The sequence below is a fragment of the Microcebus murinus genome, chromosome 11 (assembly GCF_040939455.1).
Source record: "Microcebus murinus isolate Inina chromosome 11, M.murinus_Inina_mat1.0, whole genome shotgun sequence".
In the NCBI taxonomy this organism is placed as follows: Eukaryota; Metazoa; Chordata; class Mammalia; order Primates; family Cheirogaleidae; genus Microcebus; species Microcebus murinus.
In genome coordinates, this window is record NC_134114.1 from 102244254 (window position 1) to 102475203 (window position 230950).

The window sequence follows — 230950 nt, forward strand, 5'->3', positions numbered from 1 at the left end:
CAGGAATCTTTGGTGGTGGCACCTGATGTTGGGGGATCCGGAGTCACACCCAGACCTGCTCCACAGGCCTCCTTTTACTTTTCTCTTCGGATTCATTATTTTTAAAAAGTGTCTCTTACCTCTATGATTGCATTTTCTTTTCTCTCTCTCTTCAAGCAGATGATGGGAGTACAAGTATTCAGGTGACATGTGACGCCCGTGCCCCCCTCCCCCCTGCGTTCTTTTTTTTTTTTTTTTTTTTGAGACAGAGTCTCGTTTTGCTGCCCAGGCTAGAGTGAGTGCCATGGCGTCAGCCTAGCTCACAGCAACCTCAATCTCCGGGCTCAAGCAATCCTGCTGCCTCAGCCTCCCGAGTAGTTGGGACTACAGGCATGCACCACCACGCCCGGCTGTGTTTTTCTATATATATTAGTTGGCCAATTAATTTCTTTCTATTTTTAGTAGAGACGGGGTCTCGCTCTTGCTCAGGCTGGTTTCGAACTCCTGACCTGGAGCAATCCGCCCGCCTCGGCCTCCCAGAGAGCTAGGATTACAGGCGTGAGCCACCGCGCCCGGCCCCCCCTGTGTTCTTATTCATATACCTCTCATGTTGTTCCAGCGTATTGTGGGGGTACCAATGTTAAGGTCGGGTGCCTTGCCCTCTCCAAGCCTCCCCCCTCGGGTCAGAGCTTCAAGTGCGCCCATCCCCCAGTCGGTGCGCACCCACCCCATGCCTAATGGATGTGTATGGCCCTCCCCTCCCCCCACCCGCCCGACACCCACCCGATGAAGGTGATTCCTCTCTGTCCACTTAGGCGTCCATCCGTTCGTACCAATTTGCTGGTGAGCGCGCTCACGTGGTGCTCGTGTGTCCATTCTTGGGATACCTGGCCTACTGGAACGGGTTCCAGCTCTGGCCAGGAGAACACGAGAGGCGCCCTCTCACCGCTGCTCCTCACAGCCGAATGGCACTCCGTGGTGTCCACGCGCCACATTTTATTGATGCACTCCTGGATGGATGGGCACTCGGGTCGCTTCCACGTCTTTGCGATTGTGAATTGTGCCCTAACTGTCACCCTAACCCTTACCCAGCCCGTCTCCTCTGCCCCTGCCTGACGCACTCCTCCCCGGCCAGGCCCGTCACTGTCCTGGGCCCCCGCCTGACCGGCTCCTCCCCGCCCGGCCTGTCACCGTCCTCTGCCCCTGCCTGACATGCTCCTTCCCGCCCGCCCGGCCTCTCACCGTCCTGGGCCCCTGCCTGACCGGCTCCTCCGTCGCCTGGGCCTTCCAAGGGCTTGGTGTGGACGCTGCTTCCAGGAAGCCCACCAGAAACCCGGCAGCAGGGTGGCCGCAGCAGTCTCCAGCAGCCGTCCCTAAGTCGCCTGAGTGCGGGGGACGTGCCCCCCGCTGTGCCGCGGGGGCCCAGCCTGGTGTCTTCCCTGAGGCCCTGCGGCTGCCCGCTGGGCTGCCCCTCCCCGCAAGGGGAGAGCCGCGGAGGTGGGGACCGCCTCCTGATGGGGACGTACACGCAGCTCTCCACGTCGGATTCCGGGGCTCTCTGTCCTGCCCGAAGGCCCAGCTGGCCTGCGGGTCCTTAGAGTGGCAAAAACATCCGAAAACTGAGATTGAGGGTCCGGTGGGTGTCTGCACTTTTGTGCTGGGCACCCCAGGGAGGCCCGGGGGCTGGCTGGACAACGTGGTCTGCTGGGCGGGGGGGTTGGAGGAGCAACTGATGCCCTTTGCACTTTGGGTAGCAAGAGTCTGAGGTGTCTCTGAGCCCTGTGCCCTGTGGGGGGGGGGCGGGGGGGGAGGAGGAGGAGGAGGAGGAGGAGGTGGGAAGGGCCGGGGCCTGCAGTCCTGTTCCCGGGGTGGCACGGCAAGTGGCTTCTTCCACAGGCTGCTTGGCCTGGGCTCCCTGCACCTGGGCCTTTGGAGGACCGGCCCTGTGCTTGCCAACACTTCCTGCAGGGACCCAGAGCTGGGAGGTGGCATCTCTCAGCCCTGGGTCGGGCAGAGCCCCAGCGGGCCATGCCCACAACCTCTCTCAGCACCGGTCCCCCAGAAGGCTCCTTTGGGACCAGGATTCTCTTGCGGTGACTCTTTAAGGTCTGGCCCCTGGATGGAGGGGCACCAGGAGTAGAGGAGCAGGAAGGGGAAGGGGGTGGCCATGCGAGGGGACACTTTGAGGCCGAGTCCCAGCTTCAGCCTGATCCTCCTGGGAACCCCGCTCTGAGACAAGGAGCCGGGCTTCGCATTCCCACAGCAGCCAGTTGTGGGCTGAGGACACCTGGGGCGTTGGGAACTCCCTGGCTTCTCCTTGGTTTAACGTCTAGAGCTGCTTGTGAATCGCGCCGCCACACACACCCGAGCGCAGGTGTCTTCCGCACAGACTGCGGGCCTCGCTCTTCTGAACGCCGCTAGCTCGCCACCCACCCACGGGTGAACCTGGTCAGGGTGCTTTCTCTAAGGGGCAGACTCTTTTCCGGGCGGGCTACCGGTGTCTCTGTTTGCTCGTTTCTTTCTTCCATTTCGGGAAAGTCTTCCTTGCTGGGTGTGGAAATCTCCTATGCCTTCCCTCGCCTATTCTGTCAGCTTTCAAATTCTCTTTCAGTTGCCACCCTCACAGATGGATTAGGAAACTCTTTCCGGTGCACTCATTAGTGAAATGACCTCCAGGAAGCTGGAATCCAATATCTAATGGCCGATTTTTAGCGAGTCCACACGCCAGGGTGGTCGGGGTCCAATGCAGCCCCGGCCAGGCCCAGGCCCCTTGGACTGGGCCACAGGAGGACACGGAGGAGGGTCCCGGCCCCCACGAAGCGGTGCCGGCAGTTCTCCACGGGCTTGGGCGTTTTCCAGAGGTAGGAGATGGAGGGGACTGATTTCTTCAGCGCCCCCCAAACCACGCCACCCCACCCCACCCATGGGACACATCCCCAGAGAGAGACGCCCCATACACTGGCTGTGCCCCAGCCCTGGCCCGGGGGAATAGGCGGCAGCCCACCCACAGGGCGAGGGGGGGGCGCAGCTGAAAGGGGTTGTGGGGGAGGGCGGCCCCTGGCTGGGGTCAAAGGGCGAGCGTCCCGCGCGTGCGCAGTCAGCGGCAGGCAGCGACGCGCTGGGGGTGGGCAGCGGGTAGGTGAAGGAGGCCGGGCGAGGAGACGAGGGGGGCTGGGAGGGCTCCACCTTGGCGAGTCCAGCCGTGGAGGCGCATCTTGTGTGAGTGTGAGTGAGTGTGAGTGTGTGTGTGTGTGTAGAGAGAGACAGCCCCCCGCCCCGCCCCGCCCATCACCCCCGTCCCTGGGAGCCCGCGGGACCCGGCCGGCGAACTCAACCGGCCCGGCCCGGCGCGGGAGGCGGCGGCGGGGAAGCCCAGAGAGGCTCGGCTTCTTGAGCGGGGCAGGGGCGCCCTCCGCCGCCGTCTAGGGCCACACCACCCTGAACGCCCCCGATCTCGTCTGGTCTGGGAAGCTAAGCAGGGTCGGGCCCGGTTAGTACTTGGATGGGAGACCGCCTGGGAATACCGGGTGCCACAGGCTGCTGCTTTTTTTTTTTTTTTTTTTTTTTTGCCTCTTGTTCTGTCCCCTTTCTGGGAGCGCGGCGGCGGCCCGGGGTGGGGGTCACCCCCACCCTCAGCGCCCGCGCGGTGCCTGGCGCCCCAGCCCGCACCGTGGGGCCTCCTCTTGTCCCAAGCCGCGACACCGCCGCCACGCGGCAGGATGCGTGGCATCTGGACTGTCAGGTCTCAGACCAAAGGTCTGCTCTGTGGGAACCGACACGCTGGAGGAAACCTTGAGAGTCTGAGAGGGGAGGGAGTTCCAGAAGAAGGCCAGGATGTCATTTTGAGGGAGTATGTGACCAGAACTCGTCCCGTTGCTTTTGGGGTTCTATGGGCTACACGCAGGAATCTTTGGTGGTGGCACCTGATGTTGGGGGATCCGGAGTCACACCCAGACCTGCTCCACAGGCCTCCTTTTACTTTTCTCTTCGGATTCATTATTTTTAAAAAGTGTCTCTTACCTCTATGATTGCATTTTCTTTTCTCTCTCTCTTCAAGCAGATGATGGGAGTACAAGTATTCAGGTGACATGTGACGCCCGTGCCCCCCTCCCCCCTGCGTTCTTTTTTTTTTTTTTTTTTTTTGAGACAGAGTCTCGTTTTGCTGCCCAGGCTAGAGTGAGTGCCATGGCGTCAGCCTAGCTCACAGCAACCTCAATCTCCGGGCTCAAGCAATCCTGCTGCCTCAGCCTCCCGAGTAGTTGGGACTACAGGCATGCACCACCACGCCCGGCTGTGTTTTTCTATATATATTAGTTGGCCAATTAATTTCTTTCTATTTTTAGTAGAGACGGGGTCTCGCTCTTGCTCAGGCTGGTTTCGAACTCCTGACCTGGAGCAATCCGCCCGCCTCGGCCTCCCAGAGAGCTAGGATTACAGGCGTGAGCCACCGCGCCCGGCCCCCCCTGTGTTCTTATTCATATACCTCTCATGTTGTTCCAGCGTATTGTGGGGGTACCAATGTTAAGGTCGGGTGCCTTGCCCTCTCCAAGCCTCCCCCCTCGGGTCAGAGCTTCAAGTGCGCCCATCCCCCAGTCGGTGCGCACCCACCCCATGCCTAATGGATGTGTATGGCCCTCCCCTCCCCCCACCCGCCCGACACCCACCCGATGAAGGTGATTCCTCTCTGTCCACTTAGGCGTCCATCCGTTCGTACCAATTTGCTGGTGAGCGCGCTCACGTGGTGCTCGTGTGTCCATTCTTGGGATACCTGGCCTACTGGAACGGGTTCCAGCTCTGGCCAGGAGAACACGAGAGGCGCCCTCTCACCGCTGCTCCTCACAGCCGAATGGCACTCCGTGGTGTCCACGCGCCACATTTTATTGATGCACTCCTGGATGGATGGGCACTCGGGTCGCTTCCACGTCTTTGCGATTGTGAATTGTGCCCTAACTGTCACCCTAACCCTTACCCAGCCCGTCTCCTCTGCCCCTGCCTGACGCACTCCTCCCCGGCCAGGCCCGTCACTGTCCTGGGCCCCCGCCTGACCGGCTCCTCCCCGCCCGGCCTGTCACCGTCCTCTGCCCCTGCCTGACATGCTCCTTCCCGCCCGCCCGGCCTCTCACCGTCCTGGGCCCCTGCCTGACCGGCTCCTCCGTCGCCTGGGCCTTCCAAGGGCTTGGTGTGGACGCTGCTTCCAGGAAGCCCACCAGAAACCCGGCAGCAGGGTGGCCGCAGCAGTCTCCAGCAGCCGTCCCTAAGTCGCCTGAGTGCGGGGGACGTGCCCCCCGTTGTGCCGCGGGGGCCCAGCCTGGTGTCTTCCCTGAGGCCCTGCGGCTGCCGGCTGGGCTGCCGCTCCCCGCAAGGGGAGAGCCGCGGAGGTGGGGACCGCCTCCTGATGGGGACGTACACGCAGCTCTCCACGTCGGATTCCGGGGCTCTCTGTCCTGCCCGAAGGCCCAGCTGGCCTGCGGGTCCTTAGAGTGGCAAAAACATCCGAAAACTGAGATTGAGGGTCCGGTGGGTGTCTGCACTTTTGTGCTGGGCACCCCAGGGAGGCCCGGGGGCTGGCTGGACAACGTGGTCTGCTGGGCGGGGGGGTTGGAGGAGCAACTGATGCCCTTTGCACTTTGGGTAGCAAGAGTCTGAGGTGTCTCTGAGCCCTGTGCCCTGTGGGGGGGGGGCGGGGGGGGAGGAGGAGGAGGAGGAGGAGGAGGTGGGAAGGGCCGGGGCCTGCAGTCCTGTTCCCGGGGTGGCACGGCAAGTGGCTTCTTCCACAGGCTGCTTGGCCTGGGCTCCCTGCACCTGGGCCTTTGGAGGACCGGCCCTGTGCTTGCCAACACTTCCTGCAGGGACCCAGAGCTGGGAGGTGGCATCTCTCAGCCCTGGGTCGGGCAGAGCCCCAGCGGGCCATGCCCACAACCTCTCTCAGCACCGGTCCCCCAGAAGGCTCCTTTGGGACCAGGATTCTCTTGCGGTGACTCTTTAAGGTCTGGCCCCTGGATGGAGGGGCACCAGGAGTAGAGGAGCAGGAAGGGGAAGGGGGTGGCCATGCGAGGGGACACTTTGAGGCCGAGTCCCAGCTTCAGCCTGATCCTCCTGGGAACCCCGCTCTGAGACAAGGAGCCGGGCTTCGCATTCCCACAGCAGCCAGTTGTGGGCTGAGGACACCTGGGGCGTTGGGAACTCCCTGGCTTCTCCTTGGTTTAACGTCTAGAGCTGCTTGTGAATCGCGCCGCCACACACACCCGAGCGCAGGTGTCTTCCGCACAGACTGCGGGCCTCGCTCTTCTGAACGCCGCTAGCTCGCCACCCACCCACGGGTGAACCTGGTCAGGGTGCTTTCTCTAAGGGGCAGACTCTTTTCCGGGCGGGCTACCGGTGTCTCTGTTTGCTCGTTTCTTTCTTCCATTTCGGGAAAGTCTTCCTTGCTGGGTGTGGAAATCTCCTATGCCTTCCCTCGCCTATTCTGTCAGCTTTCAAATTCTCTTTCAGTTGCCACCCTCACAGATGGATTAGGAAACTCTTTCCGGTGCACTCATTAGTGAAATGACCTCCAGGAAGCTGGAATCCAATATCTAATGGCCGATTTTTAGCGAGTCCACACGCCAGGGTGGTCGGGGTCCAATGCAGCCCCGGCCAGGCCCAGGCCCCTTGGACTGGGCCACAGGAGGACACGGAGGAGGGTCCCGGCCCCCACGAAGCGGTGCCGGCAGTTCTCCACGGGCTTGGGCGTTTTCCAGAGGTAGGAGATGGAGGGGACTGATTTCTTCAGCGCCCCCCAAACCACGCCACCCCACCCCACCCATGGGACACATCCCCAGAGAGAGACGCCCCATACACTGGCTGTGCCCCAGCCCTGGCCCGGGGGAATAGGCGGCAGCCCACCCACAGGGCGAGGGGGGGGGCGCAGCTGAAAGGGGTTGTGGGGGAGGGCGGCCCCTGGCTGGGGTCAAAGGGCGAGCGTCCCGCGCGTGCGCAGTCAGCGGCAGGCAGCGACGCGCTGGGGGTGGGCAGCGGGTAGGTGAAGGAGGCCTGGCGAGGAGACGAGGGGGGCTGGGAGGGCTCCACCTTGGCGAGTCCAGCCGTGGAGGCGCATCTTGTGTGAGTGTGAGTGAGTGTGAGTGTGTGTGTGTGTGTAGAGAGAGACAGCCCCCCGCCCCGCCCCGCCCCGCCCATCACCCCCGTCCCTGGGAGCCCGCGGGACCCGGCCGGCGAACTCAACCGGCCCGGCCCGGCGCGGGAGGCGGCGGCGGGGAAGCCCAGAGAGGCTCGGCTTCTTGAGCGGGGCAGGGGCGCCCTCCGCCGCCGTCTAGGGCCACACCACCCTGAACGCCCCCGATCTCGTCTGGTCTGGGAAGCTAAGCAGGGTCGGGCCCGGTTAGTACTTGGATGGGAGACCGCCTGGGAATACCGGGTGCCACAGGCTGCTGCTTTTTTTTTTTTTTTTTTTTTTTTGCCTCTTGTTCTGTCCCCTTTCTGGGAGCGCGGCGGCGGCCCGGGGTGGGGGTCACCCCCACCCTCAGCGCCCGCGCGGTGCCTGGCGCCCCAGCCCGCACCGTGGGGCCTCCTCTTGTCCCAAGCCGCGACACCGCCGCCACGCGGCAGGATGCGTGGCATCTGGACTGTCAGGTCTCAGACCAAAGGTCTGCTCTGTGGGAACCGACACGCTGGAGGAAACCTTGAGAGTCTGAGAGGGGAGGGAGTTCCAGAAGAAGGCCAGGATGTCATTTTGAGGGAGTATGTGACCAGAACTCGTCCCGTTGCTTTTGGGGTTCTATGGGCTACACGCAGGAATCTTTGGTGGTGGCACCTGATGTTGGGGGATCCGGAGTCACACCCAGACCTGCTCCACAGGCCTCCTTTTACTTTTCTCTTCGGATTCATTATTTTTAAAAAGTGTCTCTTACCTCTATGATTGCATTTTCTTTTCTCTCTCTCTTCAAGCAGATGATGGGAGTACAAGTATTCAGGTGACATGTGACGCCCGTGCCCCCCTCCCCCCTGCGTTCTTTTTTTTTTTTTTTTTTTTTGAGACAGAGTCTCGTTTTGCTGCCCAGGCTAGAGTGAGTGCCATGGCGTCAGCCTAGCTCACAGCAACCTCAATCTCCGGGCTCAAGCAATCCTGCTGCCTCAGCCTCCCGAGTAGTTGGGACTACAGGCATGCACCACCACGCCCGGCTGTGTTTTTCTATATATATTAGTTGGCCAATTAATTTCTTTCTATTTTTAGTAGAGACGGGGTCTCGCTCTTGCTCAGGCTGGTTTCGAACTCCTGACCTGGAGCAATCCGCCCGCCTCGGCCTCCCAGAGAGCTAGGATTACAGGCGTGAGCCACCGCGCCCGGCCCCCCCTGTGTTCTTATTCATATACCTCTCATGTTGTTCCAGCGTATTGTGGGGGTACCAATGTTAAGGTCGGGTGCCTTGCCCTCTCCAAGCCTCCCCCCTCGGGTCAGAGCTTCAAGTGCGCCCATCCCCCAGTCGGTGCGCACCCACCCCATGCCTAATGGATGTGTATGGCCCTCCCCTCCCCCCACCCGCCCGACACCCACCCGATGAAGGTGATTCCTCTCTGTCCACTTAGGCGTCCATCCGTTCGTACCAATTTGCTGGTGAGCGCGCTCACGTGGTGCTCGTGTGTCCATTCTTGGGATACCTGGCCTACTGGAACGGGTTCCAGCTCTGGCCAGGAGAACACGAGAGGCGCCCTCTCACCGCTGCTCCTCACAGCCGAATGGCACTCCGTGGTGTCCACGCGCCACATTTTATTGATGCACTCCTGGATGGATGGGCACTCGGGTCGCTTCCACGTCTTTGCGATTGTGAATTGTGCCCTAACTGTCACCCTAACCCTTACCCAGCCCGTCTCCTCTGCCCCTGCCTGACGCACTCCTCCCCGGCCAGGCCCGTCACTGTCCTGGGCCCCCGCCTGACCGGCTCCTCCCCGCCCGGCCTGTCACCGTCCTCTGCCCCTGCCTGACATGCTCCTTCCCGCCCGCCCGGCCTCTCACCGTCCTGGGCCCCTGCCTGACCGGCTCCTCCGTCGCCTGGGCCTTCCAAGGGCTTGGTGTGGACGCTGCTTCCAGGAAGCCCACCAGAAACCCGGCAGCAGGGTGGCCGCAGCAGTCTCCAGCAGCCGTCCCTAAGTCGCCTGAGTGCGGGGGACGTGCCCCCCGCTGTGCCGCGGGGGCCCAGCCTGGTGTCTTCCCTGAGGCCCTGCGGCTGCCGGCTGGGCTGCCGCTCCCCGCAAGGGGAGAGCCGCGGAGGTGGGGACCGCCTCCTGATGGGGACGTACACGCAGCTCTCCACGTCGGATTCCGGGGCTCTCTGTCCTGCCCGAAGGCCCAGCTGGCCTGCGGGTCCTTAGAGTGGCAAAAACATCCGAAAACTGAGATTGAGGGTCCGGTGGGTGTCTGCACTTTTGTGCTGGGCACCCCAGGGAGGCCCGGGGGCTGGCTGGACAACGTGGTCTGCTGGGCGGGGGGGTTGGAGGAGCAACTGATGCCCTTTGCACTTTGGGTAGCAAGAGTCTGAGGTGTCTCTGAGCCCTGTGCCCTGTGGGGGGGGGCGGGGGGGGAGGAGGAGGAGGAGGAGGAGGAGGTGGGAAGGGCCGGGGCCTGCAGTCCTGTTCCCGGGGTGGCACGGCAAGTGGCTTCTTCCACAGGCTGCTTGGCCTGGGCTCCCTGCACCTGGGCCTTTGGAGGACCGGCCCTGTGCTTGCCAACACTTCCTGCAGGGACCCAGAGCTGGGAGGTGGCATCTCTCAGCCCTGGGTCGGGCAGAGCCCCAGCGGGCCATGCCCACAACCTCTCTCAGCACCGGTCCCCCAGAAGGCTCCTTTGGGACCAGGATTCTCTTGCGGTGACTCTTTAAGGTCTGGCCCCTGGATGGAGGGGCACCAGGAGTAGAGGAGCAGGAAGGGGAAGGGGGTGGCCATGCGAGGGGACACTTTGAGGCCGAGTCCCAGCTTCAGCCTGATCCTCCTGGGAACCCCGCTCTGAGACAAGGAGCCGGGCTTCGCATTCCCACAGCAGCCAGTTGTGGGCTGAGGACACCTGGGGCGTTGGGAACTCCCTGGCTTCTCCTTGGTTTAACGTCTAGAGCTGCTTGTGAATCGCGCCGCCACACACACCCGAGCGCAGGTGTCTTCCGCACAGACTGCGGGCCTCGCTCTTCTGAACGCCGCTAGCTCGCCACCCACCCACGGGTGAACCTGGTCAGGGTGCTTTCTCTAAGGGGCAGACTCTTTTCCGGGCGGGCTACCGGTGTCTCTGTTTGCTCGTTTCTTTCTTCCATTTCGGGAAAGTCTTCCTTGCTGGGTGTGGAAATCTCCTATGCCTTCCCTCGCCTATTCTGTCAGCTTTCAAATTCTGTTTCAGTTGCCACCCTCACAGATGGATTAGGAAACTCTTTCCGGTGCACTCATTAGTGAAATGACCTCCAGGAAGCTGGAATCCAATATCTAATGGCCGATTTTTAGCGAGTCCACACGCCAGGGTGGTCGGGGTCCAATGCAGCCCCGGCCAGGCCCAGGCCCCTTGGACTGGGCCACAGGAGGACACGGAGGAGGGTCCCGGCCCCCACGAAGCGGTGCCGGCAGTTCTCCACGGGCTTGGGCGTTTTCCAGAGGTAGGAGATGGAGGGGACTGATTTCTTCAGCGCCCCCCAAACCACGCCACCCCACCCCACCCATGGGACACATCCCCAGAGAGAGACGCCCCATACACTGGCTGTGCCCCAGCCCTGGCCCGGGGGAATAGGCGGCAGCCCACCCACAGGGCGAGGGGGGGGCGCAGCTGAAAGGGGTTGTGGGGGAGGGCGGCCCCTGGCTGGGGTCAAAGGGCGAGCGTCCCGCGCGTGCGCAGTCAGCGGCAGGCAGCGACGCGCTGGGGGTGGGCAGCGGGTAGGTGAAGGAGGCCTGGCGAGGAGACGAGGGGGGCTGGGAGGGCTCCACCTTGGCGAGTCCAGCCGTGGAGGCGCATCTTGTGTGAGTGTGAGTGAGTGTGAGTGTGTGTGTGTGTGTAGAGAGAGACAGCCCCCCGCCCCGCCCCGCCCCGCCCATCACCCCCGTCCCTGGGAGCCCGCGGGACCCGGCCGGCGAACTCAACCGGCCCGGCCCGGCGCGGGAGGCGGCGGCGGGGAAGCCCAGAGAGGCTCGGCTTCTTGAGCGGGGCAGGGGCGCCCTCCGCCGCCGTCTAGGGCCACACCACCCTGAACGCCCCCGATCTCGTCTGGTCTGGGAAGCTAAGCAGGGTCGGGCCCGGTTAGTACTTGGATGGGAGACCGCCTGGGAATACCGGGTGCCACAGGCTGCTGCTTTTTTTTTTTTTTTTTTTTTTTTGCCTCTTGTTCTGTCCCCTTTCTGGGAGCGCGGCGGCGGCCCGGGGTGGGGGTCACCCCCACCCTCAGCGCCCGCGCGGTGCCTGGCGCCCCAGCCCGCACCGTGGGGCCTCCTCTTGTCCCAAGCCGCGACACCGCCGCCACGCGGCAGGATGCGTGGCATCTGGACTGTCAGGTCTCAGACCAAAGGTCTGCTCTGTGGGAACCGACACGCTGGAGGAAACCTTGAGAGTCTGAGAGGGGAGGGAGTTCCAGAAGAAGGCCAGGATGTCATTTTGAGGGAGTATGTGACCAGAACTCGTCCCGTTGCTTTTGGGGTTCTATGGGCTACACGCAGGAATCTTTGGTGGTGGCACCTGATGTTGGGGGATCCGGAGTCACACCCAGACCTGCTCCACAGGCCTCCTTTTACTTTTCTCTTCGGATTCATTATTTTTAAAAAGTGTCTCTTACCTCTATGATTGCATTTTCTTTTCTCTCTCTCTTCAAGCAGATGATGGGAGTACAAGTATTCAGGTGACATGTGACGCCCGTGCCCCCCTCCCCCCTGCGTTCTTTTTTTTTTTTTTTTTTTTGAGACAGAGTCTCGTTTTGCTGCCCAGGCTAGAGTGAGTGCCATGGCGTCAGCCTAGCTCACAGCAACCTCAATCTCCGGGCTCAAGCAATCCTGCTGCCTCAGCCTCCCGAGTAGTTGGGACTACAGGCATGCACCACCACGCCCGGCTGTGTTTTTCTATATATATTAGTTGGCCAATTAATTTCTTTCTATTTTTAGTAGAGACGGGGTCTCGCTCTTGCTCAGGCTGGTTTCGAACTCCTGACCTGGAGCAATCCGCCCGCCTCGGCCTCCCAGAGAGCTAGGATTACAGGCGTGAGCCACCGCGCCCGGCCCCCCCTGTGTTCTTATTCATATACCTCTCATGTTGTTCCAGCGTATTGTGGGGGTACCAATGTTAAGGTCGGGTGCCTTGCCCTCTCCAAGCCTCCCCCCTCGGGTCAGAGCTTCAAGTGCGCCCATCCCCCAGTCGGTGCGCACCCACCCCATGCCTAATGGATGTGTATGGCCCTCCCCTCCCCCCACCCGCCCGACACCCACCCGATGAAGGTGATTCCTCTCTGTCCACTTAGGCGTCCATCCGTTCGTACCAATTTGCTGGTGAGCGCGCTCACGTGGTGCTCGTGTGTCCATTCTTGGGATACCTGGCCTACTGGAACGGGTTCCAGCTCTGGCCAGGAGAACACGAGAGGCGCCCTCTCACCGCTGCTCCTCACAGCCGAATGGCACTCCGTGGTGTCCACGCGCCACATTTTATTGATGCACTCCTGGATGGATGGGCACTCGGGTCGCTTCCACGTCTTTGCGATTGTGAATTGTGCCCTAACTGTCACCCTAACCCTTACCCAGCCCGTCTCCTCTGCCCCTGCCTGACGCACTCCTCCCCGGCCAGGCCCGTCACTGTCCTGGGCCCCCGCCTGACCGGCTCCTCCCCGCCCGGCCTGTCACCGTCCTCTGCCCCTGCCTGACATGCTCCTTCCCGCCCGCCCGGCCTCTCACCGTCCTGGGCCCCTGCCTGACCGGCTCCTCCGTCGCCTGGGCCTTCCAAGGGCTTGGTGTGGACGCTGCTTCCAGGAAGCCCACCAGAAACCCGGCAGCAGGGTGGCCGCAGCAGTCTCCAGCAGCCGTCCCTAAGTCGCCTGAGTGCGGGGGACGTGCCCCCCGCTGTGCCGCGGGGGCCCAGCCTGGTGTCTTCCCTGAGGCCCTGCGGCTGCCGGCTGGGCTGCCGCTCCCCGCAAGGGGAGAGCCGCGGAGGTGGGGACCGCCTCCTGATGGGGACGTACACGCAGCTCTCCACGTCGGATTCCGGGGCTCTCTGTCCTGCCCGAAGGCCCAGCTGGCCTGCGGGTCCTTAGAGTGGCAAAAACATCCGAAAACTGAGATTGAGGGTCCGGTGGGTGTCTGCACTTTTGTGCTGGGCACCCCAGGGAGGCCCGGGGGCTGGCTGGACAACGTGGTCTGCTGGGCGGGGGGGTTGGAGGAGCAACTGATGCCCTTTGCACTTTGGGTAGCAAGAGTCTGAGGTGTCTCTGAGCCCTGTGCCCTGTGGGGGGGGGCGGGGGGGGAGGAGGAGGAGGAGGAGGAGGAGGTGGGAAGGGCCGGGGCCTGCAGTCCTGTTCCCGGGGTGGCACGGCAAGTGGCTTCTTCCACAGGCTGCTTGGCCTGGGCTCCCTGCACCTGGGCCTTTGGAGGACCGGCCCTGTGCTTGCCAACACTTCCTGCAGGGACCCAGAGCTGGGAGGTGGCATCTCTCAGCCCTGGGTCGGGCAGAGCCCCAGCGGGCCATGCCCACAACCTCTCTCAGCACCGGTCCCCCAGAAGGCTCCTTTGGGACCAGGATTCTCTTGCGGTGACTCTTTAAGGTCTGGCCCCTGGATGGAGGGGCACCAGGAGTAGAGGAGCAGGAAGGGGAAGGGGGTGGCCATGCGAGGGGACACTTTGAGGCCGAGTCCCAGCTTCAGCCTGATCCTCCTGGGAACCCCGCTCTGAGACAAGGAGCCGGGCTTCGCATTCCCACAGCAGCCAGTTGTGGGCTGAGGACACCTGGGGCGTTGGGAACTCCCTGGCTTCTCCTTGGTTTAACGTCTAGAGCTGCTTGTGAATCGCGCCGCCACACACACCCGAGCGCAGGTGTCTTCCGCACAGACTGCGGGCCTCGCTCTTCTGAACGCCGCTAGCTCGCCACCCACCCACGGGTGAACCTGGTCAGGGTGCTTTCTCTAAGGGGCAGACTCTTTTCCGGGCGGGCTACCGGTGTCTCTGTTTGCTCGTTTCTTTCTTCCATTTCGGGAAAGTCTTCCTTGCTGGGTGTGGAAATCTCCTATGCCTTCCCTCGCCTATTCTGTCAGCTTTCAAATTCTCTTTCAGTTGCCACCCTCACAGATGGATTAGGAAACTCTTTCCGGTGCACTCATTAGTGAAATGACCTCCAGGAAGCTGGAATCCAATATCTAATGGCCGATTTTTAGCGAGTCCACACGCCAGGGTGGTCGGGGTCCAATGCAGCCCCGGCCAGGCCCAGGCCCCTTGGACTGGGCCACAGGAGGACACGGAGGAGGGTCCCGGCCCCCACGAAGCGGTGCCGGCAGTTCTCCACGGGCTTGGGCGTTTTCCAGAGGTAGGAGATGGAGGGGACTGATTTCTTCAGCGCCCCCCAAACCACGCCACCCCACCCCACCCATGGGACACATCCCCAGAGAGAGAGCCCCATACACTGGCTGTGCCCCAGCCCTGGCCCGGGGGAATAGGCGGCAGCCCACCCACAGGGCGAGGGGGGGGCGCAGCTGAAAGGGGTTGTGGGGGAGGGCGGCCCCTGGCTGGGGTCAAAGGGCGAGCGTCCCGCGCGTGCGCAGTCAGCGGCAGGCAGCGACGCGCTGGGGGTGGGCAGCGGGTAGGTGAAGGAGGCCTGGCGAGGAGACGAGGGGGGCTGGGAGGGCTCCACCTTGGCGAGTCCAGCCGTGGAGGCGCATCTTGTGTGAGTGTGAGTGAGTGTGAGTGTGTGTGTGTGTGTAGAGAGAGACAGCCCCCCGCCCCGCCCCGCCCCGCCCATCACCCCCGTCCCTGGGAGCCCGCGGGACCCGGCCGGCGAACTCAACCGGCCCGGCCCGGCGCGGGAGGCGGCGGCGGGGAAGCCCAGAGAGGCTCGGCTTCTTGAGCGGGGCAGGGGCGCCCTCCGCCGCCGTCTAGGGCCACACCACCCTGAACGCCCCCGATCTCGTCTGGTCTGGGAAGCTAAGCAGGGTCGGGCCCGGTTAGTACTTGGATGGGAGACCGCCTGGGAATACCGGGTGCCACAGGCTGCTGCTTTTTTTTTTTTTTTTTTTTTTTTGCCTCTTGTTCTGTCCCCTTTCTGGGAGCGCGGCGGCGGCCCGGGGTGGGGGTCACCCCCACCCTCAGCGCCCGCGCGGTGCCTGGCGCCCCAGCCCGCACCGTGGGGCCTCCTCTTGTCCCAAGCCGCGACACCGCCGCCACGCGGCAGGATGCGTGGCATCTGGACTGTCAGGTCTCAGACCAAAGGTCTGCTCTGTGGGAACCGACACGCTGGAGGAAACCTTGAGAGTCTGAGAGGGGAGGGAGTTCCAGAAGAAGGCCAGGATGTCATTTTGAGGGAGTATGTGACCAGAACTCGTCCCGTTGCTTTTGGGGTTCTATGGGCTACACGCAGGAATCTTTGGTGGTGGCACCTGATGTTGGGGGATCCGGAGTCACACCCAGACCTGCTCCACAGGCCTCCTTTTACTTTTCTCTTCGGATTCATTATTTTTAAAAAGTGTCTCTTACCTCTATGATTGCATTTTCTTTTCTCTCTCTCTTCAAGCAGATGATGGGAGTACAAGTATTCAGGTGACATGTGACGCCCGTGCCCCCCTCCCCCCTGCGTTCTTTTTTTTTTTTTTTTTTTTGAGACAGAGTCTCGTTTTGCTGCCCAGGCTAGAGTGAGTGCCATGGCGTCAGCCTAGCTCACAGCAACCTCAATCTCCGGGCTCAAGCAATCCTGCTGCCTCAGCCTCCCGAGTAGTTGGGACTACAGGCATGCACCACCACGCCCGGCTGTGTTTTTCTATATATATTAGTTGGCCAATTAATTTCTTTCTATTTTTAGTAGAGACGGGGTCTCGCTCTTGCTCAGGCTGGTTTCGAACTCCTGACCTGGAGCAATCCGCCCGCCTCGGCCTCCCAGAGAGCTAGGATTACAGGCGTGAGCCACCGCGCCCGGCCCCCCCTGTGTTCTTATTCATATACCTCTCATGTTGTTCCAGCGTATTGTGGGGGTACCAATGTTAAGGTCGGGTGCCTTGCCCTCTCCAAGCCTCCCCCCTCGGGTCAGAGCTTCAAGTGCGCCCATCCCCCAGTCGGTGCGCACCCACCCCATGCCTAATGGATGTGTATGGCCCTCCCCTCCCCCCACCCGCCCGACACCCACCCGATGAAGGTGATTCCTCTCTGTCCACTTAGGCGTCCATCCGTTCGTACCAATTTGCTGGTGAGCGCGCTCACGTGGTGCTCGTGTGTCCATTCTTGGGATACCTGGCCTACTGGAACGGGTTCCAGCTCTGGCCAGGAGAACACGAGAGGCGCCCTCTCACCGCTGCTCCTCACAGCCGAATGGCACTCCGTGGTGTCCACGCGCCACATTTTATTGATGCACTCCTGGATGGATGGGCACTCGGGTCGCTTCCACGTCTTTGCGATTGTGAATTGTGCCCTAACTGTCACCCTAACCCTTACCCAGCCCGTCTCCTCTGCCCCTGCCTGACGCACTCCTCCCCGGCCAGGCCCGTCACTGTCCTGGGCCCCCGCCTGACCGGCTCCTCCCCGCCCGGCCTGTCACCGTCCTCTGCCCCTGCCTGACATGCTCCTTCCCGCCCGCCCGGCCTCTCACCGTCCTGGGCCCCTGCCTGACCGGCTCCTCCGTCGCCTGGGCCTTCCAAGGGCTTGGTGTGGACGCTGCTTCCAGGAAGCCCACCAGAAACCCGGCAGCAGGGTGGCCGCAGCAGTCTCCAGCAGCCGTCCCTAAGTCGCCTGAGTGCGGGGGACGTGCCCCCCGCTGTGCCGCGGGGGCCCAGCCTGGTGTCTTCCCTGAGGCCCTGCGGCTGCCGGCTGGGCTGCCGCTCCCCGCAAGGGGAGAGCCGCGGAGGTGGGGACCGCCTCCTGATGGGGACGTACACGCAGCTCTCCACGTCGGATTCCGGGGCTCTCTGTCCTGCCCGAAGGCCCAGCTGGCCTGCGGGTCCTTAGAGTGGCAAAAACATCCGAAAACTGAGATTGAGGGTCCGGTGGGTGTCTGCACTTTTGTGCTGGGCACCCCAGGGAGGCCCGGGGGCTGGCTGGACAACGTGGTCTGCTGGGCGGGGGGGTTGGAGGAGCAACTGATGCCCTTTGCACTTTGGGTAGCAAGAGTCTGAGGTGTCTCTGAGCCCTGTGCCCTGTGGGGGGGGGCGGGGGGGGAGGAGGAGGAGGAGGAGGAGGAGGTGGGAAGGGCCGGGGCCTGCAGTCCTGTTCCCGGGGTGGCACGGCAAGTGGCTTCTTCCACAGGCTGCTTGGCCTGGGCTCCCTGCACCTGGGCCTTTGGAGGACCGGCCCTGTGCTTGCCAACACTTCCTGCAGGGACCCAGAGCTGGGAGGTGGCATCTCTCAGCCCTGGGTCGGGCAGAGCCCCAGCGGGCCATGCCCACAACCTCTCTCAGCACCGGTCCCCCAGAAGGCTCCTTTGGGACCAGGATTCTCTTGCGGTGACTCTTTAAGGTCTGGCCCCTGGATGGAGGGGCACCAGGAGTAGAGGAGCAGGAAGGGGAAGGGGGTGGCCATGCGAGGGGACACTTTGAGGCCGAGTCCCAGCTTCAGCCTGATCCTCCTGGGAACCCCGCTCTGAGACAAGGAGCCGGGCTTCGCATTCCCACAGCAGCCAGTTGTGGGCTGAGGACACCTGGGGCGTTGGGAACTCCCTGGCTTCTCCTTGGTTTAACGTCTAGAGCTGCTTGTGAATCGCGCCGCCACACACACCCGAGCGCAGGTGTCTTCCGCACAGACTGCGGGCCTCGCTCTTCTGAACGCCGCTAGCTCGCCACCCACCCACGGGTGAACCTGGTCAGGGTGCTTTCTCTAAGGGGCAGACTCTTTTCCGGGCGGGCTACCGGTGTCTCTGTTTGCTCGTTTCTTTCTTCCATTTCGGGAAAGTCTTCCTTGCTGGGTGTGGAAATCTCCTATGCCTTCCCTCGCCTATTCTGTCAGCTTTCAAATTCTGTTTCAGTTGCCACCCTCACAGATGGATTAGGAAACTCTTTCCGGTGCACTCATTAGTGAAATGACCTCCAGGAAGCTGGAATCCAATATCTAATGGCCGATTTTTAGCGAGTCCACACGCCAGGGTGGTCGGGGTCCAATGCAGCCCCGGCCAGGCCCAGGCCCCTTGGACTGGGCCACAGGAGGACACGGAGGAGGGTCCCGGCCCCCACGAAGCGGTGCCGGCAGTTCTCCACGGGCTTGGGCGTTTTCCAGAGGTAGGAGATGGAGGGGACTGATTTCTTCAGCGCCCCCCAAACCACGCCACCCCACCCCACCCATGGGACACATCCCCAGAGAGAGACGCCCCATACACTGGCTGTGCCCCAGCCCTGGCCCGGGGGAATAGGCGGCAGCCCACCCACAGGGCGAGGGGGGGGCGCAGCTGAAAGGGGTTGTGGGGGAGGGCGGCCCCTGGCTGGGGTCAAAGGGCGAGCGTCCCGCGCGTGCGCAGTCAGCGGCAGGCAGCGACGCGCTGGGGGTGGGCAGCGGGTAGGTGAAGGAGGCCTGGCGAGGAGACGAGGGGGGCTGGGAGGGCTCCACCTTGGCGAGTCCAGCCGTGGAGGCGCATCTTGTGTGAGTGTGAGTGAGTGTGAGTGTGTGTGTGTGTGTAGAGAGAGACAGCCCCCCGCCCCGCCCCGCCCCGCCCATCACCCCCGTCCCTGGGAGCCCGCGGGACCCGGCCGGCGAACTCAACCGGCCCGGCCCGGCGCGGGAGGCGGCGGCGGGGAAGCCCAGAGAGGCTCGGCTTCTTGAGCGGGGCAGGGGCGCCCTCCGCCGCCGTCTAGGGCCACACCACCCTGAACGCCCCCGATCTCGTCTGGTCTGGGAAGCTAAGCAGGGTCGGGCCCGGTTAGTACTTGGATGGGAGACCGCCTGGGAATACCGGGTGCCACAGGCTGCTGCTTTTTTTTTTTTTTTTTTTTTTTTGCCTCTTGTTCTGTCCCCTTTCTGGGAGCGCGGCGGCGGCCCGGGGTGGGGGTCACCCCCACCCTCAGCGCCCGCGCGGTGCCTGGCGCCCCAGCCCGCACCGTGGGGCCTCCTCTTGTCCCAAGCCGCGACACCGCCGCCACGCGGCAGGATGCGTGGCATCTGGACTGTCAGGTCTCAGACCAAAGGTCTGCTCTGTGGGAACCGACACGCTGGAGGAAACCTTGAGAGTCTGAGAGGGGAGGGAGTTCCAGAAGAAGGCCAGGATGTCATTTTGAGGGAGTATGTGACCAGAACTCGTCCCGTTGCTTTTGGGGTTCTATGGGCTACACGCAGGAATCTTTGGTGGTGGCACCTGATGTTGGGGGATCCGGAGTCACACCCAGACCTGCTCCACAGGCCTCCTTTTACTTTTCTCTTCGGATTCATTATTTTTAAAAAGTGTCTCTTACCTCTATGATTGCATTTTCTTTTCTCTCTCTCTTCAAGCAGATGATGGGAGTACAAGTATTCAGGTGACATGTGACGCCCGTGCCCCCCTCCCCCCTGCGTTCTTTTTTTTTTTTTTTTTTTTGAGACAGAGTCTCGTTTTGCTGCCCAGGCTAGAGTGAGTGCCATGGCGTCAGCCTAGCTCACAGCAACCTCAATCTCCGGGCTCAAGCAATCCTGCTGCCTCAGCCTCCCGAGTAGTTGGGACTACAGGCATGCACCACCACGCCCGGCTGTGTTTTTCTATATATATTAGTTGGCCAATTAATTTCTTTCTATTTTTAGTAGAGACGGGGTCTCGCTCTTGCTCAGGCTGGTTTCGAACTCCTGACCTGGAGCAATCCGCCCGCCTCGGCCTCCCAGAGAGCTAGGATTACAGGCGTGAGCCACCGCGCCCGGCCCCCCCTGTGTTCTTATTCATATACCTCTCATGTTGTTCCAGCGTATTGTGGGGGTACCAATGTTAAGGTCGGGTGCCTTGCCCTCTCCAAGCCTCCCCCCTCGGGTCAGAGCTTCAAGTGCGCCCATCCCCCAGTCGGTGCGCACCCACCCCATGCCTAATGGATGTGTATGGCCCTCCCCTCCCCCCACCCGCCCGACACCCACCCGATGAAGGTGATTCCTCTCTGTCCACTTAGGCGTCCATCCGTTCGTACCAATTTGCTGGTGAGCGCGCTCACGTGGTGCTCGTGTGTCCATTCTTGGGATACCTGGCCTACTGGAACGGGTTCCAGCTCTGGCCAGGAGAACACGAGAGGCGCCCTCTCACCGCTGCTCCTCACAGCCGAATGGCACTCCGTGGTGTCCACGCGCCACATTTTATTGATGCACTCCTGGATGGATGGGCACTCGGGTCGCTTCCACGTCTTTGCGATTGTGAATTGTGCCCTAACTGTCACCCTAACCCTTACCCAGCCCGTCTCCTCTGCCCCTGCCTGACGCACTCCTCCCCGGCCAGGCCCGTCACTGTCCTGGGCCCCCGCCTGACCGGCTCCTCCCCGCCCGGCCTGTCACCGTCCTCTGCCCCTGCCTGACATGCTCCTTCCCGCCCGCCCGGCCTCTCACCGTCCTGGGCCCCTGCCTGACCGGCTCCTCCGTCGCCTGGGCCTTCCAAGGGCTTGGTGTGGACGCTGCTTCCAGGAAGCCCACCAGAAACCCGGCAGCAGGGTGGCCGCAGCAGTCTCCAGCAGCCGTCCCTAAGTCGCCTGAGTGCGGGGGACGTGCCCCCCGCTGTGCCGCGGGGGCCCAGCCTGGTGTCTTCCCTGAGGCCCTGCGGCTGCCCGCTGGGCTGCCGCTCCCCGCAAGGGGAGAGCCGCGGAGGTGGGGACCGCCTCCTGATGGGGACGTACACGCAGCTCTCCACGTCGGATTCCGGGGCTCTCTGTCCTGCCCGAAGGCCCAGCTGGCCTGCGGGTCCTTAGAGTGGCAAAAACATCCGAAAACTGAGATTGAGGGTCCGGTGGGTGTCTGCACTTTTGTGCTGGGCACCCCAGGGAGGCCCGGGGGCTGGCTGGACAACGTGGTCTGCTGGGCGGGGGGGTTGGAGGAGCAACTGATGCCCTTTGCACTTTGGGTAGCAAGAGTCTGAGGTGTCTCTGAGCCCTGTGCCCTGTGGGGGGGGGCGGGGGGGGAGGAGGAGGAGGAGGAGGAGGAGGTGGGAAGGGCCGGGGCCTGCAGTCCTGTTCCCGGGGTGGCACGGCAAGTGGCTTCTTCCACAGGCTGCTTGGCCTGGGCTCCCTGCACCTGGGCCTTTGGAGGACCGGCCCTGTGCTTGCCAACACTTCCTGCAGGGACCCAGAGCTGGGAGGTGGCATCTCTCAGCCCTGGGTCGGGCAGAGCCCCAGCGGGCCATGCCCACAACCTCTCTCAGCACCGGTCCCCCAGAAGGCTCCTTTGGGACCAGGATTCTCTTGCGGTGACTCTTTAAGGTCTGGCCCCTGGATGGAGGGGCACCAGGAGTAGAGGAGCAGGAAGGGGAAGGGGGTGGCCATGCGAGGGGACACTTTGAGGCCGAGTCCCAGCTTCAGCCTGATCCTCCTGGGAACCCCGCTCTGAGACAAGGAGCCGGGCTTCGCATTCCCACAGCAGCCAGTTGTGGGCTGAGGACACCTGGGGCGTTGGGAACTCCCTGGCTTCTCCTTGGTTTAACGTCTAGAGCTGCTTGTGAATCGCGCCGCCACACACACCCGAGCGCAGGTGTCTTCCGCACAGACTGCGGGCCTCGCTCTTCTGAACGCCGCTAGCTCGCCACCCACCCACGGGTGAACCTGGTCAGGGTGCTTTCTCTAAGGGGCAGACTCTTTTCCGGGCAGGCTACCGGTGTCTCTGTTTGCTCGTTTCTTTCTTCCATTTCGGGAAAGTCTTCCTTGCTGGGTGTGGAAATCTCCTATGCCTTCCCTCGCCTATTCTGTCAGCTTTCAAATTCTGTTTCAGTTGCCACCCTCACAGATGGATTAGGAAACTCTTTCCGGTGCACTCATTAGTGAAATGACCTCCAGGAAGCTGGAATCCAATATCTAATGGCCGATTTTTAGCGAGTCCACACGCCAGGGTGGTCGGGGTCCAATGCAGCCCCGGCCAGGCCCAGGCCCCTTGGACTGGGCCACAGGAGGACACGGAGGAGGGTCCCGGCCCCCACGAAGCGGTGCCGGCAGTTCTCCACGGGCTTGGGCGTTTTCCAGAGGTAGGAGATGGAGGGGACTGATTTCTTCAGCGCCCCCCAAACCACGCCACCCCACCCCACCCATGGGACACATCCCCAGAGAGAGACGCCCCATACACTGGCTGTGCCCCAGCCCTGGCCCGGGGGAATAGGCGGCAGCCCACCCACAGGGCGAGGGGGGGGCGCAGCTGAAAGGGGTTGTGGGGGAGGGCGGCCCCTGGCTGGGGTCAAAGGGCGAGCGTCCCGCGCGTGCGCAGTCAGCGGCAGGCAGCGACGCGCTGGGGGTGGGCAGCGGGTAGGTGAAGGAGGCCTGGCGAGGAGACGAGGGGGGCTGGGAGGGCTCCACCTTGGCGAGTCCAGCCGTGGAGGCGCATCTTGTGTGAGTGTGAGTGAGTGTGAGTGTGTGTGTGTGTGTAGAGAGAGACAGCCCCCCGCCCCGCCCCGCCCCGCCCATCACCCCCGTCCCTGGGAGCCCGCGGGACCCGGCCGGCGAACTCAACCGGCCCGGCCCGGCGCGGGAGGCGGCGGCGGGGAAGCCCAGAGAGGCTCGGCTTCTTGAGCGGGGCAGGGGCGCCCTCCGCCGCCGTCTAGGGCCACACCACCCTGAACGCCCCCGATCTCGTCTGGTCTGGGAAGCTAAGCAGGGTCGGGCCCGGTTAGTACTTGGATGGGAGACCGCCTGGGAATACCGGGTGCCACAGGCTGCTGCTTTTTTTTTTTTTTTTTTTTTTTTGCCTCTTGTTCTGTCCCCTTTCTGGGAGCGCGGCGGCGGCCCGGGGTGGGGGTCACCCCCACCCTCAGCGCCCGCGCGGTGCCTGGCGCCCCAGCCCGCACCGTGGGGCCTCCTCTTGTCCCAAGCCGCGACACCGCCGCCACGCGGCAGGATGCGTGGCATCTGGACTGTCAGGTCTCAGACCAAAGGTCTGCTCTGTGGGAACCGACACGCTGGAGGAAACCTTGAGAGTCTGAGAGGGGAGGGAGTTCCAGAAGAAGGCCAGGATGTCATTTTGAGGGAGTATGTGACCAGAACTCGTCCCGTTGCTTTTGGGGTTCTATGGGCTACACGCAGGAATCTTTGGTGGTGGCACCTGATGTTGGGGGATCCGGAGTCACACCCAGACCTGCTCCACAGGCCTCCTTTTACTTTTCTCTTCGGATTCATTATTTTTAAAAAGTGTCTCTTACCTCTATGATTGCATTTTCTTTTCTCTCTCTCTTCAAGCAGATGATGGGAGTACAAGTATTCAGGTGACATGTGACGCCCGTGCCCCCCTCCCCCCTGCGTTCTTTTTTTTTTTTTTTTTTTTGAGACAGAGTCTCGTTTTGCTGCCCAGGCTAGAGTGAGTGCCATGGCGTCAGCCTAGCTCACAGCAACCTCAATCTCCGGGCTCAAGCAATCCTGCTGCCTCAGCCTCCCGAGTAGTTGGGACTACAGGCATGCACCACCACGCCCGGCTGTGTTTTTCTATATATATTAGTTGGCCAATTAATTTCTTTCTATTTTTACTAGAGACGGGGTCTCGCTCTTGCTCAGGCTGGTTTCGAACTCCTGACCTGGAGCAATCCGCCCGCCTCGGCCTCCCAGAGAGCTAGGATTACAGGCGTGAGCCACCGCGCCCGGCCCCCCCTGTGTTCTTATTCATATACCTCTCATGTTGTTCCAGCGTATTGTGGGGGTACCAATGTTAAGGTCGGGTGCCTTGCCCTCTCCAAGCCTCCCCCCTCGGGTCAGAGCTTCAAGTGCGCCCATCCCCCAGTCGGTGCGCACCCACCCCATGCCTAATGGATGTGTATGGCCCTCCCCTCCCCCCACCCGCCCGACACCCACCCGATGAAGGTGATTCCTCTCTGTCCACTTAGGCGTCCATCCGTTCGTACCAATTTGCTGGTGAGCGCGCTCACGTGGTGCTCGTGTGTCCATTCTTGGGATACCTGGCCTACTGGAACGGGTTCCAGCTCTGGCCAGGAGAACACGAGAGGCGCCCTCTCACCGCTGCTCCTCACAGCCGAATGGCACTCCGTGGTGTCCACGCGCCACATTTTATTGATGCACTCCTGGATGGATGGGCACTCGGGTCGCTTCCACGTCTTTGCGATTGTGAATTGTGCCCTAACTGTCACCCTAACCCTTACCCAGCCCGTCTCCTCTGCCCCTGCCTGACGCACTCCTCCCCGGCCAGGCCCGTCACTGTCCTGGGCCCCCGCCTGACCGGCTCCTCCCCGCCCGGCCTGTCACCGTCCTCTGCCCCTGCCTGACATGCTCCTTCCCGCCCGCCCGGCCTCTCACCGTCCTGGGCCCCTGCCTGACCGGCTCCTCCGTCGCCTGGGCCTTCCAAGGGCTTGGTGTGGACGCTGCTTCCAGGAAGCCCACCAGAAACCCGGCAGCAGGGTGGCCGCAGCAGTCTCCAGCAGCCGTCCCTAAGTCGCCTGAGTGCGGGGGACGTGCCCCCCGCTGTGCCGCGGGGGCCCAGCCTGGTGTCTTCCCTGAGGCCCTGCGGCTGCCGGCTGGGCTGCCGCTCCCCGCAAGGGGAGAGCCGCGGAGGTGGGGACCGCCTCCTGATGGGGACGTACACGCAGCTCTCCACGTCGGATTCCGGGGCTCTCTGTCCTGCCCGAAGGCCCAGCTGGCCTGCGGGTCCTTAGAGTGGCAAAAACATCCGAAAACTGAGATTGAGGGTCCGGTGGGTGTCTGCACTTTTGTGCTGGGCACCCCAGGGAGGCCCGGGGGCTGGCTGGACAACGTGGTCTGCTGGGCGGGGGGGTTGGAGGAGCAACTGATGCCCTTTGCACTTTGGGTAGCAAGAGTCTGAGGTGTCTCTGAGCCCTGTGCCCTGTGGGGGGGGGCGGGGGGGGAGGAGGAGGAGGAGGAGGAGGAGGTGGGAAGGGCCGGGGCCTGCAGTCCTGTTCCCGGGGTGGCACGGCAAGTGGCTTCTTCCACAGGCTGCTTGGCCTGGGCTCCCTGCACCTGGGCCTTTGGAGGACCGGCCCTGTGCTTGCCAACACTTCCTGCAGGGACCCAGAGCTGGGAGGTGGCATCTCTCAGCCCTGGGTCGGGCAGAGCCCCAGCGGGCCATGCCCACAACCTCTCTCAGCACCGGTCCCCCAGAAGGCTCCTTTGGGACCAGGATTCTCTTGCGGTGACTCTTTAAGGTCTGGCCCCTGGATGGAGGGGCACCAGGAGTAGAGGAGCAGGAAGGGGAAGGGGGTGGCCATGCGAGGGGACACTTTGAGGCCGAGTCCCAGCTTCAGCCTGATCCTCCTGGGAACCCCGCTCTGAGACAAGGAGCCGGGCTTCGCATTCCCACAGCAGCCAGTTGTGGGCTGAGGACACCTGGGGCGTTGGGAACTCCCTGGCTTCTCCTTGGTTTAACGTCTAGAGCTGCTTGTGAATCGCGCCGCCACACACACCCGAGCGCAGGTGTCTTCCGCACAGACTGCGGGCCTCGCTCTTCTGAACGCCGCTAGCTCGCCACCCACCCACGGGTGAACCTGGTCAGGGTGCTTTCTCTAAGGGGCAGACTCTTTTCCGGGCGGGCTACCGGTGTCTCTGTTTGCTCGTTTCTTTCTTCCATTTCGGGAAAGTCTTCCTTGCTGGGTGTGGAAATCTCCTATGCCTTCCCTCGCCTATTCTGTCAGCTTTCAAATTCTCTTTCAGTTGCCACCCTCACAGATGGATTAGGAAACTCTTTCCGGTGCACTCATTAGTGAAATGACCTCCAGGAAGCTGGAATCCAATATCTAATGGCCGATTTTTAGCGAGTCCACACGCCAGGGTGGTCGGGGTCCAATGCAGCCCCGGCCAGGCCCAGGCCCCTTGGACTGGGCCACAGGAGGACACGGAGGAGGGTCCCGGCCCCCACGAAGCGGTGCCGGCAGTTCTCCACGGGCTTGGGCGTTTTCCAGAGGTAGGAGATGGAGGGGACTGATTTCTTCAGCGCCCCCCAAACCACGCCACCCCACCCCACCCATGGGACACATCCCCAGAGAGAGACGCCCCATACACTGGCTGTGCCCCAGCCCTGGCCCGGGGGAATAGGCGGCAGCCCACCCACAGGGCGAGGGGGGGGCGCAGCTGAAAGGGGTTGTGGGGGAGGGCGGCCCCTGGCTGGGGTCAAAGGGCGAGCGTCCCGCGCGTGCGCAGTCAGCGGCAGGCAGCGACGCGCTGGGGGTGGGCAGCGGGTAGGTGAAGGAGGCCTGGCGAGGAGACGAGGGGGGCTGGGAGGGCTCCACCTTGGCGAGTCCAGCCGTGGAGGCGCATCTTGTGTGAGTGTGAGTGAGTGTGAGTGTGTGTGTGTGTGTAGAGAGAGACAGCCCCCCGCCCCGCCCCGCCCCGCCCATCACCCCCGTCCCTGGGAGCCCGCGGGACCCGGCCGGCGAACTCAACCGGCCCGGCCCGGCGCGGGAGGCGGCGGCGGGGAAGCCCAGAGAGGCTCGGCTTCTTGAGCGGGGCAGGGGCGCCCTCCGCCGCCGTCTAGGGCCACACCACCCTGAACGCCCCCGATCTCGTCTGGTCTGGGAAGCTAAGCAGGGTCGGGCCCGGTTAGTACTTGGATGGGAGACCGCCTGGGAATACCGGGTGCCACAGGCTGCTGCTTTTTTTTTTTTTTTTTTTTTTTTGCCTCTTGTTCTGTCCCCTTTCTGGGAGCGCGGCGGCGGCCCGGGGTGGGGGTCACCCCCACCCTCAGCGCCCGCGCGGTGCCTGGCGCCCCAGCCCGCACCGTGGGGCCTCCTCTTGTCCCAAGCCGCGACACCGCCGCCACGCGGCAGGATGCGTGGCATCTGGACTGTCAGGTCTCAGACCAAAGGTCTGCTCTGTGGGAACCGACACGCTGGAGGAAACCTTGAGAGTCTGAGAGGGGAGGGAGTTCCAGAAGAAGGCCAGGATGTCATTTTGAGGGAGTATGTGACCAGAACTCGTCCCGTTGCTTTTGGGGTTCTATGGGCTACACGCAGGAATCTTTGGTGGTGGCACCTGATGTTGGGGGATCCGGAGTCACACCCAGACCTGCTCCACAGGCCTCCTTTTACTTTTCTCTTCGGATTCATTATTTTTAAAAAGTGTCTCTTACCTCTATGATTGCATTTTCTTTTCTCTCTCTCTTCAAGCAGATGATGGGAGTACAAGTATTCAGGTGACATGTGACGCCCGTGCCCCCCTCCCCCCTGCGTTCTTTTTTTTTTTTTTTTTTTTGAGACAGAGTCTCGTTTTGCTGCCCAGGCTAGAGTGAGTGCCATGGCGTCAGCCTAGCTCACAGCAACCTCAATCTCCGGGCTCAAGCAATCCTGCTGCCTCAGCCTCCCGAGTAGTTGGGACTACAGGCATGCACCACCACGCCCGGCTGTGTTTTTCTATATATATTAGTTGGCCAATTAATTTCTTTCTATTTTTAGTAGAGACGGGGTCTCGCTCTTGCTCAGGCTGGTTTCGAACTCCTGACCTGGAGCAATCCGCCCGCCTCGGCCTCCCAGAGAGCTAGGATTACAGGCGTGAGCCACCGCGCCCGGCCCCCCCTGTGTTCTTATTCATATACCTCTCATGTTGTTCCAGCGTATTGTGGGGGTACCAATGTTAAGGTCGGGTGCCTTGCCCTCTCCAAGCCTCCCCCCTCGGGTCAGAGCTTCAAGTGCGCCCATCCCCCAGTCGGTGCGCACCCACCCCATGCCTAATGGATGTGTATGGCCCTCCCCTCCCCCCACCCGCCCGACACCCACCCGATGAAGGTGATTCCTCTCTGTCCACTTAGGCGTCCATCCGTTCGTACCAATTTGCTGGTGAGCGCGCTCACGTGGTGCTCGTGTGTCCATTCTTGGGATACCTGGCCTACTGGAACGGGTTCCAGCTCTGGCCAGGAGAACACGAGAGGCGCCCTCTCACCGCTGCTCCTCACAGCCGAATGGCACTCCGTGGTGTCCACGCGCCACATTTTATTGATGCACTCCTGGATGGATGGGCACTCGGGTCGCTTCCACGTCTTTGCGATTGTGAATTGTGCCCTAACTGTCACCCTAACCCTTACCCAGCCCGTCTCCTCTGCCCCTGCCTGACGCACTCCTCCCCGGCCAGGCCCGTCACTGTCCTGGGCCCCCGCCTGACCGGCTCCTCCCCGCCCGGCCTGTCACCGTCCTCTGCCCCTGCCTGACATGCTCCTTCCCGCCCGCCCGGCCTCTCACCGTCCTGGGCCCCTGCCTGACCGGCTCCTCCGTCGCCTGGGCCTTCCAAGGGCTTGGTGTGGACGCTGCTTCCAGGAAGCCCACCAGAAACCCGGCAGCAGGGTGGCCGCAGCAGTCTCCAGCAGCCGTCCCTAAGTCGCCTGAGTGCGGGGGACGTGCCCCCCGCTGTGCCGCGGGGGCCCAGCCTGGTGTCTTCCCTGAGGCCCTGCGGCTGCCGGCTGGGCTGCCGCTCCCCGCAAGGGGAGAGCCGCGGAGGTGGGGACCGCCTCCTGATGGGGACGTACACGCAGCTCTCCACGTCGGATTCCGGGGCTCTCTGTCCTGCCCGAAGGCCCAGCTGGCCTGCGGGTCCTTAGAGTGGCAAAAACATCCGAAAACTGAGATTGAGGGTCCGGTGGGTGTCTGCACTTTTGTGCTGGGCACCCCAGGGAGGCCCGGGGGCTGGCTGGACAACGTGGTCTGCTGGGCGGGGGGGTTGGAGGAGCAACTGATGCCCTTTGCACTTTGGGTAGCAAGAGTCTGAGGTGTCTCTGAGCCCTGTGCCCTGTGGGGGGGGGGCGGGGGGGGAGGAGGAGGAGGAGGAGGAGGAGGTGGGAAGGGCCGGGGCCTGCAGTCCTGTTCCCGGGGTGGCACGGCAAGTGGCTTCTTCCACAGGCTGCTTGGCCTGGGCTCCCTGCACCTGGGCCTTTGGAGGACCGGCCCTGTGCTTGCCAACACTTCCTGCAGGGACCCAGAGCTGGGAGGTGGCATCTCTCAGCCCTGGGTCGGGCAGAGCCCCAGCGGGCCATGCCCACAACCTCTCTCAGCACCGGTCCCCCAGAAGGCTCCTTTGGGACCAGGATTCTCTTGCGGTGACTCTTTAAGGTCTGGCCCCTGGATGGAGGGGCACCAGGAGTAGAGGAGCAGGAAGGGGAAGGGGGTGGCCATGCGAGGGGACACTTTGAGGCCGAGTCCCAGCTTCAGCCTGATCCTCCTGGGAACCCCGCTCTGAGACAAGGAGCCGGGCTTCGCATTCCCACAGCAGCCAGTTGTGGGCTGAGGACACCTGGGGCGTTGGGAACTCCCTGGCTTCTCCTTGGTTTAACGTCTAGAGCTGCTTGTGAATCGCGCCGCCACACACACCCGAGCGCAGGTGTCTTCCGCACAGACTGCGGGCCTCGCTCTTCTGAACGCCGCTAGCTCGCCACCCACCCACGGGTGAACCTGGTCAGGGTGCTTTCTCTAAGGGGCAGACTCTTTTCCGGGCAGGCTACCGGTGTCTCTGTTTGCTCGTTTCTTTCTTCCATTTCGGGAAAGTCTTCCTTGCTGGGTGTGGAAATCTCCTATGCCTTCCCTCGCCTATTCTGTCAGCTTTCAAATTCTGTTTCAGTTGCCACCCTCACAGATGGATTAGGAAACTCTTTCCGGTGCACTCATTAGTGAAATGACCTCCAGGAAGCTGGAATCCAATATCTAATGGCCGATTTTTAGCGAGTCCACACGCCAGGGTGGTCGGGGTCCAATGCAGCCCCGGCCAGGCCCAGGCCCCTTGGACTGGGCCACAGGAGGACACGGAGGAGGGTCCCGGCCCCCACGAAGCGGTGCCGGCAGTTCTCCACGGGCTTGGGCGTTTTCCAGAGGTAGGAGATGGAGGGGACTGATTTCTTCAGCGCCCCCCAAACCACGCCACCCCACCCCACCCATGGGACACATCCCCAGAGAGAGACGCCCCATACACTGGCTGTGCCCCAGCCCTGGCCCGGGGGAATAGGCGGCAGCCCACCCACAGGGCGAGGGGGGGGCGCAGCTGAAAGGGGTTGTGGGGGAGGGCGGCCCCTGGCTGGGGTCAAAGGGCGAGCGTCCCGCGCGTGCGCAGTCAGCGGCAGGCAGCGACGCGCTGGGGGTGGGCAGCGGGTAGGTGAAGGAGGCCTGGCGAGGAGACGAGGGGGGCTGGGAGGGCTCCACCTTGGCGAGTCCAGCCGTGGAGGCGCATCTTGTGTGAGTGTGAGTGAGTGTGAGTGTGTGTGTGTGTGTAGAGAGAGACAGCCCCCCGCCCCGCCCCGCCCCGCCCATCACCCCCGTCCCTGGGAGCCCGCGGGACCCGGCCGGCGAACTCAACCGGCCCGGCCCGGCGCGGGAGGCGGCGGCGGGGAAGCCCAGAGAGGCTCGGCTTCTTGAGCGGGGCAGGGGCGCCCTCCGCCGCCGTCTAGGGCCACACCACCCTGAACGCCCCCGATCTCGTCTGGTCTGGGAAGCTAAGCAGGGTCGGGCCCGGTTAGTACTTGGATGGGAGACCGCCTGGGAATACCGGGTGCCACAGGCTGCTGCTTTTTTTTTTTTTTTTTTTTTTTTGCCTCTTGTTCTGTCCCCTTTCTGGGAGCGCGGCGGCGGCCCGGGGTGGGGGTCACCCCCACCCTCAGCGCCCGCGCGGTGCCTGGCGCCCCAGCCCGCACCGTGGGGCCTCCTCTTGTCCCAAGCCGCGACACCGCCGCCACGCGGCAGGATGCGTGGCATCTGGACTGTCAGGTCTCAGACCAAAGGTCTGCTCTGTGGGAACCGACACGCTGGAGGAAACCTTGAGAGTCTGAGAGGGGAGGGAGTTCCAGAAGAAGGCCAGGATGTCATTTTGAGGGAGTATGTGACCAGAACTCGTCCCGTTGCTTTTGGGGTTCTATGGGCTACACGCAGGAATCTTTGGTGGTGGCACCTGATGTTGGGGGATCCGGAGTCACACCCAGACCTGCTCCACAGGCCTCCTTTTACTTTTCTCTTCGGATTCATTATTTTTAAAAAGTGTCTCTTACCTCTATGATTGCATTTTCTTTTCTCTCTCTCTTCAAGCAGATGATGGGAGTACAAGTATTCAGGTGACATGTGACGCCCGTGCCCCCCTCCCCCCTGCGTTCTTTTTTTTTTTTTTTTTTTTGAGACAGAGTCTCGTTTTGCTGCCCAGGCTAGAGTGAGTGCCATGGCGTCAGCCTAGCTCACAGCAACCTCAATCTCCGGGCTCAAGCAATCCTGCTGCCTCAGCCTCCCGAGTAGTTGGGACTACAGGCATGCACCACCACGCCCGGCTGTGTTTTTCTATATATATTAGTTGGCCAATTAATTTCTTTCTATTTTTAGTAGAGACGGGGTCTCGCTCTTGCTCAGGCTGGTTTCGAACTCCTGACCTGGAGCAATCCGCCCGCCTCGGCCTCCCAGAGAGCTAGGATTACAGGCGTGAGCCACCGCGCCCGGCCCCCCCTGTGTTCTTATTCATATACCTCTCATGTTGTTCCAGCGTATTGTGGGGGTACCAATGTTAAGGTCGGGTGCCTTGCCCTCTCCAAGCCTCCCCCCTCGGGTCAGAGCTTCAAGTGCGCCCATCCCCCAGTCGGTGCGCACCCACCCCATGCCTAATGGATGTGTATGGCCCTCCCCTCCCCCCACCCGCCCGACACCCACCCGATGAAGGTGATTCCTCTCTGTCCACTTAGGCGTCCATCCGTTCGTACCAATTTGCTGGTGAGCGCGCTCACGTGGTGCTCGTGTGTCCATTCTTGGGATACCTGGCCTACTGGAACGGGTTCCAGCTCTGGCCAGGAGAACACGAGAGGCGCCCTCTCACCGCTGCTCCTCACAGCCGAATGGCACTCCGTGGTGTCCACGCGCCACATTTTATTGATGCACTCCTGGATGGATGGGCACTCGGGTCGCTTCCACGTCTTTGCGATTGTGAATTGTGCCCTAACTGTCACCCTAACCCTTACCCAGCCCGTCTCCTCTGCCCCTGCCTGACGCACTCCTCCCCGGCCAGGCCCGTCACTGTCCTGGGCCCCCGCCTGACCGGCTCCTCCCCGCCCGGCCTGTCACCGTCCTCTGCCCCTGCCTGACATGCTCCTTCCCGCCCGCCCGGCCTCTCACCGTCCTGGGCCCCTGCCTGACCGGCTCCTCCGTCGCCTGGGCCTTCCAAGGGCTTGGTGTGGACGCTGCTTCCAGGAAGCCCACCAGAAACCCGGCAGCAGGGTGGCCGCAGCAGTCTCCAGCAGCCGTCCCTAAGTCGCCTGAGTGCGGGGGACGTGCCCCCCGCTGTGCCGCGGGGGCCCAGCCTGGTGTCTTCCCTGAGGCCCTGCGGCTGCCGGCTGGGCTGCCGCTCCCCGCAAGGGGAGAGCCGCGGAGGTGGGGACCGCCTCCTGATGGGGACGTACACGCAGCTCTCCACGTCGGATTCCGGGGCTCTCTGTCCTGCCCGAAGGCCCAGCTGGCCTGCGGGTCCTTAGAGTGGCAAAAACATCCGAAAACTGAGATTGAGGGTCCGGTGGGTGTCTGCACTTTTGTGCTGGGCACCCCAGGGAGGCCCGGGGGCTGGCTGGACAACGTGGTCTGCTGGGCGGGGGGGTTGGAGGAGCAACTGATGCCCTTTGCACTTTGGGTAGCAAGAGTCTGAGGTGTCTCTGAGCCCTGTGCCCTGTGGGGGGGGGCGGGGGGGGAGGAGGAGGAGGAGGAGGAGGAGGTGGGAAGGGCCGGGGCCTGCAGTCCTGTTCCCGGGGTGGCACGGCAAGTGGCTTCTTCCACAGGCTGCTTGGCCTGGGCTCCCTGCACCTGGGCCTTTGGAGGACCGGCCCTGTGCTTGCCAACACTTCCTGCAGGGACCCAGAGCTGGGAGGTGGCATCTCTCAGCCCTGGGTCGGGCAGAGCCCCAGCGGGCCATGCCCACAACCTCTCTCAGCACCGGTCCCCCAGAAGGCTCCTTTGGGACCAGGATTCTCTTGCGGTGACTCTTTAAGGTCTGGCCCCTGGATGGAGGGGCACCAGGAGTAGAGGAGCAGGAAGGGGAAGGGGGTGGCCATGCGAGGGGACACTTTGAGGCCGAGTCCCAGCTTCAGCCTGATCCTCCTGGGAACCCCGCTCTGAGACAAGGAGCCGGGCTTCGCATTCCCACAGCAGCCAGTTGTGGGCTGAGGACACCTGGGGCGTTGGGAACTCCCTGGCTTCTCCTTGGTTTAACGTCTAGAGCTGCTTGTGAATCGCGCCGCCACACACACCCGAGCGCAGGTGTCTTCCGCACAGACTGCGGGCCTCGCTCTTCTGAACGCCGCTAGCTCGCCACCCACCCACGGGTGAACCTGGTCAGGGTGCTTTCTCTAAGGGGCAGACTCTTTTCCGGGCGGGCTACCGGTGTCTCTGTTTGCTCGTTTCTTTCTTCCATTTCGGGAAAGTCTTCCTTGCTGGGTGTGGAAATCTCCTATGCCTTCCCTCGCCTATTCTGTCAGCTTTCAAATTCTGTTTCAGTTGCCACCCTCACAGATGGATTAGGAAACTCTTTCCGGTGCACTCATTAGTGAAATGACCTCCAGGAAGCTGGAATCCAATATCTAATGGCCGATTTTTAGCGAGTCCACACGCCAGGGTGGTCGGGGTCCAATGCAGCCCCGGCCAGGCCCAGGCCCCTTGGACTGGGCCACAGGAGGACACGGAGGAGGGTCCCGGCCCCCACGAAGCGGTGCCGGCAGTTCTCCACGGGCTTGGGCGTTTTCCAGAGGTAGGAGATGGAGGGGACTGATTTCTTCAGCGCCCCCCAAACCACGCCACCCCACCCCACCCATGGGACACATCCCCAGAGAGAGACGCCCCATACACTGGCTGTGCCCCAGCCCTGGCCCGGGGGAATAGGCGGCAGCCCACCCACAGGGCGAGGGGGGGGCGCAGCTGAAAGGGGTTGTGGGGGAGGGCGGCCCCTGGCTGGGGTCAAAGGGCGAGCGTCCCGCGCGTGCGCAGTCAGCGGCAGGCAGCGACGCGCTGGGGGTGGGCAGCGGGTAGGTGAAGGAGGCCTGGCGAGGAGACGAGGGGGGCTGGGAGGGCTCCACCTTGGCGAGTCCAGCCGTGGAGGCGCATCTTGTGTGAGTGTGAGTGAGTGTGAGTGTGTGTGTGTGTGTAGAGAGAGACAGCCCCCCGCCCCGCCCCGCCCCGCCCATCACCCCCGTCCCTGGGAGCCCGCGGGACCCGGCCGGCGAACTCAACCGGCCCGGCCCGGCGCGGGAGGCGGCGGCGGGGAAGCCCAGAGAGGCTCGGCTTCTTGAGCGGGGCAGGGGCGCCCTCCGCCGCCGTCTAGGGCCACACCACCCTGAACGCCCCCGATCTCGTCTGGTCTGGGAAGCTAAGCAGGGTCGGGCCCGGTTAGTACTTGGATGGGAGACCGCCTGGGAATACCGGGTGCCACAGGCTGCTGCTTTTTTTTTTTTTTTTTTTTTTTTGCCTCTTGTTCTGTCCCCTTTCTGGGAGCGCGGCGGCGGCCCGGGGTGGGGGTCACCCCCACCCTCAGCGCCCGCGCGGTGCCTGGCGCCCCAGCCCGCACCGTGGGGCCTCCTCTTGTCCCAAGCCGCGACACCGCCGCCACGCGGCAGGATGCGTGGCATCTGGACTGTCAGGTCTCAGACCAAAGGTCTGCTCTGTGGGAACCGACACGCTGGAGGAAACCTTGAGAGTCTGAGAGGGGAGGGAGTTCCAGAAGAAGGCCAGGATGTCATTTTGAGGGAGTATGTGACCAGAACTCGTCCCGTTGCTTTTGGGGTTCTATGGGCTACACGCAGGAATCTTTGGTGGTGGCACCTGATGTTGGGGGATCCGGAGTCACACCCAGACCTGCTCCACAGGCCTCCTTTTACTTTTCTCTTCGGATTCATTATTTTTAAAAAGTGTCTCTTACCTCTATGATTGCATTTTCTTTTCTCTCTCTCTTCAAGCAGATGATGGGAGTACAAGTATTCAGGTGACATGTGACGCCCGTGCCCCCCTCCCCCCTGCGTTCTTTTTTTTTTTTTTTTTTTTGAGACAGAGTCTCGTTTTGCTGCCCAGGCTAGAGTGAGTGCCATGGCGTCAGCCTAGCTCACAGCAACCTCAATCTCCGGGCTCAAGCAATCCTGCTGCCTCAGCCTCCCGAGTAGTTGGGACTACAGGCATGCACCACCACGCCCGGCTGTGTTTTTCTATATATATTAGTTGGCCAATTAATTTCTTTCTATTTTTAGTAGAGACGGGGTCTCGCTCTTGCTCAGGCTGGTTTCGAACTCCTGACCTGGAGCAATCCGCCCGCCTCGGCCTCCCAGAGAGCTAGGATTACAGGCGTGAGCCACCGCGCCCGGCCCCCCCTGTGTTCTTATTCATATACCTCTCATGTTGTTCCAGCGTATTGTGGGGGTACCAATGTTAAGGTCGGGTGCCTTGCCCTCTCCAAGCCTCCCCCCTCGGGTCAGAGCTTCAAGTGCGCCCATCCCCCAGTCGGTGCGCACCCACCCCATGCCTAATGGATGTGTATGGCCCTCCCCTCCCCCCACCCGCCCGACACCCACCCGATGAAGGTGATTCCTCTCTGTCCACTTAGGCGTCCATCCGTTCGTACCAATTTGCTGGTGAGCGCGCTCACGTGGTGCTCGTGTGTCCATTCTTGGGATACCTGGCCTACTGGAACGGGTTCCAGCTCTGGCCAGGAGAACACGAGAGGCGCCCTCTCACCGCTGCTCCTCACAGCCGAATGGCACTCCGTGGTGTCCACGCGCCACATTTTATTGATGCACTCCTGGATGGATGGGCACTCGGGTCGCTTCCACGTCTTTGCGATTGTGAATTGTGCCCTAACTGTCACCCTAACCCTTACCCAGCCCGTCTCCTCTGCCCCTGCCTGACGCACTCCTCCCCGGCCAGGCCCGTCACTGTCCTGGGCCCCCGCCTGACCGGCTCCTCCCCGCCCGGCCTGTCACCGTCCTCTGCCCCTGCCTGACATGCTCCTTCCCGCCCGCCCGGCCTCTCACCGTCCTGGGCCCCTGCCTGACCGGCTCCTCCGTCGCCTGGGCCTTCCAAGGGCTTGGTGTGGACGCTGCTTCCAGGAAGCCCACCAGAAACCCGGCAGCAGGGTGGCCGCAGCAGTCTCCAGCAGCCGTCCCTAAGTCGCCTGAGTGCGGGGGACGTGCCCCCCGCTGTGCCGCGGGGGCCCAGCCTGGTGTCTTCCCTGAGGCCCTGCGGCTGCCGGCTGGGCTGCCGCTCCCCGCAAGGGGAGAGCCGCGGAGGTGGGGACCGCCTCCTGATGGGGACGTACACGCAGCTCTCCACGTCGGATTCCGGGGCTCTCTGTCCTGCCCGAAGGCCCAGCTGGCCTGCGGGTCCTTAGAGTGGCAAAAACATCCGAAAACTGAGATTGAGGGTCCGGTGGGTGTCTGCACTTTTGTGCTGGGCACCCCAGGGAGGCCCGGGGGCTGGCTGGACAACGTGGTCTGCTGGGCGGGGGGGTTGGAGGAGCAACTGATGCCCTTTGCACTTTGGGTAGCAAGAGTCTGAGGTGTCTCTGAGCCCTGTGCCCTGTGGGGGGGGGCGGGGGGGGAGGAGGAGGAGGAGGAGGAGGAGGTGGGAAGGGCCGGGGCCTGCAGTCCTGTTCCCGGGGTGGCACGGCAAGTGGCTTCTTCCACAGGCTGCTTGGCCTGGGCTCCCTGCACCTGGGCCTTTGGAGGACCGGCCCTGTGCTTGCCAACACTTCCTGCAGGGACCCAGAGCTGGGAGGTGGCATCTCTCAGCCCTGGGTCGGGCAGAGCCCCAGCGGGCCATGCCCACAACCTCTCTCAGCACCGGTCCCCCAGAAGGCTCCTTTGGGACCAGGATTCTCTTGCGGTGACTCTTTAAGGTCTGGCCCCTGGATGGAGGGGCACCAGGAGTAGAGGAGCAGGAAGGGGAAGGGGGTGGCCATGCGAGGGGACACTTTGAGGCCGAGTCCCAGCTTCAGCCTGATCCTCCTGGGAACCCCGCTCTGAGACAAGGAGCCGGGCTTCGCATTCCCACAGCAGCCAGTTGTGGGCTGAGGACACCTGGGGCGTTGGGAACTCCCTGGCTTCTCCTTGGTTTAACGTCTAGAGCTGCTTGTGAATCGCGCCGCCACACACACCCGAGCGCAGGTGTCTTCCGCACAGACTGCGGGCCTCGCTCTTCTGAACGCCGCTAGCTCGCCACCCACCCACGGGTGAACCTGGTCAGGGTGCTTTCTCTAAGGGGCAGACTCTTTTCCGGGCAGGCTACCGGTGTCTCTGTTTGCTCGTTTCTTTCTTCCATTTCGGGAAAGTCTTCCTTGCTGGGTGTGGAAATCTCCTATGCCTTCCCTCGCCTATTCTGTCAGCTTTCAAATTCTGTTTCAGTTGCCACCCTCACAGATGGATTAGGAAACTCTTTCCGGTGCACTCATTAGTGAAATGACCTCCAGGAAGCTGGAATCCAATATCTAATGGCCGATTTTTAGCGAGTCCACACGCCAGGGTGGTCGGGGTCCAATGCAGCCCCGGCCAGGCCCAGGCCCCTTGGACTGGGCCACAGGAGGACACGGAGGAGGGTCCCGGCCCCCACGAAGCGGTGCCGGCAGTTCTCCACGGGCTTGGGCGTTTTCCAGAGGTAGGAGATGGAGGGGACTGATTTCTTCAGCGCCCCCCAAACCACGCCACCCCACCCCACCCATGGGACACATCCCCAGAGAGAGACGCCCCATACACTGGCTGTGCCCCAGCCCTGGCCCGGGGGAATAGGCGGCAGCCCACCCACAGGGCGAGGGGGGGGCGCAGCTGAAAGGGGTTGTGGGGGAGGGCGGCCCCTGGCTGGGGTCAAAGGGCGAGCGTCCCGCGCGTGCGCAGTCAGCGGCAGGCAGCGACGCGCTGGGGGTGGGCAGCGGGTAGGTGAAGGAGGCCTGGCGAGGAGACGAGGGGGGCTGGGAGGGCTCCACCTTGGCGAGTCCAGCCGTGGAGGCGCATCTTGTGTGAGTGTGAGTGAGTGTGAGTGTGTGTGTGTGTGTAGAGAGAGACAGCCCCCCGCCCCGCCCCGCCCCGCCCATCACCCCCGTCCCTGGGAGCCCGCGGGACCCGGCCGGCGAACTCAACCGGCCCGGCCCGGCGCGGGAGGCGGCGGCGGGGAAGCCCAGAGAGGCTCGGCTTCTTGAGCGGGGCAGGGGCGCCCTCCGCCGCCGTCTAGGGCCACACCACCCTGAACGCCCCCGATCTCGTCTGGTCTGGGAAGCTAAGCAGGGTCGGGCCCGGTTAGTACTTGGATGGGAGACCGCCTGGGAATACCGGGTGCCACAGGCTGCTGCTTTTTTTTTTTTTTTTTTTTTTTTGCCTCTTGTTCTGTCCCCTTTCTGGGAGCGCGGCGGCGGCCCGGGGTGGGGGTCACCCCCACCCTCAGCGCCCGCGCGGTGCCTGGCGCCCCAGCCCGCACCGTGGGGCCTCCTCTTGTCCCAAGCCGCGACACCGCCGCCACGCGGCAGGATGCGTGGCATCTGGACTGTCAGGTCTCAGACCAAAGGTCTGCTCTGTGGGAACCGACACGCTGGAGGAAACCTTGAGAGTCTGAGAGGGGAGGGAGTTCCAGAAGAAGGCCAGGATGTCATTTTGAGGGAGTATGTGACCAGAACTCGTCCCGTTGCTTTTGGGGTTCTATGGGCTACACGCAGGAATCTTTGGTGGTGGCACCTGATGTTGGGGGATCCGGAGTCACACCCAGACCTGCTCCACAGGCCTCCTTTTACTTTTCTCTTCGGATTCATTATTTTTAAAAAGTGTCTCTTACCTCTATGATTGCATTTTCTTTTCTCTCTCTCTTCAAGCAGATGATGGGAGTACAAGTATTCAGGTGACATGTGACGCCCGTGCCCCCCTCCCCCCTGCGTTCTTTTTTTTTTTTTTTTTTTTGAGACAGAGTCTCGTTTTGCTGCCCAGGCTAGAGTGAGTGCCATGGCGTCAGCCTAGCTCACAGCAACCTCAATCTCCGGGCTCAAGCAATCCTGCTGCCTCAGCCTCCCGAGTAGTTGGGACTACAGGCATGCACCACCACGCCCGGCTGTGTTTTTCTATATATATTAGTTGGCCAATTAATTTCTTTCTATTTTTAGTAGAGACGGGGTCTCGCTCTTGCTCAGGCTGGTTTCGAACTCCTGACCTGGAGCAATCCGCCCGCCTCGGCCTCCCAGAGAGCTAGGATTACAGGCGTGAGCCACCGCGCCCGGCCCCCCCTGTGTTCTTATTCATATACCTCTCATGTTGTTCCAGCGTATTGTGGGGGTACCAATGTTAAGGTCGGGTGCCTTGCCCTCTCCAAGCCTCCCCCCTCGGGTCAGAGCTTCAAGTGCGCCCATCCCCCAGTCGGTGCGCACCCACCCCATGCCTAATGGATGTGTATGGCCCTCCCCTCCCCCCACCCGCCCGACACCCACCCGATGAAGGTGATTCCTCTCTGTCCACTTAGGCGTCCATCCGTTCGTACCAATTTGCTGGTGAGCGCGCTCACGTGGTGCTCGTGTGTCCATTCTTGGGATACCTGGCCTACTGGAACGGGTTCCAGCTCTGGCCAGGAGAACACGAGAGGCGCCCTCTCACCGCTGCTCCTCACAGCCGAATGGCACTCCGTGGTGTCCACGCGCCACATTTTATTGATGCACTCCTGGATGGATGGGCACTCGGGTCGCTTCCACGTCTTTGCGATTGTGAATTGTGCCCTAACTGTCACCCTAACCCTTACCCAGCCCGTCTCCTCTGCCCCTGCCTGACGCACTCCTCCCCGGCCAGGCCCGTCACTGTCCTGGGCCCCCGCCTGACCGGCTCCTCCCCGCCCGGCCTGTCACCGTCCTCTGCCCCTGCCTGACATGCTCCTTCCCGCCCGCCCGGCCTCTCACCGTCCTGGGCCCCTGCCTGACCGGCTCCTCCGTCGCCTGGGCCTTCCAAGGGCTTGGTGTGGACGCTGCTTCCAGGAAGCCCACCAGAAACCCGGCAGCAGGGTGGCCGCAGCAGTCTCCAGCAGCCGTCCCTAAGTCGCCTGAGTGCGGGGGACGTGCCCCCCGCTGTGCCGCGGGGGCCCAGCCTGGTGTCTTCCCTGAGGCCCTGCGGCTGCCGGCTGGGCTGCCGCTCCCCGCAAGGGGAGAGCCGCGGAGGTGGGGACCGCCTCCTGATGGGGACGTACACGCAGCTCTCCACGTCGGATTCCGGGGCTCTCTGTCCTGCCCGAAGGCCCAGCTGGCCTGCGGGTCCTTAGAGTGGCAAAAACATCCGAAAACTGAGATTGAGGGTCCGGTGGGTGTCTGCACTTTTGTGCTGGGCACCCCAGGGAGGCCCGGGGGCTGGCTGGACAACGTGGTCTGCTGGGCGGGGGGGTTGGAGGAGCAACTGATGCCCTTTGCACTTTGGGTAGCAAGAGTCTGAGGTGTCTCTGAGCCCTGTGCCCTGTGGGGGGGGGGCGGGGGGGGAGGAGGAGGAGGAGGAGGAGGAGGTGGGAAGGGCCGGGGCCTGCAGTCCTGTTCCCGGGGTGGCACGGCAAGTGGCTTCTTCCACAGGCTGCTTGGCCTGGGCTCCCTGCACCTGGGCCTTTGGAGGACCGGCCCTGTGCTTGCCAACACTTCCTGCAGGGACCCAGAGCTGGGAGGTGGCATCTCTCAGCCCTGGGTCGGGCAGAGCCCCAGCGGGCCATGCCCACAACCTCTCTCAGCACCGGTCCCCCAGAAGGCTCCTTTGGGACCAGGATTCTCTTGCGGTGACTCTTTAAGGTCTGGCCCCTGGATGGAGGGGCACCAGGAGTAGAGGAGCAGGAAGGGGAAGGGGGTGGCCATGCGAGGGGACACTTTGAGGCCGAGTCCCAGCTTCAGCCTGATCCTCCTGGGAACCCCGCTCTGAGACAAGGAGCCGGGCTTCGCATTCCCACAGCAGCCAGTTGTGGGCTGAGGACACCTGGGGCGTTGGGAACTCCCTGGCTTCTCCTTGGTTTAACGTCTAGAGCTGCTTGTGAATCGCGCCGCCACACACACCCGAGCGCAGGTGTCTTCCGCACAGACTGCGGGCCTCGCTCTTCTGAACGCCGCTAGCTCGCCACCCACCCACGGGTGAACCTGGTCAGGGTGCTTTCTCTAAGGGGCAGACTCTTTTCCGGGCAGGCTACCGGTGTCTCTGTTTGCTCGTTTCTTTCTTCCATTTCGGGAAAGTCTTCCTTGCTGGGTGTGGAAATCTCCTATGCCTTCCCTCGCCTATTCTGTCAGCTTTCAAATTCTGTTTCAGTTGCCACCCTCACAGATGGATTAGGAAACTCTTTCCGGTGCACTCATTAGTGAAATGACCTCCAGGAAGCTGGAATCCAATATCTAATGGCCGATTTTTAGCGAGTCCACACGCCAGGGTGGTCGGGGTCCAATGCAGCCCCGGCCAGGCCCAGGCCCCTTGGACTGGGCCACAGGAGGACACGGAGGAGGGTCCCGGCCCCCACGAAGCGGTGCCGGCAGTTCTCCACGGGCTTGGGCGTTTTCCAGAGGTAGGAGATGGAGGGGACTGATTTCTTCAGCGCCCCCCAAACCACGCCACCCCACCCCACCCATGGGACACATCCCCAGAGAGAGACGCCCCATACACTGGCTGTGCCCCAGCCCTGGCCCGGGGGAATAGGCGGCAGCCCACCCACAGGGCGAGGGGGGGGCGCAGCTGAAAGGGGTTGTGGGGGAGGGCGGCCCCTGGCTGGGGTCAAAGGGCGAGCGTCCCGCGCGTGCGCAGTCAGCGGCAGGCAGCGACGCGCTGGGGGTGGGCAGCGGGTAGGTGAAGGAGGCCTGGCGAGGAGACGAGGGGGGCTGGGAGGGCTCCACCTTGGCGAGTCCAGCCGTGGAGGCGCATCTTGTGTGAGTGTGAGTGAGTGTGAGTGTGTGTGTGTGTGTAGAGAGAGACAGCCCCCCGCCCCGCCCCGCCCCGCCCATCACCCCCGTCCCTGGGAGCCCGCGGGACCCGGCCGGCGAACTCAACCGGCCCGGCCCGGCGCGGGAGGCGGCGGCGGGGAAGCCCAGAGAGGCTCGGCTTCTTGAGCGGGGCAGGGGCGCCCTCCGCCGCCGTCTAGGGCCACACCACCCTGAACGCCCCCGATCTCGTCTGGTCTGGGAAGCTAAGCAGGGTCGGGCCCGGTTAGTACTTGGATGGGAGACCGCCTGGGAATACCGGGTGCCACAGGCTGCTGCTTTTTTTTTTTTTTTTTTTTTTTTGCCTCTTGTTCTGTCCCCTTTCTGGGAGCGCGGCGGCGGCCCGGGGTGGGGGTCACCCCCACCCTCAGCGCCCGCGCGGTGCCTGGCGCCCCAGCCCGCACCGTGGGGCCTCCTCTTGTCCCAAGCCGCGACACCGCCGCCACGCGGCAGGATGCGTGGCATCTGGACTGTCAGGTCTCAGACCAAAGGTCTGCTCTGTGGGAACCGACACGCTGGAGGAAACCTTGAGAGTCTGAGAGGGGAGGGAGTTCCAGAAGAAGGCCAGGATGTCATTTTGAGGGAGTATGTGACCAGAACTCGTCCCGTTGCTTTTGGGGTTCTATGGGCTACACGCAGGAATCTTTGGTGGTGGCACCTGATGTTGGGGGATCCGGAGTCACACCCAGACCTGCTCCACAGGCCTCCTTTTACTTTTCTCTTCGGATTCATTATTTTTAAAAAGTGTCTCTTACCTCTATGATTGCATTTTCTTTTCTCTCTCTCTTCAAGCAGATGATGGGAGTACAAGTATTCAGGTGACATGTGACGCCCGTGCCCCCCTCCCCCCTGCGTTCTTTTTTTTTTTTTTTTTTTTGAGACAGAGTCTCGTTTTGCTGCCCAGGCTAGAGTGAGTGCCATGGCGTCAGCCTAGCTCACAGCAACCTCAATCTCCGGGCTCAAGCAATCCTGCTGCCTCAGCCTCCCGAGTAGTTGGGACTACAGGCATGCACCACCACGCCCGGCTGTGTTTTTCTATATATATTAGTTGGCCAATTAATTTCTTTCTATTTTTAGTAGAGACGGGGTCTCGCTCTTGCTCAGGCTGGTTTCGAACTCCTGACCTGGAGCAATCCGCCCGCCTCGGCCTCCCAGAGAGCTAGGATTACAGGCGTGAGCCACCGCGCCCGGCCCCCCCTGTGTTCTTATTCATATACCTCTCATGTTGTTCCAGCGTATTGTGGGGGTACCAATGTTAAGGTCGGGTGCCTTGCCCTCTCCAAGCCTCCCCCCTCGGGTCAGAGCTTCAAGTGCGCCCATCCCCCAGTCGGTGCGCACCCACCCCATGCCTAATGGATGTGTATGGCCCTCCCCTCCCCCCACCCGCCCGACACCCACCCGATGAAGGTGATTCCTCTCTGTCCACTTAGGCGTCCATCCGTTCGTACCAATTTGCTGGTGAGCGCGCTCACGTGGTGCTCGTGTGTCCATTCTTGGGATACCTGGCCTACTGGAACGGGTTCCAGCTCTGGCCAGGAGAACACGAGAGGCGCCCTCTCACCGCTGCTCCTCACAGCCGAATGGCACTCCGTGGTGTCCACGCGCCACATTTTATTGATGCACTCCTGGATGGATGGGCACTCGGGTCGCTTCCACGTCTTTGCGATTGTGAATTGTGCCCTAACTGTCACCCTAACCCTTACCCAGCCCGTCTCCTCTGCCCCTGCCTGACGCACTCCTCCCCGGCCAGGCCCGTCACTGTCCTGGGCCCCCGCCTGACCGGCTCCTCCCCGCCCGGCCTGTCACCGTCCTCTGCCCCTGCCTGACATGCTCCTTCCCGCCCGCCCGGCCTCTCACCGTCCTGGGCCCCTGCCTGACCGGCTCCTCCGTCGCCTGGGCCTTCCAAGGGCTTGGTGTGGACGCTGCTTCCAGGAAGCCCACCAGAAACCCGGCAGCAGGGTGGCCGCAGCAGTCTCCAGCAGCCGTCCCTAAGTCGCCTGAGTGCGGGGGACGTGCCCCCCGCTGTGCCGCGGGGGCCCAGCCTGGTGTCTTCCCTGAGGCCCTGCGGCTGCCGGCTGGGCTGCCGCTCCCCGCAAGGGGAGAGCCGCGGAGGTGGGGACCGCCTCCTGATGGGGACGTACACGCAGCTCTCCACGTCGGATTCCGGGGCTCTCTGTCCTGCCCGAAGGCCCAGCTGGCCTGCGGGTCCTTAGAGTGGCAAAAACATCCGAAAACTGAGATTGAGGGTCCGGTGGGTGTCTGCACTTTTGTGCTGGGCACCCCAGGGAGGCCCGGGGGCTGGCTGGACAACGTGGTCTGCTGGGCGGGGGGGTTGGAGGAGCAACTGATGCCCTTTGCACTTTGGGTAGCAAGAGTCTGAGGTGTCTCTGAGCCCTGTGCCCTGTGGGGGGGGGCGGGGGGGGAGGAGGAGGAGGAGGAGGAGGAGGTGGGAAGGGCCGGGGCCTGCAGTCCTGTTCCCGGGGTGGCACGGCAAGTGGCTTCTTCCACAGGCTGCTTGGCCTGGGCTCCCTGCACCTGGGCCTTTGGAGGACCGGCCCTGTGCTTGCCAACACTTCCTGCAGGGACCCAGAGCTGGGAGGTGGCATCTCTCAGCCCTGGGTCGGGCAGAGCCCCAGCGGGCCATGCCCACAACCTCTCTCAGCACCGGTCCCCCAGAAGGCTCCTTTGGGACCAGGATTCTCTTGCGGTGACTCTTTAAGGTCTGGCCCCTGGATGGAGGGGCACCAGGAGTAGAGGAGCAGGAAGGGGAAGGGGGTGGCCATGCGAGGGGACACTTTGAGGCCGAGTCCCAGCTTCAGCCTGATCCTCCTGGGAACCCCGCTCTGAGACAAGGAGCCGGGCTTCGCATTCCCACAGCAGCCAGTTGTGGGCTGAGGACACCTGGGGCGTTGGGAACTCCCTGGCTTCTCCTTGGTTTAACGTCTAGAGCTGCTTGTGAATCGCGCCGCCACACACACCCGAGCGCAGGTGTCTTCCGCACAGACTGCGGGCCTCGCTCTTCTGAACGCCGCTAGCTCGCCACCCACCCACGGGTGAACCTGGTCAGGGTGCTTTCTCTAAGGGGCAGACTCTTTTCCGGGCGGGCTACCGGTGTCTCTGTTTGCTCGTTTCTTTCTTCCATTTCGGGAAAGTCTTCCTTGCTGGGTGTGGAAATCTCCTATGCCTTCCCTCGCCTATTCTGTCAGCTTTCAAATTCTGTTTCAGTTGCCACCCTCACAGATGGATTAGGAAACTCTTTCCGGTGCACTCATTAGTGAAATGACCTCCAGGAAGCTGGAATCCAATATCTAATGGCCGATTTTTAGCGAGTCCACACGCCAGGGTGGTCGGGGTCCAATGCAGCCCCGGCCAGGCCCAGGCCCCTTGGACTGGGCCACAGGAGGACACGGAGGAGGGTCCCGGCCCCCACGAAGCGGTGCCGGCAGTTCTCCACGGGCTTGGGCGTTTTCCAGAGGTAGGAGATGGAGGGGACTGATTTCTTCAGCGCCCCCCAAACCACGCCACCCCACCCCACCCATGGGACACATCCCCAGAGAGAGACGCCCCATACACTGGCTGTGCCCCAGCCCTGGCCCGGGGGAATAGGCGGCAGCCCACCCACAGGGCGAGGGGGGGGCGCAGCTGAAAGGGGTTGTGGGGGAGGGCGGCCCCTGGCTGGGGTCAAAGGGCGAGCGTCCCGCGCGTGCGCAGTCAGCGGCAGGCAGCGACGCGCTGGGGGTGGGCAGCGGGTAGGTGAAGGAGGCCTGGCGAGGAGACGAGGGGGGCTGGGAGGGCTCCACCTTGGCGAGTCCAGCCGTGGAGGCGCATCTTGTGTGAGTGTGAGTGAGTGTGAGTGTGTGTGTGTGTGTAGAGAGAGACAGCCCCCCGCCCCGCCCCGCCCCGCCCATCACCCCCGTCCCTGGGAGCCCGCGGGACCCGGCCGGCGAACTCAACCGGCCCGGCCCGGCGCGGGAGGCGGCGGCGGGGAAGCCCAGAGAGGCTCGGCTTCTTGAGCGGGGCAGGGGCGCCCTCCGCCGCCGTCTAGGGCCACACCACCCTGAACGCCCCCGATCTCGTCTGGTCTGGGAAGCTAAGCAGGGTCGGGCCCGGTTAGTACTTGGATGGGAGACCGCCTGGGAATACCGGGTGCCACAGGCTGCTGCTTTTTTTTTTTTTTTTTTTTTTTTGCCTCTTGTTCTGTCCCCTTTCTGGGAGCGCGGCGGCGGCCCGGGGTGGGGGTCACCCCCACCCTCAGCGCCCGCGCGGTGCCTGGCGCCCCAGCCCGCACCGTGGGGCCTCCTCTTGTCCCAAGCCGCGACACCGCCGCCACGCGGCAGGATGCGTGGCATCTGGACTGTCAGGTCTCAGACCAAAGGTCTGCTCTGTGGGAACCGACACGCTGGAGGAAACCTTGAGAGTCTGAGAGGGGAGGGAGTTCCAGAAGAAGGCCAGGATGTCATTTTGAGGGAGTATGTGACCAGAACTCGTCCCGTTGCTTTTGGGGTTCTATGGGCTACACGCAGGAATCTTTGGTGGTGGCACCTGATGTTGGGGGATCCGGAGTCACACCCAGACCTGCTCCACAGGCCTCCTTTTACTTTTCTCTTCGGATTCATTATTTTTAAAAAGTGTCTCTTACCTCTATGATTGCATTTTCTTTTCTCTCTCTCTTCAAGCAGATGATGGGAGTACAAGTATTCAGGTGACATGTGACGCCCGTGCCCCCCTCCCCCCTGCGTTCTTTTTTTTTTTTTTTTTTTTGAGACAGAGTCTCGTTTTGCTGCCCAGGCTAGAGTGAGTGCCATGGCGTCAGCCTAGCTCACAGCAACCTCAATCTCCGGGCTCAAGCAATCCTGCTGCCTCAGCCTCCCGAGTAGTTGGGACTACAGGCATGCACCACCACGCCCGGCTGTGTTTTTCTATATATATTAGTTGGCCAATTAATTTCTTTCTATTTTTAGTAGAGACGGGGTCTCGCTCTTGCTCAGGCTGGTTTCGAACTCCTGACCTGGAGCAATCCGCCCGCCTCGGCCTCCCAGAGAGCTAGGATTACAGGCGTGAGCCACCGCGCCCGGCCCCCCCTGTGTTCTTATTCATATACCTCTCATGTTGTTCCAGCGTATTGTGGGGGTACCAATGTTAAGGTCGGGTGCCTTGCCCTCTCCAAGCCTCCCCCCTCGGGTCAGAGCTTCAAGTGCGCCCATCCCCCAGTCGGTGCGCACCCACCCCATGCCTAATGGATGTGTATGGCCCTCCCCTCCCCCCACCCGCCCGACACCCACCCGATGAAGGTGATTCCTCTCTGTCCACTTAGGCGTCCATCCGTTCGTACCAATTTGCTGGTGAGCGCGCTCACGTGGTGCTCGTGTGTCCATTCTTGGGATACCTGGCCTACTGGAACGGGTTCCAGCTCTGGCCAGGAGAACACGAGAGGCGCCCTCTCACCGCTGCTCCTCACAGCCGAATGGCACTCCGTGGTGTCCACGCGCCACATTTTATTGATGCACTCCTGGATGGATGGGCACTCGGGTCGCTTCCACGTCTTTGCGATTGTGAATTGTGCCCTAACTGTCACCCTAACCCTTACCCAGCCCGTCTCCTCTGCCCCTGCCTGACGCACTCCTCCCCGGCCAGGCCCGTCACTGTCCTGGGCCCCCGCCTGACCGGCTCCTCCCCGCCCGGCCTGTCACCGTCCTCTGCCCCTGCCTGACATGCTCCTTCCCGCCCGCCCGGCCTCTCACCGTCCTGGGCCCCTGCCTGACCGGCTCCTCCGTCGCCTGGGCCTTCCAAGGGCTTGGTGTGGACGCTGCTTCCAGGAAGCCCACCAGAAACCCGGCAGCAGGGTGGCCGCAGCAGTCTCCAGCAGCCGTCCCTAAGTCGCCTGAGTGCGGGGGACGTGCCCCCCGCTGTGCCGCGGGGGCCCAGCCTGGTGTCTTCCCTGAGGCCCTGCGGCTGCCGGCTGGGCTGCCGCTCCCCGCAAGGGGAGAGCCGCGGAGGTGGGGACCGCCTCCTGATGGGGACGTACACGCAGCTCTCCACGTCGGATTCCGGGGCTCTCTGTCCTGCCCGAAGGCCCAGCTGGCCTGCGGGTCCTTAGAGTGGCAAAAACATCCGAAAACTGAGATTGAGGGTCCGGTGGGTGTCTGCACTTTTGTGCTGGGCACCCCAGGGAGGCCCGGGGGCTGGCTGGACAACGTGGTCTGCTGGGCGGGGGGGTTGGAGGAGCAACTGATGCCCTTTGCACTTTGGGTAGCAAGAGTCTGAGGTGTCTCTGAGCCCTGTGCCCTGTGGGGGGGGGCGGGGGGGGAGGAGGAGGAGGAGGAGGAGGAGGTGGGAAGGGCCGGGGCCTGCAGTCCTGTTCCCGGGGTGGCACGGCAAGTGGCTTCTTCCACAGGCTGCTTGGCCTGGGCTCCCTGCACCTGGGCCTTTGGAGGACCGGCCCTGTGCTTGCCAACACTTCCTGCAGGGACCCAGAGCTGGGAGGTGGCATCTCTCAGCCCTGGGTCGGGCAGAGCCCCAGCGGGCCATGCCCACAACCTCTCTCAGCACCGGTCCCCCAGAAGGCTCCTTTGGGACCAGGATTCTCTTGCGGTGACTCTTTAAGGTCTGGCCCCTGGATGGAGGGGCACCAGGAGTAGAGGAGCAGGAAGGGGAAGGGGGTGGCCATGCGAGGGGACACTTTGAGGCCGAGTCCCAGCTTCAGCCTGATCCTCCTGGGAACCCCGCTCTGAGACAAGGAGCCGGGCTTCGCATTCCCACAGCAGCCAGTTGTGGGCTGAGGACACCTGGGGCGTTGGGAACTCCCTGGCTTCTCCTTGGTTTAACGTCTAGAGCTGCTTGTGAATCGCGCCGCCACACACACCCGAGCGCAGGTGTCTTCCGCACAGACTGCGGGCCTCGCTCTTCTGAACGCCGCTAGCTCGCCACCCACCCACGGGTGAACCTGGTCAGGGTGCTTTCTCTAAGGGGCAGACTCTTTTCCGGGCAGGCTACCGGTGTCTCTGTTTGCTCGTTTCTTTCTTCCATTTCGGGAAAGTCTTCCTTGCTGGGTGTGGAAATCTCCTATGCCTTCCCTCGCCTATTCTGTCAGCTTTCAAATTCTGTTTCAGTTGCCACCCTCACAGATGGATTAGGAAACTCTTTCCGGTGCACTCATTAGTGAAATGACCTCCAGGAAGCTGGAATCCAATATCTAATGGCCGATTTTTAGCGAGTCCACACGCCAGGGTGGTCGGGGTCCAATGCAGCCCCGGCCAGGCCCAGGCCCCTTGGACTGGGCCACAGGAGGACACGGAGGAGGGTCCCGGCCCCCACGAAGCGGTGCCGGCAGTTCTCCACGGGCTTGGGCGTTTTCCAGAGGTAGGAGATGGAGGGGACTGATTTCTTCAGCGCCCCCCAAACCACGCCACCCCACCCCACCCATGGGACACATCCCCAGAGAGAGACGCCCCATACACTGGCTGTGCCCCAGCCCTGGCCCGGGGGAATAGGCGGCAGCCCACCCACAGGGCGAGGGGGGGGCGCAGCTGAAAGGGGTTGTGGGGGAGGGCGGCCCCTGGCTGGGGTCAAAGGGCGAGCGTCCCGCGCGTGCGCAGTCAGCGGCAGGCAGCGACGCGCTGGGGGTGGGCAGCGGGTAGGTGAAGGAGGCCTGGCGAGGAGACGAGGGGGGCTGGGAGGGCTCCACCTTGGCGAGTCCAGCCGTGGAGGCGCATCTTGTGTGAGTGTGAGTGAGTGTGAGTGTGTGTGTGTGTGTAGAGAGAGACAGCCCCCCGCCCCGCCCCGCCCCGCCCATCACCCCCGTCCCTGGGAGCCCGCGGGACCCGGCCGGCGAACTCAACCGGCCCGGCCCGGCGCGGGAGGCGGCGGCGGGGAAGCCCAGAGAGGCTCGGCTTCTTGAGCGGGGCAGGGGCGCCCTCCGCCGCCGTCTAGGGCCACACCACCCTGAACGCCCCCGATCTCGTCTGGTCTGGGAAGCTAAGCAGGGTCGGGCCCGGTTAGTACTTGGATGGGAGACCGCCTGGGAATACCGGGTGCCACAGGCTGCTGCTTTTTTTTTTTTTTTTTTTTTTTTGCCTCTTGTTCTGTCCCCTTTCTGGGAGCGCGGCGGCGGCCCGGGGTGGGGGTCACCCCCACCCTCAGCGCCCGCGCGGTGCCTGGCGCCCCAGCCCGCACCGTGGGGCCTCCTCTTGTCCCAAGCCGCGACACCGCCGCCACGCGGCAGGATGCGTGGCATCTGGACTGTCAGGTCTCAGACCAAAGGTCTGCTCTGTGGGAACCGACACGCTGGAGGAAACCTTGAGAGTCTGAGAGGGGAGGGAGTTCCAGAAGAAGGCCAGGATGTCATTTTGAGGGAGTATGTGACCAGAACTCGTCCCGTTGCTTTTGGGGTTCTATGGGCTACACGCAGGAATCTTTGGTGGTGGCACCTGATGTTGGGGGATCCGGAGTCACACCCAGACCTGCTCCACAGGCCTCCTTTTACTTTTCTCTTCGGATTCATTATTTTTAAAAAGTGTCTCTTACCTCTATGATTGCATTTTCTTTTCTCTCTCTCTTCAAGCAGATGATGGGAGTACAAGTATTCAGGTGACATGTGACGCCCGTGCCCCCCTCCCCCCTGCGTTCTTTTTTTTTTTTTTTTTTTTGAGACAGAGTCTCGTTTTGCTGCCCAGGCTAGAGTGAGTGCCATGGCGTCAGCCTAGCTCACAGCAACCTCAATCTCCGGGCTCAAGCAATCCTGCTGCCTCAGCCTCCCGAGTAGTTGGGACTACAGGCATGCACCACCACGCCCGGCTGTGTTTTTCTATATATATTAGTTGGCCAATTAATTTCTTTCTATTTTTAGTAGAGACGGGGTCTCGCTCTTGCTCAGGCTGGTTTCGAACTCCTGACCTGGAGCAATCCGCCCGCCTCGGCCTCCCAGAGAGCTAGGATTACAGGCGTGAGCCACCGCGCCCGGCCCCCCCTGTGTTCTTATTCATATACCTCTCATGTTGTTCCAGCGTATTGTGGGGGTACCAATGTTAAGGTCGGGTGCCTTGCCCTCTCCAAGCCTCCCCCCTCGGGTCAGAGCTTCAAGTGCGCCCATCCCCCAGTCGGTGCGCACCCACCCCATGCCTAATGGATGTGTATGGCCCTCCCCTCCCCCCACCCGCCCGACACCCACCCGATGAAGGTGATTCCTCTCTGTCCACTTAGGCGTCCATCCGTTCGTACCAATTTGCTGGTGAGCGCGCTCACGTGGTGCTCGTGTGTCCATTCTTGGGATACCTGGCCTACTGGAACGGGTTCCAGCTCTGGCCAGGAGAACACGAGAGGCGCCCTCTCACCGCTGCTCCTCACAGCCGAATGGCACTCCGTGGTGTCCACGCGCCACATTTTATTGATGCACTCCTGGATGGATGGGCACTCGGGTCGCTTCCACGTCTTTGCGATTGTGAATTGTGCCCTAACTGTCACCCTAACCCTTACCCAGCCCGTCTCCTCTGCCCCTGCCTGACGCACTCCTCCCCGGCCAGGCCCGTCACTGTCCTGGGCCCCCGCCTGACCGGCTCCTCCCCGCCCGGCCTGTCACCGTCCTCTGCCCCTGCCTGACATGCTCCTTCCCGCCCGCCCGGCCTCTCACCGTCCTGGGCCCCTGCCTGACCGGCTCCTCCGTCGCCTGGGCCTTCCAAGGGCTTGGTGTGGACGCTGCTTCCAGGAAGCCCACCAGAAACCCGGCAGCAGGGTGGCCGCAGCAGTCTCCAGCAGCCGTCCCTAAGTCGCCTGAGTGCGGGGGACGTGCCCCCCGCTGTGCCGCGGGGGCCCAGCCTGGTGTCTTCCCTGAGGCCCTGCGGCTGCCGGCTGGGCTGCCGCTCCCCGCAAGGGGAGAGCCGCGGAGGTGGGGACCGCCTCCTGATGGGGACGTACACGCAGCTCTCCACGTCGGATTCCGGGGCTCTCTGTCCTGCCCGAAGGCCCAGCTGGCCTGCGGGTCCTTAGAGTGGCAAAAACATCCGAAAACTGAGATTGAGGGTCCGGTGGGTGTCTGCACTTTTGTGCTGGGCACCCCAGGGAGGCCCGGGGGCTGGCTGGACAACGTGGTCTGCTGGGCGGGGGGGTTGGAGGAGCAACTGATGCCCTTTGCACTTTGGGTAGCAAGAGTCTGAGGTGTCTCTGAGCCCTGTGCCCTGTGGGGGGGGGCGGGGGGGGAGGAGGAGGAGGAGGAGGAGGAGGTGGGAAGGGCCGGGGCCTGCAGTCCTGTTCCCGGGGTGGCACGGCAAGTGGCTTCTTCCACAGGCTGCTTGGCCTGGGCTCCCTGCACCTGGGCCTTTGGAGGACCGGCCCTGTGCTTGCCAACACTTCCTGCAGGGACCCAGAGCTGGGAGGTGGCATCTCTCAGCCCTGGGTCGGGCAGAGCCCCAGCGGGCCATGCCCACAACCTCTCTCAGCACCGGTCCCCCAGAAGGCTCCTTTGGGACCAGGATTCTCTTGCGGTGACTCTTTAAGGTCTGGCCCCTGGATGGAGGGGCACCAGGAGTAGAGGAGCAGGAAGGGGAAGGGGGTGGCCATGCGAGGGGACACTTTGAGGCCGAGTCCCAGCTTCAGCCTGATCCTCCTGGGAACCCCGCTCTGAGACAAGGAGCCGGGCTTCGCATTCCCACAGCAGCCAGTTGTGGGCTGAGGACACCTGGGGCGTTGGGAACTCCCTGGCTTCTCCTTGGTTTAACGTCTAGAGCTGCTTGTGAATCGCGCCGCCACACACACCCGAGCGCAGGTGTCTTCCGCACAGACTGCGGGCCTCGCTCTTCTGAACGCCGCTAGCTCGCCACCCACCCACGGGTGAACCTGGTCAGGGTGCTTTCTCTAAGGGGCAGACTCTTTTCCGGGCGGGCTACCGGTGTCTCTGTTTGCTCGTTTCTTTCTTCCATTTCGGGAAAGTCTTCCTTGCTGGGTGTGGAAATCTCCTATGCCTTCCCTCGCCTATTCTGTCAGCTTTCAAATTCTGTTTCAGTTGCCACCCTCACAGATGGATTAGGAAACTCTTTCCGGTGCACTCATTAGTGAAATGACCTCCAGGAAGCTGGAATCCAATATCTAATGGCCGATTTTTAGCGAGTCCACACGCCAGGGTGGTCGGGGTCCAATGCAGCCCCGGCCAGGCCCAGGCCCCTTGGACTGGGCCACAGGAGGACACGGAGGAGGGTCCCGGCCCCCACGAAGCGGTGCCGGCAGTTCTCCACGGGCTTGGGCGTTTTCCAGAGGTAGGAGATGGAGGGGACTGATTTCTTCAGCGCCCCCCAAACCACGCCACCCCACCCCACCCATGGGACACATCCCCAGAGAGAGACGCCCCATACACTGGCTGTGCCCCAGCCCTGGCCCGGGGGAATAGGCGGCAGCCCACCCACAGGGCGAGGGGGGGGCGCAGCTGAAAGGGGTTGTGGGGGAGGGCGGCCCCTGGCTGGGGTCAAAGGGCGAGCGTCCCGCGCGTGCGCAGTCAGCGGCAGGCAGCGACGCGCTGGGGGTGGGCAGCGGGTAGGTGAAGGAGGCCTGGCGAGGAGACGAGGGGGGCTGGGAGGGCTCCACCTTGGCGAGTCCAGCCGTGGAGGCGCATCTTGTGTGAGTGTGAGTGAGTGTGAGTGTGTGTGTGTGTGTAGAGAGAGACAGCCCCCCGCCCCGCCCCGCCCCGCCCATCACCCCCGTCCCTGGGAGCCCGCGGGACCCGGCCGGCGAACTCAACCGGCCCGGCCCGGCGCGGGAGGCGGCGGCGGGGAAGCCCAGAGAGGCTCGGCTTCTTGAGCGGGGCAGGGGCGCCCTCCGCCGCCGTCTAGGGCCACACCACCCTGAACGCCCCCGATCTCGTCTGGTCTGGGAAGCTAAGCAGGGTCGGGCCCGGTTAGTACTTGGATGGGAGACCGCCTGGGAATACCGGGTGCCACAGGCTGCTGCTTTTTTTTTTTTTTTTTTTTTTTTGCCTCTTGTTCTGTCCCCTTTCTGGGAGCGCGGCGGCGGCCCGGGGTGGGGGTCACCCCCACCCTCAGCGCCCGCGCGGTGCCTGGCGCCCCAGCCCGCACCGTGGGGCCTCCTCTTGTCCCAAGCCGCGACACCGCCGCCACGCGGCAGGATGCGTGGCATCTGGACTGTCAGGTCTCAGACCAAAGGTCTGCTCTGTGGGAACCGACACGCTGGAGGAAACCTTGAGAGTCTGAGAGGGGAGGGAGTTCCAGAAGAAGGCCAGGATGTCATTTTGAGGGAGTATGTGACCAGAACTCGTCCCGTTGCTTTTGGGGTTCTATGGGCTACACGCAGGAATCTTTGGTGGTGGCACCTGATGTTGGGGGATCCGGAGTCACACCCAGACCTGCTCCACAGGCCTCCTTTTACTTTTCTCTTCGGATTCATTATTTTTAAAAAGTGTCTCTTACCTCTATGATTGCATTTTCTTTTCTCTCTCTCTTCAAGCAGATGATGGGAGTACAAGTATTCAGGTGACATGTGACGCCCGTGCCCCCCTCCCCCCTGCGTTCTTTTTTTTTTTTTTTTTTTTGAGACAGAGTCTCGTTTTGCTGCCCAGGCTAGAGTGAGTGCCATGGCGTCAGCCTAGCTCACAGCAACCTCAATCTCCGGGCTCAAGCAATCCTGCTGCCTCAGCCTCCCGAGTAGTTGGGACTACAGGCATGCACCACCACGCCCGGCTGTGTTTTTCTATATATATTAGTTGGCCAATTAATTTCTTTCTATTTTTAGTAGAGACGGGGTCTCGCTCTTGCTCAGGCTGGTTTCGAACTCCTGACCTGGAGCAATCCGCCCGCCTCGGCCTCCCAGAGAGCTAGGATTACAGGCGTGAGCCACCGCGCCCGGCCCCCCCTGTGTTCTTATTCATATACCTCTCATGTTGTTCCAGCGTATTGTGGGGGTACCAATGTTAAGGTCGGGTGCCTTGCCCTCTCCAAGCCTCCCCCCTCGGGTCAGAGCTTCAAGTGCGCCCATCCCCCAGTCGGTGCGCACCCACCCCATGCCTAATGGATGTGTATGGCCCTCCCCTCCCCCCACCCGCCCGACACCCACCCGATGAAGGTGATTCCTCTCTGTCCACTTAGGCGTCCATCCGTTCGTACCAATTTGCTGGTGAGCGCGCTCACGTGGTGCTCGTGTGTCCATTCTTGGGATACCTGGCCTACTGGAACGGGTTCCAGCTCTGGCCAGGAGAACACGAGAGGCGCCCTCTCACCGCTGCTCCTCACAGCCGAATGGCACTCCGTGGTGTCCACGCGCCACATTTTATTGATGCACTCCTGGATGGATGGGCACTCGGGTCGCTTCCACGTCTTTGCGATTGTGAATTGTGCCCTAACTGTCACCCTAACCCTTACCCAGCCCGTCTCCTCTGCCCCTGCCTGACGCACTCCTCCCCGGCCAGGCCCGTCACTGTCCTGGGCCCCCGCCTGACCGGCTCCTCCCCGCCCGGCCTGTCACCGTCCTCTGCCCCTGCCTGACATGCTCCTTCCCGCCCGCCCGGCCTCTCACCGTCCTGGGCCCCTGCCTGACCGGCTCCTCCGTCGCCTGGGCCTTCCAAGGGCTTGGTGTGGACGCTGCTTCCAGGAAGCCCACCAGAAACCCGGCAGCAGGGTGGCCGCAGCAGTCTCCAGCAGCCGTCCCTAAGTCGCCTGAGTGCGGGGGACGTGCCCCCCGCTGTGCCGCGGGGGCCCAGCCTGGTGTCTTCCCTGAGGCCCTGCGGCTGCCGGCTGGGCTGCCGCTCCCCGCAAGGGGAGAGCCGCGGAGGTGGGGACCGCCTCCTGATGGGGACGTACACGCAGCTCTCCACGTCGGATTCCGGGGCTCTCTGTCCTGCCCGAAGGCCCAGCTGGCCTGCGGGTCCTTAGAGTGGCAAAAACATCCGAAAACTGAGATTGAGGGTCCGGTGGGTGTCTGCACTTTTGTGCTGGGCACCCCAGGGAGGCCCGGGGGCTGGCTGGACAACGTGGTCTGCTGGGCGGGGGGGTTGGAGGAGCAACTGATGCCCTTTGCACTTTGGGTAGCAAGAGTCTGAGGTGTCTCTGAGCCCTGTGCCCTGTGGGGGGGGGCGGGGGGGGAGGAGGAGGAGGAGGAGGAGGAGGTGGGAAGGGCCGGGGCCTGCAGTCCTGTTCCCGGGGTGGCACGGCAAGTGGCTTCTTCCACAGGCTGCTTGGCCTGGGCTCCCTGCACCTGGGCCTTTGGAGGACCGGCCCTGTGCTTGCCAACACTTCCTGCAGGGACCCAGAGCTGGGAGGTGGCATCTCTCAGCCCTGGGTCGGGCAGAGCCCCAGCGGGCCATGCCCACAACCTCTCTCAGCACCGGTCCCCCAGAAGGCTCCTTTGGGACCAGGATTCTCTTGCGGTGACTCTTTAAGGTCTGGCCCCTGGATGGAGGGGCACCAGGAGTAGAGGAGCAGGAAGGGGAAGGGGGTGGCCATGCGAGGGGACACTTTGAGGCCGAGTCCCAGCTTCAGCCTGATCCTCCTGGGAACCCCGCTCTGAGACAAGGAGCCGGGCTTCGCATTCCCACAGCAGCCAGTTGTGGGCTGAGGACACCTGGGGCGTTGGGAACTCCCTGGCTTCTCCTTGGTTTAACGTCTAGAGCTGCTTGTGAATCGCGCCGCCACACACACCCGAGCGCAGGTGTCTTCCGCACAGACTGCGGGCCTCGCTCTTCTGAACGCCGCTAGCTCGCCACCCACCCACGGGTGAACCTGGTCAGGGTGCTTTCTCTAAGGGGCAGACTCTTTTCCGGGCGGGCTACCGGTGTCTCTGTTTGCTCGTTTCTTTCTTCCATTTCGGGAAAGTCTTCCTTGCTGGGTGTGGAAATCTCCTATGCCTTCCCTCGCCTATTCTGTCAGCTTTCAAATTCTCTTTCAGTTGCCACCCTCACAGATGGATTAGGAAACTCTTTCCGGTGCACTCATTAGTGAAATGACCTCCAGGAAGCTGGAATCCAATATCTAATGGCCGATTTTTAGCGAGTCCACACGCCAGGGTGGTCGGGGTCCAATGCAGCCCCGGCCAGGCCCAGGCCCCTTGGACTGGGCCACAGGAGGACACGGAGGAGGGTCCCGGCCCCCACGAAGCGGTGCCGGCAGTTCTCCACGGGCTTGGGCGTTTTCCAGAGGTAGGAGATGGAGGGGACTGATTTCTTCAGCGCCCCCCAAACCACGCCACCCCACCCCACCCATGGGACACATCCCCAGAGAGAGAGCCCCATACACTGGCTGTGCCCCAGCCCTGGCCCGGGGGAATAGGCGGCAGCCCACCCACAGGGCGAGGGGGGGGCGCAGCTGAAAGGGGTTGTGGGGGAGGGCGGCCCCTGGCTGGGGTCAAAGGGCGAGCGTCCCGCGCGTGCGCAGTCAGCGGCAGGCAGCGACGCGCTGGGGGTGGGCAGCGGGTAGGTGAAGGAGGCCTGGCGAGGAGACGAGGGGGGCTGGGAGGGCTCCACCTTGGCGAGTCCAGCCGTGGAGGCGCATCTTGTGTGAGTGTGAGTGAGTGTGAGTGTGTGTGTGTGTGTAGAGAGAGACAGCCCCCCGCCCCGCCCCGCCCCGCCCATCACCCCCGTCCCTGGGAGCCCGCGGGACCCGGCCGGCGAACTCAACCGGCCCGGCCCGGCGCGGGAGGCGGCGGCGGGGAAGCCCAGAGAGGCTCGGCTTCTTGAGCGGGGCAGGGGCGCCCTCCGCCGCCGTCTAGGGCCACACCACCCTGAACGCCCCCGATCTCGTCTGGTCTGGGAAGCTAAGCAGGGTCGGGCCCGGTTAGTACTTGGATGGGAGACCGCCTGGGAATACCGGGTGCCACAGGCTGCTGCTTTTTTTTTTTTTTTTTTTTTTTTGCCTCTTGTTCTGTCCCCTTTCTGGGAGCGCGGCGGCGGCCCGGGGTGGGGGTCACCCCCACCCTCAGCGCCCGCGCGGTGCCTGGCGCCCCAGCCCGCACCGTGGGGCCTCCTCTTGTCCCAAGCCGCGACACCGCCGCCACGCGGCAGGATGCGTGGCATCTGGACTGTCAGGTCTCAGACCAAAGGTCTGCTCTGTGGGAACCGACACGCTGGAGGAAACCTTGAGAGTCTGAGAGGGGAGGGAGTTCCAGAAGAAGGCCAGGATGTCATTTTGAGGGAGTATGTGACCAGAACTCGTCCCGTTGCTTTTGGGGTTCTATGGGCTACACGCAGGAATCTTTGGTGGTGGCACCTGATGTTGGGGGATCCGGAGTCACACCCAGACCTGCTCCACAGGCCTCCTTTTACTTTTCTCTTCGGATTCATTATTTTTAAAAAGTGTCTCTTACCTCTATGATTGCATTTTCTTTTCTCTCTCTCTTCAAGCAGATGATGGGAGTACAAGTATTCAGGTGACATGTGACGCCCGTGCCCCCCTCCCCCCTGCGTTCTTTTTTTTTTTTTTTTTTTTGAGACAGAGTCTCGTTTTGCTGCCCAGGCTAGAGTGAGTGCCATGGCGTCAGCCTAGCTCACAGCAACCTCAATCTCCGGGCTCAAGCAATCCTGCTGCCTCAGCCTCCCGAGTAGTTGGGACTACAGGCATGCACCACCACGCCCGGCTGTGTTTTTCTATATATATTAGTTGGCCAATTAATTTCTTTCTATTTTTAGTAGAGACGGGGTCTCGCTCTTGCTCAGGCTGGTTTCGAACTCCTGACCTGGAGCAATCCGCCCGCCTCGGCCTCCCAGAGAGCTAGGATTACAGGCGTGAGCCACCGCGCCCGGCCCCCCCTGTGTTCTTATTCATATACCTCTCATGTTGTTCCAGCGTATTGTGGGGGTACCAATGTTAAGGTCGGGTGCCTTGCCCTCTCCAAGCCTCCCCCCTCGGGTCAGAGCTTCAAGTGCGCCCATCCCCCAGTCGGTGCGCACCCACCCCATGCCTAATGGATGTGTATGGCCCTCCCCTCCCCCCACCCGCCCGACACCCACCCGATGAAGGTGATTCCTCTCTGTCCACTTAGGCGTCCATCCGTTCGTACCAATTTGCTGGTGAGCGCGCTCACGTGGTGCTCGTGTGTCCATTCTTGGGATACCTGGCCTACTGGAACGGGTTCCAGCTCTGGCCAGGAGAACACGAGAGGCGCCCTCTCACCGCTGCTCCTCACAGCCGAATGGCACTCCGTGGTGTCCACGCGCCACATTTTATTGATGCACTCCTGGATGGATGGGCACTCGGGTCGCTTCCACGTCTTTGGGATTGTGAATTGTGCCCTAACTGTCACCCTAACCCTTACCCAGCCCGTCTCCTCTGCCCCTGCCTGACGCACTCCTCCCCGGCCAGGCCCGTCACTGTCCTGGGCCCCCGCCTGACCGGCTCCTCCCCGCCCGGCCTGTCACCGTCCTCTGCCCCTGCCTGACATGCTCCTTCCCGCCCGCCCGGCCTCTCACCGTCCTGGGCCCCTGCCTGACCGGCTCCTCCGTCGCCTGGGCCTTCCAAGGGCTTGGTGTGGACGCTGCTTCCAGGAAGCCCACCAGAAACCCGGCAGCAGGGTGGCCGCAGCAGTCTCCAGCAGCCGTCCCTAAGTCGCCTGAGTGCGGGGGACGTGCCCCCCGCTGTGCCGCGGGGGCCCAGCCTGGTGTCTTCCCTGAGGCCCTGCGGCTGCCGGCTGGGCTGCCGCTCCCCGCAAGGGGAGAGCCGCGGAGGTGGGGACCGCCTCCTGATGGGGACGTACACGCAGCTCTCCACGTCGGATTCCGGGGCTCTCTGTCCTGCCCGAAGGCCCAGCTGGCCTGCGGGTCCTTAGAGTGGCAAAAACATCCGAAAACTGAGATTGAGGGTCCGGTGGGTGTCTGCACTTTTGTGCTGGGCACCCCAGGGAGGCCCGGGGGCTGGCTGGACAACGTGGTCTGCTGGGCGGGGGGGTTGGAGGAGCAACTGATGCCCTTTGCACTTTGGGTAGCAAGAGTCTGAGGTGTCTCTGAGCCCTGTGCCCTGTGGGGGGGGGCGGGGGGGGAGGAGGAGGAGGAGGAGGAGGAGGTGGGAAGGGCCGGGGCCTGCAGTCCTGTTCCCGGGGTGGCACGGCAAGTGGCTTCTTCCACAGGCTGCTTGGCCTGGGCTCCCTGCACCTGGGCCTTTGGAGGACCGGCCCTGTGCTTGCCAACACTTCCTGCAGGGACCCAGAGCTGGGAGGTGGCATCTCTCAGCCCTGGGTCGGGCAGAGCCCCAGCGGGCCACGCCCACAACCTCTCTCAGCACCGGTCCCCCAGAAGGCTCCTTTGGGACCAGGATTCTCTTGCGGTGACTCTTTAAGGTCTGGCCCCTGGATGGAGGGGCACCAGGAGTAGAGGAGCAGGAAGGGGAAGGGGGTGGCCATGCGAGGGGACACTTTGAGGCCGAGTCCCAGCTTCAGCCTGATCCTCCTGGGAACCCCGCTCTGAGACAAGGAGCCGGGCTTCGCATTCCCACAGCAGCCAGTCGTGGGCTGAGGACACCTGGGGCGTTGGGAACTCCCTGGCTTCTCCTTGGTTTAACGTCTAGAGCTGCTTGTGAATCGCGCCGCCACACACACCCGAGCGCAGGAGTCTTCCGCACAGACTGCGGGCCTCGCTCTTCTGAACGCCGCTAGCTCGCCACCCACCCACGGGTGAACCTGGTCAGGGTGCTTTCTCTAAGGGGCAGACTCTTTTCCGGGCGGGCTACCGGTGTCTCTGTTTGCTCGTTTCTTTCTTCCATTTCGGGAAAGTCTTCCTTGCTGGGTGCGGAAATCTCCTATGCCTTCCCTCGCCTATTCTGTCAGCTTTCAAATTCTCTTTCAGTTGCCACCCTCACAGATGGATTAGGAAACTCTTTCCGGTGCACTCATTAGTGAAATGACCTCCAGGAAGCTGGAATCCAATATCTAATGGCCGATTTTTAGCGAGTCCACACGCCAGGGTGGTCGGGGTCCAATGCAGCCCCGGCCAGGCCCAGGCCCCTTGGACTGGGCCACAGGAGGACACGGAGGAGGGTCCCGGCCCCCACGAAGCGGTGCCGGCAGTTCTCCACGGGCTTGGGCGTTTTCCAGAGGTAGGAGATGGAGGGGACTGATTTCTTCAGCGCCCCCCAAACCACGCCACCCCACCCCACCCATGGGACACATCCCCAGAGAGAGACGCCCCATACACTGGCTGTGCCCCAGCCCTGGCCCGGGGGAATAGGCGGCAGCCCACCCACAGGGCGAGGGGGGGGCGCAGCTGAAAGGGGTTGTGGGGGAGGGCGGCCCCTGGCTGGGGTCAAAGGGCGAGCGTCCCGCGCGTGCGCAGTCAGCGGCAGCGACGCGCTGGGGGTGGGCAGCGGGTAGGTGAAGGAGGCCTGGCGAGGAGACGAGGGGGGCTGGGAGGGCTCCACCTTGGCGAGTCCAGCCGTGGAGGCGCATCTTGTGTGAGTGTGAGTGAGTGTGAGTGTGTGTGTGTGTGTAGAGAGAGACAGCCCCCCGCCCCGCCCCGCCCCGCCCATCACCCCCGTCCCTGGGAGCCCGCGGGACCCGGCCGGCGAACTCAACCGGCCCGGCCCGGCGCGGGAGGCGGCGGCGGGGAAGCCCAGAGAGGCTCGGCTTCTTGAGCGGGGCAGGGGCGCCCTCCGCCGCCGTCTAGGGCCACACCACCCTGAACGCCCCCGATCTCGTCTGGTCTGGGAAGCTAAGCAGGGTCGGGCCCGGTTAGTACTTGGATGGGAGACCGCCTGGGAATACCGGGTGCCACAGGCTGCTGCTTTTTTTTTTTTTTTTTTTTTTTTGCCTCTTGTTCTGTCCCCTTTCTGGGAGCGCGGCGGCGGCCCGGGGTGGGGGTCACCCCCACCCTCAGCGCCCGCGCGGTGCCTGGCGCCCCAGCCCGCACCGTGGGGCCTCCTCTTGTCCCAAGCCGCGACACCGCCGCCACGCGGCAGGATGCGTGGCATCTGGACTGTCAGGTCTCAGACCAAAGGTCTGCTCTGTGGGAACCGACACGCTGGAGGAAACCTTGAGAGTCTGAGAGGGGAGGGAGTTCCAGAAGAAGGCCAGGATGTCATTTTGAGGGAGTATGTGACCAGAACTCGTCCCGTTGCTTTTGGGGTTCTATGGGCTACACGCAGGAATCTTTGGTGGTGGCACCTGATGTTGGGGGATCCGGAGTCACACCCAGACCTGCTCCACAGGCCTCCTTTTACTTTTCTCTTCGGATTCATTATTTTTAAAAAGTGTCTCTTACCTCTATGATTGCATTTTCTTTTCTCTCTCTCTTCAAGCAGATGATGGGAGTACAAGTATTCAGGTGACATGTGACGCCCGTGCCCCCCTCCCCCCTGCGTTCTTTTTTTTTTTTTTTTTTTTGAGACAGAGTCTCGTTTTGCTGCCCAGGCTAGAGTGAGTGCCATGGCGTCAGCCTAGCTCACAGCAACCTCAATCTCCGGGCTCAAGCAATCCTGCTGCCTCAGCCTCCCGAGTAGTTGGGACTACAGGCATGCACCACCACGCCCGGCTGTGTTTTTCTATATATATTAGTTGGCCAATTAATTTCTTTCTATTTTTAGTAGAGACGGGGTCTCGCTCTTGCTCAGGCTGGTTTCGAACTCCTGACCTGGAGCAATCCGCCCGCCTCGGCCTCCCAGAGAGCTAGGATTACAGGCGTGAGCCACCGCGCCCGGCCCCCCCTGTGTTCTTATTCATATACCTCTCATGTTGTTCCAGCGTATTGTGGGGGTACCAATGTTAAGGTCGGGTGCCTTGCCCTCTCCAAGCCTCCCCCCTCGGGTCAGAGCTTCAAGTGCGCCCATCCCCCAGTCGGTGCGCACCCACCCCATGCCTAATGGATGTGTATGGCCCTCCCCTCCCCCCACCCGCCCGACACCCACCCGATGAAGGTGATTCCTCTCTGTCCACTTAGGCGTCCATCCGTTCGTACCAATTTGCTGGTGAGCGCGCTCACGTGGTGCTCGTGTGTCCATTCTTGGGATACCTGGCCTACTGGAACGGGTTCCAGCTCTGGCCAGGAGAACACGAGAGGCGCCCTCTCACCGCTGCTCCTCACAGCCGAATGGCACTCCGTGGTGTCCACGCGCCACATTTTATTGATGCACTCCTGGATGGATGGGCACTCGGGTCGCTTCCACGTCTTTGGGATTGTGAATTGTGCCCTAACTGTCACCCTAACCCTTACCCAGCCCGTCTCCTCTGCCCCTGCCTGACGCACTCCTCCCCGGCCAGGCCCGTCACTGTCCTGGGCCCCCGCCTGACCGGCTCCTCCCCGCCCGGCCTGTCACCGTCCTCTGCCCCTGCCTGACATGCTCCTTCCCGCCCGCCCGGCCTCTCACCGTCCTGGGCCCCTGCCTGACCGGCTCCTCCGTCGCCTGGGCCTTCCAAGGGCTTGGTGTGGACGCTGCTTCCAGGAAGCCCACCAGAAACCCGGCAGCAGGGTGGCCGCAGCAGTCTCCAGCAGCCGTCCCTAAGTCGCCTGAGTGCGGGGGACGTGCCCCCCGCTGTGCCGCGGGGGCCCAGCCTGGTGTCTTCCCTGAGGCCCTGCGGCTGCCGGCTGGGCTGCCGCTCCCCGCAAGGGGAGAGCCGCGGAGGTGGGGACCGCCTCCTGATGGGGACGTACACGCAGCTCTCCACGTCGGATTCCGGGGCTCTCTGTCCTGCCCGAAGGCCCAGCTGGCCTGCGGGTCCTTAGAGTGGCAAAAACATCCGAAAACTGAGATTGAGGGTCCGGTGGGTGTCTGCACTTTTGTGCTGGGCACCCCAGGGAGGCCCGGGGGCTGGCTGGACAACGTGGTCTGCTGGGCGGGGGGGTTGGAGGAGCAACTGATGCCCTTTGCACTTTGGGTAGCAAGAGTCTGAGGTGTCTCTGAGCCCTGTGCCCTGTGGGGGGGGGCGGGGGGGGAGGAGGAGGAGGAGGAGGAGGAGGTGGGAAGGGCCGGGGCCTGCAGTCCTGTTCCCGGGGTGGCACGGCAAGTGGCTTCTTCCACAGGCTGCTTGGCCTGGGCTCCCTGCACCTGGGCCTTTGGAGGACCGGCCCTGTGCTTGCCAACACTTCCTGCAGGGACCCAGAGCTGGGAGGTGGCATCTCTCAGCCCTGGGTCGGGCAGAGCCCCAGCGGGCCACGCCCACAACCTCTCTCAGCACCGGTCCCCCAGAAGGCTCCTTTGGGACCAGGATTCTCTTGCGGTGACTCTTTAAGGTCTGGCCCCTGGATGGAGGGGCACCAGGAGTAGAGGAGCAGGAAGGGGAAGGGGGTGGCCATGCGAGGGGACACTTTGAGGCCGAGTCCCAGCTTCAGCCTGATCCTCCTGGGAACCCCGCTCTGAGACAAGGAGCCGGGCTTCGCATTCCCACAGCAGCCAGTCGTGGGCTGAGGACACCTGGGGCGTTGGGAACTCCCTGGCTTCTCCTTGGTTTAACGTCTAGAGCTGCTTGTGAATCGCGCCGCCACACACACCCGAGCGCAGGAGTCTTCCGCACAGACTGCGGGCCTCGCTCTTCTGAACGCCGCTAGCTCGCCACCCACCCACGGGTGAACCTGGTCAGGGTGCTTTCTCTAAGGGGCAGACTCTTTTCCGGGCGGGCTACCGGTGTCTCTGTTTGCTCGTTTCTTTCTTCCATTTCGGGAAAGTCTTCCTTGCTGGGTGCGGAAATCTCCTATGCCTTCCCTCGCCTATTCTGTCAGCTTTCAAATTCTCTTTCAGTTGCCACCCTCACAGATGGATTAGGAAACTCTTTCCGGTGCACTCATTAGTGAAATGACCTCCAGGAAGCTGGAATCCAATATCTAATTGGCCGATTTTTAGCGAGTCCACACGCCAGGGTGGTCGGGGTCCAATCCAGCCCCGGCCAGGCCCAGGCCCCTTGGACTGGGCCACAGGAGGACACGGAGGAGGGTCCCGGCCCCCACGAAGCGGTGCCGGCAGTTCTCCACGGGCTTGGGCGTTTTCCAGAGGTAGGAGATGGAGGGGACTGATTTCTTCAGCGCCCCCCAAACCACGCCACCCCACCCCACCCATGGGACACATCCCCAGAGAGAGACGCCCCATACACTGGCTGTGCCCCAGCCCTGGCCCGGGGGAATAGGCGGCAGCCCACCCACAGGGCGAGGGGGGGGCGCAGCTGAAAGGGGTTGTGGGGAGGGCGGCCCCTGGCTGGGGTCAAAGGGCGAGCGTCCCGCGCGTGCGCAGTCAGCGGCAGCGACGCGCTGGGGGTGGGCAGCGGGTAGGTGAAGGAGGCCTGGCGAGGAGACGAGGGGGGCTGGGAGGGCTCCACCTTGGCGAGTCCAGCCGTGGAGGCGCATCTTGTGTGAGTGTGAGTGAGTGTGTGTGTGTGTGTGTGTGTAGAGAGAGACAGCCCCCCGCCCCGCCCCGCCCCGCCCATCACCCCCGTCCCTGGGAGCCCGCGGGACCCGGCCGGCGAACTCAACCGGCCCGGCCCGGCGCGGGAGGCGGCGGCGGGGAAGCCCAGAGAGGCTCGGCTTCTTGAGCGGGGCAGGGGCGCCCTCCGCCGCCGTCTAGGGCCACACCACCCTGAACGCCCCCGATCTCGTCTGGTCTGGGAAGCTAAGCAGGGTCGGGCCCGGTTAGTACTTGGATGGGAGACCGCCTGGGAATACCGGGTGCCACAGGCTGCTGCTTTTTTTTTTTTTTTTTTTTTTTTGCCTCTTGTTCTGTCCCCTTTCTGGGAGCGCGGCGGCGGCCCGGGGTGGGGGTCACCCCCACCCTCAGCGCCCGCGCGGTGCCTGGCGCCCCAGCCCGCACCGTGGGGCCTCCTCTTGTCCCAAGCCGCGACACCGCCGCCACGCGGCAGGATGCGTGGCATCTGGACTGTCAGGTCTCAGACCAAAGGTCTGCTCTGTGGGAACCGACACGCTGGAGGAAACCTTGAGAGTCTGAGAGGGGAGGGAGTTCCAGAAGAAGGCCAGGATGTCATTTTGAGGGAGTATGTGACCAGAACTCGTCCCGTTGCTTTTGGGGTTCTATGGGCTACACGCAGGAATCTTTGGTGGTGGCACCTGATGTTGGGGGATCCGGAGTCACACCCAGACCTGCTCCACAGGCCTCCTTTTACTTTTCTCTTCGGATTCATTATTTTTAAAAAGTGTCTCTTACCTCTATGATTGCATTTTCTTTTCTCTCTCTCTTCAAGCAGATGATGGGAGTACAAGTATTCAGGTGACATGTGACGCCCGTGCCCCCCTCCCCCCTGCGTTCTTTTTTTTTTTTTTTTTTTTGAGACAGAGTCTCGTTTTGCTGCCCAGGCTAGAGTGAGTGCCATGGCGTCAGCCTAGCTCACAGCAACCTCAATCTCCGGGCTCAAGCAATCCTGCTGCCTCAGCCTCCCGAGTAGTTGGGACTACAGGCATGCACCACCACGCCCGGCTGTGTTTTTCTATATATATTAGTTGGCCAATTAATTTCTTTCTATTTTTAGTAGAGACGGGGTCTCGCTCTTGCTCAGGCTGGTTTCGAACTCCTGACCTGGAGCAATCCGCCCGCCTCGGCCTCCCAGAGAGCTAGGATTACAGGCGTGAGCCACCGCGCCCGGCCCCCCCTGTGTTCTTATTCATATACCTCTCATGTTGTTCCAGCGTATTGTGGGGGTACCAATGTTAAGGTCGGGTGCCTTGCCCTCTCCAAGCCTCCCCCCTCGGGTCAGAGCTTCAAGTGCGCCCATCCCCCAGTCGGTGCGCACCCACCCCATGCCTAATGGATGTGTATGGCCCTCCCCTCCCCCCACCCGCCCGACACCCACCCGATGAAGGTGATTCCTCTCTGTCCACTTAGGCGTCCATCCGTTCGTACCAATTTGCTGGTGAGCGCGCTCACGTGGTGCTCGTGTGTCCATTCTTGGGATACCTGGCCTACTGGAACGGGTTCCAGCTCTGGCCAGGAGAACACGAGAGGCGCCCTCTCACCGCTGCTCCTCACAGCCGAATGGCACTCCGTGGTGTCCACGCGCCACATTTTATTGATGCACTCCTGGATGGATGGGCACTCGGGTCGCTTCCACGTCTTTGCGATTGTGAATTGTGCCCTAACTGTCACCCTAACCCTTACCCAGCCCGTCTCCTCTGCCCCTGCCTGACGCACTCCTCCCCGGCCAGGCCCGTCACTGTCCTGGGCCCCCGCCTGACCGGCTCCTCCCCGCCCGGCCTGTCACCGTCCTCTGCCCCTGCCTGACATGCTCCTTCCCGCCCGCCCGGCCTCTCACCGTCCTGGGCCCCTGCCTGACCGGCTCCTCCGTCGCCTGGGCCTTCCAAGGGCTTGGTGTGGACGCTGCTTCCAGGAAGCCCACCAGAAACCCGGCAGCAGGGTGGCCGCAGCAGTCTCCAGCAGCCGTCCCTAAGTCGCCTGAGTGCGGGGGACGTGCCCCCCGCTGTGCCGCGGGGGCCCAGCCTGGTGTCTTCCCTGAGGCCCTGCGGCTGCCGGCTGGGCTGCCGCTCCCCGCAAGGGGAGAGCCGCGGAGGTGGGGACCGCCTCCTGATGGGGACGTACACGCAGCTCTCCACGTCGGATTCCGGGGCTCTCTGTCCTGCCCGAAGGCCCAGCTGGCCTGCGGGTCCTTAGAGTGGCAAAAACATCCGAAAACTGAGATTGAGGGTCCGGTGGGTGTCTGCACTTTTGTGCTGGGCACCCCAGGGAGGCCCGGGGGCTGGCTGGACAACGTGGTCTGCTGGGCGGGGGGGTTGGAGGAGCAACTGATGCCCTTTGCACTTTGGGTAGCAAGAGTCTGAGGTGTCTCTGAGCCCTGTGCCCTGTGGGGGGGGGCGGGGGGGGAGGAGGAGGAGGAGGAGGAGGAGGTGGGAAGGGCCGGGGCCTGCAGTCCTGTTCCCGGGGTGGCACGGCAAGTGGCTTCTTCCACAGGCTGCTTGGCCTGGGCTCCCTGCACCTGGGCCTTTGGAGGACCGGCCCTGTGCTTGCCAACACTTCCTGCAGGGACCCAGAGCTGGGAGGTGGCATCTCTCAGCCCTGGGTCGGGCAGAGCCCCAGCGGGCCATGCCCACAACCTCTCTCAGCACCGGTCCCCCAGAAGGCTCCTTTGGGACCAGGATTCTCTTGCGGTGACTCTTTAAGGTCTGGCCCCTGGATGGAGGGGCACCAGGAGTAGAGGAGCAGGAAGGGGAAGGGGGTGGCCATGCGAGGGGACACTTTGAGGCCGAGTCCCAGCTTCAGCCTGATCCTCCTGGGAACCCCGCTCTGAGACAAGGAGCCGGGCTTCGCATTCCCACAGCAGCCAGTTGTGGGCTGAGGACACCTGGGGCGTTGGGAACTCCCTGGCTTCTCCTTGGTTTAACGTCTAGAGCTGCTTGTGAATCGCGCCGCCACACACACCCGAGCGCAGGTGTCTTCCGCACAGACTGCGGGCCTCGCTCTTCTGAACGCCGCTAGCTCGCCACCCACCCACGGGTGAACCTGGTCAGGGTGCTTTCTCTAAGGGGCAGACTCTTTTCCGGGCGGGCTACCGGTGTCTCTGTTTGCTCGTTTCTTTCTTCCATTTCGGGAAAGTCTTCCTTGCTGGGTGTGGAAATCTCCTATGCCTTCCCTCGCCTATTCTGTCAGCTTTCAAATTCTCTTTCAGTTGCCACCCTCACAGATGGATTAGGAAACTCTTTCCGGTGCACTCATTAGTGAAATGACCTCCAGGAAGCTGGAATCCAATATCTAATGGCCGATTTTTAGCGAGTCCACACGCCAGGGTGGTCGGGGTCCAATGCAGCCCCGGCCAGGCCCAGGCCCCTTGGACTGGGCCACAGGAGGACACGGAGGAGGGTCCCGGCCCCCACGAAGCGGTGCCGGCAGTTCTCCACGGGCTTGGGCGTTTTCCAGAGGTAGGAGATGGAGGGGACTGATTTCTTCAGCGCCCCCCAAACCACGCCACCCCACCCCACCCATGGGACACATCCCCAGAGAGAGAGCCCCATACACTGGCTGTGCCCCAGCCCTGGCCCGGGGGAATAGGCGGCAGCCCACCCACAGGGCGAGGGGGGGGCGCAGCTGAAAGGGGTTGTGGGGGAGGGCGGCCCCTGGCTGGGGTCAAAGGGCGAGCGTCCCGCGCGTGCGCAGTCAGCGGCAGGCAGCGACGCGCTGGGGGTGGGCAGCGGGTAGGTGAAGGAGGCCTGGCGAGGAGACGAGGGGGGCTGGGAGGGCTCCACCTTGGCGAGTCCAGCCGTGGAGGCGCATCTTGTGTGAGTGTGAGTGAGTGTGAGTGTGTGTGTGTGTGTAGAGAGAGACAGCCCCCCGCCCCGCCCCGCCCCGCCCATCACCCCCGTCCCTGGGAGCCCGCGGGACCCGGCCGGCGAACTCAACCGGCCCGGCCCGGCGCGGGAGGCGGCGGCGGGGAAGCCCAGAGAGGCTCGGCTTCTTGAGCGGGGCAGGGGCGCCCTCCGCCGCCGTCTAGGGCCACACCACCCTGAACGCCCCCGATCTCGTCTGGTCTGGGAAGCTAAGCAGGGTCGGGCCCGGTTAGTACTTGGATGGGAGACCGCCTGGGAATACCGGGTGCCACAGGCTGCTGCTTTTTTTTTTTTTTTTGCCTCTTGTTCTGTCCCCTTTCTGGGAGCGCGGCGGCGGCCCGGGGTGGGGGTCACCCCCACCCTCAGCGCCCGCGCGGTGCCTGGCGCCCCAGCCCGCACCGTGGGGCCTCCTCTTGTCCCAAGCCGCGACACCGCCGCCACGCGGCAGGATGCGTGGCATCTGGACTGTCAGGTCTCAGACCAAAGGTCTGCTCTGTGGGAACCGACACGCTGGAGGAAACCTTGAGAGTCTGAGAGGGGAGGGAGTTCCAGAAGAAGGCCAGGATGTCATTTTGAGGGAGTATGTGACCAGAACTCGTCCCGTTGCTTTTGGGGTTCTATGGGCTACACGCAGGAATCTTTGGTGGTGGCACCTGATGTTGGGGGATCCGGAGTCACACCCAGACCTGCTCCACAGGCCTCCTTTTACTTTTCTCTTCGGATTCATTATTTTTAAAAAGTGTCTCTTACCTCTATGATTGCATTTTCTTTTCTCTCTCTCTTCAAGCAGATGATGGGAGTACAAGTATTCAGGTGACATGTGACGCCCGTGCCCCCCTCCCCCCTGCGTTCTTTTTTTTTTTTTTTTTTTGAGACAGAGTCTCGTTTTGCTGCCCAGGCTAGAGTGAGTGCCATGGCGTCAGCCTAGCTCACAGCAACCTCAATCTCCGGGCTCAAGCAATCCTGCTGCCTCAGCCTCCCGAGTAGTTGGGACTACAGGCATGCACCACCACGCCCGGCTGTGTTTTTCTATATATATTAGTTGGCCAATTAATTTCTTTCTATTTTTAGTAGAGACGGGGTCTCGCTCTTGCTCAGGCTGGTTTCGAACTCCTGACCTGGAGCAATCCGCCCGCCTCGGCCTCCCAGAGAGCTAGGATTACAGGCGTGAGCCACCGCGCCCGGCCCCCCCTGTGTTCTTATTCATATACCTCTCATGTTGTTCCAGCGTATTGTGGGGGTACCAATGTTAAGGTCGGGTGCCTTGCCCTCTCCAAGCCTCCCCCCTCGGGTCAGAGCTTCAAGTGCGCCCATCCCCCAGTCGGTGCGCACCCACCCCATGCCTAATGGATGTGTATGGCCCTCCCCTCCCCCCACCCGCCCGACACCCACCCGATGAAGGTGATTCCTCTCTGTCCACTTAGGCGTCCATCCGTTCGTACCAATTTGCTGGTGAGCGCGCTCACGTGGTGCTCGTGTGTCCATTCTTGGGATACCTGGCCTACTGGAACGGGTTCCAGCTCTGGCCAGGAGAACACGAGAGGCGCCCTCTCACCGCTGCTCCTCACAGCCGAATGGCACTCCGTGGTGTCCACGCGCCACATTTTATTGATGCACTCCTGGATGGATGGGCACTCGGGTCGCTTCCACGTCTTTGCGATTGTGAATTGTGCCCTAACTGTCACCCTAACCCTTACCCAGCCCGTCTCCTCTGCCCCTGCCTGACGCACTCCTCCCCGGCCAGGCCCGTCACTGTCCTGGGCCCCCGCCTGACCGGCTCCTCCCCGCCCGGCCTGTCACCGTCCTCTGCCCCTGCCTGACATGCTCCTTCCCGCCCGCCCGGCCTCTCACCGTCCTGGGCCCCTGCCTGACCGGCTCCTCCGTCGCCTGGGCCTTCCAAGGGCTTGGTGTGGACGCTGCTTCCAGGAAGCCCACCAGAAACCCGGCAGCAGGGTGGCCGCAGCAGTCTCCAGCAGCCGTCCCTAAGTCGCCTGAGTGCGGGGGACGTGCCCCCCGCTGTGCCGCGGGGGCCCAGCCTGGTGTCTTCCCTGAGGCCCTGCGGCTGCCGGCTGGGCTGCCGCTCCCCGCAAGGGGAGAGCCGCGGAGGTGGGGACCGCCTCCTGATGGGGACGTACACGCAGCTCTCCACGTCGGATTCCGGGGCTCTCTGTCCTGCCCGAAGGCCCAGCTGGCCTGCGGGTCCTTAGAGTGGCAAAAACATCCGAAAACTGAGATTGAGGGTCCGGTGGGTGTCTGCACTTTTGTGCTGGGCACCCCAGGGAGGCCCGGGGGCTGGCTGGACAACGTGGTCTGCTGGGCGGGGGGGTTGGAGGAGCAACTGATGCCCTTTGCACTTTGGGTAGCAAGAGTCTGAGGTGTCTCTGAGCCCTGTGCCCTGTGGGGGGGGGCGGGGGGGGAGGAGGAGGAGGAGGAGGAGGAGGTGGGAAGGGCCGGGGCCTGCAGTCCTGTTCCCGGGGTGGCACGGCAAGTGGCTTCTTCCACAGGCTGCTTGGCCTGGGCTCCCTGCACCTGGGCCTTTGGAGGACCGGCCCTGTGCTTGCCAACACTTCCTGCAGGGACCCAGAGCTGGGAGGTGGCATCTCTCAGCCCTGGGTCGGGCAGAGCCCCAGCGGGCCACGCCCACAACCTCTCTCAGCACCGGTCCCCCAGAAGGCTCCTTTGGGACCAGGATTCTCTTGCGGTGACTCTTTAAGGTCTGGCCCCTGGATGGAGGGGCACCAGGAGTAGAGGAGCAGGAAGGGGAAGGGGGTGGCCATGCGAGGGGACACTTTGAGGCCGAGTCCCAGCTTCAGCCTGATCCTCCTGGGAACCCCGCTCTGAGACAAGGAGCCGGGCTTCGCATTCCCACAGCAGCCAGTCGTGGGCTGAGGACACCTGGGGCGTTGGGAACTCCCTGGCTTCTCCTTGGTTTAACGTCTAGAGCTGCTTGTGAATCGCGCCGCCACACACACCCGAGCGCAGGAGTCTTCCGCACAGACTGCGGGCCTCGCTCTTCTGAACGCCGCTAGCTCGCCACCCACCCACGGGTGAACCTGGTCAGGGTGCTTTCTCTAAGGGGCAGACTCTTTTCCGGGCGGGCTACCGGTGTCTCTGTTTGCTCGTTTCTTTCTTCCATTTCGGGAAAGTCTTCCTTGCTGGGTGTGGAAATCTCCTATGCCTTCCCTCGCCTATTCTGTCAGCTTTCAAATTCTCTTTCAGTTGCCACCCTCACAGATGGATTAGGAAACTCTTTCCGGTGCACTCATTAGTGAAATGACCTCCAGGAAGCTGGAATCCAATATCTAATGGCCGATTTTTAGCGAGTCCACACGCCAGGGTGGTCGGGGTCCAATGCAGCCCCGGCCAGGCCCAGGCCCCTTGGACTGGGCCACAGGAGGACACGGAGGAGGGTCCCGGCCCCCACGAAGCGGTGCCGGCAGTTCTCCACGGGCTTGGGCGTTTTCCAGAGGTAGGAGATGGAGGGGACTGATTTCTTCAGCGCCCCCCAAACCACGCCACCCCACCCCACCCATGGGACACATCCCCAGAGAGAGACGCCCCATACACTGGCTGTGCCCCAGCCCTGGCCCGGGGGAATAGGCGGCAGCCCACCCACAGGGCGAGGGGGGGGCGCAGCTGAAAGGGGTTGTGGGGGAGGGCGGCCCCTGGCTGGGGTCAAAGGGCGAGCGTCCCGCGCGTGCGCAGTCAGCGGCAGGCAGCGACGCGCTGGGGGTGGGCAGCGGGTAGGTGAAGGAGGCCTGGCGAGGAGACGAGGGGGGCTGGGAGGGCTCCACCTTGGCGAGTCCAGCCGTGGAGGCGCATCTTGTGTGAGTGTGAGTGAGTGTGAGTGTGTGTGTGTGTGTAGAGAGAGACAGCCCCCCGCCCCGCCCCGCCCCGCCCATCACCCCCGTCCCTGGGAGCCCGCGGGACCCGGCCGGCGAACTCAACCGGCCCGGCCCGGCGCGGGAGGCGGCGGCGGGGAAGCCCAGAGAGGCTCGGCTTCTTGAGCGGGGCAGGGGCGCCCTCCGCCGCCGTCTAGGGCCACACCACCCTGAACGCCCCCGATCTCGTCTGGTCTGGGAAGCTAAGCAGGGTCGGGCCCGGTTAGTACTTGGATGGGAGACCGCCTGGGAATACCGGGTGCCACAGGCTGCTGCTTTTTTTTTTTTTTTTTTTTTTTTGCCTCTTGTTCTGTCCCCTTTCTGGGAGCGCGGCGGCGGCCCGGGGTGGGGGTCACCCCCACCCTCAGCGCCCGCGCGGTGCCTGGCGCCCCAGCCCGCACCGTGGGGCCTCCTCTTGTCCCAAGCCGCGACACCGCCGCCACGCGGCAGGATGCGTGGCATCTGGACTGTCAGGTCTCAGACCAAAGGTCTGCTCTGTGGGAACCGACACGCTGGAGGAAACCTTGAGAGTCTGAGAGGGGAGGGAGTTCCAGAAGAAGGCCAGGATGTCATTTTGAGGGAGTATGTGACCAGAACTCGTCCCGTTGCTTTTGGGGTTCTATGGGCTACACGCAGGAATCTTTGGTGGTGGCACCTGATGTTGGGGGATCCGGAGTCACACCCAGACCTGCTCCACAGGCCTCCTTTTACTTTTCTCTTCGGATTCATTATTTTTAAAAAGTGTCTCTTACCTCTATGATTGCATTTTCTTTTCTCTCTCTCTTCAAGCAGATGATGGGAGTACAAGTATTCAGGTGACATGTGACGCCCGTGCCCCCCTCCCCCCTGCGTTCTTTTTTTTTTTTTTTTTTTTGAGACAGAGTCTCGTTTTGCTGCCCAGGCTAGAGTGAGTGCCATGGCGTCAGCCTAGCTCACAGCAACCTCAATCTCCGGGCTCAAGCAATCCTGCTGCCTCAGCCTCCCGAGTAGTTGGGACTACAGGCATGCACCACCACGCCCGGCTGTGTTTTTCTATATATATTAGTTGGCCAATTAATTTCTTTCTATTTTTAGTAGAGACGGGGTCTCGCTCTTGCTCAGGCTGGTTTCGAACTCCTGACCTGGAGCAATCCGCCCGCCTCGGCCTCCCAGAGAGCTAGGATTACAGGCGTGAGCCACCGCGCCCGGCCCCCCCTGTGTTCTTATTCATATACCTCTCATGTTGTTCCAGCGTATTGTGGGGGTACCAATGTTAAGGTCGGGTGCCTTGCCCTCTCCAAGCCTCCCCCCTCGGGTCAGAGCTTCAAGTGCGCCCATCCCCCAGTCGGTGCGCACCCACCCCATGCCTAATGGATGTGTATGGCCCTCCCCTCCCCCCACCCGCCCGACACCCACCCGATGAAGGTGATTCCTCTCTGTCCACTTAGGCGTCCATCCGTTCGTACCAATTTGCTGGTGAGCGCGCTCACGTGGTGCTCGTGTGTCCATTCTTGGGATACCTGGCCTACTGGAACGGGTTCCAGCTCTGGCCAGGAGAACACGAGAGGCGCCCTCTCACCGCTGCTCCTCACAGCCGAATGGCACTCCGTGGTGTCCACGCGCCACATTTTATTGATGCACTCCTGGATGGATGGGCACTCGGGTCGCTTCCACGTCTTTGCGATTGTGAATTGTGCCCTAACTGTCACCCTAACCCTTACCCAGCCCGTCTCCTCTGCCCCTGCCTGACGCACTCCTCCCCGGCCAGGCCCGTCACTGTCCTGGGCCCCCGCCTGACCGGCTCCTCCCCGCCCGGCCTGTCACCGTCCTCTGCCCCTGCCTGACATGCTCCTTCCCGCCCGCCCGGCCTCTCACCGTCCTGGGCCCCTGCCTGACCGGCTCCTCCGTCGCCTGGGCCTTCCAAGGGCTTGGTGTGGACGCTGCTTCCAGGAAGCCCACCAGAAACCCGGCAGCAGGGTGGCCGCAGCAGTCTCCAGCAGCCGTCCCTAAGTCGCCTGAGTGCGGGGGACGTGCCCCCCGCTGTGCCGCGGGGGCCCAGCCTGGTGTCTTCCCTGAGGCCCTGCGGCTGCCGGCTGGGCTGCCGCTCCCCGCAAGGGGAGAGCCGCGGAGGTGGGGACCGCCTCCTGATGGGGACGTACACGCAGCTCTCCACGTCGGATTCCGGGGCTCTCTGTCCTGCCCGAAGGCCCAGCTGGCCTGCGGGTCCTTAGAGTGGCAAAAACATCCGAAAACTGAGATTGAGGGTCCGGTGGGTGTCTGCACTTTTGTGCTGGGCACCCCAGGGAGGCCCGGGGGCTGGCTGGACAACGTGGTCTGCTGGGCGGGGGGGTTGGAGGAGCAACTGATGCCCTTTGCACTTTGGGTAGCAAGAGTCTGAGGTGTCTCTGAGCCCTGTGCCCTGTGGGGGGGGGCGGGGGGGGAGGAGGAGGAGGAGGAGGAGGAGGTGGGAAGGGCCGGGGCCTGCAGTCCTGTTCCCGGGGTGGCACGGCAAGTGGCTTCTTCCACAGGCTGCTTGGCCTGGGCTCCCTGCACCTGGGCCTTTGGAGGACCGGCCCTGTGCTTGCCAACACTTCCTGCAGGGACCCAGAGCTGGGAGGTGGCATCTCTCAGCCCTGGGTCGGGCAGAGCCCCAGCGGGCCACGCCCACAACCTCTCTCAGCACCGGTCCCCCAGAAGGCTCCTTTGGGACCAGGATTCTCTTGCGGTGACTCTTTAAGGTCTGGCCCCTGGATGGAGGGGCACCAGGAGTAGAGGAGCAGGAAGGGGAAGGGGGTGGCCATGCGAGGGGACACTTTGAGGCCGAGTCCCAGCTTCAGCCTGATCCTCCTGGGAACCCCGCTCTGAGACAAGGAGCCGGGCTTCGCATTCCCACAGCAGCCAGTCGTGGGCTGAGGACACCTGGGGCGTTGGGAACTCCCTGGCTTCTCCTTGGTTTAACGTCTAGAGCTGCTTGTGAATCGCGCCGCCACACACACCCGAGCGCAGGAGTCTTCCGCACAGACTGCGGGCCTCGCTCTTCTGAACGCCGCTAGCTCGCCACCCACCCACGGGTGAACCTGGTCAGGGTGCTTTCTCTAAGGGGCAGACTCTTTTCCGGGCGGGCTACCGGTGTCTCTGTTTGCTCGTTTCTTTCTTCCATTTCGGGAAAGTCTTCCTTGCTGGGTGTGGAAATCTCCTATGCCTTCCCTCGCCTATTCTGTCAGCTTTCAAATTCTCTTTCAGTTGCCACCCTCACAGATGGATTAGGAAACTCTTTCCGGTGCACTCATTAGTGAAATGACCTCCAGGAAGCTGGAATCCAATATCTAATGGCCGATTTTTAGCGAGTCCACACGCCAGGGTGGTCGGGGTCCAATGCAGCCCCGGCCAGGCCCAGGCCCCTTGGACTGGGCCACAGGAGGACACGGAGGAGGGTCCCGGCCCCCACGAAGCGGTGCCGGCAGTTCTCCACGGGCTTGGGCGTTTTCCAGAGGTAGGAGATGGAGGGGACTGATTTCTTCAGCGCCCCCCAAACCACGCCACCCCACCCCACCCATGGGACACATCCCCAGAGAGAGACGCCCCATACACTGGCTGTGCCCCAGCCCTGGCCCGGGGGAATAGGCGGCAGCCCACCCACAGGGCGAGGGGGGGGCGCAGCTGAAAGGGGTTGTGGGGGAGGGCGGCCCCTGGCTGGGGTCAAAGGGCGAGCGTCCCGCGCGTGCGCAGTCAGCGGCAGCGACGCGCTGGGGGTGGGCAGCGGGTAGGTGAAGGAGGCCTGGCGAGGAGACGAGGGGGGCTGGGAGGGCTCCACCTTGGCGAGTCCAGCCGTGGAGGCGCATCTTGTGTGAGTGTGAGTGAGTGTGAGTGTGTGTGTGTGTGTAGAGAGAGACAGCCCCCCGCCCCGCCCCGCCCCGCCCATCACCCCCGTCCCTGGGAGCCCGCGGGACCCGGCCGGCGAACTCAACCGGCCCGGCCCGGCGCGGGAGGCGGCGGCGGGGAAGCCCAGAGAGGCTCGGCTTCTTGAGCGGGGCAGGGGCGCCCTCCGCCGCCGTCTAGGGCCACACCACCCTGAACGCCCCCGATCTCGTCTGGTCTGGGAAGCTAAGCAGGGTCGGGCCCGGTTAGTACTTGGATGGGAGACCGCCTGGGAATACCGGGTGCCACAGGCTGCTGCTTTTTTTTTTTTTTTTTTTTTTTTGCCTCTTGTTCTGTCCCCTTTCTGGGAGCGCGGCGGCGGCCCGGGGTGGGGGTCACCCCCACCCTCAGCGCCCGCGCGGTGCCTGGCGCCCCAGCCCGCACCGTGGGGCCTCCTCTTGTCCCAAGCCGCGACACCGCCGCCACGCGGCAGGATGCGTGGCATCTGGACTGTCAGGTCTCAGACCAAAGGTCTGCTCTGTGGGAACCGACACGCTGGAGGAAACCTTGAGAGTCTGAGAGGGGAGGGAGTTCCAGAAGAAGGCCAGGATGTCATTTTGAGGGAGTATGTGACCAGAACTCGTCCCGTTGCTTTTGGGGTTCTATGGGCTACACGCAGGAATCTTTGGTGGTGGCACCTGATGTTGGGGGATCCGGAGTCACACCCAGACCTGCTCCACAGGCCTCCTTTTACTTTTCTCTTCGGATTCATTATTTTTAAAAAGTGTCTCTTACCTCTATGATTGCATTTTCTTTTCTCTCTCTCTTCAAGCAGATGATGGGAGTACAAGTATTCAGGTGACATGTGACGCCCGTGCCCCCCTCCCCCCTGCGTTCTTTTTTTTTTTTTTTTTTTTGAGACAGAGTCTCGTTTTGCTGCCCAGGCTAGAGTGAGTGCCATGGCGTCAGCCTAGCTCACAGCAACCTCAATCTCCGGGCTCAAGCAATCCTGCTGCCTCAGCCTCCCGAGTAGTTGGGACTACAGGCATGCACCACCACGCCCGGCTGTGTTTTTCTATATATATTAGTTGGCCAATTAATTTCTTTCTATTTTTAGTAGAGATGGGGTCTCGCTCTTGCTCAGGCTGGTTTCGAACTCCTGACCTGGAGCAATCCGCCCGCCTCGGCCTCCCAGAGAGCTAGGATTACAGGCGTGAGCCACCGCGCCCGGCCCCCCCTGTGTTCTTATTCATATACCTCTCATGTTGTTCCAGCGTATTGTGGGGGTACCAATGTTAAGGTCGGGTGCCTTGCCCTCTCCAAGCCTCCCCCCTCGGGTCAGAGCTTCAAGTGCGCCCATCCCCCAGTCGGTGCGCACCCACCCCATGCCTAATGGATGTGTATGGCCCTCCCCTCCCCCCACCCGCCCGACACCCACCCGATGAAGGTGATTCCTCTCTGTCCACTTAGGCGTCCATCCGTTCGTACCAATTTGCTGGTGAGCGCGCTCACGTGGTGCTCGTGTGTCCATTCTTGGGATACCTGGCCTACTGGAACGGGTTCCAGCTCTGGCCAGGAGAACACGAGAGGCGCCCTCTCACCGCTGCTCCTCACAGCCGAATGGCACTCCGTGGTGTCCACGCGCCACATTTTATTGATGCACTCCTGGATGGATGGGCACTCGGGTCGCTTCCACGTCTTTGCGATTGTGAATTGTGCCCTAACTGTCACCCTAACCCTTACCCAGCCCGTCTCCTCTGCCCCTGCCTGACGCACTCCTCCCCGGCCAGGCCCGTCACTGTCCTGGGCCCCCGCCTGACCGGCTCCTCCCCGCCCGGCCTGTCACCGTCCTCTGCCCCTGCCTGACATGCTCCTTCCCGCCCGCCCGGCCTCTCACCGTCCTGGGCCCCTGCCTGACCGGCTCCTCCGTCGCCTGGGCCTTCCAAGGGCTTGGTGTGGACGCTGCTTCCAGGAAGCCCACCAGAAACCCGGCAGCAGGGTGGCCGCAGCAGTCTCCAGCAGCCGTCCCTAAGTCGCCTGAGTGCGGGGGACGTGCCCCCCGCTGTGCCGCGGGGGCCCAGCCTGGTGTCTTCCCTGAGGCCCTGCGGCTGCCGGCTGGGCTGCCGCTCCCCGCAAGGGGAGAGCCGCGGAGGTGGGGACCGCCTCCTGATGGGGACGTACACGCAGCTCTCCACGTCGGATTCCGGGGCTCTCTGTCCTGCCCGAAGGCCCAGCTGGCCTGCGGGTCCTTAGAGTGGCAAAAACATCCGAAAACTGAGATTGAGGGTCCGGTGGGTGTCTGCACTTTTGTGCTGGGCACCCCAGGGAGGCCCGGGGGCTGGCTGGACAACGTGGTCTGCTGGGCGGGGGGGTTGGAGGAGCAACTGATGCCCTTTGCACTTTGGGTAGCAAGAGTCTGAGGTGTCTCTGAGCCCTGTGCCCTGTGGGGGGGGGCGGGGGGGGAGGAGGAGGAGGAGGAGGAGGAGGTGGGAAGGGCCGGGGCCTGCAGTCCTGTTCCCGGGGTGGCACGGCAAGTGGCTTCTTCCACAGGCTGCTTGGCCTGGGCTCCCTGCACCTGGGCCTTTGGAGGACCGGCCCTGTGCTTGCCAACACTTCCTGCAGGGACCCAGAGCTGGGAGGTGGCATCTCTCAGCCCTGGGTCGGGCAGAGCCCCAGCGGGCCATGCCCACAACCTCTCTCAGCACCGGTCCCCCAGAAGGCTCCTTTGGGACCAGGATTCTCTTGCGGTGACTCTTTAAGGTCTGGCCCCTGGATGGAGGGGCACCAGGAGTAGAGGAGCAGGAAGGGGAAGGGGGTGGCCATGCGAGGGGACACTTTGAGGCCGAGTCCCAGCTTCAGCCTGATCCTCCTGGGAACCCCGCTCTGAGACAAGGAGCCGGGCTTCGCATTCCCACAGCAGCCAGTTGTGGGCTGAGGACACCTGGGGCGTTGGGAACTCCCTGGCTTCTCCTTGGTTTAACGTCTAGAGCTGCTTGTGAATCGCGCCGCCACACACACCCGAGCGCAGGTGTCTTCCGCACAGACTGCGGGCCTCGCTCTTCTGAACGCCGCTAGCTCGCCACCCACCCACGGGTGAACCTGGTCAGGGTGCTTTCTCTAAGGGGCAGACTCTTTTCCGGGCGGGCTACCGGTGTCTCTGTTTGCTCGTTTCTTTCTTCCATTTCGGGAAAGTCTTCCTTGCTGGGTGTGGAAATCTCCTATGCCTTCCCTCGCCTATTCTGTCAGCTTTCAAATTCTGTTTCAGTTGCCACCCTCACAGATGGATTAGGAAACTCTTTCCGGTGCACTCATTAGTGAAATGACCTCCAGGAAGCTGGAATCCAATATCTAATGGCCGATTTTTAGCGAGTCCACACGCCAGGGTGGTCGGGGTCCAATGCAGCCCCGGCCAGGCCCAGGCCCCTTGGACTGGGCCACAGGAGGACACGGAGGAGGGTCCCGGCCCCCACGAAGCGGTGCCGGCAGTTCTCCACGGGCTTGGGCGTTTTCCAGAGGTAGGAGATGGAGGGGACTGATTTCTTCAGCGCCCCCCAAACCACGCCACCCCACCCCACCCATGGGACACATCCCCAGAGAGAGACGCCCCATACACTGGCTGTGCCCCAGCCCTGGCCCGGGGGAATAGGCGGCAGCCCACCCACAGGGCGAGGGGGGGGCGCAGCTGAAAGGGGTTGTGGGGGAGGGCGGCCCCTGGCTGGGGTCAAAGGGCGAGCGTCCCGCGCGTGCGCAGTCAGCGGCAGGCAGCGACGCGCTGGGGGTGGGCAGCGGGTAGGTGAAGGAGGCCTGGCGAGGAGACGAGGGGGGCTGGGAGGGCTCCACCTTGGCGAGTCCAGCCGTGGAGGCGCATCTTGTGTGAGTGTGAGTGAGTGTGAGTGTGTGTGTGTGTGTAGAGAGAGACAGCCCCCCGCCCCGCCCCGCCCCGCCCATCACCCCCGTCCCTGGGAGCCCGCGGGACCCGGCCGGCGAACTCAACCGGCCCGGCCCGGCGCGGGAGGCGGCGGCGGGGAAGCCCAGAGAGGCTCGGCTTCTTGAGCGGGGCAGGGGCGCCCTCCGCCGCCGTCTAGGGCCACACCACCCTGAACGCCCCCGATCTCGTCTGGTCTGGGAAGCTAAGCAGGGTCGGGCCCGGTTAGTACTTGGATGGGAGACCGCCTGGGAATACCGGGTGCCACAGGCTGCTGCTTTTTTTTTTTTTTTTTTTTTTTTGCCTCTTGTTCTGTCCCCTTTCTGGGAGCGCGGCGGCGGCCCGGGGTGGGGGTCACCCCCACCCTCAGCGCCCGCGCGGTGCCTGGCGCCCCAGCCCGCACCGTGGGGCCTCCTCTTGTCCCAAGCCGCGACACCGCCGCCACGCGGCAGGATGCGTGGCATCTGGACTGTCAGGTCTCAGACCAAAGGTCTGCTCTGTGGGAACCGACACGCTGGAGGAAACCTTGAGAGTCTGAGAGGGGAGGGAGTTCCAGAAGAAGGCCAGGATGTCATTTTGAGGGAGTATGTGACCAGAACTCGTCCCGTTGCTTTTGGGGTTCTATGGGCTACACGCAGGAATCTTTGGTGGTGGCACCTGATGTTGGGGGATCCGGAGTCACACCCAGACCTGCTCCACAGGCCTCCTTTTACTTTTCTCTTCGGATTCATTATTTTTAAAAAGTGTCTCTTACCTCTATGATTGCATTTTCTTTTCTCTCTCTCTTCAAGCAGATGATGGGAGTACAAGTATTCAGGTGACATGTGACGCCCGTGCCCCCCTCCCCCCTGCGTTCTTTTTTTTTTTTTTTTTTTTGAGACAGAGTCTCGTTTTGCTGCCCAGGCTAGAGTGAGTGCCATGGCGTCAGCCTAGCTCACAGCAACCTCAATCTCCGGGCTCAAGCAATCCTGCTGCCTCAGCCTCCCGAGTAGTTGGGACTACAGGCATGCACCACCACGCCCGGCTGTGTTTTTCTATATATATTAGTTGGCCAATTAATTTCTTTCTATTTTTAGTAGAGACGGGGTCTCGCTCTTGCTCAGGCTGGTTTCGAACTCCTGACCTGGAGCAATCCGCCCGCCTCGGCCTCCCAGAGAGCTAGGATTACAGGCGTGAGCCACCGCGCCCGGCCCCCCCTGTGTTCTTATTCATATACCTCTCATGTTGTTCCAGCGTATTGTGGGGGTACCAATGTTAAGGTCGGGTGCCTTGCCCTCTCCAAGCCTCCCCCCTCGGGTCAGAGCTTCAAGTGCGCCCATCCCCCAGTCGGTGCGCACCCACCCCATGCCTAATGGATGTGTATGGCCCTCCCCTCCCCCCACCCGCCCGACACCCACCCGATGAAGGTGATTCCTCTCTGTCCACTTAGGCGTCCATCCGTTCGTACCAATTTGCTGGTGAGCGCGCTCACGTGGTGCTCGTGTGTCCATTCTTGGGATACCTGGCCTACTGGAACGGGTTCCAGCTCTGGCCAGGAGAACACGAGAGGCGCCCTCTCACCGCTGCTCCTCACAGCCGAATGGCACTCCGTGGTGTCCACGCGCCACATTTTATTGATGCACTCCTGGATGGATGGGCACTCGGGTCGCTTCCACGTCTTTGCGATTGTGAATTGTGCCCTAACTGTCACCCTAACCCTTACCCAGCCCGTCTCCTCTGCCCCTGCCTGACGCACTCCTCCCCGGCCAGGCCCGTCACTGTCCTGGGCCCCCGCCTGACCGGCTCCTCCCCGCCCGGCCTGTCACCGTCCTCTGCCCCTGCCTGACATGCTCCTTCCCGCCCGCCCGGCCTCTCACCGTCCTGGGCCCCTGCCTGACCGGCTCCTCCGTCGCCTGGGCCTTCCAAGGGCTTGGTGTGGACGCTGCTTCCAGGAAGCCCACCAGAAACCCGGCAGCAGGGTGGCCGCAGCAGTCTCCAGCAGCCGTCCCTAAGTCGCCTGAGTGCGGGGGACGTGCCCCCCGCTGTGCCGCGGGGGCCCAGCCTGGTGTCTTCCCTGAGGCCCTGCGGCTGCCGGCTGGGCTGCCGCTCCCCGCAAGGGGAGAGCCGCGGAGGTGGGGACCGCCTCCTGATGGGGACGTACACGCAGCTCTCCACGTCGGATTCCGGGGCTCTCTGTCCTGCCCGAAGGCCCAGCTGGCCTGCGGGTCCTTAGAGTGGCAAAAACATCCGAAAACTGAGATTGAGGGTCCGGTGGGTGTCTGCACTTTTGTGCTGGGCACCCCAGGGAGGCCCGGGGGCTGGCTGGACAACGTGGTCTGCTGGGCGGGGGGGTTGGAGGAGCAACTGATGCCCTTTGCACTTTGGGTAGCAAGAGTCTGAGGTGTCTCTGAGCCCTGTGCCCTGTGGGGGGGGGCGGGGGGGGAGGAGGAGGAGGAGGAGGAGGAGGTGGGAAGGGCCGGGGCCTGCAGTCCTGTTCCCGGGGTGGCACGGCAAGTGGCTTCTTCCACAGGCTGCTTGGCCTGGGCTCCCTGCACCTGGGCCTTTGGAGGACCGGCCCTGTGCTTGCCAACACTTCCTGCAGGGACCCAGAGCTGGGAGGTGGCATCTCTCAGCCCTGGGTCGGGCAGAGCCCCAGCGGGCCATGCCCACAACCTCTCTCAGCACCGGTCCCCCAGAAGGCTCCTTTGGGACCAGGATTCTCTTGCGGTGACTCTTTAAGGTCTGGCCCCTGGATGGAGGGGCACCAGGAGTAGAGGAGCAGGAAGGGGAAGGGGGTGGCCATGCGAGGGGACACTTTGAGGCCGAGTCCCAGCTTCAGCCTGATCCTCCTGGGAACCCCGCTCTGAGACAAGGAGCCGGGCTTCGCATTCCCACAGCAGCCAGTTGTGGGCTGAGGACACCTGGGGCGTTGGGAACTCCCTGGCTTCTCCTTGGTTTAACGTCTAGAGCTGCTTGTGAATCGCGCCGCCACACACACCCGAGCGCAGGTGTCTTCCGCACAGACTGCGGGCCTCGCTCTTCTGAACGCCGCTAGCTCGCCACCCACCCACGGGTGAACCTGGTCAGGGTGCTTTCTCTAAGGGGCAGACTCTTTTCCGGGCGGGCTACCGGTGTCTCTGTTTGCTCGTTTCTTTCTTCCATTTCGGGAAAGTCTTCCTTGCTGGGTGTGGAAATCTCCTATGCCTTCCCTCGCCTATTCTGTCAGCTTTCAAATTCTCTTTCAGTTGCCACCCTCACAGATGGATTAGGAAACTCTTTCCGGTGCACTCATTAGTGAAATGACCTCCAGGAAGCTGGAATCCAATATCTAATGGCCGATTTTTAGCGAGTCCACACGCCAGGGTGGTCGGGGTCCAATGCAGCCCCGGCCAGGCCCAGGCCCCTTGGACTGGGCCACAGGAGGACACGGAGGAGGGTCCCGGCCCCCACGAAGCGGTGCCGGCAGTTCTCCACGGGCTTGGGCGTTTTCCAGAGGTAGGAGATGGAGGGGACTGATTTCTTCAGCGCCCCCCAAACCACGCCACCCCACCCCACCCATGGGACACATCCCCAGAGAGAGAGCCCCATACACTGGCTGTGCCCCAGCCCTGGCCCGGGGGAATAGGCGGCAGCCCACCCACAGGGCGAGGGGGGGGCGCAGCTGAAAGGGGTTGTGGGGGAGGGCGGCCCCTGGCTGGGGTCAAAGGGCGAGCGTCCCGCGCGTGCGCAGTCAGCGGCAGGCAGCGACGCGCTGGGGGTGGGCAGCGGGTAGGTGAAGGAGGCCTGGCGAGGAGACGAGGGGGGCTGGGAGGGCTCCACCTTGGCGAGTCCAGCCGTGGAGGCGCATCTTGTGTGAGTGTGAGTGAGTGTGAGTGTGTGTGTGTGTGTAGAGAGAGACAGCCCCCCGCCCCGCCCCGCCCCGCCCATCACCCCCGTCCCTGGGAGCCCGCGGGACCCGGCCGGCGAACTCAACCGGCCCGGCCCGGCGCGGGAGGCGGCGGCGGGGAAGCCCAGAGAGGCTCGGCTTCTTGAGCGGGGCAGGGGCGCCCTCCGCCGCCGTCTAGGGCCACACCACCCTGAACGCCCCCGATCTCGTCTGGTCTGGGAAGCTAAGCAGGGTCGGGCCCGGTTAGTACTTGGATGGGAGACCGCCTGGGAATACCGGGTGCCACAGGCTGCTGCTTTTTTTTTTTTTTTTTTTTTTTTGCCTCTTGTTCTGTCCCCTTTCTGGGAGCGCGGCGGCGGCCCGGGGTGGGGGTCACCCCCACCCTCAGCGCCCGCGCGGTGCCTGGCGCCCCAGCCCGCACCGTGGGGCCTCCTCTTGTCCCAAGCCGCGACACCGCCGCCACGCGGCAGGATGCGTGGCATCTGGACTGTCAGGTCTCAGACCAAAGGTCTGCTCTGTGGGAACCGACACGCTGGAGGAAACCTTGAGAGTCTGAGAGGGGAGGGAGTTCCAGAAGAAGGCCAGGATGTCATTTTGAGGGAGTATGTGACCAGAACTCGTCCCGTTGCTTTTGGGGTTCTATGGGCTACACGCAGGAATCTTTGGTGGTGGCACCTGATGTTGGGGGATCCGGAGTCACACCCAGACCTGCTCCACAGGCCTCCTTTTACTTTTCTCTTCGGATTCATTATTTTTAAAAAGTGTCTCTTACCTCTATGATTGCATTTTCTTTTCTCTCTCTCTTCAAGCAGATGATGGGAGTACAAGTATTCAGGTGACATGTGACGCCCGTGCCCCCCTCCCCCCTGCGTTCTTTTTTTTTTTTTTTTTTTTGAGACAGAGTCTCGTTTTGCTGCCCAGGCTAGAGTGAGTGCCATGGCGTCAGCCTAGCTCACAGCAACCTCAATCTCCGGGCTCAAGCAATCCTGCTGCCTCAGCCTCCCGAGTAGTTGGGACTACAGGCATGCACCACCACGCCCGGCTGTGTTTTTCTATATATATTAGTTGGCCAATTAATTTCTTTCTATTTTTAGTAGAGACGGGGTCTCGCTCTTGCTCAGGCTGGTTTCGAACTCCTGACCTGGAGCAATCCGCCCGCCTCGGCCTCCCAGAGAGCTAGGATTACAGGCGTGAGCCACCGCGCCCGGCCCCCCCTGTGTTCTTATTCATATACCTCTCATGTTGTTCCAGCGTATTGTGGGGGTACCAATGTTAAGGTCGGGTGCCTTGCCCTCTCCAAGCCTCCCCCCTCGGGTCAGAGCTTCAAGTGCGCCCATCCCCCAGTCGGTGCGCACCCACCCCATGCCTAATGGATGTGTATGGCCCTCCCCTCCCCCCACCCGCCCGACACCCACCCGATGAAGGTGATTCCTCTCTGTCCACTTAGGCGTCCATCCGTTCGTACCAATTTGCTGGTGAGCGCGCTCACGTGGTGCTCGTGTGTCCATTCTTGGGATACCTGGCCTACTGGAACGGGTTCCAGCTCTGGCCAGGAGAACACGAGAGGCGCCCTCTCACCGCTGCTCCTCACAGCCGAATGGCACTCCGTGGTGTCCACGCGCCACATTTTATTGATGCACTCCTGGATGGATGGGCACTCGGGTCGCTTCCACGTCTTTGGGATTGTGAATTGTGCCCTAACTGTCACCCTAACCCTTACCCAGCCCGTCTCCTCTGCCCCTGCCTGACGCACTCCTCCCCGGCCAGGCCCGTCACTGTCCTGGGCCCCCGCCTGACCGGCTCCTCCCCGCCCGGCCTGTCACCGTCCTCTGCCCCTGCCTGACATGCTCCTTCCCGCCCGCCCGGCCTCTCACCGTCCTGGGCCCCTGCCTGACCGGCTCCTCCGTCGCCTGGGCCTTCCAAGGGCTTGGTGTGGACGCTGCTTCCAGGAAGCCCACCAGAAACCCGGCAGCAGGGTGGCCGCAGCAGTCTCCAGCAGCCGTCCCTAAGTCGCCTGAGTGCGGGGGACGTGCCCCCCGCTGTGCCGCGGGGGCCCAGCCTGGTGTCTTCCCTGAGGCCCTGCGGCTGCCGGCTGGGCTGCCGCTCCCCGCAAGGGGAGAGCCGCGGAGGTGGGGACCGCCTCCTGATGGGGACGTACACGCAGCTCTCCACGTCGGATTCCGGGGCTCTCTGTCCTGCCCGAAGGCCCAGCTGGCCTGCGGGTCCTTAGAGTGGCAAAAACATCCGAAAACTGAGATTGAGGGTCCGGTGGGTGTCTGCACTTTTGTGCTGGGCACCCCAGGGAGGCCCGGGGGCTGGCTGGACAACGTGGTCTGCTGGGCGGGGGGGTTGGAGGAGCAACTGATGCCCTTTGCACTTTGGGTAGCAAGAGTCTGAGGTGTCTCTGAGCCCTGTGCCCTGTGGGGGGGGGCGGGGGGGGAGGAGGAGGAGGAGGAGGAGGAGGTGGGAAGGGCCGGGGCCTGCAGTCCTGTTCCCGGGGTGGCACGGCAAGTGGCTTCTTCCACAGGCTGCTTGGCCTGGGCTCCCTGCACCTGGGCCTTTGGAGGACCGGCCCTGTGCTTGCCAACACTTCCTGCAGGGACCCAGAGCTGGGAGGTGGCATCTCTCAGCCCTGGGTCGGGCAGAGCCCCAGCGGGCCACGCCCACAACCTCTCTCAGCACCGGTCCCCCAGAAGGCTCCTTTGGGACCAGGATTCTCTTGCGGTGACTCTTTAAGGTCTGGCCCCTGGATGGAGGGGCACCAGGAGTAGAGGAGCAGGAAGGGGAAGGGGGTGGCCATGCGAGGGGACACTTTGAGGCCGAGTCCCAGCTTCAGCCTGATCCTCCTGGGAACCCCGCTCTGAGACAAGGAGCCGGGCTTCGCATTCCCACAGCAGCCAGTCGTGGGCTGAGGACACCTGGGGCGTTGGGAACTCCCTGGCTTCTCCTTGGTTTAACGTCTAGAGCTGCTTGTGAATCGCGCCGCCACACACACCCGAGCGCAGGAGTCTTCCGCACAGACTGCGGGCCTCGCTCTTCTGAACGCCGCTAGCTCGCCACCCACCCACGGGTGAACCTGGTCAGGGTGCTTTCTCTAAGGGGCAGACTCTTTTCCGGGCGGGCTACCGGTGTCTCTGTTTGCTCGTTTCTTTCTTCCATTTCGGGAAAGTCTTCCTTGCTGGGTGCGGAAATCTCCTATGCCTTCCCTCGCCTATTCTGTCAGCTTTCAAATTCTCTTTCAGTTGCCACCCTCACAGATGGATTAGGAAACTCTTTCCGGTGCACTCATTAGTGAAATGACCTCCAGGAAGCTGGAATCCAATATCTAATGGCCGATTTTTAGCGAGTCCACACGCCAGGGTGGTCGGGGTCCAATGCAGCCCCGGCCAGGCCCAGGCCCCTTGGACTGGGCCACAGGAGGACACGGAGGAGGGTCCCGGCCCCCACGAAGCGGTGCCGGCAGTTCTCCACGGGCTTGGGCGTTTTCCAGAGGTAGGAGATGGAGGGGACTGATTTCTTCAGCGCCCCCCAAACCACGCCACCCCACCCCACCCATGGGACACATCCCCAGAGAGAGACGCCCCATACACTGGCTGTGCCCCAGCCCTGGCCCGGGGGAATAGGCGGCAGCCCACCCACAGGGCGAGGGGGGGGCGCAGCTGAAAGGGGTTGTGGGGGAGGGCGGCCCCTGGCTGGGGTCAAAGGGCGAGCGTCCCGCGCGTGCGCAGTCAGCGGCAGCGACGCGCTGGGGGTGGGCAGCGGGTAGGTGAAGGAGGCCTGGCGAGGAGACGAGGGGGGCTGGGAGGGCTCCACCTTGGCGAGTCCAGCCGTGGAGGCGCATCTTGTGTGAGTGTGAGTGAGTGTGAGTGTGTGTGTGTGTGTAGAGAGAGACAGCCCCCCGCCCCGCCCCGCCCCGCCCATCACCCCCGTCCCTGGGAGCCCGCGGGACCCGGCCGGCGAACTCAACCGGCCCGGCCCGGCGCGGGAGGCGGCGGCGGGGAAGCCCAGAGAGGCTCGGCTTCTTGAGCGGGGCAGGGGCGCCCTCCGCCGCCGTCTAGGGCCACACCACCCTGAACGCCCCCGATCTCGTCTGGTCTGGGAAGCTAAGCAGGGTCGGGCCCGGTTAGTACTTGGATGGGAGACCGCCTGGGAATACCGGGTGCCACAGGCTGCTGCTTTTTTTTTTTTTTTTTTTTTTTTGCCTCTTGTTCTGTCCCCTTTCTGGGAGCGCGGCGGCGGCCCGGGGTGGGGGTCACCCCCACCCTCAGCGCCCGCGCGGTGCCTGGCGCCCCAGCCCGCACCGTGGGGCCTCCTCTTGTCCCAAGCCGCGACACCGCCGCCACGCGGCAGGATGCGTGGCATCTGGACTGTCAGGTCTCAGACCAAAGGTCTGCTCTGTGGGAACCGACACGCTGGAGGAAACCTTGAGAGTCTGAGAGGGGAGGGAGTTCCAGAAGAAGGCCAGGATGTCATTTTGAGGGAGTATGTGACCAGAACTCGTCCCGTTGCTTTTGGGGTTCTATGGGCTACACGCAGGAATCTTTGGTGGTGGCACCTGATGTTGGGGGATCCGGAGTCACACCCAGACCTGCTCCACAGGCCTCCTTTTACTTTTCTCTTCGGATTCATTATTTTTAAAAAGTGTCTCTTACCTCTATGATTGCATTTTCTTTTCTCTCTCTCTTCAAGCAGATGATGGGAGTACAAGTATTCAGGTGACATGTGACGCCCGTGCCCCCCTCCCCCCTGCGTTCTTTTTTTTTTTTTTTTTTTTGAGACAGAGTCTCGTTTTGCTGCCCAGGCTAGAGTGAGTGCCATGGCGTCAGCCTAGCTCACAGCAACCTCAATCTCCGGGCTCAAGCAATCCTGCTGCCTCAGCCTCCCGAGTAGTTGGGACTACAGGCATGCACCACCACGCCCGGCTGTGTTTTTCTATATATATTAGTTGGCCAATTAATTTCTTTCTATTTTTAGTAGAGACGGGGTCTCGCTCTTGCTCAGGCTGGTTTCGAACTCCTGACCTGGAGCAATCCGCCCGCCTCGGCCTCCCAGAGAGCTAGGATTACAGGCGTGAGCCACCGCGCCCGGCCCCCCCTGTGTTCTTATTCATATACCTCTCATGTTGTTCCAGCGTATTGTGGGGGTACCAATGTTAAGGTCGGGTGCCTTGCCCTCTCCAAGCCTCCCCCCTCGGGTCAGAGCTTCAAGTGCGCCCATCCCCCAGTCGGTGCGCACCCACCCCATGCCTAATGGATGTGTATGGCCCTCCCCTCCCCCCACCCGCCCGACACCCACCCGATGAAGGTGATTCCTCTCTGTCCACTTAGGCGTCCATCCGTTCGTACCAATTTGCTGGTGAGCGCGCTCACGTGGTGCTCGTGTGTCCATTCTTGGGATACCTGGCCTACTGGAACGGGTTCCAGCTCTGGCCAGGAGAACACGAGAGGCGCCCTCTCACCGCTGCTCCTCACAGCCGAATGGCACTCCGTGGTGTCCACGCGCCACATTTTATTGATGCACTCCTGGATGGATGGGCACTCGGGTCGCTTCCACGTCTTTGCGATTGTGAATTGTGCCCTAACTGTCACCCTAACCCTTACCCAGCCCGTCTCCTCTGCCCCTGCCTGACGCACTCCTCCCCGGCCAGGCCCGTCACTGTCCTGGGCCCCCGCCTGACCGGCTCCTCCCCGCCCGGCCTGTCACCGTCCTCTGCCCCTGCCTGACATGCTCCTTCCCGCCCGCCCGGCCTCTCACCGTCCTGGGCCCCTGCCTGACCGGCTCCTCCGTCGCCTGGGCCTTCCAAGGGCTTGGTGTGGACGCTGCTTCCAGGAAGCCCACCAGAAACCCGGCAGCAGGGTGGCCGCAGCAGTCTCCAGCAGCCGTCCCTAAGTCGCCTGAGTGCGGGGGACGTGCCCCCCGCTGTGCCGCGGGGGCCCAGCCTGGTGTCTTCCCTGAGGCCCTGCGGCTGCCGGCTGGGCTGCCGCTCCCCGCAAGGGGAGAGCCGCGGAGGTGGGGACCGCCTCCTGATGGGGACGTACACGCAGCTCTCCACGTCGGATTCCGGGGCTCTCTGTCCTGCCCGAAGGCCCAGCTGGCCTGCGGGTCCTTAGAGTGGCAAAAACATCCGAAAACTGAGATTGAGGGTCCGGTGGGTGTCTGCACTTTTGTGCTGGGCACCCCAGGGAGGCCCGGGGGCTGGCTGGACAACGTGGTCTGCTGGGCGGGGGGGTTGGAGGAGCAACTGATGCCCTTTGCACTTTGGGTAGCAAGAGTCTGAGGTGTCTCTGAGCCCTGTGCCCTGTGGGGGGGGGCGGGGGGGGAGGAGGAGGAGGAGGAGGAGGAGGTGGGAAGGGCCGGGGCCTGCAGTCCTGTTCCCGGGGTGGCACGGCAAGTGGCTTCTTCCACAGGCTGCTTGGCCTGGGCTCCCTGCACCTGGGCCTTTGGAGGACCGGCCCTGTGCTTGCCAACACTTCCTGCAGGGACCCAGAGCTGGGAGGTGGCATCTCTCAGCCCTGGGTCGGGCAGAGCCCCAGCGGGCCATGCCCACAACCTCTCTCAGCACCGGTCCCCCAGAAGGCTCCTTTGGGACCAGGATTCTCTTGCGGTGACTCTTTAAGGTCTGGCCCCTGGATGGAGGGGCACCAGGAGTAGAGGAGCAGGAAGGGGAAGGGGGTGGCCATGCGAGGGGACACTTTGAGGCCGAGTCCCAGCTTCAGCCTGATCCTCCTGGGAACCCCGCTCTGAGACAAGGAGCCGGGCTTCGCATTCCCACAGCAGCCAGTTGTGGGCTGAGGACACCTGGGGCGTTGGGAACTCCCTGGCTTCTCCTTGGTTTAACGTCTAGAGCTGCTTGTGAATCGCGCCGCCACACACACCCGAGCGCAGGTGTCTTCCGCACAGACTGCGGGCCTCGCTCTTCTGAACGCCGCTAGCTCGCCACCCACCCACGGGTGAACCTGGTCAGGGTGCTTTCTCTAAGGGGCAGACTCTTTTCCGGGCGGGCTACCGGTGTCTCTGTTTGCTCGTTTCTTTCTTCCATTTCGGGAAAGTCTTCCTTGCTGGGTGTGGAAATCTCCTATGCCTTCCCTCGCCTATTCTGTCAGCTTTCAAATTCTCTTTCAGTTGCCACCCTCACAGATGGATTAGGAAACTCTTTCCGGTGCACTCATTAGTGAAATGACCTCCAGGAAGCTGGAATCCAATATCTAATGGCCGATTTTTAGCGAGTCCACACGCCAGGGTGGTCGGGGTCCAATGCAGCCCCGGCCAGGCCCAGGCCCCTTGGACTGGGCCACAGGAGGACACGGAGGAGGGTCCCGGCCCCCACGAAGCGGTGCCGGCAGTTCTCCACGGGCTTGGGCGTTTTCCAGAGGTAGGAGATGGAGGGGACTGATTTCTTCAGCGCCCCCCAAACCACGCCACCCCACCCCACCCATGGGACACATCCCCAGAGAGAGAGCCCCATACACTGGCTGTGCCCCAGCCCTGGCCCGGGGGAATAGGCGGCAGCCCACCCACAGGGCGAGGGGGGGGCGCAGCTGAAAGGGGTTGTGGGGGAGGGCGGCCCCTGGCTGGGGTCAAAGGGCGAGCGTCCCGCGCGTGCGCAGTCAGCGGCAGGCAGCGACGCGCTGGGGGTGGGCAGCGGGTAGGTGAAGGAGGCCTGGCGAGGAGACGAGGGGGGCTGGGAGGGCTCCACCTTGGCGAGTCCAGCCGTGGAGGCGCATCTTGTGTGAGTGTGAGTGAGTGTGAGTGTGTGTGTGTGTGTAGAGAGAGACAGCCCCCCGCCCCGCCCCGCCCCGCCCATCACCCCCGTCCCTGGGAGCCCGCGGGACCCGGCCGGCGAACTCAACCGGCCCGGCCCGGCGCGGGAGGCGGCGGCGGGGAAGCCCAGAGAGGCTCGGCTTCTTGAGCGGGGCAGGGGCGCCCTCCGCCGCCGTCTAGGGCCACACCACCCTGAACGCCCCCGATCTCGTCTGGTCTGGGAAGCTAAGCAGGGTCGGGCCCGGTTAGTACTTGGATGGGAGACCGCCTGGGAATACCGGGTGCCACAGGCTGCTGCTTTTTTTTTTTTTTTTTTTTTTTTGCCTCTTGTTCTGTCCCCTTTCTGGGAGCGCGGCGGCGGCCCGGGGTGGGGGTCACCCCCACCCTCAGCGCCCGCGCGGTGCCTGGCGCCCCAGCCCGCACCGTGGGGCCTCCTCTTGTCCCAAGCCGCGACACCGCCGCCACGCGGCAGGATGCGTGGCATCTGGACTGTCAGGTCTCAGACCAAAGGTCTGCTCTGTGGGAACCGACACGCTGGAGGAAACCTTGAGAGTCTGAGAGGGGAGGGAGTTCCAGAAGAAGGCCAGGATGTCATTTTGAGGGAGTATGTGACCAGAACTCGTCCCGTTGCTTTTGGGGTTCTATGGGCTACACGCAGGAATCTTTGGTGGTGGCACCTGATGTTGGGGGATCCGGAGTCACACCCAGACCTGCTCCACAGGCCTCCTTTTACTTTTCTCTTCGGATTCATTATTTTTAAAAAGTGTCTCTTACCTCTATGATTGCATTTTCTTTTCTCTCTCTCTTCAAGCAGATGATGGGAGTACAAGTATTCAGGTGACATGTGACGCCCGTGCCCCCCTCCCCCCTGCGTTCTTTTTTTTTTTTTTTTTTTTGAGACAGAGTCTCGTTTTGCTGCCCAGGCTAGAGTGAGTGCCATGGCGTCAGCCTAGCTCACAGCAACCTCAATCTCCGGGCTCAAGCAATCCTGCTGCCTCAGCCTCCCGAGTAGTTGGGACTACAGGCATGCACCACCACGCCCGGCTGTGTTTTTCTATATATATTAGTTGGCCAATTAATTTCTTTCTATTTTTAGTAGAGACGGGGTCTCGCTCTTGCTCAGGCTGGTTTCGAACTCCTGACCTGGAGCAATCCGCCCGCCTCGGCCTCCCAGAGAGCTAGGATTACAGGCGTGAGCCACCGCGCCCGGCCCCCCCTGTGTTCTTATTCATATACCTCTCATGTTGTTCCAGCGTATTGTGGGGGTACCAATGTTAAGGTCGGGTGCCTTGCCCTCTCCAAGCCTCCCCCCTCGGGTCAGAGCTTCAAGTGCGCCCATCCCCCAGTCGGTGCGCACCCACCCCATGCCTAATGGATGTGTATGGCCCTCCCCTCCCCCCACCCGCCCGACACCCACCCGATGAAGGTGATTCCTCTCTGTCCACTTAGGCGTCCATCCGTTCGTACCAATTTGCTGGTGAGCGCGCTCACGTGGTGCTCGTGTGTCCATTCTTGGGATACCTGGCCTACTGGAACGGGTTCCAGCTCTGGCCAGGAGAACACGAGAGGCGCCCTCTCACCGCTGCTCCTCACAGCCGAATGGCACTCCGTGGTGTCCACGCGCCACATTTTATTGATGCACTCCTGGATGGATGGGCACTCGGGTCGCTTCCACGTCTTTGGGATTGTGAATTGTGCCCTAACTGTCACCCTAACCCTTACCCAGCCCGTCTCCTCTGCCCCTGCCTGACGCACTCCTCCCCGGCCAGGCCCGTCACTGTCCTGGGCCCCCGCCTGACCGGCTCCTCCCCGCCCGGCCTGTCACCGTCCTCTGCCCCTGCCTGACATGCTCCTTCCCGCCCGCCCGGCCTCTCACCGTCCTGGGCCCCTGCCTGACCGGCTCCTCCGTCGCCTGGGCCTTCCAAGGGCTTGGTGTGGACGCTGCTTCCAGGAAGCCCACCAGAAACCCGGCAGCAGGGTGGCCGCAGCAGTCTCCAGCAGCCGTCCCTAAGTCGCCTGAGTGCGGGGGACGTGCCCCCCGCTGTGCCGCGGGGGCCCAGCCTGGTGTCTTCCCTGAGGCCCTGCGGCTGCCGGCTGGGCTGCCGCTCCCCGCAAGGGGAGAGCCGCGGAGGTGGGGACCGCCTCCTGATGGGGACGTACACGCAGCTCTCCACGTCGGATTCCGGGGCTCTCTGTCCTGCCCGAAGGCCCAGCTGGCCTGCGGGTCCTTAGAGTGGCAAAAACATCCGAAAACTGAGATTGAGGGTCCGGTGGGTGTCTGCACTTTTGTGCTGGGCACCCCAGGGAGGCCCGGGGGCTGGCTGGACAACGTGGTCTGCTGGGCGGGGGGGTTGGAGGAGCAACTGATGCCCTTTGCACTTTGGGTAGCAAGAGTCTGAGGTGTCTCTGAGCCCTGTGCCCTGTGGGGGGGGGCGGGGGGGGAGGAGGAGGAGGAGGAGGAGGAGGTGGGAAGGGCCGGGGCCTGCAGTCCTGTTCCCGGGGTGGCACGGCAAGTGGCTTCTTCCACAGGCTGCTTGGCCTGGGCTCCCTGCACCTGGGCCTTTGGAGGACCGGCCCTGTGCTTGCCAACACTTCCTGCAGGGACCCAGAGCTGGGAGGTGGCATCTCTCAGCCCTGGGTCGGGCAGAGCCCCAGCGGGCCACGCCCACAACCTCTCTCAGCACCGGTCCCCCAGAAGGCTCCTTTGGGACCAGGATTCTCTTGCGGTGACTCTTTAAGGTCTGGCCCCTGGATGGAGGGGCACCAGGAGTAGAGGAGCAGGAAGGGGAAGGGGGTGGCCATGCGAGGGGACACTTTGAGGCCGAGTCCCAGCTTCAGCCTGATCCTCCTGGGAACCCCGCTCTGAGACAAGGAGCCGGGCTTCGCATTCCCACAGCAGCCAGTCGTGGGCTGAGGACACCTGGGGCGTTGGGAACTCCCTGGCTTCTCCTTGGTTTAACGTCTAGAGCTGCTTGTGAATCGCGCCGCCACACACACCCGAGCGCAGGAGTCTTCCGCACAGACTGCGGGCCTCGCTCTTCTGAACGCCGCTAGCTCGCCACCCACCCACGGGTGAACCTGGTCAGGGTGCTTTCTCTAAGGGGCAGACTCTTTTCCGGGCGGGCTACCGGTGTCTCTGTTTGCTCGTTTCTTTCTTCCATTTCGGGAAAGTCTTCCTTGCTGGGTGTGGAAATCTCCTATGCCTTCCCTCGCCTATTCTGTCAGCTTTCAAATTCTCTTTCAGTTGCCACCCTCACAGATGGATTAGGAAACTCTTTCCGGTGCACTCATTAGTGAAATGACCTCCAGGAAGCTGGAATCCAATATCTAATGGCCGATTTTTAGCGAGTCCACACGCCAGGGTGGTCGGGGTCCAATGCAGCCCCGGCCAGGCCCAGGCCCCTTGGACTGGGCCACAGGAGGACACGGAGGAGGGTCCCGGCCCCCACGAAGCGGTGCCGGCAGTTCTCCACGGGCTTGGGCGTTTTCCAGAGGTAGGAGATGGAGGGGACTGATTTCTTCAGCGCCCCCCAAACCACGCCACCCCACCCCACCCATGGGACACATCCCCAGAGAGAGACGCCCCATACACTGGCTGTGCCCCAGCCCTGGCCCGGGGGAATAGGCGGCAGCCCACCCACAGGGCGAGGGGGGGGCGCAGCTGAAAGGGGTTGTGGGGGAGGGCGGCCCCTGGCTGGGGTCAAAGGGCGAGCGTCCCGCGCGTGCGCAGTCAGCGGCAGGCAGCGACGCGCTGGGGGTGGGCAGCGGGTAGGTGAAGGAGGCCTGGCGAGGAGACGAGGGGGGCTGGGAGGGCTCCACCTTGGCGAGTCCAGCCGTGGAGGCGCATCTTGTGTGAGTGTGAGTGAGTGTGAGTGTGTGTGTGTGTGTAGAGAGAGACAGCCCCCCGCCCCGCCCCGCCCCGCCCATCACCCCCGTCCCTGGGAGCCCGCGGGACCCGGCCGGCGAACTCAACCGGCCCGGCCCGGCGCGGGAGGCGGCGGCGGGGAAGCCCAGAGAGGCTCGGCTTCTTGAGCGGGGCAGGGGCGCCCTCCGCCGCCGTCTAGGGCCACACCACCCTGAACGCCCCCGATCTCGTCTGGTCTGGGAAGCTAAGCAGGGTCGGGCCCGGTTAGTACTTGGATGGGAGACCGCCTGGGAATACCGGGTGCCACAGGCTGCTGCTTTTTTTTTTTTTTTTTTTTTTTTGCCTCTTGTTCTGTCCCCTTTCTGGGAGCGCGGCGGCGGCCCGGGGTGGGGGTCACCCCCACCCTCAGCGCCCGCGCGGTGCCTGGCGCCCCAGCCCGCACCGTGGGGCCTCCTCTTGTCCCAAGCCGCGACACCGCCGCCACGCGGCAGGATGCGTGGCATCTGGACTGTCAGGTCTCAGACCAAAGGTCTGCTCTGTGGGAACCGACACGCTGGAGGAAACCTTGAGAGTCTGAGAGGGGAGGGAGTTCCAGAAGAAGGCCAGGATGTCATTTTGAGGGAGTATGTGACCAGAACTCGTCCCGTTGCTTTTGGGGTTCTATGGGCTACACGCAGGAATCTTTGGTGGTGGCACCTGATGTTGGGGGATCCGGAGTCACACCCAGACCTGCTCCACAGGCCTCCTTTTACTTTTCTCTTCGGATTCATTATTTTTAAAAAGTGTCTCTTACCTCTATGATTGCATTTTCTTTTCTCTCTCTCTTCAAGCAGATGATGGGAGTACAAGTATTCAGGTGACATGTGACGCCCGTGCCCCCCTCCCCCCTGCGTTCTTTTTTTTTTTTTTTTTTTTGAGACAGAGTCTCGTTTTGCTGCCCAGGCTAGAGTGAGTGCCATGGCGTCAGCCTAGCTCACAGCAACCTCAATCTCCGGGCTCAAGCAATCCTGCTGCCTCAGCCTCCCGAGTAGTTGGGACTACAGGCATGCACCACCACGCCCGGCTGTGTTTTTCTATATATATTAGTTGGCCAATTAATTTCTTTCTATTTTTAGTAGAGACGGGGTCTCGCTCTTGCTCAGGCTGGTTTCGAACTCCTGACCTGGAGCAATCCGCCCGCCTCGGCCTCCCAGAGAGCTAGGATTACAGGCGTGAGCCACCGCGCCCGGCCCCCCCTGTGTTCTTATTCATATACCTCTCATGTTGTTCCAGCGTATTGTGGGGGTACCAATGTTAAGGTCGGGTGCCTTGCCCTCTCCAAGCCTCCCCCCTCGGGTCAGAGCTTCAAGTGCGCCCATCCCCCAGTCGGTGCGCACCCACCCCATGCCTAATGGATGTGTATGGCCCTCCCCTCCCCCCACCCGCCCGACACCCACCCGATGAAGGTGATTCCTCTCTGTCCACTTAGGCGTCCATCCGTTCGTACCAATTTGCTGGTGAGCGCGCTCACGTGGTGCTCGTGTGTCCATTCTTGGGATACCTGGCCTACTGGAACGGGTTCCAGCTCTGGCCAGGAGAACACGAGAGGCGCCCTCTCACCGCTGCTCCTCACAGCCGAATGGCACTCCGTGGTGTCCACGCGCCACATTTTATTGATGCACTCCTGGATGGATGGGCACTCGGGTCGCTTCCACGTCTTTGCGATTGTGAATTGTGCCCTAACTGTCACCCTAACCCTTACCCAGCCCGTCTCCTCTGCCCCTGCCTGACGCACTCCTCCCCGGCCAGGCCCGTCACTGTCCTGGGCCCCCGCCTGACCGGCTCCTCCCCGCCCGGCCTGTCACCGTCCTCTGCCCCTGCCTGACATGCTCCTTCCCGCCCGCCCGGCCTCTCACCGTCCTGGGCCCCTGCCTGACCGGCTCCTCCGTCGCCTGGGCCTTCCAAGGGCTTGGTGTGGACGCTGCTTCCAGGAAGCCCACCAGAAACCCGGCAGCAGGGTGGCCGCAGCAGTCTCCAGCAGCCGTCCCTAAGTCGCCTGAGTGCGGGGGACGTGCCCCCCGCTGTGCCGCGGGGGCCCAGCCTGGTGTCTTCCCTGAGGCCCTGCGGCTGCCGGCTGGGCTGCCGCTCCCCGCAAGGGGAGAGCCGCGGAGGTGGGGACCGCCTCCTGATGGGGACGTACACGCAGCTCTCCACGTCGGATTCCGGGGCTCTCTGTCCTGCCCGAAGGCCCAGCTGGCCTGCGGGTCCTTAGAGTGGCAAAAACATCCGAAAACTGAGATTGAGGGTCCGGTGGGTGTCTGCACTTTTGTGCTGGGCACCCCAGGGAGGCCCGGGGGCTGGCTGGACAACGTGGTCTGCTGGGCGGGGGGGTTGGAGGAGCAACTGATGCCCTTTGCACTTTGGGTAGCAAGAGTCTGAGGTGTCTCTGAGCCCTGTGCCCTGTGGGGGGGGGCGGGGGGGGAGGAGGAGGAGGAGGAGGAGGAGGTGGGAAGGGCCGGGGCCTGCAGTCCTGTTCCCGGGGTGGCACGGCAAGTGGCTTCTTCCACAGGCTGCTTGGCCTGGGCTCCCTGCACCTGGGCCTTTGGAGGACCGGCCCTGTGCTTGCCAACACTTCCTGCAGGGACCCAGAGCTGGGAGGTGGCATCTCTCAGCCCTGGGTCGGGCAGAGCCCCAGCGGGCCATGCCCACAACCTCTCTCAGCACCGGTCCCCCAGAAGGCTCCTTTGGGACCAGGATTCTCTTGCGGTGACTCTTTAAGGTCTGGCCCCTGGATGGAGGGGCACCAGGAGTAGAGGAGCAGGAAGGGGAAGGGGGTGGCCATGCGAGGGGACACTTTGAGGCCGAGTCCCAGCTTCAGCCTGATCCTCCTGGGAACCCCGCTCTGAGACAAGGAGCCGGGCTTCGCATTCCCACAGCAGCCAGTTGTGGGCTGAGGACACCTGGGGCGTTGGGAACTCCCTGGCTTCTCCTTGGTTTAACGTCTAGAGCTGCTTGTGAATCGCGCCGCCACACACACCCGAGCGCAGGTGTCTTCCGCACAGACTGCGGGCCTCGCTCTTCTGAACGCCGCTAGCTCGCCACCCACCCACGGGTGAACCTGGTCAGGGTGCTTTCTCTAAGGGGCAGACTCTTTTCCGGGCGGGCTACCGGTGTCTCTGTTTGCTCGTTTCTTTCTTCCATTTCGGGAAAGTCTTCCTTGCTGGGTGTGGAAATCTCCTATGCCTTCCCTCGCCTATTCTGTCAGCTTTCAAATTCTCTTTCAGTTGCCACCCTCACAGATGGATTAGGAAACTCTTTCCGGTGCACTCATTAGTGAAATGACCTCCAGGAAGCTGGAATCCAATATCTAATGGCCGATTTTTAGCGAGTCCACACGCCAGGGTGGTCGGGGTCCAATGCAGCCCCGGCCAGGCCCAGGCCCCTTGGACTGGGCCACAGGAGGACACGGAGGAGGGTCCCGGCCCCCACGAAGCGGTGCCGGCAGTTCTCCACGGGCTTGGGCATTTTCCAGAGGTAGGAGATGGAGGGGACTGATTTCTTCAGCGCCCCCCAAACCACGCCACCCCACCCCACCCATGGGACACATCCCCAGAGAGAGACGCCCCATACACTGGCTGTGCCCCAGCCCTGGCCCGGGGGAATAGGCGGCAGCCCACCCACAGGGCGAGGGGGGGGCGCAGCTGAAAGGGGTTGTGGGGGAGGGCGGCCCCTGGCTGGGGTCAAAGGGCGAGCGTCCCGCGCGTGCGCAGTCAGCGGCAGGCAGCGACGCGCTGGGGGTGGGCAGCGGGTAGGTGAAGGAGGCCTGGCGAGGAGACGAGGGGGGCTGGGAGGGCTCCACCTTGGCGAGTCCAGCCGTGGAGGCGCATCTTGTGTGAGTGTGAGTGAGTGTGAGTGTGTGTGTGTGTGTAGAGAGAGACAGCCCCCCGCCCCGCCCCGCCCCGCCCATCACCCCCGTCCCTGGGAGCCCGCGGGACCCGGCCGGCGAACTCAACCGGCCCGGCCCGGCGCGGGAGGCGGCGGCGGGGAAGCCCAGAGAGGCTCGGCTTCTTGAGCGGGGCAGGGGCGCCCTCCGCCGCCGTCTAGGGCCACACCACCCTGAACGCCCCCGATCTCGTCTGGTCTGGGAAGCTAAGCAGGGTCGGGCCCGGTTAGTACTTGGATGGGAGACCGCCTGGGAATACCGGGTGCCACAGGCTGCTGCTTTTTTTTTTTTTTTTTTTTTTTTGCCTCTTGTTCTGTCCCCTTTCTGGGAGCGCGGCGGCGGCCCGGGGTGGGGGTCACCCCCACCCTCAGCGCCCGCGCGGTGCCTGGCGCCCCAGCCCGCACCGTGGGGCCTCCTCTTGTCCCAAGCCGCGACACCGCCGCCACGCGGCAGGATGCGTGGCATCTGGACTGTCAGGTCTCAGACCAAAGGTCTGCTCTGTGGGAACCGACACGCTGGAGGAAACCTTGAGAGTCTGAGAGGGGAGGGAGTTCCAGAAGAAGGCCAGGATGTCATTTTGAGGGAGTATGTGACCAGAACTCGTCCCGTTGCTTTTGGGGTTCTATGGGCTACACGCAGGAATCTTTGGTGGTGGCACCTGATGTTGGGGGATCCGGAGTCACACCCAGACCTGCTCCACAGGCCTCCTTTTACTTTTCTCTTCGGATTCATTATTTTTAAAAAGTGTCTCTTACCTCTATGATTGCATTTTCTTTTCTCTCTCTCTTCAAGCAGATGATGGGAGTACAAGTATTCAGGTGACATGTGACGCCCGTGCCCCCCTCCCCCCTGCGTTCTTTTTTTTTTTTTTTTTTTTGAGACAGAGTCTCGTTTTGCTGCCCAGGCTAGAGTGAGTGCCATGGCGTCAGCCTAGCTCACAGCAACCTCAATCTCCGGGCTCAAGCAATCCTGCTGCCTCAGCCTCCCGAGTAGTTGGGACTACAGGCATGCACCACCACGCCCGGCTGTGTTTTTCTATATATATTAGTTGGCCAATTAATTTCTTTCTATTTTTAGTAGAGACGGGGTCTCGCTCTTGCTCAGGCTGGTTTCGAACTCCTGACCTGGAGCAATCCGCCCGCCTCGGCCTCCCAGAGAGCTAGGATTACAGGCGTGAGCCACCGCGCCCGGCCCCCCCTGTGTTCTTATTCATATACCTCTCATGTTGTTCCAGCGTATTGTGGGGGTACCAATGTTAAGGTCGGGTGCCTTGCCCTCTCCAAGCCTCCCCCCTCGGGTCAGAGCTTCAAGTGCGCCCATCCCCCAGTCGGTGCGCACCCACCCCATGCCTAATGGATGTGTATGGCCCTCCCCTCCCCCCACCCGCCCGACACCCACCCGATGAAGGTGATTCCTCTCTGTCCACTTAGGCGTCCATCCGTTCGTACCAATTTGCTGGTGAGCGCGCTCACGTGGTGCTCGTGTGTCCATTCTTGGGATACCTGGCCTACTGGAACGGGTTCCAGCTCTGGCCAGGAGAACACGAGAGGCGCCCTCTCACCGCTGCTCCTCACAGCCGAATGGCACTCCGTGGTGTCCACGCGCCACATTTTATTGATGCACTCCTGGATGGATGGGCACTCGGGTCGCTTCCACGTCTTTGCGATTGTGAATTGTGCCCTAACTGTCACCCTAACCCTTACCCAGCCCGTCTCCTCTGCCCCTGCCTGACGCACTCCTCCCCGGCCAGGCCCGTCACTGTCCTGGGCCCCCGCCTGACCGGCTCCTCCCCGCCCGGCCTGTCACCGTCCTCTGCCCCTGCCTGACATGCTCCTTCCCGCCCGCCCGGCCTCTCACCGTCCTGGGCCCCTGCCTGACCGGCTCCTCCGTCGCCTGGGCCTTCCAAGGGCTTGGTGTGGACGCTGCTTCCAGGAAGCCCACCAGAAACCCGGCAGCAGGGTGGCCGCAGCAGTCTCCAGCAGCCGTCCCTAAGTCGCCTGAGTGCGGGGGACGTGCCCCCCGCTGTGCCGCGGGGGCCCAGCCTGGTGTCTTCCCTGAGGCCCTGCGGCTGCCGGCTGGGCTGCCGCTCCCCGCAAGGGGAGAGCCGCGGAGGTGGGGACCGCCTCCTGATGGGGACGTACACGCAGCTCTCCACGTCGGATTCCGGGGCTCTCTGTCCTGCCCGAAGGCCCAGCTGGCCTGCGGGTCCTTAGAGTGGCAAAAACATCCGAAAACTGAGATTGAGGGTCCGGTGGGTGTCTGCACTTTTGTGCTGGGCACCCCAGGGAGGCCCGGGGGCTGGCTGGACAACGTGGTCTGCTGGGCGGGGGGGTTGGAGGAGCAACTGATGCCCTTTGCACTTTGGGTAGCAAGAGTCTGAGGTGTCTCTGAGCCCTGTGCCCTGTGGGGGGGGGCGGGGGGGGAGGAGGAGGAGGAGGAGGAGGAGGTGGGAAGGGCCGGGGCCTGCAGTCCTGTTCCCGGGGTGGCACGGCAAGTGGCTTCTTCCACAGGCTGCTTGGCCTGGGCTCCCTGCACCTGGGCCTTTGGAGGACCGGCCCTGTGCTTGCCAACACTTCCTGCAGGGACCCAGAGCTGGGAGGTGGCATCTCTCAGCCCTGGGTCGGGCAGAGCCCCAGCGGGCCACGCCCACAACCTCTCTCAGCACCGGTCCCCCAGAAGGCTCCTTTGGGACCAGGATTCTCTTGCGGTGACTCTTTAAGGTCTGGCCCCTGGATGGAGGGGCACCAGGAGTAGAGGAGCAGGAAGGGGAAGGGGGTGGCCATGCGAGGGGACACTTTGAGGCCGAGTCCCAGCTTCAGCCTGATCCTCCTGGGAACCCCGCTCTGAGACAAGGAGCCGGGCTTCGCATTCCCACAGCAGCCAGTCGTGGGCTGAGGACACCTGGGGCGTTGGGAACTCCCTGGCTTCTCCTTGGTTTAACGTCTAGAGCTGCTTGTGAATCGCGCCGCCACACACACCCGAGCGCAGGAGTCTTCCGCACAGACTGCGGGCCTCGCTCTTCTGAACGCCGCTAGCTCGCCACCCACCCACGGGTGAACCTGGTCAGGGTGCTTTCTCTAAGGGGCAGACTCTTTTCCGGGCGGGCTACCGGTGTCTCTGTTTGCTCGTTTCTTTCTTCCATTTCGGGAAAGTCTTCCTTGCTGGGTGTGGAAATCTCCTATGCCTTCCCTCGCCTATTCTGTCAGCTTTCAAATTCTCTTTCAGTTGCCACCCTCACAGATGGATTAGGAAACTCTTTCCGGTGCACTCATTAGTGAAATGACCTCCAGGAAGCTGGAATCCAATATCTAATGGCCGATTTTTAGCGAGTCCACACGCCAGGGTGGTCGGGGTCCAATGCAGCCCCGGCCAGGCCCAGGCCCCTTGGACTGGGCCACAGGAGGACACGGAGGAGGGTCCCGGCCCCCACGAAGCGGTGCCGGCAGTTCTCCACGGGCTTGGGCGTTTTCCAGAGGTAGGAGATGGAGGGGACTGATTTCTTCAGCGCCCCCCAAACCACGCCACCCCACCCCACCCATGGGACACATCCCCAGAGAGAGACGCCCCATACACTGGCTGTGCCCCAGCCCTGGCCCGGGGGAATAGGCGGCAGCCCACCCACAGGGCGAGGGGGGGGCGCAGCTGAAAGGGGTTGTGGGGGAGGGCGGCCCCTGGCTGGGGTCAAAGGGCGAGCGTCCCGCGCGTGCGCAGTCAGCGGCAGCGACGCGCTGGGGGTGGGCAGCGGGTAGGTGAAGGAGGCCTGGCGAGGAGACGAGGGGGGCTGGGAGGGCTCCACCTTGGCGAGTCCAGCCGTGGAGGCGCATCTTGTGTGAGTGTGAGTGAGTGTGAGTGTGTGTGTGTGTGTAGAGAGAGACAGCCCCCCGCCCCGCCCCGCCCCGCCCATCACCCCCGTCCCTGGGAGCCCGCGGGACCCGGCCGGCGAACTCAACCGGCCCGGCCCGGCGCGGGAGGCGGCGGCGGGGAAGCCCAGAGAGGCTCGGCTTCTTGAGCGGGGCAGGGGCGCCCTCCGCCGCCGTCTAGGGCCACACCACCCTGAACGCCCCCGATCTCGTCTGGTCTGGGAAGCTAAGCAGGGTCGGGCCCGGTTAGTACTTGGATGGGAGACCGCCTGGGAATACCGGGTGCCACAGGCTGCTGCTTTTTTTTTTTTTTTTTTTTTTTTGCCTCTTGTTCTGTCCCCTTTCTGGGAGCGCGGCGGCGGCCCGGGGTGGGGGTCACCCCCACCCTCAGCGCCCGCGCGGTGCCTGGCGCCCCAGCCCGCACCGTGGGGCCTCCTCTTGTCCCAAGCCGCGACACCGCCGCCACGCGGCAGGATGCGTGGCATCTGGACTGTCAGGTCTCAGACCAAAGGTCTGCTCTGTGGGAACCGACACGCTGGAGGAAACCTTGAGAGTCTGAGAGGGGAGGGAGTTCCAGAAGAAGGCCAGGATGTCATTTTGAGGGAGTATGTGACCAGAACTCGTCCCGTTGCTTTTGGGGTTCTATGGGCTACACGCAGGAATCTTTGGTGGTGGCACCTGATGTTGGGGGATCCGGAGTCACACCCAGACCTGCTCCACAGGCCTCCTTTTACTTTTCTCTTCGGATTCATTATTTTTAAAAAGTGTCTCTTACCTCTATGATTGCATTTTCTTTTCTCTCTCTCTTCAAGCAGATGATGGGAGTACAAGTATTCAGGTGACATGTGACGCCCGTGCCCCCCTCCCCCCTGCGTTCTTTTTTTTTTTTTTTTTTTTGAGACAGAGTCTCGTTTTGCTGCCCAGGCTAGAGTGAGTGCCATGGCGTCAGCCTAGCTCACAGCAACCTCAATCTCCGGGCTCAAGCAATCCTGCTGCCTCAGCCTCCCGAGTAGTTGGGACTACAGGCATGCACCACCACGCCCGGCTGTGTTTTTCTATATATATTAGTTGGCCAATTAATTTCTTTCTATTTTTAGTAGAGACGGGGTCTCGCTCTTGCTCAGGCTGGTTTCGAACTCCTGACCTGGAGCAATCCGCCCGCCTCGGCCTCCCAGAGAGCTAGGATTACAGGCGTGAGCCACCGCGCCCGGCCCCCCCTGTGTTCTTATTCATATACCTCTCATGTTGTTCCAGCGTATTGTGGGGGTACCAATGTTAAGGTCGGGTGCCTTGCCCTCTCCAAGCCTCCCCCCTCGGGTCAGAGCTTCAAGTGCGCCCATCCCCCAGTCGGTGCGCACCCACCCCATGCCTAATGGATGTGTATGGCCCTCCCCTCCCCCCACCCGCCCGACACCCACCCGATGAAGGTGATTCCTCTCTGTCCACTTAGGCGTCCATCCGTTCGTACCAATTTGCTGGTGAGCGCGCTCACGTGGTGCTCGTGTGTCCATTCTTGGGATACCTGGCCTACTGGAACGGGTTCCAGCTCTGGCCAGGAGAACACGAGAGGCGCCCTCTCACCGCTGCTCCTCACAGCCGAATGGCACTCCGTGGTGTCCACGCGCCACATTTTATTGATGCACTCCTGGATGGATGGGCACTCGGGTCGCTTCCACGTCTTTGCGATTGTGAATTGTGCCCTAACTGTCACCCTAACCCTTACCCAGCCCGTCTCCTCTGCCCCTGCCTGACGCACTCCTCCCCGGCCAGGCCCGTCACTGTCCTGGGCCCCCGCCTGACCGGCTCCTCCCCGCCCGGCCTGTCACCGTCCTCTGCCCCTGCCTGACATGCTCCTTCCCGCCCGCCCGGCCTCTCACCGTCCTGGGCCCCTGCCTGACCGGCTCCTCCGTCGCCTGGGCCTTCCAAGGGCTTGGTGTGGACGCTGCTTCCAGGAAGCCCACCAGAAACCCGGCAGCAGGGTGGCCGCAGCAGTCTCCAGCAGCCGTCCCTAAGTCGCCTGAGTGCGGGGGACGTGCCCCCCGCTGTGCCGCGGGGGCCCAGCCTGGTGTCTTCCCTGAGGCCCTGCGGCTGCCGGCTGGGCTGCCGCTCCCCGCAAGGGGAGAGCCGCGGAGGTGGGGACCGCCTCCTGATGGGGACGTACACGCAGCTCTCCACGTCGGATTCCGGGGCTCTCTGTCCTGCCCGAAGGCCCAGCTGGCCTGCGGGTCCTTAGAGTGGCAAAAACATCCGAAAACTGAGATTGAGGGTCCGGTGGGTGTCTGCACTTTTGTGCTGGGCACCCCAGGGAGGCCCGGGGGCTGGCTGGACAACGTGGTCTGCTGGGCGGGGGGGTTGGAGGAGCAACTGATGCCCTTTGCACTTTGGGTAGCAAGAGTCTGAGGTGTCTCTGAGCCCTGTGCCCTGTGGGGGGGGGCGGGGGGGGAGGAGGAGGAGGAGGAGGAGGAGGTGGGAAGGGCCGGGGCCTGCAGTCCTGTTCCCGGGGTGGCACGGCAAGTGGCTTCTTCCACAGGCTGCTTGGCCTGGGCTCCCTGCACCTGGGCCTTTGGAGGACCGGCCCTGTGCTTGCCAACACTTCCTGCAGGGACCCAGAGCTGGGAGGTGGCATCTCTCAGCCCTGGGTCGGGCAGAGCCCCAGCGGGCCATGCCCACAACCTCTCTCAGCACCGGTCCCCCAGAAGGCTCCTTTGGGACCAGGATTCTCTTGCGGTGACTCTTTAAGGTCTGGCCCCTGGATGGAGGGGCACCAGGAGTAGAGGAGCAGGAAGGGGAAGGGGGTGGCCATGCGAGGGGACACTTTGAGGCCGAGTCCCAGCTTCAGCCTGATCCTCCTGGGAACCCCGCTCTGAGACAAGGAGCCGGGCTTCGCATTCCCACAGCAGCCAGTTGTGGGCTGAGGACACCTGGGGCGTTGGGAACTCCCTGGCTTCTCCTTGGTTTAACGTCTAGAGCTGCTTGTGAATCGCGCCGCCACACACACCCGAGCGCAGGTGTCTTCCGCACAGACTGCGGGCCTCGCTCTTCTGAACGCCGCTAGCTCGCCACCCACCCACGGGTGAACCTGGTCAGGGTGCTTTCTCTAAGGGGCAGACTCTTTTCCGGGCGGGCTACCGGTGTCTCTGTTTGCTCGTTTCTTTCTTCCATTTCGGGAAAGTCTTCCTTGCTGGGTGTGGAAATCTCCTATGCCTTCCCTCGCCTATTCTGTCAGCTTTCAAATTCTGTTTCAGTTGCCACCCTCACAGATGGATTAGGAAACTCTTTCCGGTGCACTCATTAGTGAAATGACCTCCAGGAAGCTGGAATCCAATATCTAATGGCCGATTTTTAGCGAGTCCACACGCCAGGGTGGTCGGGGTCCAATGCAGCCCCGGCCAGGCCCAGGCCCCTTGGACTGGGCCACAGGAGGACACGGAGGAGGGTCCCGGCCCCCACGAAGCGGTGCCGGCAGTTCTCCACGGGCTTGGGCGTTTTCCAGAGGTAGGAGATGGAGGGGACTGATTTCTTCAGCGCCCCCCAAACCACGCCACCCCACCCCACCCATGGGACACATCCCCAGAGAGAGACGCCCCATACACTGGCTGTGCCCCAGCCCTGGCCCGGGGGAATAGGCGGCAGCCCACCCACAGGGCGAGGGGGGGGCGCAGCTGAAAGGGGTTGTGGGGGAGGGCGGCCCCTGGCTGGGGTCAAAGGGCGAGCGTCCCGCGCGTGCGCAGTCAGCGGCAGGCAGCGACGCGCTGGGGGTGGGCAGCGGGTAGGTGAAGGAGGCCTGGCGAGGAGACGAGGGGGGCTGGGAGGGCTCCACCTTGGCGAGTCCAGCCGTGGAGGCGCATCTTGTGTGAGTGTGAGTGAGTGTGAGTGTGTGTGTGTGTGTAGAGAGAGACAGCCCCCCGCCCCGCCCCGCCCCGCCCATCACCCCCGTCCCTGGGAGCCCGCGGGACCCGGCCGGCGAACTCAACCGGCCCGGCCCGGCGCGGGAGGCGGCGGCGGGGAAGCCCAGAGAGGCTCGGCTTCTTGAGCGGGGCAGGGGCGCCCTCCGCCGCCGTCTAGGGCCACACCACCCTGAACGCCCCCGATCTCGTCTGGTCTGGGAAGCTAAGCAGGGTCGGGCCCGGTTAGTACTTGGATGGGAGACCGCCTGGGAATACCGGGTGCCACAGGCTGCTGCTTTTTTTTTTTTTTTTTTTTTTTTGCCTCTTGTTCTGTCCCCTTTCTGGGAGCGCGGCGGCGGCCCGGGGTGGGGGTCACCCCCACCCTCAGCGCCCGCGCGGTGCCTGGCGCCCCAGCCCGCACCGTGGGGCCTCCTCTTGTCCCAAGCCGCGACACCGCCGCCACGCGGCAGGATGCGTGGCATCTGGACTGTCAGGTCTCAGACCAAAGGTCTGCTCTGTGGGAACCGACACGCTGGAGGAAACCTTGAGAGTCTGAGAGGGGAGGGAGTTCCAGAAGAAGGCCAGGATGTCATTTTGAGGGAGTATGTGACCAGAACTCGTCCCGTTGCTTTTGGGGTTCTATGGGCTACACGCAGGAATCTTTGGTGGTGGCACCTGATGTTGGGGGATCCGGAGTCACACCCAGACCTGCTCCACAGGCCTCCTTTTACTTTTCTCTTCGGATTCATTATTTTTAAAAAGTGTCTCTTACCTCTATGATTGCATTTTCTTTTCTCTCTCTCTTCAAGCAGATGATGGGAGTACAAGTATTCAGGTGACATGTGACGCCCGTGCCCCCCTCCCCCCTGCGTTCTTTTTTTTTTTTTTTTTTTTGAGACAGAGTCTCGTTTTGCTGCCCAGGCTAGAGTGAGTGCCATGGCGTCAGCCTAGCTCACAGCAACCTCAATCTCCGGGCTCAAGCAATCCTGCTGCCTCAGCCTCCCGAGTAGTTGGGACTACAGGCATGCACCACCACGCCCGGCTGTGTTTTTCTATATATATTAGTTGGCCAATTAATTTCTTTCTATTTTTAGTAGAGACGGGGTCTCGCTCTTGCTCAGGCTGGTTTCGAACTCCTGACCTGGAGCAATCCGCCCGCCTCGGCCTCCCAGAGAGCTAGGATTACAGGCGTGAGCCACCGCGCCCGGCCCCCCCTGTGTTCTTATTCATATACCTCTCATGTTGTTCCAGCGTATTGTGGGGGTACCAATGTTAAGGTCGGGTGCCTTGCCCTCTCCAAGCCTCCCCCCTCGGGTCAGAGCTTCAAGTGCGCCCATCCCCCAGTCGGTGCGCACCCACCCCATGCCTAATGGATGTGTATGGCCCTCCCCTCCCCCCACCCGCCCGACACCCACCCGATGAAGGTGATTCCTCTCTGTCCACTTAGGCGTCCATCCGTTCGTACCAATTTGCTGGTGAGCGCGCTCACGTGGTGCTCGTGTGTCCATTCTTGGGATACCTGGCCTACTGGAACGGGTTCCAGCTCTGGCCAGGAGAACACGAGAGGCGCCCTCTCACCGCTGCTCCTCACAGCCGAATGGCACTCCGTGGTGTCCACGCGCCACATTTTATTGATGCACTCCTGGATGGATGGGCACTCGGGTCGCTTCCACGTCTTTGCGATTGTGAATTGTGCCCTAACTGTCACCCTAACCCTTACCCAGCCCGTCTCCTCTGCCCCTGCCTGACGCACTCCTCCCCGGCCAGGCCCGTCACTGTCCTGGGCCCCCGCCTGACCGGCTCCTCCCCGCCCGGCCTGTCACCGTCCTCTGCCCCTGCCTGACATGCTCCTTCCCGCCCGCCCGGCCTCTCACCGTCCTGGGCCCCTGCCTGACCGGCTCCTCCGTCGCCTGGGCCTTCCAAGGGCTTGGTGTGGACGCTGCTTCCAGGAAGCCCACCAGAAACCCGGCAGCAGGGTGGCCGCAGCAGTCTCCAGCAGCCGTCCCTAAGTCGCCTGAGTGCGGGGGACGTGCCCCCCGCTGTGCCGCGGGGGCCCAGCCTGGTGTCTTCCCTGAGGCCCTGCGGCTGCCGGCTGGGCTGCCGCTCCCCGCAAGGGGAGAGCCGCGGAGGTGGGGACCGCCTCCTGATGGGGACGTACACGCAGCTCTCCACGTCGGATTCCGGGGCTCTCTGTCCTGCCCGAAGGCCCAGCTGGCCTGCGGGTCCTTAGAGTGGCAAAAACATCCGAAAACTGAGATTGAGGGTCCGGTGGGTGTCTGCACTTTTGTGCTGGGCACCCCAGGGAGGCCCGGGGGCTGGCTGGACAACGTGGTCTGCTGGGCGGGGGGGTTGGAGGAGCAACTGATGCCCTTTGCACTTTGGGTAGCAAGAGTCTGAGGTGTCTCTGAGCCCTGTGCCCTGTGGGGGGGGGCGGGGGGGGAGGAGGAGGAGGAGGAGGAGGAGGTGGGAAGGGCCGGGGCCTGCAGTCCTGTTCCCGGGGTGGCACGGCAAGTGGCTTCTTCCACAGGCTGCTTGGCCTGGGCTCCCTGCACCTGGGCCTTTGGAGGACCGGCCCTGTGCTTGCCAACACTTCCTGCAGGGACCCAGAGCTGGGAGGTGGCATCTCTCAGCCCTGGGTCGGGCAGAGCCCCAGCGGGCCATGCCCACAACCTCTCTCAGCACCGGTCCCCCAGAAGGCTCCTTTGGGACCAGGATTCTCTTGCGGTGACTCTTTAAGGTCTGGCCCCTGGATGGAGGGGCACCAGGAGTAGAGGAGCAGGAAGGGGAAGGGGGTGGCCATGCGAGGGGACACTTTGAGGCCGAGTCCCAGCTTCAGCCTGATCCTCCTGGGAACCCCGCTCTGAGACAAGGAGCCGGGCTTCGCATTCCCACAGCAGCCAGTTGTGGGCTGAGGACACCTGGGGCGTTGGGAACTCCCTGGCTTCTCCTTGGTTTAACGTCTAGAGCTGCTTGTGAATCGCGCCGCCACACACACCCGAGCGCAGGTGTCTTCCGCACAGACTGCGGGCCTCGCTCTTCTGAACGCCGCTAGCTCGCCACCCACCCACGGGTGAACCTGGTCAGGGTGCTTTCTCTAAGGGGCAGACTCTTTTCCGGGCGGGCTACCGGTGTCTCTGTTTGCTCGTTTCTTTCTTCCATTTCGGGAAAGTCTTCCTTGCTGGGTGTGGAAATCTCCTATGCCTTCCCTCGCCTATTCTGTCAGCTTTCAAATTCTCTTTCAGTTGCCACCCTCACAGATGGATTAGGAAACTCTTTCCGGTGCACTCATTAGTGAAATGACCTCCAGGAAGCTGGAATCCAATATCTAATGGCCGATTTTTAGCGAGTCCACACGCCAGGGTGGTCGGGGTCCAATGCAGCCCCGGCCAGGCCCAGGCCCCTTGGACTGGGCCACAGGAGGACACGGAGGAGGGTCCCGGCCCCCACGAAGCGGTGCCGGCAGTTCTCCACGGGCTTGGGCGTTTTCCAGAGGTAGGAGATGGAGGGGACTGATTTCTTCAGCGCCCCCCAAACCACGCCACCCCACCCCACCCATGGGACACATCCCCAGAGAGAGAGCCCCATACACTGGCTGTGCCCCAGCCCTGGCCCGGGGGAATAGGCGGCAGCCCACCCACAGGGCGAGGGGGGGGCGCAGCTGAAAGGGGTTGTGGGGGAGGGCGGCCCCTGGCTGGGGTCAAAGGGCGAGCGTCCCGCGCATGCGCAGTCAGCGGCAGGCAGCGACGCGCTGGGGGTGGGCAGCGGGTAGGTGAAGGAGGCCTGGCGAGGAGACGAGGGGGGCTGGGAGGGCTCCACCTTGGCGAGTCCAGCCGTGGAGGCGCATCTTGTGTGAGTGTGAGTGAGTGTGAGTGTGTGTGTGTGTGTAGAGAGAGACAGCCCCCCGCCCCGCCCCGCCCCGCCCATCACCCCCGTCCCTGGGAGCCCGCGGGACCCGGCCGGCGAACTCAACCGGCCCGGCCCGGCGCGGGAGGCGGCGGCGGGGAAGCCCAGAGAGGCTCGGCTTCTTGAGCGGGGCAGGGGCGCCCTCCGCCGCCGTCTAGGGCCACACCACCCTGAACGCCCCCGATCTCGTCTGGTCTGGGAAGCTAAGCAGGGTCGGGCCCGGTTAGTACTTGGATGGGAGACCGCCTGGGAATACCGGGTGCCACAGGCTGCTGCTTTTTTTTTTTTTTTTTTTTTTTTGCCTCTTGTTCTGTCCCCTTTCTGGGAGCGCGGCGGCGGCCCGGGGTGGGGGTCACCCCCACCCTCAGCGCCCGCGCGGTGCCTGGCGCCCCAGCCCGCACCGTGGGGCCTCCTCTTGTCCCAAGCCGCGACACCGCCGCCACGCGGCAGGATGCGTGGCATCTGGACTGTCAGGTCTCAGACCAAAGGTCTGCTCTGTGGGAACCGACACGCTGGAGGAAACCTTGAGAGTCTGAGAGGGGAGGGAGTTCCAGAAGAAGGCCAGGATGTCATTTTGAGGGAGTATGTGACCAGAACTCGTCCCGTTGCTTTTGGGGTTCTATGGGCTACACGCAGGAATCTTTGGTGGTGGCACCTGATGTTGGGGGATCCGGAGTCACACCCAGACCTGCTCCACAGGCCTCCTTTTACTTTTCTCTTCGGATTCATTATTTTTAAAAAGTGTCTCTTACCTCTATGATTGCATTTTCTTTTCTCTCTCTCTTCAAGCAGATGATGGGAGTACAAGTATTCAGGTGACATGTGACGCCCGTGCCCCCCTCCCCCCTGCGTTCTTTTTTTTTTTTTTTTTTTTGAGACAGAGTCTCGTTTTGCTGCCCAGGCTAGAGTGAGTGCCATGGCGTCAGCCTAGCTCACAGCAACCTCAATCTCCGGGCTCAAGCAATCCTGCTGCCTCAGCCTCCCGAGTAGTTGGGACTACAGGCATGCACCACCACGCCCGGCTGTGTTTTTCTATATATATTAGTTGGCCAATTAATTTCTTTCTATTTTTAGTAGAGACGGGGTCTCGCTCTTGCTCAGGCTGGTTTCGAACTCCTGACCTGGAGCAATCCGCCCGCCTCGGCCTCCCAGAGAGCTAGGATTACAGGCGTGAGCCACCGCGCCCGGCCCCCCCTGTGTTCTTATTCATATACCTCTCATGTTGTTCCAGCGTATTGTGGGGGTACCAATGTTAAGGTCGGGTGCCTTGCCCTCTCCAAGCCTCCCCCCTCGGGTCAGAGCTTCAAGTGCGCCCATCCCCCAGTCGGTGCGCACCCACCCCATGCCTAATGGATGTGTATGGCCCTCCCCTCCCCCCACCCGCCCGACACCCACCCGATGAAGGTGATTCCTCTCTGTCCACTTAGGCGTCCATCCGTTCGTACCAATTTGCTGGTGAGCGCGCTCACGTGGTGCTCGTGTGTCCATTCTTGGGATACCTGGCCTACTGGAACGGGTTCCAGCTCTGGCCAGGAGAACACGAGAGGCGCCCTCTCACCGCTGCTCCTCACAGCCGAATGGCACTCCGTGGTGTCCACGCGCCACATTTTATTGATGCACTCCTGGATGGATGGGCACTCGGGTCGCTTCCACGTCTTTGGGATTGTGAATTGTGCCCTAACTGTCACCCTAACCCTTACCCAGCCCGTCTCCTCTGCCCCTGCCTGACGCACTCCTCCCCGGCCAGGCCCGTCACTGTCCTGGGCCCCCGCCTGACCGGCTCCTCCCCGCCCGGCCTGTCACCGTCCTCTGCCCCTGCCTGACATGCTCCTTCCCGCCCGCCCGGCCTCTCACCGTCCTGGGCCCCTGCCTGACCGGCTCCTCCGTCGCCTGGGCCTTCCAAGGGCTTGGTGTGGACGCTGCTTCCAGGAAGCCCACCAGAAACCCGGCAGCAGGGTGGCCGCAGCAGTCTCCAGCAGCCGTCCCTAAGTCGCCTGAGTGCGGGGGACGTGCCCCCCGCTGTGCCGCGGGGGCCCAGCCTGGTGTCTTCCCTGAGGCCCTGCGGCTGCCGGCTGGGCTGCCGCTCCCCGCAAGGGGAGAGCCGCGGAGGTGGGGACCGCCTCCTGATGGGGACGTACACGCAGCTCTCCACGTCGGATTCCGGGGCTCTCTGTCCTGCCCGAAGGCCCAGCTGGCCTGCGGGTCCTTAGAGTGGCAAAAACATCCGAAAACTGAGATTGAGGGTCCGGTGGGTGTCTGCACTTTTGTGCTGGGCACCCCAGGGAGGCCCGGGGGCTGGCTGGACAACGTGGTCTGCTGGGCGGGGGGGTTGGAGGAGCAACTGATGCCCTTTGCACTTTGGGTAGCAAGAGTCTGAGGTGTCTCTGAGCCCTGTGCCCTGTGGGGGGGGGCGGGGGGGGAGGAGGAGGAGGAGGAGGAGGAGGTGGGAAGGGCCGGGGCCTGCAGTCCTGTTCCCGGGGTGGCACGGCAAGTGGCTTCTTCCACAGGCTGCTTGGCCTGGGCTCCCTGCACCTGGGCCTTTGGAGGACCGGCCCTGTGCTTGCCAACACTTCCTGCAGGGACCCAGAGCTGGGAGGTGGCATCTCTCAGCCCTGGGTCGGGCAGAGCCCCAGCGGGCCACGCCCACAACCTCTCTCAGCACCGGTCCCCCAGAAGGCTCCTTTGGGACCAGGATTCTCTTGCGGTGACTCTTTAAGGTCTGGCCCCTGGATGGAGGGGCACCAGGAGTAGAGGAGCAGGAAGGGGAAGGGGGTGGCCATGCGAGGGGACACTTTGAGGCCGAGTCCCAGCTTCAGCCTGATCCTCCTGGGAACCCCGCTCTGAGACAAGGAGCCGGGCTTCGCATTCCCACAGCAGCCAGTCGTGGGCTGAGGACACCTGGGGCGTTGGGAACTCCCTGGCTTCTCCTTGGTTTAACGTCTAGAGCTGCTTGTGAATCGCGCCGCCACACACACCCGAGCGCAGGAGTCTTCCGCACAGACTGCGGGCCTCGCTCTTCTGAACGCCGCTAGCTCGCCACCCACCCACGGGTGAACCTGGTCAGGGTGCTTTCTCTAAGGGGCAGACTCTTTTCCGGGCGGGCTACCGGTGTCTCTGTTTGCTCGTTTCTTTCTTCCATTTCGGGAAAGTCTTCCTTGCTGGGTGCGGAAATCTCCTATGCCTTCCCTCGCCTATTCTGTCAGCTTTCAAATTCTCTTTCAGTTGCCACCCTCACAGATGGATTAGGAAACTCTTTCCGGTGCACTCATTAGTGAAATGACCTCCAGGAAGCTGGAATCCAATATCTAATGGCCGATTTTTAGCGAGTCCACACGCCAGGGTGGTCGGGGTCCAATGCAGCCCCGGCCAGGCCCAGGCCCCTTGGACTGGGCCACAGGAGGACACGGAGGAGGGTCCCGGCCCCCACGAAGCGGTGCCGGCAGTTCTCCACGGGCTTGGGCGTTTTCCAGAGGTAGGAGATGGAGGGGACTGATTTCTTCAGCGCCCCCCAAACCACGCCACCCCACCCCACCCATGGGACACATCCCCAGAGAGAGACGCCCCATACACTGGCTGTGCCCCAGCCCTGGCCCGGGGGAATAGGCGGCAGCCCACCCACAGGGCGAGGGGGGGGCGCAGCTGAAAGGGGTTGTGGGGGAGGGCGGCCCCTGGCTGGGGTCAAAGGGCGAGCGTCCCGCGCGTGCGCAGTCAGCGGCAGCGACGCGCTGGGGGTGGGCAGCGGGTAGGTGAAGGAGGCCTGGCGAGGAGACGAGGGGGGCTGGGAGGGCTCCACCTTGGCGAGTCCAGCCGTGGAGGCGCATCTTGTGTGAGTGTGAGTGAGTGTGAGTGTGTGTGTGTGTGTAGAGAGAGACAGCCCCCCGCCCCGCCCCGCCCCGCCCATCACCCCCGTCCCTGGGAGCCCGCGGGACCCGGCCGGCGAACTCAACCGGCCCGGCCCGGCGCGGGAGGCGGCGGCGGGGAAGCCCAGAGAGGCTCGGCTTCTTGAGCGGGGCAGGGGCGCCCTCCGCCGCCGTCTAGGGCCACACCACCCTGAACGCCCCCGATCTCGTCTGGTCTGGGAAGCTAAGCAGGGTCGGGCCCGGTTAGTACTTGGATGGGAGACCGCCTGGGAATACCGGGTGCCACAGGCTGCTGCTTTTTTTTTTTTTTTTTTTTTTTTGCCTCTTGTTCTGTCCCCTTTCTGGGAGCGCGGCGGCGGCCCGGGGTGGGGGTCACCCCCACCCTCAGCGCCCGCGCGGTGCCTGGCGCCCCAGCCCGCACCGTGGGGCCTCCTCTTGTCCCAAGCCGCGACACCGCCGCCACGCGGCAGGATGCGTGGCATCTGGACTGTCAGGTCTCAGACCAAAGGTCTGCTCTGTGGGAACCGACACGCTGGAGGAAACCTTGAGAGTCTGAGAGGGGAGGGAGTTCCAGAAGAAGGCCAGGATGTCATTTTGAGGGAGTATGTGACCAGAACTCGTCCCGTTGCTTTTGGGGTTCTATGGGCTACACGCAGGAATCTTTGGTGGTGGCACCTGATGTTGGGGGATCCGGAGTCACACCCAGACCTGCTCCACAGGCCTCCTTTTACTTTTCTCTTCGGATTCATTATTTTTAAAAAGTGTCTCTTACCTCTATGATTGCATTTTCTTTTCTCTCTCTCTTCAAGCAGATGATGGGAGTACAAGTATTCAGGTGACATGTGACGCCCGTGCCCCCCTCCCCCCTGCGTTCTTTTTTTTTTTTTTTTTTTTGAGACAGAGTCTCGTTTTGCTGCCCAGGCTAGAGTGAGTGCCATGGCGTCAGCCTAGCTCACAGCAACCTCAATCTCCGGGCTCAAGCAATCCTGCTGCCTCAGCCTCCCGAGTAGTTGGGACTACAGGCATGCACCACCACGCCCGGCTGTGTTTTTCTATATATATTAGTTGGCCAATTAATTTCTTTCTATTTTTAGTAGAGACGGGGTCTCGCTCTTGCTCAGGCTGGTTTCGAACTCCTGACCTGGAGCAATCCGCCCGCCTCGGCCTCCCAGAGAGCTAGGATTACAGGCGTGAGCCACCGCGCCCGGCCCCCCCTGTGTTCTTATTCATATACCTCTCATGTTGTTCCAGCGTATTGTGGGGGTACCAATGTTAAGGTCGGGTGCCTTGCCCTCTCCAAGCCTCCCCCCTCGGGTCAGAGCTTCAAGTGCGCCCATCCCCCAGTCGGTGCGCACCCACCCCATGCCTAATGGATGTGTATGGCCCTCCCCTCCCCCCACCCGCCCGACACCCACCCGATGAAGGTGATTCCTCTCTGTCCACTTAGGCGTCCATCCGTTCGTACCAATTTGCTGGTGAGCGCGCTCACGTGGTGCTCGTGTGTCCATTCTTGGGATACCTGGCCTACTGGAACGGGTTCCAGCTCTGGCCAGGAGAACACGAGAGGCGCCCTCTCACCGCTGCTCCTCACAGCCGAATGGCACTCCGTGGTGTCCACGCGCCACCCGTGGTGTCCACGCGCCACATTTTATTGATGCACTCCTGGATGGATGGGCACTCGGGTCGCTTCCACGTCTTTGCGATTGTGAATTGTGCCCTAACTGTCACCCTAACCCTTACCCAGCCCGTCTCCTCTGCCCCTGCCTGACGCACTCCTCCCCGGCCAGGCCCGTCACTGTCCTGGGCCCCCGCCTGACCGGCTCCTCCCCGCCCGGCCTGTCACCGTCCTCTGCCCCTGCCTGACATGCTCCTTCCCGCCCGCCCGGCCTCTCACCGTCCTGGGCCCCTGCCTGACCGGCTCCTCCGTCGCCTGGGCCTTCCAAGGGCTTGGTGTGGACGCTGCTTCCAGGAAGCCCACCAGAAACCCGGCAGCAGGGTGGCCGCAGCAGTCTCCAGCAGCCGTCCCTAAGTCGCCTGAGTGCGGGGGACGTGCCCCCCGCTGTGCCGCGGGGGCCCAGCCTGGTGTCTTCCCTGAGGCCCTGCGGCTGCCGGCTGGGCTGCCGCTCCCCGCAAGGGGAGAGCCGCGGAGGTGGGGACCGCCTCCTGATGGGGACGTACACGCAGCTCTCCACGTCGGATTCCGGGGCTCTCTGTCCTGCCCGAAGGCCCAGCTGGCCTGCGGGTCCTTAGAGTGGCAAAAACATCCGAAAACTGAGATTGAGGGTCCGGTGGGTGTCTGCACTTTTGTGCTGGGCACCCCAGGGAGGCCCGGGGGCTGGCTGGACAACGTGGTCTGCTGGGCGGGGGGGTTGGAGGAGCAACTGATGCCCTTTGCACTTTGGGTAGCAAGAGTCTGAGGTGTCTCTGAGCCCTGTGCCCTGTGGGGGGGGGCGGGGGGGGAGGAGGAGGAGGAGGAGGAGGAGGTGGGAAGGGCCGGGGCCTGCAGTCCTGTTCCCGGGGTGGCACGGCAAGTGGCTTCTTCCACAGGCTGCTTGGCCTGGGCTCCCTGCACCTGGGCCTTTGGAGGACCGGCCCTGTGCTTGCCAACACTTCCTGCAGGGACCCAGAGCTGGGAGGTGGCATCTCTCAGCCCTGGGTCGGGCAGAGCCCCAGCGGGCCATGCCCACAACCTCTCTCAGCACCGGTCCCCCAGAAGGCTCCTTTGGGACCAGGATTCTCTTGCGGTGACTCTTTAAGGTCTGGCCCCTGGATGGAGGGGCACCAGGAGTAGAGGAGCAGGAAGGGGAAGGGGGTGGCCATGCGAGGGGACACTTTGAGGCCGAGTCCCAGCTTCAGCCTGATCCTCCTGGGAACCCCGCTCTGAGACAAGGAGCCGGGCTTCGCATTCCCACAGCAGCCAGTCGTGGGCTGAGGACACCTGGGGCGTTGGGAACTCCCTGGCTTCTCCTTGGTTTAACGTCTAGAGCTGCTTGTGAATCGCGCCGCCACACACACCCGAGCGCAGGAGTCTTCCGCACAGACTGCGGGCCTCGCTCTTCTGAACGCCGCTAGCTCGCCACCCACCCACGGGTGAACCTGGTCAGGGTGCTTTCTCTAAGGGGCAGACTCTTTTCCGGGCGGGCTACCGGTGTCTCTGTTTGCTCGTTTCTTTCTTCCATTTCGGGAAAGTCTTCCTTGCTGGGTGTGGAAATCTCCTATGCCTTCCCTCGCCTATTCTGTCAGCTTTCAAATTCTCTTTCAGTTGCCACCCTCACAGATGGATTAGGAAACTCTTTCCGGTGCACTCATTAGTGAAATGACCTCCAGGAAGCTGGAATCCAATATCTAATGGCCGATTTTTAGCGAGTCCACACGCCAGGGTGGTCGGGGTCCAATGCAGCCCCGGCCAGGCCCAGGCCCCTTGGACTGGGCCACAGGAGGACACGGAGGAGGGTCCCGGCCCCCACGAAGCGGTGCCGGCAGTTCTCCACGGGCTTGGGCGTTTTCCAGAGGTAGGAGATGGAGGGGACTGATTTCTTCAGCGCCCCCCAAACCACGCCACCCCACCCCACCCATGGGACACATCCCCAGAGAGAGACGCCCCATACACTGGCTGTGCCCCAGCCCTGGCCCGGGGGAATAGGCGGCAGCCCACCCACAGGGCGAGGGGGGGGCGCAGCTGAAAGGGGTTGTGGGGGAGGGCGGCCCCTGGCTGGGGTCAAAGGGCGAGCGTCCCGCGCGTGCGCAGTCAGCGGCAGGCAGCGACGCGCTGGGGGTGGGCAGCGGGTAGGTGAAGGAGGCCTGGCGAGGAGACGAGGGGGGCTGGGAGGGCTCCACCTTGGCGAGTCCAGCCGTGGAGGCGCATCTTGTGTGAGTGTGAGTGAGTGTGAGTGTGTGTGTGTGTGTAGAGAGAGACAGCCCCCCGCCCCGCCCCGCCCATCACCCCCGTCCCTGGGAGCCCGCGGGACCCGGCCGGCGAACTCAACCGGCCCGGCCCGGCGCGGGAGGCGGCGGCGGGGAAGCCCAGAGAGGCTCGGCTTCTTGAGCGGGGCAGGGGCGCCCTCCGCCGCCGTCTAGGGCCACACCACCCTGAACGCCCCCGATCTCGTCTGGTCTGGGAAGCTAAGCAGGGTCGGGCCCGGTTAGTACTTGGATGGGAGACCGCCTGGGAATACCGGGTGCCACAGGCTGCTGCTTTTTTTTTTTTTTTTTGCCTCTTGTTCTGTCCCCTTTCTGGGAGCGCGGCGGCGGCCCGGGGTGGGGGTCACCCCCACCCTCAGCGCCCGCGCGGTGCCTGGCGCCCCAGCCCGCACCGTGGGGCCTCCTCTTGTCCCAAGCCGCGACACCGCCGCCACGCGGCAGGATGCGTGGCATCTGGACTGTCAGGTCTCAGACCAAAGGTCTGCTCTGTGGGAACCGACACGCTGGAGGAAACCTTGAGAGTCTGAGAGGGGAGGGAGTTCCAGAAGAAGGCCAGGATGTCATTTTGAGGGAGTATGTGACCAGAACTCGTCCCGTTGCTTTTGGGGTTCTATGGGCTACACGCAGGAATCTTTGGTGGTGGCACCTGATGTTGGGGGATCCGGAGTCACACCCAGACCTGCTCCACAGGCCTCCTTTTACTTTTCTCTTCGGATTCATTATTTTTAAAAAGTGTCTCTTACCTCTATGATTGCATTTTCTTTTCTCTCTCTCTTCAAGCAGATGATGGGAGTACAAGTATTCAGGTGACATGTGACGCCCGTGCCCCCCTCCCCCCTGCGTTCTTTTTTTTTTTTTTTTTGAGACAGAGTCTCGTTTTGCTGCCCAGGCTAGAGTGAGTGCCATGGCGTCAGCCTAGCTCACAGCAACCTCAATCTCCGGGCTCAAGCAATCCTGCTGCCTCAGCCTCCCGAGTAGTTGGGACTACAGGCATGCACCACCACGCCCGGCTGTGTTTTTCTATATATATTAGTTGGCCAATTAATTTCTTTCTATTTTTAGTAGAGACGGGGTCTCGCTCTTGCTCAGGCTGGTTTCGAACTCCTGACCTGGAGCAATCCGCCCGCCTCGGCCTCCCAGAGAGCTAGGATTACAGGCGTGAGCCACCGCGCCCGGCCCCCCCTGTGTTCTTATTCATATACCTCTCATGTTGTTCCAGCGTATTGTGGGGGTACCAATGTTAAGGTCGGGTGCCTTGCCCTCTCCAAGCCTCCCCCCTCGGGTCAGAGCTTCAAGTGCGCCCATCCCCCAGTCGGTGCGCACCCACCCCATGCCTAATGGATGTGTATGCCCCTCCCCTCCCCCCACCCGCCCGACACCCACCCGATGAAGGTGATTCCTCTCTGTCCACTTAGGCGTCCATCCGTTCGTACCAATTTGCTGGTGAGCGCGCTCACGTGGTGCTCGTGTGTCCATTCTTGGGATACCTGGCCTACTGGAACGGGTTCCAGCTCTGGCCAGGAGAACACGAGAGGCGCCCTCTCACCGCTGCTCCTCACAGCCGAATGGCACTCCGTGGTGTCCACGCGCCACATTTTATTGATGCACTCCTGGATGGATGGGCACTCGGGTCGCTTCCACGTCTTTGCGATTGTGAATTGTGCCCTAACTGTCACCCTAACCCTTACCCAGCCCGTCTCCTCTGCCCCTGCCTGACGCACTCCTCCCCGGCCAGGCCCGTCACTGTCCTGGGCCCCCGCCTGACCGGCTCCTCCCCGCCCGGCCTGTCACCGTCCTCTGCCCCTGCCTGACATGCTCCTTCCCGCCCGCCCGGCCTCTCACCGTCCTGGGCCCCTGCCTGACCGGCTCCTCCGTCGCCTGGGCCTTCCAAGGGCTTGGTGTGGACGCTGCTTCCAGGAAGCCCACCAGAAACCCGGCAGCAGGGTGGCCGCAGCAGTCTCCAGCAGCCGTCCCTAAGTCGCCTGAGTGCGGGGGACGTGCCCCCCGCTGTGCCGCGGGGGCCCAGCCTGGTGTCTTCCCTGAGGCCCTGCGGCTGCCGGCTGGGCTGCCGCTCCCCGCAAGGGGAGAGCCACGGAGGTGGGGACCGCCTCCTGATGGGGACGTACACGCAGCTCTCCACGTCGGATTCCGGGGCTCTCTGTCCTGCCCGAAGGCCCAGCTGGCCTGCGGGTCCTTAGAGTGGCAAAAACATCCGAAAACTGAGATTGAGGGTCCGGTGGGTGTCTGCACTTTTGTGCTGGGCACCCCAGGGAGGCCCGGGGGCTGGCTGGACAACGTGGTCTGCTGGGCGGGGGGGTTGGAGGAGCAACTGATGCCCTTTGCACTTTGGGTAGCAAGAGTCTGAGGTGTCTCTGAGCCCTGTGCCCTGTGGGGGGGGGCGGGGGGGGAGGAGGAGGAGGAGGAGGAGGAGGTGGGAAGGGCCGGGGCCTGCAGTCCTGTTCCCGGGGTGGCACGGCAAGTGGCTTCTTCCACAGGCTGCTTGGCCTGGGCTCCCTGCACCTGGGCCTTTGGAGGACCGGCCCTGTGCTTGCCAACACTTCCTGCAGGGACCCAGAGCTGGGAGGTGGCATCTCTCAGCCCTGGGTCGGGCAGAGCCCCAGCGGGCCATGCCCACAACCTCTCTCAGCACCGGTCCCCCAGAAGGCTCCTTTGGGACCAGGATTCTCTTGCGGTGACTCTTTAAGGTCTGGCCCCTGGATGGAGGGGCACCAGGAGTAGAGGAGCAGGAAGGGGAAGGGGGTGGCCATGCGAGGGGACACTTTGAGGCCGAGTCCCAGCTTCAGCCTGATCCTCCTGGGAACCCCGCTCTGAGACAAGGAGCCGGGCTTCGCATTCCCACAGCAGCCAGTTGTGGGCTGAGGACACCTGGGGCGTTGGGAACTCCCTGGCTTCTCCTTGGTTTAACGTCTAGAGCTGCTTGTGAATCGCGCCGCCACACACACCCGAGCGCAGGAGTCTTCCGCACAGACTGCGGGCCTCGCTCTTCTGAACGCCGCTAGCTCGCCACCCACCCACGGGTGAACCTGGTCAGGGTGCTTTCTCTAAGGGGCAGACTCTTTTCCGGGCGGGCTACCGGTGTCTCTGTTTGCTCGTTTCTTTCTTCCATTTCGGGAAAGTCTTCCTTGCTGGGTGTGGAAATCTCCTATGCCTTCCCTCGCCTATTCTGTCAGCTTTCAAATTCTCTTTCAGTTGCCACCCTCACAGATGGATTAGGAAACTCTTTCCGGTGCACTCATTAGTGAAATGACCTCCAGGAAGCTGGAATCCAATATCTAATGGCCGATTTTTAGCGAGTCCACACGCCAGGGTGGTCGGGGTCCAATGCAGCCCCGGCCAGGCCCAGGCCCCTTGGACTGGGCCACAGGAGGACACGGAGGAGGGTCCCGGCCCCCACGAAGCGGTGCCGGCAGTTCTCCACGGGCTTGGGCGTTTTCCAGAGGTAGGAGATGGAGGGGACTGATTTCTTCAGCGCCCCCCAAACCACGCCACCCCACCCCACCCATGGGACACATCCCCAGAGAGAGACGCCCCATACACTGGCTGTGCCCCAGCCCTGGCCCGGGGGAATAGGCGGCAGCCCACCCACAGGGCGAGGGGGGGGCGCAGCTGAAAGGGGTTGTGGGGGAGGGCGGCCCCTGGCTGGGGTCAAAGGGCGAGCGTCCCGCGCGTGCGCAGTCAGCGGCAGGCAGCGACGCGCTGGGGGTGGGCAGCGGGTAGGTGAAGGAGGCCTGGCGAGGAGACGAGGGGGGCTGGGAGGGCTCCACCTTGGCGAGTCCAGCCGTGGAGGCGCATCTTGTGTGAGTGTGAGTGAGTGTGAGTGTGTGTGTGTGTGTAGAGAGAGACAGCCCCCCGCCCCGCCCCGCCCATCACCCCCGTCCCTGGGAGCCCGCGGGACCCGGCCGGCGAACTCAACCGGCCCGGCCCGGCGCGGGAGGCGGCGGCGGGGAAGCCCAGAGAGGCTCGGCTTCTTGAGCGGGGCAGGGGCGCCCTCCGCCGCCGTCTAGGGCCACACCACCCTGAACGCCCCCGATCTCGTCTGGTCTGGGAAGCTAAGCAGGGTCGGGCCCGGTTAGTACTTGGATGGGAGACCGCCTGGGAATACCGGGTGCCACAGGCTGCTGCTTTTTTTTTTTTTTTTTTTTTTTTGCCTCTTGTTCTGTCCCCTTTCTGGGAGCGCGGCGGCGGCCCGGGGTGGGGGTCACCCCCACCCTCAGCGCCCGCGCGGTGCCTGGCGCCCCAGCCCGCACCGTGGGGCCTCCTCTTGTCCCAAGCCGCGACACCGCCGCCACGCGGCAGGATGCGTGGCATCTGGACTGTCAGGTCTCAGACCAAAGGTCTGCTCTGTGGGAACCGACACGCTGGAGGAAACCTTGAGAGTCTGAGAGGGGAGGGAGTTCCAGAAGAAGGCCAGGATGTCATTTTGAGGGAGTATGTGACCAGAACTCGTCCCGTTGCTTTTGGGGTTCTATGGGCTACACGCAGGAATCTTTGGTGGTGGCACCTGATGTTGGGGGATCCGGAGTCACACCCAGACCTGCTCCACAGGCCTCCTTTTACTTTTCTCTTCGGATTCATTATTTTTAAAAAGTGTCTCTTACCTCTATGATTGCATTTTCTTTTCTCTCTCTCTTCAAGCAGATGATGGGAGTACAAGTATTCAGGTGACATGTGACGCCCGTGCCCCCCTCCCCCCTGCGTTCTTTTTTTTTTTTTTTTTTGAGACAGAGTCTCGTTTTGCTGCCCAGGCTAGAGTGAGTGCCATGGCGTCAGCCTAGCTCACAGCAACCTCAATCTCCGGGCTCAAGCAATCCTGCTGCCTCAGCCTCCCGAGTAGTTGGGACTACAGGCATGCACCACCACGCCCGGCTGTGTTTTTCTATATATATTAGTTGGCCAATTAATTTCTTTCTATTTTTACTAGAGACGGGGTCTCGCTCTTGCTCAGGCTGGTTTCGAACTCCTGACCTGGAGCAATCCGCCCGCCTCGGCCTCCCAGAGAGCTAGGATTACAGGCGTGAGCCACCGCGCCCGGCCCCCCCTGTGTTCTTATTCATATACCTCTCATGTTGTTCCAGCGTATTGTGGGGGTACCAATGTTAAGGTCGGGTGCCTTGCCCTCTCCAAGCCTCCCCCCTCGGGTCAGAGCTTCAAGTGCGCCCATCCCCCAGTCGGTGCGCACCCACCCCATGCCTAATGGATGTGTATGGCCCTCCCCTCCCCCCACCCGCCCGACACCCACCCGATGAAGGTGATTCCTCTCTGTCCACTTAGGCGTCCATCCGTTCGTACCAATTTGCTGGTGAGCGCGCTCACGTGGTGCTCGTGTGTCCATTCTTGGGATACCTGGCCTACTGGAACGGGTTCCAGCTCTGGCCAGGAGAACACGAGAGGCGCCCTCTCACCGCTGCTCCTCACAGCCGAATGGCACTCCGTGGTGTCCACGCGCCACATTTTATTGATGCACTCCTGGATGGATGGGCACTCGGGTCGCTTCCACGTCTTTGCGATTGTGAATTGTGCCCTAACTGTCACCCTAACCCTTACCCAGCCCGTCTCCTCTGCCCCTGCCTGACGCACTCCTCCCCGGCCAGGCCCGTCACTGTCCTGGGCCCCCGCCTGACCGGCTCCTCCCCGCCCGGCCTGTCACCGTCCTCTGCCCCTGCCTGACATGCTCCTTCCCGCCCGCCCGGCCTCTCACCGTCCTGGGCCCCTGCCTGACCGGCTCCTCCGTCGCCTGGGCCTTCCAAGGGCTTGGTGTGGACGCTGCTTCCAGGAAGCCCACCAGAAACCCGGCAGCAGGGTGGCCGCAGCAGTCTCCAGCAGCCGTCCCTAAGTCGCCTGAGTGCGGGGGACGTGCCCCCCGCTGTGCCGCGGGGGCCCAGCCTGGTGTCTTCCCTGAGGCCCTGCGGCTGCCGGCTGGGCTGCCGCTCCCCGCAAGGGGAGAGCCGCGGAGGTGGGGACCGCCTCCTGATGGGGACGTACACGCAGCTCTCCACGTCGGATTCCGGGGCTCTCTGTCCTGCCCGAAGGCCCAGCTGGCCTGCGGGTCCTTAGAGTGGCAAAAACATCCGAAAACTGAGATTGAGGGTCCGGTGGGTGTCTGCACTTTTGTGCTGGGCACCCCAGGGAGGCCCGGGGGCTGGCTGGACAACGTGGTCTGCTGGGCGGGGGGGTTGGAGGAGCAACTGATGCCCTTTGCACTTTGGGTAGCAAGAGTCTGAGGTGTCTCTGAGCCCTGTGCCCTGTGGGGGGGGGCGGGGGGGGAGGAGGAGGAGGAGGAGGAGGAGGTGGGAAGGGCCGGGGCCTGCAGTCCTGTTCCCGGGGTGGCACGGCAAGTGGCTTCTTCCACAGGCTGCTTGGCCTGGGCTCCCTGCACCTGGGCCTTTGGAGGACCGGCCCTGTGCTTGCCAACACTTCCTGCAGGGACCCAGAGCTGGGAGGTGGCATCTCTCAGCCCTGGGTCGGGCAGAGCCCCAGCGGGCCATGCCCACAACCTCTCTCAGCACCGGTCCCCCAGAAGGCTCCTTTGGGACCAGGATTCTCTTGCGGTGACTCTTTAAGGTCTGGCCCCTGGATGGAGGGGCACCAGGAGTAGAGGAGCAGGAAGGGGAAGGGGGTGGCCATGCGAGGGGACACTTTGAGGCCGAGTCCCAGCTTCAGCCTGATCCTCCTGGGAACCCCGCTCTGAGACAAGGAGCCGGGCTTCGCATTCCCACAGCAGCCAGTCGTGGGCTGAGGACACCTGGGGCGTTGGGAACTCCCTGGCTTCTCCTTGGTTTAACGTCTAGAGCTGCTTGTGAATCGCGCCGCCACACACACCCGAGCGCAGGAGTCTTCCGCACAGACTGCGGGCCTCGCTCTTCTGAACGCCGCTAGCTCGCCACCCACCCACGGGTGAACCTGGTCAGGGTGCTTTCTCTAAGGGGCAGACTCTTTTCCGGGCGGGCTACCGGTGTCTCTGTTTGCTCGTTTCTTTCTTCCATTTCGGGAAAGTCTTCCTTGCTGGGTGTGGAAATCTCCTATGCCTTCCCTCGCCTATTCTGTCAGCTTTCAAATTCTCTTTCAGTTGCCACCCTCACAGATGGATTAGGAAACTCTTTCCGGTGCACTCATTAGTGAAATGACCTCCAGGAAGCTGGAATCCAATATCTAATGGCCGATTTTTAGCGAGTCCACACGCCAGGGTGGTCGGGGTCCAATGCAGCCCCGGCCAGGCCCAGGCCCCTTGGACTGGGCCACAGGAGGACACGGAGGAGGGTCCCGGCCCCCACGAAGCGGTGCCGGCAGTTCTCCACGGGCTTGGGCGTTTTCCAGAGGTAGGAGATGGAGGGGACTGATTTCTTCAGCGCCCCCCAAACCACGCCACCCCACCCCACCCATGGGACACATCCCCAGAGAGAGACGCCCCATACACTGGCTGTGCCCCAGCCCTGGCCCGGGGGAATAGGCGGCAGCCCACCCACAGGGCGAGGGGGGGGCGCAGCTGAAAGGGGTTGTGGGGGAGGGCGGCCCCTGGCTGGGGTCAAAGGGCGAGCGTCCCGCGCGTGCGCAGTCAGCGGCAGGCAGCGACGCGCTGGGGGTGGGCAGCGGGTAGGTGAAGGAGGCCTGGCGAGGAGACGAGGGGGGCTGGGAGGGCTCCACCTTGGCGAGTCCAGCCGTGGAGGCGCATCTTGTGTGAGTGTGAGTGAGTGTGAGTGTGTGTGTGTGTGTAGAGAGAGACAGCCCCCCGCCCCGCCCCGCCCCGCCCATCACCCCCGTCCCTGGGAGCCCGCGGGACCCGGCCGGCGAACTCAACCGGCCCGGCCCGGCGCGGGAGGCGGCGGCGGGGAAGCCCAGAGAGGCTCGGCTTCTTGAGCGGGGCAGGGGCGCCCTCCGCCGCCGTCTAGGGCCACACCACCCTGAACGCCCCCGATCTCGTCTGGTCTGGGAAGCTAAGCAGGGTCGGGCCCGGTTAGTACTTGGATGGGAGACCGCCTGGGAATACCGGGTGCCACAGGCTGCTGCTTTTTTTTTTTTTTTTTTTTTTTTTGCCTCTTGTTCTGTCCCCTTTCTGGGAGCGCGGCGGCGGCCCGGGGTGGGGGTCACCCCCACCCTCAGCGCCCGCGCGGTGCCTGGCGCCCCAGCCCGCACCGTGGGGCCTCCTCTTGTCCCAAGCCGCGACACCGCCGCCACGCGGCAGGATGCGTGGCATCTGGACTGTCAGGTCTCAGACCAAAGGTCTGCTCTGTGGGAACCGACACGCTGGAGGAAACCTTGAGAGTCTGAGAGGGGAGGGAGTTCCAGAAGAAGGCCAGGATGTCATTTTGAGGGAGTATGTGACCAGAACTCGTCCCGTTGCTTTTGGGGTTCTATGGGCTACACGCAGGAATCTTTGGTGGTGGCACCTGATGTTGGGGGATCCGGAGTCACACCCAGACCTGCTCCACAGGCCTCCTTTTACTTTTCTCTTCGGATTCATTATTTTTAAAAAGTGTCTCTTACCTCTATGATTGCATTTTCTTTTCTCTCTCTCTTCAAGCAGATGATGGGAGTACAAGTATTCAGGTGACATGTGACGCCCGTGCCCCCCTCCCCCCTGCGTTCTTTTTTTTTTTTTTTTTTGAGACAGAGTCTCGTTTTGCTGCCCAGGCTAGAGTGAGTGCCATGGCGTCAGCCTAGCTCACAGCAACCTCAATCTCCGGGCTCAAGCAATCCTGCTGCCTCAGCCTCCCGAGTAGTTGGGACTACAGGCATGCACCACCACGCCCGGCTGTGTTTTTCTATATATATTAGTTGGCCAATTAATTTCTTTCTATTTTTAGTAGAGACGGGGTCTCGCTCTTGCTCAGGCTGGTTTCGAACTCCTGACCTGGAGCAATCCGCCCGCCTCGGCCTCCCAGAGAGCTAGGATTACAGGCGTGAGCCACCGCGCCCGGCCCCCCCTGTGTTCTTATTCATATACCTCTCATGTTGTTCCAGCGTATTGTGGGGGTACCAATGTTAAGGTCGGGTGCCTTGCCCTCTCCAAGCCTCCCCCCTCGGGTCAGAGCTTCAAGTGCGCCCATCCCCCAGTCGGTGCGCACCCACCCCATGCCTAATGGATGTGTATGGCCCTCCCCTCCCCCCACCCGCCCGACACCCACCCGATGAAGGTGATTCCTCTCTGTCCACTTAGGCGTCCATCCGTTCGTACCAATTTGCTGGTGAGCGCGCTCACGTGGTGCTCGTGTGTCCATTCTTGGGATACCTGGCCTACTGGAACGGGTTCCAGCTCTGGCCAGGAGAACACGAGAGGCGCCCTCTCACCGCTGCTCCTCACAGCCGAATGGCACTCCGTGGTGTCCACGCGCCACATTTTATTGATGCACTCCTGGATGGATGGGCACTCGGGTCGCTTCCACGTCTTTGCGATTGTGAATTGTGCCCTAACTGTCACCCTAACCCTTACCCAGCCCGTCTCCTCTGCCCCTGCCTGACGCACTCCTCCCCGGCCAGGCCCGTCACTGTCCTGGGCCCCCGCCTGACCGGCTCCTCCCCGCCCGGCCTGTCACCGTCCTCTGCCCCTGCCTGACATGCTCCTTCCCGCCCGCCCGGCCTCTCACCGTCCTGGGCCCCTGCCTGACCGGCTCCTCCGTCGCCTGGGCCTTCCAAGGGCTTGGTGTGGACGCTGCTTCCAGGAAGCCCACCAGAAACCCGGCAGCAGGGTGGCCGCAGCAGTCTCCAGCAGCCGTCCCTAAGTCGCCTGAGTGCGGGGGACGTGCCCCCCGCTGTGCCGCGGGGGCCCAGCCTGGTGTCTTCCCTGAGGCCCTGCGGCTGCCGGCTGGGCTGCCGCTCCCCGCAAGGGGAGAGCCGCGGAGGTGGGGACCGCCTCCTGATGGGGACGTACACGCAGCTCTCCACGTCGGATTCCGGGGCTCTCTGTCCTGCCCGAAGGCCCAGCTGGCCTGCGGGTCCTTAGAGTGGCAAAAACATCCGAAAACTGAGATTGAGGGTCCGGTGGGTGTCTGCACTTTTGTGCTGGGCACCCCAGGGAGGCCCGGGGGCTGGCTGGACAACGTGGTCTGCTGGGCGGGGGGGTTGGAGGAGCAACTGATGCCCTTTGCACTTTGGGTAGCAAGAGTCTGAGGTGTCTCTGAGCCCTGTGCCCTGTGGGGGGGGGGCGGGGGGGGAGGAGGAGGAGGAGGAGGAGGAGGAGGTGGGAAGGGCCGGGGCCTGCAGTCCTGTTCCCGGGGTGGCACGGCAAGTGGCTTCTTCCACAGGCTGCTTGGCCTGGGCTCCCTGCACCTGGGCCTTTGGAGGACCGGCCCTGTGCTTGCCAACACTTCCTGCAGGGACCCAGAGCTGGGAGGTGGCATCTCTCAGCCCTGGGTCGGGCAGAGCCCCAGCGGGCCATGCCCACAACCTCTCTCAGCACCGGTCCCCCAGAAGGCTCCTTTGGGACCAGGATTCTCTTGCGGTGACTCTTTAAGGTCTGGCCCCTGGATGGAGGGGCACCAGGAGTAGAGGAGCAGGAAGGGGAAGGGGGTGGCCATGCGAGGGGACACTTTGAGGCCGAGTCCCAGCTTCAGCCTGATCCTCCTGGGAACCCCGCTCTGAGACAAGGAGCCGGGCTTCGCATTCCCACAGCAGCCAGTCGTGGGCTGAGGACACCTGGGGCGTTGGGAACTCCCTGGCTTCTCCTTGGTTTAACGTCTAGAGCTGCTTGTGAATCGCGCCGCCACACACACCCGAGCGCAGGAGTCTTCCGCACAGACTGCGGGCCTCGCTCTTCTGAACGCCGCTAGCTCGCCACCCACCCACGGGTGAACCTGGTCAGGGTGCTTTCTCTAAGGGGCAGACTCTTTTCCGGGCGGGCTACCGGTGTCTCTGTTTGCTCGTTTCTTTCTTCCATTTCGGGAAAGTCTTCCTTGCTGGGTGTGGAAATCTCCTATGCCTTCCCTCGCCTATTCTGTCAGCTTTCAAATTCTCTTTCAGTTGCCACCCTCACAGATGGATTAGGAAACTCTTTCCGGTGCACTCATTAGTGAAATGACCTCCAGGAAGCTGGAATCCAATATCTAATGGCCGATTTTTAGCGAGTCCACACGCCAGGGTGGTCGGGGTCCAATGCAGCCCCGGCCAGGCCCAGGCCCCTTGGACTGGGCCACAGGAGGACACGGAGGAGGGTCCCGGCCCCCACGAAGCGGTGCCGGCAGTTCTCCACGGGCTTGGGCGTTTTCCAGAGGTAGGAGATGGAGGGGACTGATTTCTTCAGCGCCCCCCAAACCACGCCACCCCACCCCACCCATGGGACACATCCCCAGAGAGAGACGCCCCATACACTGGCTGTGCCCCAGCCCTGGCCCGGGGGAATAGGCGGCAGCCCACCCACAGGGCGAGGGGGGGGCGCAGCTGAAAGGGGTTGTGGGGGAGGGCGGCCCCTGGCTGGGGTCAAAGGGCGAGCGTCCCGCGCGTGCGCAGTCAGCGGCAGGCAGCGACGCGCTGGGGGTGGGCAGCGGGTAGGTGAAGGAGGCCTGGCGAGGAGACGAGGGGGGCTGGGAGGGCTCCACCTTGGCGAGTCCAGCCGTGGAGGCGCATCTTGTGTGAGTGTGAGTGAGTGTGAGTGTGTGTGTGTGTGTAGAGAGAGACAGCCCCCCGCCCCGCCCCGCCCCGCCCATCACCCCCGTCCCTGGGAGCCCGCGGGACCCGGCCGGCGAACTCAACCGGCCCGGCCCGGCGCGGGAGGCGGCGGCGGGGAAGCCCAGAGAGGCTCGGCTTCTTGAGCGGGGCAGGGGCGCCCTCCGCCGCCGTCTAGGGCCACACCACCCTGAACGCCCCCGATCTCGTCTGGTCTGGGAAGCTAAGCAGGGTCGGGCCCGGTTAGTACTTGGATGGGAGACCGCCTGGGAATACCGGGTGCCACAGGCTGCTGCTTTTTTTTTTTTTTTTTTTTTTTTTGCCTCTTGTTCTGTCCCCTTTCTGGGAGCGCGGCGGCGGCCCGGGGTGGGGGTCACCCCCACCCTCAGCGCCCGCGCGGTGCCTGGCGCCCCAGCCCGCACCGTGGGGCCTCCTCTTGTCCCAAGCCGCGACACCGCCGCCACGCGGCAGGATGCGTGGCATCTGGACTGTCAGGTCTCAGACCAAAGGTCTGCTCTGTGGGAACCGACACGCTGGAGGAAACCTTGAGAGTCTGAGAGGGGAGGGAGTTCCAGAAGAAGGCCAGGATGTCATTTTGAGGGAGTATGTGACCAGAACTCGTCCCGTTGCTTTTGGGGTTCTATGGGCTACACGCAGGAATCTTTGGTGGTGGCACCTGATGTTGGGGGATCCGGAGTCACACCCAGACCTGCTCCACAGGCCTCCTTTTACTTTTCTCTTCGGATTCATTATTTTTAAAAAGTGTCTCTTACCTCTATGATTGCATTTTCTTTTCTCTCTCTCTTCAAGCAGATGATGGGAGTACAAGTATTCAGGTGACATGTGACGCCCGTGCCCCCCTCCCCCCTGCGTTCTTTTTTTTTTTTTTTTTTGAGACAGAGTCTCGTTTTGCTGCCCAGGCTAGAGTGAGTGCCATGGCGTCAGCCTAGCTCACAGCAACCTCAATCTCCGGGCTCAAGCAATCCTGCTGCCTCAGCCTCCCGAGTAGTTGGGACTACAGGCATGCACCACCACGCCCGGCTGTGTTTTTCTATATATATTAGTTGGCCAATTAATTTCTTTCTATTTTTACTAGAGACGGGGTCTCGCTCTTGCTCAGGCTGGTTTCGAACTCCTGACCTGGAGCAATCCGCCCGCCTCGGCCTCCCAGAGAGCTAGGATTACAGGCGTGAGCCACCGCGCCCGGCCCCCCCTGTGTTCTTATTCATATACCTCTCATGTTGTTCCAGCGTATTGTGGGGGTACCAATGTTAAGGTCGGGTGCCTTGCCCTCTCCAAGCCTCCCCCCTCGGGTCAGAGCTTCAAGTGCGCCCATCCCCCAGTCGGTGCGCACCCACCCCATGCCTAATGGATGTGTATGGCCCTCCCCTCCCCCCACCCGCCCGACACCCACCCGATGAAGGTGATTCCTCTCTGTCCACTTAGGCGTCCATCCGTTCGTACCAATTTGCTGGTGAGCGCGCTCACGTGGTGCTCGTGTGTCCATTCTTGGGATACCTGGCCTACTGGAACGGGTTCCAGCTCTGGCCAGGAGAACACGAGAGGCGCCCTCTCACCGCTGCTCCTCACAGCCGAATGGCACTCCGTGGTGTCCACGCGCCACATTTTATTGATGCACTCCTGGATGGATGGGCACTCGGGTCGCTTCCACGTCTTTGCGATTGTGAATTGTGCCCTAACTGTCACCCTAACCCTTACCCAGCCCGTCTCCTCTGCCCCTGCCTGACGCACTCCTCCCCGGCCAGGCCCGTCACTGTCCTGGGCCCCCGCCTGACCGGCTCCTCCCCGCCCGGCCTGTCACCGTCCTCTGCCCCTGCCTGACATGCTCCTTCCCGCCCGCCCGGCCTCTCACCGTCCTGGGCCCCTGCCTGACCGGCTCCTCCGTCGCCTGGGCCTTCCAAGGGCTTGGTGTGGACGCTGCTTCCAGGAAGCCCACCAGAAACCCGGCAGCAGGGTGGCCGCAGCAGTCTCCAGCAGCCGTCCCTAAGTCGCCTGAGTGCGGGGGACGTGCCCCCCGCTGTGCCGCGGGGGCCCAGCCTGGTGTCTTCCCTGAGGCCCTGCGGCTGCCGGCTGGGCTGCCGCTCCCCGCAAGGGGAGAGCCGCGGAGGTGGGGACCGCCTCCTGATGGGGACGTACACGCAGCTCTCCACGTCGGATTCCGGGGCTCTCTGTCCTGCCCGAAGGCCCAGCTGGCCTGCGGGTCCTTAGAGTGGCAAAAACATCCGAAAACTGAGATTGAGGGTCCGGTGGGTGTCTGCACTTTTGTGCTGGGCACCCCAGGGAGGCCCGGGGGCTGGCTGGACAACGTGGTCTGCTGGGCGGGGGGGTTGGAGGAGCAACTGATGCCCTTTGCACTTTGGGTAGCAAGAGTCTGAGGTGTCTCTGAGCCCTGTGCCCTGTGGGGGGGGGCGGGGGGGGAGGAGGAGGAGGAGGAGGAGGAGGTGGGAAGGGCCGGGGCCTGCAGTCCTGTTCCCGGGGTGGCACGGCAAGTGGCTTCTTCCACAGGCTGCTTGGCCTGGGCTCCCTGCACCTGGGCCTTTGGAGGACCGGCCCTGTGCTTGCCAACACTTCCTGCAGGGACCCAGAGCTGGGAGGTGGCATCTCTCAGCCCTGGGTCGGGCAGAGCCCCAGCGGGCCATGCCCACAACCTCTCTCAGCACCGGTCCCCCAGAAGGCTCCTTTGGGACCAGGATTCTCTTGCGGTGACTCTTTAAGGTCTGGCCCCTGGATGGAGGGGCACCAGGAGTAGAGGAGCAGGAAGGGGAAGGGGGTGGCCATGCGAGGGGACACTTTGAGGCCGAGTCCCAGCTTCAGCCTGATCCTCCTGGGAACCCCGCTCTGAGACAAGGAGCCGGGCTTCGCATTCCCACAGCAGCCAGTCGTGGGCTGAGGACACCTGGGGCGTTGGGAACTCCCTGGCTTCTCCTTGGTTTAACGTCTAGAGCTGCTTGTGAATCGCGCCGCCACACACACCCGAGCGCAGGAGTCTTCCGCACAGACTGCGGGCCTCGCTCTTCTGAACGCCGCTAGCTCGCCACCCACCCACGGGTGAACCTGGTCAGGGTGCTTTCTCTAAGGGGCAGACTCTTTTCCGGGCGGGCTACCGGTGTCTCTGTTTGCTCGTTTCTTTCTTCCATTTCGGGAAAGTCTTCCTTGCTGGGTGTGGAAATCTCCTATGCCTTCCCTCGCCTATTCTGTCAGCTTTCAAATTCTCTTTCAGTTGCCACCCTCACAGATGGATTAGGAAACTCTTTCCGGTGCACTCATTAGTGAAATGACCTCCAGGAAGCTGGAATCCAATATCTAATGGCCGATTTTTAGCGAGTCCACACGCCAGGGTGGTCGGGGTCCAATGCAGCCCCGGCCAGGCCCAGGCCCCTTGGACTGGGCCACAGGAGGACACGGAGGAGGGTCCCGGCCCCCACGAAGCGGTGCCGGCAGTTCTCCACGGGCTTGGGCGTTTTCCAGAGGTAGGAGATGGAGGGGACTGATTTCTTCAGCGCCCCCCAAACCACGCCACCCCACCCCACCCATGGGACACATCCCCAGAGAGAGACGCCCCATACACTGGCTGTGCCCCAGCCCTGGCCCGGGGGAATAGGCGGCAGCCCACCCACAGGGCGAGGGGGGGGCGCAGCTGAAAGGGGTTGTGGGGGAGGGCGGCCCCTGGCTGGGGTCAAAGGGCGAGCGTCCCGCGCGTGCGCAGTCAGCGGCAGGCAGCGACGCGCTGGGGGTGGGCAGCGGGTAGGTGAAGGAGGCCTGGCGAGGAGACGAGGGGGGCTGGGAGGGCTCCACCTTGGCGAGTCCAGCCGTGGAGGCGCATCTTGTGTGAGTGTGAGTGAGTGTGAGTGTGTGTGTGTGTGTAGAGAGAGACAGCCCCCCGCCCCGCCCCGCCCCGCCCATCACCCCCGTCCCTGGGAGCCCGCGGGACCCGGCCGGCGAACTCAACCGGCCCGGCCCGGCGCGGGAGGCGGCGGCGGGGAAGCCCAGAGAGGCTCGGCTTCTTGAGCGGGGCAGGGGCGCCCTCCGCCGCCGTCTAGGGCCACACCACCCTGAACGCCCCCGATCTCGTCTGGTCTGGGAAGCTAAGCAGGGTCGGGCCCGGTTAGTACTTGGATGGGAGACCGCCTGGGAATACCGGGTGCCACAGGCTGCTGCTTTTTTTTTTTTTTTTTTTTTTTTTGCCTCTTGTTCTGTCCCCTTTCTGGGAGCGCGGCGGCGGCCCGGGGTGGGGGTCACCCCCACCCTCAGCGCCCGCGCGGTGCCTGGCGCCCCAGCCCGCACCGTGGGGCCTCCTCTTGTCCCAAGCCGCGACACCGCCGCCACGCGGCAGGATGCGTGGCATCTGGACTGTCAGGTCTCAGACCAAAGGTCTGCTCTGTGGGAACCGACACGCTGGAGGAAACCTTGAGAGTCTGAGAGGGGAGGGAGTTCCAGAAGAAGGCCAGGATGTCATTTTGAGGGAGTATGTGACCAGAACTCGTCCCGTTGCTTTTGGGGTTCTATGGGCTACACGCAGGAATCTTTGGTGGTGGCACCTGATGTTGGGGGATCCGGAGTCACACCCAGACCTGCTCCACAGGCCTCCTTTTACTTTTCTCTTCGGATTCATTATTTTTAAAAAGTGTCTCTTACCTCTATGATTGCATTTTCTTTTCTCTCTCTCTTCAAGCAGATGATGGGAGTACAAGTATTCAGGTGACATGTGACGCCCGTGCCCCCCTCCCCCCTGCGTTCTTTTTTTTTTTTTTTTTTTGAGACAGAGTCTCGTTTTGCTGCCCAGGCTAGAGTGAGTGCCATGGCGTCAGCCTAGCTCACAGCAACCTCAATCTCCGGGCTCAAGCAATCCTGCTGCCTCAGCCTCCCGAGTAGTTGGGACTACAGGCATGCACCACCACGCCCGGCTGTGTTTTTCTATATATATTAGTTGGCCAATTAATTTCTTTCTATTTTTAGTAGAGACGGGGTCTCGCTCTTGCTCAGGCTGGTTTCGAACTCCTGACCTGGAGCAATCCGCCCGCCTCGGCCTCCCAGAGAGCTAGGATTACAGGCGTGAGCCACCGCGCCCGGCCCCCCCTGTGTTCTTATTCATATACCTCTCATGTTGTTCCAGCGTATTGTGGGGGTACCAATGTTAAGGTCGGGTGCCTTGCCCTCTCCAAGCCTCCCCCCTCGGGTCAGAGCTTCAAGTGCGCCCATCCCCCAGTCGGTGCGCACCCACCCCATGCCTAATGGATGTGTATGGCCCTCCCCTCCCCCCACCCGCCCGACACCCACCCGATGAAGGTGATTCCTCTCTGTCCACTTAGGCGTCCATCCGTTCGTACCAATTTGCTGGTGAGCGCGCTCACGTGGTGCTCGTGTGTCCATTCTTGGGATACCTGGCCTACTGGAACGGGTTCCAGCTCTGGCCAGGAGAACACGAGAGGCGCCCTCTCACCGCTGCTCCTCACAGCCGAATGGCACTCCGTGGTGTCCACGCGCCACATTTTATTGATGCACTCCTGGATGGATGGGCACTCGGGTCGCTTCCACGTCTTTGCGATTGTGAATTGTGCCCTAACTGTCACCCTAACCCTTACCCAGCCCGTCTCCTCTGCCCCTGCCTGACGCACTCCTCCCCGGCCAGGCCCGTCACTGTCCTGGGCCCCCGCCTGACCGGCTCCTCCCCGCCCGGCCTGTCACCGTCCTCTGCCCCTGCCTGACATGCTCCTTCCCGCCCGCCCGGCCTCTCACCGTCCTGGGCCCCTGCCTGACCGGCTCCTCCGTCGCCTGGGCCTTCCAAGGGCTTGGTGTGGACGCTGCTTCCAGGAAGCCCACCAGAAACCCGGCAGCAGGGTGGCCGCAGCAGTCTCCAGCAGCCGTCCCTAAGTCGCCTGAGTGCGGGGGACGTGCCCCCCGCTGTGCCGCGGGGGCCCAGCCTGGTGTCTTCCCTGAGGCCCTGCGGCTGCCGGCTGGGCTGCCGCTCCCCGCAAGGGGAGAGCCGCGGAGGTGGGGACCGCCTCCTGATGGGGACGTACACGCAGCTCTCCACGTCGGATTCCGGGGCTCTCTGTCCTGCCCGAAGGCCCAGCTGGCCTGCGGGTCCTTAGAGTGGCAAAAACATCCGAAAACTGAGATTGAGGGTCCGGTGGGTGTCTGCACTTTTGTGCTGGGCACCCCAGGGAGGCCCGGGGGCTGGCTGGACAACGTGGTCTGCTGGGCGGGGGGGTTGGAGGAGCAACTGATGCCCTTTGCACTTTGGGTAGCAAGAGTCTGAGGTGTCTCTGAGCCCTGTGCCCTGTGGGGGGGGGCGGGGGGGGAGGAGGAGGAGGAGGAGGAGGAGGTGGGAAGGGCCGGGGCCTGCAGTCCTGTTCCCGGGGTGGCACGGCAAGTGGCTTCTTCCACAGGCTGCTTGGCCTGGGCTCCCTGCACCTGGGCCTTTGGAGGACCGGCCCTGTGCTTGCCAACACTTCCTGCAGGGACCCAGAGCTGGGAGGTGGCATCTCTCAGCCCTGGGTCGGGCAGAGCCCCAGCGGGCCATGCCCACAACCTCTCTCAGCACCGGTCCCCCAGAAGGCTCCTTTGGGACCAGGATTCTCTTGCGGTGACTCTTTAAGGTCTGGCCCCTGGATGGAGGGGCACCAGGAGTAGAGGAGCAGGAAGGGGAAGGGGGTGGCCATGCGAGGGGACACTTTGAGGCCGAGTCCCAGCTTCAGCCTGATCCTCCTGGGAACCCCGCTCTGAGACAAGGAGCCGGGCTTCGCATTCCCACAGCAGCCAGTCGTGGGCTGAGGACACCTGGGGCGTTGGGAACTCCCTGGCTTCTCCTTGGTTTAACGTCTAGAGCTGCTTGTGAATCGCGCCGCCACACACACCCGAGCGCAGGAGTCTTCCGCACAGACTGCGGGCCTCGCTCTTCTGAACGCCGCTAGCTCGCCACCCACCCACGGGTGAACCTGGTCAGGGTGCTTTCTCTAAGGGGCAGACTCTTTTCCGGGCGGGCTACCGGTGTCTCTGTTTGCTCGTTTCTTTCTTCCATTTCGGGAAAGTCTTCCTTGCTGGGTGTGGAAATCTCCTATGCCTTCCCTCGCCTATTCTGTCAGCTTTCAAATTCTCTTTCAGTTGCCACCCTCACAGATGGATTAGGAAACTCTTTCCGGTGCACTCATTAGTGAAATGACCTCCAGGAAGCTGGAATCCAATATCTAATGGCCGATTTTTAGCGAGTCCACACGCCAGGGTGGTCGGGGTCCAATGCAGCCCCGGCCAGGCCCAGGCCCCTTGGACTGGGCCACAGGAGGACACGGAGGAGGGTCCCGGCCCCCACGAAGCGGTGCCGGCAGTTCTCCACGGGCTTGGGCGTTTTCCAGAGGTAGGAGATGGAGGGGACTGATTTCTTCAGCGCCCCCCAAACCACGCCACCCCACCCCACCCATGGGACACATCCCCAGAGAGAGACGCCCCATACACTGGCTGTGCCCCAGCCCTGGCCCGGGGGAATAGGCGGCAGCCCACCCACAGGGCGAGGGGGGGGCGCAGCTGAAAGGGGTTGTGGGGGAGGGCGGCCCCTGGCTGGGGTCAAAGGGCGAGCGTCCCGCGCGTGCGCAGTCAGCGGCAGGCAGCGACGCGCTGGGGGTGGGCAGCGGGTAGGTGAAGGAGGCCTGGCGAGGAGACGAGGGGGGCTGGGAGGGCTCCACCTTGGCGAGTCCAGCCGTGGAGGCGCATCTTGTGTGAGTGTGAGTGAGTGTGAGTGTGTGTGTGTGTGTAGAGAGAGACAGCCCCCCGCCCCGCCCCGCCCCGCCCATCACCCCCGTCCCTGGGAGCCCGCGGGACCCGGCCGGCGAACTCAACCGGCCCGGCCCGGCGCGGGAGGCGGCGGCGGGGAAGCCCAGAGAGGCTCGGCTTCTTGAGCGGGGCAGGGGCGCCCTCCGCCGCCGTCTAGGGCCACACCACCCTGAACGCCCCCGATCTCGTCTGGTCTGGGAAGCTAAGCAGGGTCGGGCCCGGTTAGTACTTGGATGGGAGACCGCCTGGGAATACCGGGTGCCACAGGCTGCTGCTTTTTTTTTTTTTTTTTTTTTTTTTTGCCTCTTGTTCTGTCCCCTTTCTGGGAGCGCGGCGGCGGCCCGGGGTGGGGGTCACCCCCACCCTCAGCGCCCGCGCGGTGCCTGGCGCCCCAGCCCGCACCGTGGGGCCTCCTCTTGTCCCAAGCCGCGACACCGCCGCCACGCGGCAGGATGCGTGGCATCTGGACTGTCAGGTCTCAGACCAAAGGTCTGCTCTGTGGGAACCGACACGCTGGAGGAAACCTTGAGAGTCTGAGAGGGGAGGGAGTTCCAGAAGAAGGCCAGGATGTCATTTTGAGGGAGTATGTGACCAGAACTCGTCCCGTTGCTTTTGGGGTTCTATGGGCTACACGCAGGAATCTTTGGTGGTGGCACCTGATGTTGGGGGATCCGGAGTCACACCCAGACCTGCTCCACAGGCCTCCTTTTACTTTTCTCTTCGGATTCATTATTTTTAAAAAGTGTCTCTTACCTCTATGATTGCATTTTCTTTTCTCTCTCTCTTCAAGCAGATGATGGGAGTACAAGTATTCAGGTGACATGTGACGCCCGTGCCCCCCTCCCCCCTGCGTTCTTTTTTTTTTTTTTTTTTGAGACAGAGTCTCGTTTTGCTGCCCAGGCTAGAGTGAGTGCCATGGCGTCAGCCTAGCTCACAGCAACCTCAATCTCCGGGCTCAAGCAATCCTGCTGCCTCAGCCTCCCGAGTAGTTGGGACTACAGGCATGCACCACCACGCCCGGCTGTGTTTTTCTATATATATTAGTTGGCCAATTAATTTCTTTCTATTTTTAGTAGAGACGGGGTCTCGCTCTTGCTCAGGCTGGTTTCGAACTCCTGACCTGGAGCAATCCGCCCGCCTCGGCCTCCCAGAGAGCTAGGATTACAGGCGTGAGCCACCGCGCCCGGCCCCCCCTGTGTTCTTATTCATATACCTCTCATGTTGTTCCAGCGTATTGTGGGGGTACCAATGTTAAGGTCGGGTGCCTTGCCCTCTCCAAGCCTCCCCCCTCGGGTCAGAGCTTCAAGTGCGCCCATCCCCCAGTCGGTGCGCACCCACCCCATGCCTAATGGATGTGTATGGCCCTCCCCTCCCCCCACCCGCCCGACACCCACCCGATGAAGGTGATTCCTCTCTGTCCACTTAGGCGTCCATCCGTTCGTACCAATTTGCTGGTGAGCGCGCTCACGTGGTGCTCGTGTGTCCATTCTTGGGATACCTGGCCTACTGGAACGGGTTCCAGCTCTGGCCAGGAGAACACGAGAGGCGCCCTCTCACCGCTGCTCCTCACAGCCGAATGGCACTCCGTGGTGTCCACGCGCCACATTTTATTGATGCACTCCTGGATGGATGGGCACTCGGGTCGCTTCCACGTCTTTGCGATTGTGAATTGTGCCCTAACTGTCACCCTAACCCTTACCCAGCCCGTCTCCTCTGCCCCTGCCTGACGCACTCCTCCCCGGCCAGGCCCGTCACTGTCCTGGGCCCCCGCCTGACCGGCTCCTCCCCGCCCGGCCTGTCACCGTCCTCTGCCCCTGCCTGACATGCTCCTTCCCGCCCGCCCGGCCTCTCACCGTCCTGGGCCCCTGCCTGACCGGCTCCTCCGTCGCCTGGGCCTTCCAAGGGCTTGGTGTGGACGCTGCTTCCAGGAAGCCCACCAGAAACCCGGCAGCAGGGTGGCCGCAGCAGTCTCCAGCAGCCGTCCCTAAGTCGCCTGAGTGCGGGGGACGTGCCCCCCGCTGTGCCGCGGGGGCCCAGCCTGGTGTCTTCCCTGAGGCCCTGCGGCTGCCGGCTGGGCTGCCGCTCCCCGCAAGGGGAGAGCCGCGGAGGTGGGGACCGCCTCCTGATGGGGACGTACACGCAGCTCTCCACGTCGGATTCCGGGGCTCTCTGTCCTGCCCGAAGGCCCAGCTGGCCTGCGGGTCCTTAGAGTGGCAAAAACATCCGAAAACTGAGATTGAGGGTCCGGTGGGTGTCTGCACTTTTGTGCTGGGCACCCCAGGGAGGCCCGGGGGCTGGCTGGACAACGTGGTCTGCTGGGCGGGGGGGTTGGAGGAGCAACTGATGCCCTTTGCACTTTGGGTAGCAAGAGTCTGAGGTGTCTCTGAGCCCTGTGCCCTGTGGGGGGGGGCGGGGGGGGAGGAGGAGGAGGAGGAGGAGGAGGTGGGAAGGGCCGGGGCCTGCAGTCCTGTTCCCGGGGTGGCACGGCAAGTGGCTTCTTCCACAGGCTGCTTGGCCTGGGCTCCCTGCACCTGGGCCTTTGGAGGACCGGCCCTGTGCTTGCCAACACTTCCTGCAGGGACCCAGAGCTGGGAGGTGGCATCTCTCAGCCCTGGGTCGGGCAGAGCCCCAGCGGGCCATGCCCACAACCTCTCTCAGCACCGGTCCCCCAGAAGGCTCCTTTGGGACCAGGATTCTCTTGCGGTGACTCTTTAAGGTCTGGCCCCTGGATGGAGGGGCACCAGGAGTAGAGGAGCAGGAAGGGGAAGGGGGTGGCCATGCGAGGGGACACTTTGAGGCCGAGTCCCAGCTTCAGCCTGATCCTCCTGGGAACCCCGCTCTGAGACAAGGAGCCGGGCTTCGCATTCCCACAGCAGCCAGTCGTGGGCTGAGGACACCTGGGGCGTTGGGAACTCCCTGGCTTCTCCTTGGTTTAAGGTCTAGAGCTGCTTGTGAATCGCGCCGCCACACACACCCGAGCGCAGGAGTCTTCCGCACAGACTGCGGGCCTCGCTCTTCTGAACGCCGCTAGCTCGCCACCCACCCACGGGTGAACCTGGTCAGGGTGCTTTCTCTAAGGGGCAGACTCTTTTCCGGGCGGGCTACCGGTGTCTCTGTTTGCTCGTTTCTTTCTTCCATTTCGGGAAAGTCTTCCTTGCTGGGTGTGGAAATCTCCTATGCCTTCCCTCGCCTATTCTGTCAGCTTTCAAATTCTCTTTCAGTTGCCACCCTCACAGATGGATTAGGAAACTCTTTCCGGTGCACTCATTAGTGAAATGACCTCCAGGAAGCTGGAATCCAATATCTAATGGCCGATTTTTAGCGAGTCCACACGCCAGGGTGGTCGGGGTCCAATGCAGCCCCGGCCAGGCCCAGGCCCCTTGGACTGGGCCACAGGAGGACACGGAGGAGGGTCCCGGCCCCCACGAAGCGGTGCCGGCAGTTCTCCACGGGCTTGGGCGTTTTCCAGAGGTAGGAGATGGAGGGGACTGATTTCTTCAGCGCCCCCCAAACCACGCCACCCCACCCCACCCATGGGACACATCCCCAGAGAGAGACGCCCCATACACTGGCTGTGCCCCAGCCCTGGCCCGGGGGAATAGGCGGCAGCCCACCCACAGGGCGAGGGGGGGGCGCAGCTGAAAGGGGTTGTGGGGGAGGGCGGCCCCTGGCTGGGGTCAAAGGGCGAGCGTCCCGCGCGTGCGCAGTCAGCGGCAGGCAGCGACGCGCTGGGGGTGGGCAGCGGGTAGGTGAAGGAGGCCTGGCGAGGAGACGAGGGGGGCTGGGAGGGCTCCACCTTGGCGAGTCCAGCCGTGGAGGCGCATCTTGTGTGAGTGTGAGTGAGTGTGAGTGTGTGTGTGTGTGTAGAGAGAGACAGCCCCCCGCCCCGCCCCGCCCCGCCCATCACCCCCGTCCCTGGGAGCCCGCGGGACCCGGCCGGCGAACTCAACCGGCCCGGCCCGGCGCGGGAGGCGGCGGCGGGGAAGCCCAGAGAGGCTCGGCTTCTTGAGCGGGGCAGGGGCGCCCTCCGCCGCCGTCTAGGGCCACACCACCCTGAACGCCCCCGATCTCGTCTGGTCTGGGAAGCTAAGCAGGGTCGGGCCCGGTTAGTACTTGGATGGGAGACCGCCTGGGAATACCGGGTGCCACAGGCTGCTGCTTTTTTTTTTTTTTTTTTTTTTTTTGCCTCTTGTTCTGTCCCCTTTCTGGGAGCGCGGCGGCGGCCCGGGGTGGGGGTCACCCCCACCCTCAGCGCCCGCGCGGTGCCTGGCGCCCCAGCCCGCACCGTGGGGCCTCCTCTTGTCCCAAGCCGCGACACCGCCGCCACGCGGCAGGATGCGTGGCATCTGGACTGTCAGGTCTCAGACCAAAGGTCTGCTCTGTGGGAACCGACACGCTGGAGGAAACCTTGAGAGTCTGAGAGGGGAGGGAGTTCCAGAAGAAGGCCAGGATGTCATTTTGAGGGAGTATGTGACCAGAACTCGTCCCGTTGCTTTTGGGGTTCTATGGGCTACACGCAGGAATCTTTGGTGGTGGCACCTGATGTTGGGGGATCCGGAGTCACACCCAGACCTGCTCCACAGGCCTCCTTTTACTTTTCTCTTCGGATTCATTATTTTTAAAAAGTGTCTCTTACCTCTATGATTGCATTTTCTTTTCTCTCTCTCTTCAAGCAGATGATGGGAGTACAAGTATTCAGGTGACATGTGACGCCCGTGCCCCCCTCCCCCCTGCGTTCTTTTTTTTTTTTTTTTTTGAGACAGAGTCTCGTTTTGCTGCCCAGGCTAGAGTGAGTGCCATGGCGTCAGCCTAGCTCACAGCAACCTCAATCTCCGGGCTCAAGCAATCCTGCTGCCTCAGCCTCCCGAGTAGTTGGGACTACAGGCATGCACCACCACGCCCGGCTGTGTTTTTCTATATATATTAGTTGGCCAATTAATTTCTTTCTATTTTTAGTAGAGACGGGGTCTCGCTCTTGCTCAGGCTGGTTTCGAACTCCTGACCTGGAGCAATCCGCCCGCCTCGGCCTCCCAGAGAGCTAGGATTACAGGCGTGAGCCACCGCGCCCGGCCCCCCCTGTGTTCTTATTCATATACCTCTCATGTTGTTCCAGCGTATTGTGGGGGTACCAATGTTAAGGTCGGGTGCCTTGCCCTCTCCAAGCCTCCCCCCTCGGGTCAGAGCTTCAAGTGCGCCCATCCCCCAGTCGGTGCGCACCCACCCCATGCCTAATGGATGTGTATGGCCCTCCCCTCCCCCCACCCGCCCGACACCCACCCGATGAAGGTGATTCCTCTCTGTCCACTTAGGCGTCCATCCGTTCGTACCAATTTGCTGGTGAGCGCGCTCACGTGGTGCTCGTGTGTCCATTCTTGGGATACCTGGCCTACTGGAACGGGTTCCAGCTCTGGCCAGGAGAACACGAGAGGCGCCCTCTCACCGCTGCTCCTCACAGCCGAATGGCACTCCGTGGTGTCCACGCGCCACATTTTATTGATGCACTCCTGGATGGATGGGCACTCGGGTCGCTTCCACGTCTTTGCGATTGTGAATTGTGCCCTAACTGTCACCCTAACCCTTACCCAGCCCGTCTCCTCTGCCCCTGCCTGACGCACTCCTCCCCGGCCAGGCCCGTCACTGTCCTGGGCCCCCGCCTGACCGGCTCCTCCCCGCCCGGCCTGTCACCGTCCTCTGCCCCTGCCTGACATGCTCCTTCCCGCCCGCCCGGCCTCTCACCGTCCTGGGCCCCTGCCTGACCGGCTCCTCCGTCGCCTGGGCCTTCCAAGGGCTTGGTGTGGACGCTGCTTCCAGGAAGCCCACCAGAAACCCGGCAGCAGGGTGGCCGCAGCAGTCTCCAGCAGCCGTCCCTAAGTCGCCTGAGTGCGGGGGACGTGCCCCCCGCTGTGCCGCGGGGGCCCAGCCTGGTGTCTTCCCTGAGGCCCTGCGGCTGCCGGCTGGGCTGCCGCTCCCCGCAAGGGGAGAGCCACGGAGGTGGGGACCGCCTCCTGATGGGGACGTACACGCAGCTCTCCACGTCGGATTCCGGGGCTCTCTGTCCTGCCCGAAGGCCCAGCTGGCCTGCGGGTCCTTAGAGTGGCAAAAACATCCGAAAACTGAGATTGAGGGTCCGGTGGGTGTCTGCACTTTTGTGCTGGGCACCCCAGGGAGGCCCGGGGGCTGGCTGGACAACGTGGTCTGCTGGGCGGGGGGGTTGGAGGAGCAACTGATGCCCTTTGCACTTTGGGTAGCAAGAGTCTGAGGTGTCTCTGAGCCCTGTGCCCTGTGGGGGGGGGCGGGGGGGGAGGAGGAGGAGGAGGAGGAGGAGGTGGGAAGGGCCGGGGCCTGCAGTCCTGTTCCCGGGGTGGCACGGCAAGTGGCTTCTTCCACAGGCTGCTTGGCCTGGGCTCCCTGCACCTGGGCCTTTGGAGGACCGGCCCTGTGCTTGCCAACACTTCCTGCAGGGACCCAGAGCTGGGAGGTGGCATCTCTCAGCCCTGGGTCGGGCAGAGCCCCAGCGGGCCATGCCCACAACCTCTCTCAGCACCGGTCCCCCAGAAGGCTCCTTTGGGACCAGGATTCTCTTGCGGTGACTCTTTAAGGTCTGGCCCCTGGATGGAGGGGCACCAGGAGTAGAGGAGCAGGAAGGGGAAGGGGGTGGCCATGCGAGGGGACACTTTGAGGCCGAGTCCCAGCTTCAGCCTGATCCTCCTGGGAACCCCGCTCTGAGACAAGGAGCCGGGCTTCGCATTCCCACAGCAGCCAGTTGTGGGCTGAGGACACCTGGGGCGTTGGGAACTCCCTGGCTTCTCCTTGGTTTAACGTCTAGAGCTGCTTGTGAATCGCGCCGCCACACACACCCGAGCGCAGGAGTCTTCCGCACAGACTGCGGGCCTCGCTCTTCTGAACGCCGCTAGCTCGCCACCCACCCACGGGTGAACCTGGTCAGGGTGCTTTCTCTAAGGGGCAGACTCTTTTCCGGGCGGGCTACCGGTGTCTCTGTTTGCTCGTTTCTTTCTTCCATTTCGGGAAAGTCTTCCTTGCTGGGTGTGGAAATCTCCTATGCCTTCCCTCGCCTATTCTGTCAGCTTTCAAATTCTCTTTCAGTTGCCACCCTCACAGATGGATTAGGAAACTCTTTCCGGTGCACTCATTAGTGAAATGACCTCCAGGAAGCTGGAATCCAATATCTAATGGCCGATTTTTAGCGAGTCCACACGCCAGGGTGGTCGGGGTCCAATGCAGCCCCGGCCAGGCCCAGGCCCCTTGGACTGGGCCACAGGAGGACACGGAGGAGGGTCCCGGCCCCCACGAAGCGGTGCCGGCAGTTCTCCACGGGCTTGGGCGTTTTCCAGAGGTAGGAGATGGAGGGGACTGATTTCTTCAGCGCCCCCCAAACCACGCCACCCCACCCCACCCATGGGACACATCCCCAGAGAGAGACGCCCCATACACTGGCTGTGCCCCAGCCCTGGCCCGGGGGAATAGGCGGCAGCCCACCCACAGGGCGAGGGGGGGGCGCAGCTGAAAGGGGTTGTGGGGGAGGGCGGCCCCTGGCTGGGGTCAAAGGGCGAGCGTCCCGCGCGTGCGCAGTCAGCGGCAGGCAGCGACGCGCTGGGGGTGGGCAGCGGGTAGGTGAAGGAGGCCTGGCGAGGAGACGAGGGGGGCTGGGAGGGCTCCACCTTGGCGAGTCCAGCCGTGGAGGCGCATCTTGTGTGAGTGTGAGTGAGTGTGAGTGTGTGTGTGTGTGTAGAGAGAGACAGCCCCCCGCCCCGCCCCGCCCATCACCCCCGTCCCTGGGAGCCCGCGGGACCCGGCCGGCGAACTCAACCGGCCCGGCCCGGCGCGGGAGGCGGCGGCGGGGAAGCCCAGAGAGGCTCGGCTTCTTGAGCGGGGCAGGGGCGCCCTCCGCCGCCGTCTAGGGCCACACCACCCTGAACGCCCCCGATCTCGTCTGGTCTGGGAAGCTAAGCAGGGTCGGGCCCGGTTAGTACTTGGATGGGAGACCGCCTGGGAATACCGGGTGCCACAGGCTGCTGCTTTTTTTTTTTTTTTTTTTTTTTTGCCTCTTGTTCTGTCCCCTTTCTGGGAGCGCGGCGGCGGCCCGGGGTGGGGGTCACCCCCACCCTCAGCGCCCGCGCGGTGCCTGGCGCCCCAGCCCGCACCGTGGGGCCTCCTCTTGTCCCAAGCCGCGACACCGCCGCCACGCGGCAGGATGCGTGGCATCTGGACTGTCAGGTCTCAGACCAAAGGTCTGCTCTGTGGGAACCGACACGCTGGAGGAAACCTTGAGAGTCTGAGAGGGGAGGGAGTTCCAGAAGAAGGCCAGGATGTCATTTTGAGGGAGTATGTGACCAGAACTCGTCCCGTTGCTTTTGGGGTTCTATGGGCTACACGCAGGAATCTTTGGTGGTGGCACCTGATGTTGGGGGATCCGGAGTCACACCCAGACCTGCTCCACAGGCCTCCTTTTACTTTTCTCTTCGGATTCATTATTTTTAAAAAGTGTCTCTTACCTCTATGATTGCATTTTCTTTTCTCTCTCTCTTCAAGCAGATGATGGGAGTACAAGTATTCAGGTGACATGTGACGCCCGTGCCCCCCTCCCCCCTGCGTTCTTTTTTTTTTTTTTTTTTGAGACAGAGTCTCGTTTTGCTGCCCAGGCTAGAGTGAGTGCCATGGCGTCAGCCTAGCTCACAGCAACCTCAATCTCCGGGCTCAAGCAATCCTGCTGCCTCAGCCTCCCGAGTAGTTGGGACTACAGGCATGCACCACCACGCCCGGCTGTGTTTTTCTATATATATTAGTTGGCCAATTAATTTCTTTCTATTTTTACTAGAGACGGGGTCTCGCTCTTGCTCAGGCTGGTTTCGAACTCCTGACCTGGAGCAATCCGCCCGCCTCGGCCTCCCAGAGAGCTAGGATTACAGGCGTGAGCCACCGCGCCCGGCCCCCCCTGTGTTCTTATTCATATACCTCTCATGTTGTTCCAGCGTATTGTGGGGGTACCAATGTTAAGGTCGGGTGCCTTGCCCTCTCCAAGCCTCCCCCCTCGGGTCAGAGCTTCAAGTGCGCCCATCCCCCAGTCGGTGCGCACCCACCCCATGCCTAATGGATGTGTATGGCCCTCCCCTCCCCCCACCCGCCCGACACCCACCCGATGAAGGTGATTCCTCTCTGTCCACTTAGGCGTCCATCCGTTCGTACCAATTTGCTGGTGAGCGCGCTCACGTGGTGCTCGTGTGTCCATTCTTGGGATACCTGGCCTACTGGAACGGGTTCCAGCTCTGGCCAGGAGAACACGAGAGGCGCCCTCTCACCGCTGCTCCTCACAGCCGAATGGCACTCCGTGGTGTCCACGCGCCACATTTTATTGATGCACTCCTGGATGGATGGGCACTCGGGTCGCTTCCACGTCTTTGCGATTGTGAATTGTGCCCTAACTGTCACCCTAACCCTTACCCAGCCCGTCTCCTCTGCCCCTGCCTGACGCACTCCTCCCCGGCCAGGCCCGTCACTGTCCTGGGCCCCCGCCTGACCGGCTCCTCCCCGCCCGGCCTGTCACCGTCCTCTGCCCCTGCCTGACATGCTCCTTCCCGCCCGCCCGGCCTCTCACCGTCCTGGGCCCCTGCCTGACCGGCTCCTCCGTCGCCTGGGCCTTCCAAGGGCTTGGTGTGGACGCTGCTTCCAGGAAGCCCACCAGAAACCCGGCAGCAGGGTGGCCGCAGCAGTCTCCAGCAGCCGTCCCTAAGTCGCCTGAGTGCGGGGGACGTGCCCCCCGCTGTGCCGCGGGGGCCCAGCCTGGTGTCTTCCCTGAGGCCCTGCGGCTGCCGGCTGGGCTGCCGCTCCCCGCAAGGGGAGAGCCGCGGAGGTGGGGACCGCCTCCTGATGGGGACGTACACGCAGCTCTCCACGTCGGATTCCGGGGCTCTCTGTCCTGCCCGAAGGCCCAGCTGGCCTGCGGGTCCTTAGAGTGGCAAAAACATCCGAAAACTGAGATTGAGGGTCCGGTGGGTGTCTGCACTTTTGTGCTGGGCACCCCAGGGAGGCCCGGGGGCTGGCTGGACAACGTGGTCTGCTGGGCGGGGGGGTTGGAGGAGCAACTGATGCCCTTTGCACTTTGGGTAGCAAGAGTCTGAGGTGTCTCTGAGCCCTGTGCCCTGTGGGGGGGGGCGGGGGGGGAGGAGGAGGAGGAGGAGGAGGAGGTGGGAAGGGCCGGGGCCTGCAGTCCTGTTCCCGGGGTGGCACGGCAAGTGGCTTCTTCCACAGGCTGCTTGGCCTGGGCTCCCTGCACCTGGGCCTTTGGAGGACCGGCCCTGTGCTTGCCAACACTTCCTGCAGGGACCCAGAGCTGGGAGGTGGCATCTCTCAGCCCTGGGTCGGGCAGAGCCCCAGCGGGCCATGCCCACAACCTCTCTCAGCACCGGTCCCCCAGAAGGCTCCTTTGGGACCAGGATTCTCTTGCGGTGACTCTTTAAGGTCTGGCCCCTGGATGGAGGGGCACCAGGAGTAGAGGAGCAGGAAGGGGAAGGGGGTGGCCATGCGAGGGGACACTTTGAGGCCGAGTCCCAGCTTCAGCCTGATCCTCCTGGGAACCCCGCTCTGAGACAAGGAGCCGGGCTTCGCATTCCCACAGCAGCCAGTCGTGGGCTGAGGACACCTGGGGCGTTGGGAACTCCCTGGCTTCTCCTTGGTTTAACGTCTAGAGCTGCTTGTGAATCGCGCCGCCACACACACCCGAGCGCAGGAGTCTTCCGCACAGACTGCGGGCCTCGCTCTTCTGAACGCCGCTAGCTCGCCACCCACCCACGGGTGAACCTGGTCAGGGTGCTTTCTCTAAGGGGCAGACTCTTTTCCGGGCGGGCTACCGGTGTCTCTGTTTGCTCGTTTCTTTCTTCCATTTCGGGAAAGTCTTCCTTGCTGGGTGTGGAAATCTCCTATGCCTTCCCTCGCCTATTCTGTCAGCTTTCAAATTCTCTTTCAGTTGCCACCCTCACAGATGGATTAGGAAACTCTTTCCGGTGCACTCATTAGTGAAATGACCTCCAGGAAGCTGGAATCCAATATCTAATGGCCGATTTTTAGCGAGTCCACACGCCAGGGTGGTCGGGGTCCAATGCAGCCCCGGCCAGGCCCAGGCCCCTTGGACTGGGCCACAGGAGGACACGGAGGAGGGTCCCGGCCCCCACGAAGCGGTGCCGGCAGTTCTCCACGGGCTTGGGCGTTTTCCAGAGGTAGGAGATGGAGGGGACTGATTTCTTCAGCGCCCCCCAAACCACGCCACCCCACCCCACCCATGGGACACATCCCCAGAGAGAGACGCCCCATACACTGGCTGTGCCCCAGCCCTGGCCCGGGGGAATAGGCGGCAGCCCACCCACAGGGCGAGGGGGGGGCGCAGCTGAAAGGGGTTGTGGGGGAGGGCGGCCCCTGGCTGGGGTCAAAGGGCGAGCGTCCCGCGCGTGCGCAGTCAGCGGCAGGCAGCGACGCGCTGGGGGTGGGCAGCGGGTAGGTGAAGGAGGCCTGGCGAGGAGACGAGGGGGGCTGGGAGGGCTCCACCTTGGCGAGTCCAGCCGTGGAGGCGCATCTTGTGTGAGTGTGAGTGAGTGTGAGTGTGTGTGTGTGTGTAGAGAGAGACAGCCCCCCGCCCCGCCCCGCCCCGCCCATCACCCCCGTCCCTGGGAGCCCGCGGGACCCGGCCGGCGAACTCAACCGGCCCGGCCCGGCGCGGGAGGCGGCGGCGGGGAAGCCCAGAGAGGCTCGGCTTCTTGAGCGGGGCAGGGGCGCCCTCCGCCGCCGTCTAGGGCCACACCACCCTGAACGCCCCCGATCTCGTCTGGTCTGGGAAGCTAAGCAGGGTCGGGCCCGGTTAGTACTTGGATGGGAGACCGCCTGGGAATACCGGGTGCCACAGGCTGCTGCTTTTTTTTTTTTTTTTTTTTTTTTTGCCTCTTGTTCTGTCCCCTTTCTGGGAGCGCGGCGGCGGCCCGGGGTGGGGGTCACCCCCACCCTCAGCGCCCGCGCGGTGCCTGGCGCCCCAGCCCGCACCGTGGGGCCTCCTCTTGTCCCAAGCCGCGACACCGCCGCCACGCGGCAGGATGCGTGGCATCTGGACTGTCAGGTCTCAGACCAAAGGTCTGCTCTGTGGGAACCGACACGCTGGAGGAAACCTTGAGAGTCTGAGAGGGGAGGGAGTTCCAGAAGAAGGCCAGGATGTCATTTTGAGGGAGTATGTGACCAGAACTCGTCCCGTTGCTTTTGGGGTTCTATGGGCTACACGCAGGAATCTTTGGTGGTGGCACCTGATGTTGGGGGATCCGGAGTCACACCCAGACCTGCTCCACAGGCCTCCTTTTACTTTTCTCTTCGGATTCATTATTTTTAAAAAGTGTCTCTTACCTCTATGATTGCATTTTCTTTTCTCTCTCTCTTCAAGCAGATGATGGGAGTACAAGTATTCAGGTGACATGTGACGCCCGTGCCCCCCTCCCCCCTGCGTTCTTTTTTTTTTTTTTTTTTGAGACAGAGTCTCGTTTTGCTGCCCAGGCTAGAGTGAGTGCCATGGCGTCAGCCTAGCTCACAGCAACCTCAATCTCCGGGCTCAAGCAATCCTGCTGCCTCAGCCTCCCGAGTAGTTGGGACTACAGGCATGCACCACCACGCCCGGCTGTGTTTTTCTATATATATTAGTTGGCCAATTAATTTCTTTCTATTTTTAGTAGAGACGGGGTCTCGCTCTTGCTCAGGCTGGTTTCGAACTCCTGACCTGGAGCAATCCGCCCGCCTCGGCCTCCCAGAGAGCTAGGATTACAGGCGTGAGCCACCGCGCCCGGCCCCCCCTGTGTTCTTATTCATATACCTCTCATGTTGTTCCAGCGTATTGTGGGGGTACCAATGTTAAGGTCGGGTGCCTTGCCCTCTCCAAGCCTCCCCCCTCGGGTCAGAGCTTCAAGTGCGCCCATCCCCCAGTCGGTGCGCACCCACCCCATGCCTAATGGATGTGTATGGCCCTCCCCTCCCCCCACCCGCCCGACACCCACCCGATGAAGGTGATTCCTCTCTGTCCACTTAGGCGTCCATCCGTTCGTACCAATTTGCTGGTGAGCGCGCTCACGTGGTGCTCGTGTGTCCATTCTTGGGATACCTGGCCTACTGGAACGGGTTCCAGCTCTGGCCAGGAGAACACGAGAGGCGCCCTCTCACCGCTGCTCCTCACAGCCGAATGGCACTCCGTGGTGTCCACGCGCCACATTTTATTGATGCACTCCTGGATGGATGGGCACTCGGGTCGCTTCCACGTCTTTGCGATTGTGAATTGTGCCCTAACTGTCACCCTAACCCTTACCCAGCCCGTCTCCTCTGCCCCTGCCTGACGCACTCCTCCCCGGCCAGGCCCGTCACTGTCCTGGGCCCCCGCCTGACCGGCTCCTCCCCGCCCGGCCTGTCACCGTCCTCTGCCCCTGCCTGACATGCTCCTTCCCGCCCGCCCGGCCTCTCACCGTCCTGGGCCCCTGCCTGACCGGCTCCTCCGTCGCCTGGGCCTTCCAAGGGCTTGGTGTGGACGCTGCTTCCAGGAAGCCCACCAGAAACCCGGCAGCAGGGTGGCCGCAGCAGTCTCCAGCAGCCGTCCCTAAGTCGCCTGAGTGCGGGGGACGTGCCCCCCGCTGTGCCGCGGGGGCCCAGCCTGGTGTCTTCCCTGAGGCCCTGCGGCTGCCGGCTGGGCTGCCGCTCCCCGCAAGGGGAGAGCCGCGGAGGTGGGGACCGCCTCCTGATGGGGACGTACACGCAGCTCTCCACGTCGGATTCCGGGGCTCTCTGTCCTGCCCGAAGGCCCAGCTGGCCTGCGGGTCCTTAGAGTGGCAAAAACATCCGAAAACTGAGATTGAGGGTCCGGTGGGTGTCTGCACTTTTGTGCTGGGCACCCCAGGGAGGCCCGGGGGCTGGCTGGACAACGTGGTCTGCTGGGCGGGGGGGTTGGAGGAGCAACTGATGCCCTTTGCACTTTGGGTAGCAAGAGTCTGAGGTGTCTCTGAGCCCTGTGCCCTGTGGGGGGGGGGCGGGGGGGGAGGAGGAGGAGGAGGAGGAGGAGGAGGTGGGAAGGGCCGGGGCCTGCAGTCCTGTTCCCGGGGTGGCACGGCAAGTGGCTTCTTCCACAGGCTGCTTGGCCTGGGCTCCCTGCACCTGGGCCTTTGGAGGACCGGCCCTGTGCTTGCCAACACTTCCTGCAGGGACCCAGAGCTGGGAGGTGGCATCTCTCAGCCCTGGGTCGGGCAGAGCCCCAGCGGGCCATGCCCACAACCTCTCTCAGCACCGGTCCCCCAGAAGGCTCCTTTGGGACCAGGATTCTCTTGCGGTGACTCTTTAAGGTCTGGCCCCTGGATGGAGGGGCACCAGGAGTAGAGGAGCAGGAAGGGGAAGGGGGTGGCCATGCGAGGGGACACTTTGAGGCCGAGTCCCAGCTTCAGCCTGATCCTCCTGGGAACCCCGCTCTGAGACAAGGAGCCGGGCTTCGCATTCCCACAGCAGCCAGTCGTGGGCTGAGGACACCTGGGGCGTTGGGAACTCCCTGGCTTCTCCTTGGTTTAACGTCTAGAGCTGCTTGTGAATCGCGCCGCCACACACACCCGAGCGCAGGAGTCTTCCGCACAGACTGCGGGCCTCGCTCTTCTGAACGCCGCTAGCTCGCCACCCACCCACGGGTGAACCTGGTCAGGGTGCTTTCTCTAAGGGGCAGACTCTTTTCCGGGCGGGCTACCGGTGTCTCTGTTTGCTCGTTTCTTTCTTCCATTTCGGGAAAGTCTTCCTTGCTGGGTGTGGAAATCTCCTATGCCTTCCCTCGCCTATTCTGTCAGCTTTCAAATTCTCTTTCAGTTGCCACCCTCACAGATGGATTAGGAAACTCTTTCCGGTGCACTCATTAGTGAAATGACCTCCAGGAAGCTGGAATCCAATATCTAATGGCCGATTTTTAGCGAGTCCACACGCCAGGGTGGTCGGGGTCCAATGCAGCCCCGGCCAGGCCCAGGCCCCTTGGACTGGGCCACAGGAGGACACGGAGGAGGGTCCCGGCCCCCACGAAGCGGTGCCGGCAGTTCTCCACGGGCTTGGGCGTTTTCCAGAGGTAGGAGATGGAGGGGACTGATTTCTTCAGCGCCCCCCAAACCACGCCACCCCACCCCACCCATGGGACACATCCCCAGAGAGAGACGCCCCATACACTGGCTGTGCCCCAGCCCTGGCCCGGGGGAATAGGCGGCAGCCCACCCACAGGGCGAGGGGGGGGCGCAGCTGAAAGGGGTTGTGGGGGAGGGCGGCCCCTGGCTGGGGTCAAAGGGCGAGCGTCCCGCGCGTGCGCAGTCAGCGGCAGGCAGCGACGCGCTGGGGGTGGGCAGCGGGTAGGTGAAGGAGGCCTGGCGAGGAGACGAGGGGGGCTGGGAGGGCTCCACCTTGGCGAGTCCAGCCGTGGAGGCGCATCTTGTGTGAGTGTGAGTGAGTGTGAGTGTGTGTGTGTGTGTAGAGAGAGACAGCCCCCCGCCCCGCCCCGCCCCGCCCATCACCCCCGTCCCTGGGAGCCCGCGGGACCCGGCCGGCGAACTCAACCGGCCCGGCCCGGCGCGGGAGGCGGCGGCGGGGAAGCCCAGAGAGGCTCGGCTTCTTGAGCGGGGCAGGGGCGCCCTCCGCCGCCGTCTAGGGCCACACCACCCTGAACGCCCCCGATCTCGTCTGGTCTGGGAAGCTAAGCAGGGTCGGGCCCGGTTAGTACTTGGATGGGAGACCGCCTGGGAATACCGGGTGCCACAGGCTGCTGCTTTTTTTTTTTTTTTTTTTTTTTTGCCTCTTGTTCTGTCCCCTTTCTGGGAGCGCGGCGGCGGCCCGGGGTGGGGGTCACCCCCACCCTCAGCGCCCGCGCGGTGCCTGGCGCCCCAGCCCGCACCGTGGGGCCTCCTCTTGTCCCAAGCCGCGACACCGCTGCCACGCGGCAGGATGCGTGGCATCTGGACTGTCAGGTCTCAGACCAAAGGTCTGCTCTGTGGGAACCGACACGCTGGAGGAAACCTTGAGAGTCTGAGAGGGGAGGGAGTTCCAGAAGAAGGCCAGGATGTCATTTTGAGGGAGTATGTGACCAGAACTCGTCCCGTTGCTTTTGGGGTTCTATGGGCTACACGCAGGAATCTTTGGTGGTGGCACCTGATGTTGGGGGATCCGGAGTCACACCCAGACCTGCTCCACAGGCCTCCTTTTACTTTTCTCTTCGGATTCATTATTTTTAAAAAGTGTCTCTTACCTCTATGATTGCATTTTCTTTTCTCTCTCTCTTCAAGCAGATGATGGGAGTACAAGTATTCAGGTGACATGTGACGCCCGTGCCCCCCTCCCCCCTGCGTTCTTTTTTTTTTTTTTTTTTGAGACAGAGTCTCGTTTTGCTGCCCAGGCTAGAGTGAGTGCCATGGCGTCAGCCTAGCTCACAGCAACCTCAATCTCCGGGCTCAAGCAATCCTGCTGCCTCAGCCTCCCGAGTAGTTGGGACTACAGGCATGCACCACCACGCCCGGCTGTGTTTTTCTATATATATTAGTTGGCCAATTAATTTCTTTCTATTTTTAGTAGAGACGGGGTCTCGCTCTTGCTCAGGCTGGTTTCGAACTCCTGACCTGGAGCAATCCGCCCGCCTCGGCCTCCCAGAGAGCTAGGATTACAGGCGTGAGCCACCGCGCCCGGCCCCCCCTGTGTTCTTATTCATATACCTCTCATGTTGTTCCAGCGTATTGTGGGGGTACCAATGTTAAGGTCGGGTGCCTTGCCCTCTCCAAGCCTCCCCCCTCGGGTCAGAGCTTCAAGTGCGCCCATCCCCCAGTCGGTGCGCACCCACCCCATGCCTAATGGATGTGTATGGCCCTCCCCTCCCCCCACCCGCCCGACACCCACCCGATGAAGGTGATTCCTCTCTGTCCACTTAGGCGTCCATCCGTTCGTACCAATTTGCTGGTGAGCGCGCTCACGTGGTGCTCGTGTGTCCATTCTTGGGATACCTGGCCTACTGGAACGGGTTCCAGCTCTGGCCAGGAGAACACGAGAGGCGCCCTCTCACCGCTGCTCCTCACAGCCGAATGGCACTCCGTGGTGTCCACGCGCCACATTTTATTGATGCACTCCTGGATGGATGGGCACTCGGGTCGCTTCCACGTCTTTGCGATTGTGAATTGTGCCCTAACTGTCACCCTAACCCTTACCCAGCCCGTCTCCTCTGCCCCTGCCTGACGCACTCCTCCCCGGCCAGGCCCGTCACTGTCCTGGGCCCCCGCCTGACCGGCTCCTCCCCGCCCGGCCTGTCACCGTCCTCTGCCCCTGCCTGACATGCTCCTTCCCGCCCGCCCGGCCTCTCACCGTCCTGGGCCCCTGCCTGACCGGCTCCTCCGTCGCCTGGGCCTTCCAAGGGCTTGGTGTGGACGCTGCTTCCAGGAAGCCCACCAGAAACCCGGCAGCAGGGTGGCCGCAGCAGTCTCCAGCAGCCGTCCCTAAGTCGCCTGAGTGCGGGGGACGTGCCCCCCGCTGTGCCGCGGGGGCCCAGCCTGGTGTCTTCCCTGAGGCCCTGCGGCTGCCGGCTGGGCTGCCGCTCCCCGCAAGGGGAGAGCCGCGGAGGTGGGGACCGCCTCCTGATGGGGACGTACACGCAGCTCTCCACGTCGGATTCCGGGGCTCTCTGTCCTGCCCGAAGGCCCAGCTGGCCTGCGGGTCCTTAGAGTGGCAAAAACATCCGAAAACTGAGATTGAGGGTCCGGTGGGTGTCTGCACTTTTGTGCTGGGCACCCCAGGGAGGCCCGGGGGCTGGCTGGACAACGTGGTCTGCTGGGCGGGGGGGTTGGAGGAGCAACTGATGCCCTTTGCACTTTGGGTAGCAAGAGTCTGAGGTGTCTCTGAGCCCTGTGCCCTGTGGGGGGGGGGCGGGGGGGGAGGAGGAGGAGGAGGAGGAGGAGGTGGGAAGGGCCGGGGCCTGCAGTCCTGTTCCCGGGGTGGCACGGCAAGTGGCTTCTTCCACAGGCTGCTTGGCCTGGGCTCCCTGCACCTGGGCCTTTGGAGGACCGGCCCTGTGCTTGCCAACACTTCCTGCAGGGACCCAGAGCTGGGAGGTGGCATCTCTCAGCCCTGGGTCGGGCAGAGCCCCAGCGGGCCATGCCCACAACCTCTCTCAGCACCGGTCCCCCAGAAGGCTCCTTTGGGACCAGGATTCTCTTGCGGTGACTCTTTAAGGTCTGGCCCCTGGATGGAGGGGCACCAGGAGTAGAGGAGCAGGAAGGGGAAGGGGGTGGCCATGCGAGGGGACACTTTGAGGCCGAGTCCCAGCTTCAGCCTGATCCTCCTGGGAACCCCGCTCTGAGACAAGGAGCCGGGCTTCGCATTCCCACAGCAGCCAGTCGTGGGCTGAGGACACCTGGGGCGTTGGGAACTCCCTGGCTTCTCCTTGGTTTAACGTCTAGAGCTGCTTGTGAATCGCGCCGCCACACACACCCGAGCGCAGGAGTCTTCCGCACAGACTGCGGGCCTCGCTCTTCTGAACGCCGCTAGCTCGCCACCCACCCACGGGTGAACCTGGTCAGGGTGCTTTCTCTAAGGGGCAGACTCTTTTCCGGGCGGGCTACCGGTGTCTCTGTTTGCTCGTTTCTTTCTTCCATTTCGGGAAAGTCTTCCTTGCTGGGTGTGGAAATCTCCTATGCCTTCCCTCGCCTATTCTGTCAGCTTTCAAATTCTCTTTCAGTTGCCACCCTCACAGATGGATTAGGAAACTCTTTCCGGTGCACTCATTAGTGAAATGACCTCCAGGAAGCTGGAATCCAATATCTAATGGCCGATTTTTAGCGAGTCCACACGCCAGGGTGGTCGGGGTCCAATGCAGCCCCGGCCAGGCCCAGGCCCCTTGGACTGGGCCACAGGAGGACACGGAGGAGGGTCCCGGCCCCCACGAAGCGGTGCCGGCAGTTCTCCACGGGCTTGGGCGTTTTCCAGAGGTAGGAGATGGAGGGGACTGATTTCTTCAGCGCCCCCCAAACCACGCCACCCCACCCCACCCATGGGACACATCCCCAGAGAGAGACGCCCCATACACTGGCTGTGCCCCAGCCCTGGCCCGGGGGAATAGGCGGCAGCCCACCCACAGGGCGAGGGGGGGGCGCAGCTGAAAGGGGTTGTGGGGGAGGGCGGCCCCTGGCTGGGGTCAAAGGGCGAGCGTCCCGCGCGTGCGCAGTCAGCGGCAGGCAGCGACGCGCTGGGGGTGGGCAGCGGGTAGGTGAAGGAGGCCTGGCGAGGAGACGAGGGGGGCTGGGAGGGCTCCACCTTGGCGAGTCCAGCCGTGGAGGCGCATCTTGTGTGAGTGTGAGTGAGTGTGAGTGTGTGTGTGTGTGTAGAGAGAGACAGCCCCCCGCCCCGCCCCGCCCCGCCCATCACCCCCGTCCCTGGGAGCCCGTGGGACCCGGCCGGCGAACTCAACCGGCCCGGCCCGGCGCGGGAGGCGGCGGCGGGGAAGCCCAGAGAGGCTCGGCTTCTTGAGCGGGGCAGGGGCGCCCTCCGCCGCCGTCTAGGGCCACACCACCCTGAACGCCCCCGATCTCGTCTGGTCTGGGAAGCTAAGCAGGGTCGGGCCCGGTTAGTACTTGGATGGGAGACCGCCTGGGAATACCGGGTGCCACAGGCTGCTGCTTTTTTTTTTTTTTTTTTTTTTTTTGCCTCTTGTTCTGTCCCCTTTCTGGGAGCGCGGCGGCGGCCCGGGGTGGGGGTCACCCCCACCCTCAGCGCCCGCGCGGTGCCTGGCGCCCCAGCCCGCACCGTGGGGCCTCCTCTTGTCCCAAGCCGCGACACCGCCGCCACGCGGCAGGATGCGTGGCATCTGGACTGTCAGGTCTCAGACCAAAGGTCTGCTCTGTGGGAACCGACACGCTGGAGGAAACCTTGAGAGTCTGAGAGGGGAGGGAGTTCCAGAAGAAGGCCAGGATGTCATTTTGAGGGAGTATGTGACCAGAACTCGTCCCGTTGCTTTTGGGGTTCTATGGGCTACACGCAGGAATCTTTGGTGGTGGCACCTGATGTTGGGGGATCCGGAGTCACACCCAGACCTGCTCCACAGGCCTCCTTTTACTTTTCTCTTCGGATTCATTATTTTTAAAAAGTGTCTCTTACCTCTATGATTGCATTTTCTTTTCTCTCTCTCTTCAAGCAGATGATGGGAGTACAAGTATTCAGGTGACATGTGACGCCCGTGCCCCCCTCCCCCCTGCGTTCTTTTTTTTTTTTTTTTTTTGAGACAGAGTCTCGTTTTGCTGCCCAGGCTAGAGTGAGTGCCATGGCGTCAGCCTAGCTCACAGCAACCTCAATCTCCGGGCTCAAGCAATCCTGCTGCCTCAGCCTCCCGAGTAGTTGGGACTACAGGCATGCACCACCACGCCCGGCTGTGTTTTTCTATATATATTAGTTGGCCAATTAATTTCTTTCTATTTTTAGTAGAGACGGGGTCTCGCTCTTGCTCAGGCTGGTTTCGAACTCCTGACCTGGAGCAATCCGCCCGCCTCGGCCTCCCAGAGAGCTAGGATTACAGGCGTGAGCCACCGCGCCCGGCCCCCCCTGTGTTCTTATTCATATACCTCTCATGTTGTTCCAGCGTATTGTGGGGGTACCAATGTTAAGGTCGGGTGCCTTGCCCTCTCCAAGCCTCCCCCCTCGGGTCAGAGCTTCAAGTGCGCCCATCCCCCAGTCGGTGCGCACCCACCCCATGCCTAATGGATGTGTATGGCCCTCCCCTCCCCCCACCCGCCCGACACCCACCCGATGAAGGTGATTCCTCTCTGTCCACTTAGGCGTCCATCCGTTCGTACCAATTTGCTGGTGAGCGCGCTCACGTGGTGCTCGTGTGTCCATTCTTGGGATACCTGGCCTACTGGAACGGGTTCCAGCTCTGGCCAGGAGAACACGAGAGGCGCCCTCTCACCGCTGCTCCTCACAGCCGAATGGCACTCCGTGGTGTCCACGCGCCACATTTTATTGATGCACTCCTGGATGGATGGGCACTCGGGTCGCTTCCACGTCTTTGCGATTGTGAATTGTGCCCTAACTGTCACCCTAACCCTTACCCAGCCCGTCTCCTCTGCCCCTGCCTGACGCACTCCTCCCCGGCCAGGCCCGTCACTGTCCTGGGCCCCCGCCTGACCGGCTCCTCCCCGCCCGGCCTGTCACCGTCCTCTGCCCCTGCCTGACATGCTCCTTCCCGCCCGCCCGGCCTCTCACCGTCCTGGGCCCCTGCCTGACCGGCTCCTCCGTCGCCTGGGCCTTCCAAGGGCTTGGTGTGGACGCTGCTTCCAGGAAGCCCACCAGAAACCCGGCAGCAGGGTGGCCGCAGCAGTCTCCAGCAGCCGTCCCTAAGTCGCCTGAGTGCGGGGGACGTGCCCCCCGCTGTGCCGCGGGGGCCCAGCCTGGTGTCTTCCCTGAGGCCCTGCGGCTGCCGGCTGGGCTGCCGCTCCCCGCAAGGGGAGAGCCGCGGAGGTGGGGACCGCCTCCTGATGGGGACGTACACGCAGCTCTCCACGTCGGATTCCGGGGCTCTCTGTCCTGCCCGAAGGCCCAGCTGGCCTGCGGGTCCTTAGAGTGGCAAAAACATCCGAAAACTGAGATTGAGGGTCCGGTGGGTGTCTGCACTTTTGTGCTGGGCACCCCAGGGAGGCCCGGGGGCTGGCTGGACAACGTGGTCTGCTGGGCGGGGGGGTTGGAGGAGCAACTGATGCCCTTTGCACTTTGGGTAGCAAGAGTCTGAGGTGTCTCTGAGCCCTGTGCCCTGTGGGGGGGGGCGGGGGGGGAGGAGGAGGAGGAGGAGGAGGAGGTGGGAAGGGCCGGGGCCTGCAGTCCTGTTCCCGGGGTGGCACGGCAAGTGGCTTCTTCCACAGGCTGCTTGGCCTGGGCTCCCTGCACCTGGGCCTTTGGAGGACCGGCCCTGTGCTTGCCAACACTTCCTGCAGGGACCCAGAGCTGGGAGGTGGCATCTCTCAGCCCTGGGTCGGGCAGAGCCCCAGCGGGCCATGCCCACAACCTCTCTCAGCACCGGTCCCCCAGAAGGCTCCTTTGGGACCAGGATTCTCTTGCGGTGACTCTTTAAGGTCTGGCCCCTGGATGGAGGGGCACCAGGAGTAGAGGAGCAGGAAGGGGAAGGGGGTGGCCATGCGAGGGGACACTTTGAGGCCGAGTCCCAGCTTCAGCCTGATCCTCCTGGGAACCCCGCTCTGAGACAAGGAGCCGGGCTTCGCATTCCCACAGCAGCCAGTCGTGGGCTGAGGACACCTGGGGCGTTGGGAACTCCCTGGCTTCTCCTTGGTTTAACGTCTAGAGCTGCTTGTGAATCGCGCCGCCACACACACCCGAGCGCAGGAGTCTTCCGCACAGACTGCGGGCCTCGCTCTTCTGAACGCCGCTAGCTCGCCACCCACCCACGGGTGAACCTGGTCAGGGTGCTTTCTCTAAGGGGCAGACTCTTTTCCGGGCGGGCTACCGGTGTCTCTGTTTGCTCGTTTCTTTCTTCCATTTCGGGAAAGTCTTCCTTGCTGGGTGTGGAAATCTCCTATGCCTTCCCTCGCCTATTCTGTCAGCTTTCAAATTCTCTTTCAGTTGCCACCCTCACAGATGGATTAGGAAACTCTTTCCGGTGCACTCATTAGTGAAATGACCTCCAGGAAGCTGGAATCCAATATCTAATGGCCGATTTTTAGCGAGTCCACACGCCAGGGTGGTCGGGGTCCAATGCAGCCCCGGCCAGGCCCAGGCCCCTTGGACTGGGCCACAGGAGGACACGGAGGAGGGTCCCGGCCCCCACGAAGCGGTGCCGGCAGTTCTCCACGGGCTTGGGCGTTTTCCAGAGGTAGGAGATGGAGGGGACTGATTTCTTCAGCGCCCCCCAAACCACGCCACCCCACCCCACCCATGGGACACATCCCCAGAGAGAGACGCCCCATACACTGGCTGTGCCCCAGCCCTGGCCCGGGGGAATAGGCGGCAGCCCACCCACAGGGCGAGGGGGGGGCGCAGCTGAAAGGGGTTGTGGGGGAGGGCGGCCCCTGGCTGGGGTCAAAGGGCGAGCGTCCCGCGCGTGCGCAGTCAGCGGCAGGCAGCGACGCGCTGGGGGTGGGCAGCGGGTAGGTGAAGGAGGCCTGGCGAGGAGACGAGGGGGGCTGGGAGGGCTCCACCTTGGCGAGTCCAGCCGTGGAGGCGCATCTTGTGTGAGTGTGAGTGAGTGTGAGTGTGTGTGTGTGTGTAGAGAGAGACAGCCCCCCGCCCCGCCCCGCCCCGCCCATCACCCCCGTCCCTGGGAGCCCGCGGGACCCGGCCGGCGAACTCAACCGGCCCGGCCCGGCGCGGGAGGCGGCGGCGGGGAAGCCCAGAGAGGCTCGGCTTCTTGAGCGGGGCAGGGGCGCCCTCCGCCGCCGTCTAGGGCCACACCACCCTGAACGCCCCCGATCTCGTCTGGTCTGGGAAGCTAAGCAGGGTCGGGCCCGGTTAGTACTTGGATGGGAGACCGCCTGGGAATACCGGGTGCCACAGGCTGCTGCTTTTTTTTTTTTTTTTTTTTTTTTTTGCCTCTTGTTCTGTCCCCTTTCTGGGAGCGCGGCGGCGGCCCGGGGTGGGGGTCACCCCCACCCTCAGCGCCCGCGCGGTGCCTGGCGCCCCAGCCCGCACCGTGGGGCCTCCTCTTGTCCCAAGCCGCGACACCGCCGCCACGCGGCAGGATGCGTGGCATCTGGACTGTCAGGTCTCAGACCAAAGGTCTGCTCTGTGGGAACCGACACGCTGGAGGAAACCTTGAGAGTCTGAGAGGGGAGGGAGTTCCAGAAGAAGGCCAGGATGTCATTTTGAGGGAGTATGTGACCAGAACTCGTCCCGTTGCTTTTGGGGTTCTATGGGCTACACGCAGGAATCTTTGGTGGTGGCACCTGATGTTGGGGGATCCGGAGTCACACCCAGACCTGCTCCACAGGCCTCCTTTTACTTTTCTCTTCGGATTCATTATTTTTAAAAAGTGTCTCTTACCTCTATGATTGCATTTTCTTTTCTCTCTCTCTTCAAGCAGATGATGGGAGTACAAGTATTCAGGTGACATGTGACGCCCGTGCCCCCCTCCCCCCTGCGTTCTTTTTTTTTTTTTTTTTTTGAGACAGAGTCTCGTTTTGCTGCCCAGGCTAGAGTGAGTGCCATGGCGTCAGCCTAGCTCACAGCAACCTCAATCTCCGGGCTCAAGCAATCCTGCTGCCTCAGCCTCCCGAGTAGTTGGGACTACAGGCATGCACCACCACGCCCGGCTGTGTTTTTCTATATATATTAGTTGGCCAATTAATTTCTTTCTATTTTTAGTAGAGACGGGGTCTCGCTCTTGCTCAGGCTGGTTTCGAACTCCTGACCTGGAGCAATCCGCCCGCCTCGGCCTCCCAGAGAGCTAGGATTACAGGCGTGAGCCACCGCGCCCGGCCCCCCCTGTGTTCTTATTCATATACCTCTCATGTTGTTCCAGCGTATTGTGGGGGTACCAATGTTAAGGTCGGGTGCCTTGCCCTCTCCAAGCCTCCCCCCTCGGGTCAGAGCTTCAAGTGCGCCCATCCCCCAGTCGGTGCGCACCCACCCCATGCCTAATGGATGTGTATGGCCCTCCCCTCCCCCCACCCGCCCGACACCCACCCGATGAAGGTGATTCCTCTCTGTCCACTTAGGCGTCCATCCGTTCGTACCAATTTGCTGGTGAGCGCGCTCACGTGGTGCTCGTGTGTCCATTCTTGGGATACCTGGCCTACTGGAACGGGTTCCAGCTCTGGCCAGGAGAACACGAGAGGCGCCCTCTCACCGCTGCTCCTCACAGCCGAATGGCACTCCGTGGTGTCCACGCGCCACATTTTATTGATGCACTCCTGGATGGATGGGCACTCGGGTCGCTTCCACGTCTTTGCGATTGTGAATTGTGCCCTAACTGTCACCCTAACCCTTACCCAGCCCGTCTCCTCTGCCCCTGCCTGACGCACTCCTCCCCGGCCAGGCCCGTCACTGTCCTGGGCCCCCGCCTGACCGGCTCCTCCCCGCCCGGCCTGTCACCGTCCTCTGCCCCTGCCTGACATGCTCCTTCCCGCCCGCCCGGCCTCTCACCGTCCTGGGCCCCTGCCTGACCGGCTCCTCCGTCGCCTGGGCCTTCCAAGGGCTTGGTGTGGACGCTGCTTCCAGGAAGCCCACCAGAAACCCGGCAGCAGGGTGGCCGCAGCAGTCTCCAGCAGCCGTCCCTAAGTCGCCTGAGTGCGGGGGACGTGCCCCCCGCTGTGCCGCGGGGGCCCAGCCTGGTGTCTTCCCTGAGGCCCTGCGGCTGCCGGCTGGGCTGCCGCTCCCCGCAAGGGGAGAGCCGCGGAGGTGGGGACCGCCTCCTGATGGGGACGTACACGCAGCTCTCCACGTCGGATTCCGGGGCTCTCTGTCCTGCCCGAAGGCCCAGCTGGCCTGCGGGTCCTTAGAGTGGCAAAAACATCCGAAAACTGAGATTGAGGGTCCGGTGGGTGTCTGCACTTTTGTGCTGGGCACCCCAGGGAGGCCCGGGGGCTGGCTGGACAACGTGGTCTGCTGGGCGGGGGGGTTGGAGGAGCAACTGATGCCCTTTGCACTTTGGGTAGCAAGAGTCTGAGGTGTCTCTGAGCCCTGTGCCCTGTGGGGGGGGGCGGGGGGGGAGGAGGAGGAGGAGGAGGAGGAGGTGGGAAGGGCCGGGGCCTGCAGTCCTGTTCCCGGGGTGGCACGGCAAGTGGCTTCTTCCACAGGCTGCTTGGCCTGGGCTCCCTGCACCTGGGCCTTTGGAGGACCGGCCCTGTGCTTGCCAACACTTCCTGCAGGGACCCAGAGCTGGGAGGTGGCATCTCTCAGCCCTGGGTCGGGCAGAGCCCCAGCGGGCCATGCCCACAACCTCTCTCAGCACCGGTCCCCCAGAAGGCTCCTTTGGGACCAGGATTCTCTTGCGGTGACTCTTTAAGGTCTGGCCCCTGGATGGAGGGGCACCAGGAGTAGAGGAGCAGGAAGGGGAAGGGGGTGGCCATGCGAGGGGACACTTTGAGGCCGAGTCCCAGCTTCAGCCTGATCCTCCTGGGAACCCCGCTCTGAGACAAGGAGCCGGGCTTCGCATTCCCACAGCAGCCAGTCGTGGGCTGAGGACACCTGGGGCGTTGGGAACTCCCTGGCTTCTCCTTGGTTTAACGTCTAGAGCTGCTTGTGAATCGCGCCGCCACACACACCCGAGCGCAGGAGTCTTCCGCACAGACTGCGGGCCTCGCTCTTCTGAACGCCGCTAGCTCGCCACCCACCCACGGGTGAACCTGGTCAGGGTGCTTTCTCTAAGGGGCAGACTCTTTTCCGGGCGGGCTACCGGTGTCTCTGTTTGCTCGTTTCTTTCTTCCATTTCGGGAAAGTCTTCCTTGCTGGGTGTGGAAATCTCCTATGCCTTCCCTCGCCTATTCTGTCAGCTTTCAAATTCTCTTTCAGTTGCCACCCTCACAGATGGATTAGGAAACTCTTTCCGGTGCACTCATTAGTGAAATGACCTCCAGGAAGCTGGAATCCAATATCTAATGGCCGATTTTTAGCGAGTCCACACGCCAGGGTGGTCGGGGTCCAATGCAGCCCCGGCCAGGCCCAGGCCCCTTGGACTGGGCCACAGGAGGACACGGAGGAGGGTCCCGGCCCCCACGAAGCGGTGCCGGCAGTTCTCCACGGGCTTGGGCGTTTTCCAGAGGTAGGAGATGGAGGGGACTGATTTCTTCAGCGCCCCCCAAACCACGCCACCCCACCCCACCCATGGGACACATCCCCAGAGAGAGACGCCCCATACACTGGCTGTGCCCCAGCCCTGGCCCGGGGGAATAGGCGGCAGCCCACCCACAGGGCGAGGGGGGGGCGCAGCTGAAAGGGGTTGTGGGGGAGGGCGGCCCCTGGCTGGGGTCAAAGGGCGAGCGTCCCGCGCGTGCGCAGTCAGCGGCAGGCAGCGACGAGCTGGGGGTGGGCAGCGGGTAGGTGAAGGAGGCCTGGCGAGGAGACGAGGGGGGCTGGGAGGGCTCCACCTTGGCGAGTCCAGCCGTGGAGGCGCATCTTGTGTGAGTGTGAGTGAGTGTGAGTGTGTGTGTGTGTGTAGAGAGAGACAGCCCCCCGCCCCGCCCCGCCCCGCCCATCACCCCCGTCCCTGGGAGCCCGCGGGACCCGGCCGGCGAACTCAACCGGCCCGGCCCGGCGCGGGAGGCGGCGGCGGGGAAGCCCAGAGAGGCTCGGCTTCTTGAGCGGGGCAGGGGCGCCCTCCGCCGCCGTCTAGGGCCACACCACCCTGAACGCCCCCGATCTCGTCTGGTCTGGGAAGCTAAGCAGGGTCGGGCCCGGTTAGTACTTGGATGGGAGACCGCCTGGGAATACCGGGTGCCACAGGCTGCTGCTTTTTTTTTTTTTTTTTTTTTTTTTTGCCTCTTGTTCTGTCCCCTTTCTGGGAGCGCGGCGGCGGCCCGGGGTGGGGGTCACCCCCACCCTCAGCGCCCGCGCGGTGCCTGGCGCCCCAGCCCGCACCGTGGGGCCTCCTCTTGTCCCAAGCCGCGACACCGCCGCCACGCGGCAGGATGCGTGGCATCTGGACTGTCAGGTCTCAGACCAAAGGTCTGCTCTGTGGGAACCGACACGCTGGAGGAAACCTTGAGAGTCTGAGAGGGGAGGGAGTTCCAGAAGAAGGCCAGGATGTCATTTTGAGGGAGTATGTGACCAGAACTCGTCCCGTTGCTTTTGGGGTTCTATGGGCTACACGCAGGAATCTTTGGTGGTGGCACCTGATGTTGGGGGATCCGGAGTCACACCCAGACCTGCTCCACAGGCCTCCTTTTACTTTTCTCTTCGGATTCATTATTTTTAAAAAGTGTCTCTTACCTCTATGATTGCATTTTCTTTTCTCTCTCTCTTCAAGCAGATGATGGGAGTACAAGTATTCAGGTGACATGTGACGCCCGTGCCCCCCTCCCCCCTGCGTTCTTTTTTTTTTTTTTTTTTTGAGACAGAGTCTCGTTTTGCTGCCCAGGCTAGAGTGAGTGCCATGGCGTCAGCCTAGCTCACAGCAACCTCAATCTCCGGGCTCAAGCAATCCTGCTGCCTCAGCCTCCCGAGTAGTTGGGACTACAGGCATGCACCACCACGCCCGGCTGTGTTTTTCTATATATATTAGTTGGCCAATTAATTTCTTTCTATTTTTAGTAGAGACGGGGTCTCGCTCTTGCTCAGGCTGGTTTCGAACTCCTGACCTGGAGCAATCCGCCCGCCTCGGCCTCCCAGAGAGCTAGGATTACAGGCGTGAGCCACCGCGCCCGGCCCCCCCTGTGTTCTTATTCATATACCTCTCATGTTGTTCCAGCGTATTGTGGGGGTACCAATGTTAAGGTCGGGTGCCTTGCCCTCTCCAAGCCTCCCCCCTCGGGTCAGAGCTTCAAGTGCGCCCATCCCCCAGTCGGTGCGCACCCACCCCATGCCTAATGGATGTGTATGGCCCTCCCCTCCCCCCACCCGCCCGACACCCACCCGATGAAGGTGATTCCTCTCTGTCCACTTAGGCGTCCATCCGTTCGTACCAATTTGCTGGTGAGCGCGCTCACGTGGTGCTCGTGTGTCCATTCTTGGGATACCTGGCCTACTGGAACGGGTTCCAGCTCTGGCCAGGAGAACACGAGAGGCGCCCTCTCACCGCTGCTCCTCACAGCCGAATGGCACTCCGTGGTGTCCACGCGCCACATTTTATTGATGCACTCCTGGATGGATGGGCACTCGGGTCGCTTCCACGTCTTTGCGATTGTGAATTGTGCCCTAACTGTCACCCTAACCCTTACCCAGCCCGTCTCCTCTGCCCCTGCCTGACGCACTCCTCCCCGGCCAGGCCCGTCACTGTCCTGGGCCCCCGCCTGACCGGCTCCTCCCCGCCCGGCCTGTCACCGTCCTCTGCCCCTGCCTGACATGCTCCTTCCCGCCCGCCCGGCCTCTCACCGTCCTGGGCCCCTGCCTGACCGGCTCCTCCGTCGCCTGGGCCTTCCAAGGGCTTGGTGTGGACGCTGCTTCCAGGAAGCCCACCAGAAACCCGGCAGCAGGGTGGCCGCAGCAGTCTCCAGCAGCCGTCCCTAAGTCGCCTGAGTGCGGGGGACGTGCCCCCCGCTGTGCCGCGGGGGCCCAGCCTGGTGTCTTCCCTGAGGCCCTGCGGCTGCCGGCTGGGCTGCCGCTCCCCGCAAGGGGAGAGCCGCGGAGGTGGGGACCGCCTCCTGATGGGGACGTACACGCAGCTCTCCACGTCGGATTCCGGGGCTCTCTGTCCTGCCCGAAGGCCCAGCTGGCCTGCGGGTCCTTAGAGTGGCAAAAACATCCGAAAACTGAGATTGAGGGTCCGGTGGGTGTCTGCACTTTTGTGCTGGGCACCCCAGGGAGGCCCGGGGGCTGGCTGGACAACGTGGTCTGCTGGGCGGGGGGGTTGGAGGAGCAACTGATGCCCTTTGCACTTTGGGTAGCAAGAGTCTGAGGTGTCTCTGAGCCCTGTGCCCTGTGGGGGGGGGCGGGGGGGGAGGAGGAGGAGGAGGAGGAGGAGGTGGGAAGGGCCGGGGCCTGCAGTCCTGTTCCCGGGGTGGCACGGCAAGTGGCTTCTTCCACAGGCTGCTTGGCCTGGGCTCCCTGCACCTGGGCCTTTGGAGGACCGGCCCTGTGCTTGCCAACACTTCCTGCAGGGACCCAGAGCTGGGAGGTGGCATCTCTCAGCCCTGGGTCGGGCAGAGCCCCAGCGGGCCATGCCCACAACCTCTCTCAGCACCGGTCCCCCAGAAGGCTCCTTTGGGACCAGGATTCTCTTGCGGTGACTCTTTAAGGTCTGGCCCCTGGATGGAGGGGCACCAGGAGTAGAGGAGCAGGAAGGGGAAGGGGGTGGCCATGCGAGGGGACACTTTGAGGCCGAGTCCCAGCTTCAGCCTGATCCTCCTGGGAACCCCGCTCTGAGACAAGGAGCCGGGCTTCGCATTCCCACAGCAGCCAGTCGTGGGCTGAGGACACCTGGGGCGTTGGGAACTCCCTGGCTTCTCCTTGGTTTAACGTCTAGAGCTGCTTGTGAATCGCGCCGCCACACACACCCGAGCGCAGGAGTCTTCCGCACAGACTGCGGGCCTCGCTCTTCTGAACGCCGCTAGCTCGCCACCCACCCACGGGTGAACCTGGTCAGGGTGCTTTCTCTAAGGGGCAGACTCTTTTCCGGGCGGGCTACCGGTGTCTCTGTTTGCTCGTTTCTTTCTTCCATTTCGGGAAAGTCTTCCTTGCTGGGTGTGGAAATCTCCTATGCCTTCCCTCGCCTATTCTGTCAGCTTTAAAATTCTCTTTCAGTTGCCACCCTCACAGATGGATTAGGAAACTCTTTCCGGTGCACTCATTAGTGAAATGACCTCCAGGAAGCTGGAATCCAATATCTAATGGCCGATTTTTAGCGAGTCCACACGCCAGGGTGGTCGGGGTCCAATGCAGCCCCGGCCAGGCCCAGGCCCCTTGGACTGGGCCACAGGAGGACACGGAGGAGGGTCCCGGCCCCCACGAAGCGGTGCCGGCAGTTCTCCACGGGCTTGGGCGTTTTCCAGAGGTAGGAGATGGAGGGGACTGATTTCTTCAGCGCCCCCCAAACCACGCCACCCCACCCCACCCATGGGACACATCCCCAGAGAGAGACGCCCCATACACTGGCTGTGCCCCAGCCCTGGCCCGGGGGAATAGGCGGCAGCCCACCCACAGGGCGAGGGGGGGGCGCAGCTGAAAGGGGTTGTGGGGGAGGGCGGCCCCTGGCTGGGGTCAAAGGGCGAGCGTCCCGCGCGTGCGCAGTCAGCGGCAGGCAGCGACGCGCTGGGGGTGGGCAGCGGGTAGGTGAAGGAGGCCTGGCGAGGAGACGAGGGGGGCTGGGAGGGCTCCACCTTGGCGAGTCCAGCCGTGGAGGCGCATCTTGTGTGAGTGTGAGTGAGTGTGAGTGTGTGTGTGTGTGTAGAGAGAGACAGCCCCCCGCCCCGCCCCGCCCATCACCCCCGTCCCTGGGAGCCCGCGGGACCCGGCCGGCGAACTCAACCGGCCCGGCCCGGCGCGGGAGGCGGCGGCGGGGAAGCCCAGAGAGGCTCGGCTTCTTGAGCGGGGCAGGGGCGCCCTCCGCCGCCGTCTAGGGCCACACCACCCTGAACGCCCCCGATCTCGTCTGGTCTGGGAAGCTAAGCAGGGTCGGGCCCGGTTAGTACTTGGATGGGAGACCGCCTGGGAATACCGGGTGCCACAGGCTGCTGCTTTTTTTTTTTTTTTTTTTTTTTTTGCCTCTTGTTCTGTCCCCTTTCTGGGAGCGCGGCGGCGGCCCGGGGTGGGGGTCACCCCCACCCTCAGCGCCCGCGCGGTGCCTGGCGCCCCAGCCCGCACCGTGGGGCCTCCTCTTGTCCCAAGCCGCGACACCGCCGCCACGCGGCAGGATGCGTGGCATCTGGACTGTCAGGTCTCAGACCAAAGGTCTGCTCTGTGGGAACCGACACGCTGGAGGAAACCTTGAGAGTCTGAGAGGGGAGGGAGTTCCAGAAGAAGGCCAGGATGTCATTTTGAGGGAGTATGTGACCAGAACTCGTCCCGTTGCTTTTGGGGTTCTATGGGCTACACGCAGGAATCTTTGGTGGTGGCACCTGATGTTGGGGGATCCGGAGTCACACCCAGACCTGCTCCACAGGCCTCCTTTTACTTTTCTCTTCGGATTCATTATTTTTAAAAAGTGTCTCTTACCTCTATGATTGCATTTTCTTTTCTCTCTCTCTTCAAGCAGATGATGGGAGTACAAGTATTCAGGTGACATGTGACGCCCGTGCCCCCCTCCCCCCTGCGTTCTTTTTTTTTTTTTTTTGAGACAGAGTCTCGTTTTGCTGCCCAGGCTAGAGTGAGTGCCATGGCGTCAGCCTAGCTCACAGCAACCTCAATCTCCGGGCTCAAGCAATCCTGCTGCCTCAGCCTCCCGAGTAGTTGGGACTACAGGCATGCACCACCACGCCCGGCTGTGTTTTTCTATATATATTAGTTGGCCAATTAATTTCTTTCTATTTTTAGTAGAGACGGGGTCTCGCTCTTGCTCAGGCTGGTTTCGAACTCCTGACCTGGAGCAATCCGCCCGCCTCGGCCTCCCAGAGAGCTAGGATTACAGGCGTGAGCCACCGCGCCCGGCCCCCCCTGTGTTCTTATTCATATACCTCTCATGTTGTTCCAGCGTATTGTGGGGGTACCAATGTTAAGGTCGGGTGCCTTGCCCTCTCCAAGCCTCCCCCCTCGGGTCAGAGCTTCAAGTGCGCCCATCCCCCAGTCGGTGCGCACCCACCCCATGCCTAATGGATGTGTATGGCCCTCCCCTCCCCCCACCCGCCCGACACCCACCCGATGAAGGTGATTCCTCTCTGTCCACTTAGGCGTCCATCCGTTCGTACCAATTTGCTGGTGAGCGCGCTCACGTGGTGCTCGTGTGTCCATTCTTGGGATACCTGGCCTACTGGAACGGGTTCCAGCTCTGGCCAGGAGAACACGAGAGGCGCCCTCTCACCGCTGCTCCTCACAGCCGAATGGCACTCCGTGGTGTCCACGCGCCACATTTTATTGATGCACTCCTGGATGGATGGGCACTCGGGTCGCTTCCACGTCTTTGCGATTGTGAATTGTGCCCTAACTGTCACCCTAACCCTTACCCAGCCCGTCTCCTCTGCCCCTGCCTGACGCACTCCTCCCCGGCCAGGCCCGTCACTGTCCTGGGCCCCCGCCTGACCGGCTCCTCCCCGCCCGGCCTGTCACCGTCCTCTGCCCCTGCCTGACATGCTCCTTCCCGCCCGCCCGGCCTCTCACCGTCCTGGGCCCCTGCCTGACCGGCTCCTCCGTCGCCTGGGCCTTCCAAGGGCTTGGTGTGGACGCTGCTTCCAGGAAGCCCACCAGAAACCCGGCAGCAGGGTGGCCGCAGCAGTCTCCAGCAGCCGTCCCTAAGTCGCCTGAGTGCGGGGGACGTGCCCCCCGCTGTGCCGCGGGGGCCCAGCCTGGTGTCTTCCCTGAGGCCCTGCGGCTGCCGGCTGGGCTGCCGCTCCCCGCAAGGGGAGAGCCACGGAGGTGGGGACCGCCTCCTGATGGGGACGTACACGCAGCTCTCCACGTCGGATTCCGGGGCTCTCTGTCCTGCCCGAAGGCCCAGCTGGCCTGCGGGTCCTTAGAGTGGCAAAAACATCCGAAAACTGAGATTGAGGGTCCGGTGGGTGTCTGCACTTTTGTGCTGGGCACCCCAGGGAGGCCCGGGGGCTGGCTGGACAACGTGGTCTGCTGGGCGGGGGGGTTGGAGGAGCAACTGATGCCCTTTGCACTTTGGGTAGCAAGAGTCTGAGGTGTCTCTGAGCCCTGTGCCCTGTGGGGGGGGCGGGGGGGGAGGAGGAGGAGGAGGAGGAGGAGGTGGGAAGGGCCGGGGCCTGCAGTCCTGTTCCCGGGGTGGCACGGCAAGTGGCTTCTTCCACAGGCTGCTTGGCCTGGGCTCCCTGCACCTGGGCCTTTGGAGGACCGGCCCTGTGCTTGCCAACACTTCCTGCAGGGACCCAGAGCTGGGAGGTGGCATCTCTCAGCCCTGGGTCGGGCAGAGCCCCAGCGGGCCATGCCCACAACCTCTCTCAGCACCGGTCCCCCAGAAGGCTCCTTTGGGACCAGGATTCTCTTGCGGTGACTCTTTAAGGTCTGGCCCCTGGATGGAGGGGCACCAGGAGTAGAGGAGCAGGAAGGGGAAGGGGGTGGCCATGCGAGGGGACACTTTGAGGCCGAGTCCCAGCTTCAGCCTGATCCTCCTGGGAACCCCGCTCTGAGACAAGGAGCCGGGCTTCGCATTCCCACAGCAGCCAGTTGTGGGCTGAGGACACCTGGGGCGTTGGGAACTCCCTGGCTTCTCCTTGGTTTAACGTCTAGAGCTGCTTGTGAATCGCGCCGCCACACACACCCGAGCGCAGGAGTCTTCCGCACAGACTGCGGGCCTCGCTCTTCTGAACGCCGCTAGCTCGCCACCCACCCACGGGTGAACCTGGTCAGGGTGCTTTCTCTAAGGGGCAGACTCTTTTCCGGGCGGGCTACCGGTGTCTCTGTTTGCTCGTTTCTTTCTTCCATTTCGGGAAAGTCTTCCTTGCTGGGTGTGGAAATCTCCTATGCCTTCCCTCGCCTATTCTGTCAGCTTTCAAATTCTCTTTCAGTTGCCACCCTCACAGATGGATTAGGAAACTCTTTCCGGTGCACTCATTAGTGAAATGACCTCCAGGAAGCTGGAATCCAATATCTAATGGCCGATTTTTAGCGAGTCCACACGCCAGGGTGGTCGGGGTCCAATGCAGCCCCGGCCAGGCCCAGGCCCCTTGGACTGGGCCACAGGAGGACACGGAGGAGGGTCCCGGCCCCCACGAAGCGGTGCCGGCAGTTCTCCACGGGCTTGGGCGTTTTCCAGAGGTAGGAGATGGAGGGGACTGATTTCTTCAGCGCCCCCCAAACCACGCCACCCCACCCCACCCATGGGACACATCCCCAGAGAGAGACGCCCCATACACTGGCTGTGCCCCAGCCCTGGCCCGGGGGAATAGGCGGCAGCCCACCCACAGGGCGAGGGGGGGGCGCAGCTGAAAGGGGTTGTGGGGGAGGGCGGCCCCTGGCTGGGGTCAAAGGGCGAGCGTCCCGCGCGTGCGCAGTCAGCGGCAGGCAGCGACGCGCTGGGGGTGGGCAGCGGGTAGGTGAAGGAGGCCTGGCGAGGAGACGAGGGGGGCTGGGAGGGCTCCACCTTGGCGAGTCCAGCCGTGGAGGCGCATCTTGTGTGAGTGTGAGTGAGTGTGAGTGTGTGTGTGTGTGTAGAGAGAGACAGCCCCCCGCCCCGCCCCGCCCCGCCCATCACCCCCGTCCCTGGGAGCCCGCGGGACCCGGCCGGCGAACTCAACCGGCCCGGCCCGGCGCGGGAGGCGGCGGCGGGGAAGCCCAGAGAGGCTCGGCTTCTTGAGCGGGGCAGGGGCGCCCTCCGCCGCCGTCTAGGGCCACACCACCCTGAACGCCCCCGATCTCGTCTGGTCTGGGAAGCTAAGCAGGGTCGGGCCCGGTTAGTACTTGGATGGGAGACCGCCTGGGAATACCGGGTGCCACAGGCTGCTGCTTTTTTTTTTTTTTTTTTTTTTTTGCCTCTTGTTCTGTCCCCTTTCTGGGAGCGCGGCGGCGGCCCGGGGTGGGGGTCACCCCCACCCTCAGCGCCCGCGCGGTGCCTGGCGCCCCAGCCCGCACCGTGGGGCCTCCTCTTGTCCCAAGCCGCGACACCGCCGCCACGCGGCAGGATGCGTGGCATCTGGACTGTCAGGTCTCAGACCAAAGGTCTGCTCTGTGGGAACCGACACGCTGGAGGAAACCTTGAGAGTCTGAGAGGGGAGGGAGTTCCAGAAGAAGGCCAGGATGTCATTTTGAGGGAGTATGTGACCAGAACTCGTCCCGTTGCTTTTGGGGTTCTATGGGCTACACGCAGGAATCTTTGGTGGTGGCACCTGATGTTGGGGGATCCGGAGTCACACCCAGACCTGCTCCACAGGCCTCCTTTTACTTTTCTCTTCGGATTCATTATTTTTAAAAAGTGTCTCTTACCTCTATGATTGCATTTTCTTTTCTCTCTCTCTTCAAGCAGATGATGGGAGTACAAGTATTCAGGTGACATGTGACGCCCGTGCCCCCCTCCCCCCTGCGTTCTTTTTTTTTTTTTTTTTTTGAGACAGAGTCTCGTTTTGCTGCCCAGGCTAGAGTGAGTGCCATGGCGTCAGCCTAGCTCACAGCAACCTCAATCTCCGGGCTCAAGCAATCCTGCTGCCTCAGCCTCCCGAGTAGTTGGGACTACAGGCATGCACCACCACGCCCGGCTGTGTTTTTCTATATATATTAGTTGGCCAATTAATTTCTTTCTATTTTTAGTAGAGACGGGGTCTCGCTCTTGCTCAGGCTGGTTTCGAACTCCTGACCTGGAGCAATCCGCCCGCCTCGGCCTCCCAGAGAGCTAGGATTACAGGCGTGAGCCACCGCGCCCGGCCCCCCCTGTGTTCTTATTCATATACCTCTCATGTTGTTCCAGCGTATTGTGGGGGTACCAATGTTAAGGTCGGGTGCCTTGCCCTCTCCAAGCCTCCCCCCTCGGGTCAGAGCTTCAAGTGCGCCCATCCCCCAGTCGGTGCGCACCCACCCCATGCCTAATGGATGTGTATGGCCCTCCCCTCCCCCCACCCGCCCGACACCCACCCGATGAAGGTGATTCCTCTCTGTCCACTTAGGCGTCCATCCGTTCGTACCAATTTGCTGGTGAGCGCGCTCACGTGGTGCTCGTGTGTCCATTCTTGGGATACCTGGCCTACTGGAACGGGTTCCAGCTCTGGCCAGGAGAACACGAGAGGCGCCCTCTCACCGCTGCTCCTCACAGCCGAATGGCACTCCGTGGTGTCCACGCGCCACATTTTATTGATGCACTCCTGGATGGATGGGCACTCGGGTCGCTTCCACGTCTTTGCGATTGTGAATTGTGCCCTAACTGTCACCCTAACCCTTACCCAGCCCGTCTCCTCTGCCCCTGCCTGACGCACTCCTCCCCGGCCAGGCCCGTCACTGTCCTGGGCCCCCGCCTGACCGGCTCCTCCCCGCCCGGCCTGTCACCGTCCTCTGCCCCTGCCTGACATGCTCCTTCCCGCCCGCCCGGCCTCTCACCGTCCTGGGCCCCTGCCTGACCGGCTCCTCCGTCGCCTGGGCCTTCCAAGGGCTTGGTGTGGACGCTGCTTCCAGGAAGCCCACCAGAAACCCGGCAGCAGGGTGGCCGCAGCAGTCTCCAGCAGCCGTCCCTAAGTCGCCTGAGTGCGGGGGACGTGCCCCCCGCTGTGCCGCGGGGGCCCAGCCTGGTGTCTTCCCTGAGGCCCTGCGGCTGCCGGCTGGGCTGCCGCTCCCCGCAAGGGGAGAGCCGCGGAGGTGGGGACCGCCTCCTGATGGGGACGTACACGCAGCTCTCCACGTCGGATTCCGGGGCTCTCTGTCCTGCCCGAAGGCCCAGCTGGCCTGCGGGTCCTTAGAGTGGCAAAAACATCCGAAAACTGAGATTGAGGGTCCGGTGGGTGTCTGCACTTTTGTGCTGGGCACCCCAGGGAGGCCCGGGGGCTGGCTGGACAACGTGGTCTGCTGGGCGGGGGGGTTGGAGGAGCAACTGATGCCCTTTGCACTTTGGGTAGCAAGAGTCTGAGGTGTCTCTGAGCCCTGTGCCCTGTGGGGGGGGGCGGGGGGGGAGGAGGAGGAGGAGGAGGAGGAGGTGGGAAGGGCCGGGGCCTGCAGTCCTGTTCCCGGGGTGGCACGGCAAGTGGCTTCTTCCACAGGCTGCTTGGCCTGGGCTCCCTGCACCTGGGCCTTTGGAGGACCGGCCCTGTGCTTGCCAACACTTCCTGCAGGGACCCAGAGCTGGGAGGTGGCATCTCTCAGCCCTGGGTCGGGCAGAGCCCCAGCGGGCCATGCCCACAACCTCTCTCAGCACCGGTCCCCCAGAAGGCTCCTTTGGGACCAGGATTCTCTTGCGGTGACTCTTTAAGGTCTGGCCCCTGGATGGAGGGGCACCAGGAGTAGAGGAGCAGGAAGGGGAAGGGGGTGGCCATGCGAGGGGACACTTTGAGGCCGAGTCCCAGCTTCAGCCTGATCCTCCTGGGAACCCCGCTCTGAGACAAGGAGCCGGGCTTCGCATTCCCACAGCAGCCAGTCGTGGGCTGAGGACACCTGGGGCGTTGGGAACTCCCTGGCTTCTCCTTGGTTTAACGTCTAGAGCTGCTTGTGAATCGCGCCGCCACACACACCCGAGCGCAGGAGTCTTCCGCACAGACTGCGGGCCTCGCTCTTCTGAACGCCGCTAGCTCGCCACCCACCCACGGGTGAACCTGGTCAGGGTGCTTTCTCTAAGGGGCAGACTCTTTTCCGGGCGGGCTACCGGTGTCTCTGTTTGCTCGTTTCTTTCTTCCATTTCGGGAAAGTCTTCCTTGCTGGGTGTGGAAATCTCCTATGCCTTCCCTCGCCTATTCTGTCAGCTTTCAAATTCTCTTTCAGTTGCCACCCTCACAGATGGATTAGGAAACTCTTTCCGGTGCACTCATTAGTGAAATGACCTCCAGGAAGCTGGAATCCAATATCTAATGGCCGATTTTTAGCGAGTCCACACGCCAGGGTGGTCGGGGTCCAATGCAGCCCCGGCCAGGCCCAGGCCCCTTGGACTGGGCCACAGGAGGACACGGAGGAGGGTCCCGGCCCCCACGAAGCGGTGCCGGCAGTTCTCCACGGGCTTGGGCGTTTTCCAGAGGTAGGAGATGGAGGGGACTGATTTCTTCAGCGCCCCCCAAACCACGCCACCCCACCCCACCCATGGGACACATCCCCAGAGAGAGACGCCCCATACACTGGCTGTGCCCCAGCCCTGGCCCGGGGGAATAGGCGGCAGCCCACCCACAGGGCGAGGGGGGGGCGCAGCTGAAAGGGGTTGTGGGGGAGGGCGGCCCCTGGCTGGGGTCAAAGGGCGAGCGTCCCGCGCGTGCGCAGTCAGCGGCAGGCAGCGACGCGCTGGGAGTGGGCAGCGGGTAGGTGAAGGAGGCCTGGCGAGGAGACGAGGGGGGCTGGGAGGGCTCCACCTTGGCGAGTCCAGCCGTGGAGGCGCATCTTGTGTGAGTGTGAGTGAGTGTGAGTGTGTGTGTGTGTGTAGAGAGAGACAGCCCCCCGCCCCGCCCCGCCCCGCCCATCACCCCCGTCCCTGGGAGCCCGCGGGACCCGGCCGGCGAACTCAACCGGCCCGGCCCGGCGCGGGAGGCGGCGGCGGGGAAGCCCAGAGAGGCTCGGCTTCTTGAGCGGGGCAGGGGCGCCCTCCGCCGCCGTCTAGGGCCACACCACCCTGAACGCCCCCGATCTCGTCTGGTCTGGGAAGCTAAGCAGGGTCGGGCCCGGTTAGTACTTGGATGGGAGACCGCCTGGGAATACCGGGTGCCACAGGCTGCTGCTTTTTTTTTTTTTTTTTTTTTTTTTGCCTCTTGTTCTGTCCCCTTTCTGGGAGCGCGGCGGCGGCCCGGGGTGGGGGTCACCCCCACCCTCAGCGCCCGCGCGGTGCCTGGCGCCCCAGCCCGCACCGTGGGGCCTCCTCTTGTCCCAAGCCGCGACACCGCCGCCACGCGGCAGGATGCGTGGCATCTGGACTGTCAGGTCTCAGACCAAAGGTCTGCTCTGTGGGAACCGACACGCTGGAGGAAACCTTGAGAGTCTGAGAGGGGAGGGAGTTCCAGAAGAAGGCCAGGATGTCATTTTGAGGGAGTATGTGACCAGAACTCGTCCCGTTGCTTTTGGGGTTCTATGGGCTACACGCAGGAATCTTTGGTGGTGGCACCTGATGTTGGGGGATCCGGAGTCACACCCAGACCTGCTCCACAGGCCTCCTTTTACTTTTCTCTTCGGATTCATTATTTTTAAAAAGTGTCTCTTACCTCTATGATTGCATTTTCTTTTCTCTCTCTCTTCAAGCAGATGATGGGAGTACAAGTATTCAGGTGACATGTGACGCCCGTGCCCCCCTCCCCCCTGCGTTCTTTTTTTTTTTTTTTTTTGAGACAGAGTCTCGTTTTGCTGCCCAGGCTAGAGTGAGTGCCATGGCGTCAGCCTAGCTCACAGCAACCTCAATCTCCGGGCTCAAGCAATCCTGCTGCCTCAGCCTCCCGAGTAGTTGGGACTACAGGCATGCACCACCACGCCCGGCTGTGTTTTTCTATATATATTAGTTGGCCAATTAATTTCTTTCTATTTTTAGTAGAGACGGGGTCTCGCTCTTGCTCAGGCTGGTTTCGAACTCCTGACCTGGAGCAATCCGCCCGCCTCGGCCTCCCAGAGAGCTAGGATTACAGGCGTGAGCCACCGCGCCCGGCCCCCCCTGTGTTCTTATTCATATACCTCTCATGTTGTTCCAGCGTATTGTGGGGGTACCAATGTTAAGGTCGGGTGCCTTGCCCTCTCCAAGCCTCCCCCCTCGGGTCAGAGCTTCAAGTGCGCCCATCCCCCAGTCGGTGCGCACCCACCCCATGCCTAATGGATGTGTATGGCCCTCCCCTCCCCCCACCCGCCCGACACCCACCCGATGAAGGTGATTCCTCTCTGTCCACTTAGGCGTCCATCCGTTCGTACCAATTTGCTGGTGAGCGCGCTCACGTGGTGCTCGTGTGTCCATTCTTGGGATACCTGGCCTACTGGAACGGGTTCCAGCTCTGGCCAGGAGAACACGAGAGGCGCCCTCTCACCGCTGCTCCTCACAGCCGAATGGCACTCCGTGGTGTCCACGCGCCACATTTTATTGATGCACTCCTGGATGGATGGGCACTCGGGTCGCTTCCACGTCTTTGCGATTGTGAATTGTGCCCTAACTGTCACCCTAACCCTTACCCAGCCCGTCTCCTCTGCCCCTGCCTGACGCACTCCTCCCCGGCCAGGCCCGTCACTGTCCTGGGCCCCCGCCTGACCGGCTCCTCCCCGCCCGGCCTGTCACCGTCCTCTGCCCCTGCCTGACATGCTCCTTCCCGCCCGCCCGGCCTCTCACCGTCCTGGGCCCCTGCCTGACCGGCTCCTCCGTCGCCTGGGCCTTCCAAGGGCTTGGTGTGGACGCTGCTTCCAGGAAGCCCACCAGAAACCCGGCAGCAGGGTGGCCGCAGCAGTCTCCAGCAGCCGTCCCTAAGTCGCCTGAGTGCGGGGGACGTGCCCCCCGCTGTGCCGCGGGGGCCCAGCCTGGTGTCTTCCCTGAGGCCCTGCGGCTGCCGGCTGGGCTGCCGCTCCCCGCAAGGGGAGAGCCGCGGAGGTGGGGACCGCCTCCTGATGGGGACGTACACGCAGCTCTCCACGTCGGATTCCGGGGCTCTCTGTCCTGCCCGAAGGCCCAGCTGGCCTGCGGGTCCTTAGAGTGGCAAAAACATCCGAAAACTGAGATTGAGGGTCCGGTGGGTGTCTGCACTTTTGTGCTGGGCACCCCAGGGAGGCCCGGGGGCTGGCTGGACAACGTGGTCTGCTGGGCGGGGGGGTTGGAGGAGCAACTGATGCCCTTTGCACTTTGGGTAGCAAGAGTCTGAGGTGTCTCTGAGCCCTGTGCCCTGTGGGGGGGGGCGGGGGGGGAGGAGGAGGAGGAGGAGGAGGAGGTGGGAAGGGCCGGGGCCTGCAGTCCTGTTCCCGGGGTGGCACGGCAAGTGGCTTCTTCCACAGGCTGCTTGGCCTGGGCTCCCTGCACCTGGGCCTTTGGAGGACCGGCCCTGTGCTTGCCAACACTTCCTGCAGGGACCCAGAGCTGGGAGGTGGCATCTCTCAGCCCTGGGTCGGGCAGAGCCCCAGCGGGCCATGCCCACAACCTCTCTCAGCACCGGTCCCCCAGAAGGCTCCTTTGGGACCAGGATTCTCTTGCGGTGACTCTTTAAGGTCTGGCCCCTGGATGGAGGGGCACCAGGAGTAGAGGAGCAGGAAGGGGAAGGGGGTGGCCATGCGAGGGGACACTTTGAGGCCGAGTCCCAGCTTCAGCCTGATCCTCCTGGGAACCCCGCTCTGAGACAAGGAGCCGGGCTTCGCATTCCCACAGCAGCCAGTCGTGGGCTGAGGACACCTGGGGCGTTGGGAACTCCCTGGCTTCTCCTTGGTTTAACGTCTAGAGCTGCTTGTGAATCGCGCCGCCACACACACCCGAGCGCAGGAGTCTTCCGCACAGACTGCGGGCCTCGCTCTTCTGAACGCCGCTAGCTCGCCACCCACCCACGGGTGAACCTGGTCAGGGTGCTTTCTCTAAGGGGCAGACTCTTTTCCGGGCGGGCTACCGGTGTCTCTGTTTGCTCGTTTCTTTCTTCCATTTCGGGAAAGTCTTCCTTGCTGGGTGTGGAAATCTCCTATGCCTTCCCTCGCCTATTCTGTCAGCTTTAAAATTCTCTTTCAGTTGCCACCCTCACAGATGGATTAGGAAACTCTTTCCGGTGCACTCATTAGTGAAATGACCTCCAGGAAGCTGGAATCCAATATCTAATGGCCGATTTTTAGCGAGTCCACACGCCAGGGTGGTCGGGGTCCAATGCAGCCCCGGCCAGGCCCAGGCCCCTTGGACTGGGCCACAGGAGGACACGGAGGAGGGTCCCGGCCCCCACGAAGCGGTGCCGGCAGTTCTCCACGGGCTTGGGCGTTTTCCAGAGGTAGGAGATGGAGGGGACTGATTTCTTCAGCGCCCCCCAAACCACGCCACCCCACCCCACCCATGGGACACATCCCCAGAGAGAGACGCCCCATACACTGGCTGTGCCCCAGCCCTGGCCCGGGGGAATAGGCGGCAGCCCACCCACAGGGCGAGGGGGGGGCGCAGCTGAAAGGGGTTGTGGGGGAGGGCGGCCCCTGGCTGGGGTCAAAGGGCGAGCGTCCCGCGCGTGCGCAGTCAGCGGCAGGCAGCGACGCGCTGGGGGTGGGCAGCGGGTAGGTGAAGGAGGCCTGGCGAGGAGACGAGGGGGGCTGGGAGGGCTCCACCTTGGCGAGTCCAGCCGTGGAGGCGCATCTTGTGTGAGTGTGAGTGAGTGTGAGTGTGTGTGTGTGTGTAGAGAGAGACAGCCCCCCGCCCCGCCCCGCCCCGCCCATCACCCCCGTCCCTGGGAGCCCGCGGGACCCGGCCGGCGAACTCAACCGGCCCGGCCCGGCGCGGGAGGCGGCGGCGGGGAAGCCCAGAGAGGCTCGGCTTCTTGAGCGGGGCAGGGGCGCCCTCCGCCGCCGTCTAGGGCCACACCACCCTGAACGCCCCCGATCTCGTCTGGTCTGGGAAGCTAAGCAGGGTCGGGCCCGGTTAGTACTTGGATGGGAGACCGCCTGGGAATACCGGGTGCCACAGGCTGCTGCTTTTTTTTTTTTTTTTTTTTTTTTTGCCTCTTGTTCTGTCCCCTTTCTGGGAGCGCGGCGGCGGCCCGGGGTGGGGGTCACCCCCACCCTCAGCGCCCGCGCGGTGCCTGGCGCCCCAGCCCGCACCGTGGGGCCTCCTCTTGTCCCAAGCCGCGACACCGCCGCCACGCGGCAGGATGCGTGGCATCTGGACTGTCAGGTCTCAGACCAAAGGTCTGCTCTGTGGGAACCGACACGCTGGAGGAAACCTTGAGAGTCTGAGAGGGGAGGGAGTTCCAGAAGAAGGCCAGGATGTCATTTTGAGGGAGTATGTGACCAGAACTCGTCCCGTTGCTTTTGGGGTTCTATGGGCTACACGCAGGAATCTTTGGTGGTGGCACCTGATGTTGGGGGATCCGGAGTCACACCCAGACCTGCTCCACAGGCCTCCTTTTACTTTTCTCTTCGGATTCATTATTTTTAAAAAGTGTCTCTTACCTCTATGATTGCATTTTCTTTTCTCTCTCTCTTCAAGCAGATGATGGGAGTACAAGTATTCAGGTGACATGTGACGCCCGTGCCCCCCTCCCCCCTGCGTTCTTTTTTTTTTTTTTTTTTTGAGACAGAGTCTCGTTTTGCTGCCCAGGCTAGAGTGAGTGCCATGGCGTCAGCCTAGCTCACAGCAACCTCAATCTCCGGGCTCAAGCAATCCTGCTGCCTCAGCCTCCCGAGTAGTTGGGACTACAGGCATGCACCACCACGCCCGGCTGTGTTTTTCTATATATATTAGTTGGCCAATTAATTTCTTTCTATTTTTAGTAGAGACGGGGTCTCGCTCTTGCTCAGGCTGGTTTCGAACTCCTGACCTGGAGCAATCCGCCCGCCTCGGCCTCCCAGAGAGCTAGGATTACAGGCGTGAGCCACCGCGCCCGGCCCCCCCTGTGTTCTTATTCATATACCTCTCATGTTGTTCCAGCGTATTGTGGGGGTACCAATGTTAAGGTCGGGTGCCTTGCCCTCTCCAAGCCTCCCCCCTCGGGTCAGAGCTTCAAGTGCGCCCATCCCCCAGTCGGTGCGCACCCACCCCATGCCTAATGGATGTGTATGGCCCTCCCCTCCCCCCACCCGCCCGACACCCACCCGATGAAGGTGATTCCTCTCTGTCCACTTAGGCGTCCATCCGTTCGTACCAATTTGCTGGTGAGCGCGCTCACGTGGTGCTCGTGTGTCCATTCTTGGGATACCTGGCCTACTGGAACGGGTTCCAGCTCTGGCCAGGAGAACACGAGAGGCGCCCTCTCACCGCTGCTCCTCACAGCCGAATGGCACTCCGTGGTGTCCACGCGCCACATTTTATTGATGCACTCCTGGATGGATGGGCACTCGGGTCGCTTCCACGTCTTTGCGATTGTGAATTGTGCCCTAACTGTCACCCTAACCCTTACCCAGCCCGTCTCCTCTGCCCCTGCCTGACGCACTCCTCCCCGGCCAGGCCCGTCACTGTCCTGGGCCCCCGCCTGACCGGCTCCTCCCCGCCCGGCCTGTCACCGTCCTCTGCCCCTGCCTGACATGCTCCTTCCCGCCCGCCCGGCCTCTCACCGTCCTGGGCCCCTGCCTGACCGGCTCCTCCGTCGCCTGGGCCTTCCAAGGGCTTGGTGTGGACGCTGCTTCCAGGAAGCCCACCAGAAACCCGGCAGCAGGGTGGCCGCAGCAGTCTCCAGCAGCCGTCCCTAAGTCGCCTGAGTGCGGGGGACGTGCCCCCCGCTGTGCCGCGGGGGCCCAGCCTGGTGTCTTCCCTGAGGCCCTGCGGCTGCCGGCTGGGCTGCCGCTCCCCGCAAGGGGAGAGCCGCGGAGGTGGGGACCGCCTCCTGATGGGGACGTACACGCAGCTCTCCACGTCGGATTCCGGGGCTCTCTGTCCTGCCCGAAGGCCCAGCTGGCCTGCGGGTCCTTAGAGTGGCAAAAACATCCGAAAACTGAGATTGAGGGTCCGGTGGGTGTCTGCACTTTTGTGCTGGGCACCCCAGGGAGGCCCGGGGGCTGGCTGGACAACGTGGTCTGCTGGGCGGGGGGGTTGGAGGAGCAACTGATGCCCTTTGCACTTTGGGTAGCAAGAGTCTGAGGTGTCTCTGAGCCCTGTGCCCTGTGGGGGGGGGCGGGGGGGGAGGAGGAGGAGGAGGAGGAGGAGGTGGGAAGGGCCGGGGCCTGCAGTCCTGTTCCCGGGGTGGCACGGCAAGTGGCTTCTTCCACAGGCTGCTTGGCCTGGGCTCCCTGCACCTGGGCCTTTGGAGGACCGGCCCTGTGCTTGCCAACACTTCCTGCAGGGACCCAGAGCTGGGAGGTGGCATCTCTCAGCCCTGGGTCGGGCAGAGCCCCAGCGGGCCATGCCCACAACCTCTCTCAGCACCGGTCCCCCAGAAGGCTCCTTTGGGACCAGGATTCTCTTGCGGTGACTCTTTAAGGTCTGGCCCCTGGATGGAGGGGCACCAGGAGTAGAGGAGCAGGAAGGGGAAGGGGGTGGCCATGCGAGGGGACACTTTGAGGCCGAGTCCCAGCTTCAGCCTGATCCTCCTGGGAACCCCGCTCTGAGACAAGGAGCCGGGCTTCGCATTCCCACAGCAGCCAGTCGTGGGCTGAGGACACCTGGGGCGTTGGGAACTCCCTGGCTTCTCCTTGGTTTAACGTCTAGAGCTGCTTGTGAATCGCGCCGCCACACACACCCGAGCGCAGGAGTCTTCCGCACAGACTGCGGGCCTCGCTCTTCTGAACGCCGCTAGCTCGCCACCCACCCACGGGTGAACCTGGTCAGGGTGCTTTCTCTAAGGGGCAGACTCTTTTCCGGGCGGGCTACCGGTGTCTCTGTTTGCTCGTTTCTTTCTTCCATTTCGGGAAAGTCTTCCTTGCTGGGTGTGGAAATCTCCTATGCCTTCCCTCGCCTATTCTGTCAGCTTTCAAATTCTCTTTCAGTTGCCACCCTCACAGATGGATTAGGAAACTCTTTCCGGTGCACTCATTAGTGAAATGACCTCCAGGAAGCTGGAATCCAATATCTAATGGCCGATTTTTAGCGAGTCCACACGCCAGGGTGGTCGGGGTCCAATGCAGCCCCGGCCAGGCCCAGGCCCCTTGGACTGGGCCACAGGAGGACACGGAGGAGGGTCCCGGCCCCCACGAAGCGGTGCCGGCAGTTCTCCACGGGCTTGGGCGTTTTCCAGAGGTAGGAGATGGAGGGGACTGATTTCTTCAGCGCCCCCCAAACCACGCCACCCCACCCCACCCATGGGACACATCCCCAGAGAGAGACGCCCCATACACTGGCTGTGCCCCAGCCCTGGCCCGGGGGAATAGGCGGCAGCCCACCCACAGGGCGAGGGGGGGGCGCAGCTGAAAGGGGTTGTGGGGGAGGGCGGCCCCTGGCTGGGGTCAAAGGGCGAGCGTCCCGCGCGTGCGCAGTCAGCGGCAGGCAGCGACGCGCTGGGAGTGGGCAGCGGGTAGGTGAAGGAGGCCTGGCGAGGAGACGAGGGGGGCTGGGAGGGCTCCACCTTGGCGAGTCCAGCCGTGGAGGCGCATCTTGTGTGAGTGTGAGTGAGTGTGAGTGTGTGTGTGTGTGTAGAGAGAGACAGCCCCCCGCCCCGCCCCGCCCCGCCCATCACCCCCGTCCCTGGGAGCCCGCGGGACCCGGCCGGCGAACTCAACCGGCCCGGCCCGGCGCGGGAGGCGGCGGCGGGGAAGCCCAGAGAGGCTCGGCTTCTTGAGCGGGGCAGGGGCGCCCTCCGCCGCCGTCTAGGGCCACACCACCCTGAACGCCCCCGATCTCGTCTGGTCTGGGAAGCTAAGCAGGGTCGGGCCCGGTTAGTACTTGGATGGGAGACCGCCTGGGAATACCGGGTGCCACAGGCTGCTGCTTTTTTTTTTTTTTTTTTTTTTTTTGCCTCTTGTTCTGTCCCCTTTCTGGGAGCGCGGCGGCGGCCCGGGGTGGGGGTCACCCCCACCCTCAGCGCCCGCGCGGTGCCTGGCGCCCCAGCCCGCACCGTGGGGCCTCCTCTTGTCCCAAGCCGCGACACCGCCGCCACGCGGCAGGATGCGTGGCATCTGGACTGTCAGGTCTCAGACCAAAGGTCTGCTCTGTGGGAACCGACACGCTGGAGGAAACCTTGAGAGTCTGAGAGGGGAGGGAGTTCCAGAAGAAGGCCAGGATGTCATTTTGAGGGAGTATGTGACCAGAACTCGTCCCGTTGCTTTTGGGGTTCTATGGGCTACACGCAGGAATCTTTGGTGGTGGCACCTGATGTTGGGGGATCCGGAGTCACACCCAGACCTGCTCCACAGGCCTCCTTTTACTTTTCTCTTCGGATTCATTATTTTTAAAAAGTGTCTCTTACCTCTATGATTGCATTTTCTTTTCTCTCTCTCTTCAAGCAGATGATGGGAGTACAAGTATTCAGGTGACATGTGACGCCCGTGCCCCCCTCCCCCCTGCGTTCTTTTTTTTTTTTTTTTTTGAGACAGAGTCTCGTTTTGCTGCCCAGGCTAGAGTGAGTGCCATGGCGTCAGCCTAGCTCACAGCAACCTCAATCTCCGGGCTCAAGCAATCCTGCTGCCTCAGCCTCCCGAGTAGTTGGGACTACAGGCATGCACCACCACGCCCGGCTGTGTTTTTCTATATATATTAGTTGGCCAATTAATTTCTTTCTATTTTTAGTAGAGACGGGGTCTCGCTCTTGCTCAGGCTGGTTTCGAACTCCTGACCTGGAGCAATCCGCCCGCCTCGGCCTCCCAGAGAGCTAGGATTACAGGCGTGAGCCACCGCGCCCGGCCCCCCCTGTGTTCTTATTCATATACCTCTCATGTTGTTCCAGCGTATTGTGGGGGTACCAATGTTAAGGTCGGGTGCCTTGCCCTCTCCAAGCCTCCCCCCTCGGGTCAGAGCTTCAAGTGCGCCCATCCCCCAGTCGGTGCGCACCCACCCCATGCCTAATGGATGTGTATGGCCCTCCCCTCCCCCCACCCGCCCGACACCCACCCGATGAAGGTGATTCCTCTCTGTCCACTTAGGCGTCCATCCGTTCGTACCAATTTGCTGGTGAGCGCGCTCACGTGGTGCTCGTGTGTCCATTCTTGGGATACCTGGCCTACTGGAACGGGTTCCAGCTCTGGCCAGGAGAACACGAGAGGCGCCCTCTCACCGCTGCTCCTCACAGCCGAATGGCACTCCGTGGTGTCCACGCGCCACATTTTATTGATGCACTCCTGGATGGATGGGCACTCGGGTCGCTTCCACGTCTTTGCGATTGTGAATTGTGCCCTAACTGTCACCCTAACCCTTACCCAGCCCGTCTCCTCTGCCCCTGCCTGACGCACTCCTCCCCGGCCAGGCCCGTCACTGTCCTGGGCCCCCGCCTGACCGGCTCCTCCCCGCCCGGCCTGTCACCGTCCTCTGCCCCTGCCTGACATGCTCCTTCCCGCCCGCCCGGCCTCTCACCGTCCTGGGCCCCTGCCTGACCGGCTCCTCCGTCGCCTGGGCCTTCCAAGGGCTTGGTGTGGACGCTGCTTCCAGGAAGCCCACCAGAAACCCGGCAGCAGGGTGGCCGCAGCAGTCTCCAGCAGCCGTCCCTAAGTCGCCTGAGTGCGGGGGACGTGCCCCCCGCTGTGCCGCGGGGGCCCAGCCTGGTGTCTTCCCTGAGGCCCTGCGGCTGCCGGCTGGGCTGCCGCTCCCCGCAAGGGGAGAGCCGCGGAGGTGGGGACCGCCTCCTGATGGGGACGTACACGCAGCTCTCCACGTCGGATTCCGGGGCTCTCTGTCCTGCCCGAAGGCCCAGCTGGCCTGCGGGTCCTTAGAGTGGCAAAAACATCCGAAAACTGAGATTGAGGGTCCGGTGGGTGTCTGCACTTTTGTGCTGGGCACCCCAGGGAGGCCCGGGGGCTGGCTGGACAACGTGGTCTGCTGGGCGGGGGGGTTGGAGGAGCAACTGATGCCCTTTGCACTTTGGGTAGCAAGAGTCTGAGGTGTCTCTGAGCCCTGTGCCCTGTGGGGGGGGGCGGGGGGGGAGGAGGAGGAGGAGGAGGAGGAGGTGGGAAGGGCCGGGGCCTGCAGTCCTGTTCCCGGGGTGGCACGGCAAGTGGCTTCTTCCACAGGCTGCTTGGCCTGGGCTCCCTGCACCTGGGCCTTTGGAGGACCGGCCCTGTGCTTGCCAACACTTCCTGCAGGGACCCAGAGCTGGGAGGTGGCATCTCTCAGCCCTGGGTCGGGCAGAGCCCCAGCGGGCCATGCCCACAACCTCTCTCAGCACCGGTCCCCCAGAAGGCTCCTTTGGGACCAGGATTCTCTTGCGGTGACTCTTTAAGGTCTGGCCCCTGGATGGAGGGGCACCAGGAGTAGAGGAGCAGGAAGGGGAAGGGGGTGGCCATGCGAGGGGACACTTTGAGGCCGAGTCCCAGCTTCAGCCTGATCCTCCTGGGAACCCCGCTCTGAGACAAGGAGCCGGGCTTCGCATTCCCACAGCAGCCAGTCGTGGGCTGAGGACACCTGGGGCGTTGGGAACTCCCTGGCTTCTCCTTGGTTTAACGTCTAGAGCTGCTTGTGAATCGCGCCGCCACACACACCCGAGCGCAGGAGTCTTCCGCACAGACTGCGGGCCTCGCTCTTCTGAACGCCGCTAGCTCGCCACCCACCCACGGGTGAACCTGGTCAGGGTGCTTTCTCTAAGGGGCAGACTCTTTTCCGGGCGGGCTACCGGTGTCTCTGTTTGCTCGTTTCTTTCTTCCATTTCGGGAAAGTCTTCCTTGCTGGGTGTGGAAATCTCCTATGCCTTCCCTCGCCTATTCTGTCAGCTTTAAAATTCTCTTTCAGTTGCCACCCTCACAGATGGATTAGGAAACTCTTTCCGGTGCACTCATTAGTGAAATGACCTCCAGGAAGCTGGAATCCAATATCTAATGGCCGATTTTTAGCGAGTCCACACGCCAGGGTGGTCGGGGTCCAATGCAGCCCCGGCCAGGCCCAGGCCCCTTGGACTGGGCCACAGGAGGACACGGAGGAGGGTCCCGGCCCCCACGAAGCGGTGCCGGCAGTTCTCCACGGGCTTGGGCGTTTTCCAGAGGTAGGAGATGGAGGGGACTGATTTCTTCAGCGCCCCCCAAACCACGCCACCCCACCCCACCCATGGGACACATCCCCAGAGAGAGACGCCCCATACACTGGCTGTGCCCCAGCCCTGGCCCGGGGGAATAGGCGGCAGCCCACCCACAGGGCGAGGGGGGGGCGCAGCTGAAAGGGGTTGTGGGGGAGGGCGGCCCCTGGCTGGGGTCAAAGGGCGAGCGTCCCGCGCGTGCGCAGTCAGCGGCAGGCAGCGACGCGCTGGGGGTGGGCAGCGGGTAGGTGAAGGAGGCCTGGCGAGGAGACGAGGGGGGCTGGGAGGGCTCCACCTTGGCGAGTCCAGCCGTGGAGGCGCATCTTGTGTGAGTGTGAGTGAGTGTGAGTGTGTGTGTGTGTGTAGAGAGAGACAGCCCCCCGCCCCGCCCCGCCCCGCCCATCACCCCCGTCCCTGGGAGCCCGCGGGACCCGGCCGGCGAACTCAACCGGCCCGGCCCGGCGCGGGAGGCGGCGGCGGGGAAGCCCAGAGAGGCTCGGCTTCTTGAGCGGGGCAGGGGCGCCCTCCGCCGCCGTCTAGGGCCACACCACCCTGAACGCCCCCGATCTCGTCTGGTCTGGGAAGCTAAGCAGGGTCGGGCCCGGTTAGTACTTGGATGGGAGACCGCCTGGGAATACCGGGTGCCACAGGCTGCTGCTTTTTTTTTTTTTTTTTTTTTTTTTGCCTCTTGTTCTGTCCCCTTTCTGGGAGCGCGGCGGCGGCCCGGGGTGGGGGTCACCCCCACCCTCAGCGCCCGCGCGGTGCCTGGCGCCCCAGCCCGCACCGTGGGGCCTCCTCTTGTCCCAAGCCGCGACACCGCCGCCACGCGGCAGGATGCGTGGCATCTGGACTGTCAGGTCTCAGACCAAAGGTCTGCTCTGTGGGAACCGACACGCTGGAGGAAACCTTGAGAGTCTGAGAGGGGAGGGAGTTCCAGAAGAAGGCCAGGATGTCATTTTGAGGGAGTATGTGACCAGAACTCGTCCCGTTGCTTTTGGGGTTCTATGGGCTACACGCAGGAATCTTTGGTGGTGGCACCTGATGTTGGGGGATCCGGAGTCACACCCAGACCTGCTCCACAGGCCTCCTTTTACTTTTCTCTTCGGATTCATTATTTTTAAAAAGTGTCTCTTACCTCTATGATTGCATTTTCTTTTCTCTCTCTCTTCAAGCAGATGATGGGAGTACAAGTATTCAGGTGACATGTGACGCCCGTGCCCCCCTCCCCCCTGCGTTCTTTTTTTTTTTTTTTTTTGAGACAGAGTCTCGTTTTGCTGCCCAGGCTAGAGTGAGTGCCATGGCGTCAGCCTAGCTCACAGCAACCTCAATCTCCGGGCTCAAGCAATCCTGCTGCCTCAGCCTCCCGAGTAGTTGGGACTACAGGCATGCACCACCACGCCCGGCTGTGTTTTTCTATATATATTAGTTGGCCAATTAATTTCTTTCTATTTTTAGTAGAGACGGGGTCTCGCTCTTGCTCAGGCTGGTTTCGAACTCCTGACCTGGAGCAATCCGCCCGCCTCGGCCTCCCAGAGAGCTAGGATTACAGGCGTGAGCCACCGCGCCCGGCCCCCCCTGTGTTCTTATTCATATACCTCTCATGTTGTTCCAGCGTATTGTGGGGGTACCAATGTTAAGGTCGGGTGCCTTGCCCTCTCCAAGCCTCCCCCCTCGGGTCAGAGCTTCAAGTGCGCCCATCCCCCAGTCGGTGCGCACCCACCCCATGCCTAATGGATGTGTATGGCCCTCCCCTCCCCCCACCCGCCCGACACCCACCCGATGAAGGTGATTCCTCTCTGTCCACTTAGGCGTCCATCCGTTCGTACCAATTTGCTGGTGAGCGCGCTCACGTGGTGCTCGTGTGTCCATTCTTGGGATACCTGGCCTACTGGAACGGGTTCCAGCTCTGGCCAGGAGAACACGAGAGGCGCCCTCTCACCGCTGCTCCTCACAGCCGAATGGCACTCCGTGGTGTCCACGCGCCACATTTTATTGATGCACTCCTGGATGGATGGGCACTCGGGTCGCTTCCACGTCTTTGCGATTGTGAATTGTGCCCTAACTGTCACCCTAACCCTTACCCAGCCCGTCTCCTCTGCCCCTGCCTGACGCACTCCTCCCCGGCCAGGCCCGTCACTGTCCTGGGCCCCCGCCTGACCGGCTCCTCCCCGCCCGGCCTGTCACCGTCCTCTGCCCCTGCCTGACATGCTCCTTCCCGCCCGCCCGGCCTCTCACCGTCCTGGGCCCCTGCCTGACCGGCTCCTCCGTCGCCTGGGCCTTCCAAGGGCTTGGTGTGGACGCTGCTTCCAGGAAGCCCACCAGAAACCCGGCAGCAGGGTGGCCGCAGCAGTCTCCAGCAGCCGTCCCTAAGTCGCCTGAGTGCGGGGGACGTGCCCCCCGCTGTGCCGCGGGGGCCCAGCCTGGTGTCTTCCCTGAGGCCCTGCGGCTGCCGGCTGGGCTGCCGCTCCCCGCAAGGGGAGAGCCGCGGAGGTGGGGACCGCCTCCTGATGGGGACGTACACGCAGCTCTCCACGTCGGATTCCGGGGCTCTCTGTCCTGCCCGAAGGCCCAGCTGGCCTGCGGGTCCTTAGAGTGGCAAAAACATCCGAAAACTGAGATTGAGGGTCCGGTGGGTGTCTGCACTTTTGTGCTGGGCACCCCAGGGAGGCCCGGGGGCTGGCTGGACAACGTGGTCTGCTGGGCGGGGGGGTTGGAGGAGCAACTGATGCCCTTTGCACTTTGGGTAGCAAGAGTCTGAGGTGTCTCTGAGCCCTGTGCCCTGTGGGGGGGGGCGGGGGGGGAGGAGGAGGAGGAGGAGGAGGAGGTGGGAAGGGCCGGGGCCTGCAGTCCTGTTCCCGGGGTGGCACGGCAAGTGGCTTCTTCCACAGGCTGCTTGGCCTGGGCTCCCTGCACCTGGGCCTTTGGAGGACCGGCCCTGTGCTTGCCAACACTTCCTGCAGGGACCCAGAGCTGGGAGGTGGCATCTCTCAGCCCTGGGTCGGGCAGAGCCCCAGCGGGCCATGCCCACAACCTCTCTCAGCACCGGTCCCCCAGAAGGCTCCTTTGGGACCAGGATTCTCTTGCGGTGACTCTTTAAGGTCTGGCCCCTGGATGGAGGGGCACCAGGAGTAGAGGAGCAGGAAGGGGAAGGGGGTGGCCATGCGAGGGGACACTTTGAGGCCGAGTCCCAGCTTCAGCCTGATCCTCCTGGGAACCCCGCTCTGAGACAAGGAGCCGGGCTTCGCATTCCCACAGCAGCCAGTCGTGGGCTGAGGACACCTGGGGCGTTGGGAACTCCCTGGCTTCTCCTTGGTTTAACGTCTAGAGCTGCTTGTGAATCGCGCCGCCACACACACCCGAGCGCAGGAGTCTTCCGCACAGACTGCGGGCCTCGCTCTTCTGAACGCCGCTAGCTCGCCACCCACCCACGGGTGAACCTGGTCAGGGTGCTTTCTCTAAGGGGCAGACTCTTTTCCGGGCGGGCTACCGGTGTCTCTGTTTGCTCGTTTCTTTCTTCCATTTCGGGAAAGTCTTCCTTGCTGGGTGTGGAAATCTCCTATGCCTTCCCTCGCCTATTCTGTCAGCTTTAAAATTCTCTTTCAGTTGCCACCCTCACAGATGGATTAGGAAACTCTTTCCGGTGCACTCATTAGTGAAATGACCTCCAGGAAGCTGGAATCCAATATCTAATGGCCGATTTTTAGCGAGTCCACACGCCAGGGTGGTCGGGGTCCAATGCAGCCCCGGCCAGGCCCAGGCCCCTTGGACTGGGCCACAGGAGGACACGGAGGAGGGTCCCGGCCCCCACGAAGCGGTGCCGGCAGTTCTCCACGGGCTTGGGCGTTTTCCAGAGGTAGGAGATGGAGGGGACTGATTTCTTCAGCGCCCCCCAAACCACGCCACCCCACCCCACCCATGGGACACATCCCCAGAGAGAGACGCCCCATACACTGGCTGTGCCCCAGCCCTGGCCCGGGGGAATAGGCGGCAGCCCACCCACAGGGCGAGGGGGGGGCGCAGCTGAAAGGGGTTGTGGGGGAGGGCGGCCCCTGGCTGGGGTCAAAGGGCGAGCGTCCCGCGCGTGCGCAGTCAGCGGCAGGCAGCGACGCGCTGGGGGTGGGCAGCGGGTAGGTGAAGGAGGCCTGGCGAGGAGACGAGGGGGGCTGGGAGGGCTCCACCTTGGCGAGTCCAGCCGTGGAGGCGCATCTTGTGTGAGTGTGAGTGAGTGTGAGTGTGTGTGTGTGTGTAGAGAGAGACAGCCCCCCGCCCCGCCCCGCCCCGCCCATCACCCCCGTCCCTGGGAGCCCGCGGGACCCGGCCGGCGAACTCAACCGGCCCGGCCCGGCGCGGGAGGCGGCGGCGGGGAAGCCCAGAGAGGCTCGGCTTCTTGAGCGGGGCAGGGGCGCCCTCCGCCGCCGTCTAGGGCCACACCACCCTGAACGCCCCCGATCTCGTCTGGTCTGGGAAGCTAAGCAGGGTCGGGCCCGGTTAGTACTTGGATGGGAGACCGCCTGGGAATACCGGGTGCCACAGGCTGCTGCTTTTTTTTTTTTTTTTTTTTTTTTTGCCTCTTGTTCTGTCCCCTTTCTGGGAGCGCGGCGGCGGCCCGGGGTGGGGGTCACCCCCACCCTCAGCGCCCGCGCGGTGCCTGGCGCCCCAGCCCGCACCGTGGGGCCTCCTCTTGTCCCAAGCCGCGACACCGCCGCCACGCGGCAGGATGCGTGGCATCTGGACTGTCAGGTCTCAGACCAAAGGTCTGCTCTGTGGGAACCGACACGCTGGAGGAAACCTTGAGAGTCTGAGAGGGGAGGGAGTTCCAGAAGAAGGCCAGGATGTCATTTTGAGGGAGTATGTGACCAGAACTCGTCCCGTTGCTTTTGGGGTTCTATGGGCTACACGCAGGAATCTTTGGTGGTGGCACCTGATGTTGGGGGATCCGGAGTCACACCCAGACCTGCTCCACAGGCCTCCTTTTACTTTTCTCTTCGGATTCATTATTTTTAAAAAGTGTCTCTTACCTCTATGATTGCATTTTCTTTTCTCTCTCTCTTCAAGCAGATGATGGGAGTACAAGTATTCAGGTGACATGTGACGCCCGTGCCCCCCTCCCCCCTGCGTTCTTTTTTTTTTTTTTTTTTGAGACAGAGTCTCGTTTTGCTGCCCAGGCTAGAGTGAGTGCCATGGCGTCAGCCTAGCTCACAGCAACCTCAATCTCCGGGCTCAAGCAATCCTGCTGCCTCAGCCTCCCGAGTAGTTGGGACTACAGGCATGCACCACCACGCCCGGCTGTGTTTTTCTATATATATTAGTTGGCCAATTAATTTCTTTCTATTTTTAGTAGAGACGGGGTCTCGCTCTTGCTCAGGCTGGTTTCGAACTCCTGACCTGGAGCAATCCGCCCGCCTCGGCCTCCCAGAGAGCTAGGATTACAGGCGTGAGCCACCGCGCCCGGCCCCCCCTGTGTTCTTATTCATATACCTCTCATGTTGTTCCAGCGTATTGTGGGGGTACCAATGTTAAGGTCGGGTGCCTTGCCCTCTCCAAGCCTCCCCCCTCGGGTCAGAGCTTCAAGTGCGCCCATCCCCCAGTCGGTGCGCACCCACCCCATGCCTAATGGATGTGTATGGCCCTCCCCTCCCCCCACCCGCCCGACACCCACCCGATGAAGGTGATTCCTCTCTGTCCACTTAGGCGTCCATCCGTTCGTACCAATTTGCTGGTGAGCGCGCTCACGTGGTGCTCGTGTGTCCATTCTTGGGATACCTGGCCTACTGGAACGGGTTCCAGCTCTGGCCAGGAGAACACGAGAGGCGCCCTCTCACCGCTGCTCCTCACAGCCGAATGGCACTCCGTGGTGTCCACGCGCCACATTTTATTGATGCACTCCTGGATGGATGGGCACTCGGGTCGCTTCCACGTCTTTGGGATTGTGAATTGTGCCCTAACTGTAACCCTAACCCTTACCCAGCCCGTCTCCTCTGCCCCTGCCTGACGCACTCCTCCCCGGCCAGGCCCGTCACTGTCCTGGGCCCCCGCCTGACCGGCTCCTCCCCGCCCGGCCGGTCACCGTCCTCTGCCCCTGCCTGACACGCTCCTTCCCGCCCGGCCTCTCACCGTCCTCGGCCCCTGCCTGACCGGCTCCTCCGTCGCCTGGGCCTTCCAAGGGCTTGGTGTGGACGCTGCTTCCAGGAAGCCCTCCAGAAACCCGGCAGCAGGGTGGCCGCAGCAGTCTCCAGCAGCCGTCCCTAAGTCGCGTGAGTGCGGGGGACGTGCCCCCGCTGTGCCGCGGGGGCCCAGCCTGGTGTCTTCCCTGAGGCCCTGCGGCTGCCGGCTGGGCTGCCGCTCCCCGCAAGGGGAGAGCCGCGGAGGTGGGGACCGCCTCCTGATGGGGACGTACACGCAGCTCTCCACGTCGGATTCCGGGGCTCTCTGTCCTGCCCGAAGGCCCAGCTGGCCTGCGGGTCCTTAGAGTGGCAAAAACCTCCGAAAACTGAGACTGAGGGTCCGGTGGGTGTCTGCACTTTTGTGCTGGGCACCCCAGGGAGGCCCGGGGGCTGGCTGGACAACGTGGTCTGCTGGGCGGGGGGGGGGGGGGTTGGAGGAGCAACTGATGCCCTTTGCACTTTGGGTAGCAAGAGTCTGAGGTGTCTCTGAGCCCTGTGCCCTGTGGGGGCGGGGCGGGGGGGAGGAGGAGGAGGAGGAGGAGGAGGTGGGAAGGGCCGGGGCCTGCAGTCCTGTTCCCGGGGTGGCACGGCAAGTGGCTTCTTCCACAGGCTGCTTGGCCTGGGCTCCCTGCACCTGGGCCTTTGGAGGACCGGCCCTGTGCTTGCCAACACTTCCTGCAGGGACCCAGAGCTGGGAGGTGGCATCTCTCAGCCCTGGGTCGGGCAGAGCCCCAGCGGGCCATGCCCACAACCTCTCTCAGCACCGGTCCCCCAGAAGGCTCCTTTGGGACCAGGATTCTCTTGCGGTGACTCTTTAAGGTCTGGCCCCTGGATGGAGGGGCACCAGGAGTAGAGGAGCAGGAAGGGGAAGGGGGTGGCCATGCGAGGGGACACTTTGAGGCCAAGTCCCAGCTTCAGCCTGATCCTCCTGGGAACCCCGCTCTGAGACAAGGAGCCGGGCTTCGCATTCCCACAGCAGCCAGTCGTGGGCTGAGGACACCTGGGGCGTTGGGAACTCCCTGGCTTCTCCTTGGTTTAACATCTAGAGCTGCTTGGGAATCGCGCCGCCACACACACCCGAGTGCAGGTGTCTTCCGCACAGACTGCGGGCCTCGCTCTTCTGAATGCCGCTAGCTCGCCACCCACCCACGGGTGAACCTGGTCAGGGTGCTTTCTCTCGGGGGCAGACTCTTTTCCGGGCGGGCTACCGGTGTCTCTGTTTGCTCGTTTCTTTCTTCCATTTCGGGAAAGTCTTCCTTGCTGGGTGTGGAAATCTCCTATGCCTTCCCTCGCCTATTCTGTCAGCTTTAAAATTCTCCTTCAGTTGCCACCCTCACAGATGGATTAGGAAACTCTTTCCGGTGCACTCATTAGTGAAATGACCTCCAGGAAGCTGGAATCCAATATCTAATGGCCGATTTTTAGCGAGTCCACACGCCAGGGTGGTCGGGGTCCAAAGCAGCCCCGGCCAGGCCCAGGCCCCTTGGACTGGGCCACAGGAGGACACGGAGGAGGGTCCCGGCCCCCACGAAGCGGTGCCGGCAGTTCTCCACGGGCTTGGGCGTTTTCCAGAGGTAGGAGATGGAGGGGACTGATTTCTTCAGCGCCCCCCAAACCACGCCACCCCACCCCACCCATGGGACACATCCCCAGAGAGAGACGCCCCATACACTGGCTGTGCCCCAGCCCTGGCCCGGGGGAATAGGCGGCAGCCCACCCACAGGGCGAGGGGGGGCGCAGCTGAAAGGGGTTGTGGGGGAGGGCGGCCCCTGGCTGGGGTCAAAGGGCGAGCGTCCCGCGCGTGCGCAGTCAGCGGCAGCGACGCGCTGGGGGTGGGCAGCGGGTAGGTGAAGGAGGCCGGGCGAGGAGACGAGGGGGGCTGGGAGGGCTCCACCTTGGCGAGTCCAGCCGTGGAGGCGCATCTTGTGTGAGTGTGAGTGAGTGTGAGTGTGTGTGTGTGTGTATAGAGAGACAGCCCCCCGCCCCGCCCCGCCCATCACCCCCGTCCCTGGCAGCCCGCGGGACCCGGCCGGCCCGGCCCCGCCCGGCGCGGGGCCTGGGGCGGGAGGCGGCGGCGGGGAAGCGCAGAGAGGCTCGGCTTCTCGAGCGGGGCAGGGGCGCCCTCCGCCGCCGTCTAGGGCCACACCACCCTGAACGCCCCCGATCTCGTCTGGTCTCGGAAGCTAAGCAGGGTCGGGCCTGGTTAGTACTTGGATGGGAGACCGCCTGGGAATACCGGGTGCCACAGGCTGCTGCTTTTTTTTTTTTTTTTTTCTTGCCTCTTGTTCTGTCCCCTTTCTGGGAGCGAGGCGGCGGCCCGGGGTGGGGGTCACCCCCACCCTCAGCGCCCGCGCGGTGCCTGGCGCCCCAGCCCGCACCGTGGGGCCTCCTCTTGTCCCAAGCCGCGACACCGCCGCCACGCGGCAGCATGCGTGGCATCTGGACTGTCAGGTCTCAGACCAAAGGTCTGCTCTGTGGGAACCGACACGCTGGAGGAAACCTTGAGAGTCTGAGAGGGGAGGGAGTTCCAGAAGAAGGCCAGGATGTCATTTTGAGGGAGTATGTGACCAGAACTCGTCCCGTTGCTTTTGGGGTTCTATGGGCTACACGCAGGAATCTTTGGTGGTGGCACCTGATGTTGGGGGATCCGGAGTCACACCCAGACCTGCTCCACAGGCCTCCTTTTACTTTTCTCTTCGGATTCATTATTTTTAAAAAGTGTCTCTTACCTCTAGGATTGCATTTTCTTTTCTCTCTCTTTTCAAGCAGATGATGGGAGTACAAGTATTCAGGTGACATGTGTTGCCCGTGCCGCCCTCCCCCCTGTGTTCTTTTTTTTTTTTTTTTGAGACAGAGTCTCGTTTTGCTGCCCAGGCTAGAGTGAGTGCCATGGCGTCAGCCTAGCTCACAGCAACCTCAATCTCCGGGCTCAAGCAATCCTGCTGCCTCAGCCTCCCGAGTAGTTGGGACTACAGGCATGCACCACCACGCCCGGCTGTGTTTTTCTATATATATTAGTTGGCCAATTAATTTCTTTCTATTTTTAGTAGAGACGGGGTCTCGCTCTTGCTCAGGCTGGTTTCGAACTCCTGACCTGGAGCAATCCGCCCGCCTCGGCCTCCCAGAGAGCTAGGATTACAGGCGTGAGCCACCGCGCCCGGCCCCCCCTGTGTTCTTATTCATATACCTCTCATGTTGTTCCAGCGTATTGTGGGGGTACCAATGTTAAGGTCGGGTGCCTTGCCCTCTCCAAGCCTCCCCCCTCGGGTCAGAGCTTCAAGTGCGCCCATCCCCCAGTCGGTGCGCACCCACCCCATGCCTAATGGATGTGTATGCCCCTCCCCTCCCCCCACCCGCCCGCCCGACACCCACCCGATGAAGGTGATTCCTCTCTGTCCACTTAGGCGTCCATCCGTTCGTACCAATTTGCTGGTGAGCGCGCTCACGTGGTGCTCGTGTGTCCATTCTTGGGATACTTGGCTTCCTGGAACGGGTTCCAGCTCTGGCCAGGAGAACACGAGAGGCGCCCTCTCACCGCTGCTCCTCACAGCCGAATGGCACTCCGTGGTGTCCACGCGCCACATTTTATTGATGCACTCCTGGATGGATGGGCACTCGGGTCGCTTCCACGTCTTTGGGATTGTGAATTGTGCCCTAACTGTAACCCTAACCCTTACCCAGCCCGTCTCCTCTGCCCCTGCCTGACGCACTCCTCCCCGGCCAGGCCCGTCACTGTCCTGGGCCCCCGCCTGACCGGCTCCTCCCCGCCCGGCCGGTCACCGTCCTCTGCCCCTGCCTGACACGCTCCTTCCCGCCCGGCCTCTCACCGTCCTCGGCCCCTGCCTGACCGGCTCCTCCGTCGCCTGGGCCTTCCAAGGGCTTGGTGTGGACGCTGCTTCCAGGAAGCCCTCCAGAAACCCGGCAGCAGGGTGGCCGCAGCAGTCTCCAGCAGCCGTCCCTAAGTCGCGTGAGTGCGGGGGACGTGCCCCCGCTGTGCCGCGGGGGCCCAGCCTGGTGTCTTCCCTGAGGCCCTGCGGCTGCCGGCTGGGCTGCCGCTCCCCGCAAGGGGAGAGCCGCGGAGGTGGGGACCGCCTCCTGATGGGGACGTACACGCAGCTCTCCACGTCGGATTCCGGGGCTCTCTGTCCTGCCCGAAGGCCCAGCTGGCCTGCGGGTCCTTAGAGTGGCAAAAACCTCCGAAAACTGAGACTGAGGGTCCGGTGGGTGTCTGCACTTTTGTGCTGGGCACCCCAGGGAGGCCCGGGGGCTGGCTGGACAACGTGGTCTGCTGGGCGGGGGGGGGGGGTTGGAGGAGCAACTGATGCCCTTTGCACTTTGGGTAGCAAGAGTCTGAGGTGTCTCTGAGCCCTGTGCCCTGTGGGGGCGGGGCGGGGGGGAGGAGGAGGAGGAGGAGGAGGAGGTGGGAAGGGCCGGGGCCTGCAGTCCTGTTCCCGGGGTGGCACGGCAAGTGGCTTCTTCCACAGGCTGCTTGGCCTGGGCTCCCTGCACCTGGGCCTTTCGAGGACCGGCCCTGTGCTTGCCAACACTTCCTGCAGGGACCCAGAGCTGGGAGGTGGCATCTCTCAGCCCTGGGTCGGGCAGAGCCCCAGCGGGCCATGCCCACAACCTCTCTCAGCACCGGTCCCCCAGAAGGCTCCTTTGGGACCAGGATTCTCTTGCGGTGACTCTTTAAGGTCTGGCCCCTGGATGGAGGGGCACCAGGAGTAGAGGAGCAGGAAGGGGAAGGGGGTGGCCATGCGAGGGGACACTTTGAGGCCAAGTCCCAGCTTCAGCCTGATCCTCCTGGGAACCCCGCTCTGAGACAAGGAGCCGGGCTTCGCATTCCCACAGCAGCCAGTCGTGGGCTGAGGACACCTGGGGCGTTGGGAACTCCCTGGCTTCTCCTTGGTTTAACATCTAGAGCTGCTTGGGAATCGCGCCGCCACACACACCCGAGTGCAGGTGTCTTCCGCACAGACTGCGGGCCTCGCTCTTCTGAATGCCGCTAGCTCGCCACCCACCCACGGGTGAACCTGGTCAGGGTGCTTTCTCTCAGGGGCAGACTCTTTTCCGGGCGGGCTACCGGTGTCTCTGTTTGCTCGTTTCTTTCTTCCATTTCGGGAAAGTCTTCCTTGCTGGGTGTGGAAATCTCCTATGCCTTCCCTCGCCTATTCTGTCAGCTTTAAAATTCTCCTTCAGTTGCCACCCTCACAGATGGATTAGGAAACTCTTTCCGGTGCACTCATTAGTGAAATGACCTCCAGGAAGCTGGAATCCAATATCTAATGGCCGATTTTTAGCGAGTCCACACGCCAGGGTGGTCGGGGTCCAAAGCAGCCCCGGCCAGGCCCAGGCCCCTTGGACTGGGCCACAGGAGGACACGGAGGAGGGTCCCGGCCCCCACGAAGCGGTGCCGGCAGTTCTCCACGGGCTTGGGCGTTTTCCAGAGGTAGGAGATGGAGGGGACTGATTTCTTCAGCGCCCCCCAAACCACGCCACCCCACCCCACCCATGGGACACATCCCCAGAGAGAGACGCCCCATACACTGGCTGTGCCCCAGCCCTGGCCCGGGGGAATAGGCGGCAGCCCACCCACAGGGCGAGGGGGGGCGCAGCTGAAAGGGGTTGTGGGGGAGGGCGGCCCCTGGCTGGGGTCAAAGGGCGAGCGTCCCGCGCGTGCGCAGTCAGCGGCAGCGACGCGCTGGGGGTGGGCAGCGGGTAGGTGAAGGAGGCCGGGCGAGGAGACGAGGGGGGCTGGGAGGGCTCCACCTTGGCGAGTCCAGCCGTGGAGGCGCATCTTGTGTGAGTGTGAGTGAGTGTGAGTGTGTGTGTGTGTGTATAGAGAGACAGCCCCCCGCCCCGCCCCGCCCATCACCCCCGTCCCTGGCAGCCCGCGGGACCCGGCCGGCCCGGCCCCGCCCGGCGCGGGGCCTGGGGCGGGAGGCGGCGGCGGGGAAGCGCAGAGAGGCTCGGCTTCTCGAGCGGGGCAGGGGCGCCCTCCGCCGCCGTCTAGGGCCACACCACCCTGAACGCCCCCGATCTCGTCTGGTCTCGGAAGCTAAGCAGGGTCGGGCCTGGTTAGTACTTGGATGGGAGACCGCCTGGGAATACCGGGTGCCACAGGCTGCTGCTTTTTTTTTTTTTTTTTTCTTGCCTCTTGTTCTGTCCCCTTTCTGGGAGCGAGGCGGCGGCCCGGGGTGGGGGTCACCCCCACCCTCAGCGCCCGCGCGGTGCCTGGCGCCCCAGCCCGCACCGTGGGGCCTCCTCTTGTCCCAAGCCGCGACACCGCCGCCACGCGGCAGCATGCGTGGCATCTGGACTGTCAGGTCTCAGACCAAAGGTCTGCTCTGTGGGAACCGACACGCTGGAGGAAACCTTGAGAGTCTGAGAGGGGAGGGAGTTCCAGAAGAAGGCCAGGATGTCATTTTGAGGGAGTATGTGACCAGAACTCGTCCCGTTGCTTTTGGGGTTCTATGGGCTACACGCAGGAATCTTTGGTGGTGGCACCTGATGTTGGGGGATCCGGAGTCACACCCAGACCTGCTCCACAGGCCTCCTTTTACTTTTCTCTTCGGATTCATTATTTTTAAAAAGTGTCTCTTACCTCTAGGATTGCATTTTCTTTTCTCTCTCTTTTCAAGCAGATGATGGGAGTACAAGTATTCAGGTGACATGTGTTGCCCGTGCCGCCCTCCCCCCTGTGTTCTTTTTTTTTTTTTTTTGAGACAGAGTCTCGTTTTGCTGCCCAGGCTAGAGTGAGTGCCATGGCGTCAGCCTAGCTCACAGCAACCTCAATCTCCGGGCTCAAGCAATCCTGCTGCCTCAGCCTCCCGAGTAGTTGGGACTACAGGCATGCACCACCACGCCCGGCTGTGTTTTTCTATATATATTAGTTGGCCAATTAATTTCTTTCTATTTTTAGTAGAGACGGGGTCTCGCTCTTGCTCAGGCTGGTTTCGAACTCCTGACCTGGAGCAATCCGCCCGCCTCGGCCTCCCAGAGAGCTAGGATTACAGGCGTGAGCCACCGCGCCCGGCCCCCCCTGTGTTCTTATTCATATACCTCTCATGTTGTTCCAGCGTATTGTGGGGGTACCAATGTTAAGGTCGGGTGCCTTGCCCTCTCCAAGCCTCCCCCCTCGGGTCAGAGCTTCAAGTGCGCCCATCCCCCAGTCGGTGCGCACCCACCCCATGCCTAATGGATGTGTATGCCCCTCCCCTCCCCCCACCCGCCCGCCCGACACCCACCCGATGAAGGTGATTCCTCTCTGTCCACTTAGGCGTCCATCCGTTCGTACCAATTTGCTGGTGAGCGCGCTCACGTGGTGCTCGTGTGTCCATTCTTGGGATACTTGGCTTCCTGGAACGGGTTCCAGCTCTGGCCAGGAGAACACGAGAGGCGCCCTCTCACCGCTGCTCCTCACAGCCGAATGGCACTCCGTGGTGTCCACGCGCCACATTTTATTGATGCACTCCTGGATGGATGGGCACTCGGGTCGCTTCCACGTCTTTGGGATTGTGAATTGTGCCCTAACTGTAACCCTAACCCTTACCCAGCCCGTCTCCTCTGCCCCTGCCTGACGCACTCCTCCCCGGCCAGGCCCGTCACTGTCCTGGGCCCCCGCCTGACCGGCTCCTCCCCGCCCGGCCGGTCACCGTCCTCTGCCCCTGCCTGACACGCTCCTTCCCGCCCGGCCTCTCACCGTCCTCGGCCCCTGCCAGACCGGCTCCTCCGTCGCCTGGGCCTTCCAAGGGCTTGGTGTGGACGCTGCTTCCAGGAAGCCCTCCAGAAACCCGGCAGCAGGGTGGCCGCAGCAGTCTCCAGCAGCCGTCCCTAAGTCGCGTGAGTGCGGGGGACGTGCCCCCGCTGTGCCGCGGGGGCCCAGCCTGGTGTCTTCCCTGAGGCCCTGCGGCTGCCGGCTGGGCTGCCGCTCCCCGCAAGGGGAGAGCCGCGGAGGTGGGGACCGCCTCCTGATGGGGACGTACACGCAGCTCTCCACGTCGGATTCCGGGGCTCTCTGTCCTGCCCGAAGGCCCAGCTGGCCTGCGGGTCCTTAGAGTGGCAAAAACCTCCGAAAACTGAGACTGAGGGTCCGGTGGGTGTCTGCACTTTTGTGCTGGGCACCCCAGGGAGGCCCGGGGGCTGGCTGGACAACGTGGTCTGCTGGGCGGGGGGGGGGGGGGGTTGGAGGAGCAACTGATGCCCTTTGCACTTTGGGTAGCAAGAGTCTGAGGTGTCTCTGAGCCCTGTGCCCTGTGGGGGCGGGGCGGGGGGGAGGAGGAGGAGGAGGAGGAGGAGGTGGGAAGGGCCGGGGCCTGCAGTCCTGTTCCCGGGGTGGCACGGCAAGTGGCTTCTTCCACAGGCTGCTTGGCCTGGGCTCCCTGCACCTGGGCCTTTGGAGGACCGGCCCTGTGCTTGCCAACACTTCCTGCAGGGACCCAGAGCTGGGAGGTGGCATCTCTCAGCCCTGGGTCGGGCAGAGCCCCAGCGGGCCATGCCCACAACCTCTCTCAGCACCGGTCCCCCAGAAGGCTCCTTTGGGACCAGGATTCTCTTGCGGTGACTCTTTAAGGTCTGGCCCCTGGATGGAGGGGCACCAGGAGTAGAGGAGCAGGAAGGGGAAGGGGGTGGCCATGCGAGGGGACACTTTGAGGCCAAGTCCCAGCTTCAGCCTGATCCTCCTGGGAACCCCGCTCTGAGACAAGGAGCCGGGCTTCGCATTCCCACAGCAGCCAGTCGTGGGCTGAGGACACCTGGGGCGTTGGGAACTCCCTGGCTTCTCCTTGGTTTAACATCTAGAGCTGCTTGTGAATCGCGCCGCCACACACACCCGAGTGCAGGTGTCTTCCGCACAGACTGCGGGCCTCGCTCTTCTGAATGCCGCTAGCTCGCCACCCACCCACGGGTGAACCTGGTCAGGGTGCTTTCTCTCGGGGGCAGACTCTTTTCCGGGCGGGCTACCGGTGTCTCTGTTTGCTCGTTTCTTTCTTCCATTTCGGGAAAGTCTTCCTTGCTGGGTGTGGAAATCTCCTATGCCTTCCCTCGCCTATTCTGTCAGCTTTAAAATTCTCCTTCAGTTGCCACCCTCACAGATGGATTAGGAAACTCTTTCCGGTGCACTCATTAGTGAAATGACCTCCAGGAAGCTGGAATCCAATATCTAATGGCCGATTTTTAGCGAGTCCACACGCCAGGGTGGTCGGGGTCCAAAGCAGCCCCGGCCAGGCCCAGGCCCCTTGGACTGGGCCACAGGAGGACACGGAGGAGGGTCCCGGCCCCCACGAAGCGGTGCCGGCAGTTCTCCACGGGCTTGGGCGTTTTCCAGAGGTAGGAGATGGAGGGGACTGATTTCTTCAGCGCCCCCCAAACCACGCCACCCCACCCCACCCATGGGACACATCCCCAGAGAGAGACGCCCCATACACTGGCTGTGCCCCAGCCCTGGCCCGGGGGAATAGGCGGCAGCCCACCCACAGGGCGAGGGGGGGCGCAGCTGAAAGGGGTTGTGGGGGAGGGCGGCCCCTGGCTGGGGTCAAAGGGCGAGCGTCCCGCGCGTGCGCAGTCAGCGGCAGCGACGCGCTGGGGGTGGGCAGCGGGTAGGTGAAGGAGGCCGGGCGAGGAGACGAGGGGGGCTGGGAGGGCTCCACCTTGGCGAGTCCAGCCGTGGAGGCGCATCTTGTGTGAGTGTGAGTGAGTGTGAGTGTGTGTGTGTGTGTATAGAGAGACAGCCCCCCGCCCCGCCCCGCCCATCACCCCCGTCCCTGGCAGCCCGCGGGACCCGGCCGGCCCGGCCCCGCCCGGCGCGGGGCCTGGGGCGGGAGGCGGCGGCGGGGAAGCGCAGAGAGGCTCGGCTTCTCGAGCGGGGCAGGGGCGCCCTCCGCCGCCGTCTAGGGCCACACCACCCTGAACGCCCCCGATCTCGTCTGGTCTCGGAAGCTAAGCAGGGTCGGGCCTGGTTAGTACTTGGATGGGAGACCGCCTGGGAATACCGGGTGCCACAGGCTGCTGCTTTTTTTTTTTTTTTTTTCTTGCCTCTTGTTCTGTCCCCTTTCTGGGAGCGAGGCGGCGGCCCGGGGTGGGGGTCACCCCCACCCTCAGCGCCCGCGCGGTGCCTGGCGCCCCAGCCCGCACCGTGGGGCCTCCTCTTGTCCCAAGCCGCGACACCGCCGCCACGCGGCAGCATGCGTGGCATCTGGACTGTCAGGTCTCAGACCAAAGGTCTGCTCTGTGGGAACCGACACGCTGGAGGAAACCTTGAGAGTCTGAGAGGGGAGGGAGTTCCAGAAGAAGGCCAGGATGTCATTTTGAGGGAGTATGTGACCAGAACTCGTCCCGTTGCTTTTGGGGTTCTATGGGCTACACGCAGGAATCTTTGGTGGTGGCACCTGATGTTGGGGGATCCGGAGTCACACCCAGACCTGCTCCACAGGCCTCCTTTTACTTTTCTCTTCGGATTCATTATTTTTAAAAAGTGTCTCTTACCTCTAGGATTGCATTTTCTTTTCTCTCTCTTTTCAAGCAGATGATGGGAGTACAAGTATTCAGGTGACATGTGTTGCCCGTGCCGCCCTCCCCCCTGTGTTCTTTTTTTTTTTTTTTGAGACAGAGTCTCGTTTTGCTGCCCAGGCTAGAGTGAGTGCCATGGCGTCAGCCTAGCTCACAGCAACCTCAATCTCCGGGCTCAAGCAATCCTGCTGCCTCAGCCTCCCGAGTAGTTGGGACTACAGGCATGCACCACCACGCCCGGCTGTGTTTTTCTATATATATTAGTTGGCCAATTAATTTCTTTCTATTTTTAGTAGAGACGGGGTCTCGCTCTTGCTCAGGCTGGTTTCGAACTCCTGACCTGGAGCAATCCGCCCGCCTCGGCCTCCCAGAGAGCTAGGATTACAGGCGTGAGCCACCGCGCCCGGCCCCCCCTGTGTTCTTATTCATATACCTCTCATGTTGTTCCAGCGTATTGTGGGGGTACCAATGTTAAGGTCGGGTGCCTTGCCCTCTCCAAGCCTCCCCCCTCGGGTCAGAGCTTCAAGTGCGCCCATCCCCTAGTCGGTGCGCACCCACCCCATGCCTAATGGATGTGTATGCCCCTCCCCTCCCCCCACCCGCCCGCCCGACACCCACCCGATGAAGGTGATTCCTCTCTGTCCACTTAGGCGTCCATCCGTTCGTACCAATTTGCTGGTGAGCGCGCTCACGTGGTGCTCGTGTGTCCATTCTTGGGATACTTGGCTTCCTGGAACGGGTTCCAGCTCTGGCCAGGAGAACACGAGAGGCGCCCTCTCACCGCTGCTCCTCACAGCCGAATGGCACTCCGTGGTGTCCACGCGCCACATTTTATTGATGCACTCCTGGATGGATGGGCACTCGGGTCGCTTCCACGTCTTTGGGATTGTGAATTGTGCCCTAACTGTAACCCTAACCCTTACCCAGCCCGTCTCCTCTGCCCCTGCCTGACGCACTCCTCCCCGGCCAGGCCCGTCACTGTCCTGGGCCCCCGCCTGACCGGCTCCTCCCCGCCCGGCCGGTCACCGTCCTCTGCCCCTGCCTGACACGCTCCTTCCCGCCCGGCCTCTCACCGTCCTCGGCCCCTGCCTGACCGGCTCCTCCGTCGCCTGGGCCTTCCAAGGGCTTGGTGTGGACGCTGCTTCCAGGAAGCCCTCCAGAAACCCGGCAGCAGGGTGGCCGCAGCAGTCTCCAGCAGCCGTCCCTAAGTCGCGTGAGTGCGGGGGACGTGCCCCCGCTGTGCCGCGGGGGCCCAGCCTGGTGTCTTCCCTGAGGCCCTGCGGCTGCCGGCTGGGCTGCCGCTCCCCGCAAGGGGAGAGCCGCGGAGGTGGGGACCGCCTCCTGATGGGGACGTACACGCAGCTCTCCACGTCGGATTCCGGGGCTCTCTGTCCTGCCCGAAGGCCCAGCTGGCCTGCGGGTCCTTAGAGTGGCAAAAACCTCCGAAAACTGAGACTGAGGGTCCGGTGGGTGTCTGCACTTTTGTGCTGGGCACCCCAGGGAGGCCCGGGGGCTGGCTGGACAACGTGGTCTGCTGGGCGGGGGGGGGGGGGTTGGAGGAGCAACTGATGCCCTTTGCACTTTGGGTAGCAAGAGTCTGAGGTGTCTCTGAGCCCTGTGCCCTGTGGGGGCGGGGCGGGGGGGGGGAGGAGGAGGAGGAGGAGGAGGTGGGAAGGGCCGGGGCCTGCAGTCCTGTTCCCGGGGTGGCACGGCAAGTGGCTTCTTCCACAGGCTGCTTGGCCTGGGCTCCCTGCACCTGGGCCTTTGGAGGACCGGCCCTGTGCTTGCCAACACTTCCTGCAGGGACCCAGAGCTGGGAGGTGGCATCTCTCAGCCCTGGGTCGGGCAGAGCCCCAGCGGGCCATGCCCACAACCTCTCTCAGCACCGGTCCCCCAGAAGGCTCCTTTGGGACCAGGATTCTCTTGCGGTGACTCTTTAAGGTCTGGCCCCTGGATGGAGGGGCACCAGGAGTAGAGGAGCAGGAAGGGGAAGGGGGTGGCCATGCGAGGGGACACTTTGAGGCCAAGTCCCAGCTTCAGCCTGATCCTCCTGGGAACCCCGCTCTGAGACAAGGAGCCGGGCTTCGCATTCCCACAGCAGCCAGTCGTGGGCTGAGGACACCTGGGGCGTTGGGAACTCCCTGGCTTCTCCTTGGTTTAACATCTAGAGCTGCTTGTGAATCGCGCCGCCACACACACCCGAGTGCAGGTGTCTTCCGCACAGACTGCGGGCCTCGCTCTTCTGAATGCCGCTAGCTCGCCACCCACCCACGGGTGAACCTGGTCAGGGTGCTTTCTCTCAGGGGCAGACTCTTTTCCGGGCGGGCTACCGGTGTCTCTGTTTGCTCGTTTCTTTCTTCCATTTCGGGAAAGTCTTCCTTGCTGGGTGTGGAAATCTCCTATGCCTTCCCTCGCCTATTCTGTCAGCTTTAAAATTCTCCTTCAGTTGCCACCCTCACAGATGGATTAGGAAACTCTTTCCGGTGCACTCATTAGTGAAATGACCTCCAGGAAGCTGGAATCCAATATCTAATGGCCGATTTTTAGCGAGTCCACACGCCAGGGTGGTCGGGGTCCAAAGCAGCCCCGGCCAGGCCCAGGCCCCTTGGACTGGGCCACAGGAGGACACGGAGGAGGGTCCCGGCCCCCACGAAGCGGTGCCGGCAGTTCTCCACGGGCTTGGGCGTTTTCCAGAGGTAGGAGATGGAGGGGACTGATTTCTTCAGCGCCCCCCAAACCACGCCACCCCACCCCACCCATGGGACACATCCCCAGAGAGAGACGCCCCATACACTGGCTGTGCCCCAGCCCTGGCCCGGGGGAATAGGCGGCAGCCCACCCACAGGGCGAGGGGGGGCGCAGCTGAAAGGGGTTGTGGGGGAGGGCGGCCCCTGGCTGGGGTCAAAGGGCGAGCGTCCCGCGCGTGCGCAGTCAGCGGCAGCGACGCGCTGGGGGTGGGCAGCGGGTAGGTGAAGGAGGCCGGGCGAGGAGACGAGGGGGGCTGGGAGGGCTCCACCTTGGCGAGTCCAGCCGTGGAGGCGCATCTTGTGTGAGTGTGAGTGAGTGTGAGTGTGTGTGTGTGTGTATAGAGAGACAGCCCCCCGCCCCGCCCCGCCCATCACCCCCGTCCCTGGCAGCCCGCGGGACCCGGCCGGCCCGGCCCCGCCCGGCGCGGGGCCTGGGGCGGGAGGCGGCGGCGGGGAAGCGCAGAGAGGCTCGGCTTCTCGAGCGGGGCAGGGGCGCCCTCCGCCGCCGTCTAGGGCCACACCACCCTGAACGCCCCCGATCTCGTCTGGTCTCGGAAGCTAAGCAGGGTCGGGCCTGGTTAGTACTTGGATGGGAGACCGCCTGGGAATACCGGGTGCCACAGGCTGCTGCTTTTTTTTTTTTTTTTTTTCTTGCCTCTTGTTCTGTCCCCTTTCTGGGAGCGAGGCGGCGGCCCGGGGTGGGGGTCACCCCCACCCTCAGCGCCCGCGCGGTGCCTGGCGCCCCAGCCCGCACCGTGGGGCCTCCTCTTGTCCCAAGCCGCGACACCGCCGCCACGCGGCAGCATGCGTGGCATCTGGACTGTCAGGTCTCAGACCAAAGGTCTGCTCTGTGGGAACCGACACGCTGGAGGAAACCTTGAGAGTCTGAGAGGGGAGGGAGTTCCAGAAGAAGGCCAGGATGTCATTTTGAGGGAGTATGTGACCAGAACTCGTCCCGTTGCTTTTGGGGTTCTATGGGCTACACGCAGGAATCTTTGGTGGTGGCACCTGATGTTGGGGGATCCGGAGTCACACCCAGACCTGCTCCACAGGCCTCCTTTTACTTTTCTCTTCGGATTCATTATTTTTAAAAAGTGTCTCTTACCTCTAGGATTGCATTTTCTTTTCTCTCTCTTTTCAAGCAGATGATGGGAGTACAAGTATTCAGGTGACATGTGTTGCCCGTGCCGCCCTCCCCCCTGTGTTCTTTTTTTTTTTTTTTTGAGACAGAGTCTCGTTTTGCTGCCCAGGCTAGAGTGAGTGCCATGGCGTCAGCCTAGCTCACAGCAACCTCAATCTCCGGGCTCAAGCAATCCTGCTGCCTCAGCCTCCCGAGTAGTTGGGACTACAGGCATGCACCACCACGCCCGGCTGTGTTTTTCTATATATATTAGTTGGCCAATTAATTTCTTTCTATTTTTAGTAGAGACGGGGTCTCGCTCTTGCTCAGGCTGGTTTCGAACTCCTGACCTGGAGCAATCCGCCCGCCTCGGCCTCCCAGAGAGCTAGGATTACAGGCGTGAGCCACCGCGCCCGGCCCCCCCTGTGTTCTTATTCATATACCTCTCATGTTGTTCCAGCGTATTGTGGGGGTACCAATGTTAAGGTCGGGTGCCTTGCCCTCTCCAAGCCTCCCCCCTCGGGTCAGAGCTTCAAGTGCGCCCATCCCCCAGTCGGTGCGCACCCACCCCATGCCTAATGGATGTGTATGCCCCTCCCCTCCCCCCACCCGCCCGCCCGACACCCACCCGATGAAGGTGATTCCTCTCTGTCCACTTAGGCGTCCATCCGTTCGTACCAATTTGCTGGTGAGCGCGCTCACGTGGTGCTCGTGTGTCCATTCTTGGGATACTTGGCTTCCTGGAACGGGTTCCAGCTCTGGCCAGGAGAACACGAGAGGCGCCCTCTCACCGCTGCTCCTCACAGCCGAATGGCACTCCGTGGTGTCCACGCGCCACATTTTATTGATGCACTCCTGGATGGATGGGCACTCGGGTCGCTTCCACGTCTTTGGGATTGTGAATTGTGCCCTAACTGTAACCCTAACCCTTACCCAGCCCGTCTCCTCTGCCCCTGCCTGACGCACTCCTCCCCGGCCAGGCCCGTCACTGTCCTGGGCCCCCGCCTGACCGGCTCCTCCCCGCCCGGCCGGTCACCGTCCTCTGCCCCTGCCTGACACGCTCCTTCCCGCCCGGCCTCTCACCGTCCTCGGCCCCTGCCTGACCGGCTCCTCCGTCGCCTGGGCCTTCCAAGGGCTTGGTGTGGACGCTGCTTCCAGGAAGCCCTCCAGAAACCCGGCAGCAGGGTGGCCGCAGCAGTCTCCAGCAGCCGTCCCTAAGTCGCGTGAGTGCGGGGGACGTGCCCCCGCTGTGCCGCGGGGGCCCAGCCTGGTGTCTTCCCTGAGGCCCTGCGGCTGCCGGCTGGGCTGCCGCTCCCCGCAAGGGGAGAGCCGCGGAGGTGGGGACCGCCTCCTGATGGGGACGTACACGCAGCTCTCCACGTCGGATTCCGGGGCTCTCTGTCCTGCCCGAAGGCCCAGCTGGCCTGCGGGTCCTTAGAGTGGCAAAAACCTCCGAAAACTGAGACTGAGGGTCCGGTGGGTGTCTGCACTTTTGTGCTGGGCACCCCAGGGAGGCCCGGGGGCTGGCTGGACAACGTGGTCTGCTGGGCGGGGGGGGGGGGGGGGGGGGTTGGAGGAGCAACTGATGCCCTTTGCACTTTGGGTAGCAAGAGTCTGAGGTGTCTCTGAGCCCTGTGCCCTGTGGGGGCGGGGCGGGGGGGAGGAGGAGGAGGAGGAGGAGGAGGTGGGAAGGGCCGGGGCCTGCAGTCCTGTTCCCGGGGTGGCACGGCAAGTGGCTTCTTCCACAGGCTGCTTGGCCTGGGCTCCCTGCACCTGGGCCTTTGGAGGACCGGCCCTGTGCTTGCCAACACTTCCTGCAGGGACCCAGAGCTGGGAGGTGGCATCTCTCAGCCCTGGGTCGGGCAGAGCCCCAGCGGGCCATGCCCACAACCTCTCTCAGCACCGGTCCCCCAGAAGGCTCCTTTGGGACCAGGATTCTCTTGCGGTGACTCTTTAAGGTCTGGCCCCTGGATGGAGGGGCACCAGGAGTAGAGGAGCAGGAAGGGGAAGGGGGTGGCCATGCGAGGGGACACTTTGAGGCCAAGTCCCAGCTTCAGCCTGATCCTCCTGGGAACCCCGCTCTGAGACAAGGAGCCGGGCTTCGCATTCCCACAGCAGCCAGTCGTGGGCTGAGGACACCTGGGGCGTTGGGAACTCCCTGGCTTCTCCTTGGTTTAACATCTAGAGCTGCTTGGGAATCGCGCCGCCACACACACCCGAGTGCAGGTGTCTTCCGCACAGACTGCGGGCCTCGCTCTTCTGAATGCCGCTAGCTCGCCACCCACCCACGGGTGAACCTGGTCAGGGTGCTTTCTCTCGGGGGCAGACTCTTTTCCGGGCGGGCTACCGGTGTCTCTGTTTGCTCGTTTCTTTCTTCCATTTCGGGAAAGGCTTCCTTGCTGGGTGTGGAAATCTCCTATGCCTTCCCTCGCCTATTCTGTCAGCTTTAAAATTCTCCTTCAGTTGCCACCCTCACAGATGGATTAGGAAACTCTTTCCGGTGCACTCATTAGTGAAATGACCTCCAGGAAGCTGGAATCCAATATCTAATGGCCGATTTTTAGCGAGTCCACACGCCAGGGTGGTCGGGGTCCAAAGCAGCCCCGGCCAGGCCCAGGCCCCTTGGACTGGGCCACAGGAGGACACGGAGGAGGGTCCCGGCCCCCACGAAGCGGTGCCGGCAGTTCTCCACGGGCTTGGGCGTTTTCCAGAGGTAGGAGATGGAGGGGACTGATTTCCTCAGCGCCCCCCAAACCACGCCACCCCACCCCACCCATGGGACACATCCCCAGAGAGAGACGCCCCATACACTGGCTGTGCCCCAGCCCTGGCCCGGGGGAATAGGCGGCAGCCCACCCACAGGGCGAGGGGGGGGCGCAGCTGAAAGGGGTTGTGGGGGAGGGCGGCCCCTGGCTGGGGTCAAAGGGCGAGCGTCCCGCGCGTGCGCAGTCAGCGGCAGCGACGCGCTGGGGGTGGGCAGCGGGTAGGTGAAGGAGGCCGGGCGAGGAGACGAGGGGGGCTGGGAGGGCTCCACCTTGGCGAGTCCAGCCGTGGAGGCGCATCTTGTGTGAGTGTGAGTGAGTGTGAGTGTGTGTGTGTGTGTATAGAGAGACAGCCCCCCGCCCCGCCCCGCCCATCACCCCCGTCCCTGGCAGCCCGCGGGACCCGGCCGGCCCGGCCCCGCCCGGCGCGGGGCCTGGGGCGGGAGGCGGCGGCGGGGAAGCGCAGAGAGGCTCGGCTTCTCGAGCGGGGCAGGGGCGCCCTCCGCCGCCGTCTAGGGCCACACCACCCTGAACGCCCCCGATCTCGTCTGGTCTCGGAAGCTAAGCAGGGTCGGGCCTGGTTAGTACTTGGATGGGAGACCGCCTGGGAATACCGGGTGCCACAGGCTGCTGCTTTTTTTTTTTTTTTTTCTTGCCTCTTGTTCTGTCCCCTTTCTGGGAGCGAGGCGGCGGCCCGGGGTGGGGGTCACCCCCACCCTCAGCGCCCGCGCGGTGCCTGGCGCCCCAGCCCGCACCGTGGGGCCTCCTCTTGTCCCAAGCCGCGACACCGCCGCCACGCGGCAGCATGCGTGGCATCTGGACTGTCAGGTCTCAGACCAAAGGTCTGCTCTGTGGGAACCGACACGCTGGAGGAAACCTTGAGAGTCTGAGAGGGGAGGGAGTTCCAGAAGAAGGCCAGGATGTCATTTTGAGGGAGTATGTGACCAGAACTCGTCCCGTTGCTTTTGGGGTTCTATGGGCTACACGCAGGAATCTTTGGTGGTGGCACCTGATGTTGGGGGATCCGGAGTCACACCCAGACCTGCTCCACAGGCCTCCTTTTACTTTTCTCTTCGGATTCATTATTTTTAAAAAGTGTCTCTTACCTCTAGGATTGCATTTTCTTTTCTCTCTCTTTTCAAGCAGATGATGGGAGTACAAGTATTCAGGTGACATGTGTTGCCCGTGCCGCCCTCCCCCCTGTGTTCTTTTTTTTTTTTTTTTGAGACAGAGTCTCGTTTTGCTGCCCAGGCTAGAGTGAGTGCCATGGCGTCAGCCTAGCTCACAGCAACCTCAATCTCCGGGCTCAAGCAATCCTGCTGCCTCAGCCTCCCGAGTAGTTGGGACTACAGGCATGCACCACCACGCCCGGCTGTGTTTTTCTATATATATTAGTTGGCCAATTAATTTCTTTCTATTTTTAGTAGAGACGGGGTCTCGCTCTTGCTCAGGCTGGTTTCGAACTCCTGACCTGGAGCAATCCGCCCGCCTCGGCCTCCCAGAGAGCTAGGATTACAGGCGTGAGCCACCGCGCCCGGCCCCCCCTGTGTTCTTATTCATATACCTCTCATGTTGTTCCAGCGTATTGTGGGGGTACCAATGTTAAGGTCGGGTGCCTTGCCCTCTCCAAGCCTCCCCCCTCGGGTCAGAGCTTCAAGTGCGCCCATCCCCTAGTCGGTGCGCACCCACCCCATGCCTAATGGATGTGTATGCCCCTCCCCTCCCCCCACCCGCCCGCCCGACACCCACCCGATGAAGGTGATTCCTCTCTGTCCACTTAGGCGTCCATCCGTTCGTACCAATTTGCTGGTGAGCGCGCTCACGTGGTGCTCGTGTGTCCATTCTTGGGATACTTGGCTTCCTGGAACGGGTTCCAGCTCTGGCCAGGAGAACACGAGAGGCGCCCTCTCACCGCTGCTCCTCACAGCCGAATGGCACTCCGTGGTGTCCACGCGCCACATTTTATTGATGCACTCCTGGATGGATGGGCACTCGGGTCGCTTCCACGTCTTTGGGATTGTGAATTGTGCCCTAACTGTAACCCTAACCCTTACCCAGCCCGTCTCCTCTGCCCCTGCCTGACGCACTCCTCCCCGGCCAGGCCCGTCACTGTCCTGGGCCCCCGCCTGACCGGCTCCTCCCCGCCCGGCCGGTCACCGTCCTCTGCCCCTGCCTGACACGCTCCTTCCCGCCCGGCCTCTCACCGTCCTCGGCCCCTGCCTGACCGGCTCCTCCGTCGCCTGGGCCTTCCAAGGGCTTGGTGTGGACGCTGCTTCCAGGAAGCCCTCCAGAAACCCGGCAGCAGGGTGGCCGCAGCAGTCTCCAGCAGCCGTCCCTAAGTCGCGTGAGTGCGGGGGACGTGCCCCCGCTGTGCCGCGGGGGCCCAGCCTGGTGTCTTCCCTGAGGCCCTGCGGCTGCCGGCTGGGCTGCCGCTCCCCGCAAGGGGAGAGCCGCGGAGGTGGGGACCGCCTCCTGATGGGGACGTACACGCAGCTCTCCACGTCGGATTCCGGGGCTCTCTGTCCTCCCCGAAGGCCCAGCTGGCCTGCGGGTCCTTAGAGTGGCAAAAACCTCCGAAAACTGAGACTGAGGGTCCGGTGGGTGTCTGCACTTTTGTGCTGGGCACCCCAGGGAGGCCCGGGGGCTGGCTGGACAACGTGGTCTGCTGGGCGGGGGGGGGGGTTGGAGGAGCAACTGATGCCCTTTGCACTTTGGGTAGCAAGAGTCTGAGGTGTCTCTGAGCCCTGTGCCCTGTGGGGGCGGGGCGGGGGGGAGGAGGAGGAGGAGGAGGAGGAGGTGGGAAGGGCCGGGGCCTGCAGTCCTGTTCCCGGGGTGGCACGGCAAGTGGCTTCTTCCACAGGCTGCTTGGCCTGGGCTCCCTGCACCTGGGCCTTTGGAGGACCGGCCCTGTGCTTGCCAACACTTCCTGCAGGGACCCAGAGCTGGGAGGTGGCATCTCTCAGCCCTGGGTCGGGCAGAGCCCCAGCGGGCCATGCCCACAACCTCTCTCAGCACCGGTCCCCCAGAAGGCTCCTTTGGGACCAGGATTCTCTTGCGGTGACTCTTTAAGGTCTGGCCCCTGGATGGAGGGGCACCAGGAGTAGAGGAGCAGGAAGGGGAAGGGGGTGGCCATGCGAGGGGACACTTTGAGGCCAAGTCCCAGCTTCAGCCTGATCCTCCTGGGAACCCCGCTCTGAGACAAGGAGCCGGGCTTCGCATTCCCACAGCAGCCAGTCGTGGGCTGAGGACACCTGGGGCGTTGGGAACTCCCTGGCTTCTCCTTGGTTTAACATCTAGAGCTGCTTGTGAATCGCGCCGCCACACACACCCGAGTGCAGGTGTCTTCCGCACAGACTGCGGGCCTCGCTCTTCTGAATGCCGCTAGCTCGCCACCCACCCACGGGTGAACCTGGTCAGGGTGCTTTCTCTCAGGGGCAGACTCTTTTCCGGGCGGGCTACCGGTGTCTCTGTTTGCTCGTTTCTTTCTTCCATTTCGGGAAAGTCTTCCTTGCTGGGTGTGGAAATCTCCTATGCCTTCCCTCGCCTATTCTGTCAGCTTTAAAATTCTCCTTCAGTTGCCACCCTCACAGATGGATTAGGAAACTCTTTCCGGTGCACTCATTAGTGAAATGACCTCCAGGAAGCTGGAATCCAATATCTAATGGCCGATTTTTAGCGAGTCCACACGCCAGGGTGGTCGGGGTCCAAAGCAGCCCCGGCCAGGCCCAGGCCCCTTGGACTGGGCCACAGGAGGACACGGAGGAGGGTCCCGGCCCCCACGAAGCGGTGCCGGCAGTTCTCCACGGGCTTGGGCGTTTTCCAGAGGTAGGAGATGGAGGGGACTGATTTCTTCAGCGCCCCCCAAACCACGCCACCCCACCCCACCCATGGGACACATCCCCAGAGAGAGACGCCCCATACACTGGCTGTGCCCCAGCCCTGGCCCGGGGGAATAGGCGGCAGCCCACCCACAGGGCGAGGGGGGGCGCAGCTGAAAGGGGTTGTGGGGGAGGGCGGCCCCTGGCTGGGGTCAAAGGGCGAGCGTCCCGCGCGTGCGCAGTCAGCGGCAGCGACGCGCTGGGGGTGGGCAGCGGGTAGGTGAAGGAGGCCGGGCGAGGAGACGAGGGGGGCTGGGAGGGCTCCACCTTGGCGAGTCCAGCCGTGGAGGCGCATCTTGTGTGAGTGTGAGTGAGTGTGAGTGTGTGTGTGTGTGTATAGAGAGACAGCCCCCCGCCCCGCCCCGCCCATCACCCCCGTCCCTGGCAGCCCGCGGGACCCGGCCGGCCCGGCCCCGCCCGGCGCGGGGCCTGGGGCGGGAGGCGGCGGCGGGGAAGCGCAGAGAGGCTCGGCTTCTCGAGCGGGGCAGGGGCGCCCTCCGCCGCCGTCTAGGGCCACACCACCCTGAACGCCCCCGATCTCGTCTGGTCTCGGAAGCTAAGCAGGGTCGGGCCTGGTTAGTACTTGGATGGGAGACCGCCTGGGAATACCGGGTGCCACAGGCTGCTGCTTTTTTTTTTTTTTTTTCTTGCCTCTTGTTCTGTCCCCTTTCTGGGAGCGAGGCGGCGGCCCGGGGTGGGGGTCACCCCCACCCTCAGCGCCCGCGCGGTGCCTGGCGCCCCAGCCCGCACCGTGGGGCCTCCTCTTGTCCCAAGCCGCGACACCGCCGCCACGCGGCAGCATGCGTGGCATCTGGACTGTCAGGTCTCAGACCAAAGGTCTGCTCTGTGGGAACCGACACGCTGGAGGAAACCTTGAGAGTCTGAGAGGGGAGGGAGTTCCAGAAGAAGGCCAGGATGTCATTTTGAGGGAGTATGTGACCAGAACTCGTCCCGTTGCTTTTGGGGTTCTATGGGCTACACGCAGGAATCTTTGGTGGTGGCACCTGATGTTGGGGGATCCGGAGTCACACCCAGACCTGCTCCACAGGCCTCCTTTTACTTTTCTCTTCGGATTCATTATTTTTAAAAAGTGTCTCTTACCTCTAGGATTGCATTTTCTTTTCTCTCTCTTTTCAAGCAGATGATGGGAGTACAAGTATTCAGGTGACATGTGTTGCCCGTGCCGCCCTCCCCCCTGTGTTCTTTTTTTTTTTTTTTTGAGACAGAGTCTCGTTTTGCTGCCCAGGCTAGAGTGAGTGCCATGGCGTCAGCCTAGCTCACAGCAACCTCAATCTCCGGGCTCAAGCAATCCTGCTGCCTCAGCCTCCCGAGTAGTTGGGACTACAGGCATGCACCACCACGCCCGGCTGTGTTTTTCTATATATATTAGTTGGCCAATTAATTTCTTTCTATTTTTAGTAGAGACGGGGTCTCGCTCTTGCTCAGGCTGGTTTCGAACTCCTGACCTGGAGCAATCCGCCCGCCTCGGCCTCCCAGAGAGCTAGGATTACAGGCGTGAGCCACCGCGCCCGGCCCCCCCTGTGTTCTTATTCATATACCTCTCATGTTGTTCCAGCGTATTGTGGGGGTACCAATGTTAAGGTCGGGTGCCTTGCCCTCTCCAAGCCTCCCCCCTCGGGTCAGAGCTTCAAGTGCGCCCATCCCCCAGTCGGTGCGCACCCACCCCATGCCTAATGGATGTGTATGCCCCTCCCCTCCCCCCACCCGCCCGCCCGACACCCACCCGATGAAGGTGATTCCTCTCTGTCCACTTAGGCGTCCATCCGTTCGTACCAATTTGCTGGTGAGCGCGCTCACGTGGTGCTCGTGTGTCCATTCTTGGGATACTTGGCTTCCTGGAACGGGTTCCAGCTCTGGCCAGGAGAACACGAGAGGCGCCCTCTCACCGCTGCTCCTCACAGCCGAATGGCACTCCGTGGTGTCCACGCGCCACATTTTATTGATGCACTCCTGGATGGATGGGCACTCGGGTCGCTTCCACGTCTTTGGGATTGTGAATTGTGCCCTAACTGTAACCCTAACCCTTACCCAGCCCGTCTCCTCTGCCCCTGCCTGACGCACTCCTCCCCGGCCAGGCCCGTCACTGTCCTGGGCCCCCGCCTGACCGGCTCCTCCCCGCCCGGCCGGTCACCGTCCTCTGCCCCTGCCTGACACGCTCCTTCCCGCCCGGCCTCTCACCGTCCTCGGCCCCTGCCTGACCGGCTCCTCCGTCGCCTGGGCCTTCCAAGGGCTTGGTGTGGACGCTGCTTCCAGGAAGCCCTCCAGAAACCCGGCAGCAGGGTGGCCGCAGCAGTCTCCAGCAGCCGTCCCTAAGTCGCGTGAGTGCGGGGGACGTGCCCCCGCTGTGCCGCGGGGGCCCAGCCTGGTGTCTTCCCTGAGGCCCTGCGGCTGCCGGCTGGGCTGCCGCTCCCCGCAAGGGGAGAGCCGCGGAGGTGGGGACCGCCTCCTGATGGGGACGTACACGCAGCTCTCCACGTCGGATTCCGGGGCTCTCTGTCCTGCCCGAAGGCCCAGCTGGCCTGCGGGTCCTTAGAGTGGCAAAAACCTCCGAAAACTGAGACTGAGGGTCCGGTGGGTGTCTGCACTTTTGTGCTGGGCACCCCAGGGAGGCCCGGGGGCTGGCTGGACAACGTGGTCTGCTGGGCGGGGGGGGGGGGGGGGGGGTTGGAGGAGCAACTGATGCCCTTTGCACTTTGGGTAGCAAGAGTCTGAGGTGTCTCTGAGCCCTGTGCCCTGTGGGGGCGGGGCGGGGGGGAGGAGGAGGAGGAGGAGGAGGAGGTGGGAAGGGCCGGGGCCTGCAGTCCTGTTCCCGGGGTGGCACGGCAAGTGGCTTCTTCCACAGGCTGCTTGGCCTGGGCTCCCTGCACCTGGGCCTTTGGAGGACCGGCCCTGTGCTTGCCAACACTTCCTGCAGGGACCCAGAGCTGGGAGGTGGCATCTCTCAGCCCTGGGTCGGGCAGAGCCCCAGCGGGCCATGCCCACAACCTCTCTCAGCACCGGTCCCCCAGAAGGCTCCTTTGGGACCAGGATTCTCTTGCGGTGACTCTTTAAGGTCTGGCCCCTGGATGGAGGGGCACCAGGAGTAGAGGAGCAGGAAGGGGAAGGGGGTGGCCATGCGAGGGGACACTTTGAGGCCAAGTCCCAGCTTCAGCCTGATCCTCCTGGGAACCCCGCTCTGAGACAAGGAGCCGGGCTTCGCATTCCCACAGCAGCCAGTCGTGGGCTGAGGACACCTGGGGCGTTGGGAACTCCCTGGCTTCTCCTTGGTTTAACATCTAGAGCTGCTTGGGAATCGCGCCGCCACACACACCCGAGTGCAGGTGTCTTCCGCACAGACTGCGGGCCTCGCTCTTCTGAATGCCGCTAGCTCGCCACCCACCCACGGGTGAACCTGGTCAGGGTGCTTTCTCTCGGGGGCAGACTCTTTTCCGGGCGGGCTACCGGTGTCTCTGTTTGCTCGTTTCTTTCTTCCATTTCGGGAAAGGCTTCCTTGCTGGGTGTGGAAATCTCCTATGCCTTCCCTCGCCTATTCTGTCAGCTTTAAAATTCTCCTTCAGTTGCCACCCTCACAGATGGATTAGGAAACTCTTTCCGGTGCACTCATTAGTGAAATGACCTCCAGGAAGCTGGAATCCAATATCTAATGGCCGATTTTTAGCGAGTCCACACGCCAGGGTGGTCGGGGTCCAAAGCAGCCCCGGCCAGGCCCAGGCCCCTTGGACTGGGCCACAGGAGGACACGGAGGAGGGTCCCGGCCCCCACGAAGCGGTGCCGGCAGTTCTCCACGGGCTTGGGCGTTTTCCAGAGGTAGGAGATGGAGGGGACTGATTTCCTCAGCGCCCCCCAAACCACGCCACCCCACCCCACCCATGGGACACATCCCCAGAGAGAGACGCCCCATACACTGGCTGTGCCCCAGCCCTGGCCCGGGGGAATAGGCGGCAGCCCACCCACAGGGCGAGGGGGGGGCGCAGCTGAAAGGGGTTGTGGGGGAGGGCGGCCCCTGGCTGGGGTCAAAGGGCGAGCGTCCCGCGCGTGCGCAGTCAGCGGCAGCGACGCGCTGGGGGTGGGCAGCGGGTAGGTGAAGGAGGCCGGGCGAGGAGACGAGGGGGGCTGGGAGGGCTCCACCTTGGCGAGTCCAGCCGTGGAGGCGCATCTTGTGTGAGTGTGAGTGAGTGTGAGTGTGTGTGTGTGTGTATAGAGAGACAGCCCCCCGCCCCGCCCCGCCCATCACCCCCGTCCCTGGCAGCCCGCGGGACCCGGCCGGCCCGGCCCCGCCCGGCGCGGGGCCTGGGGCGGGAGGCGGCGGCGGGGAAGCGCAGAGAGGCTCGGCTTCTCGAGCGGGGCAGGGGCGCCCTCCGCCGCCGTCTAGGGCCACACCACCCTGAACGCCCCCGATCTCGTCTGGTCTCGGAAGCTAAGCAGGGTCGGGCCTGGTTAGTACTTGGATGGGAGACCGCCTGGGAATACCGGGTGCCACAGGCTGCTGCTTTTTTTTTTTTTTTTTCTTGCCTCTTGTTCTGTCCCCTTTCTGGGAGCGAGGCGGCGGCCCGGGGTGGGGGTCACCCCCACCCTCAGCGCCCGCGCGGTGCCTGGCGCCCCAGCCCGCACCGTGGGGCCTCCTCTTGTCCCAAGCCGCGACACCGCCGCCACGCGGCAGCATGCGTGGCATCTGGACTGTCAGGTCTCAGACCAAAGGTCTGCTCTGTGGGAACCGACACGCTGGAGGAAACCTTGAGAGTCTGAGAGGGGAGGGAGTTCCAGAAGAAGGCCAGGATGTCATTTTGAGGGAGTATGTGACCAGAACTCGTCCCGTTGCTTTTGGGGTTCTATGGGCTACACGCAGGAATCTTTGGTGGTGGCACCTGATGTTGGGGGATCCGGAGTCACACCCAGACCTGCTCCACAGGCCTCCTTTTACTTTTCTCTTCGGATTCATTATTTTTAAAAAGTGTCTCTTACCTCTAGGATTGCATTTTCTTTTCTCTCTCTTTTCAAGCAGATGATGGGAGTACAAGTATTCAGGTGACATGTGTTGCCCGTGCCGCCCTCCCCCCTGTGTTCTTTTTTTTTTTTTTTTGAGACAGAGTCTCGTTTTGCTGCCCAGGCTAGAGTGAGTGCCATGGCGTCAGCCTAGCTCACAGCAACCTCAATCTCCGGGCTCAAGCAATCCTGCTGCCTCAGCCTCCCGAGTAGTTGGGACTACAGGCATGCACCACCACGCCCGGCTGTGTTTTTCTATATATATTAGTTGGCCAATTAATTTCTTTCTATTTTTAGTAGAGACGGGGTCTCGCTCTTGCTCAGGCTGGTTTCGAACTCCTGACCTGGAGCAATCCGCCCGCCTCGGCCTCCCAGAGAGCTAGGATTACAGGCGTGAGCCACCGCGCCCGGCCCCCCCTGTGTTCTTATTCATATACCTCTCATGTTGTTCCAGCGTATTGTGGGGGTACCAATGTTAAGGTCGGGTGCCTTGCCCTCTCCAAGCCTCCCCCCTCGGGTCAGAGCTTCAAGTGCGCCCATCCCCTAGTCGGTGCGCACCCACCCCATGCCTAATGGATGTGTATGCCCCTCCCCTCCCCCCACCCGCCCGCCCGACACCCACCCGATGAAGGTGATTCCTCTCTGTCCACTTAGGCGTCCATCCGTTCGTACCAATTTGCTGGTGAGCGCGCTCACGTGGTGCTCGTGTGTCCATTCTTGGGATACTTGGCTTCCTGGAACGGGTTCCAGCTCTGGCCAGGAGAACACGAGAGGCGCCCTCTCACCGCTGCTCCTCACAGCCGAATGGCACTCCGTGGTGTCCACGCGCCACATTTTATTGATGCACTCCTGGATGGATGGGCACTCGGGTCGCTTCCACGTCTTTGGGATTGTGAATTGTGCCCTAACTGTAACCCTAACCCTTACCCAGCCCGTCTCCTCTGCCCCTGCCTGACGCACTCCTCCCCGGCCAGGCCCGTCACTGTCCTGGGCCCCCGCCTGACCGGCTCCTCCCCGCCCGGCCGGTCACCGTCCTCTGCCCCTGCCTGACACGCTCCTTCCCGCCCGGCCTCTCACCGTCCTCGGCCCCTGCCTGACCGGCTCCTCCGTCGCCTGGGCCTTCCAAGGGCTTGGTGTGGACGCTGCTTCCAGGAAGCCCTCCAGAAACCCGGCAGCAGGGTGGCCGCAGCAGTCTCCAGCAGCCGTCCCTAAGTCGGGTGAGTGCGGGGGACGTGCCCCCGCTGTGCCGCGGGGGCCCAGCCTGGTGTCTTCCCTGAGGCCCTGCGGCTGCCGGCTGGGCTGCCGCTCCCCGCAAGGGGAGAGCCGCGGAGGTGGGGACCGCCTCCTGATGGGGACGTACACGCAGCTCTCCACGTCGGATTCCGGGGCTCTCTGTCCTGCCCGAAGGCCCAGCTGGCCTGCGGGTCCTTAGAGTGGCAAAAACCTCCGAAAACTGAGACTGAGGGTCCGGTGGGTGTCTGCACTTTTGTGCTGGGCACCCCAGGGAGGCCCGGGGGCTGGCTGGACAACGTGGTCTGCTGGGCGGGGGGGGGGGGGGGGGGGGGGTTGGAGGAGCAACTGATGCCCTTTGCACTTTGGGTAGCAAGAGTCTGAGGTGTCTCTGAGCCCTGTGCCCTGTGGGGGCGGGGCGGGGGGGAGGAGGAGGAGGAGGAGGAGGAGGTGGGAAGGGCCGGGGCCTGCAGTCCTGTTCCCGGGGTGGCACGGCAAGTGGCTTCTTCCACAGGCTGCTTGGCCTGGGCTCCCTGCACCTGGGCCTTTGGAGGACCGGCCCTGTGCTTGCCAACACTTCCTGCAGGGACCCAGAGCTGGGAGGTGGCATCTCTCAGCCCTGGGTCGGGCAGAGCCCCAGCGGGCCATGCCCACAACCTCTCTCAGCACCGGTCCCCCAGAAGGCTCCTTTGGGACCAGGATTCTCTTGCGGTGACTCTTTAAGGTCTGGCCCCTGGATGGAGGGGCACCAGGAGTAGAGGAGCAGGAAGGGGAAGGGGGTGGCCATGCGAGGGGACACTTTGAGGCCAAGTCCCAGCTTCAGCCTGATCCTCCTGGGAACCCCGCTCTGAGACAAGGAGCCGGGCTTCGCATTCCCACAGCAGCCAGTCGTGGGCTGAGGACACCTGGGGCGTTGGGAACTCCCTGGCTTCTCCTTGGTTTAACATCTAGAGCTGCTTGGGAATCGCGCCGCCACACACACCCGAGTGCAGGTGTCTTCCGCACAGACTGCGGGCCTCGCTCTTCTGAATGCCGCTAGCTCGCCACCCACCCACGGGTGAACCTGGTCAGGGTGCTTTCTCTCGGGGGCAGACTCTTTTCCGGGCGGGCTACCGGTGTCTCTGTTTGCTCGTTTCTTTCTTCCATTTCGGGAAAGGCTTCCTTGCTGGGTGTGGAAATCTCCTATGCCTTCCCTCGCCTATTCTGTCAGCTTTAAAATTCTCCTTCAGTTGCCACCCTCACAGATGGATTAGGAAACTCTTTCCGGTGCACTCATTAGTGAAATGACCTCCAGGAAGCTGGAATCCAATATCTAATGGCCGATTTTTAGCGAGTCCACACGCCAGGGTGGTCGGGGTCCAAAGCAGCCCCGGCCAGGCCCAGGCCCCTTGGACTGGGCCACAGGAGGACACGGAGGAGGGTCCCGGCCCCCACGAAGCGGTGCCGGCAGTTCTCCACGGGCTTGGGCGTTTTCCAGAGGTAGGAGATGGAGGGGACTGATTTCCTCAGCGCCCCCCAAACCACGCCACCCCACCCCACCCATGGGACACATCCCCAGAGAGAGACGCCCCATACACTGGCTGTGCCCCAGCCCTGGCCCGGGGGAATAGGCGGCAGCCCACCCACAGGGCGAGGGGGGGGCGCAGCTGAAAGGGGTTGTGGGGGAGGGCGGCCCCTGGCTGGGGTCAAAGGGCGAGCGTCCCGCGCGTGCGCAGTCAGCGGCAGCGACGCGCTGGGGGTGGGCAGCGGGTAGGTGAAGGAGGCCGGGCGAGGAGACGAGGGGGGCTGGGAGGGCTCCACCTTGGCGAGTCCAGCCGTGGAGGCGCATCTTGTGTGAGTGTGAGTGAGTGTGAGTGTGTGTGTGTGTGTATAGAGAGACAGCCCCCCGCCCCGCCCCGCCCATCACCCCCGTCCCTGGCAGCCCGCGGGACCCGGCCGGCCCGGCCCCGCCCGGCGCGGGGCCTGGGGCGGGAGGCGGCGGCGGGGAAGCGCAGAGAGGCTCGGCTTCTCGAGCGGGGCAGGGGCGCCCTCCGCCGCCGTCTAGGGCCACACCACCCTGAACGCCCCCGATCTCGTCTGGTCTCGGAAGCTAAGCAGGGTCGGGCCTGGTTAGTACTTGGATGGGAGACCGCCTGGGAATACCGGGTGCCACAGGCTGCTGCTTTTTTTTTTTTTTTTTCTTGCCTCTTGTTCTGTCCCCTTTCTGGGAGCGAGGCGGCGGCCCGGGGTGGGGGTCACCCCCACCCTCAGCGCCCGCGCGGTGCCTGGCGCCCCAGCCCGCACCGTGGGGCCTCCTCTTGTCCCAAGCCGCGACACCGCCGCCACGCGGCAGCATGCGTGGCATCTGGACTGTCAGGTCTCAGACCAAAGGTCTGCTCTGTGGGAACCGACACGCTGGAGGAAACCTTGAGAGTCTGAGAGGGGAGGGAGTTCCAGAAGAAGGCCAGGATGTCATTTTGAGGGAGTATGTGACCAGAACTCGTCCCGTTGCTTTTGGGGTTCTATGGGCTACACGCAGGAATCTTTGGTGGTGGCACCTGATGTTGGGGGATCCGGAGTCACACCCAGACCTGCTCCACAGGCCTCCTTTTACTTTTCTCTTCGGATTCATTATTTTTAAAAAGTGTCTCTTACCTCTAGGATTGCATTTTCTTTTCTCTCTCTTTTCAAGCAGATGATGGGAGTACAAGTATTCAGGTGACATGTGTTGCCCGTGCCGCCCTCCCCCCTGTGTTCTTTTTTTTTTTTTTTTGAGACAGAGTCTCGTTTTGCTGCCCAGGCTAGAGTGAGTGCCATGGCGTCAGCCTAGCTCACAGCAACCTCAATCTCCGGGCTCAAGCAATCCTGCTGCCTCAGCCTCCCGAGTAGTTGGGACTACAGGCATGCACCACCACGCCCGGCTGTGTTTTTCTATATATATTAGTTGGCCAATTAATTTCTTTCTATTTTTAGTAGAGACGGGGTCTCGCTCTTGCTCAGGCTGGTTTCGAACTCCTGACCTGGAGCAATCCGCCCGCCTCGGCCTCCCAGAGAGCTAGGATTACAGGCGTGAGCCACCGCGCCCGGCCCCCCCTGTGTTCTTATTCATATACCTCTCATGTTGTTCCAGCGTATTGTGGGGGTACCAATGTTAAGGTCGGGTGCCTTGCCCTCTCCAAGCCTCCCCCCTCGGGTCAGAGCTTCAAGTGCGCCCATCCCCTAGTCGGTGCGCACCCACCCCATGCCTAATGGATGTGTATGCCCCTCCCCTCCCCCCACCCGCCCGCCCGACACCCACCCGATGAAGGTGATTCCTCTCTGTCCACTTAGGCGTCCATCCGTTCGTACCAATTTGCTGGTGAGCGCGCTCACGTGGTGCTCGTGTGTCCATTCTTGGGATACTTGGCTTCCTGGAACGGGTTCCAGCTCTGGCCAGGAGAACACGAGAGGCGCCCTCTCACCGCTGCTCCTCACAGCCGAATGGCACTCCGTGGTGTCCACGCGCCACATTTTATTGATGCACTCCTGGATGGATGGGCACTCGGGTCGCTTCCACGTCTTTGGGATTGTGAATTGTGCCCTAACTGTAACCCTAACCCTTACCCAGCCCGTCTCCTCTGCCCCTGCCTGACGCACTCCTCCCCGGCCAGGCCCGTCACTGTCCTGGGCCCCCGCCTGACCGGCTCCTCCCCGCCCGGCCGGTCACCGTCCTCTGCCCCTGCCTGACACGCTCCTTCCCGCCCGGCCTCTCACCGTCCTCGGCCCCTGCCTGACCGGCTCCTCCGTCGCCTGGGCCTTCCAAGGGCTTGGTGTGGACGCTGCTTCCAGGAAGCCCTCCAGAAACCCGGCAGCAGGGTGGCCGCAGCAGTCTCCAGCAGCCGTCCCTAAGTCGCGTGAGTGCGGGGGACGTGCCCCCGCTGTGCCGCGGGGGCCCAGCCTGGTGTCTTCCCTGAGGCCCTGCGGCTGCCGGCTGGGCTGCCGCTCCCCGCAAGGGGAGAGCCGCGGAGGTGGGGACCGCCTCCTGATGGGGACGTACACGCAGCTCTCCACGTCGGATTCCGGGGCTCTCTGTCCTGCCCGAAGGCCCAGCTGGCCTGCGGGTCCTTAGAGTGGCAAAAACCTCCGAAAACTGAGACTGAGGGTCCGGTGGGTGTCTGCACTTTTGTGCTGGGCACCCCAGGGAGGCCCGGGGGCTGGCTGGACAACGTGGTCTGCTGGGCGGGGGGGGGGGGTTGGAGGAGCAACTGATGCCCTTTGCACTTTGGGTAGCAAGAGTCTGAGGTGTCTCTGAGCCCTGTGCCCTGTGGGGGCGGGGCGGGGGGGAGGAGGAGGAGGAGGAGGAGGAGGTGGGAAGGGCCGGGGCCTGCAGTCCTGTTCCCGGGGTGGCACGGCAAGTGGCTTCTTCCACAGGCTGCTTGGCCTGGGCTCCCTGCACCTGGGCCTTTGGAGGACCGGCCCTGTGCTTGCCAACACTTCCTGCAGGGACCCAGAGCTGGGAGGTGGCATCTCTCAGCCCTGGGTCGGGCAGAGCCCCAGCGGGCCATGCCCACAACCTCTCTCAGCACCGGTCCCCCAGAAGGCTCCTTTGGGACCAGGATTCTCTTGCGGTGACTCTTTAAGGTCTGGCCCCTGGATGGAGGGGCACCAGGAGTAGAGGAGCAGGAAGGGGAAGGGGGTGGCCATGCGAGGGGACACTTTGAGGCCAAGTCCCAGCTTCAGCCTGATCCTCCTGGGAACCCCGCTCTGAGACAAGGAGCCGGGCTTCGCATTCCCACAGCAGCCAGTCGTGGGCTGAGGACACCTGGGGCGTTGGGAACTCCCTGGCTTCTCCTTGGTTTAACATCTAGAGCTGCTTGTGAATCGCGCCGCCACACACACCCGAGTGCAGGTGTCTTCCGCACAGACTGCGGGCCTCGCTCTTCTGAATGCCGCTAGCTCGCCACCCACCCACGGGTGAACCTGGTCAGGGTGCTTTCTCTCAGGGGCAGACTCTTTTCCGGGCGGGCTACCGGTGTCTCTGTTTGCTCGTTTCTTTCTTCCATTTCGGGAAAGTCTTCCTTGCTGGGTGTGGAAATCTCCTATGCCTTCCCTCGCCTATTCTGTCAGCTTTAAAATTCTCCTTCAGTTGCCACCCTCACAGATGGATTAGGAAACTCTTTCCGGTGCACTCATTAGTGAAATGACCTCCAGGAAGCTGGAATCCAATATCTAATGGCCGATTTTTAGCGAGTCCACACGCCAGGGTGGTCGGGGTCCAAAGCAGCCCCGGCCAGGCCCAGGCCCCTTGGACTGGGCCACAGGAGGACACGGAGGAGGGTCCCGGCCCCCACGAAGCGGTGCCGGCAGTTCTCCACGGGCTTGGGCGTTTTCCAGAGGTAGGAGATGGAGGGGACTGATTTCCTCAGCGCCCCCCAAACCACGCCACCCCACCCCACCCATGGGACACATCCCCAGAGAGAGACGCCCCATACACTGGCTGTGCCCCAGCCCTGGCCCGGGGGAATAGGCGGCAGCCCACCCACAGGGCGAGGGGGGGCGCAGCTGAAAGGGGTTGTGGGGGAGGGCGGCCCCTGGCTGGGGTCAAAGGGCGAGCGTCCCGCGCGTGCGCAGTCAGCGGCAGCGACGCGCTGGGGGTGGGCAGCGGGTAGGTGAAGGAGGCCGGGCGAGGAGACGAGGGGGGCTGGGAGGGCTCCACCTTGGCGAGTCCAGCCGTGGAGGCGCATCTTGTGTGAGTGTGAGTGAGTGTGAGTGTGTGTGTGTGTGTATAGAGAGACAGCCCCCCGCCCCGCCCCGCCCATCACCCCCGTCCCTGGCAGCCCGCGGGACCCGGCCAGCCCGGCCCCGCCCGGCGCGGGGCCTGGGGCGGGAGGCGGCGGCGGGGAAGCGCAGAGAGGCTCGGCTTCTCGAGCGGGGCAGGGGCGCCCTCCGCCGCCGTCTAGGGCCACACCACCCTGAACGCCCCCGATCTCGTCTGGTCTCGGAAGCTAAGCAGGGTCGGGCCTGGTTAGTACTTGGATGGGAGACCGCCTGGGAATACCGGGTGCCACAGGCTGCTGCTTTTTTTTTTTTTTTTTTTCTTGCCTCTTGTTCTGTCCCCTTTCTGGGAGCGAGGCGGCGGCCCGGGGTGGGGGTCACCCCCACCCTCAGCGCCCGCGCGGTGCCTGGCGCCCCAGCCCGCACCGTGGGGCCTCCTCTTGTCCCAAGCCGCGACACCGCCGCCACGCGGCAGCATGCGTGGCATCTGGACTGTCAGGTCTCAGACCAAAGGTCTGCTCTGTGGGAACCGACACGCTGGAGGAAACCTTGAGAGTCTGAGAGGGGAGGGAGTTCCAGAAGAAGGCCAGGATGTCATTTTGAGGGAGTATGTGACCAGAACTCGTCCCGTTGCTTTTGGGGTTCTATGGGCTACACGCAGGAATCTTTGGTGGTGGCACCTGATGTTGGGGGATCCGGAGTCACACCCAGACCTGCTCCACAGGCCTCCTTTTACTTTTCTCTTCGGATTCATTATTTTTAAAAAGTGTCTCTTACCTCTAGGATTGCATTTTCTTTTCTCTCTCTTTTCAAGCAGATGATGGGAGTACAAGTATTCAGGTGACATGTGTTGCCCGTGCCGCCCTCCCCCCTGTGTTCTTTTTTTTTTTTTTTTGAGACAGAGTCTCGTTTTGCTGCCCAGGCTAGAGTGAGTGCCATGGCGTCAGCCTAGCTCACAGCAACCTCAATCTCCGGGCTCAAGCAATCCTGCTGCCTCAGCCTCCCGAGTAGTTGGGACTACAGGCATGCACCACCACGCCCGGCTGTGTTTTTCTATATATATTAGTTGGCCAATTAATTTCTTTCTATTTTTAGTAGAGACGGGGTCTCGCTCTTGCTCAGGCTGGTTTCGAACTCCTGACCTGGAGCAATCCGCCCGCCTCGGCCTCCCAGAGAGCTAGGATTACAGGCGTGAGCCACCGCGCCCGGCCCCCCCTGTGTTCTTATTCATATACCTCTCATGTTGTTCCAGCGTATTGTGGGGGTACCAATGTTAAGGTCGGGTGCCTTGCCCTCTCCAAGCCTCCCCCCTCGGGTCAGAGCTTCAAGTGCGCCCATCCCCTAGTCGGTGCGCACCCACCCCATGCCTAATGGATGTGTATGCCCCTCCCCTCCCCCCACCCGCCCGCCCGACACCCACCCGATGAAGGTGATTCCTCTCTGTCCACTTAGGCGTCCATCCGTTCGTACCAATTTGCTGGTGAGCGCGCTCACGTGGTGCTCGTGTGTCCATTCTTGGGATACTCGGCTTCCTGGAACGGGTTCCAGCTCTGGCCAGGAGAACACGAGAGGCGCCCTCTCACCGCTGCTCCTCACAGCCGAATGGCACTCCGTGGTGTCCACGCGCCACATTTTATTGATGCACTCCTGGATGGATGGGCACTCGGGTCGCTTCCACGTCTTTGGGATTGTGAATTGTGCCCTAACTGTAACCCTAACCCTTACCCAGCCCGTCTCCTCTGCCCCTGCCTGACGCACTCCTCCCCGGCCAGGCCCGTCACTGTCCTGGGCCCCCGCCTGACCGGCTCCTCCCCGCCCGGCCGGTCACCGTCCTCTGCCCCTGCCTGACACGCTCCTTCCCGCCCGGCCTCTCACCGTCCTCGGCCCCTGCCTGACCGGCTCCTCCGTCGCCTGGGCCTTCCAAGGGCTTGGTGTGGACGCTGCTTCCAGGAAGCCCTCCAGAAACCCGGCAGCAGGGTGGCCGCAGCAGTCTCCAGCAGCCGTCCCTAAGTCGCGTGAGTGCGGGGGACGTGCCCCCGCTGTGCCGCGGGGGCCCAGCCTGGTGTCTTCCCTGAGGCCCTGCGGCTGCCGGCTGGGCTGCCGCTCCCCGCAAGGGGAGAGCCGCGGAGGTGGGGACCGCCTCCTGATGGGGACGTACACGCAGCTCTCCACGTCGGATTCCGGGGCTCTCTGTCCTGCCCGAAGGCCCAGCTGGCCTGCGGGTCCTTAGAGTGGCAAAAACCTCCGAAAACTGAGACTGAGGGTCCGGTGGGTGTCTGCACTTTTGTGCTGGGCACCCCAGGGAGGCCCGGGGGCTGGCTGGACAACGTGGTCTGCTGGGCGGGGGGGGGGGGTTGGAGGAGCAACTGATGCCCTTTGCACTTTGGGTAGCAAGAGTCTGAGGTGTCTCTGAGCCCTGTGCCCTGTGGGGGCGGGGCGGGGGGGAGGAGGAGGAGGAGGAGGAGGAGGTGGGAAGGGCCGGGGCCTGCAGTCCTGTTCCCGGGGTGGCACGGCAAGTGGCTTCTTCCACAGGCTGCTTGGCCTGGGCTCCCTGCACC

General features: G+C 62.9%; 9 non-coding genes and 50 pseudogenes across 9 annotated transcripts; all 59 read left to right on the top strand.

Moving 5' to 3' along the window:
* Nucleotides 1–3399: 3399 nt before the first annotated feature.
* LOC142874043 (uncharacterized) lies at nt 3400–3518 on the top strand (annotated as a pseudogene).
* A 3768-nt stretch (nt 3519–7286) lies between these two features.
* LOC142874044 (uncharacterized) lies at nt 7287–7405 on the top strand (annotated as a pseudogene).
* A 3766-nt stretch (nt 7406–11171) lies between these two features.
* Nucleotides 11172–11290, top strand: LOC142874045 (uncharacterized; annotated as a pseudogene).
* A 3764-nt stretch (nt 11291–15054) lies between these two features.
* LOC142874046 (uncharacterized) lies at nt 15055–15173 on the top strand (annotated as a pseudogene).
* Nucleotides 15174–18938: 3765 nt separating this feature from the next.
* LOC142874048 (uncharacterized) lies at nt 18939–19057 on the top strand (annotated as a pseudogene).
* A 3765-nt stretch (nt 19058–22822) lies between these two features.
* LOC142874049 (uncharacterized) lies at nt 22823–22941 on the top strand (annotated as a pseudogene).
* Nucleotides 22942–26706: 3765 nt separating this feature from the next.
* LOC142874050 (uncharacterized) lies at nt 26707–26825 on the top strand (annotated as a pseudogene).
* Nucleotides 26826–30591: 3766 nt separating this feature from the next.
* On the top strand, nt 30592–30710 carry LOC142874051 (uncharacterized; annotated as a pseudogene).
* Nucleotides 30711–34475: 3765 nt separating this feature from the next.
* Nucleotides 34476–34594, top strand: LOC142874052 (uncharacterized; annotated as a pseudogene).
* A 3765-nt stretch (nt 34595–38359) lies between these two features.
* LOC142874053 (uncharacterized) lies at nt 38360–38478 on the top strand (annotated as a pseudogene).
* Nucleotides 38479–42244: 3766 nt separating this feature from the next.
* On the top strand, nt 42245–42363 carry LOC142874054 (uncharacterized; annotated as a pseudogene).
* A 3765-nt stretch (nt 42364–46128) lies between these two features.
* LOC142874055 (uncharacterized) lies at nt 46129–46247 on the top strand (annotated as a pseudogene).
* A 3765-nt stretch (nt 46248–50012) lies between these two features.
* Nucleotides 50013–50131, top strand: LOC142874056 (uncharacterized; annotated as a pseudogene).
* Nucleotides 50132–53896: 3765 nt separating this feature from the next.
* Nucleotides 53897–54015, top strand: LOC142874057 (uncharacterized; annotated as a pseudogene).
* A 3764-nt stretch (nt 54016–57779) lies between these two features.
* Nucleotides 57780–57898, top strand: LOC142874059 (uncharacterized; annotated as a pseudogene).
* A 3761-nt stretch (nt 57899–61659) lies between these two features.
* On the top strand, nt 61660–61778 carry LOC142874060 (uncharacterized; annotated as a pseudogene).
* Nucleotides 61779–65539: 3761 nt separating this feature from the next.
* On the top strand, nt 65540–65658 carry LOC142874061 (uncharacterized; annotated as a pseudogene).
* A 3764-nt stretch (nt 65659–69422) lies between these two features.
* Nucleotides 69423–69541, top strand: LOC142874062 (uncharacterized; annotated as a pseudogene).
* Nucleotides 69542–73297: 3756 nt separating this feature from the next.
* On the top strand, nt 73298–73416 carry LOC142874063 (uncharacterized; annotated as a pseudogene).
* Nucleotides 73417–77177: 3761 nt separating this feature from the next.
* LOC142874064 (uncharacterized) lies at nt 77178–77296 on the top strand (annotated as a pseudogene).
* Nucleotides 77297–81061: 3765 nt separating this feature from the next.
* On the top strand, nt 81062–81180 carry LOC142874065 (uncharacterized; annotated as a pseudogene).
* Nucleotides 81181–84944: 3764 nt separating this feature from the next.
* On the top strand, nt 84945–85063 carry LOC142874066 (uncharacterized; annotated as a pseudogene).
* Nucleotides 85064–88824: 3761 nt separating this feature from the next.
* On the top strand, nt 88825–88943 carry LOC142874067 (uncharacterized; annotated as a pseudogene).
* Nucleotides 88944–92707: 3764 nt separating this feature from the next.
* LOC142874068 (uncharacterized) lies at nt 92708–92826 on the top strand (annotated as a pseudogene).
* A 3765-nt stretch (nt 92827–96591) lies between these two features.
* LOC142874070 (uncharacterized) lies at nt 96592–96710 on the top strand (annotated as a pseudogene).
* Nucleotides 96711–100475: 3765 nt separating this feature from the next.
* Nucleotides 100476–100594, top strand: LOC142874071 (uncharacterized; annotated as a pseudogene).
* A 3761-nt stretch (nt 100595–104355) lies between these two features.
* LOC142874072 (uncharacterized) lies at nt 104356–104474 on the top strand (annotated as a pseudogene).
* Nucleotides 104475–108239: 3765 nt separating this feature from the next.
* Nucleotides 108240–108358, top strand: LOC142874073 (uncharacterized; annotated as a pseudogene).
* Nucleotides 108359–112122: 3764 nt separating this feature from the next.
* Nucleotides 112123–112241, top strand: LOC142874074 (uncharacterized; annotated as a pseudogene).
* A 3761-nt stretch (nt 112242–116002) lies between these two features.
* LOC142874075 (uncharacterized) lies at nt 116003–116121 on the top strand (annotated as a pseudogene).
* A 3780-nt stretch (nt 116122–119901) lies between these two features.
* Nucleotides 119902–120020, top strand: LOC142874076 (uncharacterized; annotated as a pseudogene).
* A 3750-nt stretch (nt 120021–123770) lies between these two features.
* On the top strand, nt 123771–123889 carry LOC142874077 (uncharacterized; annotated as a pseudogene).
* Nucleotides 123890–127652: 3763 nt separating this feature from the next.
* Nucleotides 127653–127771, top strand: LOC142874078 (uncharacterized; annotated as a pseudogene).
* Nucleotides 127772–131539: 3768 nt separating this feature from the next.
* On the top strand, nt 131540–131658 carry LOC142874079 (uncharacterized; annotated as a pseudogene).
* A 3764-nt stretch (nt 131659–135422) lies between these two features.
* On the top strand, nt 135423–135541 carry LOC142874081 (uncharacterized; annotated as a pseudogene).
* Nucleotides 135542–139306: 3765 nt separating this feature from the next.
* On the top strand, nt 139307–139425 carry LOC142874082 (uncharacterized; annotated as a pseudogene).
* Nucleotides 139426–143190: 3765 nt separating this feature from the next.
* LOC142874083 (uncharacterized) lies at nt 143191–143309 on the top strand (annotated as a pseudogene).
* Nucleotides 143310–147068: 3759 nt separating this feature from the next.
* Nucleotides 147069–147187, top strand: LOC142874084 (uncharacterized; annotated as a pseudogene).
* A 3763-nt stretch (nt 147188–150950) lies between these two features.
* On the top strand, nt 150951–151069 carry LOC142874085 (uncharacterized; annotated as a pseudogene).
* A 3768-nt stretch (nt 151070–154837) lies between these two features.
* On the top strand, nt 154838–154956 carry LOC142874086 (uncharacterized; annotated as a pseudogene).
* A 3764-nt stretch (nt 154957–158720) lies between these two features.
* Nucleotides 158721–158839, top strand: LOC142874087 (uncharacterized; annotated as a pseudogene).
* A 3765-nt stretch (nt 158840–162604) lies between these two features.
* On the top strand, nt 162605–162723 carry LOC142874088 (uncharacterized; annotated as a pseudogene).
* A 3766-nt stretch (nt 162724–166489) lies between these two features.
* LOC142874089 (uncharacterized) lies at nt 166490–166608 on the top strand (annotated as a pseudogene).
* Nucleotides 166609–170369: 3761 nt separating this feature from the next.
* LOC142874090 (uncharacterized) lies at nt 170370–170488 on the top strand (annotated as a pseudogene).
* Nucleotides 170489–174249: 3761 nt separating this feature from the next.
* On the top strand, nt 174250–174368 carry LOC142874092 (uncharacterized; annotated as a pseudogene).
* Nucleotides 174369–178132: 3764 nt separating this feature from the next.
* Nucleotides 178133–178251, top strand: LOC142874093 (uncharacterized; annotated as a pseudogene).
* Nucleotides 178252–182015: 3764 nt separating this feature from the next.
* LOC142874094 (uncharacterized) lies at nt 182016–182134 on the top strand (annotated as a pseudogene).
* A 3765-nt stretch (nt 182135–185899) lies between these two features.
* Nucleotides 185900–186018, top strand: LOC142874095 (uncharacterized; annotated as a pseudogene).
* Nucleotides 186019–189782: 3764 nt separating this feature from the next.
* Nucleotides 189783–189901, top strand: LOC142874096 (uncharacterized; annotated as a pseudogene).
* A 3764-nt stretch (nt 189902–193665) lies between these two features.
* Nucleotides 193666–193784, top strand: LOC142874097 (uncharacterized; annotated as a pseudogene).
* Nucleotides 193785–197544: 3760 nt separating this feature from the next.
* On the top strand, nt 197545–197663 carry LOC142873829 (5S ribosomal RNA). Its single transcript, XR_012921802.1, has one exon. It is a non-coding gene; the product is annotated as a 5S ribosomal RNA (ribosomal RNA).
* Nucleotides 197664–201419: 3756 nt separating this feature from the next.
* Nucleotides 201420–201538, top strand: LOC142873830 (5S ribosomal RNA). Its single transcript, XR_012921803.1, has one exon. It is a non-coding gene; the product is annotated as a 5S ribosomal RNA (ribosomal RNA).
* A 3759-nt stretch (nt 201539–205297) lies between these two features.
* On the top strand, nt 205298–205416 carry LOC142873831 (5S ribosomal RNA). The gene has a single exon (XR_012921804.1). It is a non-coding gene; the product is annotated as a 5S ribosomal RNA (ribosomal RNA).
* A 3756-nt stretch (nt 205417–209172) lies between these two features.
* Nucleotides 209173–209291, top strand: LOC142873832 (5S ribosomal RNA). The gene has a single exon (XR_012921805.1). It is a non-coding gene; the product is annotated as a 5S ribosomal RNA (ribosomal RNA).
* Nucleotides 209292–213057: 3766 nt separating this feature from the next.
* Nucleotides 213058–213176, top strand: LOC142873833 (5S ribosomal RNA). The gene has a single exon (XR_012921806.1). It is a non-coding gene; the product is annotated as a 5S ribosomal RNA (ribosomal RNA).
* A 3754-nt stretch (nt 213177–216930) lies between these two features.
* Nucleotides 216931–217049, top strand: LOC142873834 (5S ribosomal RNA). The gene has a single exon (XR_012921807.1). It is a non-coding gene; the product is annotated as a 5S ribosomal RNA (ribosomal RNA).
* A 3763-nt stretch (nt 217050–220812) lies between these two features.
* Nucleotides 220813–220931, top strand: LOC142873836 (5S ribosomal RNA). The gene has a single exon (XR_012921809.1). It is a non-coding gene; the product is annotated as a 5S ribosomal RNA (ribosomal RNA).
* A 3766-nt stretch (nt 220932–224697) lies between these two features.
* LOC142873837 (5S ribosomal RNA) lies at nt 224698–224816 on the top strand. Its single transcript, XR_012921810.1, has one exon. It is a non-coding gene; the product is annotated as a 5S ribosomal RNA (ribosomal RNA).
* A 3755-nt stretch (nt 224817–228571) lies between these two features.
* LOC142873838 (5S ribosomal RNA) lies at nt 228572–228690 on the top strand. Its single transcript, XR_012921811.1, has one exon. It is a non-coding gene; the product is annotated as a 5S ribosomal RNA (ribosomal RNA).
* The last annotated feature ends 2260 nt before the right edge of the window (nt 228691–230950 follow it).